Source organism: Lactuca virosa, chromosome 4 (assembly GCF_052849685.1).
Source record: "Lactuca virosa cultivar CGN04683 chromosome 4, Lactuca_virosa_CGN04683_v6, whole genome shotgun sequence".
NCBI classification, from domain to species: Eukaryota; Viridiplantae; Streptophyta; class Magnoliopsida; order Asterales; family Asteraceae; genus Lactuca; species Lactuca virosa.
The window spans coordinates 81582776-81871133 of record NC_136429.1 but is presented as its reverse complement, the minus strand read 5'-3'; the positions used below and the strand labels follow the sequence as shown (position 1 = coordinate 81871133).

The window sequence follows — 288358 nt, the reverse complement described above, 5'->3', positions numbered from 1 at the left end:
CATAATAACCAAAGATCAAATACAAATGTTCCAAAATCAATGTTTCATAACATCTCCAAAACATGTCACTGAAGGATGTGTACGATCACACATTTGCTTTCCCCCGGTCATCTGAATTACCTGAAATATAAAAACTTAAACGGTAAGGCAAAGCTTAGTGAGTTCCCCCAAAGTACCACCATACAAACATATAACAGCATGCATACTAGGTCCACAGTCATCGGACTGGATTAGCCCTGAGCCCACAACATGAGTCTGGCTTGCCTTTCTGGCCCTCAACTCATGTCTGCATTGCTCCCGAGCCCACAACATAAGTCTAGCTTGCCTTTCCGGCCCTCAGCTTATGTCTGGCTTGCTCCCAAGCCCACAACATAAGTCTGGCTTGCCTTTCTGGCCCACAACTTATGTCTGGTTTGCTCTCGGTTTTGTTGGCTTCCGTACAAAGCAGTATTGCCTCAACCTAACCGCACTATGTCGACATATGCAACAAATAAACATATAACTAGCAAAAAGATAACCATGCATATCTAATAGATCACTACAGCATATCAACATCCTATATACCAGGATACATAACCGAATGGGTCGGCATTGGCGCCTTCGGCCCACAAGTACAGTGAGTAAACTCACCTCACAGTCTGAGAAATAGCAGAAAAGAGCGTTGCTCCAAAAGTTAACTCTACAGGTCACCTATACAACACTCAAAGTACAACTCAGAATAGCCAAAATGCCCCTAAGTCAAACTTGTTTGAAATTCTTGTCAAAGGTCAAAAGTCAAAAGTCAAAAGTCAATGGAGTCAACTCAGATTTAGTACGCTCGGCGTACTCAGCCACTACGCCCATCGTAGTACACTCTCTTGGCCAGATTACAGGGTCTCGACTAGGTACGCGCAACGTACCTTCAGGTACGCCCAACATACCCGATTGCCACCTTTTCCTTTCTATTAAGTGCTTAAAGACATAACGTCTAAAACTCAAATCTAGTTCCAAATAACTTTCTAAGTCATAAAGTTTACAACTTTATGACTTTCCAAGGCTAGAAAGGGTCCAACAACTCAGCCCTAACTTAATACACAAACCAAAACCACATATCTCGTGCATGAAGAAAGGAAAGGGACCAAGATCACATTTTATGGTCCTAAGCACCTAAATACGTCTGGAAGGATAGCCCTTATCGGTTAGGGTAATCCATACTCATGAACACCAAGCTTATAGGACCAAAATGAACACAAATTCCAAGCTAACAAGATCGAAGAAAATACTCATCAAGTTTCAGACTTTATACCTCCAAATAATGCTTAAGGGTGAAACACTTCTGGATCCAAAGTGCCTTAAGCTTCCAAGATGGTTTCCTTTCCTTCTCCTTCCTTCAAGAACACCACAAATGCACTCTTAAGCTAACAAGGTCTCACACAAGGAACTAGGGTTTGCTAGGGACGAAAATGGGGATGGAGGCAGATGAATGAAGGGGTCTCAATGAGATAATGGTGCTTAAATATGGCTCAAACCCTAAAAATTAGGGTTCGTGCATCACCCACGTACACCCGACATACAGTGAGTACACCCAACGTACTTAACAAAAGGCACATTTTCCTCTTAAGAAGCTATGGGACTATTTTCCAAACAAATTTCATACTAAGGGGTAAAAACAGAAAATACTTGGGTCAATGGTGTTATAATTCTCCCCTACTTAAATCATACTTTGTCCTAAGTCCATTCGGAACCCTCCCGACGCTGCCACTAGACCTTGATCAAATATACCACCTTGTTGCGCAAGGCCTTCATCTTCCTATCCAAAATCACCATTGGCCTCTAAAAATAGTTCAGGCGATCATCAACCTGAATATCATCTAAAGGAACAACTGTTGAGTCATCAGCCACACACTTTCGAAGCTGATAAACATGGAAGGTGTTGTGAATCTGACTGAGCTCCTCAGGAAAATCCAACTGATAGGCTACTCTGCCTACACTGGCTAACACTCAAAATGGCCCAATATATCGGGGACCCAATTTGTCCCTCTTCATGAAGTGTATTACACCCTTGCAGGGTGACACCTTCAGTAAAACCATGTCTTCGACCTATAATTCCAACAACGATCGACGCCTATCAGCATAACCTCTATGCCGACTCTGAGCTGTCTGTAACCTCTGACTGATCTGCTGAATAAGCTCTGTTGTCTGAAGAACCACCTCAGTCTTTCCAATGACTTTGTCACCGACCTCTCCCCAACAGACTAGGGTACGACACTTCCTCCCATAAAGAAGCTCTAACTGCGGCGCACCGATACTAGAGTGATAGCTGTTGTTGTAAGAAAACTCAGCCAAAGGAAGGTAGGTATCCCAAATCCTACCAAAATCTATCACACAGGCTCTCAACATATCCTTGAGCATCTGGATGGTCCTCTCGCTCTGGTCGTCAGTCTGCGGATGATAAGCAGTGAAAATGCAACCTCGTACCCAGTTCCTCGTGAAACCTCTGCCAAAATCGAGAAGAGAACCGAACATCTCGATCGGATACAATGGAAACTGGAACACCATGTCGAGCAACAATCTCGCGCATATAAACGTCGACCAATTTCTCAGCCGAGGAGCTCTCCCGAATACTTAAAAAGTGGGCACTCTTGGTCAGACGGTCCACTATAACCCATATCGCATCAAATCACTTAGTTGTCTGAGGTAACTTGGTGATGAAATCCATGGTTATATGCTCCCATTTCCACATGGGAACCTCCAAAGGCTAAAGCTTGCCATGCGGCCTCTGATGCTCTTTCTTGTATTAATACATGAAAAGTGAACCTCTAGCAATCTGAAGCAATCAAGATCCGAAGTCAACTAGTGTCCGAGATATGATGAGTTACGAAGGTAGATTGAATCTTAGATAGAGATACTCAGAAGTTAGAAGTCTGTACTAGCATTACTTGCTTTTTGTCTTTCTATTGATGTAACAGTTCTTAGGACGAAATCATGTGAATCTTTTAAGAGTCAGTTTGTCAAACGCATTCATGTAACCAGTCCTTAGAATGTTTTAGTGCTTTGTACCAAGTTCCTCCTATGCTATTTAAGGAGTGACAGTTTCATGTGTAAAACACCAAGAATAGAACTCGATATTCTTTTAACATCAATCTATTATATCTTGCAAGTCAAACTTCTTTCATTTGCATTCTTCTTGTCTTAAATTGTCTTTGCATTGATTATACTCAATCTTACTTCATTTATTACTTGAATACTTTGTTGATTGTTTATCTTCAAGTCTTGACTGGTTTACCAGACTTGACTTGACTGGAACTACTTATTAAGAGCAGACGTTGAACTTAAAGTTTAATTCAAGGTTTGAGTTTTCAGACCTTGTCCGCTCATTGAATCTAGTTCTCACAATTGGTATCAGAGCTTGAGTGGTTGTCCTTTGAATCCACAAGAACATATTATAATTGATATGAGATTACCTTGGTGTCTCAATAATTTCTGTGTTCAGGATAAAAGTTCTTCTATATACCACTTCTACTCCAATACTCTAACTTCAATGGTTGCTCCTAATCCTTCACAACAAATGTATTCAATGCAAATTGCAAACAGCGTGGGTTGCCCTTCTTGTGCCCCACTGCTGGTTGTTGAAAAGTATGATCATTGGAAAGTAAGAATGGAAAGATTTTTACTTGGCAAGGAAAAATGTGAAGAAATATGGAGGTCTGTAAAAGAAGGTCCTCATGTTCCAATCAGACAAACGGTGAGAGATGCCACTGCAACTCTCATGGGCCAAGAAGATCAACGACCATCACCTCTCACAGCTACATACATTGAGAAACTACATGCAGATCAGATTGCATTTTCAGAGATGGTGTTCAGTGTTCCTCCTTCTCTCTTTGAGCACATTAAGTTGTGAAAATCAACAAAAGAGATTTGGGACACTCTTCAGGATCTGTTCGAATATGAAAGAAAAACATCTGACTTCGGTTGTCAACGATTTCGATACCTTCACCACTACTCCAGGTGAATCTGTAGCCTCAGCTTTAAATAGGTATCGAATTGTTGTAAACAACATGACTGCACACAATATAATCAATACTCCTCTCGAGTATAATCTGAAGTTCGTAAATAGCCTCGAAAAAGGCTGGGGGAACGTCAAATCGTGTCTTCAGAGTAATGGATCTCTGAAGAAGTTGAAGCTTTATTAACTTTTCGATGAACTACAAGGCCACGAATCAAATGTTGCACAAACGTTAAAAGAGCTGTCTGGAGGCCCTCTCGCCTTGGTTAGTCATGTTAACCCACTAATTCCGACTACATCTGTGTCAGATCCCGTGGGAACTATTCCACCTATTTCCCCCATACAACCAACCTTCCCTACTCCACCAACTCCACCTATTCCGAACCATCCAGATAAGTTCGATCCAGATGCAGCTGAGTCCGAACTCCGCTTCCAACAGGAGTTTGTACTATTTTCCATGAAATACAAGTGTTCATGGAATCCCACTCACAAAACATATCAAAACCGTTTCCAAGCCCCTCACCAAAATAATCTCCAACCATTTCCTAAACTTTCAAAGAACCCACCTGCCTACAAACCCAACATCTCATCATCACGTCATCCCTCAAAATCCCATGAAATTCCGAAGTCAGACAAACTGAAGATAGTTTGTCACAAGTGTGGACTTTGTAATCATTTTGCCAAAGATTGTTTTTCTGAAACGTCGTACAAACTGAAGATTAAGGACTCTGCATACTATGCTTGCAGAGCTTAAAAGCTGGAAGCTAGTGAAAAATCATTTGTTACTACTGTGTCAAGGGATGTTGAAGGGTATTGGTCCTCTGTAGATGAGGATGATGAAAGAACTGGAAGAAACTTGTGTCTTATAGCGAGACAATCGATTGAATCTGATGAAGGCTACTGGTCATCAGGTTCAAACGAAGACCATGAAGATGTTGAGCCAAATTTCTGCTACATGGCAACCAATGATCCACCAGGCAGAAGCATCGTTCAGCATGTAAGAGCTATGATCTCTGAAAATAATTTAATTTATCTATTTGTGAACCATATCTAACCCTGATCCAATCAGATATGACCATCATCCATAGAGCCTATGAGTTTGGCATATAAGTGAGTGAGAAGCTGGAGAGTAAACTGACCCACCTTAGATTACGTTTTGAAGATCGAAAGCTTAAGATAAAATCATTATAAAAAGAGCTTGTAATGTCTAACGATGAATGTATCATTTTGAAAGACAAATGTGAAACCACCTATTGTGAAAGAAATGTCTTAGTTTCTGATAACAAACGTATTGATGCCAAAATTGATGCTTTACATCATGCATTTGGTATTCTTGAAGCAAGTGAACAGATGACTCATAATTTTCGGCACGCATGGTCCAAAGCACCAGGTCTCGAAAGCGAGTTTTCGAAACCTATTGCTCGTACCTTGAAGGAGTTGTAAAATCTAACTTTTATGGGAGGCATTATGAACCACAAACATTCGGATACCCCTGTCTCACCATTGTCTCCCCTTATTGAGACATCAGACCAGTTCCAATCTCTGATTCCTGAGTTCCAACCTATAGTTGTTAAATGTCCTGATTCCATGCCTCTTCCGCCTCTAATACCCATGGACTTGAATCAGTTTCGAATTCATATTCTGACATTGTCCGTACTAGAGTTCAAATTCCAAACTCCGGTCCTCCAAACAACTGTGTCACTGAGGAAATAATTCCTGAGACCTTTGGACATGACTCTGACAAATCAAACTTTGTTTGGGCATCCTTATATAGTGACATTGATGAAGAAATTATTTGTGATGATTCATCTGATTCGTGTATCTCTAATTCTGAAGTGATCTCAAAAACTACTCTAGTGGCTATTGTACCTAAGTTTGACAATCCATCATCTGGAAAAACCTCCAAGTCATGATCCGACTCTCGGAAGAAACTCTGGTTAAATAAGAAAGATATTGTCAACCCCAAGACTGAAGCCAAAAATGCCCTTAAAAAGGAGATTAGGTTAAGGCAAGATTCCAAATTCATTAAAAAAATTTGAGAAGAAAGTATCTCGTACTGTCAGTCCAACCACTAGGAACCACAATACCTTTGCGCATGTTAAGATTATTAAAAGGTCATCCAATCCCCCTAGTCTGGTTGTTCAAAACAAGCTTTTCAGTCCTAATCCGAAAAAGGTTACTGTTGAAACTCATCTTGTGAAAACTGATTCTTCTCGGACGGTTTCCTCTGTGTTTGTTGCTAAATATGATGGCACTATTTTCAAACCGAAACAACTTTCAAAACCAAATGTGCCTTCGGAAGTAACTAACCAAAAGGTATCCATGAACATTGTTGTTAAAAATTCTTCACATAGTCCTAAACAAAAATTTGAATGGAAACCAAAAAGAGTTGAAAATGCATCTGTTAACAAAGTGATTCCTACCACACCTCAGAAAACTGTTCGTCCGAGAAAAACAGTGGCCAAACAACCTATGGTTGAATACGATTTTTGGATTAATGAGAAAACCATGGGATTCTACTTTTTCCCAAAAGGATCTCGGAACATGACCTCCGAGATGCCAGTTGTGCAAAAGTCACAAAATAAGTCGAAAGCCCGTGCCAAAGTCCCAAAACCTAACTCGGAGCCTAAAAACTCCAAAACTCACTGATTTTGCAGGCACTATGTGCTTTGGAACAAGATACAGTATGGTATATTGATAGTGCTTGTTCCATGCCCATGACGGGGCAGAAGGATTTTCTGCATGATCTCAAACTCGCTCCAAACGTTGGCTATGTGACGTATCGCAACAACCCCAATTCTCAGATCTGAGGTTATGGCATCCTCACCAACGACAATGTCTTTGTCTCAAATGTGGCATATGTAGATGACCTGAAACACAATTTGATTAGTGTGGCTCAACTCACAGACGCAACACGAAGGATTGATTTCTGCAAAAAGCGTAGCTACGTCATGATAGAAGATCGGAAAGAATGTCTAATCAAATCCAATCGCAACAAGAACATGTATCCGTTAGACATCAACATGATCATCGGAAAGCCTCAACTTTGTATTCTCACAAAGGCCTTTCCCAACGTCAGTTGGTTATGGCATTGGAGGCTCGCTTATGTAAACTTCCGATATATGAATGCTTTTGTTTCCGGTGAAATGGTTCGAGGTCTGCCACTCCTCAAGTTAGAAAACGATCATCTATGTGATGCATGTGAATGTGGGAAGTAATCCAAGAAAGGCCATCCTGTTATCATCAAAAAATCAATTTCAGAACCATTAGAACTTCTTCATATCGATCTGCGTTGACCCTCCACAGTAGAAAGTCTGCATCACAAAAAGTACATTCTTGTGATTGTTGATGACTACACAACGTTCACCTGGGTCTTCTTCCTCAAGCTCAAATCTGAAACAGCCTCGGAACTTATTAATTTCATCAAAGGAATTGAAGTTCTTGTCAAATTGCTTGTTCGAAGAATCCGAAGTGACAATGGCTCGTAATTTACCAATGTCACCATTGAGAAATTCCTCTACGACAAAGGAATCAACCATAATTTCTTTGCTCCCTACACTCCTCAACAAAAGGTTGTAGTTTAAAGAAGGAACTGAACTCTTGTTGAAGTTGCTCGATCGATGCTGAACTTTTCAAATGTACCAATTTATATCTGGGCCGAAGCTGTGTCAACTGCTTGCTTCACCTAGAACTGAAGCATCATCAATCGTCGACTCAACATGACGGCGTATGAAGCCATGAATGGTCACAAGCCGAGTACCTCGTTATTACATGTTTTCTGTTGCAGATGCTTTATCAGAAACAACCATGACCAACTAACCAAGTTTTAACCCAAAGCCAATCAAGCAATCTTTCTGGGATACTCAGCCAAATCCAAAGCCTACAAAGTTCTAAATCGACGAACTCGTGTTCTTGAAGAAAGCTTCGATATCACTTTTGATGACAATTTTGTTCGGAATTCTGGTCCAACTCATGTTACAACCCACATCATCGAGTCTGATGCTCCATCACCAGGATCTCCGAATTCCCAAATTATCTATGAAGTTGACTTCGAAAGTTTGTTCGGACCCTCAGAAACTACTCTTGACTTGGAATCTCGATCAAGACAATCCTCATCAACTGTAGCTCCCATTTCACAAAACGTTTCTGGTCTGACCCCCACCTTTCCTACATTTGATTATGATCTGTTTCAACCTTCTCAGGTTGAGGGGGAGAATAGGCATCCCTCTCTCGAATCAAATGTGAATGGATTTCAAGATGTAGTAGATCAATTCGCTAAATTTGATCCTATTCCGAACAACGAAGGCAATGCAAACTACTTTGACTTTCCGAACGAAGACTACATAGACATAGCCGGTTAAGAAGTTCATGGGGCATCATCCTCAACTTTAAACTAGTCATGGGGAGCAACACAACCCCATTATTGATATTTATTCCTCTGTTGCACAAGAACTTACGAGACTACACATCTGGACAAAGGATCATCCTCTAAATCAAGTCATAGGAAATCTCAATGCTGGTATTCAAACTCGTTCTGCTACGAACATCCAAAATGAATGCCACTTCTCGGCATTTGTCTCAATGGTTGAACCAAAATCCATCAAGGAAGCATTAGAACATGTTGACTGTATTACCGCCATGCAAGAAGAGTTAGCATAGTTTGATAGCAATGAAGTGTGGAATCTTGTCCCTCCTACTCAGGATCACCCTATAGTTGGCACAAGATGGGTTTTCCAAAACAAGCTAGACGAAATTGAAGTTATTATCAGTTACAAAACAAGATTAGTGGCCAAAGGATTCACTCAGATCGAAGGACTCGATTACGAAGAGACTTTCGGTCTGGTTGCTCATCTTGAAGCCATCAGAATCTTTCTTGCTTATGCAGCTCACAAAGGCTTCAAAGTTTACTAAATTGACGTTAAAAGTGCTTTTCTCAATGGTGAACTTGATACCGAAGTGTAGCTCAAAACCCCCCCGGTTTTGTCAATCTTTCTTATCCAAACTATTGTTACAAACTCTGAAAAGCTGTTTATGGCCTTAAGCAAGCTCCACGCACCTGGTACGAGACTCTGACCGGTTTTCTCAAGCGTTCCGGTTTTCAAAGAGGAATACTCGACCCCACCCTATTCCGAAGATCAAATGGAGACAATCTAATGTTAGTCCAAATCTATGTTGACGACATCATTTTTTGGATCCACGTATCCATCAATGGTTGTTGATTTTGCCAAGTTAATGGTTAGTCGATTACAAATTAGCATGAATCGTGAATTAAGTTTCTTCCTCGGAATCCTAGTCAAGCAAACCAACAGAGGAATCTTTATTCATCAAGAAAAGTACACTTCCGAACTTCTGAAAAAGTACTCAATGGACACCTCTGCAAAGGTTCCTATGGGTTTCGGACACAAGATCTTCTCGGACCCATTGGGTGTTGCAGTTGATCAAAAGAAGTATAGGGGAATGATTGGATCTCTATTCTACCTCACAGCAAGTCATCCGGACATCATGTTCTCAACATGCCTATGTGCTAGATTCCAGGTCAATCCGAAGATCTCATCTTCTCGCGGTCAAGCAAATCTTCTGATATCTTAAAGGAACAAAGAGCCTCGAAATTTGGTATCCGGAAAATGAGAGTTTCCTTCTTCAGGCATACTCCAACTCAAACTATGGAGGTCTTCAACTGGATAGAAAAAGCACCTCAGGAGGTTGACAATTTTTGGGTGGAAGATTTGTTAAATGGCCATCTAAGAAGCAGTACTACATTGCTCTCTCAACAGCCGAAGTGGAATACATTGTTGCTGCTAGTTGCACTTCGCAAGTTCTTTGGATGAAGTCTCAGCTTTTGGACTATGGTTATCGATTTCAACAAATTCCAATCTATTATGATTCTCAAAGTGCCATTGTGATTTCTCACAATCCAATTCAGCACTCCATGACGAAGCACATCGATATTCGGTACCATTTCATTAAAGATCATGTTTTAAAACGAAACATTGAACTTATTTTTCTTCCGTCTAACGTTGAAATTGATGATGTCTTTACTAAGGCATTAGAAGAGACCAAATATAATGGGTTTTTGAACAAAATGGATTTGATGATACCTGATCCTCAATTATTCCAAAAGGCTTGTACTCTCTGATGGAAACATCAGAAAGTGAAATAATTATGAAGTCAAAATGTTTTCATCTCGGAATCATTTCCTCTCGGAATAAAAAGGATCATTTTACATGTCTTTTTGTATAACCTCTTCTCCTAGTTTTAAGTTGTACAACTTTCCTCATCTCTTGAAGATTATGACCAATATAGTTACATTGGTGTGTTTGTATTGATCTCTCCTCGGAATCTACCTCAAATGAAGTGTTATGAAGTTCACCTCGGAATTCAAATCCAAAACGGTAATGAGAGTTTCATCTCTTACCCTTGTCCGAGCTCTGATCCTTCATGACTTAGAATCTCAAATCTGTTTAAAATTGTCCCCTAAGATCTTTATGCATTTTACCTCTAACATTCAGTCTAAGATTGTGCCATCTTGAACTCTATATCATGTACAAATGATGTGTTCATATTCTCTTCGAAGTATCTTATGACATCTCATCTCAGAGTTTCCGTATTCTGAGATCATCCGTTGCAAAAAGAAGTTCAAATCTTTTCATTAAATTTTTTTTTCCAAAATGTTTTTCTTAATTGAATTAATGGTAATTTTTTTCTTAATGATTATCCTTAACTCCTCAATAAACGTGCTTGTGGAACACGTCTCGATAAAGTGCACATCAACTCAAACTGAAATGACGGTTTTCTTTTTCGCACGTATGACCATTCCTTCTTTCGCTCTTGCAGGTTATAAGCATGCTAATTTTGGAAAAACATTAAATGCGACCCATTTCTCAATCGGGTGTCATCATTACCTTTTTCAAACCCGACCCGAAAATCCAACCTATATAAGATTTTCAAACCCCAATTGTTCATTTTTTACGTTCTATTCATCTTCTTCTCCAAAATTCTCTCTGCAACTGTTCTTTGAGCATTCAAACCTGCAACAATGGCCTCTACTGAAAATAACCCTAAAATTTCAAAACCTACCACAAAGAAGAAATCATCAAAGGGTTCAGCCTCATCTTCATCCACTGAACCGATCTTACGCGAGACAACTCAACTATTTTCACTCGATCCTATGGATTACGAGGAATCCATTCGAGTAATGATCGAGTTCATCTCCCGTCACCCCATTGCCATTCCTTTAACCAAAATCCCAAACCCTCAAATCCCATTATGCATCCTTCATACAGCCTTTGCGCAAGTCAAATTTGAAAATGGTGTTCTAGAAACCAAAATCACTAGGGATAGAATTGTTCCTGTATCCAAGAAAACTTTCCTCAAAGCCATTAGGATTCCTGAAAAACCCAACGGTTTTCAAGTGCAAGAACCCTCGTCTGAAGAGTTTCAGACATTTCTGAACGAAATTGGGTACAATGGTGTAACGGCGGGTTCCAGGTATGTATTTAATTATAAGCCCCAAACTCGTCGAGTAGAGATCAGATGAGACGCAGGTTTTAAGTAACCTACTCGACGAGTTGATAGCCCTCAACTCGACGAATTGGCTGGCAGAGGTGAAACCCTAATTTCGGGGTTTTGCACCCTATTTAAGCATCTTAATCCCCTCATGCTAGCCCCATTTCCAGCCTCTAAGTCCAAAACCCTATATCTCAAAACCCTAATGCATTGTGTAAGCTTGTGAGTCATTTTTGAGAGAAATCTTGTGTGTGTGAAGCTTGTGGAAGAAGGAGAAGCTTGAGGACTCAAGAAGGAGGTTATAGATCCAGCAACTTCACTTCATTCTCAACATTTTCTGGTAAGCAAGTCTCACACTTGCTTAATGATTACTTAGATCTCTTTCCTATCACTTTTATTGGGTTTTTTGTCCAACTACCATGATCCTTGGGAAATGGACGTCCCAAGTGAGTATACTTTCAGATCTAGATCCTCGAAGGGCTTTCGTGGCATAAAGGTGAAAACTTTATGGCCATTGAAGCCCCATGCAAGCTCTAGGATATCATTTTGGCCTTTTAAGCTCCAAAAGGACATGCATGGAGAGAAAGTTTGAGGCTTTACATGTTCATGTAGCGTCTAGGGTCCAGATCTCAGTTTGAATGCCTTAACTTGAAGTATTAAGGGCTTTTGGGATCAAGATCTAGGTCTTATGGGATTAGGATTTGAGCTAAATCACTTAAGGAAGGGTATTAACGGGTAAAGTTGGAAACTTTACCATTAACAGAACATTTTCGGTATATATGTGAAGTATGGAGCTTAGATCTGAAGAATAGGGGCTTAATTCATCAAGAAAGCTTAATAGGCTGAAGAACTCGACGAGTTCATAGAGGAACTCAACGAGTTGGGTTGGAGTGTCCCGATTCTGTTGATACGAAGAACTCGATGAGTTCGTGAAAGAACTTGACGAGTTGGATCGCGATTTCAGGGTTTTATGATTTATGGAACTTGGCAAGTTGATGGATCAACTCGGCGAGTTGAATCAACCCAGAACGTTGACTTTGACCAGAATGTTGTCTCTAACTTTGAATTTAACCAAAGTTGACCCTTAAGGGGTTATGAGTATGAAAAGGGAATTAAAGGAAATATTTTATGTGTAGGAGTTTGAGTGGGGTTGATTTCAGAGCCGCAGACCCTTCAGCTACTTCACATCATTTGAGGTGAGTTACCTTCCAGTAGAAGTGGGTCGAAGACACCAATGTTGGCCTACTAGTAGGTGATTATAGTAGAGATGATTGTCTTTGTGATAATTATCTGTTATGCCACTATCTGTTATGCTTTATGTGCTAGTATGCTATGGTATTATGTGATTTTTGTAGGAAGGGTGGGATAGACCCCGTTACCGGTCGAAATGACTGAAAGGGTAGGCCAGCACCCAGATATGCTAGGCAGTATGTGACTTATGTGTTCATTTACTAGGATGATATATGGTAGTAATAGGGGTGAAATTGTCCCCGTTACCGGTCGAAAGGACCGAAGGGGTAGACCAGCACCCTGATATGCTAGGCAGTTACCGGTCGAAAGGACCGAAGGGGTAGGCCAGCACCCTGATATGCTAGGCAGTTACCGGTCGAAAGGACTGAAGGGGTAGGCCAGCACCCTGATATTCTAGGCAGTTACCGGTTGAAAGAGACCGAAGGGGTAGGCCATCACCCTGATATGCTAGGCAGTTACCGGTTGAAAGAGATCGAAGGGGTAGGCCAACACCCTGATATGCTAGGAAGTATTCTTATTGTATGGTATGTGGTATGATGGGGGAACTCAGTTAGCTTTGTGCTTACGGTTTTCACTTTTGGTTTCAGGTACTTCCTCTTCGAAAGGAAAGGGGCCGACATGATGGCAGCGCATCACACATGATTTTCTGCACATGAGATCTTTGAGAGATGTACACTGACATTATTTTTATATGACATGTTTTGAGATATTTGACACATGGGTTTTTTATTATGATATGAGATGACAGTACCGATGTTTTCAGATTACTGTTTTATAATTACTTAATTAAAAATGAATTTTTTGGTCTTGAATTTTGGGATGTTACAAGTTGGTATCAGAGCCTTGGTTTGAGGGACTCGGACACACCTTCGGGGGGTGTCAGGACTGAAATCAAGGGTTTGAGAAATTTTTACAATGAAAACAAATTTTTCTAAAAATTAAAACTAAGGGTTTTGAGAAAGAAAAAGAGTGTAATGCATGCAATCAGCTGAGCTCAAGTAAGTTTTCCCCAAGATAGACATACATGTTATGAGATATGATATGATTATGAGAATTGCATGCTAGAATTAGGGCTAAGGATCTAGGAAGAATGCCTTGTATGTCTACTGTATGTGTATCAGAACTGCATGATAGATTAGGGCTAAGGATCTAGGAAGGATGCCTTGTATGCCTACTGTATGAGATTATTGAACTGCATGCTAGTACTGATTACTCAGTGATATGATGGCCTGATTACGACATGCTTGTTTTGGTTACTCAATACCTGAATGTTGAATGCTTTGTGCTATTAGGAGTTCTAGTTATCATTAATTAACTAGTAAACGAATACGTTAAGTTACATATTACGAGGACTAAATAATTTCAGAAGGTTAGGTCTAGCCCTATTTTGTAGCTCTTGTCTGAATCCAACCGTTGTAGGGTAGGATATCTCTTTCGAATAGTTATATGGTCTTAGTGATATGTAATGGTATTCGCGAGCTAGTTGGGGAAAGGTAGCAGGGACTTCTTATGCAGTTGATGGCGGAGAGTAGGTCGGAGATTACCCTAGGGTAAGCCAAGGATAAGATTAGCATGGGAAGCAATAGTAGTAGAAGGGACTTGGTGAAGTCAAGGAAATCCTTGAGGAAAGTGTGAATAGATGTGGAAGGTAGTATGGGCCCGTACTACTGAAAGCAGATGATCCGTACTCGAGTCAAGGAGGGCTGAGAAAGAACCAGGGAACTTGTAGTGTGTGAGACATCTCGAGGTTATATATGACCCTGACGATTGTGTGTTTTGTTTCAGAATGGCGGTGACACATCACGGAGGAGGAGGTTCAGGGTCTGGGTCAAGTTCGGGTACAGGATCCGAGCCAATCGATGATGGATTGCGAGCATTCATTGCATCCGAGATTACGAGAGGCATCCTTGAGGCGACCCGAGTGATTTTCGGGTCGATCAAGGAAGGTATCATTGAGTTGATGGAGGATCGCTTGAGGGAATTCAGGAGTGACATGGCACCTGGCCAGTCTGGGACTCGCACACTCTCCTTCAAGGGCTTTAGGGGATGTGGAGTGCCAGACTTCTATAGGGTGAAGGACCCCATTGTGGCTAGGAGATGGATTGCAGATATCGAGTCTATACAGTTGGCGAGCTTCTGCCCTGAAGGGTCAAAGGTCAGGTATGCTGCTGGTTGTTTGAGGGAGAGAGCTAGAGACTGGTAGGAGGAAATAAGTGATACGTTGGGAGCCCCAGCCGTTGAGGCTATGACCTGGTCGGACTTTGTGACCATATTCTGGGCTGAGTTTGCGCCGGCTGTGGAGATTCAGCAGCTAGCCAGGGAGTTCTTGGATATGAGACAGACTACCGAGACAGTGGCGGAGATTACCACCAAGTTCAGGGAGAGGGCCTTGTTGGTGCCTCAGTACGCGGGTGATGAGGAGATGAAGAAAACCCGATACTATGACATGTTGAGAGCTGACATTCTGAAACATGTCAGTTACTCTGCATGCCCGACCTTGGAGGACATGATAGCCACAACACGGGATAGGGAGATTGATAGAGAACACATCAGGAAGAGGAAGGCGGAGACTGGGAAGACGACTGGGGTTTCTGGGAAGAAACCCAATGGATTTGACTCGAGGTCGAAGGGCCAGCAGGGTCGGAGCCGCTGCGGGAAATACGGCAAGACGCATGAGGGAGTTTAAAGATTCAAGACATCGGGCTGCTATAAGTGCGGCAAGCTTGGGCACTTTGGCATGGATTGTACTGCCCCTATCCCCACCATTCGGACATCAGACCTGATTTGCTTCCATTGCAATCAAAAGGGCCATAAAAAGGCCAACTGCCCGAGATTGACATCAGGAGCGCCAGTGGCGGCGCCAGCTCCAGCGTCCCTGCAAATCACAGATGGACGACAGGGAAAGTTAGATACTCCAGTGGTGAGGAGCCGAGCCTTCCAACTGACCGCCGAGGAGGCACATGCCACACCGGATGTGGTGACGGGATCGTTCCATGTGAACGGCATCCCAATACAGGTGTTAGTTGACTCGAAGGCTACCCGATCTTTCATCTCTCTTGCACTTAGCAAGAGGTTTTCTGAGTCTATGAGCATGTTGGATTGTCCTTTAGAGGTCGAGATTGCGGACGACGGATCCGTCCGGGCATCAAAGGTTTACAGAGATTGTGTCCTGAGGATGTATGACGAGCTTTACCTCGTGGATTTGGTTCCCATTCCTTTGGGTGGGAACAAGGTCATCATAGGCATGGATTGGTTGACCCCTAATGGGGCGGTGATCGACTGTGAGCAGCAGTTGGTTCGTGTCAGGACCCCAAGTGGGGGAGAGTTGGTGATTCAGGGCGAGAGGCTGCAACGTGGGCCGACTTTGTGTTCAGCAGCGAGAGTTAGGAGCTACCTTCAACAGGGTTGCGCAGGTTATGTCGCCTATTTCATGGATACCCGGGAGGAGGGTAAGGCGACCGTGGGTGATTTGCCAGTTATGCGGGAGTACCCGGATGTGTTCCCATAGGAGTTCCCTGGTATACCTCCGGAGAGACAGGTGGAGTTCAAGATTGACCTAGTTCCTGGTGCGACACCGATAGCCAAGGCACCATATCGGTTGGCTCCTCCTGAGATGCAGGAGTTGTCTACACAGCTGCAGGAGCTGTTAGACAAGGGATTTATCAGGCCGAGTAGTTCGCCTTGGGGAGCCCCGATTCTGTTTGTGAAGAAGAAGGGCGGGTCCCACCGGATGTGTATAGACCACCGGGAGTTGAATAAGGTAACGGTGAAGAACCGTTATCCACTCCCGAGAATCGATGATCTTTTTGACCAGCTTCAGGGAGCATCTTGGTTTTCCAAGATCGATTTGCATTCAGGATATCACCAGATGAGAGTCAGAGTGAGGATGTACAGAAGACTGCTTTTCAGACTCACTACAGTCATTACGAGTTCGTGGTGATGAATAAGGTAACGGTGAAGAACCGTTATCCACTCCCGAGAATCGATGATCTTTTTTACCAGCTTCAGGGAGCATCTTGGTTTTCCAAGATCGATTTGCATTCAGGATATCACCAGATGAGAGTCAGAGTGAGGATGTACAGAAGACTGCTTTTCGGACTCACTACAGTCATTACAAGTTCGTGGTGATGCCCTTTGGGCACACAAATGCTCCTGCCACATTCATGGATCTCATGAACCACGTATGCAGACCGATGTTGGATCGGTCTGTGATAGTATTTATTGACGACATCTTGGTTTACTCCAAGACACAGGAGCAACATGAGGAGCACTTGCAAGAGGTGTTAGATACCCTGCGGAGGGAGAGCTTGTATGCCAAGTTCTCCAAGTGCGAGTTCTGGTTGCGCGAGGTGCAGTTTATGGGGCACCTTGTCAACCCGAACGGTATTCTGGTCGACCCGGCCAAGGTGGAGGTCGTGATGAGATGGGAGGTCCCGAAGTATCCATCTGAGATTCGGAGCTTCCTCGGTTTAGCAGGCTATTATTGGAGATTCATTCAGGATTTCTCCAAGATAGCGGTACCCCTGACCCGGCTGACGAAGAAGGTTGTTTTCTTTCGCTGGGGGCCTGAGCAGCAGGTAGCGTTCCAGACTTTGAGGCAGAGGTTGTGTGAGGCACCGATATTAGCCCTACCAGAGGGCGTTGAGGATTTCATAGTGTACAATGATGCGTCCATCTCGGGTTTTGACGCAGTGTTGATGCAGAGGGTGCACGTCATTGCCTACGTCTCGAGGCAGCTGAAGCCTCACGAGGCGAACTACCCGACGTACGACCTGGAGTTGGGGGCGGTTGTTTTCGCCCTAAAGATTTAGCGACACTAACTCTATGGGGTCCGTTGTACTATCTACACGGACCACAAGAGCCTGAGGTATCTGATGGATCAGCCAAATCTGAGCGAGACAGCGACGGTGGTTGGATGTGGTGGAGGATTACAACTATGAGATCCTCTACCACCCATGGAAGGACAATGTTGTGGCCGATGCACTTAGCCGCATGGCATTCGCAGCCCCGATCGAAGACATCTTCCTGAGGATGACAGTAGTAACTCCGCTTTTGGAGCAGATCCAGGAGGCCCAACAGGAGGCTATGAAGGAGGAACACAGGAAGAGTAAGCGTATCGTGGGTCAGATATCCTCCTTCGACTACGATAGTTGTGGGCTGTTGACACTCTATCATAGAGTGTGGGTTCCATATCATGGGGGTGTGCGCCAGGTTCTGATGGAGGAGACATACGAATCCAGATATTCTATCCATCCCGGGGCGACGAAGATGTATAGGGATCTTCGTCCTAACTATTGGTGGCCCTGCATGAAGCGGGATGTAGCCTGGTACGTTGAGAGATGCTTGACTTGTAGGAAAGTCAAGGCAGAGCACCAGAGACCGCACGACAAAATGAATCCGTTGGATATCCCTATGTAGAGGTGGGAGAAGATCACTATGGACTTCATTACAAAGTTACCTCGGACGGCGTGTGGAGTTGACGCGATATGGGTCATCGTGGATCGGTTGACCAAGAGAGCTCATTTCATTCCGATTCAGGAGAGCATTTCGGCCGAGAAGTTGGCTGAAATCTACATCAGAGAGGTAGTACCTCGACACGGGGTGCTAGTTTCTGTGATTTCTGACCGAGATGTACGGTTCACTTCCAGATTATGGAAGAGATTTCATGACGAGTTGGGTACTCGTCTGCAATTTAGCACGACTTTTCACCCACAGACGGATGGTCAGAGCAAGTGGACCATCCAGACCTTGGAAGATATGCAACAGGCGTGCATTCTAGACTTTGGTGGTAGTTGGGATACCTAACTTCCCTTGGTAGAGTTTTCCTACAATAATAGCTACAACGCCAGCATAGACCGGCCTCCCTTCGAGATGCTTTATGGGAGGAAGTGCGGAACCCCGATATGTTGGGGTGAAGTTGGACAGAGGGTCATGGGGAGTACTGAAGTGGTACTCAAGATGATAGAGAGGATTCAGCATGTCCGGAGAAGACTCCAGATAGCCCAGAGTTAGCAGAAGAGACGCCAATTAGACCTAGAGTTTCAGGTAGAGGATATGGTCCTCCTGAAGGTGTCACCTTGGAAAAGTGTCATCCGATTCAGGAAGCGGATCAAGTTGGGCCCCAGATACATTGGTCCGTTCAGGGTATTGGCACGAGTGGGTCGGGTTACGTATCGACTGGATCTGCCAGCCGAGCTTAGTCAGATCCACAACACCTTTCATGTCTCCTAGCAGCGGAAGTGCTTAGTGGATGACTCCGTAGTTGTGTCTTTAGAGGATATTCAGGTGGATGACAGCCTGAACTACATCGAGAGACCGGGAGCCATCCTCGACGGGAAGATGAAGGATCTTAGGAATAACAAGATATAGTTAGTGAAGGTGCAGTGGCAACACCGTAAGGGCTCGGAGTGGAGTTGGGAGCCAGAGGAGGAGATGAGGGAGCACTACAAAGAGTTATTCGAGGCAGCAGACTTCGAGTACGAAGTCCGAGACAAGTGGGGGAGAATTATAACGGCGGGTTCCTGGTATGTATTTAATTATAATTTATTCATTTTTATAGAGAAACTCGACGAGTTGGAAGCCCCAAACTCGTCGAGTAAATATCAGATGAGACACGAGTTTTAAGTAACCTACTCGACGAGTTGCGAGCCCTCAACTCGACGAGTAGGCTGGCAGAGGTGAAACCCTAATTTCGGGGTTTTGAACCCTATTTAAGCATCTTAATCCCCTCATGCTAGCCCCATTTCCAGCCTCCAAGTCCCAAACCCTAGATCTCAAAACCCTAATGCATTGTGTGAGCTTGTGAGTCGTTTTTGAGAGAAATGTTGTGTGTGTGAAGCTTGTGGAAGAAGGAGAAGCTTGAGGACTCAAGAAGGAGGCTATAGATCCAGCAACTTCACTTCATTCTCAGCATTTTCTAGTAAGCAAGTCTCAAACTTGCTTAATGATTACTTAGATCTCTTTCATATCACTTTTATTGGGTTTTGGTCCAACTACCATGATCCTTGGGAAATGGATGTCCCAAGTGAGTATACTTTCAGATCTAGAGCCTTGAAGGGATTTCATGGCATAAAGGTGCAAACTTTATAGCCAATGAAGCCCCTCTAGGGTATCATTTTGGCCTTTTAATCTCCAAAAGGCCATGCATGGAGAGAAAGTTGGAGGCTTTACGTGTTCATGTAGCGTCTAGGGTCCAGATCTTAGTTTGAATGCCTTATCTTGAAGTATTAAGGACTTTTGGGATCAAGATCTAGGTCTTATGGGGTTAGGGTTTGAGCTAAATCACTTAAGGAAGGGTATTAACGGGTAAATTTGGAAACTTTACCCTTAAAAGGACATTTTCGGTATATATGTGAAGTATGGAGCTTAGATCAGAAGAATAGGGGCTTAATCCATTAAGAAAGCTTAACAGACAGAAGAACTCGACGAGTTCATAGAGGAACTCGACGAGTTGGGTTGGAGTGTCCCGATTCTATTGATACGAAGAACTCGACGAGTTCGTTAAAGAACTCAACGAGTTGGGTCGCGATTTCAGGGTTTTTTGATTTATGGAACTCGGTGAGTTGATGGACCAACTCGGCGAGTTGAATCAACCCAGAACGTTGACTTTGACCAGAATGTTGACTCTGACTTTGAGTTTGACCAAAGTTGACCCTTAAGGGGTTATGAGTATGAAAAGGGAATTAAAGGAAATATTTTATGTGTAGGAGTTTGAGTGGGGTTGATTTTAGAGCCGAAGACCCTTTAACTACTTCACAGCATTTGAGGTGAGTGACCTTCCAGTGGAAGTGGGTCGAAGGCACCAATGTCGGCCCACTAGTAGGTGATTATAGTAGAGATGATTGTCTTTGTGATAATTGTCTGGTATGCCACTATCTGTTATGCTTTATGTGCTAGTATCCTATGATATTATGTGATGGTGGTAGGAGGGGTGGGATAGACCCCGTTAACGGTCGAAAGGACCGAAGGGGTAGGCCAGCACCCAGATATGCTAGGCAGTATGTGACTTATGTGTTTATGTACTAGGATGATATATGGTAGTAATAGGGGGTGAAATAGTCCATGTTATCGGTCGAAAGGACCGAAGGGGTAGGCCAGCACCCTGATATGCTAGGCAGTTACCAGTCGAAAGGACCGAAGGGGTAGGCCAGCACCCTGATATGTTAGGCAGTTACCGGTCGAAAGGACCGAAGGGGTAGGCCAGCACCCTAATATGCTAGGCAGTTACCGGTTGAAAGATACCGAAGGGGTAGGCCAGCAACCTGATATGCTAGGAAGTTACCGGTTGAAAGAGACCGAAGGGGTAGGCCATCACCCTGATATGCTAGGTAGTATGCTTATTGTATGGTATGTGTTATGATGGGGGAACTCACTAAGCTTTGTGCTTACGGTTTTCAGTTTTGGTTTCAGGTACTTCCTCTTCGATGGGAAAGGGGTCGGCATGATCGCAGCGCATCACACACGATTTTCCACACATGAGATTTTTGGGAGATGTACTCTGACATTATTTTTATATGACACGTTTTGAGATATTTGACACATGGGTTTTTGAGTATGATATGATATGACATTATCGATGTTTTCAGATTACCGTTTTATAATTACTTAATTAAAAATGAATTTTTTGGTCATGAATTTTCCGATGTTACAAATGGACAGTTCAAGGCGAAGAAATTCAAGAAATCGGCGGTTCCCGGACTTTGGACCAGCCTGATGCACCTCATTCTTTGAGGTCTTTCAGACAAACAAGGTGGATGTAACGCCGCGATTTTCAGGTATTGGGTTATGTAAGAATTTTCTTGGTTTCAAGGTCTACTCGACGAGTTGGCTGCCCCACTCGTCGAGTAGCAGCGGGTTGGTCCGCGTGTTTTAGTGATCTACTCGCCAAGTCCAAGAAGGGACTCGACGAGTAGGAGCTGGCAGATGAAACCCTAAATCTCGGGATATTGCACCCTATTTAAAGGATCATTAGCCTTCCCCAGCCTCCCCTTTACAGCTCCTTGGCACCCTTAAACCCTAAATCGTCTGTGTGTGTTTCTTTGGTGTGATAGAGCTTGGAAGAGAGATCTTGGTGAGGAACACTTGGGGGAAACAAGTAAAATCGAAGCTATGAACTCGTGGGAAGCAAAAATATACATCAATTGACACTCTCTGGAAGGTATTAAGCTGTCTCTTTGGCTCATCTCATCTTTAACCTCTTTTTGGGTGGGTTTTAGGAAAGGCTTTTGTGTTTGAGCCAATATCTAAAGTTGCAACTTCAGATCTGGACTCCCTTTGGTCTCTAGATCCATAAAGGCAGCAGCTTTGGCAAGTATGAGCCTTCCCTCAGGTGTTGGACTTCATTTCAAGCTTAGTTTTGTCATTTTAGGGCCTTAAAGCTTTACATGCACGTAAAGTTTGCAACTTTACGTGATAAATAGGCCTTGGAAGGTTGGATCTGCAATCTGGAGCCTTTGCATGGCTTAAAAAGAATCTGTATGGATGAAGGTCTGAAGGGACTCGGCGAGTAGCATGGTCGACTCGGCGGGTCCGATGAAGTTGGTCGTGGGCTCGACGACTCAGATAAGTAACTCGTCGAGTCCGATGAAGATTGCTCTGGACTCAGCGAGTCAGTGAGTGACTCGGCGAGTTGGTAAAATTAGCCAAGAACTCGGCGAGTAGTTGAGCGTGCTCGACGAGTTGAGGTTAACATGGACTGTTGACCTTGCCAGTTGACTTTGACTTTGACCAAGAGTTGACCAGTTGACTTCTGGGGGTATCTCAGGAATTTTTGAACTTTGGGATGTGTTAGATATAGGTGGTGGAGTTGGTGGCGGTGATCCGAGAGTTGAGCTTTCTATTTCCAGTCGGCAGTTACGAGGTGAGTTATCCTCACTATACTCAAGGGTCTAAGGCACCAAAGCCGGCCCTTTGGATTTTTATCTGGTTATGTTATGCTAGTATGATCTGTTAGATCAGTATCCTAGAGGGTAGGATAATATTATGAGGTATGTGGTATGATCTGTTAGATCGATATCCTAGTAGATAGGATGGTATTATGTGATATGTGGTATGATCTGTTAGATCAGTTGTTGTCTATAGACTATTATGTGATTATCTGTTATATGTGCACATGTTTGTTTGGCAGTTGAGGCTTATCTGCTTTGTGCGAAAGCCAATAGACCTGGGCATTCCAACCTGTTGGTTGTGGGCCGTGAGTATTCCATCCCGAGGATGACTGGACTCATAGTATGTGGGCATTCCAACCTGTTGGTTGTGGGCCTGGGGTATTCCATCTCGAGGATGATTGGACCCATAGTATGTTGGCATTCCAACCAGAAGGTTGAGGGCCTGGGGTATTCCAACCCGATGGTTGACTGGACCCATAGTATGATGTTTATGATTATATGTGTATTGTTGCGGGTATGGGTATTTTGGGGGAACTCACTAAGCTTTCGGGCTTACAGTTTCAGTTTATTGTTTCAGGTACATCAGGGGATCGTGGCAAGGCTAAGGCGTGATCGTACAGCTCCTCACTTTTATGACTTTGTTTCTGGGATACTCTGATATAACACATTTGAAAACAAGTTTGTAATGGTTAATAGATTTGAAATGTTTTTAAAAGTTTAAATTTGGCATGATTTTTATGGGTGTTACAAGTTGGTATCAGAGCCTTGGTTTGTGTGAATTGGAGGAACACTCGTGCAACTCCAGTCTCAAATCAAGGAAAGGATTTTTGAAATGATTTTTCAAAAGGTTTTCAAAATAAGTAAAGGGGGATGCAGGGTGTATGATCAGCCGAAGCCAGTAAGTTGACCCCAAAATACCATACAGTTATTTGATTATGTGATATGTTAGAACAGCATGCTAGTGCTAGGCTAGGGATCTTCAGGAATTACATGATAGATTTGCCTGATTACACGATGCCTGGTAGCCTAGGGTTTTCCTTATATGAGATTGACATCATTACTGTAGTTGCCTAGTGTATGCATCACGGTCGTACATAACTAAGATCTTATAGCCTGAGAATTTTTGGTTTGGCCTTATTTCCTGTTCTTGTTTGATGAAGGGCTTAGGGTAGGATCAATTATTCGGAAGTCTATAGGGTCCAACGTTATGTATGGCTAGCATACACTAGTGCTGCAGGGTTGGTGGATGTTTCATGGATGGGTGGGTTGTGTGAGATCGGTAGGTCAGTTGTGAGACAGTTAGCCTTCCTCTAGGAGTGAGGTTGAGCGACCACCAGGTGTATGTATAGTGTTAGGGTGTTGTGGTGATACTTGAGACAAATATGGGTAGGTGTGGAAGGTAGTAGGGGCCCATACTACTGAAAGCACAGGACCCGTACGCGTAGCAAGGAAGTCACAACCCCTAGGGTTTAGTCGCGAGTTGGTTCTCGGTTAATTATGCGGATTTGCTGATATCTTCCTGTTATATTTTCAGTATGGTGGATACGAGGCGTTTCATGACAGGATCCGGATCGGGATCAGGACAGGGTGATCAGGAGGCCCCAGTAGCACCTGAGGTTATCGGCCAGGAGGGGCCATTGTTGACAGAGGATCGAGTCAGGGAGATCATCCGCGAGGAGGTGGTCGAGATTGTCCGGGGTCAGATTCCGGAGTTATTTGGGACTATCAAGTCCGCTATGATGGAGTACTTTGATGACAGATATGCAGCCCTTACAGAGATGGCTGCCGCTGCAGCTACCGCGGCTGTAACAGCGGCAGGAGGGGGAGCGGGCTGATTTTTTCAGTACCGGGACTTCGATAACACGAAGCCCCCGACTTTTGATGGTACTCAGGATCCCATAGTATCCATGAGGTGGCTTTCGGATGTGGAGGGGTGTTTCTTTACATGTTCATGTCCTACTGACCAGAAGGTCAGATGTGCCCTAAACCTGCTGAGGTCCGGGGCAAAGGACTGGTGGAGATTGATGACTGGGTCGTATACGGATGACCAGAGAGCTGCTGTTACTTGGGAGCAGTTCAGGGAAATGTTCCGTTCTCGTTACATTCCGGGGGTCGAGCGTGAGCGGTTATCTCAGGAGTTCTTGGAGCTGAGGCAGGGTACTGAGTCGGTGACGGAGATCACCCGTATGTTTGCTGAGAGGGCGATGTTTTGCCCGGAGCTTGCCTTAGAGCAGGCTCAGATGACACGCTATCTGAGCATGCTCAAGACTGACATCCGTCAGTTTGTTGCCACTCAGAGATTCGATACTCTGTTGGAGTTACAGGAGGTCACCAGGCGGCGATAGTTAGAGATTGAGCTGCACCTGAGGGAGCAGCGGCAGGCCCCGGCGCAGTCGCAGCCGGCGCCGAAGCAGTCCAAGACCGCTAATACCAGGACTGGGGGACAGCCAGGCCGCACTTGTGGGAAGTGCAAAAAGGCTCATTCAGGGACGTGCCGAGTAGGGAGTGGGTGCCACCGATGTGGCAAACAAGGCCATCTGGCCAGGGATTGCAGGCAGCTGACTCCGACTTCCGGAGTCAGGCTTTGCTATTATTGTGAGCAGGTGGGCCATATGAAGGCCCAGTGTCCTCTACTAGCCGCCAATCCGGCGCAGGCTCCAGCGCTGACTACTTTGAGGATCACGGATGGGAGACCAGTCAGGGCAGAGCCTCCGAAGGCTCAGGGTCGTGCCTTCCAGCTTACAGCCGAGGAGGCCAGGGCAGCACCAGATGTGGTTGCTGGTATGTTTCTATCCTTACTCTCATTTGTTATATATGTTATATGCTTATCTGTTGTACCTGTGTTTAGGTCCGTTTTTAGTAAACTCCTTGCCTGCATTAATGTTATTTGACTCGGGGGCGAGTCGGTCGTTTGTATCTCAGACTTTCAGTAGGGAGTTCTGTATGCTAGTAGGTGAGCTAGAGTGTCCATTGCGAGTCTCCATCGCCAACGAACATGGGATTTCTGCTTCTTCGGTCTACCGAGGATGTGAGTTGGATATTTTCGGAGTGTCCTTTCTGATAGACTTGATACCGATTCCCATGGGGGGGTGTGCGTGATTGTAGGATGGATTGGCTTAGTCGGTTCGGTGCCATAATAGATTGTGAGGGTCAGCGGGTGGTAGTTCGCACCCCAAGTGGGGGAGAACTGATCGTATATGGCGAGGGAACCAAAGTGAGATCGGGGTTCTGTTCAGCAGCCAGGGCTCGGTAGTATATTCAGCACGGGTGTACGGGGTATCTAGCGTATGTGGTGGATACGCAGGTCGGGGATCCGACTCCAGTATCAGAGGTTCCAGTGGTTAAAGAGTTTGCTGACGTGTTCCCGGAGGAGTTAGCAGGAGTACCTCCGGAATGGCAGGTCGAATTTCGGATCGACATGGTGTCGGGTACGGCTTCTATCGCCAAGGCGTCGTACCGATTGGCACCACCCGAGATGCAGGAGCTATCATCACAGCTACAGGAACTGCTAGGCAAGCAGTTCATTCGACCTAGCAATTCTCCATGGAGAGCACCGATCCTCTTCGTCAGGAAGAAGGACGGCTCACACCAGATGTGCATTGATTATAGGGAGTTGAACAAGTTGACGGTGAAGAACCGTTATCCACTCCCGAGGATAGACGATCTCTTTGATCAGTTGCAAAGGCATCTTGGTTCTCCAAGATCGATTTGAGGTCGGGGTATCATCAGGTCCGGGTCAGAGAGGAGGATGTGGAGAAGACCGCGTTTCGGACTCGTTATGGTCATTACGAGTTCGTTGTGATGCCGTTTGCGCTCACCAACGCGTCGGCAGTATTTATGGACCTGATGAATCGGGTCTGCAGACCGATGTTGGATCGCTTGGTCATCGTGTTTATAGATGATATCTTGGTGTATTCCAAGACTCGAGAGCAGCACGAGGAGCACCTCAGGGAGTTGTTGGGAGTTCTAAGACGAGAACGACTATATGCCAAGTTATCGAAGTTCGAGTTTTGGTTACGGTAGGTCCAGTTCCTCGGACACCTCGTTAACCAGGATGGGATTTTGATCGACCCGACCAAAATCGAGGTAGTCATGCAATGGGAGGTTCCGAAATCTCCCTCAGATATCAGGAGTTTTCTGGGATTGGCAGGGTACTACCGGAGGTTCATACGGGACATCTCCAAGATTGCAGTACCCCTCACTCGTCTAACGAGGAAGGGGGTGAATTTCTGATGGGGCCCTGAGCAGCAGAGGGCGTTCGATACCCTCCGTCAGCGTTTGTGTGAGGCTCCAGTTTTGACACTCCCAGAGGGAGTTGAGGATTTTTATGGTGTTCGGTGATGCATCCATCATAGGTTTAGGGGCAGTCCTCAAGCAGAGGGGACGAGTGATAGCCTACGCATCGCGGCAGCTGAAGCCGCATGAGACGAGATACCCTACTCATGATTTAGAGCTGGGAGCGGTGGTGTTCGCTCTCAAGATATGGATACATTACCTATATGGGGTCTGTTGTACTATATACACGAATCACAAGAGCTTGAGACATATCATGGACCAGCCGAACCTGAACATGAGACAACACAGATGGCTGGATGTAGTCAAGGACTACGATTGCGAGATCCTTTACCACCCCGGTAAAGCGAATGTGGTGGCGGACGCTCTGAGCCGCAAGTCAGCTGGGACTTCCACCCCCGACGATATGTATGAGGATAGCAGTGGATTCTCCGCTTGTGAGTTTGATCAGAGATGCTCAGGTGGAGGGCATGCGACCAGAGAACTGGAAACTGGAGAGGATCAGGGGTGAGAACACCCGGTTTGTGCAGGATAGTCGAGGGTTGTTGACCCGATGCGGTCGGGTATGGGTTTCGATGTCTGGTGGAGTCAGACAGACAGTCATGGAGGAGGCTCATAAGTCTCACTTATCTATTCACCCGGGGGCCACCAAAATGTACCGGGACTTGAGTTTGATTTACTGGTGGTCGTGCATGAAGCGAGAAATCGCTTGGTACGTCGAGAGGTGCTTGACCTGTAGGATGGTCAAGGACGAGCATCAGAGGCCGCATGGCAAGCTGCAGCCCCTGGAGATTCCCATGTGGAAATGGGAACAGATCATGATGGACTTTATTACCAAGTTGCGAAGGACGACGAAAGGGTTTGATGCTATATGGGTCATCATTGATTGATTGACCAAGAGTGCCCATTTCTTGGCCATACGGGAGAGTTCGTTGGCCGAGAAATTGGCCGACGTGTACGTCCGCTAGATCGTGGCTCACCATGGGGTTTCGGTCTCCATTGTCTCCGACCGGGATGTTAGGCTTACCTCCCGTTTCTGGAAGAAGTTCCACGAGGAACTAGGCACGCGGCTGCACTTCAGCACATCATTCCACCCGCAGACCGACGGTCAGATCGAGCGGACCATACAGACGCTCGAGGACATGTTGAGGGCTTGTGTCATTAACTTCGTTGGGAGCTGGGATTCCCACCTACCCCTTGCGGAGTTCGCCTACAACAACAACTATCATTCCAGCATAGGCGCCCCGCCTTTCGAGCTGTTATATGGGTAGAGATGTCGCACCCTAGTTTTTTGGGGTGAGGTCAGGCACAGGGTGATGGGACGGACGAAAGTAGTTCTGCAGACTACCGAGAAAATTCAGCAGGTTAGGCAATATTGCAGACCGCTCAGAGTCGTCAGAAGAGTTACGCCGACAGACGCCGATCTGAGTTAGAGTTTCAGGTGGGTGATATGGTACTCCTGAAGGTCTCACCCTAGAAGGGTTTGATCCGCTTCAGGAAGAGGGGGAAATTGGGTCCCCATTTCATTGGTCCATTCAGGATCCTTGCCAGGGTTGTCAAGGTGGCATACATGCTAGATCTACCAGAGGAGCTTAGCCGGATTCACAGCACTTTCCACGTTTCGCAGTTGCACAAGTGCATTATGGATTAGGAAGCAGTAGTGTCGTTGGATGATATTCAGGTCGATGAGCGCCTGAATTATGTTGAGAGGCCTGTGGCCATTCTGGAAAGGAACATGAAAGTTCTGCGGAACAAGGAAATACCTTTGGTGAAGGTGTAGTGGGAGCATCGGAGGGGATCTGAGTGGACGTGGGAGCCGAAGGCTGAGATGCGGGAGCATTACCCGACGTTGTTTACCACGGCGGACTTCGAGGACGAAGCCTAGTTCAAGTGGGGGAGAATTTTAACGCCCCGATTTTCAGGTATTGGGTTATGTAAGAATTTTATTGTTTTCAAGGTCTACTCGACGAGTTGGCTGCCCCACTCGTTGAGTAGCAGTGGGTTGGTCTGCGTGTTTTAGTGATCTACTCGCCGAGTCCAAGAAGGGACTCGACGAGTAGGAGCTGGCAGATGAAACCCTAAATCCTGGGGTATTGCACCCTATTTAAAGGATCATTAGCCTTCCCCAGCCTCCCCTTTACAGCTCCTTGGCACCCTTAAACCCTAAATCGTGTGTGTGTGTTTCTTTGGTGTGATAGAGCTTGGAAGAGAGATCTTGGTGAGGAACACTTGGGGGAAACAAGTAAAATTGAAGCTAGGAACTCGTGGGAAGCAAAGATATACATCAGTTGACACTCTCTGGAAGGTATTAAGCTGTCTCTTTGGCTCATCTCATCTTTAACCTCTTTTTGGGTGGGTTTTAGGAAAGGCTTTTGTGTTTGAGCCAAGATCTGAAGTTGCAACTTCAGATTTGGACTCCCTTTGGTCTCTAGATCCATAAAGGTAGCAGCTTTGGCAAGTATGAGCCTTCCCTCAAGTGTTGGACTTCATTTCAAGCTTAGTTTTGTCATTTTAGGGCCTTAAAGCTTTGCATGCACGTAAAGTTTGCAACTTTACGTGATAAGCAGGCCTTGGAAGTTTGGGTCTACAATTTGGAGCCTTTGCATGGATTAAAAAGCATTTGTATGGATGAAGGTCTGAAGGGACTCGACGAGTGGCATGGTCGACTCGGCAAGTCCGATGAAGTTGGTCGTGGGCTCGACGAGTCGGATGAGTAACTCGGCGAGTCTGATGAAGATTTCCCTGGACTCGGCGAGTCAGTGAGTGACTCGGCGAGTTGGTAAAATTAGCCAAGAACTCGGCGAGTAGTTGAGGGTGCTCGACGAGTTGAGGTTAACATGGACTGTTGACCTTGCCAGTTGACTTTGACTTTGACCAAGGGTTGACCAGTTGACTTCTGGGGGTATCTCGTGAATTTATGAAGTTTAGGATGTGTTGGATATAGGTGGTGGAGTTGGTGGCGGTGATCCGAAAGTTGAGCTTTCTATTTCCAGTTGGCAGTTGCGAGGTGAGTTATCCTCACTATACTCAAAGGTCTAAGGCACCAAGGTCGGCCCTTTGGATTTTTATCTGGTTATGTTATGCTAGTATGATCTGTTAGATCAGTATCCTAGAGGGTAGGATAATATTATGAGGTATGTGGTATGATCTGTTAGATCGATATCCAAGTAGATAGGATGGTATTATGTGATATGTGGTATGATCTGTTAGATCAGTTGTTGTCTATAGACTGTTATGTGATTATCTGTTATATGTGCACATGTTTGTTTGGCAGTTGAGGCTTATCTGCTTTGTGCGAAAGCCAATAGACCTGGGCATTCCAACCTGTTGGTTGTGGGCCATGAGTATTCCATCCCGAGGATGACTGGACTCATAGTATGTGGGCATTCCAACCTGTTGATTGTGGGCCTGGGGTATTCCATCCCGAGGATGATTGGACACATAGTATGTTGGCATTCCAACCAGAAGGTTGAGGGCCTGGGGTATTCCAACCCGATGGTTGACTGGATCCATAGTATGTTGTTTATGATTATATGTGTATTGTTGCGGGTATGGGTATTTTGGGGGAACTCACTAAGCTTTCGGGCTTACAGTTTCAGTTTATTGTTTCAGGTATATTAGGGGATCGTGGCAAGGCTAAGGCGTGATCGTACAGCTCCTCACTTTTATGACTTTGTTTCTAGGATACTCTGATATAACACATTTTGAAAACAAGTTTGTAATGGTTAATAGATTTGAAATGTTTTTAAAAGTTTAAATTTGGCATGATTTTTATGGGTGTTACAGTGGAACGGACACGATGAGCAAGGATTGATTGTATATCGTTTATAGCATCTATTCAGGAAGTATCAACGTTGTCGATCAAACCGAAGTCCTACGGCAAAACTTTCAGAAGTTTGTTGTCAAGAGAAAGCCAAATGAAATCTCCAGTCCGAGATTCTGGGCGCTTATACTCCAACAACTCTACAAGGAAAAGAGTGAGCCAATTCCCATCAATACCGAACCAAAAGAGGTATATCTTTCCTCCAAAGCTATTAAGACCTATAGGCTTCCGAACCATACCTCTTTCGGACCTATTAGACGTTTGCCACAACATATGTTGGCAACTCTTCCATCCGAGTCGATTTTTATAAAACATCATTTAACCTCGGTTGTGTATGACCCAACACAACCTGCCTCGGTCTCGGATGAACCACAACCCTCGGATGTGATTAAACCAGTTTCCATTGGTGGTAAAAAGAAAAAGGCAACAAAACGAAAAACATACCCTTCCAAAGCAACTGCCAAAAAGAGATCCAAATTTAGTGGTTCCTCTCGAAAGGAATCACACAATGACTTTCTGTCTGACTCTGGACGTCCGAAAACCCCACCTGGCCACTCTTCCGAAGTACCCTTTGGAGATTCAATATCACAAGAACACACTCACGAGGAGTCTCCATATAATCCACCCCATCTCCCCAACAAGATGGTGCAGGTGTTGACCAAAGTTCCTTGACGCCCCCTAGAACAAACCCACGTATCACTTTGCACATTCCTTTTCTTTCTACACAAGCACAATCTGGGGCCCCTGCCTCGGATCCCAAGCTTTCGGAAACAGGAGTTGTCCCTCCGAGTTCTAAAGCCCCAACTGGTCTGATACCTGGTTCAGGTAAATGACGACCAAGTTCAGCTGACGATAAATGGAATGACTTTGTTGATAGGGCTCATACCAGACATCCGAAGTTGACATGGGCTCAAATGGAGTCAACTCTCATCTCCATGCGAAACAGAGATATTCAGAGCAACTTTCCATTTTCAACTCCGACTGATGATGAAACACACCAAGAGCTTGGCTCTTCTAAACCAGTCCATACTATAATCATCTCGGATGATCCATCAAAATCTCCACATGGTGATGCTTTCTACCCCCTCGGATGAAGAACACTCAACAGAATTCATGTTCGACTATGATATCGCTTCCGTTGGCGCTCTTCCACTCTTCTCCACATTCAAGACTGCAAATGCCATCTTCTTCAAAGCCTTTCTATGATTTCGGACTGTCGTCATCCTCCTCAGAACGTGTCGACGAAGAAATCCAGATTAATGACACAGTCCAAGCAACTCAAGAAGGTCAAACAGAAACAAATCCTTCTCCTTCCAAACCACATGAAGATCAAGGTGATGATGGTGATAATGATAAATCTGAGAGTTCCACCTCGGACACTAGCTTATCAGATGAAAACATTGCTCATCCATTTATCCTCCTGGAACTCCGAGAGCATGTAGCAACAGCTGTTTCCAAGGTCGAATCTCTTGACAAAACAGTGACTCAACTGGACTCCAAGCTTGATCAAAAAGATTTTGGCCTCGACTCAAAGCTCGATGTTATCCTCAAATCTCTTTCCGAGATTAAACAAGTTGGGCCCTCGGAAGCTGAAAGAGCAGATCAACTTGATCAGCTCATCTCCATACGTTTCAAGCACACCTTATAAGAATTAGAGCAAAAGTACAATGACAGCCTGGATCACCACATCTCCATCACCTCTACCATGCTCAAAATTCACGAAGATATGATCAGTGCCACCAACGAGCTGATCAAGAAAATGCATGTGTGTCATGAGAAATAGATCCAAAGGTTAGAGAAAGAAATCGGGAAGAAGGACGAACTCAATCTCATCATGCAACAGGTCCAAATCAAGTTGCTCCGAGCTTGTTGGAACATTGTTGACATTCCCAAACAATAAGTTCGATGAAATGCTCTCCAACGTTGCCTTCTTGTTTGATCATTTGAAAGCCCAAGCCCCCACTGCTGAAGCATACAATGCTCTCACTATGCAAATCAATATGAGCTTTCAGAGAGTATTAGAAAAATTATCAGAAGTCCAAACCACTGCTAGACTTTCCTCGGATGTTGTGCCCTCCGAAGCAAGAGGGGGAGAATGACCTAGGGGTCGAACTATCCAATGGAAACCTGCCTCAGTATTCACTCTTCGAGATGAATCTGATGATGACAGTGTGATACAGGTTGAATCCATGGACCCTCCAACACCAGATAATGAAGAAGAAGAAGGCGACGTCTTAATCATAAATGTTGTTCTAGGACTTCAAGCTCCTCGAAAATATCCAGCTAAGTTTATTTCGGAAGAAAAAATAAGGATATGGTCTGCTATTACTTGGCCATCAACCTTGGCAGATGTATTTAAATGAAGCAGTGAAATGGCCAAACTCAAGACGAAGCTCAACGTTGATGCATTATGAACTACTAAGTCAATGTTGCCTCCAATTCCATGTCCTACTCAGAAACAAGAGGATATTCCAGAAGATCCCATGATCACTTCTCCTATAAAGTTCATCATTGAAGAAACAATTCAAAAAGTCATCTCTCACTTAAACGAACCGCATCAAGACAAAGGGAAGAGAATTGCCTTGGAACCAAGCAGCCCTCAAAGGACCTTCAAAAAGTATGAAGGTTGGTCACAAGAGCAAATATATCAAGCACTTGAAGAAAGCATCCAGATTCAAGCGTTGAAAGATAATCCAAATCCGATGATGGGCATATCCCCACTCTTCTTTCAGAAAGTACTACATCAAGTTTACTCCTCTTTATCCTAATGATGATCCTCAGACTATCATCAGAACTAAGCGAGAGAGGTTGAAGACATTCTATTCTGTTAACGCACGTCCTTAGAAAGAAGTGTGGTCTCGGAAGCGAATAACAAAGATCGTTGGGTTTGGAAATAAGGTTCAAATCAAATTCGAACTGAATTGCATGTTGTACAGATATCACATCTCTATGAACAAAGAAGCCACCATCACTATCACGGATGCAGATTTTCCATTTATCAATCCCAACGATATTCTCATAATTTATGCTCATTTCCGAAGTCGTCAAAAGGATCAATTGAGAATTGGAGCTTATAGTGTTGCAATTAACTTCTTGAAGGATTATGTAGCTGAATTCTGCAGATGCGACATCGAGTTTGCATACCTGTTTGGAACTGATAAAGTGTTGGCGAAAATTTCTTGTGAACTACCTGAAGCTCAAATATTAGTAGAAGGTCCGATTGAAGAACCTAAGCTCGGATACATCTATATGAGAAAGAAGATTAACAAGAAATAATTTTTCTGAGTCTTGGATAAGAATCTCGTTCCTTCAACCGTTCTACAAAAGTTCATCGCCAGTGCTGCCAAGAGTGATGCTCCGGAGCATGTAAATAATAAGTTCATCAATCATCTCAAATGGTATTTAGAAGTCTGAAGTTGGCTCTACAGTGATTACCTTTTCATATCAGAAGATGCCAACTAAGTTGACTGATTGTTAATTTCACTTAGGGAGAGATTGTTAATACATGAAAAGTGAGCCTCTAGCAATCCGAAGCAATCAAGATCTGAAATCAACTAGTGTCCGATATATGATGAGTTCCTAAGGTAGATTGAATCCGAGATGGAGATACTCAGAAGTCAGAAGTCTGTACTAGCATTAATTGCTTTTTGTCTTTATAACAGTTCGTAGGATGAAATCGTGTGAATCTTTTAAGTGTCAGTTTGTCAAACACTTTCATGTGACCAGTCCTTAGAATGTTTTAGTGGTTTGTACCAACTTCCTCCTTTGATATTTAAGGAGTGAATGTTTCATGTGTAAAACACCAAGAACAGAACTTGATATTCTCTTCACATCAATCTATTATCTCTTTCAAGTCACACTTCATTCATTTACATTCTTCTTGTTTTAAATTGTCTTTGCATTGATTATACTCAATCTTACTTCATTTATTACTAGAATACTTTGTTGATTGTTTATCTTCAAGGCTTGGCTGGTTTACCAGACTTGAATAGAACTACTTATTAAGAGCAAACGTTGAACTTAAAATTTAATTCAAGGTTTGAGTTTTCAATCCTTATCCGCGCATTGCATCTAGTTCTTACACCTTGACCATCCGATAGGTCAACCACCTCTCAACATATCAGGCTATCTCCCTCTTCATTCATGGCCACCAATAACTAAGTCTCAAATCCAGATACATCTTGGTGGCTCCATGGTGTATCAAAAATCTGGACTTATGTGCCTCCTCCAACACGGTCTGCCTGATCACACCAAAATCGGGTACCAAACCCGACCACACCGGGTCAATAATCCACAACCATCGGTAGAAACCTGTCAATCTCACCCCTAATTCGGTCATGTTTCCATTTATCCTTCTCGACTCCCTCAGGCTGAGCCTCCCTAATCAAATCCAGAAGTGGCGAATTAATCGAAATCCTCATACATAAGCACCCAACATAAGAACTAGCCGACTTGCAGCTCAAGGCATCAGCAACCACATTCACTTTCCCTGGGTGAAAAAGAATCTCACAGTCATAATCCTTGAACACGTCAAGCCATCTACGCTGCCTCATGTTCAGATTCGGTTGATCCATGAGATACCTCAAACTCTTGTGGTCGGTGTAAATGGTACATTAAACCCCATATAGATAATGTTGCCAAATCTTGAGGGCAAACACCACTGCCCCTACCTCAAAATCATATGTCGGATATCGCACCTCATGCGACTTCAGCTTCCTAGAAGCATATGCGATAACCCTCTCTCGCTGCATAAGTACTGCCCCCAAACCGGTGATAGAAGCATCACAATATACAACAAAATCCTCAACACCCTCCAGGAGGTTCAATACAAGGGCCTCACATAACTCACATAACTTCTCTCTCAGTGTCTCGAATGCAGCCTGCTACTCAGCCCCTAGCAAAAATCCACGCCCTTCCTCGTTAGACAGGTGAGGGGTACAACAACCTTGGATAAATCTTGAATAAATTTCCGATAATACCCTGCTAAACCTAGAAAACTCCTGATCTCCGAGGGAGATTTCGGGACCTCCCACTGCATAATAGCCTCATATTGGCCGGTTCAACCAAAATCTCGTTATGGTAAACGAGGTGTCCTAAGAACTAGACCTCACGTAACCAAAACTCACACTTCGACAACTTAGCATTTAGTTGTTCCGGCCTCAAAACTCCCAGAATATCTCAAAGGTGCTCCTTATGCTGCTCCCTGGTCTTGGAATAGACCTGGATATCATCAATAAAAATAATGACTGGTCGATCGAGCATAGAATTGCATACCCGATTCATCAAGTCTATAAATGTCGCCGGTGTATTGGTGAGCTCAAACGGCATCACCACGAACTCGTAATTACCATAACAAGTCTGAAACGTTGATTTCTCCACATCCTCCTCTCTAACCCACATCTGATGATACCCTTACCTCAAATCGATCTTGGAGAACTAAGATGCACCCTGCAGCCGATCGAAAAGGTCATCAATCCATGGAAATGGGTACCGGTTCTTCACTGTTAACTTGTACAACTCCCGATAATAAATACACATGTGGTGAGACCCATCCTTATTCTTCACAAACAAGATCGGTGCTCCCCAAGGCGAACTTCTTGGTTTGATAAAGTACTTGCCTGACAGCTCTTGAAGCTAAAAGGACAACTCTTGCATCTCTGGTGGTGCTAATCGGTACGACGCCTTAGCAATTGGCGCTGCACCAGGGATCAGATCGATCCTGAACTCCACTTGCCTTGCAAGAGGCACATCGGGAAATTCCTCCGGGAACACATCTGGAAACTCTCTGACTACCGATACATCCAAAATCGAATTCTCTATCCGAGTATCAACCATGTTGCAGATACTGTCGAGCCCTGGCAGCAGAACAAAAGGCTGATCCAACCCTGGTACCCTCTCCATAAATAATCCGTTCTCCCCCGCTTGGGGTTCGATCAACCACCAGTTGACCCTCACAGTCAATCATCGCACCAAACCTACTCAACTAGTCCATCCCTACTATCATGCACACATCCCCCATAGGGATAGGGATCAAATCGATCGGGTAAGACACCCCGAAAATCTCCAACGGGCACTCCAAATCTCCAAGAGACATGTCAAAACTCCTACTGAAAGACTGAGACACAAACGACCGAGTCGCACCAGAGTCAAAAAGCACAAGAGCAGACAAGGAGTTCACTAAGAAGGTACCTAGAAGAATCATAATCATAAGTATACAATAAAATAATATGACAAAATAATAAATGAAAATATACCAGTAATGACATTCGGCGCCACCCCGGCCTCCTCTGTTGTGAGCTGGAACGCATGACCTTAACTCCTCGGGAGCTCTGCCCAGCCCTGGCATCCTTCAGTGATCCTCATAGTAGCCGGTGATGGAACCTGCACCGGTCTTGCTACGAGCAAGAGACAGTTGGCCTTCACATGGCCAACCTGATCACGGTGATAGAAAATCCTTTTGCTCGGTACTGGGGCCTGCTGACAACAATCCCTAGCAATAAGGCCCTCCCTACCACATTTTTGGCACCTCAAAGAAAATCGACAAGCACCCTCGTGAACCTTGCCGCACTTACCACAAGTATGGACCCTCTATCCCCCATATCGTGAATCATTGCGCTTAAACCGCTTCGCTACATGTTGTGACTGAACATGAGCCTGATGTTGCTCCCTCGTCTGGGTCTCTATCTCAATCTCTAGCCTCCCCGCGACATCCTTAAGCTCGGCGAGGGTATTGTAATGTTGTGTAGACACAAACTGCTGAATATTAGTCTTGAGCATGCTCAAGTATTGAGTCATCTAGGCCTGCTCCGATGCAACAAACTCGGGACAGAATAGAGCCCTCTTAGTAAACATCTTGGTGAACCTCATCATCGTCTATGTCGTCTGCCTCAAATCCAAATACTCATGGGCCAACCTCTCCCTCTCCATCAGGGGAACATACATCGTGCGAAACATCTCAGAGAACTGCTCCCAACTAACATCAGTCCTCTGCTCAGGTATGTAGGAACGGTCACTAAGTTCCACTAGTCCTTTGCGCCCAATCGAAGGAGGTTCAGGGTACACTTGACCTTCAAGTCCTCCAGACAGGAATAGGTAAATAAGCGGCCCTCCACATCATAAATCCATCTCTTAACCACAATTGGGTCCTTTACCCCGTCAAACTTTGGGGGCTTCGTGTTGCTGAAGTCTCGACACTGGAACGATCCTCTCCCCTAAACCCCCATAACAGCAACAGCTGCGGTAGCTGCACCAGCAACAGCCTCAGACACAATGGTGTACCGCTCATCGAACAACTCAATCATCACGGTCTTAATAGACCCAAAGACTTTGGGGATGGCACCCTGGACAACAGCAGCTACCTCAATAGCGATCAACTCATGGATGTCATCATCAATCCATCCCGAACTATCCTGGCCACCAGCTCCAGAACCAGATCCTCTCGTGAAAACCATACTGAAAATGAACCAACATATATCAGAAATGCCACAATTAATACTATCACAATCATCACAGATTGGCTAAACCCTCAGGGTTTTTGACTTTCTTGGTACACGTATGGGTCCTGTGCTTTCAGTAGTACGAGCCCATACTACCTTCCACACCTACCTGTATTCGTCTCAATGGATCATCACAAACTACCCAAAGACAAACCCACAACTAGGATACGCATACATCCTATAATCACTCTCTTGAGAGTAGCTAATCATTCCTCATCTGATCGGATACTCACATACTCACTCATGAAACTTCCACTAACCCTGTAGCCGCTTGTGCATGCTAATCATACATAACGTTGGATTCTATAGACAGTCGAATACTTGATTCTATCCCAAGCCCACAACCAAACAAGGAACATGAAATAAGGCTAAACCAAACATTCTCAGGGTATATAAGCTTAGTTATGTATAACTATGATGCACACCCTAAGCAACTACAATAATGATCTTAATTTCATCAAACATTCAAGAAATTTTCCTAGGCTACCATGCATCATACAGCAGGCATTTCTAGCATACAATTCCTGAAAATCCCTAGCCTACCACTAGCATGCAGTTTTATCACAAACATCATAAAAAATAACAGTGTGGGTATCCTGGGGTATACTTTCTTGCTCCAGCTGATCTTACACATCTCATCCTTCTTGGTCATCCTTGAAACAATTTTTGAAAACAATTTTAAAAACAATTTTGAAAAAAAAAATTTAATTTATTTTGAAAACTTTTATAGATCCATAGTTTGAGTCTGGATTCACACAAATGCTCATCCAGTTCTCTCAAACTAGGGCTCTGATACCAACTTGTAACATCCCAATAATCCCAATAAAGTTTTTCATTTTTAATCAAATAGCAATCATTGTTTTCAATCAATCCAAATCATAATAACCCAAGATCAAATAACAATGTCCCAAAATCAATGTCACTGAAGGATGTGTACGATCATGCCTTTACTTTCCCCCGATTAGCAGAAGTACCTGAAACATAAAACTTAAATGGTAAGCCAAATCTTAGTGAGTTCCCCCAAAGTACCAGAATACAAACATATAACAACATGCATACTGGGTCCACAACCATCGGGCTGGGTTACCCTTGAGCCCACATCATGAGTCTGGCCTACCTTTCTGGCCCATAGTTCATGTCTGGATTTCTCCTGAGCCTACAACATAAGTCTGTCTTGCCTTTTCGGCCCTAAGCTTATGTTTGGCTTGCTCCCGAGCCCACAACATAAGTCTGGCTTGCCTTTCCGTCCCACAACTTATGTCTGCTTTGCTCTCGGGTTTGTTGGCTTCCGTACAGAGCAGTATTGCCTCAACCCAACAACACTATATCGACATATTCAACATGTAAATATACAACTAGCAAACAGATAATCATGCAGATCTAAAATATCACTACAGCATATCAACATCCTATATACCAGGATACATAACCGAATGGGCCGAAATTTGTGCCTTCGACCCACAAGTATAGTGACGAAACTCACCTCACAGTCTAACAAATAGAAAAAAAGAACGTTGCTCCAAAAGTCAACTCTCCAGGTCACCTACATAACAAACAGTGACCTAAACTCAAACTACAACTCAAAATACCCAAAATGCCCCTAAGTCAAACTTGGTCGAAAGTTTGGTCAAAGGTAAAAAGTCAACGGAGTCAGCTCAGACTGAGTATGCTTGGAGTACTCAGCCACTACGCCTAGCATGGTGCACTCTCTTTGCCAGATTAGGGGTCTCGACAAGGTACACGTAGTGTACCATCAGGTATGCCCATAATACCCGGATGCCACCTATTCCCTTATATTAACTGCTTAATCTATTAAGACACCATGTCCAAATAAATTTGTAAGTCATAAAATTCCCAACTTTATGACTTTCCAAGGCTAGAAAGGGTCCAAAAACTAAACCCTAACTTAATACACAAACCAAAACCTCACATGCATGAAGAAAGGAAAGGGACTAAGATTGCATTTTTATCGTCCTAAGCACCTAAATACATTTGGAAGGACAAATTTTATGGGTTAGGGTAAGCCATACTCATGAACACCAAGCTTATGGGACTAAAATGAACACTAACTCCAAGCTAACAAGATCTAAGCAAATACTCATCAAGTGTCAGACTTTATACCTCCAAATGATGCTTCTGGGTGAAACATTTCTAGACCCAAAGTGCCTTAAGCTTCGAAGATGGATTCCTTTCCTTCTCCTTCCTTCAATAACAACAAAAATGCACTCTTAAGCTCACAAGGGCTCACACAAGGAATTAGAGTTTGCTAGGGACGAAAATAGGGATGGAGGCTGATGAAGGAAGGGGTCTCAATGAGATAATGATGCTTAAATAGGGCTCAAACGCTAGAAATTAGGGTTTGGGCATCAGCTACGTACACCCAACGTACTTAACAAAAGGCACGTTTTCCTCTTAATGGACCATTTTGCCAACAAATTTCATACTTAGGGGTAAAAACGGAAAGTACATGGATCAAGGGTGTTACATGTATGTTCAATAATGGTTAATAAATCGAGCACAATGGAAAAATACTTTTAAAATTTTATAATATCGAATAATGTAACCGTTTAGAATTATAAATATCAACATCATACCATAATGGAGGAATTGCTCATCGATCCAAAGAATTATAATAAACAATCAAAAATTAAGAAATGTATCCAAGCAATTTTCTTAGCTATCTGCTGGCTCCTGTGGAAAGTTAGAAATACTCGGATCTTTAATAATAAAATCATAAGTATAGTTGGTTTTATTTATGAAGTAAAGGCAAATATATTTTTATAGATCAGAAATAAAAGTAATAGAAATTCCATAAATTGGAGGTTATAGATTTTCTCTCATGTTCCATGATTCGGAGGTATCACAACCTTTAATTTGGGGTTAGGGAGAGGAAGAGGGTTGGATTCAGTTTCTTGGTGTAGCCTTGGTGTTTATATATTCTCACAGATATGTGTGTGTTTGATGTGGATAATTGTTTCTTTTTTAGGTTTAGTTCATTTGTTAGGTTTATTTTGTGAAAATATACAATTTTTTTTACGTTTTGGCCAATTCTTTTGCATTTTATATCAAGGGCTAGGTAGTTGTTTTGTTTGTATGTACGTGTCAATTAATTGTTCTACAAAACTATTTGTGTATCTTTGCAGGTTTCTACCACATGTTTGGTTAAAATGCATTGTTTTCTTGGCTTACTTGAGAAGTTCATGGTCATTTAAGGATATATTGGTCCTTGTGGAATTTGTATTGGTGGGTATTTTGTCCTCGGGATCTGTATTCATATTCATGTACTGGTTGGGTTCTACTTATAATTTTATGCAAGTTCATTTATGTTGCTTTTATCATTAGTTGGATCTATTGGTGCATCAATTCATGGGTATTGGTATGGAAGTTTTGTTGGGATGATAATGAGTCGAATATGTGATTTATACGTTAGTGGTTGGTTATCGCACATTCTATGGAATGTTCTACTCTCTGGTTTTTGTTGTGTTGTGGGATGTTTTTTAAGGTGTTCCCCCAAAGTTGGTTGTTGTTTTGGTGCTTTTCCATAATTGGTTGGTGTATTTCGTGCTTTCAAAAGTTGATTGGTTTTCTAGTTCTTCTTCTAATTCCTATGCTTGAGTCTTTTAGTTATTCTTGTTCACATGTTTGAGTCATTTAGTTTTTGTTGTTTAGTCTCTTGTATTTGAAACAGTTGCACGTTGAATTTATTTTGATATAGTCTTTGTTGTAAAAAAAATTTAATTCATTATCTAAGTTGTCGGGAAACAATAACCCTAAATACATTAACTCCACAAATATCTATGATCAGCTCAATTGGATGGCAATTTGGGGGTTGTCCTAGGGCCTACAATGTATCTATTGGGCCATATTTAAATGCGAGAATCAAATTTTATATAAAAAAGTTTATCTGATATGTTGAAGGCTTGAGGCAGAAATCGGATTGAGGAAACAAATGAGCATGCAAAAATGGGGAAGACTAAGCGGAGATCTAGACTCATTAGGCCAGCAGGAAGTTATCGCATTTTTCCTGGCCACAAGGTTGTTGATATTTCAAAGCAACATCGATATCATCATATTAAACAAAACCAATATATAACTTTTGATTTTTTTTCTTTTATATATGTAATTTCTGTATATCGAAATCTCACTTCTTAGTTCTCGAAATCTCAACATACAAAACTCAAAATTGGAAAAAAAATAAAAATAGTTGAGACATCATAAATCTCACATTTTTCTCTAGTAAGCATAAAATTGGTTGCTGCTTTGAGTGATGTATGCCACATTACTTAGGTTATGCGGTATGGGTCTCTCAACACCCTCCTCTCTATTTCTCCCTATATCCTCTCTTCTTATTTTCTTCTTTCTTGGCCTCACAGAAACGTCTTTCATGGTGAAACACCATCCCTATCTATGAGATGTGGAGAGTGTTGGGTGAAAATAAAACAAGTTAAGCACTTCAGACAAATATCAAAACAATATTCGGTAAAATTGCAGAAATAAAACTTCTGAAAATATAAATCAAGTGAACACAATATTTAACGTGGTTCAGTCAGATGACCTACATTCACGGGCGAACGCGAGAGAGAGAGGATTTTATTAACATCCAAGAATAATTACAATCACACACAAAGGTTACACGTCACTTGAGCTCTTAAAACAAGAAAAATTCTCTTGCTTACTAACTGCTCCAAAGGAGTGCTCTCAACCTTACAATGATTACTCTCTTGAAATTTCTGCGCACACACAATGATGGGGATAACTAAAACCCTAATGGGCCAAGCCCATTGGCACATAGGCCTATGAATGGTGACAACCAATCATATCCCGCCATGCAACGTCTTCTGGAACATTCTTCCATGTGATACAACCCATGAGCATCAGCAACACACATAATGGAGCACCTTGTTCCATAGTGGAGCATCATGATGTATAGGTGGCACATCATGAACACTAATGGCCCAACATCCATCATGGTGGCACAACATGGTGTAATCCTTAAGCAATACCAACTTATGAGCATCCTTGAATGATCTTGAGCATCATAGAGGACTTCATAGCATACTTGGCTCATCAGGGATACCATGTCTTATCAAGGAACCAAAATGACCAATCTTGCACCATGATAGCGCAACATGTGCAAGGATGGAACAACAGGCTTCAAGTGTGATGCAAGAACTTCTAGGTTGGAGCAACATCACCACCTTGGTGCAACAAGAACATGCTTGGCGCAATAGTATACTCCATGGCGCAAGAGGAAACCCCATGCCACAAGAGGGATACCTCATGGCGCAAGAGGGAGCAGCATGGCGCAAGAAGGAATGCATATGGTGCAACAACATCCTTCTTGGCCCGTCACTTTATCAGATGGCGCAACAAGGTCCCCTTGTTGCTCCATATCACTCCCAAGTTCTCCAAATGTCTTCCAAGTGCTCCAAACCCCCTTTTATATGATATGTTCCTTTGGCACTTGATCCGTTCCCTTGTCATATGATCCATTCCCTTCTCAGATGATCCATTCCTTTGTCACATGCTCCATAAACCTCAAGTGCTCCATTGAGTTCTAAGTGCTCCATGTTGGACAAGAATTCATACCTCAACAATCTCCCACTTGAAGGCTTGAACAAATTCATCGGCCATTCAAAGTCTTCATCATTCTATCAATCTCTCTCCCTCTCTACACCAACCCTTGTCCTCAAAATCTTGGAAGGGCAGCTGAAGCCATGCCTGGCTTCAACTTTTTAGTGGTAAACACCTTAGTATATTCATTTGCTGAGTTCTCCATACTAAGGAATTTCTTCAGCTTAGTAGCCCCTTGGTTCATTGTCTTGAACTCTCTGGTCAACCGCATCTTAAGCTCATTGATCTTCTGTGTGTTGGAACCAACAATCAACACGTCATCAGTATTTAATATGAGGATGATGTATGAGGAGCTTAACTTCTTCAAGTAACAACTGTGATCAACCTCACGTCTTCTAAACCCACTTCTCCTCATGAAGTTATCAAACTTTAAGTACCACTGCTTTAAAGTTTGCTTCATGCCATACATGTTTTCTTTTTTCTTGAACACCATCTTTTTCTTACCAGCTGTAAGAGAAGTTTCTAGTTGTGCCTTCAAGATGTCTCCTTCCAAGTTATTATAAAGGAGATCAGTTGTATTCACATCTAGGTGCTCTAGGTGGAGATTTTCAAAGGTCATTGTATTCATCACAGAAGTAATTATTGTCATCTTCGCAACTTGAGAATCGTCCTCTCCCTTCTGTTGTATTCCCTTGATCGCCAATCTTTCATTGTAAGTTTTGCCGCCATCTATCTGTATTATCTTTGGAAATAAATTGATGGTATTACCAACCTCACATAATGCACCTGTCTGGCTACCATCAAATTTAATGATCATGAAAAACTCATCAAACTTATGTAGTTTTTAAGTGGTCTTGACGACTCTCACGATCAAGTTAAGATTCATATTCTCTTACAATCAAGCTAAGAGTCTTATTCTCTTAGTAAAATGAATTATTCTTAGTGTTGTCTATCTAAACTCACTTGGCATGGTCAGTTAGGTCATCCAGGTGACCAAGCCCTTAGTACATTAAAAGATAAATTAAACTTTGGAAATGAATTACTTCCTCTATGTGGTAATTTTCCCAAAGCAAAACAAACAAGAGAATCTTTTCCTTTAAGTCAACAAATTTCATCCAAGTTAGGTGAACTTTTTCATCTAGATGTTTGGGGACTCCATAGAGTAACAAATCTAGAAGGTTATAAGTGTTTTTTACTATTGGCAACATGGGTTTATCTCTTAAAGTAATAAAGATGAAGTTTTTCATTGTTTATTTTTTTTTTCAAAAATTTTGATAAGTGCAACCAAGTTTTTAAATAATCTCATGAAATCTTTTTTGTGAAAATAATGGTGTTCTTCATAAAAGTTCATGTGTTTATACTCCACAACAGAATGGTGTTGTTGAGAGAAAACATCGACATATTCTTAAAGTTTCTAAATCTTTGATTTTTCAATTAGGTATTTCAGTTAAGTATTGGGGAGATGTTATTCTTACATTTGTTTTCTTAATTAATATAATGCCAACCACTATTTTAAAAGGGATGACCACGAATGAACTTGTTCTTAAGAAAGTTCCAAGTTTTACAAATCTCATGGTATCTGGTTGCTTGTGTTTTCTGTAAAGATTAATAATTCTTATAAATTCTTTAAATGAAATAAAAAATGTGTCTTACTTGGATATTAAGCTAATAAGAAAGGTTATAAATTAAAAATGTGTCTTACTTGGGAATTTACGAATATGTTTTCCCTTTCAAGTTGAAGTCAACAATTATTGAAAGGTCCATTGATAGTACTAATTCGTAGGATCCTTTTTCCTATGATGAACCAGACTTGTCTGAATATATAAAAAATTCTACAGATTTAGATGACTTGAGAGTTCACCACTAATAGGATGGTGTTAGTGTAGCCCATAACATGGATAAGGTCGATACTAGTTAGGGCAACAATCAGGATGGCAAGGCACATGTGCCTTCAACTAGTAGCTTTATTTGTTGTTCATTAGGTCAATCTAAGTAAATTTATTGACTATGTGGAAGAGGGAAAACATAAATATGGTAGTAAGAAAACTATTAATTACTCTCTTCTAAGGAATGAAAATAAATGGTATGTGTATGTCCTAAAAAAACAATTGAACCAAAGAACTATGATGAAGCATCATCTGATCCTAATCGGGTTAAAGCCGTGAATGATAAGATAAAGGCTCTTTATCGAAATCCTACTTGGGATATAACAGAACTTTCAAAAAATTTAAAACCAATAGGATTTAAATGGGTTTACAAAATTTAATACAAACCCAATGGAGATGTAAATCGATATAAGGTTTGTTTAGTTTCTAAGGGTTATGATCAGATAGAGGAAATAGATTATGAGGAGTAATTTTTTCATGTTGCTAAGATTGTTACTATTCGAATTATTATTTCCTTGGTTGTTAATTATTCTTATTCTTTATATCAGATAAATATTAACAATGCTTTCCTTTTTGGTGATCTTTCTGAGGATGTTTTTATGACTCTTCCTCAGGATATCATATCAAAGGTGATATTAGGGTTTGTAAGCTTGTTAAGTCCTTATATGATTTAAAACAAGCTCTTAGAAAATGGAATAAAAAAATGTGCTCTTCTCTTTTTAAGTTTGGATTTTGACAAAGTGGTAATGATTACTCTTTGTTTATTAGAATTGAAAACAAGTATGTTGTTATTCTTCTTGTTTATGTGGATGATATAATCCTAACAGGTAGCAATAAAGATGAACTAGAAAAAGTAAAAGGGTTTCTTAGAACTCGGTTTTTAATAAAAGATCTTGGCAAGTTAAAATAATTTCTTGGAATTGAGGTAATTGCTATAGATAAGGGAGTTCGTATTAATCAACGTAAATATTGTCTTGAACTCTTGCATGATTTTGGAATGGTTGGCTACAAGCCAACTCAAATTCCATTAGAAGTAAAGTTTGTTGTAAATCGTGATGGTGTAGATAAAGAAGATGTTTTTTCTTGTTAATATAACTGATTTCCAGAGTCTTTTGGGAAAGTTAATGTATCTCACAACCACTAGGCCTGGCATATCATTAGTGTTCAAATTTTAAGTCAATATATGCGTAAACCCAGAAAGTCTCATTTAAATATTGCTTTTAGACTTTTAATATATCTTAAGAGTTGTCCAGGTAAGGGTATTTCTATAACAAGATCTGATAATTTTGTTTTGATAGGATTTGTTGATGTTGATTGGGCTAAATGTTTGTCATCAAGAGGATTGGTTACAAGATATATGGTTTAGATTGGGAATTCCCTTGTATCAAGAAAGATTAAGAAACGGTCTATTGTTTCTCGTTCTTCTACTAAATCTGAATACAAGGCCCTTCGGTCCATACTTATGAAATTGTTTGGATATTAAAATTTTTATATGATTTAGGAAAAAGGAGTTAATGTATTCTATGATAATGACTATGCTATCAAACTTGCTTTCAATCCTATTTTTCATGAAAAAACTAAACATTTTGAAGTTAGTCTTCATTTTGTTACGGAAAAGGTTACAAAAGAACTTTTAAAAATAGTTAAAATTGATTAAGCTCATCAAAATGCATATATTTTAACTAAGTCATAGGTTTCCTCTCAACATAATTCTCTTTAGGAAAGAATGGGTCTAATATATGTTTTTCATAAATAATAAATGTTAAGTCTCAGGTGGATGTTAAAATATGTAAAGGTTTAAAATATTGAAAACTTAACATTTGCTAGTTACACTTTATATTTGTTCTTTTTTTATATATCATGTTATTTAGCAGGGTGTTATTTGTAATTTAAGGTGGACTTATTTTGGAATAAGATTTATTGAAAGGGAGTGGAAGTGTGTATCTATGTATTCACGAGACTACAACTCAGTTTTGTTGAACATACATTGTAGTAACACAGTTTTGTTGAACATACATTGTAGTAACACATGCATCCTTTGGATCTGTGGGTTGGTTTGCGACTCAACTATATATTGAACACGAGGAGTTGGTGACGAGACGACGACTCATTTTTACTCTCTCTCTCTCTCTCTCTCTCTCTCTCTCTCTCTCTCTCTCTCTCTCTCTCTCTCTCTCTCTCTCTCTCTCTCTCTCTCTCTCTCGGATTTGAGTTTTGTTTTATAAATACTTTGTATAAGAGTAGAGAAAAGAGTACATAGTTAGGTTTTACTTGTATTAGTTTGGATGTATAAACATTTTGATTCATAATGAATAAATTGAACATGTTGGCAAATGGTGAGTTTGTCATTTTTTATAGAAGTCCTGAATACACAATATATGGGTGACCATATTAACCGAAAAACCGAATCAAAACCACAATAACCGAACCATTTTAATCGAACCATTACTAAAAAAGGTGGTTCGGTTTCTATTTTTCATTAACCAAATACATACAATTCGGTTATGGATATCATCCAAAACCAAACCACTAAAAATCGAATCAAACCAATAATAATAATAAATGTTTTTAATATAATATAATATTAAATATATGGTATGTAATTATATTTGGAATTGAAAATTTAAAACGTAACTATTATGAATTAAATGAGATACCTAATCTTCAGTATATTATGAAGGTTATAAACACCGAATTGTTCACTTTTTTATAACAATATATTTTATGTTTTTTAGTTTTTATAACAAAGTAGTTTTTATTTTTATCTCATTTTTGACCATTATGATTAATCAATATTAACTATTAACCATAATCATTAACTGAAAAAAATAACCGTTAACCAAAACCAATTTTAACTGATATTCAATGACTATCAAAATGCATTAACCACTTATAATGGTTATGGTTCGGTTTTAGCTAAATATCGAACCAAATCGTCTCATACACATCCCTAACACAATATTTAAAAACTTTAAACCAAATATTTAGGTTATAATAAAATACCATAGTGTCGCAAATGAAATATACCTAGTACGATTTTTATGTTTTAGAAATAGTGCAAATGGAGCTTGTCTAGCAAGTGTTTTATGTTTCAGAATATAGATACAATTCATTTTGAAGTGTCTTCCAAACTACATTTTTATCACATATTTGTAGTAAGTTTACAATAGATACAATTTATTTATTTATGTTTTTTAAAATTTTAAATGTTCACGAACTGGGTACCTAATTCGGACCATCGTTTTCGGTTTCGGTTCCAACTTTCCAAGAACAACTGATTCCGATTCCAGACAATTAAGACAGCTATCCTTTGTTCACCCTTAGTTTTAAGCATGATACCTAAACTTTCAATCAAATAAAATACATAAAAGTAGGTTATGATATGTATACTTAAATATTTTTTAATATTATCTACTAATATAGTTTCGTAATTTTGTTTTGTGATTAAACGTTGAAAGATAAGATGATTGGGGACTGCAACAAAGAGACAGTGTTTCTATAATATGTTGGCGTCCCAATTAGCCATCGAGCAAAGATGGTCAAACTTGTGTCTCTCCCAAAGACATTCACCATCTAATCACAATCTTTAGAGGGAACAACAAAATTGTTTTTAAGATTTTAGCAAAACGTCCAAAAAAAAGCAAATGCTTTCAAGACTGAACCTAATGGTAACATGTAGGCCACAAGAAATGTCCCATCTTTGGTAGTGATCAAAATCTTTTGCAAAAAGATTTCCGCGAACTCGTCTTTGGTTGGACGGTGCGATGGTATTTTCAGGGCCCTTTTAAAGCGGGGCAAGAGGTGCAGCCGCACAAAGCCCCGAAAAAATAGGGTCCGAGTTTTAATTAAATTATATATTTAATAACTAAATATATATGAATTTATTAAGGATTTGCATAAAGTTTGGATAGCCTAATTGGCATAAGCGGGTCCTTTATTTCGAACCAATGTAGATTCGATTGTAGTCGACAAAATGTTTTAAATTCAAGTTCCAATTGTAGCCATTACTTTATGTAATATATTTCATAATCAACCCCTCTTTCCACCTCTTTCTAATATGTTTAACAAATTAGTTTTTCGAAGTTACATAATTAGCCCTTGAACTTTTTATAAAATTTCATATGTTGCTTTTTAATATATATTTACTTTTAAGTTTTCCGTAACGACAATTCACCGTCTTAAGTTTGTTTTCCTTATATATTAAAAAAATTGTATTTAGGGACTCATTTTTTTCTTAGCACATGACCCTTAAAATAAACTAGCCGACCCTGGGTATTTTTATCATCGGTATGTTGACGTGGATATCTTTACCCGCGGTAAATACCCCCCACCCCCCCCCCCCCCCCCGCAACTCTTTTTATACCGACGATAATTATCCACCGACGGTAAGTGTGAGGAAAATGATGCATGTGTCTTTCTCTCTCTACTCTCTCTTTCTCTTTCTTTTTCCTAATATTTGCCAATAAGCACCACACCTTAGCCTTTTTTTTTAAAAAAAAAACGTAAAAAAAATACAAAAACGTGACTATCAATGAGTTGGATGTGTGGTGCCATCGACACCACCCCATTCATCGTTACATTACCAATTATTTTGTGTTACATTTAAAAAATGATTTAGAAGATTTAACCGGTTATATTTAAGCACATTCTTAAGAAAATCTTTAAAAAAATTGCATATAACAATTGCGAATATATATATATATATATATATATATATATATATATATATATATATATATATATATATATATATATATATATATATATATATATATATATATATAAAAGTATGTTCAATCGAAAACATTTCTTATTGCGAAAACATTTGAAAACTACTAATTTTTAAATGTTGAAATTTTAATAACATTTTAAAAAATATTTTAATTTTATTAAAACATAATTAGAACTTTATTTTTATTTTTATAGACGTTCTCTCTCCTATTTCTCTCTCTACATATCTTTCTCTCTCTACATATCTCTCTTCTATTTCTCTCTCTACATATCTCTCTCTCGTTTCTCTCTTTACATATCTTTCTCTCTTTACACATCTTTCTGGGTAATTTGAACCAACATCGCCATTGACGGAGCTCATCGTTAACTATCTCTCCTGCAAGTCTCAATCGACATTGAAGTTGATCTCTACAAAGACGGTCTATGAGAGCTTCCAGGTAGTAATTTTTCAGTCTATACACCTGCGTTTTTTCCACCTAAATTGACTCGATTTCTCACGAAATTCATGAAATTAGGCTTATAATGAACGACTAATCGAAGTTTAATACTTGATTTCACATCATAGAAGACGTTCTACTTGAAAATTTCCCTTATGTTTTCCTGTTGTTGATGAATTACGAACTTGCTTGTTCATTTGCTTGCTTTTATGAGGAATTATATGTACAGTTGGATTGTTTTTATTGAAAACTGTAAGCTCTAGGGTCTGAATTGGAGTCTATTAGAGAGTTGATGGTCACTATAAGATTTTATGCACACCAGGTGTTTGTCATATTGTCTGAAAGAACCTAATAAGTGTGATAGTGGCATTTTATGTGAAAATCCTTAACTTTGAACCCTCAATAAGCCAAGCATTAAGGCCCTTGGTTTAAATTGAATTTCACATCTCTATAGCCTAATAAGTAACCAAGAATCATGTTAAAAGTGATAAACTTGAGGCTTAACCATTAATTACTTAATAGAACACCAAAAGTGATTTAGAAGCTATTATGATCAATTTTCCTAAATCGGTCCTCCAACTTCTAAAATTCCTGCAGGTCAAAAAGAACATCAAAAAATCATGAGACTTAGTTTTCTGGAAATCTTAGTGTGTATAGTTTCTTCAAACTTTGAATCACATTTCGAAATTCCAACTCCTCGAGGGGTAAATTTGGCAATCTTCTCAGGCTGGTCCATGCTTTCACAAATTTCATGCATTGTCTTCAAAAAATCATAATAAATTCATCAGAACTTCAAATGCTAAAATTCCAAATCCTATAGTTAGATATGGATGTATAGTTTTCCACATATAAAGGAACTGATGTAATTCTTAGTATATTGATATAGTTTATTCCCAAAGTGTTGAGTGGTCCAAAAAGTGACAACTTAAAGTTACTAAATTGTAAATTTAATATAAAATCAACCAAAAATCGTTAGAACGAGATATTTATATTTATGAATAGATAAAAGGGGTCAATTTACCAATATTATTTTATTGAAATTTAAGAATGGGTTGAAAGGTAAGAAAACAGATCACAAACAGAGCACTACAATCAAAGAGAAAATAATGAAATGTGTACATAAGTTTTATAAGAGTAATACAACAAAACACAAGTTAAATAATGTTATAATTGTTGTGTAGGTTCTCGGAAAGGAAATGATCCATCTAGATCAAGCTAGATAATTTTCAATTCCAAGGAGGTGAGTTATACTAACTCTCCTATTATGTAGGCATTACTTTTTTTATGTTATTGTTCACAGATACCCTAATCCGGTAGAGTGAACAAGGAAATGCAGAAAGTAGTTTGTTCTCTAGTGAGACAAGCAGACAAGATTCATTTCCACATTCTTGATTTGTTTATTATTCTCGTGTATTAAATCACGTGTGATTATATGATCTAATCACATATGACTTATATGCACAAAATTCATTTTTATGTTTTCGATTCAATAGTTGTTCTTTGTCCATATTAATCGTATGTGATTAAATACATAAAATGACATATGATTAAATACATAATAGCAACTAGATTAAATACGTGATAACAACTTTTAAATTGAGAACGCGAATTTGAATCTTATTCAGATAAATCATATGTGATTAGATACGTATAATCACATGTGATTAAATACACGAGAACAATTATTGAATCAAGAACACAAAAATGATTATTGTCCACATAAATCATATGTGATTAGATACATATAATCACATATGATTATATGTATCTAATCACATATGATTTATGTGGCTAAGATTCATTTTTGCGTATCTAATCATATGTGATTAGATACATATAACCACATGTGATTATATACACGATAACAAACATTGAATCAAGAACGTGAAAACAAAACTTTATCCACATTCAACATATGTGATTAAATACATCTAATCACATGTGATTATCTGGATCTAATCACATATGATTTATGTGGACACAATTCATTTTCGCTTTGTCGGTTCAATAGTTGTTCTCGGGTATTTTATCACATGTGATTATATGTATAATCGCATGTGATTAAGCACCAGAGCACAAGTATTGAATCGAGAAGGCAAAAATAAATCTTGTCCACCTCAAATCATATGTGATTATATATAAATATAATTACATGTGATTAAATACATAAAACCAATTATTTAATTGAAACTGCAAAAATAAATATTGTCTACATAAATCATATATGATTAAATACATATAATCACATGTGATTATATGTATCTAATCACATATGATTTATGTAGATAAGATTCATTATCACATTCTCGATTTAGTAATTGTTCTTTGTCAACTTTAATCATATGTGATTAAATACATCTAATCACATGTAATTATATGTATCTAATCACATCTGATTTATATGGACAAAAAAGAATGATGTCAATATAAATCATATGTGATTAGATACATATAATCACATATGATTATATACACGAGAACAACTATTGAATCAAGAACACAAAGATACATATTGTCCTCATATATCATATGTGATTAAATACATATAATCACATGTGATTATATGTATCTAATCACATAAAATTTATATGGAATATATTCATTTTCGCGTTCTCGATTCAGTTGTTGTTCTTATGTATTGAATTACATGAGATTATATATATATATATATATATATATATATATATATATATATATATATCTAACCAGATATGATTTATATTGACAATATTCATTTTCAAAATATCGTTAAATAGTTGTTCTTTTACATTTAGTCACATATGATTTATGTACACAAGATTCATTTTCGTGTTTTTCATTCAATAGTTTTTCTTTTACCACATTAATCATATGTTATTAAATAAATCTAATCACGTGTGATTATATTAATCTAATCACATATGATTTATGTGGACACAATTCAGTTTTTCTTTGTCGATTCAATAGTTGTTCTCATGTATTTTATCACATGTGATTATATGTATAATTGTATATGATTAAGTACATGAACACAACTATTGAATCGAGAAGGCAAAAATGAATCTTGTCCACCTCAAATCAAATGTGATTATATACATATAATCACATGTGATTAAATACACAAAATCAATTATTCAATCGAAACTGCAAAAATAAATATTGTCTACATAAATCATATATGATTAAATACATATAATCACATGTGATTATATGTATCCAATCATATATGATTTATGTGGATAAGATTCATTGTCACATTCTCGATTCAGTAATTGTTCTTTGTCAACTGTAATCATATGTGTTAAATACATATAATCACATGTGATTATATGTATCTAATCACGTATCATTTATATGGACAAAAAATAATGATGTATATATAAACATATGTGATTAGATACATATAATAACATATGATTATATACACGAGAACAACTATTGAATCGAGAACACAAAGATAAATATTTTCCACATATATCATATGTGATTAAACGTATATAATCACATGTGATTATATGTATCTAATACATAGAATTTATATGGAAAATATTCATTTTCGCGTTCTCGATTCAGTTGTTGTTCTTGTGTATTTAATTACATGAGATTATATGTATCTAATAAGATATGATTTATATGGACAATATTCATTTTCGCATTATCGTTCAATAGTTGTTCTTGTACATTTAGTCACATATGATTTTTGTACACAAGATTCATTTTCACGTTTTTGATTCAATAGTTTTTCTTTTTCCACATTAATCATATGTGATTAAATACATACAATCACATATGATTAAATACATAAGAAAAAATATTGAATCAAAAATGCGAAAACGAATATTATCAATATAAATCATATGTGATTTGATACATATAATCACATGTGATTAAGTACATGAGTACAACTATTGAATTAAGAAAGAAATAATGAATCTTGTCCACATAAATCATATGTAATTAGGTACATATAATCACATGTGATTATATGTATTTAATCACATATGATTTTTGAGGAAAATATTCACTTTTGCGTTTTTAATTCAATAGTTGGTCTCGTGTATTTAATCACATACGATTTATATGGAAAAGATTTGTTTTCACGTTCTTGATTCAATAAATCATATGTGATGAAATATATATAATCACATGTAATTATATACACGAGAACAACTATTGAATCAAGAACATTAAAAAAAATTATGTCCACATTAATCATAAGTAATTAAATACTTATAATCACATGTGATTAAATATATGAGAATAATTATTGAAACGAAAAATCAAAAATGAATATTGTTCATGTAAATCATATGTGATTGGATACATGTGATTATACGTATCTAATCACATATAATTAAAGTTGACAAAAAATAATTATTGAATCGAAAACGCAATAATGACATATGTGATTAAATATATCTAATCACATTTGATTAAATTTATCTAATCACATGTGCTTATATGTATCTAATCACATGAATTATATGGACAAAAAAGAATATTGTCCATATAAATCATATGTGATTAAATACAAATAATCACATGTGATTATATACACATAATCACAAGTGGTGGGGATGGGTGGTGGTGGTGTGTAGTGATGTTTCGTGGTGGTAGGTGGTAGGTGGTGGTGGTGGTGAAGGGTGGTGGGGGTGACATGTAGGGTGGTGATTATAGTGGGTGGTAGGTGGTGGTGATGGGTGGTGGACACGGGTGAAGGTGATAGGTGGTGGTTGTGGGTGGGTGGGTGGCGGTTGGTGGTGAGGGTGGTGATGGTGTATGTTGGTTTTGGTGGTGATGGGTGGTGGAGACGGGTGGTGGTGGTCGGTACTGATGGGTGGTGGTGGGGGTGGTGGTGATGGCTGGTGGGTGGTGGTTGGTGGTAATGGCAGGTGGTGGTCATAATGGTGGGTAGTGGGTGGGTGGTAGTGATGGGTGGTGGTTTTGGTGGGTGGTGGGTGGGGGTGATGGAGGCAGGTGGTGGTGGCGGGTGGTGGTGATGGGTGGTGGTGGTCGGTGGTGTTAGCGGGTGGTGATGGTGGTGGTGGGTGCTAGTCGTGACGGGTGATTGTTTTGGTGGGTGGTGATAGGTGGTGGTGGTGGTGGGTAATGGTTGGTGGTGGTGTCGGGTTGTGGTGATAGGTGATTGAGGTGGGTAGGGGTAGTGGTGATGGGTGGTGGAGGTAGGTGGTGATGGTTGTGGCGGGTGGTGGTTTTGGTGGGTGATGGGTGGGGGTGGTGGTAGCGAGCGATGGTGATGAGTGATGGTGGTCGGTAGCGATTAGTGGTGGCGGTTAGTGGTGGTGGGTGTGGTGGTTGGTGGTAGTGGGGGTGGTGGTGTAGGTAGTGGTGATGGGTGGTGTTGGTTGGGTAGTGAGTGGTTTTGGTTAGTAGGTTTTTTATTTGTTTGTAACAATTGATTGATTTTTATGAATTTTATTTTATAGTTTTAATTAAAAAAATTATGTTGTCCAAATTTGTTTTCAAATGTTCTCGCAATAAGAAATGTTCTCGATTGAAACGCTCCCCATATATATATATATATATATATATATATATATATATATATATATATATATATATATATATATATATATATATAAAAGAAAATTGTAGTTTACCCTACAATATAAGAAAATTATTATTTATAGAAAAACGTAATGGCATAAAATAAATATTATTATTTATATATTAATATTATACCATATAAAGAGTACATATTTTCGAATATTTTCTTTACTAACCATTAAACATTTATAGTGTAAGATATATGCCCCACCCCTCCTTCGTGTGTGTTTTATCTCCCTATATATATACAGATACACGAAGGAATCCACCAAAAAGACCCATAACCATTACAACCATTTCCATCTCTCTCTATCTTCCTCTCTTCACTATTCTACACATCTCCATCCACTATCTCTCTCTTTCTGTACTAAGACAACTGATCAAAAGCTGTCGAAAGGGATATCTCTATACATATATACGGTTATACGTATATATATAGGGAGAGAGAAAGAAGAGGGAACCGGTTGTGAAGTTTAAAAATGGGGGCTGATGGATTTGGAGGGATGAGTTATTATGTGGGAATTTTTCTGGGATTAATGTTGATTCTGAAATGGGTTTTGAAGAGTGTGAATATATGGATTTATGAGAGGAATTTGGAGAAGAAGAAGAGGGAGTGTCTGCCACCAGGTGATATGGGTTGGCCGTTCATCGGAAACATGTGGTCTTTCCTCAGAGCTTTCAAGTCTAGTGATCCTGATGCCTTCATCTCCACTTTCCTTCGCAGGTAACTCACACCTTTCGTTCTTATTATTAACATCTTCTCCTTCTTTAGAACTATTATAAAGAATAAACAAAGAATATAATGATCCAAAGTTTTATTCATTATAAATGAAATGGAAATAGTAGACGATTCTCGATTGCTTTGGAATAATATTTTGAAATAAGCATACAAAGGGTTTATTTTGAAGTGCATGTATACTACGAAAACACTTATAATTTTTATGAAACACTATAGCTATATAATGGAATATATTCTTTCCGATTATAATATGCTTCTACGCCACCAACAAATGTCTCATCTTTTTGGGTTCGAAAACTAGAGTGGGAATACAGGATATCGTTTACAAGAAAGTCATGTTGCATGCATTATTAAATTGTTTGTGTTTTTTCTCTAAAATGTAGGTTATATCATACTCGAGAATACAATTCAAATTGTTGTTATGTAACATTTTTGTAGCTATTTTGTCCAAGAAAACAAGGAAAAGATATTTGCTTTTAGGAAGAGTTGGACGTGTCACTTTCTCTATCTAGTTAATTATGTGAAAAGACAAGCACTTCCCTCTAAAGGATATTCACTAAATTCTTTTATTCAATTAAATTAGAATTAAAATTATAGTTTTTTTTTTATACAAGACGGAGGTTCCTATAAATTAAAGGAAACAGAATTTTTTGCACATTTCCGATGCATTAGCAGGAAACAGGACCAGTAGCAATTTAAGAGGGGTGCTAATTGACAAGAGCCCCCTTTTTTTGGTTTCGAAATCTTATGCGCCCACTAAATGAAGAGCTCTTTTGTAATTTCACTCTTTTCTTAGGGGTGTTTTTGTATTTTACATAATGTATTCTGTTTCTAAGATAATAAATAATAAGTTGAATATGATGTTTTCATTTTGGATCTGGTGGTACAAGTTAGAAATTTTTTTGGACTTGTAAATCATAAAAACCAAATTTGCAGTCTACTCAATTAAAAAATGATAGGCGAAAGAATAGAATTGTTAATCAGTTTAGTTTTTAAATAATAATGATACCAATGATTCTTTATAATTCTTAGATTAGGAGTTTTGATTATTTTTGAAATACATAATATTTAGTTTCAAGACTTTTTTGTAGAAGCTACGTAATACCTGTTATTGTTATAAATATATTATTGATGCTACACAACACATATATTGACTTTCTCTTACAAATATTATTAATCACGTATATTTCATTTATAGACTTATTTAAATCAATATGCTTCATTTTAAATTTTTTAACTAAAACTGAATCATTGGACTTTTTCTAGAGCAGGCAACTTTTGTCACTATCATCGTCTTTATCATTAAACGACAGTTATTTAAACAATTATTGTGCACCTCCTATATGTATCTTATTATCTCTATTAGTATTTACTATCATCCTAATTCTGATGTTTCAATAATATATATATATATATATATATATATATATATATATATATATATATATATATATTGTATCGTATGCTTTTAATGTTTTTGTTAAGTAAACATTATTTTTTTTAAAATACAGATTTGGGTCTAGGGGTTTATATAAGTCGTTTATGTTTGGTAGCCCTAGCATCATCGTGACCGTTCCCGAAGCATGTCGGAAAGTATTGTTTGATGATGAAGCATTCCAGCCAGGGTGGCCAACTGCCACCCGGGAACTCATTGGAAAAAAATCATTTATTGGAATTTCTTATGAAGATCATAAAAGGCTTCGTAAGTTGACTGCAGCACCAGTAAATGGTCACGAAGCCTTGTCTACATACATGCACTACATTGAGACCAATGTGGTCTTAGCATTGGAGAAATGGTCAAAAATGGGGCGGATTGAGTTCCTCACCCACCTGCGAAAGCTTACTTTTCAGATAATCATGCACATTTTCCTTAGCACTGAGAGCGAACATGTAATGGATGCATTGGAGAAAGAGTACACTGTGCTTAATTACGGCGTTAGGGCTATGGCCATTAATATTCCTGGTTTTGCATATTATAATGCACTTAAGGTTTGTTTTTGTGCCTTTGTTTCATCCACTTCATATATGTTGTAGTCTCCTTTTTAAAAATCAAAAAAAAAAAAAAAATTAAAACACATTTTATATGGTATCAAAGCAACTAGGGATGAGCATAAGCGGGTACCCGCCTCATTTGGCGAGAACCGGAACCGGAACCGGAACCGGCGGTTCCTAGAAAGTTAGAACCGGAACCGGAACCGCTCTAGGCAGTTCTTAAATGTTTGGAACCAATCCCGGAACCGGCGGTTCCGGTTCCGGGAGCGGGTAACCCGATTACATTAATTTTATTATCTTTTGTCGATAAAACCGCAATTTAGTTCGATCCAAATCATATCAATTCGGACCAAAGACGGACAAAATCAGACCAATATATTCTAAACCAGTCTAAGTAACACACACACACACACATATATATATATATATATATATATATATATATATATATATATATATATATATAAACCGGTTCCGACACACACACACACATATATATATATATATATATATATATATATATATATATATATATATATATATAAACCGGTTCCGGCGGGTACCCAGAGGGTAGCGGTTCCGAAAAAACGAGAACTGGAACCGGAACCGCTTAAGGCGGTTCCATAACTTTAGGAACCGGAACCGGAACCACTTAAGGCGGTTCCAGTTCCAAAACCTACAGTTTCGAAGTGGTTCCAATTCCAAAAGCGGATACCCGGTTCCGATACTCATCCCTAAGAGCAAGGATTTAACACCTTGGCCATTATCTTCGGTTTGTTGTATTATCTTAACTTTTAGCTTTTAAATGTTTATTATGATAATTACAAATTTATAGGCGAGGAAGAACCTTGTGGCCATTTTGCAAACAGTTGTACACGAACGTAGGAAGAAACGAGAGGCAAATGAAGGGATGTCCAAGAAAGACATGCTTGATGCTCTCCTAGACACTACAGACGAGAAAGGAAGAAAACTAGATGATGAGGAAATAATCGATACATTAGTCATGTACCTAAACGCGGGCCATGAATCTTCGGGACACATCACAATGTGGTCAACCATTCTTCTCCAAGCACATCCCGAATTTTTCCACATAGCAAAGGTAACAAAATCAAGAAAGTAATCTAAACTAGTAGACTGTAACAAAATCAACAAAATCAAGAAAGTAATCTAAGTAAAAAACTTGGGTGAATTTTCATTAGGAAGAACAAGAGAGGATTGTTAAGAATATGCCACCAACACAAGAGGGTTTGACCTTGAAAGAGTATAGGCAAATGGAGTATCTCTCGAAGGTGATTGATGAAACGCTTCGTTTAGTGACATTTTCGCTCATGACGTTCCGTGAAGCTAAAAAAGATGTCGATATCAAAGGTGTGATTTTTATATATGATAATTAAATACCAAAAATACATGAACTTACGATTGACTTGGGTTCTAATCATGTATAATTTTTTTTATATATTTCTTAGGTTACTTCATTCCTAAAGGATGGAAAGTGTTGCTCTGGTTTAGGAGTGTTCACCATAATCCTGAACTTTATCCCCAACCTAAAGAGTTTAATCCTTCAAGATGGGATGTAAGTCTCTTTTAACTTGTACCAATTGCTTTATAACTTGTACAAATTGACTAATTTAAACATGTTGACCAGGATCTTGTACCAAAGCCAGGAACTTTTCTTCCATTTGGAGCAGGAAGTAGGCTTTGCCCTGGAAATGACCTTGCCAAGCTAGAGATTGCCATCTTCCTCCACCATTTTCTACTAAATTATGAGTAGGTTTCCATATAAACCAAGTCAAAATTTGTATTGACTTTTTGGGTCAAACAAGTTCTTTTTGATACTCAAAATGAGTAGAGATATTCCATGCTTATCTAATAAAAAATAATACGTTTGGTGTCAAACTTTTATTTAAAGTTTCATCATAGAAGTTGAAAAATTGCTTTCAAAGTCAACTAATTTTAAAACTAGTTTGATTCCCGATTAGATGAAACATAATTTATTATTATCATTATTATTATTATTATTAAATATATATTATTTTGTATTGCAGGTTTGAAAGGGAAAATCCAGAATGTCCAATTATGTATTTACCTCATTCAAGGCCTAAAGATAATTGCGTGGGAAGAGTTAGAAGGGTTTCCAAATGAAAGAGGGTAGATTTGGAAATTAAATAAAGTTTAAACAAAGTTATATCTTTTCTTTTGACTCATATATTACATTTCTCAGTGTGATTTAGTATAAGTTAAAATATTTCCATAGTGTTGTCTTTTTAACCTTTTGTCTCTCGTGGTGTATATTTTTCCATCGTCTATTGAAGAATAGGTGATTAAAGTATTCGCCAGTTAGATGTGTTCTTTTTTGCCTTTTATATGTGAAAGGTGTCTTATTAAGACTCGACAGGCAGGGACAATCAATTTTGGACGTTACAATCAATTGTGGAATTGTAGTGACGTTAAGTATGAGTTAGTAACTAATTACAGCTACAGATATAACTATTTTTCCTAATAATTTTCACAATAAGCAACCTAAAAATAACAAAATTCATTTTAGAGCACCCACCACAATTATTGAAAAAGTTTACGTGAGGGCTTGTAAAATTACAAGCTATTTAAAATAATAATAATAATAATAATAATAATAATAATAATAATAAATAAATAAATAAAAACTTTTAGATTAAATAATTTCCCACAACAGTTTGCTTTTTTTTTTGTTTTACTTTGAAGAGCTTATTTGACCCAATGATTTATTTAAAAAGTTCATATTATTGATGCTCGAAAATGATTTGTGTTGAGATCCTTTCTAAGTTCTAACATACCATAACCCAGCTAGATAATATCAATAATGATCACTTAATTCATGAAAGTTGAAACATATTTAGGCTACCCGGTATGGGGTAATGTCACGCGTCTTGGGCTGAGGTGGCGCGCCTCCCCAAGCGTGAACACCGCCCCCAAGTCCGGTGGGTTGCGTGTGGTGTGAGTCGGAAGACGGATGAAGACGCTAGCTTTGATTGGCTCATTCGATTTTGGAACGTTATACGACCGTTTGACAATTAAAAAAATCTTTTTATTATTTTTTCAAATGCTCTCTATATATAGATTCATTTTACACATAATTTCACTAAAACACACCCATATTTTTCAAAACAAACACACACATTAAACCAAAAAATGGATAATTTCCACCTCCGATTTCTTCGTCATCCGATGATAACGATTCTGATGAGGATTTGATTTTGAATACGCTGTTGTCAGCGGCACGAGACATGGTACGTGAGAGGGGCGAAAGTTCAAACGTCGAGAAGAAGCATAGAAAATGGATCAACCAGGATCGAGAGGCGGCACATGAACTTTTGGTACGTGATTATTTTGTTGTTGATAGTTTATATGATCTATCGAAATTCGAAGAACGTTTTCGTATTAGTAAAACTTTATTTTTACGTATAGCTAGAGATTTGGCACGTAATTATGAATTTTTCCAATTACGATGGGATGTTAGAGGTAAACGCGGTTTTACTACGATACAAAAATATACGGCCGCTCTTAGACAATTGGCATACGACATCGCCGCAGACGTATCAGATGAGTATCTGAAAATGTCTAAAAGGACGGGTCGAGAGTACATATCTATTTTGTGAGTATGTTATAGAGCTTTACCGTGACATATACTTGCGACATCCGACTAAAAGCGATGTCGAACAGTTGTATGTCGCGCATCAAGCTAAACATGGTTTTCCAGGGATGTTTGGTAGCATTGATTGCACACATTGGGAGTGGGCAAATTGTCTCAACGCGTGGCGTGGTCAGTTCACGCGAGGTGATCATGGGGTGTCGACTGTTATTTTGGAGGCGGTTGTTTCAAATGACCTATGGTTTTGGCATGCATTTTTTGGTATGGCGAGGTCAAACAATGACCTGAATGTGCTCCAAGCGTCTTCGATATTTTACAGGGTAAAGCACCAGAAATGTCATATGTTGTCAATGGAAATGAATATAAATATGGGTATTACCTAGGTGATGGGATATATCCAGAATACACTACATTTGTCAAGTCATACACATTTACGGCCGACAATAAACGGAAAAATGCTCAAGCTAGCACAAGAATCTACAAGGAAGGATGTAGAACGGGCGTTTGGAGTCCTCAAACAAAAGTAGCACATAATCAAACATCCGGCACGAACATGGGACAGGGAAAAATTGACGATGGTGTTGATTGCTTGTGTTATTTTACATAACATGATAATAGAAGAAGAGGGTACGGCTATTTGTTCATATACCACAAACGATATACTTAATTCACCTGCAGTAATACAAGTTGGCAGCCCGACATACTTCTCAAGGGTTTCGGAAATACAAAACCGTGAAACACATCACAATCTACGACATGATTTGACCGAATACATATGGGAAAGACAATTTCAAGGGCAAAATGACGGTGAAGATGAGGAGGATGACGAAGGTGACGAGGAAGAGGATGAGGACGGTGACGACGACGCGGATGATGTCGGTGACGACAACGACGACGGTTATAGTTTTTTTATGTTTTTTAATTTTTATTTTATTTAGACAATGTAATGTTTAATTTTAGTAATTTAAGTTTAAATTTTTATGTTTTTAATTAATGAAATGTGCTTTTTTTTGTATGTTTTCAAAAAATTAATTTATGTTATAAATTATGTTTTTTATTTAAAATAATGTAAAAAAAATTGTGGAGTGGTAACCATTTTCAATGTTTAGTGGGTTGGTGGTGAAGCTGACGTAGCGCAGAGGTGGCAGCGCTTTTTCGGTGGGTTGGGTGTGACCACTCCCCACAGCCTTATGAATTTGCAAAACTAGTTTCTCTGATACCATGTATCGCAAATTTTATTAAATTCAGTGGAAGTACTGTCAATTCGTGAATAAATAATGTTGTTTCGGAAAATATAAAATTCGTGAAGTAGGTTTAAAGACAACTATTTCTCTAAAGGTAAAGCAAGAGTGAGTTTCACGCAACTAGTTAATGCAAACGGTTCTTAGACCATCCGTTATACCCACCACATATGTGGTGGGTGTCACATCAGCATCACATTCTCTACCACTAACCATGGGATACCTACCACTAAACACACCACTCCACCTCATTTTTTTTATTTAAATTTAATTCAAAATTACATTAATACACAATAAAGCATATTTTTTTTAAAATTAGTTTTTTATTCAATAAAACATATTTTTTTTATTCAATAAAACATATATTTTTTTAAATTAGTTTTTTATTTAAATTTAATTCACAAAACAATAAAACATATATTTTTTTAAAATTAGTTTTTTATTCGATGAAACAAAGTTTTTTATTCGATGGAAAACGTTTCCAACTTTTACCCAAAAATTAGGAGGTATTTCCGGGTCTTCTGAAACAGCTACCCATGCTAATACTAAGTTCTCTTCTTTATTTTCTGACCAATTCATCCTTTTAGGAGCCATTGGCTTTGAGTCTATGAAGCAAAAGAAGTGTGTGATTGTGAGAAGAAGAGAAAATAATTGTGTGAGTAAAATGAATGAATAGGTGTGGTATTTATAGAAGTGGTTTAATGTTGTTTGAATAGTAAAATTTAAAAAAAAAAGATTTTAACCCTAAATATGGCCGTTACTCTACACCCAATCACATTTTCCGTTTGCATTCGTTGTCCCGACCACGACTCCTCACGACCACGAACCACCACTAGCCACCGGGATGGTGTGCACGGTTGTGGTTCGTGGCCAGCTAGACCACGAACCCGTCCGTTGCAACCATACCGGACGACCTTATATGGGAGGGTTGAGTTCAATTCCCAACAAACCCGTTTTCTACTTTAAATGGTTGTTGTAGAAAATATGTAACATCCCAAATTTCGAGTCCAAAAATTTCATTTTAATTAACTGATTATAAAAGCATTCATAAGAAAACCACATAAAATATATCATGTCTGAAAACCCAAGTCATAAAATAGCATCATGTCAGAGTACAATCCCAGAATATCTCAAGTGCGGAAAATCAATGCGAATGTGTATGATGTGCTGCTACCGTGCCAGCTCCTTCCCCTTCGCTGAAGAGGTACCTGAAACCAAAACTATAAACTGTAAGCACGAAGCTTAGTGAGTTTCCCCCATCGTACCACATATCATACAATCATATAGCATACATACTGTCGGGCAATTCTGGGGTGCCGACCTACCCGTGTCAAGCCATTATGGGGTGCTGACCTACCCGTTTCAAGCCGTTCTGGGGTGCTGACCTACCCATCGGTCCTAACAATCGAACCTCGGGGACTATTCCACCCCTTATTGCTACTATCACATATATCATAACACAAACATACTATCAGACATATCTGGGGTGTCCGCACTACCCTTCGGTCCTAACAACCGAACTTGGGGACTATTCCCTTCCTACTACCACTATCACATATAACATATCATGCCAGCATATCAACATATCATCACATACTGTCAGACATATCTGGGGTGCCTGACCTACCCTTCGGTCCTAACAACCGAACTCTACTACTATCACATATAACATATCATGCTAGCATATAACATATCAGGTAGTAACAAACCTGGATGATATCACGAAGACAATCATCCAACATACAACTCCTACTGGTGGGCCGGCATTGTGGCCGTAGACCCACCGATACTGGAAGGTAACTCACCTCATAAGAGTAGCTGTTGATAATCTGTGCGGGAAATCTCTGTCTGCTGCTACTCCGGAAATCCTCCGGCTATAATCCCCACAAAACACTCAGTCAGAAACTGATATCTACTCTTGGGGTAAAAATGACCATTTTACCCCTGACCAAGTCCAAGTCAAAGTCAACTTCCAGTTGGCCTGACTCGCCGAGTTGGGTCGTCAACTCGTCGAGTCCCTAACCTTTTAACTGTCCTCATCCACGTCTCTACTCGTCGAGTTTAGAAATGACTCGACGAGTTCTCCTTCTATATGAGCATCGAATGAACCTTCATCCGACTCGTCGAGTTGCATGAACAACTCGTCGAGTTCATCCTCATCCTAAGAACCAGTTCTGTCCTCGACTTGCCGAGTTGTATGAACAACTCGTCGAGTTCATCTTCAAGCGTTGGGAGATTGCCTTGGACTCGCCGAGTCTGTTCATGCACTCGCCGAGTCCTATGAACTCCAGGACTATGGCTTAGCCCAATACGTTGGGTCACTCCCCTGGACCCTCTAAAAACCTTTCCAGCACTCCACTGGGTCTCTTTGACCCATAAAAGAAAAGGGAAGTCTAGCCTCGGACTCGTCGAGTCCCAAGAACGACTCGTCGAGTCGATACAGTCCAAGTCTTATTTCTTCGATTTCTGGTGTACAACTCTTGTCCAAATGATAGATCTAGGTCCCTAAAATCGATCTAGCACGTAAAGTTACGAACTTTACATGCATGCATGGGACTTTGAGTCAAAATGGCTCTAAAAGAGACTCTTGGGTTGCATGGAGGCTTCAATGGGTGCAAAAGCAACCCTTTTTTGCCTTGTAACTCCTTCATGGACCTAGATCCGAAGCCTCAACCCCTAACCATGCTTGCAATCATGGTTGGTTACCAAGAATGGCTTATAAAAGTCGTAAATCTCCCCAAAAAGGGATCTAGAAAAAGGACAAGCAAAGCATCGACTTTATACCTTCTGTGAACTGCAAATGGTGCACAAACTTGAACTCCCTTGGTCTCCTCTTGATTCCTCTAGGCTTTTCCTTCTCCTTTGAATTCAAAATCACCAAGAAGCACCCCAAAAGCCTTAGCTCTTATACAAACGGATAGGGTTTGCTATGGGGGGTTTTCTGGAAGCAATAGGGACGAAGGGTGGCTGAATGAGACGTTTAAATAGGGTGCAAACCCTTAGATTAGGGTTTTTGTCTAGTCAGAGCCTACTCGTCGAGTCTGCAGCCGACTCGACGAGTCTGTCATTTAAATCCCGAGTCAAATCCGTTTCTACTCGACGAGTTGGTCCTTCAACTCGCCGAGTCCCAGGCCAAAAATGCAAAATACTCAAATAAAATACATACCAGGAACCAGGTGCTACAAATCTCCCCCACTTATTTTAGACTTCGTCCTCGAAGTCTGCTGCTCGTTCCTGGAAAAGCTCTGGGTAATGCTCCATCATCTCATCCACCGGCTCCCAAGTCCATTTCGAGCCCTTCCGGTGCTGCCATTGCACCTTCACCAGCTCGACCCTCTTGTTCCTCAGATCCTTCGACTTCCGGTCGAGGATTGCTACAGGTCGCTCAATGTAATTCAGGCTGTCATCGACCTGAATATCCTCTAAGGGTACCACTGCTGAGTCGTCCACCAGGCACTTCCGCAGCTGGGAGATGTGGAATGTGCTGTGGATTTGACTGAGCTCGGCTGGCAGGTCCAGCCTATACGACACTTTGCCCACCCGGGCTATAACCCTAAAGGGTCCAATATACGTGGGGCCCAACTTGCCCCGCTTCTTGAATCGGATGACGCCCTTCCATGGCAACACCTTCAGGAGAACCATATCCCCGACCTGAAACTCCAGGTCTGATCGGCGCTTGTCGGCATAATTTTTCTGCCGACTCTGAGCAGTCTGAAGCCTGCTCCGAACCTGCTGAATCCTCTCTGTCGTCTTGAGCACCACTTCGGTGTTCCCCGTGACTCTCTGGCCAACCTCACCCCAACATATCGGGGTCCTGCACTTCCTCCCGTATAACATCTCGAAGGGAGGACGGTCAATACTCACGTGGTAGCTGTTGTTGTACGAGAATTCATCCACTGGGAGGTAAGTATCCCAACTACCACCGAAGTCCAACAAACATGCCCGCAGCATATCCTCAAGTGTCTGGATGGTCCGCTCGCTCTGCCCATCCGTCTGCGGGTGAAAAGCGGTGCTAAAGTGTAGTCGAGTACCCAACTCGTCGTGGAATTTCTTCCAAAATCTGGAAGTAAACCTCACATCCCTGTCAGAAATCACAGAGACTGGCACTCCATGCCGAGCCACCACGTCCCGAATGTAGATGTCGGCCAGCTTCTCGGTCGATATACTCTCCTGGATCGGTATAAAATGGGCACTCTTGGTCAACCGATCCACGATGACCCATATGGAATCCACTCCCCGCGCGGTCCTGGGAAGTTTGGTGATGAAGTCCATAGTGATATCTTCCCACTTCCACAGGGGAATATCCAACGGCTACATCTTGCCGTGTGGCCTCTGGTGCTCGGCCTTGACCTTCCTGCAGGTCAAGCACTGCTCCACATACCATGCTACATCCCGCTTCATGCAGGGCCACCAATAGTCAATACGAAAGTCTCTATACATCTTCGTCGCCCCGGGATGAATGGAGAATCGGGATTTGTCCGCCTCCTCCATCAGAACCTGGCGCACACCCCCGTGGTATGGAACCCACACCCTGCGGTGTAGTGTCAATAACCCTCGGCTATCATAGTCGAAGGAGGAAACCTGACCTACTATACGCTCGCTCTTCCAATGTTCCTCCTTCATAGCCTCCTGATGGGCCTCTCGGATCTGCTCCAGCAGCGGAGTCACCACGGTCATCTGCATGCAGATATCCCGGATCGGTGCCGCCTTGCGGCTAAGCGCGTCTGCCACCACATTGGCCTTCCCCGGGTGGTAAAGGATCTCGCAATCATAGTCCTTCACCACGTCCAACCACTGACGCTGCCTCATGTTCAGATTCGGCTGATCCATGAGGTACCTCAAACTCTTGTGGTCCGTGTAAATGGTACAACGGACCCCATATAGGTAATGACGCCAAATCTTGAGGGCGAACACAATAGCCCCCAACTCCAAATCATGCGTCGGATAATTCGCCTCGTGAGGCTTCAGCTGCCTCGAAGCGTAGGCGATGACATGCCCCTTCTGCATCAATACCGCGCCCAAACCCGAAATAGATGCGTCGCAGTACACAACAAAATCCTCTACGCCCTCTAGCAGGGCTAAGATTGGCGCCTCGCACAACCTCTGTCTCAGTGTCTCGAACGCCGCCTGCTGCTATGGCCCCCAACGGAAAACTACGGCTTTCTTCGTTAACCGCGTCAAAGGTACGGCTATCTTGGAGAAGTCCTGGATGAATCTCCGATAATAGCTGGCTAATCCCAGGAAACTCCGAATCTCGGATGGAGACTTCGGAACCTCCCATCTCATCACGGCCTCTACCTTGGCCGGGTCGACCAAAATACCGTTCTGGTTGACAAGGTGCCCAAGGAACTGCACCTCGCGTAACCAGAACTCGCACTTGGAGAACTTGGTGTACAAGCTCTCCCTCCGTAGAGTCTCCAACACCTCTCGCAGATGCTCCTCATGCTCCTCCTGCGTCTTGGAGTAAACCAAGATATCATCGATGAAAACTATCACTGACCGATCCAGCATCGGTCTACACACGCGGTTCATGAGGTCCATGAACGTGGCAGGAGCATTGGTGAGCCCGAAAGGCATCACCACGAACTCATAGTGGCCATAACGCGTCTGAAACGCAGTCTTCTGCACATCCTCCTCTCTGACCCTCATCTGATGATACCCTGAACGTAAATCAATCTTGGAGAACCAAGATGCTCCCTGTAGCTGGTCAAAGAGGTCATCAATCCTCGGGAGTGGGTAACGGTTCTTCACCGTTACCTTATTCAGCTCCCTATAATCTATACACACCCGATACGACCCGTCCTTCTTTTTCACGAACAGAATCGGGGCTCCCCGGGGTGAACTGCTCAGTCTAATGAATCCCTTGTCTAACAGCTCCTGCAGCTGTGTAGACAACTCCTGCATCTCGGGAGGAGCCAACCGCTACGGTGCCCTGGCTATCGGAGCCGCACCAGGGACAAGGTCGATCCTGAACTCCACCTGCCGCTCCGGGGGTATCCTAGGAAGCTCCTCTGGGAACACATCTGCGTAGTCTCGCACCACTGGAACATCGCCCATCGTCACCTTACCCGCCTCCCGGGTATCCATGACATAGGCGACATACCCAGCACAACCCTGCTGAAGGTAGCGCCTAGCCCTTGCTGCTGAACACACGGTGGGTCCACGCTGCGGTCTCTCGCCGTGGATCACCAAATCTTCCCCACCTGGGGTCCTGACCCGCACTAACTGTTGTGCACAATCTATCACCGCCCCATTAGGGCTCAACCAGTCCATGCCTATAATCACCTTGTTCCCACGCAACGGAATGGGAATCAAGTCTACCAGGTATCGCTCCTCGAATAACCTCAGCACACAATCTCGGAAAACTGCTGATGCTCGCACCGATCGATCATCGGCAATCTCTACCTCTAAAGGGTAATCCAACCTGCCCGAAGACTCAGAAAACCTCTTGCTGAGCGCAAGAGAAACTAAAGATCGAGTGGCACCTGAATCAAACAACACCTGTACCGGAATACCGTTCACATGGAACGATCCTAACATGTACATACAGAGCATATATCAATATCATAAACATCATATAAATAGATCAGAGGGAAAGAATCATACCCGTCACCACATCGGGTGCGGCACGTGCCTCCTCGATAGTCAACTGGAAAGCTCGGCTCCTCACCACTGGAGCCTCTGCCTTGCCCTGCCGGCCATCAGTAATCCGCAGGGTCGCTGGAGCTGGCGCCTTCACTGGCGTTGTTGCTGTCAACTGGGGGCAATTGGCCTTCTTGTGGCCCCTCTGGTTGCAGTGGAAACACAGCAACTCAGATGTCGGAATAGTGGGTGCAGGGGCGGTACAATCCCTGCTGAAGTGCCCCGTCTTGCCGCACTTGTAGCAGCCCGACGATCCCAACCTACACGCCCCCTCATGCGGCCTGCCGCATTTCCTGCAGCGGCCCTGTCCTGACTGGCCTTTCGGCCTTCCATCTGATCCCTTGGGCTTCTTCCCTGAAGCCCCAATCGTCTGTCCCTCCTCTACCTTCCTCTTCCGGATATGCTCCAGATCAATCTCCCTCTCCCTTGCTCTGGCAATCATGGAATCCAGGGTAAGGCAAGTTGAAAAACTAACATGCTCCCGATTGTCAGCTCGTAGCATGTCATGGTAGCAGGTCCTCCTCATATCCTCATCTCCCGCATACTGGGGCACCAGTAACGCTCTCTCCCGGAACTTGGGGGTGATCTCCGCCACAGTCTCCGTAGTCTGTCTCATATCGAAAAACTCCCTGGCCAGCTGCTGAAGCTCCACAGCTGGCGCAAACTCACTCCTGAACCGGGTCACAAAGTCCGGCCATGTCCTGGCCTCAACTGTCAAGGCTCCCAAAGAGTCACCAACCGACTCCCACCAATCCCTGGCCCTGTCTCTCAAGCACCCTGCTGCATATCTCACCTTCGACCCCTCGGGGTAGAAGCTGGTCAACTGTGCAGACTCAATGTCTGCAATCCACCGTCTGGCCACAATGGGGTCCTTCGCCCCATGGAAATCCGGCACACTACTGCCCCTGAAGTCCTTAAAGGACAGTGTGCGTAATCCCGACTGGCTGGTCGCCATGTCGCTCCTGAACGCCCGGAGGCGATACTCCATCAGCTCGACAATCCCTTCCTTGATCGACCCAAAGATGACCGGGGTCGCATCAAGGATGCCTCTAGTGATCTCGGACGCGATGAACTCGCGTAGCCTCTCATCCACTGGTTCGGAACCTGAGCCCGAACTTGATCCCTCTCCTGAGCTGCCAACTGCTGGCCTCGGACGTAGTACCACCATTCTCGTAATACATAATGACAACCGTCAGTGATACTGATACATCTAGAGGGATCACACCCATCACAAGTTCCCTGGTCTTGCCTCAGCCTTCCTCGATTCAAGTACGGATCCTCTGCTTTCAGTAGTACGGGCCCATACTACCTTCCACATCTATCCGTACTCTCCTCAAGAACCGCCTCGACTCCACCAAGTCCCTTCTACTACTACTGATCTCTGCTACTCTCATCCTAGGCTTGCCCTAGGGAAATCTCTGACTCTACCCAAACCAGTCCTCAGCTGCTGAAGGCCTCCTCATAATGCCAATTAGTCATCACCTGGATACCATCACATGTGACGAGGCTCAGATAATCCTTCGAGTAAAAGACTCGTCCCTACAACGGTTAGACTCAGACAAGAGCTGCGCAATAGGGCCAAATCCAGCACTCTGAGATTATTCAACCCTGATCACATGTGACGTGACGTATCCACCTAATGGCTAACTCCCATCACTCAGAGTCCCACATAGCACAAAGCGTGCAGCATTCAGACAAAGGGAACGATCTCAAGCAATCATATCCTCATAATAGGAAACTGTACTAGCACACAATGCTAAGCTCATACTATCAGGTATAACCTAAACAGGCTATCCTACTGTTGTCTACTCAATACTAGCATGCAATTCTCATAAGCTAAAACACATAAAGCAGGCACATAAGGCATCATTCCTAGATCATTAGTCCTATTCTAGCATGTTGTTCTACTGAAGCTGATAAACATAACATAAACTTGTATGGGTACTTTGGGGAATACTTACTTGAGCTCGGCCGGTCGCGCACATCACACACTTCGTTCTTTCTCAAAACTCCTTTAACTTATCTTTTAGAAAACCATTTTCTTGTAAAAAGCTTTTAATCCCTCGATTTGAGTCCAGACACCCCCGAGGGTGTGTCCGAATCCCTCAAATCAGGGCTCTGATACCAACTTGTAACATCCCAAATTTCGAGTCCAAAAATTTCATTTTAATTAACGGATTATAAAAGCATTCATAAGAAAACCACATAAAATATATCATGTCTGAAAACCCACGTCATAAATAGCATCATGTCAGAGTACAATCCCAGAATATCTCAAGTGCGGAAAATCAATGTGAGTGTGTATGATGTGCTGCTACCGTGCCAGCTCCTTCCCCTTCGCTGAAGAGGTACCTGAAACCAAAACTATAAACTGTAAGCACGAAGCTTAGTGAGTTTCCCCCATCGTACCACATATCATACAATCATATAGCATACATACTGTCGGGCAATTCTGGGGTGCCCGACCTACCCGGTACGGCCATTCTGGGGTACCGACCTACTCGTACGGCCATTCTGGGGTGCCGACCTACCCGTGTCAAGCCATTCTGGGGTGCTGACCTACCCGTTTCAAGCCGTTCTGGGGTGCTGACCTACCCATCGGTCCTATCAACCGAACCTCGGGGACTATTCCACCCCTTATTGCTACTATCACATATATCATAACACAAACATACTATCAGACATATCTGGGGTGTCCGCACTACCCTTCGGTCCTAACAACCGAACTTGGGGACTATTCCCTTCCTACTACCACTATCACATATAACATATCATGCCAGCATATCAACATATCATCACATACTGTCAGACATATCTGGGGTGCCTGACCTACCCTTCGGTCCTAACAACCGAACTCTACTACTATCACATATAACATATCATGCTAGCATATAACATATCAGGTAGTAACAAACCTGGATGATATCACGAAGACAATCATCCAACATACAACTCCTACTGGTGGGCCGGCATTGTGGCCGTAGACCCACCGATACTGGAAGGTAACTCACCTCATAAGAGTAGCTGTTGATAATCTGTGCGGGAAATCTCTGTCTGCTGCTACTCCGGAAATCCTCCGGCTATAATCCCCACAAAACACTCAGTCAGAAACTGATATCTACTCTTGGGGTAAAAATGACCATTTTACCCCTGACCAAGTCCAAGTCAAAGTCAACTTCCAGTTGGCCTAACTCGCCGAGTTGGGCCGTCAACTCGTCGAGTCCCTAACCTTTTAACTGTCCTCATCCACGTCTCTACTCGTCGAGTTTAGAGATGACTCGACGAGTTCTCCTTCTTTATGAGCATCGAATGAACCTTCATCCGACTCGTCGAGTTGCATGAACAACTCGTCGAGTTCATCCTCATCCTAAGAACCAGTCCTGTCCTCGACTCGCCAAGTTGTATGAACAACTCGTCGAGTTCATCTTCAAGCGTTGGGAGATTGCCTTGGACTCGTCGAGTCTGTTCATGCACTCGTCGAGTCCTATGAACTCCAAGACTATGGCTTAGCCCAATACGTTGGGTCACTCCCCTGGACCCTCTAAAAACCTTTCCAGCACTCCACTGGGTCTCTTTGACCCATAACAGAAAAGGGAAGTCTAGCCTCGGACTCGCCGAGTCCCAAGAACGACTCGCCGAGTCGATATAGTCCAAGTCTTATTTCTTCGATTTATGGTGTACAACTCTTGTCCAAATGATAGATCTAGGTCCCTAACCTCGATCTAACACGTAAAGTTACGAACTTTACATGCATGCATGGGACTTTGAGTCAGAAAGGCTCTAAAAGAGACTCTTGGGTTGCATGGGGGCTTCCATGGGTGCAAAAGCAACCCTTTTTTGCCTTGTAACTCCTTCATGGACCTAGATCCGAAGCCTCAACCCCTAACCATGCTTGCAATCATGGTTGGTTACCAAGAATGGCTTATAAAAGTCGTAAATCTCCCCAAAAAGGGATCTAGAAAAAGGACAAGCAAAGCATCGACTTTATACCTTCTGTGAACTGCAAATGGTGCACAAACTTGAACTCCCTTGGTCTCCTCTTGATTCCTCTAGGCTTTTCCTTCTCCTTTGAATTCAAAATCACCAAGAAGCACCCCAAAAGCCTTAGCTCTTATACAAACGGATAGGGTTTGCTATGGGGGGTTTTCTGGAAGCAATAGGGACGAAGGGTGGCTGAATGAGACGTTTAAATAGGGTGCAAACCCTTAGATTAGGGTTTTTGTCTAGTCAGAGCCTACTCGTCGAGTCTGCAGCCGACTCGACGAGTCTGTCATTTAAATCCCGAGTCAAATTCGTTTCTACTCGACGAGTTGGTCCTTCAACTCGCCGAGTCCCAGGCCAAAAATGCAAAATACTCAAATAAAATACATACCAGGAACCAGGTGCTACAAAATAGCTTTGGAAAATATTTGAGTAAGTGCTACGTAACCGGTTGTGTTTCGATATAAAAAAACTTTTCCTGGTAAAAATGCTATTAGATTATATGATAGTGAAATAATTATATATATATATATATATATATATATATAGATATAGAGAGAGAGAGAGAGAGAGAAAGAAAGAGAGATTAACCTATGTGGTGAGAAAAAAAAACTATAAATTGTAAAAGGAGAAAAAAGCATAGCACAAAAAAAGTAAAAGAAAGCGTGAGGTTCTTTAAAAGTATTATGGTTTTTTTTTTATCTTAAAAAGTTAAAAAGAAGTATCAAGAAGGTTTGAGAAATTCATCTCTTGAAACCTTTTTATTACAGCTTCTTCAACCACAAACATTAAAATGATGATTTTTTATTATTAAAATGGTGTTTGAATTCCAATCAACCTCTAAATTGGTGAGTTTTAGAGGTCATCCATTTGACATTCATGTTTGGTGTTAAAATGGAGCTAACACAAAAATTATGCTAAATCTGAAAGTTGGTTGAAGTATTTTTACCCTCTAAAACACAAAAATGATGTAATATGGTGGATGGTTGGAGTTGGCGATATAGGTAGAGAAAAGTTATCTTAAAAGCTATTTTAATTTCTCAAACATTCTATTTAGCTTATTAACTTCTTAAAAACCAATAAATCAAATAAGTTATTATGATACACAAAACCAAACATCAATTACATTAAATGTTTAAGGTGTTGTTTGTATTTTTTTTTGTAACATTCTGATGATGAGGTATTTTCAATTTTAACTCTAAGTATGAAGAATTATTGCATTTTAACCCTTGTGCATGAGAAAGCTTGCAAAATGGCCCATAGTGGCATTTTAGTAGTTTTGGGGCGAGCTCACGTACGTTGGGCGTAAATGTCTGATCCACAAACCCTAATTTTTAGGGTTTGGACCCTATTTAAACATCTTTAAGTCCCCAACCTACCCTCTTTCATCAGCCTCCAACTTGCCTTCGTCCCCAAACAAACCCTAATCCACTTTTAAGCACTCTTGAGCTTTGTGTGTGTGTGTGTTTTGGTTACCTTGAAGGAGAGAGGAATAAGAGAAGATCATCTTGGAGGAGTAGAACTCTTTGGATCCAGAATCTCATCACCATTTGTCATCACTTGGAGGTAAAAAGCTTTGAACTTGATGAAGTTATGCATAGATCTAGGTTAACCATGAAGTTTGTGTCCTTTTGGTCCCATTAGTTGCGTATTTTGAGTATGAGCTACTCCAATCCATTTAAGTTGTCCTTTTAGACGTTTTGAGGTGTTTAGAAGCATAAAAATGTGGTCTTGATCGTTTCTTCCCTTCCATGCATGAGTTACAAGGTCTTAATGGGTTAAGTAGTTAAGGTTTTTAGTGTTGAGCACTTATTGGCCATGCAAGACCATAAATTTGGAAACTTTATGGTCAAAGACGACATTTGGGGCTTGGATCTGACTTTGTACGTATGGACTTGATGTATTAAGCTCTTAATGAGAGATAGAATTGACCAGGTGTGTACGTTGGGCGTACCAAATGGTACACTGCACGTACGCGGTCAAGGTCCCGACTTTTGGGTCAAGCGGAGTACGCCCAGCGTACTCGGTAGGTTTGTTGACTTTGACCTTTGACCAAGTTTGACCCAAGGGTATTTTAGGTAATTTGAGTGGTATTTGAGATTGGTCATTATTTGATGTTTAGGTGACCAGTTGAGTCGTCATTCGGAGGTATTGACTGTTAGATACCATTTCAGACTGAGAGGTTAGTTTTTCTCACTATACTCGTGGGTCGAAGGCACCAATGCCGACCTACTAGATTATGTATCCTCGTTATAGGATAGTGTTATGCTAGTATGTGATTGAGTAGTAGATCTGTATGGTTATCTGTATTTGATGGTTTTGTGTTTATGTTTGTTTGTTACATATGTCGACAAATTGTGGTTGGGTTGAGGTGGTCATGCTTTGTGCTTAAGGACAAGACACTCGGGGCGGTCCGGATAGGTTGTAGGCCGTGCGAGGCGGTCCAGTAAGGCCGAAGGTCCGTAGAGCGGTCCAGATAGGTTGTAGGCCATGTGAGGCGGTCCAGTTAGGCTAAAGGCTCATATTTGCATGCTTTGTTTGTGATGTAGTTTGTTGGTACTTTGGGGGAACTCACTAATCTTTGGCTTACAGTTTTTGTTTATTGTTTCAGGTACTTATGAGGATCGTGGGAAAGCGAAGGCCTGATCGTGTACATCTTCCTATTTTCATGATATGGATTTTTGGGACACTCTGATATGACTTTACTTTTGAAACAATGACTCTTTTTGTAAACAATGATGGTTGATGATTGATTTTAAAATTTTTGTGATTTTTTGAGGGTTACAAGTTGGTATCATAACCTTTGTTTGAGAGAATTGGATTAACATTCGTGTGAATCCAGACTCAAACTAGGGAACTGAAAAGTTTTTAAAATGGTTTCAAAATTGTTTTCAAAAAATAATCAAGGAAGGATGCGATGTGTACAATCAGCCAGAGCAAGAAAGTATACCCCAAGTTACCCACACTGGTATTGATATTATGTTTATGTTAGAACAACATGCTAGTGGTAGGCTAGGGATCTTTAGGAATTGCATGATAGAATTGCCCGATAGCCTAGTATTATTTATTGTATGGAATTGGCATCATTACTGTAGTTTCTTAGTGTATGCATCATAGTTGTACATAACTAAGATTCTATAGCCTTAGAATGTTTGGTTTGGCCTTATTTCCTGTTCTTGTTTGATGAAAGGCTTTGGTTAGAATCAAGTATTCGACTATCTATAGGATCCGATGTTATGTATGATTAGCATACGTGAGTGTTGCAGGGTTGGTGGAAGTTTCATGGATGGGTTTATGTATGAGCAGCTGACCAGTTGAACAATGTCTAGCCATTCTCTAAGAAGTCACGATAGGATGTCTGCGTATCCTAGTGTGTACTGTTGGGGTTGTTGTGATGATCATCTGAGACAAATACGGGTAGGTGTGGAAGGTAGTATGGGCCCGTACTACCGGAAGCACAAGACCCATACGCGTAGCAGGAAAGTCACAACACATAGGGTTTCGTTATTTAGAATAGCTCGTATGGTATGAAATGCATCTTGTCTGATATCTTATGGTTTATTTTCAGTATGGTGCTCACGAGGGGATCAGGTTCAAGAGTCGGAGCGGGCGACCAGGATAGGCCAGGGTTGACTAAGGATCAGATTAGGGAGTTGATTTCTGCTAAGGTTGTTACTGCTATCCGGGGATCGATATCGGACTTGTTTGGGTCTCTCAAGACCGCCATGATTGAGCTTTTTGACGATCGTTATGACATACTTTTTGAGGCTGTTGTTGCTACAGATACCACGGCTGTTGCATCCGCTGGGGTTCATGGAGAGAGAGCCTTCCAATACCAGGACTTCGATAATACAAAGCCTCCGGTGTTCGATGGAGTTCAGGATTCGATCATTACGATGAGGTGGTTATCCGATGTTGAAGGGTGTTTCTTTACATGATTATGCACTGCTGACCAGAAGGTCAAGTGCGGCCTGAACCTTCTTTGGTCAGGGGCGAAGGACTGGTGGAGATTTGTGACTGGCTCGTACACTCCTGAACAGAGGGTTGTTGTGTCATGGGATCAGTTTTATGAGATGTTTCACATTAGATATGTTCCATTGGGTGGATAGGGAGAGGATGGCCCAGGAGTATTTGGACGTGAGGTAGGGGACTGAGTCGGTGACTGGGATCACCAAGATGTTTACTGAGAGAGCTCTGTTTTGCCCTAAGTTTGCTGCTTCTGAGCAAGCTCAGATGACCCGGTACTTGAGCATGCTCAAGATGGACATCCGCCATTTTGTGTCCACTCAGTGTTATGGTACACTTGTGGAGCTACAGGAGGACGCAAGAAAGAGGGAGATTGGGATGGAGCTCCAGGCTAGGGATCGGAGGCAGGCTCCGGTGCAGACGCAGCCTACGGCAAAGCGGTTCAAGGCCGTTGATGTGAGATCTGGGGGTCAGAAGCCCCGCACTTGTGGCACGTGTGTCAAGGTTCATGATGGTTCTTTTCGATCTTCTTTTGGGTGCCACAAATGTGGCAAGGAGGGGAATTATGCCAAGGATTGCCGCCAGTAGGTCCCAGTACCGAGCACCAGAATCTATTATCATTGTGAGCAAGTTGGCCGTATTAAGGCCAACTGTCCCTTGCTCATTGTGGGACCGGCACAGGCTCCAGCACTAGCTACGTTGAGGATCAAAGATGGGCGTCAGGTTAGGGCAGATCCCCTGAGGGCTCGAGGTCGCTCTTTCCAGCTAAGAGCATAGGAGGCCAGGGCGGCGCCGGACGTCGTTACTGGTATGTTTCCATTTATCATTTTGTCAATTATTTTATGGTATGCTTATTTTATGCTTCTGATAGGTACCTTCTTAGTGAATTCTTTGTCTGCTCTTGTGTTATTCGACTCGGTCACGAGTCAGTCCTTTGTATCTCAATCTTTTAGTAGGGGTTTCGATATGACCCTTGGAAAGCTGGAGTGTCCGTTGCGGGTTTCTATCGCCAACGAACACGGGATTTCTGCATCTAGTGTTTTCTGGGATTATGTTTTGGAGATATTTAGGGTGCCTTACTCGATTGATCTGATCCCTATTCCCATGGGATACGTGTGTGTGATTGTGGGGATGGACTGGTTGAATAGATTCAGAGCTATGATCGATTGCGAGGGTCAGCGGGTGATAGTTCGAACCCCAAGTGGGGGAGAACTGGTTATTTATGGATAGGGTACCAGATTGGGATTAGCCTTTTGTTCTGCTGTCAGAGCTCATCAGTCAATCCAACATGGGTGCATGGGTTATCTTGATTATGTGGTTGATGCTCGAGTTGTGAAGCAGGTTTCAATTTCAGAGGTGCCAGTGGTTAGAGACTTTGTTGATTTGTTCACGAAGGAGTTGCATGGTGTGCCTTCGGAGAGGCAGGTCGAGTTCAGGATTGATTTGGTTTCGGGTGTGGTCCCTATTGCTAAGGCGCCGTGCCATTTGGCACCACCTGAGATGCAGGAGTTGTCCTCTTAACTTCATGAGTTGTTGGGCAAGCAGTTTATTAAACCGAGCAGCTCGTCGTGGGGAGCATCGATTTTGTTCGTCAAGAAGAAGGACGGTTCACACCAGATGTGCATTGATTACCGGGAGTTGAACAAGTTGACGGTGAAAAACCATTATTCCCTTTCGCGGATTGATGACCTCTTCGATCAGTTTCAGGGTGTGTCTTGGTTCTCCATGATCGACTTGAGGTCAGGGTATCATCAGATGAGGATCATAGAGAAGGATGTGGAGAATACCGCGTTTCGGAGTCGTTATAGTCATTACGAGTTCGTGGTGATGCCATTCGGGCTCACCAATGCGCATGCGGCTATTATAGATTTGATGAAACGGGTATGCAGGCCGATGCTCGAACGATCAATGATTGTTTTTATTGATGATATCTTGGTGTATTCCAAGAACAAGGAGCAGCATGAGGAGCACCTTCGAGAGCTTTTGAGGGTCTATTAATATCTTGTGTACAATCTGTTGGGTGCTCTAATCAGGTGCTCTGTTGTTCTAGCTTTTACCTGTGCAAATTGAGTTGTGATGATAAATTTTATAGAAATGATAAAAGGACTGTGAGTTAATGTTCTACATGTATAAAATCTTACCTGTAAAACACTCCTTTTTGGTAATTAGGTTTTACAGGTGCGAAATTTTGATGATTCTCATTTAAACCCACAATATGTTTATGAGAATAATGGAAGATCAATTGTAGATTGAATCATTGAAATTAACTTTGGCTTTTTTTTCAATGTCGGAGAACGGAATAACGGGAAGAAAAACGGGAAGGAAGGAAGGAAGGGAGAGATAGAGAGAGAGAGAGGGCCCTCTCATTTTTTAATTATCAAAATGAATAAATAATTATTAAACTTTAAAAAAATGAATTTAAAAATAGAAAATATATACCCAATGGTATTAAATACATTTCAGTTTACCGAGGGACCAAATCCGCAATGAAATTAACTCAAAACGACCATGAAGCCAAAAAAGTCGAGGTTTGGACTAAACCTCAGAAAAAGAAATGCATACCATAAGGACCATTTTGCAGTTATATATATATATATATATATATATATATATATATATATATATATATATATATATATTATACATACTTATAAAGCTAGCATTTTTTCTTGATCTCATGCATTTGAAACCCCATTTTTTAACTTCCTCAAACCACATTCATTTGAAACCCCCTTTTTTAATTAATGCAACTCAAAAGTTTTCTTAATTATGATTTAACACTCAAAAGTTTTATAACTTATATTATTTTTAATTAACATTTAGTGAAAAGTTTACTATAAAAAGGCTAATCTTTTGGGAAGACATGCATACAAATCATATACAAATTTCAGAAAGAAAACAAACTTAAATGTTTTTATGTTGGGTTGAGGTCTTATGACCACTTTTGGAGGTATGCTATTATATTAGAGCTTTTAATTTGTAAGTTTGTTATACTAATTCGTTTTTATATTTTCTTCTTTTTTGGTTTATTGTAATACAGTCGTTGTATATTGTGGTTTAATCGTTAATATATTGATCAAATGTTATATAGGGTGATGTCAAAAATATTTAATTAAATATTTTAAATATGTTTTTTTTGTTTTATAATTGTACCGTTTCAAAAAGTTAATTAATTAAACCTCATACATATGTTATATTTTCCATCTCTCTCTCTCTCTCTCTCTATATATATATATATATATATATATATATATATTATAATAGAGGTCAAAACACTTCAACCAAAATTCATTGAAAATCTAATATTTCAAAAACTTTTTAATAATGATTGTAAAAATTTCATTATGTGTTACTTAATTGATTGATTAATAAAAATATTAATGTTTTGAAACTCCTAACTCTTAAACTTATATTATTTAATTTTTTTAGTTAACTAAAATATTTTTCCTACATAAATATAACATTTTTATGTTTGGTTACTCATATTTGTTTATGTAATTAGAAAACAAGGTGTACATAGAATGACTACTTCAATTTCACATAGGAATCGATATCACTAGAGATGTATGTTGTCTTTAACCGGTGGTAGGAGATCCACATATCCTTTTTAATTATTTATATTAATGATTACTAATATCTATTTTATATTCCTATTCACCTTAATTTTTTAGGTACAAATTAACGAAGAGAATTCTCGGCGCACCAACATAAATATGTAATTAAAATTAAATATTATATTTACTAATCGACTTATTTTAAAACTCTTGATGACATTTATGTATAATGATATATTTTGTATGACTTCATTCTTAATTTCAATGTTTAATATTTGAAAGTTCATATATGAAACCTTGGATCTTTTGGTGTAATATAAATAGTGTCATACAAAGTTTATTAGCTCAATATTGTTTATTAATAGCTCATTCAAAACAACTTATTTCTTATTTTATCCAAAAAATATTATCGGACATAAGAAAAGTAGATTATATTAATGTTATACAAAAACTTATAATATATATTGGATATTATAAAAGTAAAAGTAAAGTTTATAAGGTATGAACTATATTATATAGTATCAAAATATAATTGATTTTTATGTTATTTGATAATTCGGTTAATGCCCAAAACATGACTAAAAATGTAAATTTCAACATATTTTTATTTTTTCCCATAATTATTTTAACCACTCAAATGCATTATTGCGCAACGCGCGAGTTTACGCCTAGTATATATATAATGTTAAGTTCATTTGAGAACAATATTTATAGTGAGAACGTGAGAACAATTCTTAGCCAATCGTTTTATATAATTAATCCTATAAAATACATAAAATAAAAACGGCATTTGTGGTATTTTACTTAAACAATTAATTACCACATTAATTAAATTCTGTTTTATTTATAGAAACATGATAATTTTGTTTTTTTTAACTTAAACCATAAATATTGTGTAACCACTGCCCACAAGATTCACACAACAATCATCAGATTATTACCTTTGTTGAAGCGAGAAAGTGACCCTCTTAAACTTAGTCAATCCGAAGCCATCTCCTGATCCACATTCAGCTTCTCAACCGCAATCACCGACCGCATCCGCAGTTGTCTTCATCAAACATAGACTTAGTTTTATCTGTTATCTTTTCACTTTACATTGTTTTATCCAGTGTGCCTTGCATGGCCACTTAAGACAGATTTAGACTTTGTTTATTTTCTTGTAATCCTCGAGACTCTATATATAGAGCTCTCATGTTCTGATTGAATATAGATCTTACATCTCTCTTTTACTCATCTCTTATCTTTCATATCTTATATTCTCTCTAAAAGATTTATCTGAACTTATATTCACCTACTAAGATCTAAACTCTCGAACTCTCCTTCTGATTAAGTCCTTGAGACTTCTTCACTTTAGCTGATCACTCTTACTGACTTGTGTTTGATTGCAAACCTTGTCATGAATCAGCTTAGTGTTTACTTGATATACAACTTGTTGTCATTTACATTTCCTTACTTTTCAGCAATTACATTTCCGCACCTAACAATCTAACAACTCTAACTTCTAATTATTGTTGAGCTTTATGATCCTTTGGGATTAACTTATTCCGCAATATATAACTTGTTCTAACGTTTGTTTAAGTGTGTTTCTCAATAGTTTTTCTCTAAACAATTGGTATCAGAGCCAAAGTGGTTGCTTTTTGAACAAAACTCTGATTTTGAAAAGCCTTCTATACCACTAAAGTTCATTTCTCTTAAAAAATTACAAAACAAGGAAATATGGCACAAGCATTATCTCTTAACGTTTCCAACAGTGTTGTAGGTTCGAATAGAGCTCCAATACTAGTGGAAAATGAGTATCATCACTGGTCACAAAGGATGGAAAGATATCTTACAAGAATTGGACGAGATGTGTGGAGATCTGTAGAAGAAGGACCTCATGTCCCTATTCTTAGTCCAGTTCAAACCGACGGCGCTCAAGCCAGACTAGGAGGAGGTCTACCAGCCATGAATCGTCCCACCAAAGATGATCTTGATAAGATGGAAAATGATGTTGTTGCTTTTTATGAGATATCTTGTGGAGTTGCTCCTGACAACTTCGACATCATCATCAATTGCAACTCGGCCAAAGAAATATGGGATGTTCTCAAGAACTTGTATGAAGGTACAGAACAAGCTCAAGATAAGGAGCTCACAACCGCACTCAACGAGTTTAACAACTTCAATGCTCATGCTGGTGAAAGTCTGGAAGACTCCTTCAAAAGGTTCAATCTGATTGTCACAAAGTTATCAAATGCTAGCACCGTTCGAAGTAACCACGAGACAAACCTTTAGTTTCTCAATGGTTTGGGTAGACACTGGACTACGGCTAAGATGATAGTCCAAGGAGATAGAAAGATTCATTCTCTATCTCTCTACAAATTGTATGGTGAACTTCAAGCACAAGAATCAACCGTGCTCAAAGACTATGCAGGCTTCGGAGGCCCACCCTCTCTCATAGCTCAAGCCCCTCACTTTACTCTCCCTCGTATGACAACCCACTGCAGTCATACAAAGCTGATTCAGAATACGATGATGAAGAAGAATTCCAAAACGTTATTGCTCTAGTTAGCCAACAGTTCAACAAGATACCACCCTCATCCTTTCGCAAAAATCAACAGTTTACTAAACCTCCCTTAAACCGAAACTTCAATCCTCAGAATAATCACTCTCGATATCCGAAAAACCCTCACCAACCTCCGCAACCTCAAAACACTCAATCCAAAGAGGCACCGCAGCCTGTCAAGTCAACTGACTTCGGTACCTCAACAGAAGACAAAATTGATGTTATAATCTTTCACAAATGCAACAAGGAAAACCACTTTGCTAAAGATTGCAAAGCTAATGTGGTAAAAGACAGAGCATTCTACCTTAGAATGGCTCAAGAGATGGAAGAAAAGGAGAAAGCAAGGGCATACATGGCTCAAGTTAAGAGAGACCATCAAGTTTGGTCATCAGGAGATGAGGACGAAGATCTCAACAATATCAAAGGAAAAGGAAAAAATCTACATGATGGCAACTGTGGATGAGGATGGGTTAACCAAGTTGGAGAAGAACTACTGCTACATGGCAAAGGATGGAACTCTGAGCATCGTTGAGCAGGTAAAACTCATGATCCAAACTAATAATTATAACATGCATGATTGTCAACCATTCATAGACAACCTTAATGACACTTGTGATGCCGTCCTTTCAGATTATAACAAAGCCCTGGATGAAAAGAATATAGCATCCCATGAGATGTTTCATTTGAGAGGACGACTGGAAGACAAGAGACTCAAAGTAACTATGTTAGAAAAAGATCTTGTGTTAGAAAAAGATGCCAGAATGTTATGTGAAACGCAGTTAGAAATAGCCTTGAATCAAAGAGATTTAGCTCAAAATGAAAATATACGCTTAAATCTTTTAATCAAAAAATTGTTTATTGAAAGCGAAGCTATTGAGAATCTAGTGAATAATGGAACTGTAGATAACACATATAATTGGGGTTGGTCCAATGGGTATTCTACCACAAAGGATTCATCACCCCGATTTAACAAAGACCGTCCCTATGTCCCTCCGGACCGAGAGTTCCATTTCCCAGTCAATGACAAAACCTTCCCTGAAGATATCAGAGCTCATTTCGGTCGACTTCATAATCTGAGTAATAATTGTGTTATTGATGAAATTCTTCCTGAATTTTTGGGTCACTCGAGTGATCAAATACCTACCTTTGGCATAATATATCCCAACTCTCAAACTTCATCGGTTCTTGATGAAGAAATTCTTATGGAAGGACCCGAAGTTCTCATGAACTATCCATCTCTGCCTTCGGACCGCAGTTTCTCTCACTGTATTCCTGAACCGCAATCTGTCCAACAAAGTCCCACAAAAGAATCAACTTTGAATTATTCTGCGGTAGTCCAATCTTCCTTACCGCAGACTGCAGTCAAGAGCTCAGTGACTATTCAGCCAATTCATCATGAGTTGCCCATAAAAAATTTCGAATACGGTCAATGCTCTCAGAGTCCTGAACCTTCTAGTTCATATGACTCAAGTCCTCGTTTTCAAAAACAATCAAAGGTTTCCAGGAAACCACAGTTGAACATCAATGACTGCGGTTCTCCAAAAACTCAGGCAAAACTGGCCTTCCAGGAAGAACTTAGATCTCGTAATAAAAAACGGGAAATCTTTTCAAAAAACAAAAGACAAGCCAGAATGTCAAAACATAAGAGTCCAGAAAAACTCGTCTTCTCAAATTACTTCTCGAAAAACACTGCAGTCAAGAATTCGAACAAAAAGGAATGTACAATTCCAAAAACCTTTTCAAACTCTTCTGAAAAAACCCAAAAGCGAGAAAAATCTTTTCAAAGTAATGGTTTTCAGATCTATTCCTTAGACGACCCAAAATGGAAGGGGGTTTTACCAACTCCAACACTTTTCAAGTCACCTCAACTTTTCAGAAAAACACAACCTAGGAGATTTACACGTGCTCACACTCTTTCAAACCATACTTTTTCAAATCCCAAGGGAACCATTGTCAGATCTCATTCTCGGACTGGTCATAAGACTCACCTTACACCCTCTGGACCGCTGACCAAGCATAGTGTCTGGAAGAATGAGAAAAATCTCTCATTTGGATTTTATCTTCAAAAAGGGTCATCTTAAGTACAACCGCGCACCTTTCAAAAACCTCGTAGCTTTACAAAATCCCACAACACTCCAAAGGTTCAAAAACATCCAGGTCTAGGTCTCAAGATTGACACGAAACCTGTCCCTGCAACCTCGGTTCATGCATCTATGAAAAACCCACCTGTCGCCTCGGGATCCAAACTTGTTTGGGTGCCCAAACTAACCATGTAATTTTCAGGCAATGTGCAAGGAGGAACAAGAAGAGGAGTGGTTAATAGACAGTGCCTACTCCTTGCACATGACCCGAAGGTTAGAATACCTTCGGGATTTCAGGCCTATATGCAACGGTGGAAACGTCACATTTGGCAACAATGCGAATGGAATAATCTGAGGTTACGGTGTGCTTACTACATGGAACTTCTCTATTCAAAAGGTTGCTTATGTGGAAGGTCTCAAACACAATCTCATCAGTGTAGGCCAACTATGCAAAGCAGGCCATCGGGTTGAATTTGATAATGAATACTGCTACATAATGACAAGTGATAGAAGCACCTGTTTGATCAAATCTAAGTCTGAAGGGACCATGTATCCTTTGGACGTCTTTCTGATCATTGGGAAACCGCAGCTGTGTTTTTTGTCCAAAGCAGTATCCGAAGTCAGCTGGCTATGGCACCGCAAGCTAGCTCATCTAAACTTCAGATATATCAACAACCTTGTCACCGGAGAACTCGTTCGAGGTCTTCCCATTCTAAAGTAAAACAACGATACTCTCTGCCCAGCCTGTGAATGTGTAAAACAGTCTAAAGGAAGCCATCCTATGGTGATTGATTCATCAATTTCTGAACCCTTAGAACTCTTACATATTGATCTCTGCGGTCCATCTACCGTAGCCAGTCTCCATCACAAGAAATACATACTGGTTATAGTTGATGACTTCACTCGTTTCACTTGGGTCTTCTTCCTGAGACTCAAATCGGAAACACCGCAGGTTCTGATCAACTTCATCAAAGAGATTGAACTTCAAATCAAATTACTAGTGTGTCGAATCCGAAGTGATAATGGAACTAAATTCACGAATCATCTCTTAAACAGTTTTTTGGTGTCAAAAGGTATCGGTCACAACTTCTCAGCTCCCTACACACCACAGTACAATGGAGTAGTAGAGCGAAGAAACCGTACTCTGATGGAAGCAGCCAGATCTATGCTCAACTTTGCAAACCTTCCTCTCTACTTCTGGGCTGAAGCAGTGGCAACTGCATGCTTTGTCAAAACCGAAGCATCATTTGCAAGCGTCTAAACAAAACTCCGTATGCGAGACTTAACAACCGCAAACCAAATGTCAGATTCTTTCACATCTTTGGGTGTAGATGTTTTGTGATCAACAACAAGGATCATCTTAACAAGTTTGCACTGAAGTCAGACGAAGGCATTTTTCTTGGCTACTCAACAAACAAAGTGGCCTATAAGGTTCTCATCAGACGCACTAGACTAGTAGTCGAAATCTTTGATGTCAAATTCGATGACTATTACGTCTGCAACACTGCTTCTTCAAGTGAAACAAAAGCAATCCTGGAAAGTGATATCCCAGCCTCTTCGGGTCCCTTAAACATAGTTGAAATAAACTATGATGACCTTTTCGACCCCGTAGAGACTGCTCAACTCTCTGAAATTCTTGTGTCTCCGGTAGCTCAACAGCAGCATGCCGAAGTCTCTGGTCCAACTCTATCTGTGACAACCCGATATTTCAAGTCAATATAATGACCTAAAGTCAAGTATGGTAATCTATTTTTGATATAATAAAAATAGCGTCAAAAATGAAATGTTCAAAAGTCTCAATTGGGTTGCATAAAATGATAGATATCGTGTCAAGGTTTTCAGAAATATAAAGAATACTCAAATTCGAGTTATAACGAAGAAGTTATGACCAATCAAAGATCCGCGTCAAAACCGGTAAAAAACTGTTAAGCGTAAAAAGCGAAATCTCAATAAAATACTTTTTAGCCTTAGGTATCTAAATGAAAGTCGTAGATCTCATTAAACCGTAAACATACATAAAAAGAACGTCCAAATCTGACTTCGTATGAGGAAGTTATGATTTTTCCAAGTTTCGAACATAGTAGTAGACAACTAAAAACTCGAAATAGAGATCGAGTAATTTTTAGCCAACGCAACCTAAACAAGAATTGAAGATCTCGACATTAGTAGTACGACGATAAAAACACAGACAAAAACGGGCGTCGGATGAAGAAGTTATGCATTTTTAACGAACTTTTCATGTCCCGGCCTGTTAAAAATATAGTATTAAAAATAAGTTCAAAGTTTGCCGACAGAGTCTAAACGAAATTTGTAGAGCATGATCTCACCTATGCGTGGATATAAAGAACGTCAAAAACGGAGCTCGTACGCGAAAGTTATGGATTTTTAAAGTTCTGGGCACACACTTCGAGGCTGGTCCGAAGTGAACGCCATGCGTTCCGAGGGAACGCCCCGCATTCGCAATGTAGGGTCTCGGTTAGTCCACGTCGCCCCCTGGTCACATCACGTGCTCCGTCTGAGGCTTCGGTCAGCAATGACGCACGGAGGTCACAGAACACGTTGCGTACGAGAAGGGAACGCCCTGCGCTCCGGAACGCCCAGCGTTCCTCGCAGGTACGCCCTGCGTCCGAGGTTCAGCCAACCCCTATAATATGATGCGAGGCTGCCCGGGTTTGGTTGCTTCCTTACTCATTTCTTTCACCTTAAAACACCTCTCAAGCCCCTCTAAACCACCCCGAAGCCCCGGTAACACTCCTAGCACACGACGCAAGTCCCGACACCCCGCAGTTCCCGAGAAAATAATCTTTTTCCAGTCGAAACTCTGCCCGCGTGAAGCCCAGTTTTTCACCAGAAACCCGCGGTTACGTCCAGAAAGATCATTACTAGAAACGAAACGCTTCCCGATTCACCACTTATCAAGTGAGTTCATACCCCCACATTTTTCATACTTTTTACAGTTTTAAGGGGGGGGGGGATACAAGTCTAACACAAAGATTTTGTGTTACAAATGATTTCATATAGCATTAAAATGACATCAAGTCATCACAAATATTTTAAAGTGTTTAAATTCTTTAAAAGGTTATACCGACTTATATTTTTCCCCAAAAATTATATTTATATAATTGTATATGTATATAAAAATATATAGGTTATTTCATTCAGTTTCAATACTCTTTATAACTTGCTGAGCAAGGGGTTGCATTCATGAACAGTTAGTATCAATACAGAAAATACATATAAATTATAATAGGTATAATTTATGATTCAAGAACACTAATACACGAGTCAAGAAGACGCTAGTACATTGTTTTACAATAACAAGGGTTGGATTCAAAACCACACAAGTGTGAACAATTTACAAATACATTTCAAGAATACTAAACAAGAAACTTACTAACAATCATTTATTTCAGAATGATTGAGTTTTCATCGTTATTATACACGTAACATCTATATACGTTTCTAGGAGTTAATATGTTCAGGTTGTTAGTACATTTAAGCAACATAGTTAAAGTCCTTATATTATAACCAGAATCTCTATCATAGGGATCGAAACAAATGTGTATAGATCTATATGGGATTGACAATCCCGCACGTAAACTGTTAGCTACAGTCAGACCGGCAGGTCTGGGGTGACAATTGTTATCAACATTTCTGACGCCTCCAAAGCGTCGTATCAGGCCGTCTAGTCATAATATGGTTATAACAAACTCATGAAAAAGATATTAAACAATACGGTTAGTGTATAATTAACTAAACTTGAGTACATTTCAAAATACTAATTTTACAAAGATACAATTCATAGTTTTACATTACAGTTTACCATAACAGCTGGTGGAACCAGGCACAATTACATTTACATGTTTTACAAAGGAAATTCAAATACAGAATACTGGTTTACAAACGGAACGGTTTTATAGGATTAACACTACTTTTCATATACAAAAGAAAATATAGGATTTTCTGGAACAGTTTTACATATTCAATGAACAGAAAACAAGCTTTCAAACATAAATACTTATGCACTCACTCAACTTTATGTTGATACTCCTTTTCAAATTACTTGTATTCCCAGGGAATCGGTAGACAGGTACTCCCCAAGCTTCTGAGAAGACAGAGCCTTTTTGAGTCATGTCTTCTATATTTTGTATCAACTATTTTAGTGTCAATATACTATGATTGAACACATGTATAAACTTTTACTTATTAATGCAGTTGTTGTTTGTACTTTGATTTCTATAAATGCATGTGTTGTGATACTACAAATGAAGTCATCCACCCCCGGACGTTTCCGCCGTCTGGTTTGGGGGTGTGACAGATTGGTATCAGAGCATTGTTTATAGTGAACTCAGTATATCAATTCATAAAAGATATACGAACTATAAATACATTGGGGCTGATAGCTCTGAGTACAAGTATACTTTTAAAATTGAAGTATTTTTACAAGAAAGTATACTAACACTTATACACACACGAACATTATCACCGTCATAACAACTCAGAAGTATTTGGATGTTGGACATTACAGTCAAACCTGGGCAGTTATGTAATCATATCTGAGATTAATATAGTCTGATCAAGTATATTGGTTTGAGATACGACCAACATATGCTTGGGAGTGATGGTAGTGTTGCATCAAGTCTAAAACTTACCAACAACATATACAGAAGAACTCTAGAACAGAACATAAAATTTAAAATACTATAGGAGTATTTTAGGCACTCTATACTAAGAACAAACTACATGAAAACAAAGGACCCTTGTTGGTAGTTCTATAAGTACTAAGTGCATGCAATATGGTTATATATGATGAAGGTGGTATAGACTCAGAATGAGTGGTCTAAGCTTTATTTCCTTTTCCTTATTTGGATGTGGACTTAGAGTAGGATCACTTATTCGAAGGTCTATTCAACCCGAGCTGTATATAATTAGTATACACTATGTCTTTATAGAAGGACTCAGTAGGAGTTATACCGTATAGAATTCGTTATCTGTTAACTGTAAGCTTCCTTCGTAGAAAATTTTATTTACTTATTACCGTTACTAATTATATTAGATAATTCTTATATCCTTATTCTCACTTAGATAACAATGGTTGGATTCCATCCTCCAGGAGATCCGTGCTTTTCTAATTAGGGGAATGCTGGTTGGCTCGGTGCCGAACCAGAAGATGAGTCTGCAATTTCCCCTAGACGATGATTTTGCTGAAGACTTTCTCGAAGACGACGATTCCGGATCAGAAGCTTACAATCCACCTCCAGTTACTCAGGACCCTAACCCTCATCACAACATTCAAGGCCCGACGCCCCTGTGGGCCATAAACCTAGACAGGTGGAGTCATGAACAAGGTCAAAATTCCCCCTACCAAGGAGACCGAAGCTTCTACAATCTAGAAGCCGGAGGTTCAGCAGATAGAGCACTTCCCATGCTGGTTCGTCGTGTTTCTCGCAACACGGAACAGGGAAGAGATATCATTGACTGAGTGGTGTAGATTGAGGCTACCACTGGTGTCGACGTTGTTCGTCTTCGCAACCTGGAAGACAATCATAACGCAACAAGGGATCGCACCAACTTATTGCAGGGAGAACTGGCGGCTTCGCAAGCCGAAGTGCAACGATTACGAGAGCATCATGTTGTACAAGATAGACGCATATTCGAAATAGAGCGCCAGTTAGCCAAATCCAGGACCAGATTTAGTAGGAAGTAGATCATACTCTACTCGCCCTCTGTTAACTCTTTTAGTTATAGTCTAAGTCTTCGGATATGTCTTAGAATTATTTTTCATGCTTTCCAGTTCGACCGCGAAAATTTCATTTTTGGTAGGTCATTTTAATGTCGATGTTTTTCGCAATATTGTGGTGTATTGTAGACCTGTTTAAGGTCAAGTTTTCCAAGCTCTATCTACTTAATACACCTATACAATCGACATGTATTTCTTACATTTTGAAAAATAACCACTCAATTTCACATTATCCTGTTACAAGTTGTACTTGTATTAGACTTCTATTTCCAATTCCCTACAAAATCCATATTGAACTAAGTGTTTCAGTTCTGAGATATCAAATTCATATTCATTCTTGATACCTTACCAATCGTTTCATCTTTTAATTCTTTATAGTAAGAGATGCCTTCGCGTAAAACCCGAACCAACTAAACATGTTAACATCAATATTATATCTTGATAACTTAAATACTTTTACAGTACTACAGAAACATAGCAGAGACGTTGGTCGAAACATTGAGAACTTTACAGGGAAAGGAGAAAGTTACATGTTTATATAATTAGATAGGGTACAACCATCAACAACACTATTATTTACGAACTCATTTCCCTTCATGTATCAGAATCATGTCTTCACATAGAAATGATCAACCAACCGACGAAACCCTGATCCTACACATAGACTCCGCTACGTTCCAAGCCGTTGTAACGGCTGCAGTGGCAGCTGTCATGGCACAATTTAACACTACAACACAAACGAAAATGGAAACGGAGTCGACACTTCGAACCGTAATAACAATCAAGGAAACCAATAACTGCCAGTCGACAAGGGCACCCAAGACAACAAGTCGGTGAGCAAGAAACAGAAGTAACGGAACAAAAGGAAGGGTTAGTCTTCACAAGAACCCTCTAAAAAGCGACAGGAAGCGACAGTTCGTGCTGTTACTACTACACCAGTAAAACGATATGCTGGAAACCTTCCAAAATGCAATGAGTGTAATTTCCACCACAATGGAAATTATCGTGACATGCAGTGCTGGAACTACAACAGACTAGGGCACACTGTCCGATTTTGTAAATTCCCACCTCAGCCAATCACACAAGTTCCCGGTGATGGAACAACCCAGACATGTTTTAAGTGCGGTGGATTTGGACATTTCAAAAGAGACTGCCCAAAGACAAGAAATGATAAAGGAACTCACTTCTGTAGAACTCCAGCCCAACACATCACTTCAACCACCGACGCTAGTACGAGTGAACTATGTCATGCATGTGGTGAAATAGGACATCTCAAGAGAGACTGTCCGACCGAGAGAAATGAAGGAGAGAGTGGGAAGAATAGTAGCAACAACGCAGAAGCAAATATCGGGGAACCGCTTTGAGTTTGCTGGTACGCTCTCTAACAATAATATATATATATATATATATATATATATATATATATATATATATACATATATATATATATATATATATATATATATATATATATATATATATATTGACCTAGAAATTTTCAAAACTTAATGCTAAATTAGACCAAATCATACTATGAGGTTTCATCACCATTTATAGAAGCACTTTCACAACAAGTACTCGCTTCTAGCAGTACAATGAGCTCGCAGTAATAATAACAAAGATAAAGCGAAATGTACTAAAGTCACATGTACAGAATTCACCGTCATTCTAGCCATCACTTTATTCTAAATCGGTTTAACCCTATACTATACGAAGTCCCGATGTCGTCAGTCGACCTGAGTCGAACTAATCCTCACTGTACTAATTTCATATTCTACGGAAAGATCCTTCTCTGTGACCGAACGTCTAGCGAACCCCTATCAAACGGTACCAACAAAAACCTCCAAATCATTTCTTGCTTCAAAAACCCCAAAGTAGCCACGTGAGGAGCACCAACTTTTCTATAACTTTGTTCAAAGTACTGCCAACAGAGTTTCCAGGAATACTACTCGCACAGAAAGTCAAATTCAGTAACGAAGACCCCAAAAATTTATGCGATTTATCTAATACCATTAAATGTACACATAAGAGTAGTACATAATTAAGATTCTACAGGCTTAGAATTGATGATTCCACTTTGACTCCTTTTCCTTGTCTGGATGTGGGCTTAGAGATGAATCATTTATTCGACTTCCTTTTCAATCTTAACTATATACGACTTGTATACACGGAACTGTATTAGATGAATCAGGCATAATCCATGCAATGGCTTTCATAACTAAATTACCCAAGACAGCGGGTGGTTATGAAACCATTTGGGGTGATTGTCGATAGATTGACCAAATCCGCACACTTTCTGCCAATAAAAGAAACCGACAAGATGGAGAAGCTAACAAGAACTTACCTCAAAAAAGATTTTTAGACTGCACGGTGTGCCAATATCTATTATCTCAGAGCGAGATAGCAGATTCACCCCTCGTTTCTAGCAGTCTTTACAAAAATCTCTGGGAACTAGGCTGGACATAAGTACAGCTTACCATCCACAAACGGACGGACAAAGTGAGAGAACGAATCAAACTCTAGAAGATAAGTTGTGAGTCTGCGTGATAGACTTTGGGAAGGCATGGGATACTCATTTAACCCTTGTCGAGTTCTCTTACAACAATAGTTATCACACTAGCATAAAGGTTGCTCCATTTGAAGCCCTCTATGCTGGGCAGAAGTGGGTGGTACGCAACTAGCTAGAAGTCAAGCTCCAGACAGTACTCTCACACGTCCGGAAATCATTCGAAAAACTACGGAGAAGATCGTATAAATCTGGGAACGACTTAAAGCTTCCAGAGATAGACAGAATAATTAAATTGACAAAAAGAGAAAACCCTTAGAATTCCGAGTTGGTGATCGCGTGCTATTGAAGGTCTCACCCTGGAAGGGATTAATACATTTTGGAAAACATGGAAAACTAAATCCAAGGTATATCGGACCATTCGAGATCCTTGCCAGGATTGGCCCGGTAGCATACGAACTTCGATTACCGCAGAAATTCGATAACGTACATCCTACCTTTCATGTGTCAAACTTAAAGAAGTGCTTGTCCGATGAGACCCTCGTCATCCCTCTGGACGAAATTGAAATCAACGAGAGTCTCCACTTCGTAGAAGGGCCAATATAAATCATGGATAGGGAAATTAAAAGAACAAAACAAAGTCGCATACCCATTGTGAAGGTCCGCTGGAATGCCAAGCGAGGACCTGAATACACCTGGGAGCGCGAAGATCAGATGAAACAAAAATACTCGCATCTCTTCCCTAGTCCATAAATGCTTATCTTAGAATTAATTTTGAACGAAATTCCCTCTAACGGGGGGATGATGTGACAACCCGATATTTCAAGTCAATATAATGACCTAAAGTCAAGTATGGTAATCTATTTTTGATATAATAAAAATAGAGTCAAAAATGAAATGTTCAAAAGTCTCAATTAGGTTGCATAAAATGATAGATATTGTGTCAAGGTTTTCAGAAATATAAAGAACACTCAAATCCGAGTTATAACGAAGAAGTTATGACCAATCAAAGATCCGCGTCAAAACCGGTAAAACACTGTTAAGCGTAAAAAGAAAAATCTCAATAAAATACTTTTTAGCCTTAGGTATCTAAATGAAAGTCGTAGATCTCATTAAACCGTAAACATACATAAAAAGAACGTCCAAATCTGACTTCGTATGAGGAAGTTATGATTTTTCCAAGTTTCGGACATAACAGTAGACAATTAAAAACTTGAAATAGAGATCGAGTAATTTTAGCCGACGCAACCTAAACGAGAATTGAAGATCTCGACATTTGTAGTACGACGATAAAAACACAGATGAAAACGGGCGTCGGATGAAGAAGTTATGCATTTTTAACGAACTTTTCCTGTCCCGGTCTGTTAAAAATATAATATTAAAAATAAATTCAAAATTTGCCTACGGAGTCTAAACGAAATTTGTAGAGCATGATCTCACCTACGCGTGGATATAAAGAACGTCAAAAACGGAGCTCGTACGCGAAAGTTACGGATTTTTAAAGTTCTGGGCACACACTTCGAGGCTGGTCCGAAGTGAACGCCATGCGTTCCGAGGGAACGCCCCGCGTTCGCAATGCAGGGTCTCGGTTAGTCCACGTCGCCCCCTGGTCACATCACGTGCTCCGTCCGAGGCTTCGGTCAGCAATGACGCACGGAGGTCACAGAACGTGCTGTGTACGACAAGGGAACGCTCTGCGCTCCGGAACGCCCAGCGTTCCTCGCAGGTACGCCCTGCGTCCGAGGTTCAGCCAACCCCTATAATATGATGCGAGGCTGCCCGGGTTTGGTTGCTTCCTTACTCATTTCTTTCACCTTAAAACACCTCTCAAGCCCCTCTAAACCACCCCGAAGCCCCGGTAACACTCCTAGCACACGACGCAAGTCCCGACACCCCGCAGTTCCCGAGAAAATAATCTTTTTCCAGTCGAAACTCTGCCCGCGTGAAGCCCAGTTTTTCACCAGAAACCCGCGGTTACGTCCAGAAAGATCATTACTAGAAACGAAACGCTTCCCGATTCACCACTTATCAAGTGAGTTCATACCCCCACATTTTTCATACTTTTTACAGTTTTAAGGGGGAGGGGGGGATACAAGTCTAACACAAAGATTTTGTGTTACAAATGATTTCATATAGCGTTAAAATGACATCAAGTCATCACAAATATTTTAAAGTGTTTAAATTCTTTAAAAGGTTATACCGACTTATATTTTTCCCCAAAAATTATATTTATATAATTGTATATGTATATAAAAATATATAGGTTATTTCATTCAGTTTCAATACTCTTTGTAACTTGCTGAGCAAGGGGTTGCATTCATGAACAGTTAGTATCAATACAGAAAATACATATAAATTATAATATGTATAATTTATGATTCAATAACACTAATACACGAGTCAAGTAGACGCTAGTACATTGTTTTACAATAACAAGGGTTGGATTCAAAACCACACAAGTGTGAACAATTTACAAATACATTTCAAGAATACTAAACAAGAAAGTTACTAACATTCATTTATTTCAGAATGATTGAGTTTTCATCGTTATTATACACGTAACATCTATATACTTTTCTAGGAGTTAATATGTTCAGGTTGTTAGTACATTTAAACAACATAGTTAAAGTCCTAATATTATAACCAGAATCTCCATCATAGGGATCGAAACAAATGTGTATAGATCTATATGGGATTGACAATCCCGCACGTAAACTGTTAGCTACAGTTAGACCGGCAGGTCTGGGGTGACAATTGTTATCAACATTTCCGACGCCTCCAAAGCGTCGTATCAGGCCATCTAGTCATAGTATGGTTATAACAAACTCATGAAAAAGATATTAAACAATACGGTTAGTGTATAATTAACTAAACTTGAGTACATTTCAAAAAACTAACTTTACAAAGATACAATTCACAGTTTTACATTACAGTTTACCATAACAGCTGGTGGAACCAGGCACAATTACATTTACATGTTTTACAAAGGAAATTCAAATACAGAATACTGGTTTACAAACGGAACGGTTTTATAGGATTAACACTACTTTTCATATACAAAAGAAAATATAGGATTTTCTGGAACAGTTTTACATATTCAATGAACAGAAAACAAGCTTTCAAACATAAATACTTATGCACTCACTCAACTTTATGTTGATACTCATTTTCAAATTACTTGTATTCTCAGGGAATTGGTAGATAGGTACTCCCCAAGCTTCTGAGAATACGGAGCCATTTTGAGTCATGTCTTCTATATTTTGTATCAACTATTTTAGTGTCAGTATACTATGATTGAACACATGTATAAACTTTTACTTATTAATGCAGTGGTTGTTTGTACTTTGATTTCTATAAATGCATGTGTTGTGATACTACAAATGAAGTCATCCACCCCCGGACGTTTCCGCCGTCTGGTTTGGGGGTGTGACACTATCCGATGACGTGTCACTCAACACTTCCACCTCACTGGTTGAGGGGGAAAGTTCAACTCCTGATCAGATGACAACCATCGAGGTTCCAGTGCTTGAGGAAGCAGCTCTGATTCCTAACCGCAGAGTTACTCTCCTATCAAATGTTTCCTCAGACTCAGACGATGAAGATATAGAAAACATTGACACAAGAACCGATTCAAGGATTATCACTATTTCTACAATCCAAGGGGAACCATCTCAGGTTCAAGGGGAACTCTCATCCGCAATCCAGGGGGAACCTCACTCAAATGCTCAAGTAAATGTTGATCAAGCTCCCACAGTCCAAGACAATTCTGGGGGCTGCTCACAAGTCCAGGGGAAACTGCCGTCTCCAACCGCAGAGTCTTCTGATATTGAAGACATTCCCTCCACCGCATCCGCTGATCATCTGCAACCTCGTCTACATTTCTGAACGAAGGACCACCCACCGGGTCAAATCATCGGAAATCCATCCGCAGGTATACAAACTCGATCCTCTAAAGATTTAACTGATCACTATCACTATGCAGCGTTTATGTCCTCAGTCGAGCCTTGAACCATAAAAGAAGCATTATTGGAACCCGAATGGATAGCCGCAATGCAAGAGGAACTGTCAGAGTTTGAAAGAAACAAAGTGTGGCAACTTGTTCCAAAGCCAAAAGGTCACACTGTTGTTGGTATAAGATGGGCATACAAGAACAAATTAGATGAATCCGGTGCGGTTGTTAGAAACAAAGCAAGACTAGTTGCTAAGGGGTATAGTCAAATTGAAGGTGTTGATTATGATGAAACTTACGCCCCCGTAGCCAGGATGGAAGTCATATGCATTTTCTTAGCATATGTTGCACACAAAAATATCAAAGTACATCAAATGGATGTAAAGAGTGTCTTCCTGAATGGTGAACTGAAAGAAGAGGTTTATCTCCAACAACCTCCGGGCTTCGAATGTCAAGAATTCCCAGATCACTGTTTCAAGCTTGAAAAAGCAGTTTATGGTCTTAAGCAAGCACCAAGGGCATGGTACGAGACTCTCTCAGAGTTTCTTGTCACGTCCGGATACAAAAGAGGATTGATTGATCCCACATTATTTAGAAAGGCAAACGGTAATCACCTTATGCTTGTATAAATCTATGCGGATGATATCATTTTCGGATCAACAGATCAGAGGATGGTGGATGAATTCGCAAAGCTCATGACCAACAAGTTCCAAATGAGCATGAATAGAGAGATCAATTTCTTTGTAGGACTTGAAGTAAAACAAGTCCCTCAAGGGATATTCATTCATAAGGAGAAATACACCTCTGAACTGCTGAAGAATTACGCAATGGACAAGTGTTCCTCTGCCAAGGTCCCTATGGCCTTCAGATATAAGATTTCTGCTGATCCTTCCGGAGAATCAGTAAACCACAAAACTTATAGAGGAATGATTGGTTCTTTGATGTACCTCACCGCAAGCAGACCATACATTGTCTTCGCAACAGGCTTATGCGCAAGATACCAAGCCGATCCGAAAGTATCACACATGACCGCAGTTAAGCAAATCCTCAGATACTTGAAAGGAAGCAAAGTTCTAGGCCTCTGGTATCCCGTAGGGAACGACTTCAGCCTTCAAGCATTTTTTAATGCGGATCATGCTGGGTGTAGATTGTATAGAAAAAACACTTCCGGTGGCTATCAATTTCTCGGTGGAAGACTGGTCAGCTGGTCCTCAAGAAAACAGAATTGTGTTTCTTTGTCTACCGCAGAAGCAGAGTATGTGGTCGCAGCCAGCTGTTGTTCACAAGTCTTGTGGATGAAAACCCAACTGATGGACTACGGATACAGGATTCTGCAGATACCGATTTACTATGACTCAGAAAGTGTTATAGCGATTTCCCACAATCCTATTCATCACCTAAGACGAAACATATTGAACTCCGGTATCACTTAATCAAAGACCACATTCTCAAAGGTAACATCGAACTAATTTTTGTTAACACTCTCGAAGAGATTGCTGATGTGTTTACAAAGGCACTTGACGCAACAAAACTTAACAGTTTTCTGCAAATGTTAGGGATGATGAATCCGGATCCTCAATTCTTTTTGAATTGATAGGTACCGCATACCATTTATGGTCTCGTTTACAGTTCTAGAACGATATATCTATCATACATGGTTTCAGTATACTCTGTATACCGCAACCATATATCATACTTATATTCTTTGGGTCTTTATTGTTTGTTATTCCTAATGTTCTACCAAGTGCTCCTTTCAGATCTTGCTACCGCAGTCACTACTCCATCCGCAGTCGCATTGAATGAATCCTCAACAACTTCATAAATTGCCTGATAATATTGAGTGCTATTTAATGATCTTCATTAAATAAGAAAATAATTCTAAAAAAACATTCGTTTTGTAGCATACAACGTTTCGGTTTCTTTCAAAATCAGTCTTTATTTTAATGTCAGACCTATTTTAGGTTATGTGACAAATAAATTGTTTTTCCCATAAAAGAGATCTTTTAAGAAATCTTTTACCTTTTTCTGTCACATCTCCCTACCCAAGACGTCTAATCCGTTTCAACTTCTTCTTTGTCCAACGGATTTTCAACCCCCTCCACACGATCCTTGGTCGTGGGCTGACATTCAATAAATGCTTTTTTTTAAAATCAAAAAATAAATCTTTTCTTTTACTTTATGAATGGCTGATAATGGCTTAAACCCAAGGGGTTTTACCATTAACAGTTGTTAATAAATTAAATAACATAACTATTTGGAATCCGGAACTATAAAAACCCTTTTTCCCTCCCAAGAAAGCTTTACGCTATCTGAACTCTCAAGTCGATCTTTCTCTTCTTCACCTTCTTGCTTACAGTTTTCTGCAACTTCCTAACTTTTTCAAAACAAAAATGGTAAAATCTGGGATCTCAAAGAAGCAATCCAAGGCTTCAGCATCAGTACAACCAACTGGTTCTGACTCCACGATGAAGAACCAGTCTCCAACAATTGCCTCAAGCAACTTTAGGGTTGTGTTCGAAGATCATCAGTCCTACAACGACTCAATCCGTCTGATGATCAAGTTCTTGTCAACCCACCCTCTATTTGGAGCCTTCTATTCATTCACTGATGTAGTTCCTCTATCAACCCTCTTCAAATGTGCATTCTCTGCATTCCGCCCAATCGACAACTTGCAAGAGGTTCATCTAAACCTAATCATTGATTCTTTGGTCATCTTGACCAAGGAAAAGTTCCTGGATGCCATAAACCTTAGGGTTCCTCCCAATACAAGAGTCTATTCCCCAAGCATGAACGACATCACATCAACCTTGTACCAGATGAGTTACCAGATAAGAATCAAGGGGAGTGGAGAATTTAAGAAGAATCAATTGCCTGCGGTTTGGCAATTTTTCTGTCACTTTATCATCCGGAGTCTCTCTGGAAGAACCGGAGGCACAGAGAATACGGGTTTGAAGCTGTTAGAACTGGTATGGAGCATCTTTACTGGGAATGCTGTTAACTTCGGACAGATTCTATGGGATGACTTTATTCAATACATTCCTAAGGAGAATCCAAGAGAAGACCCAACCGAACTCACTTGTGCACGCTTCTGGTCACTCTGCATTTCATACCTTCACAAGGATGCAAAGCTCAGCATGGGAGATGACATTAATCTCTTTGTTACCCGCGATCTCAAAAGGTACACACTCTCAAAAGATCAATCTATTTTTGGACCTTTAAGAAGACTGCATGTACACATTCTCCACACCATTGGAATTGAAACCCAAGAGGTGACTGATCACCTCGAGGCTACGGATGGTATTGAACCATACCATTCTTACCCGCCTCACCCCAGTCAACCTATATTAGCCACTACCGCAACCTAAGGCCCTTCTCGATCCGCACCCGCCACCACAACAACAGCTCCTCATTCAGAACCGCAGTCAACACAACCGAAATCAAAACGTCTCAAACAGATAGTGTTCTCTAAGAAAGCTCCACGCTTTAAACACAAGAAAGGAGAAAGCTCATCCAAGAAACGCAAGTCAAGAACAATTGAATCTTCGAATGACACTCCAGTTCCTCCCTCCAACTTTCAAGAAGATGTTGCGGTCAACATCGAAGAAGATTCAGATGATGATGACTCTGCTCCCATTCTCCATTTTAAAAGAAGGAAGACCAACCCAAGTCCTAGCCATATGCGTGACCGGACAGATACCTCAGTCTCTCAAAAGACTCCGGTAGTCATTGCGGTCCCCGCAGACTGACTCGCTTCATCCCTCTCCAGCTACTCAGACATAGCAAGTGTGTCTGTTTCATCAGATAATGGAGACTCAACCCCAATTGAATCCCAAGAGGATGTAGTTGGTTCTAAACGCCCGAAGGTCTCCAGGGCTTCCCACCTCCATTTCTTTGAAGAACAGGAGTTGCGCTCCATCCTTTATTATGTCATCCAAACACTTAATACACTTGACCAACTGCAGGGCAATTCTTCAGCCTTTGCTAGAACTAAGCAGAGGCCACACTTGACTACGGGTCAAGGAGACCAAGGAAGCTTAGGAAATCCTACTCTGCTTACCTTACAATCAGGTGGTTTAGGCGTGGTGAGCACCAATGTGCAAGGATCCACGAACCCGGGGGACACCCCGGTGCGAAATCAAGGATTTGACGGTTACAATTCTGACGATACTTGGACTCAGGAACGTCCCACTACCGAGTCCGGTATCAAAAAATATGAGGCTTTTCGCAGGGCTTTTCAGGCACGTAAGGATCAACAGACAAAGCAACTACAACAGAAGGAAAAGGAAATTCAAACTGTTGCCAAGTACTGTGCAGATGCAATAAACAATGCCAACACAGTTGCTACCATCCTAAAGGTTCAAGACTGGATGACTGATATGGCTGAAACCATCCGCAATGCTCAAAACATTCCTAATGGTGCAGGTCCGTCAAAGCCCCCTACAACTGCTAATGTCCTTGAATCCAATGATGACGGAACCGCAATCGAAATCAGCTCTGGACCAACTTTTGGTTTTGATGACTTCGATGCAAATGAAGTAAACCAAACGGAGAAATCAGATGATTTTATGATGGAATTTGACGAAGAAGAAGAATCCAGTGGATCCCAGCATGCAACTTCCAAGCCCAAGGAGAAAAAGAAGAAGAAGAAACTGTCTGTAACAAGAAAAGAATTCCTCAGCCTCCAAGACAAAGTTGATCAGATATTGGTTGCAGTGAAGTCCAGCCAACCGCAGTCTGACGATCTGCCCGGACCGTAATCACTAGTGGAAAGAGTAGATAGTTTAGAAGCACGGGAAAGACTGGCGGCTGAGAGAATTTCTCTCAAGGTGGAAATGGGTATCCCAGCCCTGGATACAAACAGAAAAGCTGATCATCAAGAGTTCATGGCCACTGTTGAACGTCTCATCAATGATGTCTCCGCAATCAAAGTTGAACTTCTATCAACAATTGCGGGTCAATCTGTTCATTCCAAGAAGCTTGTTGAGGAAACTCACAATGCTTACGAGTCCACAATTGCAGTCCTGCAATCTATAATCAACAGCTTAAGGCGTTCCTTATCCACCAACTCTCATGGCCAGGAAATTCTGAAACTCACCAAGGAGATCCACAACCTTCTCTTCAACACCGCAATCCCCAACAATCAGCAGCTAAGTGACGTTCTCAAGTCACAGTTTAATGACGTCTTTTCAAAAATCGACGGTCTTAAACAATGGTTTGAGGAGCAACAAGAAGTTCCTTCCTCAAAAGGGGGAAGTGAAGACCGTGACTCGAATTGCATATCTCATCAACACTCTCATCCACATCAACATTTGCACTCTCCAATCCGAGTCGGCCCAAGTCACCAGCAACCAATCGCTTAACAACCCATCATCCAACAGAAAGTCCTCACTCCGCAACCATCACCTCAAAAGAAGACTATTGTGCCTTCTCCTCATCAAAGTCCAGTTCATTCTCCCCATCAGTCTCCGCCGCAACAACAAGTTCAAGAAGTTCAACATCAATCTTCCCCGCGACAGGAGACTCCCCCGCACTTCAAAAACTTAGCTCCAACCATGTCATCCGAAAACTCCAACGACTCCCCCGCAACCAAGCAAAGAAAAGCTGACTGGAAATCAGCAAAGTTCGCAGAGTTGATTTGGAGGGAACACGGTTTTGACATCACTATGGATGAGACCCTCATCAACTCTTGGATCAATCCTACCAGAAGATTACTAGATGAAGACTACAAACCTTTTCTCACTTTTGCGGAACCTCCCTCTGACGGCTATTAGGACATTCCTATCTCCCCCAATGCAAAGTTCTTCGTCGTCTTTAAACCATTCGACTGCAGCCTCCCTAATGATCAGAGGCTGCCCCTTGAATTTGAAAGACTTAACAGATTTCATGCCAAGCATGGATCTAAAATCGAAAGCATCTGGTCAAACGACAGACCTACCGCAGTCAAGAACTACAAGCCCTGAAAGTTTATGAAATCAGACTTCATTCAATATACTCTCACAAGAAGAAATCAAGACTATATCTGAACACAAGCAGACTTTCCTTGCATGAATCCGGAGGAAGTCTTCCTGATTGCTAGGGTGTTTCAGATTAAGTCTGAGAAGTATCCGAAGATGAAGATTGCTTATGAAAGGGCTTGTACATATCTGAAAGAAATAATATGTGATTTTGCTAAAATCGATGTGGATATCCACCCAGCTCTTGCTCAGAAGTTCAATCTTCCTCCTCTTGATCCAACTCCGGTGCTTAATGAAGGTTATCAAGAAAGATCCCTTGGAGCAACTAACTTCCCAGATCTTGGAGTCATTTTCAAGCATAAAGATAATGAAACAAAATTTTTCATTCCAATGACTGCCATACATCGCCTGACCCGGAAGCAGCTGGAGATCACTCAAACTGCAGTCCAGATTTCAAAACACACTACTGTTGAAGTAAAGTTTTAAATCTCTAGGAGAATTGTTTAGCTCGGAGAAGTCAGGAAGTTCCGGTGGCTTCTCATCAGATTCCTAAAGATCGATAGATGAAAGAAAAGTTGAAGAGGTCACTTAGGGGGAAATTGTTGAAGCAAGAAAGTGACCCTCTTAAACTTAGTCAATCTGAAGCCATCTCCTGATCTGCATTCAGCTTCTCAACCGCAATCACCGACCACATCCGCAGTTGTCTTCATCAAACATAGACTTAGTTTTATCTGTTATATTTGCACTTTACATTGTTTTATCCAGTGTGCCTTGCATGGCCACTTAAGACAGATTTAGACTTTGTTTATTTTCTTGTAATCCTCGAGACTCTATATATAGAGCTCTCATGTTCTGATTGAATACATATCTTACATCTCTCTTTTACTCATCTCTTATCTTTCATATCTTATATTCTCTCTAAAAGATTTATCTAAACTTATATTCACCTATTAAGATCTAAACTCTCAAACTCTCCTTCTGATCAAGTCCTTGAGACTTCTTCACTTTAGCTGATCACTCTTACTGACTTGTGTTTGATTGCAAACCTTGTCACGAATCAGCTTAGTGTTTACTTGATATACAACTTGTTGTTATTTACATTTCCTTACTTTTCAGCAATTACATTTCCGCACCTAACAATCTAACAACTCTAACTTCTAATTATTGTTGAGCTTTATGATCCTTTGGGATTAACTTATACCGCAATATATAACTTGTTCTAACGTTTGTTCAAGTGTGTTTCTCAATAGTTTTTCTCTCAACAACCTTCTTCTGTCAGGACGACGACGCAGAAACCCATTACCTTCTATATCTCTTAATCGCACCACCACCAATCAATCTATGATCTCTTGTCCCTCTTATTCGTCCGGTCTCGTAGACAGCATTGAATGGACTTGCACATGACTTACGAGACACCATCATTGTCAATACAACCATCGTCTTTCGCTTCTCTTTATCTTCACAGGTAACATCTATTTCTCATAAATTCTTATTCACGTCAATTTTATTTCTCTTAATTTATTTAGATTGATTGGCTTGTAGATGACAACAAGTGTCTCATGGTTTTTGTTTATATATAGTGCATATCAAGTGTTCGATGGATTGCCTCAATGAAATCAATCCACTAAAAAAACTAGAAATTTGGCTCCTAAGGGGCTATTATACAGACTTACTACATTTTTGGAAATAGGTTTGATGAATTTTGTAAATTGGTATCTTGATTATTGTTGTGCAATGAAGAAGAGTGCTTGATGACTCTTTTAGAAAATTTGAATATTCTTCTGATGCTATTTATGGTCTTTAGAACTTCAATCTTTTGTTTAATTACCCTTTCTATCTCTCGACTTCTAGGGTTTGTGTAGATATATTGATACGCGTGTTGTTTCAATTTGACAACAACTCTTTTGCTATATATATATATATATATATATATATATATATATATATGCATTCTGACAGGGACAATAAACTTCTTATCTGCTTAAGGTGAACATTAGCTCAAGTGCAAGTGATTTAAAGTCTCTGTTGATGTTTATTTTTGAAATAAATAATTATCACTCGTGACAGAAAATAAGAGTTTCTTCAAACTATGATCTGCAACGAATATACGTGAAAGGTGGTTAGGACTCGCACTTTGTTTTGCTGAAGTTATAGGGCTATAAGAAAAAACACACATCAGCATCGTCGGCCCCAATTTTGTTTATATTCATAGAAGAATGATATTGTATATTTTGTGTCTATTGAAAGAAGAATGATATTGTCCATTATATGTATATTCTAAGATGAACTTCTATTGTTTACTTATTGTGAAATATATGAATAATCACAAGTTTTATACTGATATCAGAATTTTAATGTAATATTTTCTAAGTTTTATTCCAATTAAATTTTTTCAATAATACTAGACTTATAATAACCATTGTTTATTATATATTCAGAACATTCAAAACATTATTCTGAATCAAATATATAATAACCACTTTAACTTCAATGATATTTAATCATATTCATAGAACATTTTTCGGTCGCGAATGTTTTATGGTGTATATTCATCACGAATTTGGTAATTACAATATAGATTCTTTGACATATATAATGATTTTTATCATGTAATGGATTGCACAATTCAATGTCTCTACACAATGACACATAACTTCAGTACATAAGAATATAAACATATTAGTGTATGTTAGTTCTTTACTGCTTAACATGCAAGAATATGTTAATTACTTAAGACATGTTCTGCATAATCTGCAATGCATGTTATAATTGGTACATCATATATCTTAAACAAGCCATTCTATATAACCATTAAAAAAACAAAACCACCTTAACTATTCATATATCATATCTGTTAAACCATAACAAAACTTGAATTTAATATCAATCAAAACCAAAAAAAATCGCAACAAACATTTCATTTTATTTTTTCATCAAAATAGCTAGACCAATTATTCTACGTTTAAATCAACATAAAAAAACAAGAACATCCATTATATTCCCCTCCATCAAACCGCTTGTTGTTTGAGCCTTGTTCATCCTTCAACCTTCCACATCCTAAAATCATTCAACTTCGCTTCAACCTTCTTCATTTTTGTGTTTTTGTCAAGTTTTGAAAACGTCGCATATTTGTTCCATGAAACACTCGATGATCCTACAATATGTGCTAAAAATAGTGTATGACATCGATTGCTTTCTTTAATATATACAAGATATAAACATTCTATACACCTAATAACATAATGAACAAATTCTGGAAAACAAATACACTAATAACGACCAAATTTATATGAGCATATCAATTCTTATAGTGTGGACTATGTTTCCTTTTCAAAATCTTGAATGAAATACACTAGTAATGACCAAATTCGTTTTAGAATATAAATTTCTAAACCACATATGTCTTGTAAAAGTTTGCAACAATTTTTCCTTTTCAAATTTCGTAATGAATATGTATAACATGAACAAATTCCTTTAAGAATATCCATTGTTCTTTTTGAAATTCTGTGACGAATTGGCTAACACATATTCAATTTAACTCACATACGTATTACAAAAACCCTAACAAGATTCAAAAAAGAAAAGTGACATCGATTCTTCATTCTTAATTTCATATAGAACCTAAAAAACAAAAGCTATATTCTATTTTTTTACAGTGATTCTTAATCAACCAATAACTCATAACCCCTAACCTAAAAACCGTATTCTTTTTTGTTGAAACATGAACTTTGGTTTACCAAAAAGACATCAATGTTCGAATTTCTATTCACCAAATACACATTACACTGGAGAAAATCCAAATTTCAGTTTAATATCCACCAAGTAAAGAACAACAATAACAACATTCATAGAAAAATAGTTGAAATTGTTTATTACCTGGTCTTGAATTAACAAAATCATCATATGATAAATCCCAGGATTTAACATTCTTGTTAGAATTCTTTTACTTCATCTTTCCGGAAGCTCTGGTACTCCGAATTACAACTCGAATGAAAAAAACCCCACACAATATATACGATCCTACCTACAAACATGGATGAATCTTTTGAAAATTTGTTAAAATCTTCAAAAAAAAAGAAAAAAAAAACGAAGAACATGGTGACGAGCGAAGCTGACAGGAGAGTTTTTTGTAATTGATTTGAATAAAGATAGAAAACCGTCTGTTACCATTTTTCTCACTTGTTTTGTTTACCATTATACCCTTATCGGATAAAAATACCATTTTTACTTTTTTTCATTTAATTTTTATTAGACAAATCAAAACAATCTAAGCCATACATTTTCTTGATCTAGTGGTCGTCATCCATTCTCACAATATATATATATATATATATATATATATATATATATATATATATATATATATAAAAGAAAAGCAAAAATATAAAAGTAAGGATAAAGTGAACTTTTTAAATGAACTAAGGATATGCAGTGCAATTTCTTTAAACTATAGGGATGAATTTTGTCAAATTTTTAAAGGTTGGACTAAAAGTAAGAATCTGATCAAACCACAGGGACCAAAACTGTAATTTACTCAAAAATAAATTAAACTATTTTAAAAAAAATTGGTGTAACTGAAAATTTGAGGTATTGGCTGAAATCTTATTTGTTGTTCACTTTAGTTGCAGGCTCGCAAACACGAACCACATAACACAGAGTCCCTCTTGCCCGATCGCAGCCATGGCCGAAATCAATCACCCTTCAACCTTTTCTTACCGGTAAGCCTGTATTCATATTTCTGATCAGTCTCTTTATAAATCCTAATTTCCAGTACCTCGTTTCTACACAAATACTTCGGTTCTTCACTACCTATAAACCCTAGTTACTCCTTCTCTAGCTGAAATGATCTTTCTTCTTCGAAGAAAACATGCCTTCAAATCATCCCTCACTAATCCAATACACTTTGTATCCAACGAATCAAAAGGTTATATCATTCCACCCCTCATGTCCCCTAAACCCTCTCAAAACCCCCAAACTAACAATCCTAGGGTTTTGTCATTCAAACCCTTTTCGACACAATCCTCCAAATTTCCCGAATATGAAATGCCAACAGTTACATGGGGCGTTGTGCAAGGCCGAAAGGAAAAACTCGTATCGCGAGTAATAATCTGCGATTACTTAAAAAGCATAGGCATAATCCCTGATGAACTGGAGAATCTCGAACTACCCTCCACAATCGAAGTAATGCGTGAACGCGTTGAATTTCTGCAAAAGATAGGGCTAACAATCGACGACTTCAATGAATACCCATTAATGCTCGGTTGCAGTGTCAGAAAAAACATCATTCCAGTACTCGGATACTTAGAAAAAGTCGGAATTCAAAGATCAAGAATGGGTGAGTTTGTGAAGAAATACCCACAAGTCTTACACGCTAGTGTAGTTGTGGAGCTTGTGCCTGTAATCAGGTTTCTTCGTGGATTAGATGTAGAAAGACAAGATATTGGGTATGTGTTAATGAAGTACCCTGAGCTTTTAGGGTTCAAATTAGAAGGCACAATGAGTACTTCAGTTGCATATTTAGTAAGTCTTGGTGTCAATCCAAGAGACATCGGTCCCATGGTGACACAATATCCATACTTTTTAGGTATGAGAGTTGGAACCATGATCAAACCATTAGTCGAATACCTAATTTCATTAGGTTTACCAAAGAAAGTGTTAGCAAGAATGTTTGAAAAACGCGCGTATATAATCGGGTATGATCTTGAAGAAATGGTCAAACCGAATGTTGACTGTTTGATTAGTTTCGGGGTTCAAAAGGAAAAACTCGCATCAATCATCGCCCAATACCCACAAATTCTTGGCCTCCCTTTAAAAGCTAAGTTATCAACACAACAATATTTTTTCAATTTGAAGCTTAAAATAGACCCCGAAGGTTTTGCACGTGTAATTGAAAGAATGCCTCAAGTAATTAGCCTTGGTCAAAATGTGATGATGAAACCGATTGAGTTTCTTCTTGGACGTGGGATTTTAGCACAAGATGTGGCTAAGATGATTGTGAGATGCCCACAATTGGTTGGTTTGCAAGTTGGTTTAATGAAGAATAGTTTTTACTTTTTCAAGAGTGAAATGGAGAGACCATTGAAGGAGTTGGTGGAGTTTCCTGAGTATTTTACTTATGGTTTGGAATCAAGAATTAAGCCGAGGTTTATGAGGTTGAAGCATAAGGGGATTAGGTGTTCTTTGAGTTGGTTTTTGAATTGTAGTGATCAAAGATTTGAAGAAAGATTGTATGGGGATTATGTTGAAATGGAAAGTGAAGGGCCCATGTTTGTTATGGGTGGAAAGTTGGAGTTACCAGGGAATGAAGTGGTGTGTGATGAGGAAGATGAGAGTGATGATGAGATACTTTATAGACGTATGGTTTCTCTTTAGTTTACACAAATGGCTCATAAGTTTTTAAAGTTATCAATTTTAACATCCCAGTTTTTAGAATTGCAAGAATTAATTGTGTGTTTGGGTGTTGTACATTGATTGCTGGAGCATCTATCTATCTTGGTGAATCTTGAAACTAAGCTACTTTTTTGTCCATTTATATTGTTATATATAATAGATGTTATTGATAGTAAAAGATCGGTAGATGCTGTGATTTGGGCTTTGTATCTTGCTTGAGTTTTGGTTTCGTTTTAGTTTTAGTTTTAGATTTGATTTATGTGATTTTGATTTTGTTAGAATGAATTTTGAAGAAGGAAAATTAGGGTTCTTGAAAGAGGATGAAAAGGATAAAATGATTATATTTGGCATGATTTTAACGGCTGCCCCGTTGTGTTCAACAGTTTAGTACTAAAAGTGTTAAAAAAAACTACGTTTAAGGGACTACTAGTATAAAAGTGCAAGCTATTTGGCTGAATATAAAACATTTTAGTAAGCACAAGATCATTTTAGGGGTGAGCAAAAACCGAACCGACAAAAAAAAACCGATAAAACCGAAACCGATGCAAAAACCGATGGTGGAGGTTTTATTTTCTCAAAAACCGAAACCCAAAGGTTCAAACTCATTTTTATGTTCGATTTATTAGCATGCAGCCTACGTAGTGGTTACACAAACTGAAACTCAAACTCACAGATTTGAACCCAATTATCATCAAATTGAACGTTTTATTAATACTAAACCTAACTATCATCAAATTCAACATATAATATATATTAGAGTTTATTAGCCTTTTAAATAGTATGTATAATTGTATATAATATAAATTAGTTATTTATGGTTTATACCAAAGGGCTTCTGGCCCGGCGGTATTCGGTGTTGCCCTCCCTCCTTGAGGTTGAGGATTCAAGTCTCATCGTGGAGATATGTGGATTTAAGGTGTAGTTTAGAAGTAGGTTAGATTTGTCGTTTAAAAAAAAGTTATTTATGGTTACAAATGAAATAATGAACCTCAAAATCATGGTTTCAAAAAATAAGGAGACGAAACGGTTTCAAAAAATGAAGAGACGACATCATACAATCATACATCCCCACATGATCATCATGGTTAAAATAAAACCGAACCATATGCTTGAATTGGTTTAAAACCGATACCGAACCGATACAAACCGAAACCGCATTGAAAAACCGTAAAACTGAGCCATTGAAAAACCGCACGTAACGGTTTCCGAAATGCAAAAAACGTACCTTGCGGTTTGCGGTTCGGTATGACCTTAAAACCGCACCAAACCGCACCATGCTCACCTCTAGATCATTTTTGCAATTTAGATTGGGTGGTGCTAAAAAATCCCTTTTTTTGCCTAATAAAATCAATCAATATTAAAATAATCTTCTTTTCTCAATTACTTAATTTATAGGATCATTTATTATTAGTTTTATTTTAGTTATTAAATTAAGTTAATAAAACTAGATTAATAATATATGTATTTCTCTTTTTAATAAATATCAATATTTTAAATAACGTTAGGTGTGATTTGGTGGTGTTTATATATATATATATATATATATATATATATATATATATATATATATATATATATATATATATATATATATATATATATATATATATATCTTAAGGCAACATTTTGTTAAAACGTGATGTCAAATACAAGCTTTAAAACCAAAACACATCATGATAAACTTTTTAGAACCTAGATAAATATCACTAATTTATTAAAAAGCAATATATTGATTATATTTATATTTGATTGTTTTTATTATTATTATTAGATTAATTTACATTCTAAATAAATAAAAAAACTTATATAAAATTATATATTTTTTATTTATTTGACGCAAATTTTAATAACTAAATTTTTAGTGTTGATATATTTAAATGATTTAAATGATTTTAACTTCTAGTTATCTAATATCTATATTATTTTTTATTTTCAAATAAAAATAAAATATTTTTGTTGGATTCATTTTTGAACTTTAAATAACATTATATTATTTTTTAAAATTATATTATACTCTAACAACAAACTATGATATATTATTGTTGAAGTTTTTAATAAAGAAATTATAGTTTAATGTCAACAAATTTATATTTACATCATTAAATATTATAAACGAGTAAAATGTAAAAACAACATTAACCGGTTTTTATTGTACAATTCAAAATCCGTTCCAAATTAGTCTATAACCGTTTCAGATTATCCTATTTACAACTCAAAAATGAACTTTAATTTGTGTATTCGGAAAAAAAAATATATAATGTAAATGAACAAAACGTCAAAAAAATAACATTAAATAATAATATATTCAAACAAAACATCAAAACAAATTAAATAAATTTTAAATAAAAAATATGAAGATAAATAAATAAAAATAATAATATAATTTTATATAATTTGAATAATTTATTTAAGGAATAAAAATATATTTATGAATAATCTATATTAATTTTATAAAAGTAAAGAAAAATCGATAGTGGGATTGAAGGGGGTGAAATAATAGTTGATGTGAATGAAGTGACTTGGGTTTTTTTTAAATAATTTATGTGGATTTTCTAAGATATCTCTTTAGATTAGATTCTGTTTGCACAAAGAGTGTTTGTTTTATGAAAATAAAGAAAAAATCGATAGTGGGATTGATGGGAGTGAATTAGTGAAATAATAGTTGCTGTGAATGAAGTGACTTGGGTTTTTTTTTTTTTTTTTTTTTTTAAGAATTTATGTGGTTTTTTTTTTTTTAAGATACCCCTTTAGATTAGATTCTTTTTGCACAAAGAGTGTTTCCAATAGGCGAACATCGATATTGTTATAATTTTTTTCAATTACTTATTTGAAAAAAATAATTATTACTTATACTTGTATAATTAAAAAAATATGATATTATCTCTTTTTTGTAATTTAGTCAAAACGCATAATATAAATCATCAGTGACGTTTGAGTTTATTGACATACTTTACGTCAAATGTTCTCCGTTAATGGCCATTCAGCGCGATCAAGTTGATGAAACATGTATAATAATATCCCTCCTTAAAATTATTTAACATTTATGTTTTACTTCTCTAAAACTTAATATCTTTATCAATATTGTTATGAAAATAAACTACAAAATTAAAGGAATACAATCACGCTCTCTAAAGACACATTGCACTTTCTGTTGCAAAAGTAGTTTTGCATTCAACATACAACATCCATTGAAAATTCTAAGAAAAGGATCTTTGTTCAAAGTGAGGCATGAAGTTTTTGTGGCATCTGGGACAGAATTCTGGCAAGTGATGACAAACTACACAAGGCTATGTTCAATACCTCATGAGAACAACCTGGTTTAACTATCTTCTTCACCTGTAAATAACAACAACCCTCAGTATCATTTATACAACATGCATACTTTAAAAAAAACAAAACAAACATTTTTTTTTTTTTTTGCAGATTGCAGACTTTTGGTCCACATCTTCTCCTGTAGATGTCGACAAAAACTACAAACATTTTTCCTCTTAAAAATCAAATGCACCCAAGTCTCGTAAGTTTTTTTGATGTTGTTTTCAATAATTGAACTATTTAACAAATGGTATAACAAGATAAGATGGATTTTCGAAAATTTAGGGAACTTCTTTGTGTGCCCCAAATAAACGTAATAGTTTCCTTTTAGGGATATACCAAATCAATGTAAACATTTCCATTTTTGGAAAAATTCAAATCCAAGATTACCTTTTGATCACTAGTAGTCCTTACAAAATATTTGGTCCACACGATTTATCTATTTTGACACTACCAAGTGATAACATTACTCAACTTTTTTAATAGGTTTAAGCACTCAAGTTTCAACTATTGTTGTGAAAATTTTCAACTTCTAATTCATATGCACTATCAACTTTAGTACATATGAATTGGGGCAATGATATTACCATATCAAGTCTCTCATGAAATTCCTTTATCTTCTCCATGTAGTCCATCTCTGCTACACTCAACAAATGTTCCCTGCAGACGAGTTTAACTTTAACCCCTTGATTTATATCATCTGTCAATAGTGTCTCCTTTTCTAAGTTCAGCATGCTGTTTTCAAACATAAATGCTAATGTTAAATGGCATCCATAAATATAAAATGAAGCAGAGTCAAACAAGTTTAATTCAACTTGACACCTTTCCATCAAAAGCAAAAAAATATCATGAAACAGAAGGCAGCTTAGGATACAAGTAGAGACTAATCAGCATAATTTTTGGTGACATATGAAAACAATCAAATTAAAATGATAAGCTATTAATTAAAGAGGCGTTACAATTTACAAACCTGGGTGCTGGATGATCGTTGACAAGGGATGGATCTAAGACATCACTTTGTTTCTCATCTACCCACAAATGATGAGCATGCTGTGCATATGACATAAATCCAACATCAAAAGTTGATCTTTAATTGCTAAAAGTGCGACATATTTACCGAAATTTATCAGAAAGTTGTAGAATTATATCAATTTCAAACCCCACAAATCGAAGCATATGAACTAAAAACCTACACGATAATGAAAACTATGTTGGGAATATAAACAAACAGCTGGTGGGTCTTTCGTAACAATCAAGGAGCAGAACCATTATATAGATTGTAAAGCATATGCAATTGAAATTAGAAACTGAAAGAATGTTTACAGGTATGATACCGGAGTTTCCATCGCCTTTACTTCCTCCAGTGACGACGATGAAATTAGTTTCTGTATCGAATCTTTTTAATCGAACAAAACAACTAATCTAACATTTAGGGGATATCGAGTGCGACACAATTTGCATTAGCCGCTTTCTGAATCTCTTTTTAAGTCCTCGCACCGTCATCGGCATGTCGGATTAGGACCTGTATGAGGTGGGGTTTGTCAACAAAGTCTAGAGTAAGTTACATTAGTAGTCCCTATAGTTTGAAAAAAATGCAAAAACTCACATACAAAATAGTGAAAAATAAATGTTATAAACGCAATGTTTTAAAACCCAAGTTTTTAGTTGACCAGGTGTGATGACCGGTTCACGGGTCAACCCGGTTTATGTTTTTTTTCTTTTTTTTTCATATATTTTTAATTTCCTGTATAATGCATAGACATATAAAACCAATAATTTGATGTACTCAAAGTTTAAACATTGAAAAAATATCAAAACATGTTATAGGTTGTGCTTGTAATGGTTCTTCTTCCTTTGAATCTATATTTAACTGCATTGAAAAGCAATGTTATAATCAATAAACATATGTTAATTGGATCCTAATTACATAATCTACATAATCAAAAACCTTGAAACAGTGATCAATTAACAATAAATAATCAGTAAACTAACCAAAACCGTCACCTTTAGGAGAAGAAAACATCAATTAATCAATCCAAGCCCTATCAAAACAGGTCAATCCGGTTTTAACCGGTTCGACATAAACGGTTCGACCGCGGTTTACGGGAAACCCGGCCGGTTCGATCCGGTCCGTATTTTTACAAAAAAACCGTTCTCAATTGACCCGCCTTCTACCCTGGGGTCACGGTCCAACCGGCCGGGTCGACCCGGGTTTTAAAACATTGTATAAACGAAAGAAAAAAAACACAAAAAAGTGATGGAAAAAATGCACATATAAAAAAATGATATATATATATATATATATATATATATATATATATATATATATATATATATATATATATATATATACACAGAAAAAAATGTTTTTAAACACAAATTCAAACTGATGAAAAATAAATACAAAAAACATATAAAAAGTGATGTTTTATTTTAAATAATATTAAAAATAATATTTATTAATAAATGACAATCCAATAAATTAAAAAGTAAAATGTTATACTTGGTGAATTCACAAAACTACAGAAATAGTTCTTTTGGTTTGAGGGTAAAAATGTCATTCTAACAAAATTTAACAACCTACTAAAGTTAACACATTATGACCAAAAGCAAATAACTATATTACTTTTTCTGAAAACTTTAAACATATAATTATATATTTTAATTTTTACATTAATATCAAAACTATATGGCCCCACTCCCATACCCATACCCCCACCCATTCCCCTATCCCACCCAACGCCTTAGACATTCCGGTATACATATCACGAGGCCACAAAAAGTTTTGCAGGAAACAGAAAGGAAAGAATATAAGAAAGGTCATTGGACATGCCTTCTCAAACCATACCCTTTAGGCCATATGAAGCTGAAACATTATATCATCCTCTGTCTATTCTCTCATCTCTATTTTAGGAACAACCGCAAGCAACCACCATCAGGAATCACCTTGACTGCCGGCAACTACCCACCACCCTAGCTAACCCCACAAACTTTCATCTTTCACACATCCATTTTAATCCATCCCTCATAATTTTCACACCACCACCGTTGCAAAGAGATGATCGCAGTTTAAACAAATAATTTTTTGGTTAATAACCTTTAAAACATGAGAAAATCGCCACAAAAAATGGGTGTAAGGTTGAATCAAGTGGTACATATGTTGTTTAACCCGTAAAAATAAAATAATACTTGAACAACTTATATAAAGAGTACGAATTGTAACATCCTCAAGTATATCTGTAAAGAGTCCAGACGGTATCTAACTGATCACAAATTGCAACACCATTTAAGCTCTTCTACACATAACTTACAAATCTAATCAACCACACTACACTGTTAATATCAATCACCGAAATTCAATGGAGTAAAATAAATAATAGATAAAACTCTATATTTGAAGGAACAAAACTGGATGCCACTCTTTGTTGGCAATAACTCTGAAAAATAAAAATAAAAAATAATATGAAACAAAACCGTAATCAATCCACAATTAAGATGCGTTGAAGCTCTCTGATAGTAGATGGTAATAATGTTTTTGCTGCAACAAAAAACACAAATATTAGAAGTAGATCTCTCTTTATGTTACAGGCTTCCAAGAGCAAGGTACAACTTCCAATGCATGATTTACAAGCCAAATCATATACCTTATCTGAGACAGAAGGTGAAATTTTTCCCAATGCTTGCTCAAAATGTATGGCTTTAATAGTATGTGGCAAGCCACCTAATGAGCTTTGTGGTTCATCACTAGCTTTTGCAGCTTCGATTTTCTTGAACTTCTCTTCAACTGCAGCCATGGCAGCTTCGTTAACCTGAATTTTTTTGACAAAATACCTCAGAAAAACTTGGCCTTGATGCATTTTTTTAAAGACTAAATGCAAGAAATAGCAACACACTTTTACTTATTTGTTTAGAACAATTGTTAACCAAATTTTTATGATAAAGGTTAAATGATCATTAGTACCTGGTAGCTTCAAATTAAATAGTTGAATGAACCAAAAATAATCTTAAACGAATATTATTAAATCCACAAAGAAAGAGATACGAACCAATGCGGAAAGATCAGCTCCACTTAAATTTGCACAAGCCTCACTTTGACCAATAGCAATCAAGTTCACGTCAGCATCTAGTGGTTTCTTTCTAGAAACAGCTTTTAAGATCAACCCACGTTCATCTGCACTTGGCAGAGGCACATACAAAAGTTTTCCAAATCTTCCTGGCCTTAAGACTGCTCTATCCATCACCTCGGGCCTACAAGCATTTCAAAAAGATCAATACAATAATTATATAACCATTTGTCATGAGTAAAGTAATTTATAAAAAGAAAGATGATGTGTTGCACCTGTTGGTGGCACCAATTACATAAACGCCCTTGCGTTGGTCAGCACCATCTAGCTCGATCAATAGCTGCAAAAAGAAAAGAGCTTTTATCTCTCCAGGTTACAAAGGTGTTGCTTCTTTTTTACTTAAAGAATTTAATAGAGACAAGACTTCAGGACAGTTTTTTCCATCAAGTCTTGTATGGGTAAAAAGTGACAAAAGGGTAAAATGGTCATTTACTCTCATTCATTAAGACCGTTCTCAAAGTCCAAAAGGGAAAGAATCTTTATTCATACAAGAAAAACAAAATTTGCTAACCTGATTCAGAAGTCGCTCAACAACCCATCCCCCTTCCTTTCCACGCTTTGTAGTCAGAGCATCTATCTGCAACAAACAAAGCATCAAATATTAATCCCAAAAACTTGGCTATCAAAGCTTAAATCATCCATCTCAATTTTCAAACCCCAATTTAATCATTAAAAAGAAAATATCTCAAAAAAGAAAACCTCATCAAAGAACAGTATGCATGGAGAACAAGTCCTTGCACGACTAAATATTGTCCTAACTGCCAATTCACTCTCGCCAACATATTTGTTCAAAAGCTCAGGACCCTTCACATTAAAAAAATCATTAATTTAATATGAAATTGTCACGCGAGTAAATTATCGTGTAGAATCAGTAAAAAAAAGAAAACCTTAATGTGTATGAAATTTGCTCCTGCTTCATTAGCAACAGCTTTGGCAATTAACGTTTTTCCACAACCAGGTGGTCCATATAGCAAAAACCCTGTCTCCAAATCAACTCCATATTCCTGAAAATATAAGTCATATGAACAAAAACTGTTACTTTTTTGGATTGAATAAACCGTATATTAAAAGTAGTGACATAAATGGCAAAAATTTACCTCATACTCATCAGGATATTTAATACGTCTAACTATATAACGATCAAACTCCCTTCTCAAAATATCAAGACCTCCAACATCTTCCCATTTAACATTTGGAATGCTAGAAAACCCTTCTCTTCTAGAAGAAGGTTGAATCTGTTTAGCAGCTACCTCAAAATCCAACATTGTTATACAAAGTTTCTCCATTTCCTCAACAGTCCACGCCTTCCTCCACCAATCTTCATTTTCTTCTTCACTTTCTTTAGAAAGTTCCGACTTTCTTCCATCTATGATTCTCTTCATAGCAAGATTACCAGCTTTATTCACCAATGCTGCCAGATCAGCACCAACAAAACCCGGAGTTGCCCTAGCAATTTTCACAAGATCAAAAGCATCTTCACGTTTCAAATCACGTGTAAGAACTTCAAGAATCTTGATTCTTGCATTTTCATCAGGGACACCAAGACTGATCTCACGGTCAAACCTTCCGGGCCTTCTTAATGCGGGGTCCACAGCATCGGGTCTGTTGGTGGCACCGATTACTAAGACGTATCCTGGTTTGTTATCGGAAGGTTCTAGATTCTTTGAGGTGTCATCTGGTTTTGTGACTCTGTGGGATTCATCCATGCATGTCATTAATTGTGTCACTATTCGGCGTTCCATTTCTCTTTGAAGATTTTCTCTTTTTGAAGCGATTGCATCGATTTCATCGATGAAAACTATGGAAGGTGCTGTTCTGTATGCTTTTGAAAATAGCTCTCGTATGTTTTCCTCTGATGCCCCTGAAATTCTTGCAATAGAATAAGAAGTATGGATAGTTCTAGTTACCTAAGAAATAACAATGGACTTTCCATTCTCTTTAGACAAGAACAGATACATTACAATTGTTTAACATGATAACAAAACCTTGAAAGCTTCAAATTTATCCATAACTTACATAACGAAATTATAAATGCTGTGAGACCAGAAACAGCATAAAAACACTTAAACAAGATTAACCTTAAATTCTCTACCTCTGATAGTGGATATAGTTCAAAAGAAAAATGTAAGATTGCAAGCTTAAAGGTATAGGATTCAAGTAAAGAAAATAGAGGCTACCTGATATACCAGATACCAACTCAGTGGCTGAAATTTTATAGAATGGAACTCCAGTCTCATTGGCAATGGCGTGAGCTAGTTTAGTCTTTCCACACCCTGGTGGCCCATGTAACAAAATGCCAGCCATCGGCCTAACTCCAAGCCTTCGAGGTAACTCTGGATGGAATAAAGGAACAATCACCTCCATTTTCAATTCATCCAACACAACATCCATACCTCCAAGGTCCTTAAACCTTGGCCCATCTTCTTTCCCATTAGCATCAACATCTTCGTTTGATACGCTGTTCGGTTTTTGTGCCTTTGCTTTTAACTTACCACCTCGATCTTCCTTCATCAAATCAACCTTTCTAGTCTCCTTGTTGCTGCTATTCGTAACCACTTCTAACTCAATATTTTGAGGTTTCCCGTCAACTTTTCCATCAAGTTTTGACCCGCTGTACTTGTTTCGGAGCATAGACTTCGTTATATCAAACTCCGGGTCAAATTGCAGGCTATAGACATCATCTTCAGACGAGGAAACGGCACTTCTATCTTCTTCTCCGTCATCCGATTCCGATTCCGAGGATGATGACTCTGATTGCAGCTTAATTCGTCTTTGTGCAATGTGCTTCGTCTCAAGCATCTGAAGTCTCTGCTCTCTACTATCAATTTTCTTCGCTTTCTTGCTTACAGGGCTGCGTAACGATGGAGACGTGCTATCATCTTCATCGTCGTAATTGAATTTAGAATTGTAATCGTCATTCTTTCTTGTTGATTTCTGCTTTCCTTTGCTGTCGTTGGAGTCTAGGGTTTGTGTCACCATTCTGGTGAAAGGTTGTATCTTGTGGCGGCCGTATTCGGGAAAATTGGCGCGGAGGCGGTCGACAAGTTCGACAACAGATGGAGTGGCGTTACCGTAGGTTTCTTGTACCCGGCGGCGTAGGACTCTCTCGAACAGCGACGACTTCACCGGCGGCCTACTTCCTTTCCTCGTCATGGGTAATGCGGCGGCAGCTAACTCCCTGTGATTTCTGCAAATTTGGGCACCGATGTGGTTTTGTTTTTGAGTAAATTGCACGATTCGTCCCTCCAAATGTCAAATTGGACGTTGAGTCCCTATTTTCAAAAATTAACTCGGACCGTCCCTATAATGGTTTTTTCTCACTCGGACCGTCCCGACGAATATAAAATGACTATTTTACCCTTTTTATTTATTTTTTATTTTACTTATACTTTGTTTTCTAATTTATATTAGAATTTTTTTTTTAAAAATGGTCAAACACCTACACGCCACCCAAACCCAACCACTCTAATGTTTCAGGAACCAGACTTATACTCTCCGGCTAGTCACTGACCACCAGCCACCATCTCCGACCACCGATCTCCGACTCTGAAATGACCTCCGGTTATACCATCTCCAGCCACCTACCACCAAAAAACCCAACAATCCTAAAAAAACCCATACACGTCACACTCTGGTTCTCCCTTCCTATCTATCCCCTTCTTCACCAGACACTTTTTTCTGACACCACCCATCAGTTAACATCGGAGAAGATGAAGGGTTCCGACCAATTCTAGCTACCACCACCCTTTGCCTCCAGCATCCACCACCCTTTACCTCCAACAACCACCTGTAAAGAGCACCAAACCAAACCAAACCTAAAAAAAACTTGAAATTGGTTCCAAAAAACGAAATAAAAAATGGTTTCAGAGACTGAAATCGAAATCAAAATCCTACATATGGTGGTGGTCTTCTTCTCCGGAACACACTTCCGGAAAAAACAGAGGAGCATTGAAAGAACGTTTCCCTAAATCTTTCTTCTTCCCGTTTTCTATTTTTTTTATCTAAAACGAAATCAGTAAGAAAAAGGAGACTCGGTGCGAAAAAAGGCTCCACCTGAACCCATGTCCTTCCCCTCCTCTTTCATCTTTTCAGACCAATCTACGAGTTGCAGGTATGGTCGTGGCGGTGCTGTAGTTCCATTGATGGAGGTGTTCAGATCTGATACAGGGAGGTGCAAAGATGATGGCGACATCAGAACTTGAGAGGGAGATTGTTTCCGGTGGATTCCAATACACATATGCAGGTGGAGTGAAGCCATGCCGACAACCCATCTGAAGAAGATGAACCGATGATGATTGAATGGTGTAGGTAGGATTAGGGTATAGGGTAAGTGGTGGTGGTGGCGGGCCCATTTTTTGTTTATCTTTATTTTTAATTTTCTTTTAAATAGTTAATAGCAAACAAATTAAAAAATATATCAAAAAGGAAATAAAAAGGGTAAAATAGTCATTTTATGTTCGTCGGGGACGGTCCGAGTGAGAAAAAAACATTATAGGGATGGTCCGAGTTAATTTTTGAAAATGGGGACTAAACGTACAATTTGACACTTGGACGAGGGACGAATCGTGTAATTTACTCATTGTTTTTATATATTGGATTTTAATAATGTTATTTCGACCACATAAGTTTTAAAATTTACAACAGAGTCACAAAAACCAGGTATTCTTACTTATTTATGGTTTTTTTTAAGCGATAGTTAGTGATTACAAGCTATTATCACAATAGAAGATAAATCGATAAAACATCAACGGTAAGTTTTAGGATCGCAAATATAGTGTCATAACCAGCGCAACAGGATCTTTGTAGGTTTTGCAACAAGTGTGCATTGAATTGAAAATTAGGATCGATTATTCGTAAACTTCGAACTTCTGGGCGATTATCCAGACGACCGCTCTACTTGCAGTCTGGAAACGAGATTCAGAGCTTGCTTGATGCCATTAAAGCTTCAGATTTATCGGTGAAAGTGTAACGCATAGTTCCTAGTATGTATTTAATTAAATATTTATTCGTTTTTGTATAGAAACTCGACGAGTTGGAGGCCCCAAACTCGTCGAGTAGGAATGGAATTGGACGCGGGTCGTAAAGTCTACTCGACGAGTTGAGAGCCTCAACTCGACGAGTAGGACTGGCAGAGTGAAACCCTAATTTTCAGGGTTTTGCACCCTATTTAAACACCTTAACCTCCAAAGGCTGGCCTCATTTACAGCCTCCAAGTCCCAAACCCTAAATCTCGAAACCCTAATGCCTTGTGTGAGCTTGTGAGTCATTTTTTAGAGAAAACTTGTGTATTTGAAGCTTGTGGAAGAAGAAGAAGCTTGAGGACTCAAGAAGGAGTGAGTAGATCCAGAAACTTCATCCCATCCTCGTTACTTTTTGGTAAGCAAGTCTCAAACTTGCTTAATGATTTCTTAGATCTCTTCATTTTCACTTTTATTGGGTTTTTGGTCCAAATATCTTGATCCTTGGGAAATGGACGACCCAAGTGAGTATATTTCAAGATCTAGGACCTTGAAGGGCTTTCATGGCATAAATGTGGAAACTTTATGGACATTGAAGCCTCATGCAAACTTTAGGATGTCATTTTGGTCTTTTAAGCCCCAAAATGCCATGCATGGAGAGAAAGTCATAGACTTTACGTGTTCATGTAGTGTTTAGGGTCTAGACCTCAGTTTGTATGCCTTAACTTGAAGTATTAATGGCTTTTGGATCAAGATCTAGGTCTTAAAGAGTTAGGGTTTGAGCTAAACCCATTAAGGAAGGGTATTTGCAGGTAAAGTTGGAAACTTTACCCTTAAAATGACATTTTCAGTATGTATATGAAGTATGGAGCTTAGATCTGAAGGATAAGAACTTAATCTATTAAGATAGCTTATCAGACTGAAGAACTCGACGAGTTCATAAAGGAACTCGACGAGTTGGGTCGAAATGCCCCGACCCTGTAGAAGGAAAGACTCGGCGAGTTCAGGACGGACTCGACGAGTGGAGTTGGAAAGTCTCGATTCTGCTGATAGGAGAAACTCGACGAGTTCGTGAAGAACTTGACGAGTTGGATCGCAATTTCAGGGTTTTTGATTTATGGAACTCGGCGAGTTGATGGGTCAACTCGGTGAGTTGAGTCAACCCAGAATGTTGACTTTGACCAAAATGTTGACTTTGATCAGGGGTAAAATGGTCATTTTACCTTAAGAAGGATTATTGGATTTTAACTAAGTATTATTGTGATAATGATAGCCGGGGAGTCGTTAGAGCAGCCGTTAGAGATTCCTTACCGTGAGATTTCGTAGTCAGCTTTAAGAGGTGAGTTTCCTCCTGGTTTGAACGGGTTGAAGGCACCAAGGCCGGCCCGTATATGTTATGTGTATTGATTAGTAGCTGAGTGTGGGCGATGCCCGTATCTCATAGATAGCTGAGTGTGGGTGAGGCCCATATCTCATAAACATTATTTGAGTATGGATATAGGACTGATTGATATAATTGATTATACTTGTTGTCTGTGTGATACTTGTATGTATGCTTAGTAGCTGAGTGTGGGTGGGGCCCATATCTCGTAGTTAGCCGAGTGTGGGCAGGGCTCGTATCTTGTAGTCAGCAGAGTGTGGGTGAGGCCTGTATCTCCTAGTTAGCAGAGTGTGGGCGGGGCTCGTATCTCCTTGAGTGTGGGCGGGGCCCATATCTCCTTGAGTGTGGGTGGGGCCCGTATCTCCTAGTAGCATGATTATGTGTATAGTATGTGGTAGTTTAGGGAGAATCACAAAGCTTCGTGCTTACAGTTTTCAGCTTTAGTTTCAGGTACCTCCGGTAGCAAGGGGAAGAGTGTTGAATTAGTGTCTAAGTCCATAACTATAATTGGTATATACTTAACCCGACCCGGCATGGTCCATTTGGGTTGTGTGGCATCATGCATTTGGATAGACTAAAATGAGAGAAATAACACTTAAGGTTTATTAATATATTATAAGTTCTAATATATTAATAAGATTATTTAATTAGTATTGATCAAGAATTAATCTAGAATTAATTAAGTGATCAAAAGAAGACTAATTAAATATATGGGTTGATTGTGTAAATCATCCATACTTATATAGTGGGCTAATGCTCCATGGATTATCAAGTTGGGCTAAAACCCATAGGATGCTCCATGGATGCTCCATGGTGTATTTGAACCCATAGATCCAAGGAAATGGAAAGCCATGACAATTAGGGTTTACCCTAATTGTGACTAACTATATAATGATCTTATTATTGAAGAAATCGGTCACTAGAGAAACAAGTGAGGGAAAACCGATTTTAGAAGTGTTCTACTTTCTCTCAAGTTATTCCAAGTGTTCATGATGTTGTGTGAACCATTTGCGGTGTCACACTTGGGGCACTAGGCTCTTGAGCTCCATGGAATCAAGCACCAAACAAGAGGTATGTAATTCTACTAGAATTTATAATATGTGTACTTTATATTATGCTAGTTAGAACAATACCTTGGAAAATTGATATTTGCATGTATAATAGAGAAAACATAGATCCAAGGTATTTAGGGTTGCATGTACACCATAGGAGTGTTAGAATGCTCAAAACCCAACAATGGTATCAGAGCCTAGGCTTGTTTTCTTGTTATACTTGCTTATACTGCTTGAAAATCGAAGTTTTGTGCTGTCAGGACAGGGGACTCGACGAGTCCATGAAGGGACTCGACGAGTCCAAGGCAAAATGCATCCAACTCGCCGAGTTGGTTCATGCACTCGACGAGTTGGACCCCCAAACAGCATATCTTCGAGTTTTGGTGCTGGAATTGGTCTAGAATCATTACCTTTGACTGTTTTGGGCTTATAAAACCTATTTTTTAAGTGGTAATGATTATGCTAAACCAATTTCAATGCTATAATCAAAGTTTCAAGTTTTATATGTGTTTATGTAATTCTTGAAAAATGTTGATTATGAATGTTCATGCTTATGAGTTTTGGTAGATCATAGGAATTATGTGCAAATTGTTTGTTAGTATAATTCTTGATCTCAATGAAATTGTAAGGAGTCCATAACTTGTCCTCAAATTATGGATTACCAAGAGTTTTATGTTTCCTTGGATTATGAGTTAGTTTAGATTAATAAAAAAAATTGTGTTTTAGTTGTTTTCAATCCATATTAATCTAAAAGAAGTTCATAAAAGGTGTTTTTGTAACTTGTCTTCAAGTCACATAAAAGGTCACATTTATGAATCTTAAAAATCATAAAAGTGTCATAGGTTACATAAAAATGAAGACTCTTTTTCATTTAATTATTTTATGACTCCATAACTTGTCTTCAAGTTATGGATGTTTAAGAGTCACTTATTTAAAAGTGTTATTAAAGAATAAGAGGTTACATAAAAATGAAGAGTCTTCATTTTAATGAACCATTAAACTCATAAGTTATGAAATGAAAGGTTTTGAATAGTTTCAAAACTTGCCCTCAAGTTTTGGAATTAGTAAAGTCTCACACACATTAATGATTTAATTCCAAACTCTACAATTTTAAAAGTTAAAATTCAAACTTTATGGACTTCATTAAATTAATTAAAGTGTTTAATTAAAAGAGTTAATAATTCCATAAAGACATGGTTTAAATTTAATTAAATTAAGAGTATAGTTTAATTAATAGATTAAACCACCAAGTATTTTAAATGTTTAAAATACACCCTTATATTATTATTATAATTTTAATTATATAGATATGTATAAGATAAAGTCAATCTTACCGTTAGTAGGCCTCATTCACGAAGCCGGTCTATAAGGGGGGTATAAGGTTACTGCCTATAAAATGGCAGTTTAATGGGTGTCCACTCTCACCCACCGCTTCCTTGATTGGTGGAGGGTCGTTAGCCGAACGAGTAGGAAAAGACTATAATTCTCCCTTCATTAAAAGTATAATGATAAATACTAAGTAACTAAACACTTACAAATTCCCAATCTTAGTTACTTAGGAAAATGTGAAAGGTGCTAACCCATGAAATTACACTTTGTACCTTACCAAGTCGTTAGTGGAGCGTGTGTGGTTAACCGACACACTAATAAGGACTAGTAAGAGTGGCAAAGGGTAACTTGACTTTATTATAGATCGGTGGAGCGTGTGTGGTTAACCGGCACATCGATTAGGTGATAAAGTTAAGGGTACCAAGTCAATTTGCATGGTTATTCACACCTTGTTTGTGATCCTCGGCATCCCAGTCACAAACTTGAGAGGGCACAATCGAGATTCAAACATGCCATTGAAAGTTCAATGTATCTCAAAAGATCTAGGAGTTTCAAATCCAATTAAAACTTAATTATATTTCGTTTTTCATGGTGGAAATTGGTAAATCGTCATTTACCTACCTTCAACTATTTTATAACTCGGATTACGACATCCCTCTTCCAGTTATAAAAAGGTTGTTGGATCCTAGCCTTAATATTTCATATTGGGTGTTATATTAAGGACTTTAAATCAACTAACTTGAATTTCTCCCTTATAGATGTCTCCCTCAGACAACTATGGTCTTCCCAAATCTTTAGGAACAAGCTATCATAATGAAGATGATATCCCAAATGGCAATCAAGGTGAAAGATCAATCCCTTTGTTGTGTATTAGTGGGACTGGAAATCATACTTCACTTCCTCCACCTCCTCCAATAAATCTCCCTAACCCACAAGTTCAAGGTCACTCAAGCCCTATTGGCAAGCAAGGTCTATGTGTGCTCACATCTTAGAGATGAAGTCACATATTGACAAGCCGGGAGAGTTGGGTGTCAAAGTCTTGAGGAAGTTGGATGTTGACTAATCACTTCCTAAGACACATAGTGAGTTCTTTGTGGACTACTATGTAAAAGACTATGACATGACCCTTAATGATCTTATCTATTTGCTTTGTGCTGCTGAATCAGCAATGATTTGGAGCACTGGTAGAACAAATTTGATTAGAAGATCAACTTCCCAAACTTCCATGGACTTTGAAAATGGTAACATTGGATATCCAGAAAAGCTTTCTCTTCTCAATGGAAAGGGATCGGCCATAGTCAACTCGGTTGACCAAATGGTAAAGAGAAAGGCTAAGTCTGAGATAGTCCCATGTACCATTCCCAAAGAGTCCATATGTGCCTATTGCCAAAGAAAAGGGGCATTGGTTGCGAAGCTGCCGAATTTACCTGAAACCTCATAAGGATGGTAAAGTCAAAAGTTTGACTCTACTTCAGGTAAAGTTCGTTATCTAACTCTATTAAGTCTCTTTTGGAGATTCTTAATACATGATGTAATGTAATTACATTTTGATGTTTTTGAAGAATCAAAGGAAGCTTAAAGAAAAGGTGTGCTAATTCTGATCGCATGGTTCGATGACCAGAATTTTGAGCCACTGCATAAGAGTTATGAGATATTGCTTAGGAATAGATAACAACAAAGTTTTCATATGAATTTGCATTGTAAGGATAAGTTTTTCCGCAAGTTTTAAAAATAAAAGAAAAGTTTTGATTTTATTTATTTTAAGTATCCTTACAAAGGCATTTGTGAAAAATTATTGTTTATATGTTTCCATTGATAAGCAATATTGGAAAAATGAATTTGATTCTTTCGTTTATGGTAGTGTCATAATTTATCAAATAAGGAAAGATTCTCATCACCCAAGTTTCAGTTGGATAGAAACTTGGAATCATGCAAGTTATATTGTGTGATGAATGAGATTTTTCATCTTTGGTAAATTAAGACTAATTCCTTGTTCACATTCGCATGTGATTCAAGCGAAGGACTAAAGGATCGGGTACATTAGGTTGTGCACTATTCAGGTCCACCACAAAGGTTGGTAAGATTATTCGTTATGATTTACTAAAGTTTAGTAAATATGATTATTCTTACAAGTTTAAGTGTAATTCTGAAACATTGGAAAAGTTTCAATATATGGCAGAATGAATAAGAAGAATCAAATAAGGCAGAAAGATAAAAGTTTCTCCAATCTGAAGAGATGGGAGAGTACTTGTGTATCTTGTTTTATGATTATCTTAGTGATTATGGAACCATATCACAATTGATCCTCTAAGGACACCTTAGTGCATTTGTTGGCTAAGGAGAGGAATCGTGAATTGTGGAAATGGTTAAATCAAAAGATAAATCATACTTCATTCCAAAATAAAATCTTAGAGTCATACTCCAAGATTGAGCCTTGAGTGACATAATCTTAAGAAATGTTTAAAACACTTGTCAAATGTAGAGTAAAATGTTTTCTTACTCTTGTACATTTGAAATTGGTAAGTTGTGACAAAGACCAACTAAGGCCAATTGTGTGAAGTGTTTGTAAAAGAATCCGCACTATCTCTTGAATATTAGGCAAGAGAGTCTTATATGTCAAGGGGACAGTGGGAGTTTAAAAGATCCTGAAATAGTTTCAAGAACTTATCAAGAGTTTTGTTAATCACTAGCCCACGATTTGAGGTTTGTAACCTATCGTGTTGACATATTCTTATTTTTATGTCTATTCCAGTTAAAAGTTGACTATGCTTGTGAGTTCTATGAGTTCTCAATTGTTTGCATAACAACCTGGAAGCAATGGTAGGCCCTTGTGCTGCCGGGTGGCAAGAAATTAAGATTGAACAAGTTCAGTCCATATGTGTTTGGATTTGCCACTAACCTTGTCTTGTGATTATGGTTATGACAAATTCACATGGATATGAACACTTACACCATAAAAATCTAAGTGTCATAAGGTTTCTCTTCGATTCATGAAAATGATGGTGAGGAAACACTTTCACTAAATGGATTTTAAGTAGATAGTAGTTGTGATATTTGCATTCTCATGTCGTTAGTGGAGCGCGTGTGGTTAACCAGCACACTAACTAGTGAGAATGGCAAAAGGTCTAGACAAACATGTGAGCTATCTAAGGAAAGGTGTATGATTTTGATAAAGTCTTATCAAAGCATCTCGTATTAGAAATCTGAACTTTGGTAAGAAAGTCAATAAAGTATTGTTTTTCTAGAAGTCCAGTTGATTTCTGAGTACATGTCAAAGCTAGTGGGAGCATAAGTGTTATGCTAGTAAGATAATAATCATTGTGCTAGTGGGAGCATGATGATTATGTTGCATGTTAGCAATGTTAATTATAGAAAACAAAAGTTTCAATTCGCTTTGAAAAGTTGTTTCCCTATAATTAAGGGAGAGGATTTTATACTTCATTCCAATTCTACAAGCTTAGATTGAGATTTTAATCAACTTTAGTCAAGGATATATAAGAATGTTATGTTGGAATGGTTCAACATAAGGAAATTCTATATATGTTGCGTTCTCAAAATTCGATTATGATTACGGCATACCTCTTCATAGTTCGAATTGTGAGAATATGGCAAATAAAAAAATTTATAGCATGAATCATGTCCCATATGCTTCGGGTATAGGATCGATTACATGAGCTATAATAGTTACCCTTTCTAAATTTTCCTAATGCTTAGGGCATTAAGAGGGGAAAAGGGATTAGAACTGGATATGACTAAAATGATTAAGCAATTGTCGAGGACAATTTGAGGTTTACCAAAGATTGGTTACTCATGGACAATTGGAAGTATAGAGTAAGGACCATATTGACATATTTTGAAAAGAGGCAACTCTTGTTCAAAAGTGATGGTCAAAATGGGAATGTGGAATTGTTTCCATATGTGGAAGTTATTCTTTGAATCTATGTAAGATTAAAGAACTTAATGCAAAGAAGGATGTTCAAAGGAATGTACTTTGAATTTGAGATCATTTCCATGGGATTGCTTTCCATTGGAATACTCTGTAATGTATGTTGCCAAGTCTTGGTGACTTTTGTGCATAGTCATTACAAGGGGATCATTGCATATAAGTTTAAAGTCTAACAGATTACACTAATTGGCAAGAGTTTGGCATTCTTACATTTACAAAAGGGATTGGGATTGTGAAATGAGCATCGTTGGAGTCGTGTTCAATTGATCTATTTCACAAAAGAAAAGACCGTAGGTAAACATAGTATGCATGCTTGGTGCATGGCATGACTATTGTTTCAATTCAAGTATTAAGTTGATAAATCGAAACAATGAATAATGAGTAATCAATATGGTGCTTAGATAAAAGGGTTTTTTATTTACACTCAAAGTGTTGAGGCCATACAAGATTAGTATTATTTTTGTGTTTCACTTTGCATGTTTTGACTTTCAGAATAACTAGGTCATTCTTCCCGACTGACTAAGTTATTCAAACCATCCACGGTCGGTCATATGTTGGAAGTAGATATGAATCAAGACTGTCATGAATTTGGCTTGTATGATTTGTCTAATGTGCATTAGACATAGCAGTGGTTGCTACAACATTCATGAGTGCTCATAAGTTCTGAGTATTGGATTCAACCCACGCTCATTTGAATCACTTCATGGATTTTATCACGAGTGATTCATGAGATGATAATATCTTATATTCTTCAAACCTAGAGATATGAGTTGTTGACTATGAGTTGGTTATACATTGATTGCACGAAAACGCATTGGTAACTCGATGTTATAAAACGTGCCTTTGTGTATGATTCAACAAGTAGTTAGTACAAGCATATGAGTCGAAGTTTATCCATTCCTTTTACCCTCAAAGGGATAAAAGAGATATCTGTGGGCCCCTCGATGATTTAGTGATGACAAAATGTAAGTGCTCGGCCGGGCCTGGACTGATTTGATTTGTTCAATTAGTCAGTCGTCATAAATCGGAAATCGGGAAACAACAAATGGACAGAGAGAATGATTATAATCCATGTCTCAGTCCATATGATATCTAGAATGGAGGAATATATGATCACTTATCTAATGGACGCGTCATTGATTTGTTCAGAGTTCGGCAACAACTTTTAAGAGCTACGATTGTTGGTCAGGTTGTGAAGGCGTACTTGCAATAATAGTTATTAGACTTATCCAAGTGGGAGACTGTTGGATTAGTGTCTAAGTCCATAACTATAATTGGTATATACTTGACCCGACCCGGCATGGTCCATTTGGGTTGCATGGCATCATGCATTTGGATAGACTAAAATGAGAGAAATAACACTTAAGGTTTATTAATATATTATAAGTTCTAATATATTAATAAGATTATTTAATTAGTATTGATCAAGAATTAATCTAGAATTAATTAAGTGATCAAAAGAAGACTAATTAAATATATGGGTTGATTGTGTAAATCATCCATACTTATATAGTGGGCTAATGCTCCATGGATTATCAAGTTGGGCTAAAACCCATAGGATGCTCCATGGATGCTCCATGGTGTATTTGAACCCATGGATCCAAGGAAATGGAAAGTCATGACAATTAGGGTTTACCCTAATTGTGACTAACTATATAATGATCTTATTATTGAAGAAATCGGCCACTAGAGAAACAAGTGAGGGAAAACCGATTTTAGAAGTGTTCTAATTTCTCTCAAGTTATTCCAAGTGTTCATGATGTTGTGTGAACCATTTGCGGTGTCACACTTGGGGCACTAGGCTCTTGAGCTCCATGGAATCAAGCACCAAACAAGAGGTATGTAATTCTACTAGAATTTATATTATGTGTACTTTATATTATGCTAGTTAGAACAATACCTTGGAAAATTGATATTTGCATGTATAATAGAGAAAACATAGATCCAAGGTATTTAGGGTTGCATGTACACCATAGGAGTGTTAGAATGCTCAAAACCCAACAAAGAGCTCGGGGATGACTGCAGTGCACACACCATGATTTTAGCCTGGGATGTTTTTACTCCGATATGTTTTGACAGATGTTTATGATGTTTTGAGAAACAATAACTTATGATTTTCATGTGATGTTTGATGGCTATGGTTTTACTAATAATTAAAATTTGGACCATATTTTTGGGATGTTTCAGAAAGCCCATGAAAATGTCAGGGAAGCTACTCTAGAACTCAATTGGACCGTAGCCGGATATACTCACGAACATCAAGATCTAAATTCCAAAAAAAATCCACCTTAGCATCTTCAGCGTTTATTCAATGTCTTGATTGCTTGCTTCCCTCTTCAAGATTGCATTTGGGCAAAAAAAATAAGGCTTGGTGGTGCAAACAAGGTGTTTCTTTTTCTTCCTGCCAAGTGTTTGATAAAATGCCTAAATGAGTTTTTCAAGTGTTGCAGCCAATTTTCGACTCAAGCAAATGTAGAGTTTCTGTCCGGTGTGGGTTCCATTGTGCACACTCCAACCTTTTGTTGGAGTGTCACTTTTTCATTTGGGTTAGTGCTTCTAATTCCGGATGGCTTAAATAAACTTTATTTGTTTGTTTATGGTGTTCTCTCATTCCTTTGAGAGCGGGGCTTGGTCGTGTCCTTTTCAAGGGTTTCACTGTTGCCCAAATGGTATTGTTGGAAGTAAAGGGATTTCCCGTATGATATCTCATCTCAAGAGCTTACACCTCCATACAGATGAACGCAAAGTTGTGTTACGGGAGGCTATTACTTCTGACCATGGATTGTTTATGTTTGTGGCAGCAACTTTGAAGGAGTTTGGTCAATGGATATGTGGGAATTGCATGAAGCTTTATGCTCTGAGTCGTTCATGTCACCACCCAGGTGGCTTGATTAAGTTTATTGACGGGGCTGATGACATGAGCAGGCATATTGTTGGCATTCCAAAGCCGCTACCGAATGAACCGGAAGCCGACCTCAATGATGGGTTGGTGATGGATGCTCAACTACTTGATCGTGTTTTTAAACTACATATCACCACCGTCAAAAGCATCCCTCATAACTGTCTTATGGCTTTCTCTCAGGCTTTGAAAGCAACCCTTTCCAAGGTGGTTGCTCATCCCGGATCCGTTGAAGCGTGGGTTGCTTTGTTAATTCTTCCTAGGTGTACTCTTCAGGTGTTTAGGCCCAAGAATAGGCAAGAAAGTAGGTTTGGCAATAGGAAGTCTTTGCAACATCGTAATATCTTGAGCGTTTTAGCTACTTGTGGGACTGAAGACGGTATCGCCAAGCTAGTTAAAAACTTAGTTGACAATGCAAGACTGGAGCAACAAGACAAAAAAGAAGAGTACATTCAGGAGAAAAGAACACTGGGCAACACCAATGTCAGACAATGTCTTCGTAAGGTTGCCGATGGACATTTTACAGCAGCAGTGAAAGTTTTATGTTCTTCGGGAGTTGCTCCATTTGGGGGTGATACCACGAAGGTATTGGAGGATAAGCATCCATACAAGCCACCGCCTTCCATGCACAACACCATATTTTCAGAACCTTCCTTTGTAGTGGATGTTGATAATGTCCTTGGGGGAATTAAATCCTTCCCTAAAGGTACCTCGTGCGGGAGGGACGGGTTGAGAGCTCAACACACTCTCTACTAAAACAGATGATGATGGCTAATCAGCATCATGATTATCGTTACCATTATTTTTCTGCTCTTTTTCTTCTTCTTCAGTTGTTATATCTTTTCTTTTTGATTTCCCCTCTTTCGTATACTCTTCTTATTATTATACTTCATCAAGTCTACCCGTACATCTTCAACCTTAATATAAGCCTTCTGAGAATAAGCCATTGATTTCCTTCGTTTTCCACTGTTATCAACATTAACATTTTGGGAAGTGATGTGGAAAGTATAATGACATATTGGTTTAGATGATACCAAATCATAGACGGACTGCATCAAAATCTTTGTTGTAATCCTACCTTCCTTCAGCATTGTCCAACCCAATAAGCATCCTGCATACGTAACGTGTAACAGAAATATGGAATCTTTGTTGTAATCTATGTAATCCTACCTTCCTTTTCGTGGATATAAAGATCGCCGAAAATGGAGTTGAAATGAAGAAGTTATGACTGTTTGAAGTTGAGGTTGATTTGGGTGAAAACCATCTCCACGGAGGGGGACCAGAGCCTACGGCGTGGTAGTCGCCACGCGATGACAAAGCGTGACCACTACATGACGATCAAGGCTAAGCCCGTGATTTTTAGAGTTTTCAACATATTTAAGCATAAAGTTCCGACTTTTTGGCCATTTTATCAGCTTCCATCACCTCTAGAACCCCTTGGGAGAAACCCTAGCCTCCACCTTCAAGATTTGAGCTTCTCCTCTCTCATCTCTCCTCTTTTGGGTGCTTTTTATGATAATTTGATGAAGTTAAAGATCAAGAAGGCTCTTTTGGTTGCAAGGAATGATGCTTAAAGTTTAGATCCATCAAATACATTACATTTCTAAACTATTGTAAGTATAAAGTTCCAATCTTGTTATCTAGTTCTTTAGATTTTGTCATTTATAAACTATTGTAAGGAATGATGATTAAACGGAACAACGTAACAGTATTTAGACATGATTTTCAGAAGAATTTGCACAAAAATTGAATTAGAATAAAATCTATGAGTGAAGAACAAATTTCAAATTAGAATAAAGATTTAAACAAAGAAACTATGATCAAATTGCAAACAAATTTTGCAAAATGAAGAATCTGTCAAAGAATCAAAATAGAAATCTAGAAAACTCGAAGAACTTCAAACAATTTGGGGATTTAAAAACAACTCGTAGAAATCATGCTCTGATACCACTTGTTAGAATAATAGGAACAAATAGATTCTAATTACAGCAATGTCATGGAAGATTCAATCAGATTAGATTAACATAAGAGCGTTTATAAGATCAATGATTTCATTAGAGAGTAAAAGACAAGTTCAATACAAATGATGTAAGAACCTATCTCTCAAAAGATACTCTCTCTATGTAATTAACCCTCCTTGTTGTGATATGTCGTCAGATCGCCGGGTCTTCTGTGTTGGTTCCGGATCGGAAGTCTGGAGGTGGTGCCGTCAGCAGGTTTCCGACGAGATACCTGAGCATACATAACAACAAAGACGTCAGCCTTGCCCCAGGGACTGTGCCCCGAGAGCAAGCTTCGACGATCAAGTTAGTCTGGATGGTAGAGAAGAGATGGTTCTTCCTGGCCAGAAAGAACCATCTTGGTGTTGTAGGGATGTGATAAGCCATGGTGGCTATGTAAAGGTTGAAAGAGAAAGGAGGGACCCTCTAGGATTTTTTTCTAGGAGAGAGAAGATGATAGTGTTAGGTAAGGGTTAGGGGATCTATTTATGGTCCCTTCTCTTGGAGGAGAAGGGATCTTTTTATACCTATGATCGGGGGAACCAATCCCGACAGAATCTTTTACCTTTTCAGGAGTGGCAGGGGAAGACAACCTTTGATTGGTAGATCGTGCTCCGCGAGTAGTTGCTTGCCATTGGTGCAGGGCTTGCCAGGAGCGACGTTCTGAGCGTTACACCTGTCACTTTGAGAGGCGGCTGGTACTATTTTGTCTCGACACTGGCTTTGGTGCTTGGGCGCCAAGGAATGAATGTGGGATCGCGAGAGCGAGGGCGAAAACCCGACGTTCTATTTATAGGGGACCATTAGGTCAGAAGGGCAGTTATCTCTTTTCCTCTTGGAATCAGGTCAAATGGAGATTGGTTCAGGCGTTGGGCCCATCCAGTTCAGGCCCAACTAGCAAGGAGCTGGGTCAGGCCTCTAGGGGTCGTCAATTGAGCGCCTGGAGGTCGTCAGTCGAGGTTGTCGCTCCAGATCTTGAGGTCCTAGACCATGCTAAATGGGTCATGCCTTAACACTCCTATATATACAGTGTGAGAGAATAACAGTTAGGCTTTGACCAATGTAGTCAGGATACCTAAGTCAACACCCTAAACTGCGAATCTAAGTAATAAACAAAATATTCGAAATACAAATAACTATCTCGCATACGAAACAACAAAGACTAAATGATATAATGACTTGTGAAACCTTTTGCATACAAACTCGATACAATCTATTACAAGTTGCGAGACCTAATACTTCATCCTCACAACATCATCCTCAGATGTCAAAACGACATTTCTATCTTTTTCCCCATCATCTGATTACGATTATGAGGATGAATAATCTGATAGTAAATCAATCCGTCTTTTCTTGCGTGTGATGTTGTTGGAATCTAGGGTTTGTTTCCCCTTTATAGAAAAAGTTTGGAGCTTGTGGCGTCTGTATTCAGGAAAATTGTCACGGTGACGGTCGGCAAGTTGGTCGACGGGCGAAGTGACATTACCGTAGGTTTCTTGTACGACAGCGTAGGACTTTTTCGGACAGCGACTTCACACGCAACTTACTAGGGGTGAGCAAACCCAAACCAAGAAACCGAGAAACCGACTAAAACCGACGAACCGAAACTGAAAAAACCGAAACCTAAGCAAAACCGACGGTTATGGTTTGAATTTTTTAAAAACCGAAAAATCGGGTTCGGTTTCGGTTTTTACCGAGAAACCAACCCATCCAACCCGAGAAACCGACCCATACTTGATTGTTTTTTGGTGAGTATAATGATGCTTTGCAGCAGAAAATGAGGGAGCCTAACCTTGGAGGAAAGCTGTTTTTGGGTGGTGTTGGAGTGCAGAAAACAGGAATTGATATTTCTACCGCCTTGAATAACATGGATGTGAGCAGTGAGTATGCCCTGAAATTAAGACATGAGATTGAAGAGCAATGTGCTGAGGTATGTATTTATCATCTAAACCTACATGTCCACCACTATCTTGTGTGTTTCATTATACTTGTCTTGAAGAAATATAGGTTGGATTCGTTCCCTATAAAAAAAACCTGTCAGCCACTAAAGTAACCAGTAATAATATTGCACATCAAGAAATATGTTAAAACCAGCTTATTTTCCTAAAAATGCGATAATGTAATGTCATTTGACATGAACATTAGAATATTCTCATGAACAATCATTCTTATTGTTACCTGTTTATGAGATAATGAAGAAGTCTTAGCTATATGCCTATATATGCAGTCATTTAGGTTTTAGTGAACCAACATCCCAGAAGCTATCATATCCGCTAACATAGAAAAATTAGCAGAATAGCAATGGTTCATCTTTCAATATCCCAACAACAAAATACTATGTTAATTTTATCCAAAATGACTATATGTCAAAGAACAAAATGTTACCAATGCACAACTATGGAATGCCAACATACTATCTAAATACTTCAGGGGAGCCAGGAGGGAACAAGTAAGCTAACTATATAGTACAATTAAAGAACACTTCAATCTTGTCTTTATCTTCAACCAATATATTAGTTGCCTTGAAAAGAACAAGTAAGCTAAGTATGCAGTACAGTTAAAGAACAAGTAGGGTAGCTATGTAGTACAGTTAAAGAACAAGTAAACTATCTATGTAGTACATTTAAAAGAACACCTCAATCTTTTCTTTATCTTCAACCAATATATTAGTCGCCTTTAAAAGAACAAGTAAGCTAACTATGTAGTACAGTTAAAGAACAAGTAGGGTAGCTATGTAGTACAGTTAAAGAACAAGTAAACTAAAAGTGTAGTACAGTTAAAAGAACACATCAATCTTGTCTTTATCATCAACTAATGTGTTAGTGGCCTTGAAAAGAACAAGTAAGCCAACTATGTAGTACAATCAAAGACCAAGTAGGGTAGCTATGTAGTACATTTGAAAGAACAAGTAGGACAATTCAAGAACACATCAATCATTTCTTAATCAACTTATGGAAAGGATATAACTACTCGTGCAGTTGTTTATCTTCAAAATCAGTTTAAAAGTTGATCAAATTACTAAAAGCGGAGGTGAAAATATTGGTGGATCATACCAATTTCAATTGATGAGAAAGACAATGGTGTGCAATCAGTATACAAGCAACACCAATGCAAAAAAATGCTATCAACTGTTAACACATAAAAAGCATCAATTACAAGAGATAGAGTTGCAAAAAGGAAAAAAAAATATATCTTCATTACCACTAAATTTTGGGGCACAGTTTCAAAAAATGAAAGATGTGGTTCACTTATGAACCTTAATCTTTGAACTGATATAACTGGTATAATTATTCAGATAAAACCAAGATTGGTATGTTTTCTATCTTTTTGCTCAATTAATTGTTAATTTGCTACATGGTTTGCCTACATGAGACAAGATTGTTGACATCACAATTGTGCATTGCCAATATATTATACATGTGAATGGTTATTTTGCTAAATCTTTAGAGAAAAAACTTAACCTATTTTGTTTTGGGGATATATAATGATGACCATTGCTATCTGGCTGGATTTTTATAGGGTTAAATTCAAGAAATAACAATGTACTTCCATTGATATGTTTACTATAGCATCCTACTTTAATTACCTCCTGTTACATCATTGTACTTTGAAAAAATACCCTATTTATAGCAATGTCATCTAAATACAAAGCAAGTTTCACTGCTATATAAGAAAAAGACTAATATCATAATGCTATAAATGGGTAGATTTTCCAAAGTACAATGCCTTAATAAGAAAAAAAATTGAACGTACAATGCTGTAGAAGAAAGAAATGAAAGTACATTACTATTTCCTCCATCAACCTTTTCTTTAGTTGATTTGACTCTAATAGTTTTTGAGATGTTGGATTCATTATAATTTTGTTTTGGGGATTTGTAAGTATGTTGCTATAATGTGTAAAGAAATGTAAGTACATTGTCTACATTGGTTTTCTTAATCAGGTATTCCCCACACCAGGTGACAGAGAAAGAATCAAGTCATGTCTATCCGAATTAGGAGAAATGAGCAACGGCTTCAATAAAACCCTAAATTCCAGTCTAGAACACCTCGTAGGCACCGTGACCCACCGAATCCGTCCAGTCCTAGACACCGTAGCAACCGTATCCTACGAGCTCTCTGAATCAGAATACGCGGAAAACGAGGTAAACGACCCGTGGGTCCAACGACTCCTTCACGCAGTCGAAACCAACACATCGTGGCTCCAACCACTAATGACTGCCAACAACTATGACTCTTTTGTTCATTTGGTAATCGACTTCATTGTAAAAAGACTCGAACTTATCATGATGCAAAAAAGATTCAGTCAGCTTGGTGGTTTGCAACTTGACCGGGACGTGCGGGCCCTCGTGAGTCATTTCTCGGGGATGACTCAGAGGACTGTGAGAGATAAGTTTGCGAGGTTGACAAAAATGGCTACGATTTTGAATTTGGAGAAGGTGTCGGAGATTTTGGACTTTTGGGGGGAGAATTCGGGACCTATGACTTGGAGGTTGACTCCCGCTGAGGTTAGGAGGGTTTTGGGGATGAGAGTTGATTTTAAACCGGAGGCTATTGCTGCTCTTAAGTTGTGATGCTCAATTTGATTCAATTTGTAATCCCCGATGTTCTTTATATCTTGTTTTTTTTGTTAAAAAGTAAAGGTGGATCTCTTTCTGTTGCTTCTTAGTTATTTGATGAGCTTCCTGTGAAAAGAAATAAGACGAGGGGCATTTATGTCATTATACTTCCTTACTGAATGGTGATTGGTTTATTCATTTGGAGATTAAAGGTGGTCAGTCGGTTGCTTAGTTAGTGGTGAGATAGTTAGAAGAAGAAAGTGGTATTATAAATAAGAGGGATTAATTAGAAGAAGTCATTGATTCATTATGATATTTTGTTATTGGGTTTTCTTTGGAGAGTCTCTTACCTCTCGAATGTGAGAACAAACATCAGTAAACATTTCAAATTGTTCATCATTATCCTAAGAATTAAATGCAAGAAATAGCAACATATTTATCTTGATTTGTTTCTTATGGGTAGGAATTTAAACGGAACCAAATTATACAACCAAACTCACCTGTTTAGGAAATTCATCCGACATACTTAATTTGAAAGAGGCCATAACTTTTGTGACCGGCTGTAATCTTAATCATTGATTTTTTGATCAAACGGCCAAGATTTGATTTCAATTATGTGGTTTGGCTTTGTTTTGAACCTAGTTCATGTTTGTCATTCTGTTCTATGATGTTTTCTGATTAAAGCACAATGTTTTGAAAACTCTACCAAATTATAGCAAATATCATCCAAGAAAAATGTAATTTTCACTACTACGATTGAATATATTTTTCAAAAAGAAAAAAAAAACGAGAGTATAATGTTGTGATTGGTTAATTTTCTTAAAGTAAGATGCATTGATAAGATAAAGATAATGAAAGTACAATGTTGTAATAGAAAAATTAACTAGGATGCTATAATCCATAAACAAATGGAACTATAAATATGTTTGCCATAGAGGTAAGGAGGTGAGAATTCAGAAGTGAGGTGAGGGCATCAAACTTCTTGCCTTTGAGGAGTGGAATCTCTTTCTATCAACCAACCAAATCAGATCGATTTGGTGCTTGTAATATTGATTTTTACCATATGTTCTGTATTGGTGCTTAATTTCGTTTACACACATACATTCTGATCTTTCACATACACTCCAAACATTTTTTATTTTTGTTAAAACCAGTAGCACTGCACATCTGTCAGGCTCCTCCGACTCAGGTGATCAGATTTCATCTAATGGTACTTAGAGTTTGGATATATTCTGCATCATGGGCCAAAATGCAAGAAATAGAAATGTATCTTAATAGGTTAAATTCTAGAAGTACAATGTTTTAATCATATAGAGTTTCATAGTTGAATGCCTAAATAGGAAAAAAATGCAATGTATAAATATGTTTTATTTTCAAAGTGTAATGCCTTAATAAGAAAAAAATTGAAAGGTACAATGTTTTCAAACTGTAATATCTTAATACGTCGAACATATTATATAAAAAAAATTATTGCTTAATCTCCCACCGCAACGCGTGACTTAAAACCCTAATAAAAACATTTATTCATTTTATTATCCAAATTGTGAGTCATGTATGATTGAGTTATAACATTGATTTATCTTACGTTTAATAATATATATAACTAAAAGCAAATACCCTACTAAAAAATATTCAAAATCATAAAACGACTATTATGCAATAAATTTTTGATAATAACTTTAAAATCACCAGAGAAAAATACCACAAAAAATGTGTATAAGGTTGTATGAAGTGGTACATAGGTTGTTGACCCGTGAAAATAAAACTGATTCTATTTTTTAAACAACCTATGTAAATAGTAAATAGTCGATAATTTTAACATACTCAAGTCAAAGCACCCAAACTGCTTTATCTATTATCAAATATGAAGTATCAGAAATAAGGTGCAATAAACCCTACTTGTTCCACATTTACGATGCTCCAAACGTCTTTGATAGTCGATGTAAATATTGTATTTGCTGCAGCAAAAAACACACATATTAGAAGTAAATCTCTTTCTGTTACAGGCTTCCTAGAACAAGGTATAACTTTCATTGCATGATTTACAGGTCATACCTTATCTGAGACAGAAGGGGAGATTTTTCCCAAAGCTTGCTCAAAATGTATAGCTTTAATAGTATGTGGCAACCCACGTAATGAGCTTTTTGGTTCATCTCTAGCTTTTGCAGCTTGCATTATGTTAAATCTCTCTTCACGAACAATCATGATAGCTTCTTTCATCTGAAATTTGGACAAAAAGTGACGTCAAGGCTAAAAATTCGCGTATTGACATCATAAAAAGGCTTGATAAACTTTCTTCTAACGCATTTTTAGGGATAATTGCAAGAAATAGAAATGTACTTTTCAAAATCTTTTGGGACTAAATGCAAGAAACAGCAATGTGCTTTGCAAATCTTTTGGGAACTAAATGAAAGAAATAGCAATGTATTTTTATTTATTTGTGTGTTATAGCATACTATGTTCATTTCTTTCTATTACGGTATTGTGCGTACCCAATAATAGCATTGTAGTTTCAATTTTGTTTGATGTTCTTATTTGGACAATGTACTTTGAAAAATCTATCCAATAATCCAATTATAACAATGATAATTGCTTTGCATTTGGATTACATTGTTAAACATTGGGTAGATCTTCCAAATTACAACGTTGTAATAGAAATAAATAAAAAATGGATGCTAAAATAAACAAATCAATGGAAGTACGTCGCTATTTCTTGCATTTAACCCAATCTTCAGTTACAGCATATATTGTATTTTCGGTTCTTCTTATTAAAACATTGTTCTTCCAAATTATATATTATTAAAGCACTGTAATATGAATATCTACCCAAATGTAGCTATAATGAGTTGACTTTTTAAAGAACAATTTCCTAATAAGAAATAATTGAAACACACAATGCTCTAATAACAAAAAAATAGAAGTAGAATGCTATAGATGAAAAAAAAAAACAAAAATAAATTAGTATTCCTTGCATTTAGTTCATAATATTTTGAACATGTAACTGCTAACTATATATTTTTATTATATCTTACATCAAATTAAATGTTGAACTTTTTGTGTGATATAGTAAATGATTATTAGTTTTTAGTTTTAAATTAAAATAGTTTGATATGTATATTGAAAAGCCATTGCTATTTTAAATCTTTATGATGCTTAAAATTTGTCATATGCATGTGTATGGAAGAGATGCGAACCAATGCAAAAAGATCGGCTCCACTAAAATTTGCACAAGCCTCACTCTGACCAATAGCAATCAAGTCCACGTCAGCATCTATTGGCTTATTCCTAGCAAGAGCTTTCAAGATCAACCCACGTTCATCTGGATTTGGCAGAGGCACATACACAAGCTTCTCCATTCTTTTGGGTCGTAAGAGTGCCTTGTCCACCATCTCAGGCCTAAAATCAAATCAACAGGATCAGTCATAAATAAACTAATTTATAAAGAAAATCAAAGATGACGTGTCACACCTGTTTGTAGCACCAATTACATAAACGCCCTTTCGTTGGTCAACACCATCTAGCTCTACCAAAAGCTGCGAAAATAAAAGAGCTTTTATCTCTCCGGATCACTAATTAAGGTGCTGTTTTTTTTGACTAAATAAATGGACTTAGGGGTTGTTTCTTTTTTCCATTAAGTCTTTTATGGGTAGAATGGCTAAATGGATAATGATGTCTTTGTGGATAACGTGCTGCATACATAAGGTTTGTTTCTTTTCTTTTCTGGTTTGAATGAAACTACAATAACCATTTCACCCTAAAATTCCCAACAAACAATTTTCACAACATGCATCAATTAATTTTAACATGAGAGTAGTTGGGAGGAAAAAGAGGACATAAAATAGGTAAATTGTTGGTGTCTTAAAAGTTAATACATTAAGCCATGTATTTATGCTTAAAACCCTTTAAGTCACTTTGTCCATACTAAGTCAAAAGAAGAAACAGCCTTGTATATTAAGTGTTAATTTAACCTATTTAACACATTAAGTAAAAAAGAAACAACCCAACGGGGAACAAATATAAGCATTAAGACCGGTCTTAATTTAGATCCAAAAAAAAGGAAAAGTCTTTAGTCATACAATAAAAAAAGTTGGTAACCTGAGTCACAACTCCCTGGACCACGTGTCCCCCTTCTTTTCCACGGTTTGTTGTCAGAGCATCTATCTGCAATAAACAAAGCACCAACATTAATCCCATGAACTTGGCTATCAACCTTAAATGATCAGCCATCTCAATTTTCAAATCCCAATTTTGATAATAAAAAAAGGAGAGAAATCTGAAAAAGGAAAACCTCATCGAAGAACACTATGCATGGGGAACACGTCCTTGCACGACTGAATATTGTTCGAATTGCCGATTCAGCCTCACCAACATATTTGCTCAAAAGCTCAGGACCCTTCACAGTGAAAAAATAATTAAAAAATATTGATAAAAATGGCCACACGAGTAAAAATATATATCAAGTACTAGAGTTTGTGAAAAACCTTAACGTATATGAAATTTGCTCCTGATTCATTAGCAACAGCTTGGGCAATTAATGTTTTCCCACAACCAGGTGGTCCATATAGCAAAAACCCCATCTCCATATCAAGTCCACATTTCTGAAAATATAAGTTGTATGAACAAAGACTGTGTCTTTTTTCAGGCCAAATAAATCAAGAGTAGTGATCACATAAGTGCCATTATTTAATTACCTGATCAAACTCGTCAGGAAATTTTATAGGCCCAATTATATTACGGTTAAACTCCCTTCTCAAAGTATCAAGACCTCCAACATCTTCCCATTTAACATTTGGAATCATAGAAAAACCTTCTCTTTTGGAAGACGCGATAACATTTTTTATTGCTACCTCAAAATCCAACATTCTCACGCCTTCAAGTTTCTCTAATTCCTCAACAGACCACCCTTTCTCCCACCAACGTTCATTTTTCTCACTTCCTTTACAAAGTTCCAACTCTCTTTCATCTATGACTCTTGCCATAGCAAGACTCCCAGCTTCAGTCACCAGTCCTTCCAAATCAGCACCAACATACCCTGAAGTCGCCCTAGAAACTTTCACTAGATCAAGATCACCTGACACTCTCAAATCACGTGTAACAACTTTAAGAATCTGCAATCTTGCTTTTTCATCTGGGACACCTAAAGCAATCTCACGATCAAACCTTCCAGTCCTTCTTAATGCTGGGTCAAGAACATCAGGTCTGTTAGTAGCACCAATTACTAAGACGTATCCTTGTTTTACACCTCTGTGGGATTGATCCATGCATGCCAATAATTGTGTCACAATCCGGCTTTCCATTTTTGTTTGATGATTTTCTCTTTTTGAAGCAATTGCATCGATTTCGTCGATGAAAACTATAGATGGTGTTGTTCTGTATGCTTTTGAAAATAGCTCTCGTATGTTCTCTTCTGATGCACCTGAAATTTTTGCAACGAAAAAGAATTATGGATTATTCTAGCTAGTTTCCTGATACTACAGTTTTATTCACGTTACATTACCTGATATACCAGAGACCATCTCACTGGCTGCAACCTCATAGAATGGAAATCCAGTCTCGTTAGCAATGGCTCGAGCTAGCGTTGACTTTCCACACCCTGGCGGACCATGTAACAAAATGCCAACCGTTGGCCTAACTCCATGCCTACGAGGTAACTCTGGATGATATAAAGGAATAATCACCTGTTTCTTCAACATATTTACCACATCATCCATTCCACCAAAGTCCTTAAACCTTGGCCCATCGTTGTGTCTTCCATTCGCATCAACACCATCATCATTGTGTCTTCCATTCGCATCAACATCATTTGATAAGTTGCTCCGTTTTTGTGCCTTAACACGTCTATATGTATATTCTTTCATTGAACCAACCGTTTTGGTTTCCTTTCTGTACGTGTTTCTAAGTCTCGACTTTGTTAAATCAAACTCCGGTTCTGATTTCAGGCCATATACATCATCCTCAGATGTCAAAACTGGACTTCTATCTTCTTCGTCGCCATCATCTGATTGCGATTCCGAGTATGAAGACTCTGATTCATGTAACTCAATTCGTCTTTTCTTTCCTGTTATGTTGCTGGAAGCTAGGGTTTGTTTCACCTTTCTGGTGAAAGGTTGGAGCTTGTAAAGACGGTATTTGGGAAAAGTGGTGCGGAGGCCGTCGACAAGTTGGTCGACTGATGAAGCGTCATTACCGTAGGTTTCTTGTACCCGTAGGACGTTCTCCAACAGAGTACCTGTTTTCTTCATCGGAGTATGCAGGAAGGCAGCGGCCGGCGATATTGTGGCTTCTCTATGAAATTAGGTTTAAGAAGTTTATTATATAGGTTATGGAAAAAGGGCAGTCTTGTCATTTCAACTTACAAAGAAATAATGAAATCTGGAGTTTTGTATAAGAAGGTAGTACTTTCGAAAAATATTTACCGAATAGCGGTGATTTGAAATTTATTTACCAAAGTATTGTAAAAACAATATTCGTTGTGGAACTCACCTTTTTTTACAAATTAAAATTCAAAAAAATAATGGCTTTGATCGCAATGTTGTTTGCCGGCAAACCTTTCCTGCCGGTAAAACCCAAATTATCGAACAGTGTTACACCGATAATCAAATCTTTTAAAAACTAAAGCAATAAAGCACAGCCAAACATGCCTATGAAATCTACTAGTATTAGCAACGTCCTAGAGATGTAATTTTTATCCAAATGATCGAATTGCTCCCGCTTATGAACCCTAAAAAGCAATGAATTATTAATAAGACACTAATAACTACAGGGAAGTGGAGTGAAATTAATATTCTTGATAATATCTAACTCGAAGTCAACAATAGGTTAGATGGCTCGTAAAAAGGATGAAAATTTCCACAGTCCGGTGTAACACTGTATGATAATCTCGACTTTGTTGGCATAGTTCCAAATGACTTTGTTGTTTGTTTCAGGTCTCAGGAGCACCACAATCACGGGCGGAACACAAACAATAAGGGCTAGGGTGCCGAAACTAAAATTTACAAAAAGCCATAGAAACATGTTTAATTTTGTTCCAAATTGTCACAGTTAATGTATATATTTGTAAGAAAACTAAGTAAGCATAAAAGATAAAAATAACATTAAAATAAAATATTATTGTGGATTTTTCATTCTAGAATATCTAAATACTGAAAATCTTACTTACTCCAATTTTATTAACCGTAACTTTGTTATCCTTAAACATATCTTCTTTTATTTATGTGTAAGACCTATAACATACACCTTTATTACCCCTATAACATACACCTTTATTACCCCTATACATACACCATATCCCAGCTACATTTATTACCCCTATACATACACCATATCCCCAACCAGGTATATCTATGACTAAAGATTTATAATATAAATATATAAATGAGATACTTATATGTATCTAGAAATGAGAGAGAGTAAGAGGCGAAGAGGAAATGTGTACCTTCGTTGTGGAGTCGGCGGAGAGGAAACCAGTGGTAGTCTGGCGCCGGTGACCCGGGAGGAGAGAGAGAATAAGGAGTCGGCGGAGAACGGTCGATTGATCCCGAAAAAGGGAGAGAGCAAGAAGTCCGGTGAGTTGTAACTTGCAAGAATGAGGAAGAGTTACGGTTTCAAATTAAGGAAAAACTACCTGTCATCTTCTCTTCTTCTCTTCTGGTTTCGATGCATAACTCCCGTGAGTTGCAAGAAAACAAGCGGAGTCGATAGTATTTTTAGGTTTCGTTGATTTGAATATGTAAGTTAATAATTAATTTCATGGTATTTTTATATGGTTATTTTGTAAGTTTCCTACTTTTTATATTGTTACTTTATAAATTTCCTACTTTCTAGTCAAATTAGTTTTGCTTGGATAAGTTTCCTAATTTTCTAAACTTAAGCTTAATTACTGATATTCAATAGAAAAAAACATGAGGGCTGGTGTTACAATCTTTTAAATAATTAACTTATATGATCACCGATTCTATAGATATTGCTGTTTAATTGATAAAAAAACAGGGGGGCCATGGCCCCCAGTCTCTTCTATGTTCTGCCACTGACCACAATTCTGGGGGCTATAACTTAAATTAAATAATTTATCTTGACCACATTGGGATCGTTCTCAATCGGTTTCCTGTGTTTCCGGTTCACTTTACCACGTAAAAACATGTACGCGACAAGAGCTTGCAGCTTCCATTATTTACAACAAGAAGTTTTGGAGGACAGGGGAGGTCTAATGAAAGTTAGGTTGAAAGAAGAATAATCGGTCCACTTTTTTTTCTATCTTTAACTATTATTTGGTAAAACCCAATAATTTTTTCTAATACATTATATTATTATTTCTTTACACTACAAACAAAAATCCAAAATTAAGAACATAGAAAGGACGCTTCTTATTTTTGTAAAGCACAAATCATGAAATTAGCGCTTCATGTTCTAACAAATTAAACATTTAAATAAAATTATTCATTTTTAAAAAGATTTATATCCTCCCACTTACATTTCAATTACAGTAGCCTCCATCTCTCTTATCACTGGGTGGTGAGTATAATGATGCTTTGCAGCAGAAAATGAGGGAGCCTAACCTTGGAGGAAAGCTGTTTTTGGGTGGTGTTGGAGTGCAGAAAACAGGAATTGATATTTCTACCGCCTTGAATAACATGGATGTGAGCAGTGAGTATGCCCTGAAATTAAGACATCAGATTGAAGAGCAATGTGCTGAGGTATGTATTTATCATCTAAACCTACATTTTCACCACTATCTTGTGTGTTTCATTATACTTGTCTTGAAGAAATATAGGTTGGATTCGTTCCCTATAAAAAAACCCTGTCAGCCACTAAAGTAACCAATAATAATATTGCACATCAAGAAATATGTTAAAACCAGCTTATTTTCCTAAAAATGCGATAATGTAATGTCATTTGACATGAACATTAGAATATTCTCATGAACAATCATTCTTATTGTTACCTGTTTATGAGATAATGAAGAAGTCTTAGCTATATGCCTATATATGCAGTCATTTAGGTTTTAGTGAACCAACATCCCAGAAGCTATCATATCCGCTAACATAGAAAAATTAGCAGAATAGCAATGGTTCATCTTTCAATATCCCAACAACAAAATACTATGTTAATTTCATCCAAAATGACTATATGTCAAAGAACAAAATGTTACCAATGCACAACTATGGAATGCCAACATACTATCTAAATACTTCAGGGGAGCCAGGAGGGAACAAGTAAGCTAACTATATAGTACAATTAAAGAACACTTCAATCTTGTCTTTATCTTCAACCAATATATTAGTTGCCTTGAAAAGAACAAGTAAGCTAAGTATGCAGTACAGTTAAAGAACAAGTAGGGTAGCTATGTAGTACAGTTAAAGAACAAGTAAACTATCTATGTAGTACATTTAAAAGAACACCTCAATCTTTTCTTTATCTTCAACCAATATATTAGTCGCCTTTAAAAGAACAAGTAAGCTAACTATGTAGTACAGTTAAAGAACAAGTAGGGTAGCTATGTAGTACAGTTAAAGAACAAGTAAACTAAAAGTGTAGTACAGTTAAAAGAACACATCAATCTTGTCTTTATCATCAACTAATGTGTTAGTGGCCTTGAAAAGAACAAGTAAGCCAACTATGTAGTACAATCAAAGACCAAGTAGGGTAGCTATGTAGTACATTTGAAAGAACAAGTAGGACAATTCAAGAACACATCAATCATTTCTTAATCAACTTATGGAAAGGATATAACTACTCGTGCAGTTGTTTATCTTCAAAATCAGTTTAAAAGTTGATCAAATTACTAAAAGCGGAGGTGAAAATATTGGTGGATCATACCAATTTCAATTGATGAGAAAGACAATGGTGTGCAATCAGTATACAAGCAACACCAATGCAAAAAAAATGCTATCAACTGTTAACACATAAAAAACATCAATTACAAGAGATAGAGTTGCAAAAAGGAAAAAAAAATATATCTTCATTACCACTAAATTTTGGGGCACAGTTTCAAAAAATGAAAGATGTGGTTCACTTATGAACCTTAATCTTTGAACTGATATAACTGGTATAATTATTTAGATAAAACCAAGATTGGTATGTTTTCTATCTTTTTGCTCAATTAATTGTTAATTTGCTACATGGTTTGCCTACATGAGACAAGATTGTTGACATCACAATTGTGCATTGCCAATATATTATACATGGGAATGGTTATTTTGCTAAATCTTTAGAGAAAAAACTTAACCTATTTTGTTTTGGGGATATATAATGATGACCATTGCTATCTGGCTGGATTTTTATAGGGTTAAATTCAAGAAATAACAATGTACTTCCATTGATATGTTTACTATAGCATCCTACTTTAATTACCTCCTGTTACATCATTGTACTTTGAAAAAATACCCTATTTATAGCAATGTCATCTAAATACAAAGCAAGTTTCACTGCTATATAAGAAAAAGACTAATATCATAATGCTATAAATGGGTAGATTTTCCAAAGTACAATGCCTTAATAAGAAAAAAAATTGAACGTACAATGCTGTAGAAGAAAGAAATGAAAGTACATTACTATTTCCTCCATCAACCTTTTCTTTAGTTGATTTGACTCTAATAGTTTTTGAGATGTTGGATTCATTATAATTTTGTTTTGGGGATTTGTAAGTATGTTGCTATAATGTGTAAAGAAATGTAAGTACATTGTCTACATTGGTTTTCTTAATCAGGTATTCCCCACACCAGGTGACAGAGAAAGAATCAAGTCATGTCTATCCGAATTAGGAGAAATGAGCAACGGCTTCAATAAAACCCTAAATTCCAGTCTAGAACACCTCGTAGGCACCGTGACCCACCGAATCCGTCCAGTCCTAGACACCGTAGCAACCGTATCCTACGAGCTCTCTGAATCAGAATACGCGGAAAACGAGGTAAACGACCCGTGGGTCCAACGACTCCTTCACGCAGTCGAAACCAACACATCGTGGCTCCAACCACTAATGACTGCCAACAACTATGACTCTTTTGTTCATTTGGTAATCGACTTCATTGTAAAAAGACTCGAACTTATCATGATGCAAAAAAGATTCAGTCAGCTTGGTGGTTTGCAACTTGACCGGGACGTGCGGGCCCTCGTGAGTCATTTCTCGGGGATGACTCAGAGGACTGTGAGAGATAAGTTTGCGAGGTTGACAAAAATGGCTACGATTTTGAATTTGGAGAAGGTGTCGGAGATTTTGGACTTTTGGGGGGAGAATTCGGGACCTATGACTTGGAGGTTGACTCCCGCTGAGGTTAGGAGGGTTTTGGGGATGAGAGTTGATTTTAAACCGGAGGCTATTGCTGCTCTTAAGTTGTGATGCTCAATTTGATTCAATTTGTAATCCCCGATGTTCTTTATATCTTGTTTTTTTTGTTAAAAAGTAAAGGTGGATCTCTTTCTGTTGCTTCTTAGTTATTTGATGAGCTTCCTGTGAAAAGAAATAAGACGAGGGGCATTTATGTCATTATACTTCCTTACTGAATGGTGATTGGTTTATTCATTTGGAGATTAAAGGTGGTCAGTCGGTTGCTTAGTTAGTGGTGAGATAGTTAGAAGAAGAAAGTGGTATTATAAATAAGAGGGATTAATTAGAAGAAGTCATTGATTCATTATGATATTTTGTTATTGGGTTTTCTTTGGAGAGTCTCTTACCTCTCGAATGTGAGAACAAACATCAGTAAACATTTCAAATTGTTCATCATTATCCTAAGAATTAAATGCAAGAAATAGCAACATATTTATCTTGATTTGTTTCTTATGGGTAGGAATTTAAACGGAACCAAATTATACAACCAAACTCACCTGTTTAGGAAATTCATCCGACATACTTAATTTGAAAGAGGCCATAACTTTTGTGACCGGCTGTAATCTTAATCATTGATTTTTTGATCAAACGGCCAAGATTTGATTTCAATTATGTGGTTTGGCTTTGTTTTGAACCTAGTTCATGTTTGTCATCCTGTTCTATGATGTTTTCTGATTAAAGCACAATGTTTTGAAAACTCTACCAAATTATAGCAAATATCATCCAAGAAAAATGTAATTTTCACTACTACGATTGAATATATTTTTCAAAAAGAAAAAAAAAACGAGAGTATAATGTTGTGATTGGTTAATTTTCTTAAAGTAAGATGCATTGATAAGATAAAGATAATGAAAGTACAATGTTGTAATAGAAAAATTAACTAGGATGCTATAATCCATAAACAAATGGAACTATAAATATGTTTGCCATAGAGGTAAGGAGGTGAGAATTCAGAAGTGAGGTGAGGGCATCAAACTTCTTGCCTTTGAGGAGTGGAATCTCTTTCTATCAACCAACCAAATCAGATAGATTTGGTGCTTGTAATATTGATTTTTACCATATGTTCTGTATTGGTGCTTAATTTCGTTTACACACATACATTCTGATCTTTCACATACACTCCAAACATTTTTTATTTTTGTTAAAACCAGTAGCACTGCACATCTGTCAGGCTCCTCCGACTCAGGTGATCAGATTTCATCTAATGGTACTTAGAGTTTGGATATATTCTGCATCATGGGCCAAAATGCAAGAAATAGAAATGTATCTTAATAGGTTAAATTCTAGAAGTACAATGTTTTAATCATATAGAGTTTCATAGTTGAATGCCTAAATAGGAAAAAAATGCAATGTATAAATATGTTTTATTTTCAAAGTGTAATGCCTTAATAAGAAAAAAATTGAAAGGTACAATGTTTTCAAACTGTAATATCTTAATACGTCGAACATATTATATAAAAAAAATTATTGCTTAATCTCCCACCGCAACGCGTGACTTAAAACCCTAATAAAAACATTTATTCATTTTATTATCCAAATTGTGAGTCATGTATGATTGAGTTATAACATTGATTTATCTTACGTTTAATAATATATATAACTAAAAGCAAATACCCTACTAAAAAATATTCAAAATCATAAAACGACTATTATGCAATAAATTTTTGATAATAACTTTAAAATCACCAGAGAAAAATACCACAAAAAATGTGTATAAGGTTGTATGAAGTGGTACATAGGTTGTTGACCCGTGAAAATAAAACTGATTCTATTTTTTAAACAACCTATGTAAATAGTAAATAGTCGATAATTTTAACATACTCAAGTCAAAGCACCCAAACTGCTTTATCTATTATCAAATATGAAGTATCAGAAATAAGGTGCAATAAACCCTACTTGTTCCACATTTACGATGCTCCAAACGTCTTTGATAGTCGATGTAAATATTGTATTTGCTGCAGCAAAAAACACACATATTAGAAGTAAATCTCTTTCTGTTACAGGCTTCCTAGAACAAGGTATAACTTTCATTGCATGATTTACAGGTCATACCTTATCTGAGACAGAAGGGGAGATTTTTCCCAAAGCTTGCTCAAAATGTATAGCTTTAATAGTATGTGGCAACCCACGTAATGAGCTTTTTGGTTCATCTCTAGCTTTTGCAGCTTGCATTATGTTAAATCTCTCTTCACGAACAATCATGATAGCTTCTTTCATCTGAAATTTGGACAAAAAGTGACGTCAAGGCTAAAAATTCGCGTATTGACATCATAAAAAGGCTTGATAAACTTTCTTCTAACGCATTTTTAGGGATAATTGCAAGAAATAGAAATGTACTTTTCAAAATCTTTTGGGACTAAATGCAAGAAACAGCAATGTGCTTTGCAAATCTTTTGGGAACTAAATGAAAGAAATAGCAATGTATTTTTATTTATTTGTGTGTTATAGCATACTATGTTCATTTCTTTCTATTACGGTATTGTGCGTACCCAATAATAGCATTGTAGTTTCAATTTTGTTTGATGTTCTTATTTGGACAATGTACTTTGAAAAATCTATCCAATAATCCAATTATAACAATGATAATTGCTTTGCATTTGGATTACATTGTTAAACATTGGGTAGATCTTCCAAATTACAACGTTGTAATAGAAATAAATAAAAAATGGATGCTAAAATAAACAAATCAATGGAAGTACGTCGCTATTTCTTGCATTTAACCCAATCTTCAGTTACAGCATATATTGTATTTTCGGTTCTTCTTATTAAAACATTGTTCTTCCAAATTATATATTATTAAAGCACTGTAATATGAATATCTACCCAAATGTAGCTATAATGAGTTGACTTTTTAAAGAACAATTTCCTAATAAGAAATAATTGAAACACACAATGCTCTAATAACAAAAAAATAGAAGTAGAATGCTATAGATGAAAAAAAAAAACAAAAATAAATTAGTATTCCTTGCATTTAGTTCATAATATTTTGAACATGTAACTGCTAACTATATATTTTTATTATATCTTACATCAAATTAAATGTTGAACTTTTTGTGTGATATAGTAAATGATTATTAGTTTTTAGTTTTAAATTAAAATAGTTTGATATGTATATTGAAAAGCCATTGCTATTTTAAATCTTTATGATGCTTAAAATTTGTCATATGCATGTGTATGGAAGAGATGCGAACCAATGCAAAAAGATCGGCTCCACTAAAATTTGCACAAGCCTCACTCTGACCAATAGCAATCAAGTCCACGTCAGCATCTATTGGCTTATTCCTAGCAAGAGCTTTCAAGATCAACCCACGTTCATCTGGATTTGGCAGAGGCACATACACAAGCTTCTCCATTCTTTTGGGTCGTAAGAGTGCCTTGTCCACCATCTCAGGCCTAAAATCAAATCAACAGGATCAGTCATAAATAAACTAATTTATAAAGAAAATCAAAGATGACGTGTCACACCTGTTTGTAGCACCAATTACATAAACGCCCTTTCGTTGGTCAACACCATCTAGCTCTACCAAAAGCTGCGAAAATAAAAGAGCTTTTATCTCTCCGGATCACTAATTAAGGTGCTGTTTTTTTTGACTAAATAAATGGACTTAGGGGTTGTTTCTTTTTTCCATTAAGTCTTTTATGGGTAGAATGGCTAAATGGATAATGATGTCTTTGTGGATAACGTGCTGCATACATAAGGTTTGTTTCTTTTCTTTTCTGGTTTGAATGAAACTACAATAACCATTTCACCCTAAAATTCCCAACAAACAATTTTCACAACATGCATCAATTAATTTTAACATGAGAGTAGTTGGGAGGAAAAAGAGGACATAAAATAGGTAAATTGTTGGTGTCTTAAAAGTTAATACATTAAGCCATGTATTTATGCTTAAAACCCTTTAAGTCACTTTGTCCATACTAAGTCAAAAGAAGAAACAGCCTTGTATATTAAGTGTTAATTTAACCTATTTAACACATTAAGTAAAAAAGAAACAACCCAACGGGGAACAAATATAAGCATTAAGACCGGTCTTAATTTAGATCCAAAAAAAAGGAAAAGTCTTTAGTCATACAATAAAAAAAGTTGGTAACCTGAGTCACAACTCCCTGGACCACGTGTCCCCCTTCTTTTCCACGGTTTGTTGTCAGAGCATCTATCTGCAATAAACAAAGCACCAACATTAATCCCATGAACTTGGCTATCAACCTTAAATGATCAGCCATCTCAATTTTCAAATCCCAATTTTGATAATAAAAAAAGGAGAGAAATCTGAAAAAGGAAAACCTCATCGAAGAACACTATGCATGGGGAACACGTCCTTGCACGACTGAATATTGTTCGAATTGCCGATTCAGCCTCACCAACATATTTGCTCAAAAGCTCAGGACCCTTCACAGTGAAAAAATAATTAAAAAATATTGATAAAAATGGCCACACGAGTAAAAATATATATCAAGTACTAGAGTTTGTGAAAAACCTTAACGTATATGAAATTTGCTCCTGATTCATTAGCAACAGCTTGGGCAATTAATGTTTTCCCACAACCAGGTGGTCCATATAGCAAAAACCCCATCTCCATATCAAGTCCACATTTCTGAAAATATAAGTTGTATGAACAAAGACTGTGTCTTTTTTCAGGCCAAATAAATCAAGAGTAGTGATCACATAAGTGCCATTATTTAATTACCTGATCAAACTCGTCAGGAAATTTTATAGGCCCAATTATATTACGGTTAAACTCCCTTCTCAAAGTATCAAGACCTCCAACATCTTCCCATTTAACATTTGGAATCATAGAAAAACCTTCTCTTTTGGAAGACGCGATAACATTTTTTATTGCTACCTCAAAATCCAACATTCTCACGCCTTCAAGTTTCTCTAATTCCTCAACAGACCACCCTTTCTCCCACCAACGTTCATTTTTCTCACTTCCTTTACAAAGTTCCAACTCTCTTTCATCTATGACTCTTGCCATAGCAAGACTCCCAGCTTCAGTCACCAGTCCTTCCAAATCAGCACCAACATACCCTGAAGTCGCCCTAGAAACTTTCACTAGATCAAGATCACCTGACACTCTCAAATCACGTGTAACAACTTTAAGAATCTGCAATCTTGCTTTTTCATCTGGGACACCTAAAGCAATCTCACGATCAAACCTTCCAGTCCTTCTTAATGCTGGGTCAAGAACATCAGGTCTGTTAGTAGCACCAATTACTAAGACGTATCCTTGTTTTACACCTCTGTGGGATTGATCCATGCATGCCAATAATTGTGTCACAATCCGGCTTTCCATTTTTGTTTGATGATTTTCTCTTTTTGAAGCAATTGCATCGATTTCGTCGATGAAAACTATAGATGGTGTTGTTCTGTATGCTTTTGAAAATAGCTCTCGTATGTTCTCTTCTGATGCACCTGAAATTTTTGCAACGAAAAAGAATTATGGATTATTCTAGCTAGTTTCCTGATACTACAGTTTTATTCACGTTACATTACCTGATATACCAGAGACCATCTCACTGGCTGCAACCTCATAGAATGGAAATCCAGTCTCGTTAGCAATGGCTCGAGCTAGCGTTGACTTTCCACACCCTGGCGGACCATGTAACAAAATGCCAACCGTTGGCCTAACTCCATGCCTACGAGGTAACTCTGGATGATATAAAGGAATAATCACCTGTTTCTTCAACATATTTACCACATCATCCATTCCACCAAAGTCCTTAAACCTTGGCCCATCGTTGTGTCTTTCATTCGCATCAACACCATCATCATTGTGTCTTCCATTCGCATCAACATCATTTGATAAGTTGCTCCGTTTTTGTGCCTTAACACGTCTATATGTATATTCTTTCATTGAACCAACCGTTTTGGTTTCCTTTCTGTACGTGTTTCTAAGTCTCGACTTTGTTAAATCAAACTCCGGTTCTGATTTCAGGCCATATACATCATCCTCAGATGTCAAAACTGGACTTCTATCTTCTTCGTCGCCATCATCTGATTGCGATTCCGAGTATGAAGACTCTGATTCATGTAACTCAATTCGTCTTTTCTTTCCTGTTATGTTGCTGGAAGCTAGGGTTTGTTTCACCTTTCTGGTGAAAGGTTGGAGCTTGTAAAGACGGTATTTGGGAAAAGTGGTGCGGAGGCCGTCGACAAGTTGGTCGACTGATGAAGCGTCATTACCGTAGGTTTCTTGTACCCGTAGGACGTTCTCCAACAGAGTACCTGTTTTCTTCATCGGAGTATGCAGGAAGGCAGCGGCCGGCGATATTGTGGCTTCTCTATGAAATTAGGTTTAAGAAGTTTATTATATAGGTTATGGAAAAAGGGCAGTCTTGTCATTTCAACTTACAAAGAAATAATGAAATCTGGAGTTTTGTATAAGAAGGTAGTACTTTCGAAAAATATTTACCGAATAGCGGTGATTTGAAATTTATTTACCAAAGTATTGTAAAAACAATATTCGTTGTGGAACTCACCTTTTTTTACAAATTAAAATTCAAAAAAATAATGGCTTTGATCGCAATGTTGTTTGCCGGCAAACCTTTCCTGCCGGTAAAACCCAAATTATCGAACAGTGTTACACCGATAATCAAATCTTTTAAAAACTAAAGCAATAAAGCACAGCCAAACATGCCTATGAAATCTACTAGTATTAGCAACGTCCTAGAGATGTAATTTTTATCCAAATGATCGAATTGCTCCCGCTTATGAACCCTAAAAAGCAATGAATTATTAATAAGACACTAATAACTACAGGGAAGTGGAGTGAAATTAATATTCTTGATAATATCTAACTCGAAGTCAACAATAGGTTAGATGGCTCGTAAAAAGGATGAAAATTTCCACAGTCCGGTGTAACACTGTATGATAATCTCGACTTTGTTGGCATAGTTCCAAATGACTTTGTTGTTTGTTTCAGGTCTCAGGAGCACCACAATCACGGGCGGAACACAAACAATAAGGGCTAGGGTGCCGAAACTAAAATTTACAAAAAGCCATAGAAACATGTTTAATTTTGTTCCAAATTGTCACAGTTAATGTATATATTTGTAAGAAAACTAAGTAAGCATAAAAGATAAAAATAACATTAAAATAAAATATTATTGTGGATTTTTCATTCTAGAATATCTAAATACTGAAAATCTTACTTACTCCAATTTTATTAACCGTAACTTTGTTATCCTTAAACATATCTTCTTTTATTTATGTGTAAGACCTATAACATACACCTTTATTACCCCTATAACATACACCTTTATTACCCCTATACATACACCATATCCCAGCTACATTTATTACCCCTATACATACACCATATCCCCAACCAGGTATATCTATGACTAAAGATTTATAATATAAATATATAAATGAGATACTTATATGTATCTAGAAATGAGAGAGAGTAAGAGGCGAAGAGGAAATGTGTACCTTCGTTGTGGAGTCGGCGGAGAGGAAACCAGTGGTAGTCTGGCGCCGGTGACCCGGGAGGAGAGAGAGAATAAGGAGTCGGCGGAGAACGGTCGATTGATCCCGAAAAAGGGAGAGAGCAAGAAGTCCGGTGAGTTGTAACTTGCAAGAATGAGGAAGAGTTACGGTTTCAAATTAAGGAAAAACTACCTGTCATCTTCTCTTCTTCTCTTCTGGTTTCGATGCATAACTCCCGTGAGTTGCAAGAAAACAAGCGGAGTCGATAGTATTTTTAGGTTTCGTTGATTTGAATATGTAAGTTAATAATTAATTTCATGGTATTTTTATATGGTTATTTTGTAAGTTTCCTACTTTTTATATTGTTACTTTATAAATTTCCTACTTTCTAGTCAAATTAGTTTTGCTTGGATAAGTTTCCTAATTTTCTAAACTTAAGCTTAATTACTGATATTCAATAGAAAAAAACATGAGGGCTGGTGTTACAATCTTTTAAATAATTAACTTATATGATCACCGATTCTATAGATATTGCTGTTTAATTGATAAAAAAACAGGGGGGCCATGGCCCCCAGTCTCTTCTATGTTCTGCCACTGACCACAATTCTGGGGGCTATAACTTAAATTAAATAATTTATCTTGACCACATTGGGATCGTTCTCAATCGGTTTCCTGTGTTTCCGGTTCACTTTACCACGTAAAAACATGTACGCGACAAGAGCTTGCAGCTTCCATTATTTACAACAAGAAGTTTTGGAGGACAGGGGAGGTCTAATGAAAGTTAGGTTGAAAGAAGAATAATCGGTCCACTTTTTTTTCTATCTTTAACTATTATTTGGTAAAACCCAATAATTTTTTCTAATACATTATATTATTATTTCTTTACACTACAAACAAAAATCCAAAATTAAGAACATAGAAAGGACGCTTCTTATTTTTGTAAAGCACAAATCATGAAATTAGCGCTTCATGTTCTAACAAATTAAACATTTAAATAAAATTATTCATTTTTAAAAAGATTTATATCCTCCCACTTACATTTCAATTACAGTAGCCTCCATCTCTCTTATCACTGGGTGGTGAGTATAATGATGCTTTGCAGCAGAAAATGAGGGAGCCTAACCTTGGAGGAAAGCTGTTTTTGGGTGGTGTTGGAGTGCAGAAAACAGGAATTGATATTTCTACCGCCTTGAATAACATGGATGTGAGCAGTGAGTATGCCCTGAAATTAAGACATCAGATTGAAGAGCAATGTGCTGAGGTATGTATTTATCATCTAAACCTACATTTTCACCACTATCTTGTGTGTTTCATTATACTTGTCTTGAAGAAATATAGGTTGGATTCGTTCCCTATAAAAAAACCCTGTCAGCCACTAAAGTAACCAGTAATAATATTGCACATCAAGAAATATGTTAAAACCAGCTTATTTTCCTAAAAATGCGATAATGTAATGTCATTTGACATGAACATTAGAATATTCTCATGAACAATCATTCTTATTGTTACCTGTTTATGAGATAATGAAGAAGTCTTAGCTATATGCCTATATATGCAGTCATTTAGGTTTTAGTGAACCAACATCCCAGAAGCTATCATATCCGCTAACATAGAAAAATTAGCAGAATAGCAATGGTTCATCTTTCAATATCCCAACAACAAAATACTATGTTAATTTCATCCAAAATGACTATATGTCAAAGAACAAAATGTTACCAATGCACAACTATGGAATGCCAACATACTATCTAAATACTTCAGGGGAGCCAGGAGGGAACAAGTAAGCTAACTATATAGTACAATTAAAGAACACTTCAATCTTGTCTTTATCTTCAACCAATATATTAGTTGCCTTGAAAAGAACAAGTAAGCTAAGTATGCAGTACAGTTAAAGAACAAGTAGGGTAGCTATGTAGTACAGTTAAAGAACAAGTAAACTATCTATGTAGTACATTTAAAAGAACACCTCAATCTTTTCTTTATCTTCAACCAATATATTAGTCGCCTTTAAAAGAACAAGTAAGCTAACTATGTAGTACAGTTAAAGAACAAGTAGGGTAGCTATGTAGTACAGTTAAAGAACAAGTAAACTAAAAGTGTAGTACAGTTAAAAGAACACATCAATCTTGTCTTTATCATCAACTAATGTGTTAGTGGCCTTGAAAAGAACAAGTAAGCCAACTATGTAGTACAATCAAAGACCAAGTAGGGTAGCTATGTAGTACATTTGAAAGAACAAGTAGGACAATTCAAGAACACATCAATCATTTCTTAATCAACTTATGGAAAGGATATAACTACTCGTGCAGTTGTTTATCTTCAAAATCAGTTTAAAAGTTGATCAAATTACTAAAAGCGGAGGTGAAAATATTGGTGGATCATACCAATTTCAATTGATGAGAAAGACAATGGTGTGCAATCAGTATACAAGCAACACCAATGCAAAAAAAATGCTATCAACTGTTAACACATAAAAAACATCAATTACAAGAGATAGAGTTGCAAAAAGGAAAAAAAAATATATCTTCATTACCACTAAATTTTGGGGCACAGTTTCAAAAAATGAAAGATGTGGTTCACTTATGAACCTTAATCTTTGAACTGATATAACTGGTATAATTATTTAGATAAAACCAAGATTGGTATGTTTTCTATCTTTTTGCTCAATTAATTGTTAATTTGCTACATGGTTTGCCTACATGAGACAAGATTGTTGACATCACAATTGTGCATTGCCAATATATTATACATGGGAATGGTTATTTTGCTAAATCTTTAGAGAAAAAACTTAACCTATTTTGTTTTGGGGATATATAATGATGACCATTGCTATCTGGCTGGATTTTTATAGGGTTAAATTCAAGAAATAACAATGTACTTCCATTGATATGTTTACTATAGCATCCTACTTTAATTACCTCCTGTTACATCATTGTACTTTGAAAAAATACCCTATTTATAGCAATGTCATCTAAATACAAAGCAAGTTTCACTGCTATATAAGAAAAAGACTAATATCATAATGCTATAAATGGGTAGATTTTCCAAAGTACAATGCCTTAATAAGAAAAAAAATTGAACGTACAATGCTGTAGAAGAAAGAAATGAAAGTACATTACTATTTCCTCCATCAACCTTTTCTTTAGTTGATTTGACTCTAATAGTTTTTGAGATGTTGGATTCATTATAATTTTGTTTTGGGGATTTGTAAGTATGTTGCTATAATGTGTAAAGAAATGTAAGTACATTGTCTACATTGGTTTTCTTAATCAGGTATTCCCCACACCAGGTGACAGAGAAAGAATCAAGTCATGTCTATCCGAATTAGGAGAAATGAGCAACGGCTTCAATAAAACCCTAAATTCCAGTCTAGAACACCTCGTAGGCACCGTGACCCACCGAATCCGTCCAGTCCTAGACACCGTAGCAACCGTATCCTACGAGCTCTCTGAATCAGAATACGCGGAAAACGAGGTAAACGACCCGTGGGTCCAACGACTCCTTCACGCAGTCGAAACCAACACATCGTGGCTCCAACCACTAATGACTGCCAACAACTATGACTCTTTTGTTCATTTGGTAATCGACTTCATTGTAAAAAGACTCGAACTTATCATGATGCAAAAAAGATTCAGTCAGCTTGGTGGTTTGCAACTTGACCGGGACGTGCGGGCCCTCGTGAGTCATTTCTCGGGGATGACTCAGAGGACTGTGAGAGATAAGTTTGCGAGGTTGACAAAAATGGCTACGATTTTGAATTTGGAGAAGGTGTCGGAGATTTTGGACTTTTGGGGGGAGAATTCGGGACCTATGACTTGGAGGTTGACTCCCGCTGAGGTTAGGAGGGTTTTGGGGATGAGAGTTGATTTTAAACCGGAGGCTATTGCTGCTCTTAAGTTGTGATGCTCAATTTGATTCAATTTGTAATCCCCGATGTTCTTTATATCTTGTTTTTTTTGTTAAAAAGTAAAGGTGGATCTCTTTCTGTTGCTTCTTAGTTATTTGATGAGCTTCCTGTGAAAAGAAATAAGACGAGGGGCATTTATGTCATTATACTTCCTTACTGAATGGTGATTGGTTTATTCATTTGGAGATTAAAGGTGGTCAGTCGGTTGCTTAGTTAGTGGTGAGATAGTTAGAAGAAGAAAGTGGTATTATAAATAAGAGGGATTAATTAGAAGAAGTCATTGATTCATTATGATATTTTGTTATTGGGTTTTCTTTGGAGAGTCTCTTACCTCTCGAATGTGAGAACAAACATCAGTAAACATTTCAAATTGTTCATCATTATCCTAAGAATTAAATGCAAGAAATAGCAACATATTTATCTTGATTTGTTTCTTATGGGTAGGAATTTAAACGGAACCAAATTATACAACCAAACTCACCTGTTTAGGAAATTCATCCGACATACTTAATTTGAAAGAGGCCATAACTTTTGTGACCGGCTGTAATCTTAATCATTGATTTTTTGATCAAACGGCCAAGATTTGATTTCAATTATGTGGTTTGGCTTTGTTTTGAACCTAGTTCATGTTTGTCATCCTGTTCTATGATGTTTTCTGATTAAAGCACAATGTTTTGAAAACTCTACCAAATTATAGCAAATATCATCCAAGAAAAATGTAATTTTCACTACTACGATTGAATATATTTTTCAAAAAGAAAAAAAAAACGAGAGTATAATGTTGTGATTGGTTAATTTTCTTAAAGTAAGATGCATTGATAAGATAAAGATAATGAAAGTACAATGTTGTAATAGAAAAATTAACTAGGATGCTATAATCCATAAACAAATGGAACTATAAATATGTTTGCCATAGAGGTAAGGAGGTGAGAATTCAGAAGTGAGGTGAGGGCATCAAACTTCTTGCCTTTGAGGAGTGGAATCTCTTTCTATCAACCAACCAAATCAGATAGATTTGGTGCTTGTAATATTGATTTTTACCATATGTTCTGTATTGGTGCTTAATTTCGTTTACACACATACATTCTGATCTTTCACATACACTCCAAACATTTTTTATTTTTGTTAAAACCAGTAGCACTGCACATCTGTCAGGCTCCTCCGACTCAGGTGATCAGATTTCATCTAATGGTACTTAGAGTTTGGATATATTCTGCATCATGGGCCAAAATGCAAGAAATAGAAATGTATCTTAATAGGTTAAATTCTAGAAGTACAATGTTTTAATCATATAGAGTTTCATAGTTGAATGCCTAAATAGGAAAAAAATGCAATGTATAAATATGTTTTATTTTCAAAGTGTAATGCCTTAATAAGAAAAAAATTGAAAGGTACAATGTTTTCAAACTGTAATATCTTAATACGTCGAACATATTATATAAAAAAAATTATTGCTTAATCTCCCACCGCAACGCGTGACTTAAAACCCTAATAAAAACATTTATTCATTTTATTATCCAAATTGTGAGTCATGTATGATTGAGTTATAACATTGATTTATCTTACGTTTAATAATATATATAACTAAAAGCAAATACCCTACTAAAAAATATTCAAAATCATAAAACGACTATTATGCAATAAATTTTTGATAATAACTTTAAAATCACCAGAGAAAAATACCACAAAAAATGTGTATAAGGTTGTATGAAGTGGTACATAGGTTGTTGACCCGTGAAAATAAAACTGATTCTATTTTTTAAACAACCTATGTAAATAGTAAATAGTCGATAATTTTAACATACTCAAGTCAAAGCACCCAAACTGCTTTATCTATTATCAAATATGAAGTATCAGAAATAAGGTGCAATAAACCCTACTTGTTCCACATTTACGATGCTCCAAACGTCTTTGATAGTCGATGTAAATATTGTATTTGCTGCAGCAAAAAACACACATATTAGAAGTAAATCTCTTTCTGTTACAGGCTTCCTAGAACAAGGTATAACTTTCATTGCATGATTTACAGGTCATACCTTATCTGAGACAGAAGGGGAGATTTTTCCCAAAGCTTGCTCAAAATGTATAGCTTTAATAGTATGTGGCAACCCACGTAATGAGCTTTTTGGTTCATCTCTAGCTTTTGCAGCTTGCATTATGTTAAATCTCTCTTCACGAACAATCATGATAGCTTCTTTCATCTGAAATTTGGACAAAAAGTGACGTCAAGGCTAAAAATTCGCGTATTGACATCATAAAAAGGCTTGATAAACTTTCTTCTAACGCATTTTTAGGGATAATTGCAAGAAATAGAAATGTACTTTTCAAAATCTTTTGGGACTAAATGCAAGAAACAGCAATGTGCTTTGCAAATCTTTTGGGAACTAAATGAAAGAAATAGCAATGTATTTTTATTTATTTGTGTGTTATAGCATACTATGTTCATTTCTTTCTATTACGGTATTGTGCGTACCCAATAATAGCATTGTAGTTTCAATTTTGTTTGATGTTCTTATTTGGACAATGTACTTTGAAAAATCTATCCAATAATCCAATTATAACAATGATAATTGCTTTGCATTTGGATTACATTGTTAAACATTGGGTAGATCTTCCAAATTACAACGTTGTAATAGAAATAAATAAAAAATGGATGCTAAAATAAACAAATCAATGGAAGTACGTCGCTATTTCTTGCATTTAACCCAATCTTCAGTTACAGCATATATTGTATTTTCGGTTCTTCTTATTAAAACATTGTTCTTCCAAATTATATATTATTAAAGCACTGTAATATGAATATCTACCCAAATGTAGCTATAATGAGTTGACTTTTTAAAGAACAATTTCCTAATAAGAAATAATTGAAACACACAATGCTCTAATAACAAAAAAATAGAAGTAGAATGCTATAGATGAAAAAAAAAAACAAAAATAAATTAGTATTCCTTGCATTTAGTTCATAATATTTTGAACATGTAACTGCTAACTATATATTTTTATTATATCTTACATCAAATTAAATGTTGAACTTTTTGTGTGATATAGTAAATGATTATTAGTTTTTAGTTTTAAATTAAAATAGTTTGATATGTATATTGAAAAGCCATTGCTATTTTAAATCTTTATGATGCTTAAAATTTGTCATATGCATGTGTATGGAAGAGATGCGAACCAATGCAAAAAGATCGGCTCCACTAAAATTTGCACAAGCCTCACTCTGACCAATAGCAATCAAGTCCACGTCAGCATCTATTGGCTTATTCCTAGCAAGAGCTTTCAAGATCAACCCACGTTCATCTGGATTTGGCAGAGGCACATACACAAGCTTCTCCATTCTTTTGGGTCGTAAGAGTGCCTTGTCCACCATCTCAGGCCTAAAATCAAATCAACAGGATCAGTCATAAATAAACTAATTTATAAAGAAAATCAAAGATGACGTGTCACACCTGTTTGTAGCACCAATTACATAAACGCCCTTTCGTTGGTCAACACCATCTAGCTCTACCAAAAGCTGCGAAAATAAAAGAGCTTTTATCTCTCCGGATCACTAATTAAGGTGCTGTTTTTTTTGACTAAATAAATGGACTTAGGGGTTGTTTCTTTTTTCCATTAAGTCTTTTATGGGTAGAATGGCTAAATGGATAATGATGTCTTTGTGGATAACGTGCTGCATACATAAGGTTTGTTTCTTTTCTTTTCTGGTTTGAATGAAACTACAATAACCATTTCACCCTAAAATTCCCAACAAACAATTTTCACAACATGCATCAATTAATTTTAACATGAGAGTAGTTGGGAGGAAAAAGAGGACATAAAATAGGTAAATTGTTGGTGTCTTAAAAGTTAATACATTAAGCCATGTATTTATGCTTAAAACCCTTTAAGTCACTTTGTCCATACTAAGTCAAAAGAAGAAACAGCCTTGTATATTAAGTGTTAATTTAACCTATTTAACACATTAAGTAAAAAAGAAACAACCCAACGGGGAACAAATATAAGCATTAAGACCGGTCTTAATTTAGATCCAAAAAAAAGGAAAAGTCTTTAGTCATACAATAAAAAAAGTTGGTAACCTGAGTCACAACTCCCTGGACCACGTGTCCCCCTTCTTTTCCACGGTTTGTTGTCAGAGCATCTATCTGCAATAAACAAAGCACCAACATTAATCCCATGAACTTGGCTATCAACCTTAAATGATCAGCCATCTCAATTTTCAAATCCCAATTTTGATAATAAAAAAAGGAGAGAAATCTGAAAAAGGAAAACCTCATCGAAGAACACTATGCATGGGGAACACGTCCTTGCACGACTGAATATTGTTCGAATTGCCGATTCAGCCTCACCAACATATTTGCTCAAAAGCTCAGGACCCTTCACAGTGAAAAAATAATTAAAAAATATTGATAAAAATGGCCACACGAGTAAAAATATATATCAAGTACTAGAGTTTGTGAAAAACCTTAACGTATATGAAATTTGCTCCTGATTCATTAGCAACAGCTTGGGCAATTAATGTTTTCCCACAACCAGGTGGTCCATATAGCAAAAACCCCATCTCCATATCAAGTCCACATTTCTGAAAATATAAGTTGTATGAACAAAGACTGTGTCTTTTTTCAGGCCAAATAAATCAAGAGTAGTGATCACATAAGTGCCATTATTTAATTACCTGATCAAACTCGTCAGGAAATTTTATAGGCCCAATTATATTACGGTTAAACTCCCTTCTCAAAGTATCAAGACCTCCAACATCTTCCCATTTAACATTTGGAATCATAGAAAAACCTTCTCTTTTGGAAGACGCGATAACATTTTTTATTGCTACCTCAAAATCCAACATTCTCACGCCTTCAAGTTTCTCTAATTCCTCAACAGACCACCCTTTCTCCCACCAACGTTCATTTTTCTCACTTCCTTTACAAAGTTCCAACTCTCTTTCATCTATGACTCTTGCCATAGCAAGACTCCCAGCTTCAGTCACCAGTCCTTCCAAATCAGCACCAACATACCCTGAAGTCGCCCTAGAAACTTTCACTAGATCAAGATCACCTGACACTCTCAAATCACGTGTAACAACTTTAAGAATCTGCAATCTTGCTTTTTCATCTGGGACACCTAAAGCAATCTCACGATCAAACCTTCCAGTCCTTCTTAATGCTGGGTCAAGAACATCAGGTCTGTTAGTAGCACCAATTACTAAGACGTATCCTTGTTTTACACCTCTGTGGGATTGATCCATGCATGCCAATAATTGTGTCACAATCCGGCTTTCCATTTTTGTTTGATGATTTTCTCTTTTTGAAGCAATTGCATCGATTTCGTCGATGAAAACTATAGATGGTGTTGTTCTGTATGCTTTTGAAAATAGCTCTCGTATGTTCTCTTCTGATGCACCTGAAATTTTTGCAACGAAAAAGAATTATGGATTATTCTAGCTAGTTTCCTGATACTACAGTTTTATTCACGTTACATTACCTGATATACCAGAGACCATCTCACTGGCTGCAACCTCATAGAATGGAAATCCAGTCTCGATAGCAATGGCTCGAGCTAGCGTTGACTTTCCACACCCTGGCAGACCATGTAACAAAATGCCAACCGTTGGCCTAACTCCATGCCTACGAGGTAACTCTGGATGATATAAAGGAATAATCACCTGTTTCTTCAACATATTTATCACATCATCCATTCCACCAAAGTCCTTAACCCTTGGCCCATCGTTGTGTCTTCCATTCGCATCAACACCATCATCATTGTGTCTTCCATTCGCATCAACATCATTTGATAAGTTGCTCCGTTTTTGTGCCTTAACACGTCTATATGTATATTCTTTCATTGAACCAACCGTTTTGGTTTCCTTTCTGTACGTGTTTCTAAGTCTCGACTTTGTTAAATCAAACTCCGGTTCTGATTTCAGGCTATATACATCATCCTCAGATGTCAAAACTGGACTTCTATCTTCTTCGTCGCCATCATCTGATTGCGATTCCGAGGATGAAGACTCTGATTCATGTAACTCAATTCGTCTTTTCTTTCCTGTTATGTTGCTGGAAGCGAGGGTTTGTTTCACCTTTCTGGTGAAAGGTTGGAGCTTGTAAAGACGGTATTTGGGAAAAGTGGTGCGGAGGCGGTCGACAAGTTGGTCGACTGATGAAGCGTCATTACCGTAGGTTTCTTGTACCCGTAGGACGTTCTCCAACAGAGTACCTGTTTTCTTCATCGGAGTATGCAGGAAGGCAGCGGCCGGCGATATTGTGGCTTCTCTATGAAATTAGGTTTAAGAAGTTTATTATATAGGTTATGGAAAAAGGGCAGTCTTGTCATTTCAACTTAAAAAGAAATAATGAAATCTCGAGTTTTGTATAAGAAGGTAGTACTTTCGAAAAATATTTACCGAATAGCGGTGATTTGAAATTTATTTACCAAAGTATTGTAAAAACAACATTCGTTGCGGAACTCACCTTTTTTTACAAATTAAAATTCAAAAAAATAATGGTTTTGATCGCAATGTTGTTTGCCGGCAAACCTTTCCTGCCGGTAAAACCCAAATTATCGAACAGTGTTACACCGATAATCAAATCTTTTAAAAACTAAAGCAATAAAGCACAGCCAAACATGCCTATGAAATCTACTAGTATTAGCAACGTCCTAGAGATGTAATTTTTATCCAAATGATCGAATTGCTCCCGCTTATGAACCCTAAAAAGCAATGAATTATTAATAAGACACTAATAACTACAGGGAAGTGGAGTGAAATTAATATTCTTGATAATATCTAACTCGAAGTCAACAATAGGTTAGATGGCTCGTAAAAAGGATGAAAATTTCCACAGTCCGGTGTAACACTGTATGATAATCTCGACTTTGTTGGCATAGTTCCAAATGACTTTGTTGTTTGTTTCAGGTCTCAGGAGCACCACAATCACGGGCGGAACACAAACAATAAGGGCTAGGGTGCCGAAACTAAAATTTACAAAAAGCCATAGAAACATGTTTAATTTTGTTCCAAATTGTCACAGTTAATGTATATATTTGTAAGAAAACTAAGTAAACATAAAAGATAAAAATAACATTAAAATAAAATATTATTGTGGATTTTTCATTCTAGAATATCTAAATACTGAAAATCTTACTTACTCCAATTTTATTAACCGTAACTTTGTTATCCTTAAACATATCTTCTTTTATTTATGTGTAAGACCTATAACATACACCTTTATTACCCCTATAACATACACCTTTATTACCCCTATACATACACCATATCCCAGCTACATTTATTACCCCTATACATACACCATATCCCCAACCAGGTATATCTATGACTAAAGATTTATAATATAAATATATAAATGAGATACTTATATGTATCTAGAAATGAGAGAGAGTAAGAGGCGAAGAGGAAATGTGTACCTTCGTTGTGGAGTCGGCGGAGAGGAAAGCAGTGGTAGTCTGGCGCCGGTGACTCGGGAGGAGAGAGAGAATAAGGAGTCGGCGGAGAACGGTCGATTGATCCCGAAAAAGGGAGAGAGCAAGAAGTCCGGTGAGTTGTAACTTGCAAGAATGAGGAAGAGTTACGGTTTCAAATTAAGGAAAAACTACCTGTCATCTTCTCTTCTTCTCTTCTGGTTTCAATGCATAACTCCCGTGAGTTGCAAGAAAACAAGCGGAGTCGATAGTATTTTTAGGTTTCGTTGATTTGAATATGTAAGTTAATAATTAATTTCATGGTATTTTTATATGGTTATTTTGTAAGTTTCCTACTTTTTATATTGTTACTTTATAAATTTCCTACTTTCTAGTCAAATTAGTTTTGCTTGGATAAGTTTCCTAATTTTCTAAACTTAAGCTTAATTACTGATATTCAATAGAAAAAAACATGAGGGCTGGTGTTACAATCTTTTAAATAATTAACTTATATGATCACCGATTCTATAGATATTGCTGTTTAATTGATAAAAAAACAGGGGGGCCATGGCCCCCAGTCTCTTCTATGTTTTGCCACTGACCACAATTCTGGGGGCTATAACTTAAATTAAATAATTTATCTTGACCACATTGGGATCGTTCTCAATCGGTTTCCTGTGTTTCCGGTTCACTTTACCACGTAAAAACATGTACGCGACAAGAGCTTGCAGCTTCCATTATTTACAACAAGAAGTTTTGGAGGACAGGGGAGGTCTAATGAAAGTTAGGTTGAAAGAAGAATAATCGGTCCACTTTTTTTTCTATCTTTAACTATTATTTGGTAAAACCCAATAATTTTTTCTAATACATTATATTATTATTTCTTTACACTACAAACAAAAATCCAAAATTAAGAACATAGAAAGGACGCTTCTTATTTTTGTAAAGCACAAATCATGAAATTAGCGCTTCATGTTCTAACAAATTAAACATTTAAATAAAATTATTCATTTTTAAAAAGATTTATATCCTCCCACTTACATTTCAATTACAGTAGCCTCCATCTCTCTTATCACTGGGTGGTGAGTATAATGATGCTTTGCAGCAGAAAATGAGGGAGCCTAACCTTGGAGGAAAGCTGTTTTTGGGTGGTGTTGGAGTGCAGAAAACAGGAATTGATATTTCTACCGCCTTGAATAACATGGATGTGAGCAGTGAGTATGCCCTGAAATTAAGACATCAGATTGAAGAGCAATGTGCTGAGGTATGTATTTATCATCTAAACCTACATTTTCACCACTATCTTGTGTGTTTCATTATACTTGTCTTGAAGAAATATAGGTTGGATTCGTTCCCTATAAAAAAACCCTGTCAGCCACTAAAGTAACCAGTAATAATATTGCACATCAAGAAATATGTTAAAACCAGCTTATTTTCCTAAAAATGCGATAATGTAATGTCATTTGACATGAACATTAGAATATTCTCATGAACAATCATTCTTATTGTTACCTGTTTATGAGATAATGAAGAAGTCTTAGCTATATGCCTATATATGCAGTCATTTAGGTTTTAGTGAACCAACATCCCAGAAGCTATCATATCCGCTAACATAGAAAAATTAGCAGAATAGCAATGGTTCATCTTTCAATATCCCAACAACAAAATACTATGTTAATTTCATCCAAAATGACTATATGTCAAAGAACAAAATGTTACCAATGCACAACTATGGAATGCCAACATACTATCTAAATACTTCAGGGGAGCCAGGAGGGAACAAGTAAGCTAACTATATAGTACAATTAAAGAACACTTCAATCTTGTCTTTATCTTCAACCAATATATTAGTTGCCTTGAAAAGAACAAGTAAGCTAAGTATGCAGTACAGTTAAAGAACAAGTAGGGTAGCTATGTAGTACAGTTAAAGAACAAGTAAACTATCTATGTAGTACATTTAAAAGAACACCTCAATCTTTTCTTTATCTTCAACCAATATATTAGTCGCCTTTAAAAGAACAAGTAAGCTAACTATGTAGTACAGTTAAAGAACAAGTAGGGTAGCTATGTAGTACAGTTAAAGAACAAGTAAACTAAAAGTGTAGTACAGTTAAAAGAACACATCAATCTTGTCTTTATCATCAACTAATGTGTTAGTGGCCTTGAAAAGAACAAGTAAGCCAACTATGTAGTACAATCAAAGACCAAGTAGGGTAGCTATGTAGTACATTTGAAAGAACAAGTAGGACAATTCAAGAACACATCAATCATTTCTTAATCAACTTATGGAAAGGATATAACTACTCGTGCAGTTGTTTATCTTCAAAATCAGTTTAAAAGTTGATCAAATTACTAAAAGCGGAGGTGAAAATATTGGTGGATCATACCAATTTCAATTGATGAGAAAGACAATGGTGTGCAATCAGTATACAAGCAACACCAATGCAAAAAAAATGCTATCAACTGTTAACACATAAAAAACATCAATTACAAGAGATAGAGTTGCAAAAAGGAAAAAAAAATATATCTTCATTACCACTAAATTTTGGGGCACAGTTTCAAAAAATGAAAGATGTGGTTCACTTATGAACCTTAATCTTTGAACTGATATAACTGGTATAATTATTTAGATAAAACCAAGATTGGTATGTTTTCTATCTTTTTGCTCAATTAATTGTTAATTTGCTACATGGTTTGCCTACATGAGACAAGATTGTTGACATCACAATTGTGCATTGCCAATATATTATACATGGGAATGGTTATTTTGCTAAATCTTTAGAGAAAAAACTTAACCTATTTTGTTTTGGGGATATATAATGATGACCATTGCTATCTGGCTGGATTTTTATAGGGTTAAATTCAAGAAATAACAATGTACTTCCATTGATATGTTTACTATAGCATCCTACTTTAATTACCTCCTGTTACATCATTGTACTTTGAAAAAATACCCTATTTATAGCAATGTCATCTAAATACAAAGCAAGTTTCACTGCTATATAAGAAAAAGACTAATATCATAATGCTATAAATGGGTAGATTTTCCAAAGTACAATGCCTTAATAAGAAAAAAAATTGAACGTACAATGCTGTAGAAGAAAGAAATGAAAGTACATTACTATTTCCTCCATCAACCTTTTCTTTAGTTGATTTGACTCTAATAGTTTTTGAGATGTTGGATTCATTATAATTTTGTTTTGGGGATTTGTAAGTATGTTGCTATAATGTGTAAAGAAATGTAAGTACATTGTCTACATTGGTTTTCTTAATCAGGTATTCCCCACACCAGGTGACAGAGAAAGAATCAAGTCATGTCTATCCGAATTAGGAGAAATGAGCAACGGCTTCAATAAAACCCTAAATTCCAGTCTAGAACACCTCGTAGGCACCGTGACCCACCGAATCCGTCCAGTCCTAGACACCGTAGCAACCGTATCCTACGAGCTCTCTGAATCAGAATACGCGGAAAACGAGGTAAACGACCCGTGGGTCCAACGACTCCTTCACGCAGTCGAAACCAACACATCGTGGCTCCAACCACTAATGACTGCCAACAACTATGACTCTTTTGTTCATTTGGTAATCGACTTCATTGTAAAAAGACTCGAACTTATCATGATGCAAAAAAGATTCAGTCAGCTTGGTGGTTTGCAACTTGACCGGGACGTGCGGGCCCTCGTGAGTCATTTCTCGGGGATGACTCAGAGGACTGTGAGAGATAAGTTTGCGAGGTTGACAAAAATGGCTACGATTTTGAATTTGGAGAAGGTGTCGGAGATTTTGGACTTTTGGGGGGAGAATTCGGGACCTATGACTTGGAGGTTGACTCCCGCTGAGGTTAGGAGGGTTTTGGGGATGAGAGTTGATTTTAAACCGGAGGCTATTGCTGCTCTTAAGTTGTGATGCTCAATTTGATTCAATTTGTAATCCCCGATGTTCTTTATATCTTGTTTTTTTTGTTAAAAAGTAAAGGTGGATCTCTTTCTGTTGCTTCTTAGTTATTTGATGAGCTTCCTGTGAAAAGAAATAAGACGAGGGGCATTTATGTCATTATACTTCCTTACTGAATGGTGATTGGTTTATTCATTTGGAGATTAAAGGTGGTCAGTCGGTTGCTTAGTTAGTGGTGAGATAGTTAGAAGAAGAAAGTGGTATTATAAATAAGAGGGATTAATTAGAAGAAGTCATTGATTCATTATGATATTTTGTTATTGGGTTTTCTTTGGAGAGTCTCTTACCTCTCGAATGTGAGAACAAACATCAGTAAACATTTCAAATTGTTCATCATTATCCTAAGAATTAAATGCAAGAAATAGCAACATATTTATCTTGATTTGTTTCTTATGGGTAGGAATTTAAACGGAACCAAATTATACAACCAAACTCACCTGTTTAGGAAATTCATCCGACATACTTAATTTGAAAGAGGCCATAACTTTTGTGACCGGCTGTAATCTTAATCATTGATTTTTTGATCAAACGGCCAAGATTTGATTTCAATTATGTGGTTTGGCTTTGTTTTGAACCTAGTTCATGTTTGTCATCCTGTTCTATGATGTTTTCTGATTAAAGCACAATGTTTTGAAAACTCTACCAAATTATAGCAAATATCATCCAAGAAAAATGTAATTTTCACTACTACGATTGAATATATTTTTCAAAAAGAAAAAAAAAACGAGAGTATAATGTTGTGATTGGTTAATTTTCTTAAAGTAAGATGCATTGATAAGATAAAGATAATGAAAGTACAATGTTGTAATAGAAAAATTAACTAGGATGCTATAATCCATAAACAAATGGAACTATAAATATGTTTGCCATAGAGGTAAGGAGGTGAGAATTCAGAAGTGAGGTGAGGGCATCAAACTTCTTGCCTTTGAGGAGTGGAATCTCTTTCTATCAACCAACCAAATCAGATAGATTTGGTGCTTGTAATATTGATTTTTACCATATGTTCTGTATTGGTGCTTAATTTCGTTTACACACATACATTCTGATCTTTCACATACACTCCAAACATTTTTTATTTTTGTTAAAACCAGTAGCACTGCACATCTGTCAGGCTCCTCCGACTCAGGTGATCAGATTTCATCTAATGGTACTTAGAGTTTGGATATATTCTGCATCATGGGCCAAAATGCAAGAAATAGAAATGTATCTTAATAGGTTAAATTCTAGAAGTACAATGTTTTAATCATATAGAGTTTCATAGTTGAATGCCTAAATAGGAAAAAAATGCAATGTATAAATATGTTTTATTTTCAAAGTGTAATGCCTTAATAAGAAAAAAATTGAAAGGTACAATGTTTTCAAACTGTAATATCTTAATACGTCGAACATATTATATAAAAAAAATTATTGCTTAATCTCCCACCGCAACGCGTGACTTAAAACCCTAATAAAAACATTTATTCATTTTATTATCCAAATTGTGAGTCATGTATGATTGAGTTATAACATTGATTTATCTTACGTTTAATAATATATATAACTAAAAGCAAATACCCTACTAAAAAATATTCAAAATCATAAAACGACTATTATGCAATAAATTTTTGATAATAACTTTAAAATCACCAGAGAAAAATACCACAAAAAATGTGTATAAGGTTGTATGAAGTGGTACATAGGTTGTTGACCCGTGAAAATAAAACTGATTCTATTTTTTAAACAACCTATGTAAATAGTAAATAGTCGATAATTTTAACATACTCAAGTCAAAGCACCCAAACTGCTTTATCTATTATCAAATATGAAGTATCAGAAATAAGGTGCAATAAACCCTACTTGTTCCACATTTACGATGCTCCAAACGTCTTTGATAGTCGATGTAAATATTGTATTTGCTGCAGCAAAAAACACACATATTAGAAGTAAATCTCTTTCTGTTACAGGCTTCCTAGAACAAGGTATAACTTTCATTGCATGATTTACAGGTCATACCTTATCTGAGACAGAAGGGGAGATTTTTCCCAAAGCTTGCTCAAAATGTATAGCTTTAATAGTATGTGGCAACCCACGTAATGAGCTTTTTGGTTCATCTCTAGCTTTTGCAGCTTGCATTATGTTAAATCTCTCTTCACGAACAATCATGATAGCTTCTTTCATCTGAAATTTGGACAAAAAGTGACGTCAAGGCTAAAAATTCGCGTATTGACATCATAAAAAGGCTTGATAAACTTTCTTCTAACGCATTTTTAGGGATAATTGCAAGAAATAGAAATGTACTTTTCAAAATCTTTTGGGACTAAATGCAAGAAACAGCAATGTGCTTTGCAAATCTTTTGGGAACTAAATGAAAGAAATAGCAATGTATTTTTATTTATTTGTGTGTTATAGCATACTATGTTCATTTCTTTCTATTACGGTATTGTGCGTACCCAATAATAGCATTGTAGTTTCAATTTTGTTTGATGTTCTTATTTGGACAATGTACTTTGAAAAATCTATCCAATAATCCAATTATAACAATGATAATTGCTTTGCATTTGGATTACATTGTTAAACATTGGGTAGATCTTCCAAATTACAACGTTGTAATAGAAATAAATAAAAAATGGATGCTAAAATAAACAAATCAATGGAAGTACGTCGCTATTTCTTGCATTTAACCCAATCTTCAGTTACAGCATATATTGTATTTTCGGTTCTTCTTATTAAAACATTGTTCTTCCAAATTATATATTATTAAAGCACTGTAATATGAATATCTACCCAAATGTAGCTATAATGAGTTGACTTTTTAAAGAACAATTTCCTAATAAGAAATAATTGAAACACACAATGCTCTAATAACAAAAAAATAGAAGTAGAATGCTATAGATGAAAAAAAAAAACAAAAATAAATTAGTATTCCTTGCATTTAGTTCATAATATTTTGAACATGTAACTGCTAACTATATATTTTTATTATATCTTACATCAAATTAAATGTTGAACTTTTTGTGTGATATAGTAAATGATTATTAGTTTTTAGTTTTAAATTAAAATAGTTTGATATGTATATTGAAAAGCCATTGCTATTTTAAATCTTTATGATGCTTAAAATTTGTCATATGCATGTGTATGGAAGAGATGCGAACCAATGCAAAAAGATCGGCTCCACTAAAATTTGCACAAGCCTCACTCTGACCAATAGCAATCAAGTCCACGTCAGCATCTATTGGCTTATTCCTAGCAAGAGCTTTCAAGATCAACCCACGTTCATCTGGATTTGGCAGAGGCACATACACAAGCTTCTCCATTCTTTTGGGTCGTAAGAGTGCCTTGTCCACCATCTCAGGCCTAAAATCAAATCAACAGGATCAGTCATAAATAAACTAATTTATAAAGAAAATCAAAGATGACGTGTCACACCTGTTTGTAGCACCAATTACATAAACGCCCTTTCGTTGGTCAACACCATCTAGCTCTACCAAAAGCTGCGAAAATAAAAGAGCTTTTATCTCTCCGGATCACTAATTAAGGTGCTGTTTTTTTTGACTAAATAAATGGACTTAGGGGTTGTTTCTTTTTTCCATTAAGTCTTTTATGGGTAGAATGGCTAAATGGATAATGATGTCTTTGTGGATAACGTGCTGCATACATAAGGTTTGTTTCTTTTCTTTTCTGGTTTGAATGAAACTACAATAACCATTTCACCCTAAAATTCCCAACAAACAATTTTCACAACATGCATCAATTAATTTTAACATGAGAGTAGTTGGGAGGAAAAAGAGGACATAAAATAGGTAAATTGTTGGTGTCTTAAAAGTTAATACATTAAGCCATGTATTTATGCTTAAAACCCTTTAAGTCACTTTGTCCATACTAAGTCAAAAGAAGAAACAGCCTTGTATATTAAGTGTTAATTTAACCTATTTAACACATTAAGTAAAAAAGAAACAACCCAACGGGGAACAAATATAAGCATTAAGACCGGTCTTAATTTAGATCCAAAAAAAAGGAAAAGTCTTTAGTCATACAATAAAAAAAGTTGGTAACCTGAGTCACAACTCCCTGGACCACGTGTCCCCCTTCTTTTCCACGGTTTGTTGTCAGAGCATCTATCTGCAATAAACAAAGCACCAACATTAATCCCATGAACTTGGCTATCAACCTTAAATGATCAGCCATCTCAATTTTCAAATCCCAATTTTGATAATAAAAAAAGGAGAGAAATCTGAAAAAGGAAAACCTCATCGAAGAACACTATGCATGGGGAACACGTCCTTGCACGACTGAATATTGTTCGAATTGCCGATTCAGCCTCACCAACATATTTGCTCAAAAGCTCAGGACCCTTCACAGTGAAAAAATAATTAAAAAATATTGATAAAAATGGCCACACGAGTAAAAATATATATCAAGTACTAGAGTTTGTGAAAAACCTTAACGTATATGAAATTTGCTCCTGATTCATTAGCAACAGCTTGGGCAATTAATGTTTTCCCACAACCAGGTGGTCCATATAGCAAAAACCCCATCTCCATATCAAGTCCACATTTCTGAAAATATAAGTTGTATGAACAAAGACTGTGTCTTTTTTCAGGCCAAATAAATCAAGAGTAGTGATCACATAAGTGCCATTATTTAATTACCTGATCAAACTCGTCAGGAAATTTTATAGGCCCAATTATATTACGGTTAAACTCCCTTCTCAAAGTATCAAGACCTCCAACATCTTCCCATTTAACATTTGGAATCATAGAAAAACCTTCTCTTTTGGAAGACGCGATAACATTTTTTATTGCTACCTCAAAATCCAACATTCTCACGCCTTCAAGTTTCTCTAATTCCTCAACAGACCACCCTTTCTCCCACCAACGTTCATTTTTCTCACTTCCTTTACAAAGTTCCAACTCTCTTTCATCTATGACTCTTGCCATAGCAAGACTCCCAGCTTCAGTCACCAGTCCTTCCAAATCAGCACCAACATACCCTGAAGTCGCCCTAGAAACTTTCACTAGATCAAGATCACCTGACACTCTCAAATCACGTGTAACAACTTTAAGAATCTGCAATCTTGCTTTTTCATCTGGGACACCTAAAGCAATCTCACGATCAAACCTTCCAGTCCTTCTTAATGCTGGGTCAAGAACATCAGGTCTGTTAGTAGCACCAATTACTAAGACGTATCCTTGTTTTACACCTCTGTGGGATTGATCCATGCATGCCAATAATTGTGTCACAATCCGGCTTTCCATTTTTGTTTGATGATTTTCTCTTTTTGAAGCAATTGCATCGATTTCGTCGATGAAAACTATAGATGGTGTTGTTCTGTATGCTTTTGAAAATAGCTCTCGTATGTTCTCTTCTGATGCACCTGAAATTTTTGCAACGAAAAAGAATTATGGATTATTCTAGCTAGTTTCCTGATACTACAGTTTTATTCACGTTACATTACCTGATATACCAGAGACCATCTCACTGGCTGCAACCTCATAGAATGGAAATCCAGTCTCGATAGCAATGGCTCGAGCTAGCGTTGACTTTCCACACCCTGGCAGACCATGTAACAAAATGCCAACCGTTGGCCTAACTCCATGCCTACGAGGTAACTCTGGATGATATAAAGGAATAATCACCTGTTTCTTCAACATATTTATCACATCATCCATTCCACCAAAGTCCTTAACCCTTGGCCCATCGTTGTGTCTTCCATTCGCATCAACACCATCATCATTGTGTCTTCCATTCGCATCAACATCATTTGATAAGTTGCTCCGTTTTTGTGCCTTAACACGTCTATATGTATATTCTTTCATTGAACCAACCGTTTTGGTTTCCTTTCTGTACGTGTTTCTAAGTCTCGACTTTGTTAAATCAAACTCCGGTTCTGATTTCAGGCTATATACATCATCCTCAGATGTCAAAACTGGACTTCTATCTTCTTCGTCGCCATCATCTGATTGCGATTCCGAGGATGAAGACTCTGATTCATGTAACTCAATTCGTCTTTTCTTTCCTGTTATGTTGCTGGAAGCGAGGGTTTGTTTCACCTTTCTGGTGAAAGGTTGGAGCTTGTAAAGACGGTATTTGGGAAAAGTGGTGCGGAGGCGGTCGACAAGTTGGTCGACTGATGAAGCGTCATTACCGTAGGTTTCTTGTACCCGTAGGACGTTCTCCAACAGAGTACCTGTTTTCTTCATCGGAGTATGCAGGAAGGCAGCGGCCGGCGATATTGTGGCTTCTCTATGAAATTAGGTTTAAGAAGTTTATTATATAGGTTATGGAAAAAGGGCAGTCTTGTCATTTCAACTTAAAAAGAAATAATGAAATCTCGAGTTTTGTATAAGAAGGTAGTACTTTCGAAAAATATTTACCGAATAGCGGTGATTTGAAATTTATTTACCAAAGTATTGTAAAAACAACATTCGTTGCGGAACTCACCTTTTTTTACAAATTAAAATTCAAAAAAATAATGGTTTTGATCGCAATGTTGTTTGCCGGCAAACCTTTCCTGCCGGTAAAACCCAAATTATCGAACAGTGTTACACCGATAATCAAATCTTTTAAAAACTAAAGCAATAAAGCACAGCCAAACATGCCTATGAAATCTACTAGTATTAGCAACGTCCTAGAGATGTAATTTTTATCCAAATGATCGAATTGCTCCCGCTTATGAACCCTAAAAAGCAATGAATTATTAATAAGACACTAATAACTACAGGGAAGTGGAGTGAAATTAATATTCTTGATAATATCTAACTCGAAGTCAACAATAGGTTAGATGGCTCGTAAAAAGGATGAAAATTTCCACAGTCCGGTGTAACACTGTATGATAATCTCGACTTTGTTGGCATAGTTCCAAATGACTTTGTTGTTTGTTTCAGGTCTCAGGAGCACCACAATCACGGGCGGAACACAAACAATAAGGGCTAGGGTGCCGAAACTAAAATTTACAAAAAGCCATAGAAACATGTTTAATTTTGTTCCAAATTGTCACAGTTAATGTATATATTTGTAAGAAAACTAAGTAAACATAAAAGATAAAAATAACATTAAAATAAAATATTATTGTGGATTTTTCATTCTAGAATATCTAAATACTGAAAATCTTACTTACTCCAATTTTATTAACCGTAACTTTGTTATCCTTAAACATATCTTCTTTTATTTATGTGTAAGACCTATAACATACACCTTTATTACCCCTATAACATACACCTTTATTACCCCTATACATACACCATATCCCAGCTACATTTATTACCCCTATACATACACCATATCCCCAACCAGGTATATCTATGACTAAAGATTTATAATATAAATATATAAATGAGATACTTATATGTATCTAGAAATGAGAGAGAGTAAGAGGCGAAGAGGAAATGTGTACCTTCGTTGTGGAGTCGGCGGAGAGGAAAGCAGTGGTAGTCTGGCGCCGGTGACTCGGGAGGAGAGAGAGAATAAGGAGTCGGCGGAGAACGGTCGATTGATCCCGAAAAAGGGAGAGAGCAAGAAGTCCGGTGAGTTGTAACTTGCAAGAATGAGGAAGAGTTACGGTTTCAAATTAAGGAAAAACTACCTGTCATCTTCTCTTCTTCTCTTCTGGTTTCAATGCATAACTCCCGTGAGTTGCAAGAAAACAAGCGGAGTCGATAGTATTTTTAGGTTTCGTTGATTTGAATATGTAAGTTAATAATTAATTTCATGGTATTTTTATATGGTTATTTTGTAAGTTTCCTACTTTTTATATTGTTACTTTATAAATTTCCTACTTTCTAGTCAAATTAGTTTTGCTTGGATAAGTTTCCTAATTTTCTAAACTTAAGCTTAATTACTGATATTCAATAGAAAAAAACATGAGGGCTGGTGTTACAATCTTTTAAATAATTAACTTATATGATCACCGATTCTATAGATATTGCTGTTTAATTGATAAAAAAACAGGGGGGCCATGGCCCCCAGTCTCTTCTATGTTTTGCCACTGACCACAATTCTGGGGGCTATAACTTAAATTAAATAATTTATCTTGACCACATTGGGATCGTTCTCAATCGGTTTCCTGTGTTTCCGGTTCACTTTACCACGTAAAAACATGTACGCGACAAGAGCTTGCAGCTTCCATTATTTACAACAAGAAGTTTTGGAGGACAGGGGAGGTCTAATGAAAGTTAGGTTGAAAGAAGAATAATCGGTCCACTTTTTTTTCTATCTTTAACTATTATTTGGTAAAACCCAATAATTTTTTCTAATACATTATATTATTATTTCTTTACACTACAAACAAAAATCCAAAATTAAGAACATAGAAAGGACGCTTCTTATTTTTGTAAAGCACAAATCATGAAATTAGCGCTTCATGTTCTAACAAATTAAACATTTAAATAAAATTATTCATTTTTAAAAAGATTTATATCCTCCCACTTACATTTCAATTACAGTAGCCTCCATCTCTCTTATCACTGGGTGGTGAGTATAATGATGCTTTGCAGCAGAAAATGAGGGAGCCTAACCTTGGAGGAAAGCTGTTTTTGGGTGGTGTTGGAGTGCAGAAAACAGGAATTGATATTTCTACCGCCTTGAATAACATGGATGTGAGCAGTGAGTATGCCCTGAAATTAAGACATCAGATTGAAGAGCAATGTGCTGAGGTATGTATTTATCATCTAAACCTACATTTTCACCACTATCTTGTGTGTTTCATTATACTTGTCTTGAAGAAATATAGGTTGGATTCGTTCCCTATAAAAAAACCCTGTCAGCCACTAAAGTAACCAGTAATAATATTGCACATCAAGAAATATGTTAAAACCAGCTTATTTTCCTAAAAATGCGATAATGTAATGTCATTTGACATGAACATTAGAATATTCTCATGAACAATCATTCTTATTGTTACCTGTTTATGAGATAATGAAGAAGTCTTAGCTATATGCCTATATATGCAGTCATTTAGGTTTTAGTGAACCAACATCCCAGAAGCTATCATATCCGCTAACATAGAAAAATTAGCAGAATAGCAATGGTTCATCTTTCAATATCCCAACAACAAAATACTATGTTAATTTCATCCAAAATGACTATATGTCAAAGAACAAAATGTTACCAATGCACAACTATGGAATGCCAACATACTATCTAAATACTTCAGGGGAGCCAGGAGGGAACAAGTAAGCTAACTATATAGTACAATTAAAGAACACTTCAATCTTGTCTTTATCTTCAACCAATATATTAGTTGCCTTGAAAAGAACAAGTAAGCTAAGTATGCAGTACAGTTAAAGAACAAGTAGGGTAGCTATGTAGTACAGTTAAAGAACAAGTAAACTATCTATGTAGTACATTTAAAAGAACACCTCAATCTTTTCTTTATCTTCAACCAATATATTAGTCGCCTTTAAAAGAACAAGTAAGCTAACTATGTAGTACAGTTAAAGAACAAGTAGGGTAGCTATGTAGTACAGTTAAAGAACAAGTAAACTAAAAGTGTAGTACAGTTAAAAGAACACATCAATCTTGTCTTTATCATCAACTAATGTGTTAGTGGCCTTGAAAAGAACAAGTAAGCCAACTATGTAGTACAATCAAAGACCAAGTAGGGTAGCTATGTAGTACATTTGAAAGAACAAGTAGGACAATTCAAGAACACATCAATCATTTCTTAATCAACTTATGGAAAGGATATAACTACTCGTGCAGTTGTTTATCTTCAAAATCAGTTTAAAAGTTGATCAAATTACTAAAAGCGGAGGTGAAAATATTGGTGGATCATACCAATTTCAATTGATGAGAAAGACAATGGTGTGCAATCAGTATACAAGCAACACCAATGCAAAAAAAATGCTATCAACTGTTAACACATAAAAAACATCAATTACAAGAGATAGAGTTGCAAAAAGGAAAAAAAAATATATCTTCATTACCACTAAATTTTGGGGCACAGTTTCAAAAAATGAAAGATGTGGTTCACTTATGAACCTTAATCTTTGAACTGATATAACTGGTATAATTATTTAGATAAAACCAAGATTGGTATGTTTTCTATCTTTTTGCTCAATTAATTGTTAATTTGCTACATGGTTTGCCTACATGAGACAAGATTGTTGACATCACAATTGTGCATTGCCAATATATTATACATGGGAATGGTTATTTTGCTAAATCTTTAGAGAAAAAACTTAACCTATTTTGTTTTGGGGATATATAATGATGACCATTGCTATCTGGCTGGATTTTTATAGGGTTAAATTCAAGAAATAACAATGTACTTCCATTGATATGTTTACTATAGCATCCTACTTTAATTACCTCCTGTTACATCATTGTACTTTGAAAAAATACCCTATTTATAGCAATGTCATCTAAATACAAAGCAAGTTTCACTGCTATATAAGAAAAAGACTAATATCATAATGCTATAAATGGGTAGATTTTCCAAAGTACAATGCCTTAATAAGAAAAAAAATTGAACGTACAATGCTGTAGAAGAAAGAAATGAAAGTACATTACTATTTCCTCCATCAACCTTTTCTTTAGTTGATTTGACTCTAATAGTTTTTGAGATGTTGGATTCATTATAATTTTGTTTTGGGGATTTGTAAGTATGTTGCTATAATGTGTAAAGAAATGTAAGTACATTGTCTACATTGGTTTTCTTAATCAGGTATTCCCCACACCAGGTGACAGAGAAAGAATCAAGTCATGTCTATCCGAATTAGGAGAAATGAGCAACGGCTTCAATAAAACCCTAAATTCCAGTCTAGAACACCTCGTAGGCACCGTGACCCACCGAATCCGTCCAGTCCTAGACACCGTAGCAACCGTATCCTACGAGCTCTCTGAATCAGAATACGCGGAAAACGAGGTAAACGACCCGTGGGTCCAACGACTCCTTCACGCAGTCGAAACCAACACATCGTGGCTCCAACCACTAATGACTGCCAACAACTATGACTCTTTTGTTCATTTGGTAATCGACTTCATTGTAAAAAGACTCGAACTTATCATGATGCAAAAAAGATTCAGTCAGCTTGGTGGTTTGCAACTTGACCGGGACGTGCGGGCCCTCGTGAGTCATTTCTCGGGGATGACTCAGAGGACTGTGAGAGATAAGTTTGCGAGGTTGACAAAAATGGCTACGATTTTGAATTTGGAGAAGGTGTCGGAGATTTTGGACTTTTGGGGGGAGAATTCGGGACCTATGACTTGGAGGTTGACTCCCGCTGAGGTTAGGAGGGTTTTGGGGATGAGAGTTGATTTTAAACCGGAGGCTATTGCTGCTCTTAAGTTGTGATGCTCAATTTGATTCAATTTGTAATCCCCGATGTTCTTTATATCTTGTTTTTTTTGTTAAAAAGTAAAGGTGGATCTCTTTCTGTTGCTTCTTAGTTATTTGATGAGCTTCCTGTGAAAAGAAATAAGACGAGGGGCATTTATGTCATTATACTTCCTTACTGAATGGTGATTGGTTTATTCATTTGGAGATTAAAGGTGGTCAGTCGGTTGCTTAGTTAGTGGTGAGATAGTTAGAAGAAGAAAGTGGTATTATAAATAAGAGGGATTAATTAGAAGAAGTCATTGATTCATTATGATATTTTGTTATTGGGTTTTCTTTGGAGAGTCTCTTACCTCTCGAATGTGAGAACAAACATCAGTAAACATTTCAAATTGTTCATCATTATCCTAAGAATTAAATGCAAGAAATAGCAACATATTTATCTTGATTTGTTTCTTATGGGTAGGAATTTAAACGGAACCAAATTATACAACCAAACTCACCTGTTTAGGAAATTCATCCGACATACTTAATTTGAAAGAGGCCATAACTTTTGTGACCGGCTGTAATCTTAATCATTGATTTTTTGATCAAACGGCCAAGATTTGATTTCAATTATGTGGTTTGGCTTTGTTTTGAACCTAGTTCATGTTTGTCATCCTGTTCTATGATGTTTTCTGATTAAAGCACAATGTTTTGAAAACTCTACCAAATTATAGCAAATATCATCCAAGAAAAATGTAATTTTCACTACTACGATTGAATATATTTTTCAAAAAGAAAAAAAAAACGAGAGTATAATGTTGTGATTGGTTAATTTTCTTAAAGTAAGATGCATTGATAAGATAAAGATAATGAAAGTACAATGTTGTAATAGAAAAATTAACTAGGATGCTATAATCCATAAACAAATGGAACTATAAATATGTTTGCCATAGAGGTAAGGAGGTGAGAATTCAGAAGTGAGGTGAGGGCATCAAACTTCTTGCCTTTGAGGAGTGGAATCTCTTTCTATCAACCAACCAAATCAGATAGATTTGGTGCTTGTAATATTGATTTTTACCATATGTTCTGTATTGGTGCTTAATTTCGTTTACACACATACATTCTGATCTTTCACATACACTCCAAACATTTTTTATTTTTGTTAAAACCAGTAGCACTGCACATCTGTCAGGCTCCTCCGACTCAGGTGATCAGATTTCATCTAATGGTACTTAGAGTTTGGATATATTCTGCATCATGGGCCAAAATGCAAGAAATAGAAATGTATCTTAATAGGTTAAATTCTAGAAGTACAATGTTTTAATCATATAGAGTTTCATAGTTGAATGCCTAAATAGGAAAAAAATGCAATGTATAAATATGTTTTATTTTCAAAGTGTAATGCCTTAATAAGAAAAAAATTGAAAGGTACAATGTTTTCAAACTGTAATATCTTAATACGTCGAACATATTATATAAAAAAAATTATTGCTTAATCTCCCACCGCAACGCGTGACTTAAAACCCTAATAAAAACATTTATTCATTTTATTATCCAAATTGTGAGTCATGTATGATTGAGTTATAACATTGATTTATCTTACGTTTAATAATATATATAACTAAAAGCAAATACCCTACTAAAAAATATTCAAAATCATAAAACGACTATTATGCAATAAATTTTTGATAATAACTTTAAAATCACCAGAGAAAAATACCACAAAAAATGTGTATAAGGTTGTATGAAGTGGTACATAGGTTGTTGACCCGTGAAAATAAAACTGATTCTATTTTTTAAACAACCTATGTAAATAGTAAATAGTCGATAATTTTAACATACTCAAGTCAAAGCACCCAAACTGCTTTATCTATTATCAAATATGAAGTATCAGAAATAAGGTGCAATAAACCCTACTTGTTCCACATTTACGATGCTCCAAACGTCTTTGATAGTCGATGTAAATATTGTATTTGCTGCAGCAAAAAACACACATATTAGAAGTAAATCTCTTTCTGTTACAGGCTTCCTAGAACAAGGTATAACTTTCATTGCATGATTTACAGGTCATACCTTATCTGAGACAGAAGGGGAGATTTTTCCCAAAGCTTGCTCAAAATGTATAGCTTTAATAGTATGTGGCAACCCACGTAATGAGCTTTTTGGTTCATCTCTAGCTTTTGCAGCTTGCATTATGTTAAATCTCTCTTCACGAACAATCATGATAGCTTCTTTCATCTGAAATTTGGACAAAAAGTGACGTCAAGGCTAAAAATTCGCGTATTGACATCATAAAAAGGCTTGATAAACTTTCTTCTAACGCATTTTTAGGGATAATTGCAAGAAATAGAAATGTACTTTTCAAAATCTTTTGGGACTAAATGCAAGAAACAGCAATGTGCTTTGCAAATCTTTTGGGAACTAAATGAAAGAAATAGCAATGTATTTTTATTTATTTGTGTGTTATAGCATACTATGTTCATTTCTTTCTATTACGGTATTGTGCGTACCCAATAATAGCATTGTAGTTTCAATTTTGTTTGATGTTCTTATTTGGACAATGTACTTTGAAAAATCTATCCAATAATCCAATTATAACAATGATAATTGCTTTGCATTTGGATTACATTGTTAAACATTGGGTAGATCTTCCAAATTACAACGTTGTAATAGAAATAAATAAAAAATGGATGCTAAAATAAACAAATCAATGGAAGTACGTCGCTATTTCTTGCATTTAACCCAATCTTCAGTTACAGCATATATTGTATTTTCGGTTCTTCTTATTAAAACATTGTTCTTCCAAATTATATATTATTAAAGCACTGTAATATGAATATCTACCCAAATGTAGCTATAATGAGTTGACTTTTTAAAGAACAATTTCCTAATAAGAAATAATTGAAACACACAATGCTCTAATAACAAAAAAATAGAAGTAGAATGCTATAGATGAAAAAAAAAAACAAAAATAAATTAGTATTCCTTGCATTTAGTTCATAATATTTTGAACATGTAACTGCTAACTATATATTTTTATTATATCTTACATCAAATTAAATGTTGAACTTTTTGTGTGATATAGTAAATGATTATTAGTTTTTAGTTTTAAATTAAAATAGTTTGATATGTATATTGAAAAGCCATTGCTATTTTAAATCTTTATGATGCTTAAAATTTGTCATATGCATGTGTATGGAAGAGATGCGAACCAATGCAAAAAGATCGGCTCCACTAAAATTTGCACAAGCCTCACTCTGACCAATAGCAATCAAGTCCACGTCAGCATCTATTGGCTTATTCCTAGCAAGAGCTTTCAAGATCAACCCACGTTCATCTGGATTTGGCAGAGGCACATACACAAGCTTCTCCATTCTTTTGGGTCGTAAGAGTGCCTTGTCCACCATCTCAGGCCTAAAATCAAATCAACAGGATCAGTCATAAATAAACTAATTTATAAAGAAAATCAAAGATGACGTGTCACACCTGTTTGTAGCACCAATTACATAAACGCCCTTTCGTTGGTCAACACCATCTAGCTCTACCAAAAGCTGCGAAAATAAAAGAGCTTTTATCTCTCCGGATCACTAATTAAGGTGCTGTTTTTTTTGACTAAATAAATGGACTTAGGGGTTGTTTCTTTTTTCCATTAAGTCTTTTATGGGTAGAATGGCTAAATGGATAATGATGTCTTTGTGGATAACGTGCTGCATACATAAGGTTTGTTTCTTTTCTTTTCTGGTTTGAATGAAACTACAATAACCATTTCACCCTAAAATTCCCAACAAACAATTTTCACAACATGCATCAATTAATTTTAACATGAGAGTAGTTGGGAGGAAAAAGAGGACATAAAATAGGTAAATTGTTGGTGTCTTAAAAGTTAATACATTAAGCCATGTATTTATGCTTAAAACCCTTTAAGTCACTTTGTCCATACTAAGTCAAAAGAAGAAACAGCCTTGTATATTAAGTGTTAATTTAACCTATTTAACACATTAAGTAAAAAAGAAACAACCCAACGGGGAACAAATATAAGCATTAAGACCGGTCTTAATTTAGATCCAAAAAAAAGGAAAAGTCTTTAGTCATACAATAAAAAAAGTTGGTAACCTGAGTCACAACTCCCTGGACCACGTGTCCCCCTTCTTTTCCACGGTTTGTTGTCAGAGCATCTATCTGCAATAAACAAAGCACCAACATTAATCCCATGAACTTGGCTATCAACCTTAAATGATCAGCCATCTCAATTTTCAAATCCCAATTTTGATAATAAAAAAAGGAGAGAAATCTGAAAAAGGAAAACCTCATCGAAGAACACTATGCATGGGGAACACGTCCTTGCACGACTGAATATTGTTCGAATTGCCGATTCAGCCTCACCAACATATTTGCTCAAAAGCTCAGGACCCTTCACAGTGAAAAAATAATTAAAAAATATTGATAAAAATGGCCACACGAGTAAAAATATATATCAAGTACTAGAGTTTGTGAAAAACCTTAACGTATATGAAATTTGCTCCTGATTCATTAGCAACAGCTTGGGCAATTAATGTTTTCCCACAACCAGGTGGTCCATATAGCAAAAACCCCATCTCCATATCAAGTCCACATTTCTGAAAATATAAGTTGTATGAACAAAGACTGTGTCTTTTTTCAGGCCAAATAAATCAAGAGTAGTGATCACATAAGTGCCATTATTTAATTACCTGATCAAACTCGTCAGGAAATTTTATAGGCCCAATTATATTACGGTTAAACTCCCTTCTCAAAGTATCAAGACCTCCAACATCTTCCCATTTAACATTTGGAATCATAGAAAAACCTTCTCTTTTGGAAGACGCGATAACATTTTTTATTGCTACCTCAAAATCCAACATTCTCACGCCTTCAAGTTTCTCTAATTCCTCAACAGACCACCCTTTCTCCCACCAACGTTCATTTTTCTCACTTCCTTTACAAAGTTCCAACTCTCTTTCATCTATGACTCTTGCCATAGCAAGACTCCCAGCTTCAGTCACCAGTCCTTCCAAATCAGCACCAACATACCCTGAAGTCGCCCTAGAAACTTTCACTAGATCAAGATCACCTGACACTCTCAAATCACGTGTAACAACTTTAAGAATCTGCAATCTTGCTTTTTCATCTGGGACACCTAAAGCAATCTCACGATCAAACCTTCCAGTCCTTCTTAATGCTGGGTCAAGAACATCAGGTCTGTTAGTAGCACCAATTACTAAGACGTATCCTTGTTTTACACCTCTGTGGGATTGATCCATGCATGCCAATAATTGTGTCACAATCCGGCTTTCCATTTTTGTTTGATGATTTTCTCTTTTTGAAGCAATTGCATCGATTTCGTCGATGAAAACTATAGATGGTGTTGTTCTGTATGCTTTTGAAAATAGCTCTCGTATGTTCTCTTCTGATGCACCTGAAATTTTTGCAACGAAAAAGAATTATGGATTATTCTAGCTAGTTTCCTGATACTACAGTTTTATTCACGTTACATTACCTGATATACCAGAGACCATCTCACTGGCTGCAACCTCATAGAATGGAAATCCAGTCTCGTTAGCAATGGCTCGAGCTAGCGTTGACTTTCCACACCCTGGCGGACCATGTAACAAAATGCCAACCGTTGGCCTAACTCCATGCCTACGAGGTAACTCTGGATGATATAAAGGAATAATCACCTGTTTCTTCAACATATTTACCACATCATCCATTCCACCAAAGTCCTTAAACCTTGGCCCATCGTTGTGTCTTCCATTCGCATCAACACCATCATCATTGTGTCTTCCATTCGCATCAACATCATTTGATAAGTTGCTCCGTTTTTGTGCCTTAACACGTCTATATGTATATTCTTTCATTGAACCAACCGTTTTGGTTTCCTTTCTGTACGTGTTTCTAAGTCTCGACTTTGTTAAATCAAACTCCGGTTCTGATTTCAGGCCATATACATCATCCTCAGATGTCAAAACTGGACTTCTATCTTCTTCGTCGCCATCATCTGATTGCGATTCCGAGTATGAAGACTCTGATTCATGTAACTCAATTCGTCTTTTCTTTCCTGTTATGTTGCTGGAAGCTAGGGTTTGTTTCACCTTTCTGGTGAAAGGTTGGAGCTTGTAAAGACGGTATTTGGGAAAAGTGGTGCGGAGGCCGTCGACAAGTTGGTCGACTGATGAAGCGTCATTACCGTAGGTTTCTTGTACCCGTAGGACGTTCTCCAACAGAGTACCTGTTTTCTTCATCGGAGTATGCAGGAAGGCAGCGGCCGGCGATATTGTGGCTTCTCTATGAAATTAGGTTTAAGAAGTTTATTATATAGGTTATGGAAAAAGGGCAGTCTTGTCATTTCAACTTACAAAGAAATAATGAAATCTGGAGTTTTGTATAAGAAGGTAGTACTTTCGAAAAATATTTACCGAATAGCGGTGATTTGAAATTTATTTACCAAAGTATTGTAAAAACAATATTCGTTGTGGAACTCACCTTTTTTTACAAATTAAAATTCAAAAAAATAATGGCTTTGATCGCAATGTTGTTTGCCGGCAAACCTTTCCTGCCGGTAAAACCCAAATTATCGAACAGTGTTACACCGATAATCAAATCTTTTAAAAACTAAAGCAATAAAGCACAGCCAAACATGCCTATGAAATCTACTAGTATTAGCAACGTCCTAGAGATGTAATTTTTATCCAAATGATCGAATTGCTCCCGCTTATGAACCCTAAAAAGCAATGAATTATTAATAAGACACTAATAACTACAGGGAAGTGGAGTGAAATTAATATTCTTGATAATATCTAACTCGAAGTCAACAATAGGTTAGATGGCTCGTAAAAAGGATGAAAATTTCCACAGTCCGGTGTAACACTGTATGATAATCTCGACTTTGTTGGCATAGTTCCAAATGACTTTGTTGTTTGTTTCAGGTCTCAGGAGCACCACAATCACGGGCGGAACACAAACAATAAGGGCTAGGGTGCCGAAACTAAAATTTACAAAAAGCCATAGAAACATGTTTAATTTTGTTCCAAATTGTCACAGTTAATGTATATATTTGTAAGAAAACTAAGTAAACATAAAAGATAAAAATAACATTAAAATAAAATATTATTGTGGATTTTTCATTCTAGAATATCTAAATACTGAAAATCTTACTTACTCCAATTTTATTAACCGTAACTTTGTTATCCTTAAACATATCTTCTTTTATTTATGTGTAAGACCTATAACATACACCTTTATTACCCCTATAACATACACCTTTATTACCCCTATACATACACCATATCCCAGCTACATTTATTACCCCTATACATACACCATATCCCCAACCAGGTATATCTATGACTAAAGATTTATAATATAAATATATAAATGAGATACTTATATGTATCTAGAAATGAGAGAGAGTAAGAGGCGAAGAGGAAATGTGTACCTTCGTTGTGGAGTCGGCGGAGAGGAAACCAGTGGTAGTCTGGCGCCGGTGACTCGGGAGGAGAGAGAGAATAAGGAGTCGGCGGAGAACGGTCGATTGATCCCGAAAAAGGGAGAGAGCAAGAAGTCCGGTGAGTTGTAACTTGCAAGAATGAGGAAGAGTTACGGTTTCAAATTAAGGAAAAACTACCTGTCATCTTCTCTTCTTCTCTTCTGGTTTCGATGCATAACTCCCGTGAGTTGCAAGAAAACAAGCGGAGTCGATAGTATTTTTAGGGTTCGTTGATTTGAATATGTAAGTTAATAATTAATTTCATGGTATTTTTATATGGTTATTTTGTAAGTTTCCTACTTTTTATATTGTTACTTTATAAATTTCCTACTTTCTAGTCAAATTAGTTTTGCTTGGATAAGTTTCCTAATTTTCTAAACTTAAGCTTAATTACTGATATTCAATAGAAAAAAACATGAGGGCTGGTGTTACAATCTTTTAAATAATTAACTTATATGATCACCGATTCTATAGATATTGCTGTTTAATTGATAAAAAAACAGGGGGGCCATGGCCCCCAGTCTCTTCTATGTTCTGCCACTGACCACAATTCTGGGGGCTATAACTTAAATTAAATAATTTATCTTGACCACATTGGGATCGTTCTCAATCGGTTTCCTGTGTTTCCGGTTCACTTTACCACGTAAAAACATGTACGCGACAAGAGCTTGCAGCTTCCATTATTTACAACAAGAAGTTTTGGAGGACAGGGGAGGTCTAATGAAAGTTAGGTTGAAAGAAGAATAATCGGTCCACTTTTTTTTCTATCTTTAACTATTATTTGGTAAAACCCAATAATTTTTTCTAATACATTATATTATTATTTCTTTACACTACAAACAAAAATCCAAAATTAAGAACATAGAAAGGACGCTTCTTATTTTTGTAAAGCACAAATCATGAAATTAGCGCTTCATGTTCTAACAAATTAAACATTTAAATAAAATTATTCATTTTTAAAAAGATTTATATCCTCCCACTTACATTTCAATTACAGTAGCCTCCATCTCTCTTATCACTGGGTGGTGAGTATAATGATGCTTTGCAGCAGAAAATGAGGGAGCCTAACCTTGGAGGAAAGCTGTTTTTGGGTGGTGTTGGAGTGCAGAAAACAAGAATTGATATTTCTACCGCCTTGAATAACATGGATGTGAGCAGTGAGTATGCCCTGAAATTAAGACATCAGATTGAAGAGCAATGTGCTGAGGTATGTATTTATCATCTAAACCTACATTTCCACCACTATCTTGTGTGTTTCATTATACTTGTCTTGAAGAAATATAGGTTGGATTCGTTCCCTATAAAAAAACCCTGTCAGCCACTAAAGTAACCAGTAATAATATTGCACATCAAGAAATATGTTAAAACCAGCTTATTTTCCTAAAAATGCGATAATGTAATGTCATTTGACATGAACATTAGAATATTCTCATGAACAATCATTCTTATTGTTACCTGTTTATGAGATAATGAAGAAGTCTTAGCTATATGCCTATATATGCAGTCATTTAGGTTTTAGTGAACCAACATCCCAGAAGCTATCATATCCGCTAACATAGAAAAATTAGCAGAATAGCAATGGTTCATCTTTCAATATCCCAACAACAAAATACTATGTTAATTTCATCCAAAATGACTATATGTCAAAGAACAAAATGTTACCAATGCACAACTATGGAATGCCAACATACTATCTAAATACTTCAGGGGAGCCAGGAGGGAACAAGTAAGCTAACTATATAGTACAATTAAAGAACACTTCAATCTTGTCTTTATCTTCAACCAATATATTAGTTGCCTTGAAAAGAACAAGTAAGCTAAGTATGCAGTACAGTTAAAGAACAAGTAGGGTAGCTATGTAGTACAGTTAAAGAACAAGTAAACTATCTATGTAGTACATTTAAAAGAACACCTCAATCTTTTCTTTATCTTCAACCAATATATTAGTCGCCTTTAAAAGAACAAGTAAGCTAACTATGTAGTACAGTTAAAGAACAAGTAGGGTAGCTATGTAGTACAGTTAAAGAACAAGTAAACTAAAAGTGTAGTACAGTTAAAAGAACACATCAATCTTGTCTTTATCATCAACTAATGTGTTAGTGGCCTTGAAAAGAACAAGTAAGCCAACTATGTAGTACAATCAAAGACCAAGTAGGGTAGCTATGTAGTACATTTGAAAGAACAAGTAGGACAATTCAAGAACACATCAATCATTTCTTAATCAACTTATGGAAAGGATATAACTACTCGTGCAGTTGTTTATCTTCAAAATCAGTTTAAAAGTTGATCAAATTACTAAAAGCGGAGGTGAAAATATTGGTGGATCATACCAATTTCAATTGATGAGAAAGACAATGGTGTGCAATCAGTATACAAGCAACACCAATGCAAAAAAAATGCTATCAACTGTTAACACATAAAAAGCATCAATTACAAGAGATAGAGTTGCAAAAAGGAAAAAAAAATATATCTTCATTACCACTAAATTTTGGGGCACAGTTTCAAAAAATGAAAGATGTGGTTCACTTATGAACCTTAATCTTTGAACTGATATAACTGGTATAATTATTTAGATAAAACCAAGATTGGTATGTTGTCTATCTTTTTGCTCAATTAATTGTTAATTTGCTACATGGTTTGCCTACATGAGACAAGATTGTTGACATCACAATTGTGCATTGCCAATATATTATACATGGGAATGGTTATTTTGCTAAATCTTTAGAGAAAAAACTTAACCTATTTTGTTTTGGGGATATATAATGATGACCATTGCTATCTGGCTGGATTTTTATAGGGTTAAATTCAAGAAATAACAATGTACTTCCATTGATATGTTTACTATAGCATCCTACTTTAATTACCTCCTGTTACATCATTGTACTTTGAAAAAATACCCTATTTATAGCAATGTCATCTAAATACAAAGCAAGTTTCACTGCTATATAAGAAAAAGACTAATATCATAATGCTATAAATGGATAGATTTTCCAAAGTACAATGCCTTAATAAGAAAAAAAATTGAACGTACAATGCTGTAGAAGAAAGAAATGAAAGTACATTACTATTTCCTCCATCAACCTTTTCTTTAGTTGATTTGACTCTAATAGTTTTTGAGATGTTGGATTCATTATAATTTTGTTTTGGGGATTTGTAAGTATGTTGCTATAATGTGTAAAGAAATGTAAGTACATTGTCTACATTGGTTTTCTTAATCAGGTATTCCCCACACCAGGTGACAGAGAAAGAATCAAGTCATGTCTATCCGAATTAGGAGAAATGAGCAACGGCTTCAATAAAACCCTAAATTCCAGTCTAGAACACCTCGTAGGCACCGTGACCCACCGAATCCGTCCAGTCCTAGACACCGTAGCAACCGTATCCTACGAGCTCTCTGAATCAGAATACGCGGAAAACGAGGTAAACGACCCGTGGGTCCAACGACTCCTTCACGCAGTCGAAACCAACACATCGTGGCTCCAACCACTAATGACTGCCAACAACTATGACTCTTTTGTTCATTTGGTAATCGACTTCATTGTAAAAAGACTCGAACTTATCATGATGCAAAAAAGATTCAGTCAGCTTGGTGGTTTGCAACTTGACCGGGACGTGCGGGCCCTCGTGAGTCATTTCTCGGGGATGACTCAGAGGACTGTGAGAGATAAGTTTGCGAGGTTGACACAAATGGCTACGATTTTGAATTTGGAGAAGGTGTCGGAGATTTTGGACTTTTGGGGGGAGAATTCGGGACCTATGACTTGGAGGTTGACTCCCGCTGAGGTTAGGAGGGTTTTGGGGATGAGAGTTGATTTTAAACCGGAGGCTATTGCTGCTCTTAAGTTGTGATGCTCAATTTGATTCAATTTGTAATCCCCGATGTTCTTTATATCTTGTTTTTTTTTGTTAAAAAGTAAAGGTGGATCTCTTTCTGTTGCTTCTTAGTTATTTGATGAGCTTCCTGTGAAAAGAAATAAGACGAGGGGCATTTATGTCATTATACTTCCTTACTGAATGGTGATTGGTTTATTCATTTGGAGATTAAAGGTGGTCAGTCGGTTGCTTAGTTAGTGGTGAGATAGTTAGAAGAAGAAAGTGGTATTATAAATAAGAGGGATTAATTAGAAGAAGTCATTGATTCATTATGATATTTTGTTATTGGGTTTTCTTTGGAGAGTCTCTTACCTCTCGAATGTGAGAACAAACATCAGTAAACATTTCAAATTGTTCATCATTATCCTAAGAATTAAATGCAAGAAATAGCAACATATTTATCTTGATTTGTTTCTTATGGGTAGGAATTTAAACGGAACCAAATTATACAACCAAACTCACCTGTTTAGGAAATTCATCCGACATACTTAATTTGAAAGAGGCCATAACTTTTGTGACCGGCTGTAATCTTAATCATTGATTTTTTGATCAAACGGCCAAGATTTGATTTCAATTATGTGGTTTGGATTTGTTTTGAACCTAGTTCATGTTTGTCATCCTGTTCTATGATGTTTTCTGATTAAAGCACAATGTTTTGAAAACTCTACCAAATTATAGCAAATATCATCCAAGAAAAATGTAATTTTCACTACTACGATTGAATATATTTTTCAAAAAGAAAAAAAAAACGAGAGTATAATGTTGTGATTGGTTAATTTTCTTAAAGTAAGATGCATTGATAAGATAAAGATAATGAAAGTACAATGTTGTAATAGAAAAATTAACTAGGATGCTATAATTCATAAACGAATGGAACTATAAATATGTTTGCCATAGAGGTAAGGAGGTGAGAATTCAGAAGTGAGGTGAGGGCATCAAACTTCTTGCCTTTGAGGAGTGGAATCTCTTTCTATCAACCAACCAAATCAGATAGATTTGGTGCTTGTAATATTGATTTTTACCATATGTTCTGTATTGGTGCTTAATTTCGTTTACACACATACATTCTGATCTTTCACATACACTCCAAACATTTTTTATTTTTGTTAAAACCAGTAGCACTGCACATCTGTCAGGCTCCTCCGACTCAGGTGATCAGATTTCATCTAATGGTACTTAGAGTTTGGATATATTCTGCATCATGGGCCAAAATGCAAGAAATAGAAATGTATCTTAATAGGTTAAATTCTAGAAGTACAATGTTTTAATCATATAGAGTTTCATAGTTGAATGCCTAAATAGGAAAAAAATGCAATGTATAAATATGTTTTATTTTCAAAGTGTAATGCCTTAATAAGAAAAAAATTGAAAGGTACAATGTTTTCAAACTGTAATATCTTAATACGTCGAACATATTATATAAAAAAAATTATTGCTTAATCTCCCACCGCAACGCGTGACTTAAAACCCTAATAAAAACATGTATTCATTTTATTATCCAAATTGTGAGTCATGTATGATTGAGTTATAACATTGATTTATCTTACGTTTAATAATATATATAACTAAAAGCAAATACCCTACTAAAAAATATTCAAAATCATAAAACGACTATTATGCAATAAATTTTTGATAATAACTTTAAAATCACCAGAGAAAAATACCACAAAAAATGTGTATAAGGTTGTATGAAGTGGTACATAGGTTGTTGACCCGTGAAAATAAAACTGATTCTATTTTTTAAACAACCTATGTAAATAGTAAATAGTCGATAATTTTAACATACTCAAGTCAAAGCACCCAAACTGCTTTATCTATTATCAAATATGAAGTATCAGAAATAAGGTGCAATAAACCCTACTTGTTCCACATTTACGATGCTCCAAACGTCTTTGATAGTCGATGTAAATATTGTATTTGCTGCAGCAAAAAACACACATATTAGAAGTAAATCTCTTTCTGTTACAGGCTTCCTAGAACAAGGTATAACTTTCATTGCATGATTTACAGGTCATACCTTATCTGAGACAGAAGGGGAGATTTTTCCCAAAGCTTGCTCAAAATGTATAGCTTTAATAGTATGTGGCAACCCACGTAATGAGCTTTTTGGTTCATCTCTAGCTTTTGCAGCTTGCATTATGTTAAATCTCTCTTCACGAACAATCATGATAGCTTCTTTCATCTGAAATTTGGACAAAAAGTGACGTCAAGGCTAAAAATTCGAGTATTGACATCATAAAAAGGCTTGATAAACTTTCTTCTAACGCATTTTTAGGGATAATTGCAAGAAATAGAAATGTACTTTTCAAAATCTTTTGGGACTAAATGTAAGAAACAGCAATGTGCTTTGCAAATCTTTTGGGAACTAAATGAAAGAAATAGCAATGTATTTTTATTTATTTGTGTGTTATAGCATACTATGTTCATTTCTTTCTATTACGGTATTGTGCGTACCCAATAATAGCATTGTAGTTTCAATTTTGTTTGATGTTCTTATTTGGACAATGTACTTTGAAAAATCTATCCAATAATCCAATTATAACAATGATAATTGCTTTGCATTTGGATTACATTGTTAAACATTGGGTAGATCTTCCAAATTACAACGTTGTAATAGAAATAAATAAAAAATGGATGCTAAAATAAACAAATCAATGGAAGTACGTCGCTATTTCTTGCATTTAACCCAATCTTCAGTTACAGCATATATTGTATTTTCGGTTCTTCTTATTAAAACATTGTTCTTCCAAATTATATATTATTAAAGCACTGTAATATGAATATCTACCCAAATGTAGCTATAATGAGTTGACTTTTTAAAGAACAATTTCCTAATAAGAAATAATTGAAACACACAATGCTCTAATAACAAAAAAATAGAAGTAGAATGCTATAGATGAAAAAAAAAACAAAAATAAATTAGTATTCCTTGCATTTAGTTCATAATATTTTGAACATGTAACTGCTAACTATATATTTTTATTATATCTTACATCAAATTAAATGTTGAACTTTATTAGACAAATGTTATATATATTAGGCGTTAATTACATGTTTATATTCTAGAGGGATCATAGTGTAAATATATCTATTATTAATACTTATGTAATCGTGACATTCTGAGAAGATATACAATTCACGTTTTACCAGTTTAACTTGGTATCAGAGCCGCTATTCCCTAACCCTAAAATTGGCGCCACAGCAGCTCACAAGATCATCAACCGCACTAGACAGCTACAATCATCCACATCAACCTGCACCTGTTTCTACTCTTTCTTCCTCTTTTCTCTTGTCGATCAGTACACATTGACATTAGCCAATACAATGGCGCCTCTCACAGCATTCACTACTGCAGAGAAAACAGCCCACAACTCTCATAAATTTGCCTTTACTTTGTCCCCAAACAACTATGGCTACTGGAAAACTATGTTACAGCCCTTTCTGGTTACAAACAACCTGTTCGGGTATGTTGATGGCACCATACAGTGCCCACCAGCCACCATCGTGTCCACCACCCCTACAGGAAAAGAAGGCGACACCATGACCACATCCACATCTACTACTAACCCTTGTTACAATACATGGGTCTCTAATGATGCGCATGTTCGAATGCTTATTCTGTCCACCATCTCTGAGACGTCTTTTCAGCATGTTCAAGGTAATACATCACGTGATCTTTGGCTGTCTTTAGAAAGTGCTTATGCTCCTCATACTTCTTCTCGTGAATATACTCTTAAAACCCAACTTCTGAAAATCACAATGAAAGAAGATGAGTCCTCATCTGCTTACTTAACCCGTGCACAAGAGTATTCTAATGCTCTTGCTAATATTGGCGAACCAGTTAAAGAAAAGGACCTTGTCATGCTGGTTATCTCTGGCTTAAGAGAAGAATACAATGGCTTGAAATCTACCCTTTTAGCAAGACAGTCTCCAACAGCCTTTGCTGAACTTCATGGTCTACTGTCCGACCATGACTACATGATTACAAAGACCTCCACAGTGATGCCACCAGCCCAAGCGTTCACAACCACCACTAGACAGCCCGGTTCCATGGCTGCTGGTTCGTCTCTATCACAAGATGAAGCAATCCAAGCTGTTCAAAAGCTTGCACAACAGCTGGGGTTACAGCTCCAGCCAACTAATTCAACATCAACCCAAGCTTTTTACACAAATCGATCAGGAAACAATCGCAACAGCCGATCAACAAACAACCGTGGGCGTGGCAGCTACAACAATCGTCCACAAGGAGGAGGTAATAGAAACCAATTTAGTTGGGCATCTAATCAAAATACTGTGTATGGTACATGTAACAGGTGCGGTATTGGGCATGTTCCGTCTCAATGCCCTAATCGAGATCCCTCCACCATACGTGTGAGACAACAACAACCATCCGCTAATTTTGCAGATTATCGATCCCGGGCCTCCTCTACCTGGGTCACTGATACTGGGTCTAGTCATCATGTTGCATCCGATCTCTCGAGCTTTGATCACTCCGAGGCATACCATGGCCATGACAACTTACATGTTGGCAACGGTAAAGGTTTACCCATTCTCCATATTGGCTCCTCTAAACTCTATTCTCCTAATAAAACTTTTCATCTCTCACAAATTCTTCATGTTCCAGAAATCAAGCAAAACCTTCTTTCTGTTCAAAAATTCTGCGATGATAATAATGTTTATTTTGAATTTCACACTTCCTTTTTTGCTGTGAAGGACGAGAATACTCACACTACCCTCCTCATGGGTCCAAGTAGTGGCGGCCTTTACTCCTTCCACCTTCCGCAGTTGCAGTCTACCTCGTCTAAAGTTGCTTTCTCCGCTACTCGTGCTTCTTCCGTCACTTGGCATCAACGACTTGGACATCCCCATCCGCAGCTGTTGAAGTCAATGATTTCTAGATATAGTTTACCTTTATCAAACAATTTTGTCAATTCACCTTGTGATTCTTGTTCTATTGGAAAATCTTCAAAACTTCATCTATCATCTTCTAATTATAAAAGTTCTCATATTTTAGATTTACTCTTTTGTGATGTTTGGGGACCAGCCCCTGTTACTTCTTTTGAAGACCATCGATATTTCTTACTATGTGCTGATCATTTTTCTAGTTTTATGTGGATTTTTCCCTTAAAATCCAAATCTGATGTCTTTAGTACTTTCCAACAGTTTCTTCTTACAGTAGAACGACAATTTCAAACCAAACTAAAATCTGTTCAAACTGATTGGGGAGGTGAATTTCGAAACCTCTCTAAGTTTTTCTCATCTCTCGGCATTACTCATCGCTTGTCTTGTCCTCACACGAGTGAACATAATGGCGTTGTTGAGCGTCGTCACCGTCATGTGGTCGAAACCGGCCTCACTCTTCTTGCTCAATCCGGTGTTCCACAACGGTTTTGGCATTATGCTTTTGACACAGCCGTCTATCTCATAAATCGTATGCCTTCTAGAACCAACTCCAATATCTCAACTTTCGAACATGTTTTCAAACACAAACCTGATTTTTCCTTTCTTCGTGTGTTTGGTTGTCGATGTTATCCACATCTCCGTCCGTATAACAAGCATAAAATGGATTTCAGATCTCTTCCGTGCATTTTTCTTGGATATAGCACCTCCCACCATGGTTATCGGTGCTTTGACCCTCTTTCCGAACGCCTTTATATCGCTCGTCATGTTCGTTTTCATGAACAATTATTCCCTTACCAAATCAGCCCATCATCTCCACCCACATCTTCCTTTGATCCTTATACATCCTCTTATCCTACTCCTGTACCTGTACCTGACATATCAACTCCTTCCAATCCATCCCCTACACCTCCTACGTCACCTACACCATCTCCTTCCAATACATCCCCTCCACCTCCTATATCACCTACACCATCTCCTTTCAATACATCCCCTACACCTCCTACATCACCTACACCATCTCCCGCATCATCTTCTTCCCCTATATCTCCACATGAACCTCCTCTTCCGCCTCTCCTTTATACCTTTGCTCGACGCCCTAAAACTACCACCACCTCTCAACCAGAAAACACCACATCTCAACTAGCACATTCTACCTCCCAACCCGACAGTTCCTCCTCTCTACCTCGTCCTCGTCCCTCTAATTTGCGTCCTAATCCTAAACCCTCTCAACCATATAGTCCGGCCTCCTATCATACTACTACTGTTCATACCGAACCAGCCACCTTTAACGTTGCTAACAAATCGCCTCAATGGCGTCAGGCATGGCCGACGAGTATTCTGCTCTTCAGCGCAACAACACCTGGTCCTTAGTTCCTCCTCCATCGAATGCTAATGTTGTTGGTTGTAAATGGGTCTATAAGCTCAAACGTGATCCAACTGGGGCAATTACACGTTACAAAGCGCGTCTTGTTGCAAAAGGTTATCGTCAGCAACATGGTCTTGATTATCATGAGACTTTTAGTCTCGTTGTCAAAGCGACTACAATTCGGGTGGTTCTATCCTTGGCAGTCTCACGCAGTTGGCCCTTACGACAACTTGATGTTCAAAATGCCTTCTTACATGGCGATCTCACAGAGACAGTCTACTTGCAACAACCATCGGGTTTTGTTGATCCGGACAAACCTGATCATGTTTGTCTTCTCCACAAGTCTCTCTATGGACTTAAGCAAGCTCCCCGAGCATGGTTTCATCGGTTGTCAACTGCACTTCATGCTCTTGGTTTTCGTGGATCTAAAACGGATCCTTCGCTGTTTATATACTCCTCTAACGGTGTTCTCTTGTATATGCTTGTTTATGTTGATGACATTATTCTCACAGGAAATAGTACCGCTGATATCGACCGGGTTGTTCAGCATCTTAGTCGCATTTTTGCTCTACAAGATTTGGGGTCGTTATCTTATTTTTTGGGGGTTGAAATTATTAAGCAGGGTCCGACATTGTTTTGTCTCAAAGAAAATACATACTCGAGCTACTTGAACGTGCGAATTTGTCTAATGCCAAATCTGTGCCATCTCCGATTACTACCACCGCCAATCTTGCCCTTGGCGACAGTCCACCATTTGAAGACCCGGTTAAATATCGTCAAACAGTTGGTGCACTTCAATATGTGACTCTTTCACGGCCGGATATTTCGTTTGCGGTAAACAAAGTGTGTCAATTTATGCACTCTCCGACTCAGAATCATTGGTCTGCGGTTAAACGCATTTTGCGTTACTTACTTGGCACAGTAACAAGTGGACTTTTATTTCAGCGCAATTCCGATAGTGTTCTTCATGCTTACACAGATTCCACTTTTAATGTCTTGAATGCTTTCTCTGATTCTGACTGGGCTGGTTGTCCGGATGATCGTCGATCCACGGGGGGATATGCTATATATCTCGGTTGTAATCTTGTCTCATGGTCTGCTAGGAAACAAAAGACTGTCTCGCGATCATCAACAGAATCCGAGTACAAAGCCTTAGCCGATACAGTTGCTGAACTCACATGGCTTCAAACTCTTCTACATGAACTACGATTTTCTACTCGTACTGTTCCAGTTCTATGGTGTGATAATCTTGGTGCTACATACCTATCTGCTAATCCTGTCTTTCATGCTCATACCAAACATGTTGAAGTTGACTTTCATTTTGTTAGAGAAAAGGTTGCTCAAAAACAACTCCTGGTTCAGTTCATCAAAACAGATGACCAGATTGCAGATGTGTTCACTAAACCACTGCCTTCTCAACGTTTTCAGTTCTTGCGGTCCAAGCTAAGAGTCGCTCCCCGACCTTAGCTTGCGGGGGAATATTATACAAATGTTATATATATTAGGCATTAATTACATGTTTATATTCTAGAGGGATCATAGTGTAAATATATCTATTATTAATACTTATGTAATCGTGACATTCTGAGAAGATATACAATTCACGTTTTACCTATTTAACTAACTTTTTGTGTGATATAGTAAATGATTATTAATTTTTAGTTTTAAATTAAAATAGTTTGATATGTATATTGAAAAGCCATTGCTATTTTAAATCTTTATGATGCTTAAAATTTGTCATATGCATGTGTATGGAAGAGATGCGAACCAATGCAAAAAGATCGGCTCCACTAAAATTTGCACAAGCCTCACTCTGACCAATAGCAATCAAGTCCACATCAGCATCTATTGGCTTATTCCTAGCAAGAGCTTTCAAGATCAACCCACGTTCATCTGGATTTGGCAGAGGCACATACACAAGCTTCTCCATTCTTTTGGGTCGTAAGAGTGCCTTGTCCACCATCTCAGGCCTAAAATCAAATCAACAGGATCAGTCATAAATAAACTAATTTATAAAGAAAATCAAAGATGACGTGTCACACCTGTTTGTAGCACCAATTACATAAACGCCCTTTCGTTGGTCAACACCATCTAGCTCTACCAAAAGCTGCGAAAATAAAAGAGCTTTTATCTCTCCGGATCACTAATTAAGGTGCTGTTTTTTTTGACTAAATAAATGGACTTAGGGGTTGTTTCTTTTTTCCATTAACTCTTTTATGGGTAGAATGGCTAAATGGATAATGATGTCTTTGTGGATAACGTGCTGCATACATAAGGTTTGTTTCTTTTCTTTTCTGGTTTGAATGAAACTACAATAACCATTTCACCCTAACATTCCCAACAAACAATTTTCACAACATGCATCAATTAATTTTAACATGAGAGTAGTTGGGAGGAAAAAGAGGACATAAAATAGGTAAATTGTTGGTGTCTTAAAAGTTAATACATTAAGCCATGTATTTATGCTTAAAACCCTTTAAGTCACTTTGTCCATACTAAGTCAAAAGAAGAAACAGCCTTGTATATTAAGTGTTAATTTAACCTATTTAACACATTAAGTAAAAAAGAAACAACCCAACGGGGAACAAATATAAGCATTAAGACCGGTCTTAATTTAGATCCAAAAAAAAGGAAAAGTCTTTAGTCATACAATAAAAAAAGTTGGTAACCTGAGTCACAACTCCCTGGACCACGTGTCCCCCTTCTTTTCCACGGTTTGTTGTCAGAGCATCTATCTGCAATAAACAAAGCACCAACATTAATCCCATGAACTTGGCTATCAACCTTAAATGATCAGCCATCTCAATTTTCAAATCCCAATTTTGATAATAAAAAAAGGAGAGAAATCTGAAAAAGGAAAACCTCATCGAAGAACACTATGCATGGGGAACACGTCCTTGCACGACTGAATATTGTTCGAATTGCCGATTCAGCCTCACCAACATATTTGCTCAAAAGCTCAGGACCCTTCACAGTGAAAAAATAATTAAAAAATATTGATAAAAATGGCCACACGAGTAAAAATATATATCAAGTACTAGAGTTTGTGAAAAACCTTAACGTATATGAAATTTGCTCCTGATTCATTAGCAACAGCTTGGGCAATTAATGTTTTCCCACAACCAGGTGGTCCATATAGCAAAAACCCCATCTCCATATCAAGTCCACATTTCTGAAAATATAAGTTGTATGAACAAAGACTGTGTCTTTTTTCAGGCCAAATAAATCAAGAGTAGTGATCACATAAGTGCCATTATTTAATTACCTGATCAAACTCGTCAGGAAATTTTATAGGCCCAATTATATTACGGTTAAACTCCCTTCTCAAAGTATCAAGACCTCCAACATCTTCCCATTTAACATTTGGAATCATAGAAAAACCTTCTCTTTTGGAAGACGCGATAACATTTTTTATTGCTACCTCAAAATCCAACATTCTCACGCCTTCAAGTTTCTCTAATTCCTCAACAGACCACCCTTTCTCCCACCAACGTTCATTTTTCTCACTTCCTTTACAAAGTTCCAACTCTCTTTCATCTATGACTCTTGCCATAGCAAGACTCCCAGCTTCAGTCACCAGTCCTTCCAAATCAGCACCAACATACCCTGAAGTCGCCCTAGAAACTTTCACTAGATCAAGATCACCTGACACTCTCAAATCACGTGTAACAACTTTAAGAATCTGCAATCTTGCTTTTTCATCTGGGACACCTAAAGCAATCTCACGATCAAACCTTCCAGTCCTTCTTAATGCTGGGTCAAGAACATCAGGTCTGTTAGTAGCACCAATTACTAAGACGTATCCTTGTTTTACACCTCTGTGGGATTGATCCATGCATGCCAATAATTGTGTCACAATCCGGCTTTCCATTTTTGTTTGATGATTTTCTCTTTTTGAAGCAATTGCATCGATTTCGTCGATGAAAACTATAGATGGTGTTGTTCTGTATGCTTTTGAAAATAGCTCTCGTATGTTCTCTTCTGATGCACCTGAAATTTTTGCAACGAAAAAGAATTATGGATTATTCTAGCTAGTTTCCTGATACTACAGTTTTATTCACGTTACATTACCTGATATACCAGAGACCATCTCACTGGCTGCAACCTCATAGAATGGAAATCCAGTCTCGATAGCAATGGCTCGAGCTAGCGTTGACTTTCCACACCCTGGCAGACCATGTAACAAAATGCCAACCGTTGGCCTAACTCCATGCCTACGAGGTAACTCTGGATGATATAAAGGAATAATCACCTGTTTCTTCAACATATTTATCACATCATCCATTCCACCAAAGTCCTTAACCCTTGGCCCATCGTTGTGTCTTCCATTCGCATCAACACCATCATCATTGTGTCTTCCATTCGCATCAACATCATTTGATAAGTTGCTCCGTTTTTGTGCCTTAACACGTCTATATGTATATTCTTTCATTGAACCAACCGTTTTGGTTTCCTTTCTGTACGTGTTTCTAAGTCTCGACTTTGTTAAATCAAACTCCGGTTCTGATTTCAGGCTATATACATCATCCTCAGATGTCAAAACTGGACTTCTATCTTCTTCGTCGCCATCATCTGATTGCGATTCCGAGGATGAAGACTCTGATTCATGTAACTCAATTCGTCTTTTCTTTCCTGTTATGTTGCTGGAAGCGAGGGTTTGTTTCACCTTTCTGGTGAAAGGTTGGAGCTTGTAAAGACGGTATTTGGGAAAAGTGGTGCGGAGGCGGTCGACAAGTTGGTCGACTGATGAAGCGTCATTACCGTAGGTTTCTTGTACCCGTAGGACGTTCTCCAACAGAGTACCTGTTTTCTTCATCGGAGTATGCAGGAAGGCAGCGGCCGGCGATATTGTGGCTTCTCTATGAAATTAGGTTTAAGAAGTTTATTATATAGGTTATGGAAAAAGGGCAGTCTTGTCATTTCAACTTAAAAAGAAATAATGAAATCTCGAGTTTTGTATAAGAAGGTAGTACTTTCGAAAAATATTTACCGAATAGCGGTGATTTGAAATTTATTTACCAAAGTATTGTAAAAACAACATTCGTTGCGGAACTCACCTTTTTTTACAAATTAAAATTCAAAAAAATAATGGTTTTGATCGCAATGTTGTTTGCCGGCAAACCTTTCCTGCCGGTAAAACCCAAATTATCGAACAGTGTTACACCGATAATCAAATCTTTTAAAAACTAAAGCAATAAAGCACAGCCAAACATGCCTATGAAATCTACTAGTATTAGCAACGCCCTAGAGATGTAATTTTTATCCAAATGATCGAATTGCTCCCGCTTATGAACCCTAAAAAGCAATGAATTATTAATAAGACACTAATAACTACAGGGAAGTGGAGTGAAATTAATATTCTTGATAATATCTAACTCGAAGTCAACAATAGGTTAGATGGCTCGTAAAAAGGATGAAAATTTCCACGGTCGGTGTAACACTGTATGATAATCTCGACTTTGTTGGCATAGTTCCAAATGACTTTGTTGTGTGTTTCAGGTCTCAGGAGCACCACAATCACGGGCGGAACACAAACAATAAGGGCTAGGGTGCCGAAACTAAAATTTACAAAAAGCCATAGAAACATGTTTAATTTTGTTCCAAATTGTCACAGTTAATGTATATATTTGTAAGAAAACTAAGTAAACATAAAAGATAAAAATAACATTAAAATAAAATATTATTGTGGATTTTTCATTCTAAAATATCTAAATACTGAAAATCTTACTTACTCCAATTTTATTAACCGTAACTTTGTTACCCTTAAACATATCTTCTTTTATTTATGTGTAAGACCTATAACATACACCTTTATTACCCCTATACATACACTATATCCCAGCCACATTTATTACCCCTATACATACACCATATCCCCAACCAGGTATATCTATGACTAAAGATTTATAATATAAATATATAAATGAGATACTTATATGTATCTAGAAATGAGAGAGAGTAAGAGGCGAAGAGGAAATGTGTACCTTCGTTGTGGAGTCGGCGGAGAGGAAAGCAGTGGTGGTCTGGCGCCGGTGACCCGGGAGGAGAGAGAGAATAAGGAGTCGGCGGAGAACGGTCGATTGATCCCGAAAAAGGGAGAGAGCAAGAAGTCCGGTGAGTTGTAACTTGCAAGAATGAGGAAGAGTTACGGTTTCAAATTAAGGAAAAACTACCTGTCATCTTCTCTTCTTCTCTTCTGGTTTCAATGCATAACTCCCGTGAGTTGCAAGAAAACAAGCGGAGTCGATAGTATTTTTAGGGTTTGTTGATTTGAATATGTAAGTTAATAATTAATTTCATGGTATTTTTATATGGTTATTTTGTAAGTTTTCTACTTTTTATATTGTTACTTTATAAATTTCCTACTTTCTAGTCAAATTAGTTTTGCTTGGATAAGTTTCCTAATTTTCTAAACTTAAGCTTAATTACTGATATTCAATAGAAAAAAACATGAGGGCTGGTGTTACAATCTTTTAAATAATTAACTTATATGATCACCGATTCTATAGATATTGTTGTTTAATTGATAAAAAAACAGGGGGGCCATGGCCCCCAGTCTCTTCTATGTTCTGCCACTGACCACAATTCTGGGGGCTATAACTTAAATTAAATAATTTATCTTGACCACATTGGGATCGTTCTCAATCGGTTTCCTGTGTTTCCGGTTCACTTTACCACGTAAAAACATGTACGCGACAAGAGCTTGCAGCTTCCATTATTTACAACAAGAAGTTTTGGAGGACAGGGGAGGTCTAATGAAAGTTAGGTTGAAAGAAGAATAATCGGTCCACTTTTTTTTCTATCTTTAACTATTATTTGGTAAAACCCAATAATTTTTTCTAATACATTATATTATTATTTCTTTACACTACAAACAAAAATCCAAAATTAAGAACATAGAAAGGACGCTTCTTATTTTTGTAAAGCACAAATCATGAAATTAGCGCTTCATGTTCTAACAAATTAAACATTTAAATAAAATTATTCATTTTTAAAAAGATTTATATCCTCCCACTTACATTTCAATTACAGTAGCCTCCATCTCTCTTATCACTGGGTGGTGAGTATAATGATGCTTTGCAGCAGAAAATGAGGGAGCCTAACCTTGGAGGAAAGCTGTTTTTGGGTGGTGTTGGAGTGCAGAAAACAGGAATTGATATTTCTACCGCCTTGAATAACATGGATGTGAGCAGTGAGTATGCCCTGAAATTAAGACATCAGATTGAAGAGCAATGTGCTGAGGTATGTATTTATCATCTAAACCTACATTTCCACCACTATCTTGTGTGTTTCATTATACTTGTCTTGAAGAAATATAGGTTGGATTCGTTCCCTATAAAAAAACCCTGTCAGCCACTAAAGTAACCAGTAATAATATTGCACATCAAGAAATATGTTAAAACCAGCTTATTTTCCTAAAAATGCGATAATGTAATGTCATTTGACATGAACATTAGAATATTCTCATGAACAATCATTCTTATTGTTACCTGTTTATGAGATAATGAAGAAGTCTTAGCTATATGCCTATATATGCAGTCATTTAGGTTTTAGTGAACCAACATCCCAGAAGCTATCATATCCGCTAACATAGAAAAATTAGCAGAATAGCAATGGTTCATCTTTCAATATCCCAACAACAAAATACTATGTTAATTTCATCCAAAATGACTATATGTCAAAGAACAAAATGTTACCAATGCACAACTATGGAATGCCAACATACTATCTAAATACTTCAGGGGAGCCAGGAGGGAACAAGTAAGCTAACTATATAGTACAATTAAAGAACACTTCAATCTTGTCTTTATCTTCAACCAATATATTAGTTGCCTTGAAAAGAACAAGTAAGCTAAGTATGCAGTACAGTTAAAGAACAAGTAGGGTAGCTATGTAGTACAGTTAAAGAACAAGTAAACTATCTATGTAGTACATTTAAAAGAACACCTCAATCTTTTCTTTATCTTCAACCAATATATTAGTCGCCTTTAAAAGAACAAGTAAGCTAACTATGTAGTACAGTTAAAGAACAAGTAGGGTAGCTATGTAGTACAGTTAAAGAACAAGTAAACTAAAAGTGTAGTACAGTTAAAAGAACACATCAATCTTGTCTTTATCATCAACTAATGTGTTAGTGGCCTTGAAAAGAACAAGTAAGCCAACTATGTAGTACAATTAAAGACCAAGTAGGGTAGCTATGTAGTACATTTAAAAGAACAAGTAGGACAATTCAAGAACACATCAATCATTTCTTAATCAACTTATGGAAAGGATATAACTACTCGTGCAGTTGTTTATCTTCAAAATCAGTTTAAAAGTTGATCAAATTACTAAAAGTGGAGGTGAAAATATTGGTGGATCATACCAATTTCAATTGATGAGAAAGACAATGGTGTGCAATCAGTATACAAGCAACACCAATGCAAAAAAAATGCTATCAACTGTTAACACATAAAAAGCATCAATTACAATAGATAGAGTTGCAAAAAGGAAAAAAAAATATATCACCATTACCACTAAATTTTGGGGCACAGTTTCAAAAAATGAAAGATGTGGTTCACTTATGAACCTTAATCTTTGAATTGATATAACTGGTATAATTATTTAGATAAAACCAAGATTGGTATGTTTTCTATCTTTTTGCTCAATTAATTGTTAATTTGCTACATGGTTTGCCTACATGAGACAAGATTGTTGACATCACAATTGTGCATTGCCAATATATTATACATGGGAATGGTTATTTTGCTAAATCTTTAGAGAAAAAACTTAATGACTGCCAACAACTATGACTCTTTTGTTCATTTGGTAATCGACTTCATTGTAAAAAGACTCGAACTTATCATGATGCAAAAAAGATTCAGTCAGCTTGGTGGTTTGCAACTTGACCGGGACGTGCGGGCCCTCGTGAGTCATTTCTCGGGGATGACTCAGAGGACTGTGAGAGATAAGTTTGCGAGGTTGACACAAATGGCTACGATTTTGAATTTGGAGAAGGTGTCGGAGATTTTGGACTTTTGGGGGGAGAATTCGGGACCTATGACTTGGAGGTTGACTCCCGCTGAGGTTAGGAGGGTTTTGGGGATGAGAGTTGATTTTAAACCGGAGGCTATTGCTGCTCTTAAGTTGTGATGCTCAATTTGATTCAATTTGTAATCCCCGATGTTCTTTATATCTTGTTTTTTTTTGTTAAAAAGTAAAGGTGGATCTCTTTCTGTTGCTTCTTAGTTATTTGATGAGCTTCCTGTGAAAAGAAATAAGACGAGGGGCATTTATGTCATTATACTTCCTTACTGAATGGTGATTGGTTTATTCATTTGGAGATTAAAGGTGGTCAGTCGGTTGCTTAGTTAGTGGTGAGATAGTTAGAAGAAGAAAGTGGTATTATAAATAAGAGGGATTAATTAGAAGAAGTCATTGATTCATTATGATATTTTGTTATTGGGTTTTCTTTGGAGAGTCTCTTACCTCTCGAATGTGAGAACAAACATCAGTAAACATTTCAAATTGTTCATCATTATCCTAAGAATTAAATGCAAGAAATAGCAACATATTTATCTTGATTTGTTTCTTATGGGTAGGAATTTAAACGGAACCAAATTATACAACCAAACTCACCTGTTTAGGAAATTCATCCGACATACTTAATTTGAAAGAGGCCATAACTTTTGTGACCGGCTGTAATCTTAATCATTGATTTTTTGATCAAACGGCCAAGATTTGATTTCAATTATGTGGTTTGGCTTTGTTTTGAACCTAGTTCATGTTTGTCATCCTGTTCTATGATGTTTTCTGATTAAAGCACAATGTTTTGAAAACTCTACCAAATTATAGCAAATATCATCCAAGAAAAATGTAATTTTCACTACTACGATTGAATATATTTTTCAAAAAGAAAAAAAAAAACGAGAGTATAATGTTGTGATTGGTTAATTTTCTTAAAGTAAGATGCATTGATAAGATAAAGATAATGAAAGTACAATGTTGTAATAGAAAAATTAACTAGGATGCTATAATTCATAAACGAATGGAACTATAAATATGTTTGCCATAGAGGTAAGGAGGTGAGAATTCAGAAGTGAGGTGAGGGCATCAAACTTCTTGCCTTTGAGGAGTGGAATCTCTTTCTATCAACCAACCAAATCAGATAGATTTGGTGCTTGTAATATTGATTTTTAGCATATGTTCTGTATTGGTGCTTAATTTCGTTTACACACATACATTCTGATCTTTCACATACACTCCAAACATTTTTTATTTTTGTTAAAACCAGTAGCACTGCACATCTGTCAGGCTCCTCCGACTCAGGTGATCAGATTTCATCTAATGGTACTTAGAGTTTGGATATATTCTGCATCATGGGCCAAAATGCAAGAAATAGAAATGTATCTTAATAGGTTAAATTCTAGAAGTACAATGTTTTAATCATATAGAGTTTCATAGTTGAATGCCTAAATAGGAAAAAAATGCAATGTATAAATATGTTTTATTTTCAAAGTGTAATGCCTTAATAAGAAAAAAATTGAAAGGTACAATATTTTCAAACTGTAATATCTTAATACGTCGAACATATTATATAAAAAAAATTATTGCTTAATCTCCCACCGCAACGCGTGACTTAAAACCCTAATAAAAACATTTATTCATTTTATTATCCAAATTGTGAGTCATGTATGATTGAGTTATAACATTGATTTATCTTACGTTTAATAATATATATAACTAAAAGCAAATACCCTACTAAAAAATATTCAAAATCATAAAACGACTATTATGCAATAAATTTTTGATAATAACTTTAAAATCACCAGAGAAAAATACCACAAAAAATGTGTATAAGGTTGTATGAAGTGGTACATAGGTTGTTGACCCGTGAAAATAAAACTGATTCTATTTTTTAAACAACCTATGTAAATAGTAAATAGTCGATAATTTTAACATACTCAAGTCAAAGCACCCAAACTGCTTTATCTATTATCAAATATGAAGTATCAGAAATAAGGTGCAATAAACCCTACTTGTTCCACATTTACGATGCTCCAAACGTCTTTGATAGTCGATGTAAATATTGTATTTGCTGCAGCAAAAAACACACATATTAGAAGTAAATCTCTTTCTGTTACAGGCTTCCTAGAACAAGGTATAACTTTCATTGCATGATTTACAGGTCATACCTTATCTGAGACAGAAGGGGAGATTTTTCCCAAAGCTTGCTCAAAATGTATAGCTTTAATAGTATGTGGCAACCCACGTAATGAGCTTTTTGGTTCATCTCTAGCTTTTGCAGCTTGCATTATGTTAAATCTCTCTTCACGAACAATCATGATAGCTTCTTTCATCTGAAATTTGGACAAAAAGTGACGTCAAGGCTAAAAATTCGAGTATTGACATCATAAAAAGGCTTGATAAACTTTCTTCTAACGCATTTTTAGGGATAATTGCAAGAAATAGAAATGTACTTTTCAAAATCTTTTGGGACTAAATGCAAGAAACAGCAATGTGCTTTGCAAATCTTTTGGGAACTAAATGAAAGAAATAGCAATGTATTTTTATTTATTTGTGTGTTATAGCATACTATGTTCATTTCTTTCTATTACGGTATTGTGCGTACCCAATAATAGCATTGTAGTTTCAATTTTGTTTGATGTTCTTATTTGGACAATGTACTTTGAAAAATCTATCCAATAATCCAATTATAACAATGATAATTGCTTTGCATTTGGATTACATTGTTAAACATTGGGTAGATCTTCCAAATTACAACGTTGTAATAGAAATAAATAAAAAATGGATGCTAAAATAAACAAATCAATGGAAGTACGTCGCTATTTCTTGCATTTAACCCAATCTTCAGTTACAGCATATATTGTATTTTCGGTTCTTCTTATTAAAACATTGTTCTTCCAAATTATATATTATTAAAGCACTGTAATATGAATATCTACCCAAATGTAGCTATAATGAGTTGACTTTTTAAAGAACAATTTCCTAATAAGAAATAATTGAAACACACAATGCTCTAATAACAAAAAAATAGAAGTAGAATGCTATAGATGAAAAAAAAAACAAAAATAAATTAGTATTCCTTGCATTTAGTTCATAATATTTTGAACATGTAACTGCTAACTATATATTTTTATTATATCTTACATCAAATTAAATGTTGAACTTTATTAGACAAATGTTATATATATTAGGCATTAATTACATGTTTATATTCTAGAGGGATCATAGTGTAAATATATCTATTATTAATACTTATGTAATCGTGACATTCTGAGAAGATATACAATTCACGTTTTACCAATTTAACTTGGTATCAGAGCCGCTATTCCCTAACCCTAAAATTGGCGCCACAGCAGCCCTCAAGATCATCAACCGCACTAGACAGCTACAATCATCCACATCAACCTGCACCTGTTTCTACTCTTTCTTCCTCTTTTCTCTTGTCGATCAGTACACATTGACATTAGCCAATACAATGGCGCCTCTCACAGCATTCACTACTGCAGAGAAAACAGCCCACAACTCTCATAAATTTGCCTTTACTTTGTCCCCAAACAACTATGGCTACTGGAAAACTATGTTACAGCCCTTTCTGGTTACAAACAACCTGTTCGGGTATGTTGATGGCACCATACAGTGCCCACCAGCCACCATCGTGTCCACCACCCCTACAGGAAAAGAAGGCGACACCATGACCACATCCACATCTACTACTGACCCTTGTTACAATACATGGGTCTCTAATGATGCGCATGTTCGAATGCTTATTCTGTCCACCATCTCTGAGACGTCTTTTCAGCATGTTCAAGGTAATACATCACGTGATCTTTGGCTGTCTTTAGAAAGTGCTTATGCTCCTCATACTTCTTCTCGTGAATATACTCTTAAAACCCAACTTCTGAAAATCACAATGAAAGAAGATGAGTCCTCATCTGCTTACTTAACCCGTGCACAAGAGTATTCTAATGCTCTTGCTAATATTGGCGAACCAGTTAAAGAAAAGGACCTTGTCATGCTGGTTATCTCTGGCTTAAGAGAAGAATACAATGGCTTGAAATCTACCCTTTTAGCAAGACAGTCTCCAACAGCCTTTGCTGAACTTCATGGTCTACTGTCCGACCATGACTACATGATTACAAAGACCTCTACAGTGATGCCACCAGCCCAAGCGTTCACAACCACCACTAGACAGCCCGGTTCCATGGCTGCTGGTTCGTCTCTATCACAAGATGAAGCAATCCAAGCTGTTCAAAAGCTTGCACAACAGCTGGGGTTACAGCTCCAGCCAACTAATTCAACATCAGCCCAAGCTTTTTACACAAATCGATCAGGAAACAATCGCAACAGCCGATCAACAAACAACCGTGGGCGTGGCAGCTACAACAATCGTCCACAAGGAGGAGGTAATAGAAACCTATTTAGTTGGGCATCTAATCAAAATACTGTGTATGGTACATGTAACAGGTGCGGTATTGGGCATGTTCCGTCTCAATGCCCTAATCGAGATCCCTCCACCATACGTGTGAGACAACAACAACCATCCGCTAATTTTGCAGATTATCGATCCCGGGCCTCCTCTACCTGGGTCACTGATACTGGGTCTAGTCATCATGTTGCATCCGATCTCTCGAGCTTTGATCACTCCGAGGCATACCATGGCCATGACAACTTACATGTTGGCAACGGTAAAGGTTTACCCATTCTCCATATTGGCTCCTCTAAACTCTATTCTCCTAATAAAACTTTTCATCTCTCACAAATTCTTCATGTTCCAGAAATCAAACAAAACCTTCTTTCTGTTCAAAAATTCTGCGATGATAATAATGTTTATTTTGAATTTCACACTTCCTTTTTTGTTGTGAAGGACGAGAATACTCACACTACCCTCCTCATGGGTCCAAGTAGTGGCGGCCTTTACTCCTTCCACCTTCCGCAGTTGCAGTCTACCTCGTCTAAAGTTGCTTTCTCCGCTATTCGTGCTTCTTCCGTCACTTGGCATCAACGACTTGGACATCCCCATCCGCAGCTGTTGAAGTCAATGATTTCTAGATATAGTTTACCTTTATCAAACAATTTTGTCAATTCACCTTGTGATTCTTGTTCTATTGGAAAATCTTCAAAACTTCATCTATCATCTTCTAATTATAAAAGTTCTCATATTTTAGATTTACTCTTTTGTGATGTTTGGGGACCAGCCCCTGTTACTTCTTTTGAAGACCATCGATATTTCTTACTATGTGTTGATCATTTTTCTAGTTTTATGTGGATTTTTCCCTTAAAATCCAAATCTGATGTCTTTAGTACTTTCCAACAGTTTCTTCTTACAGTAGAACGACAATTTCAAACCAAACTAAAATCTGTTCAAACTGATTGGGGAGGTGAATTTCGAAACCTCTCTAAGTTTTTCTCATCTCTCGGCATTACTCATCGCTTGTCTTGTCCTCACACGAGTGAACATAATGGCGTTGTTGAGCGTCGTCACCGTCATGTGGTCGAAACCGGCCTCACTCTTCTTGCTCAATCCGGTGTTCCACAACGGTTTTGGCATTATGCTTTTGACACAGCCGTCTATCTCATAAATCGTATGCCTTCTAGAACCAACTCCAATATCTCACCTTTCGAACATGTTTTCAAACACAAACCTGATTTTTCCTTTCTTCGTGTGTTTGGTTGTCGATGTTATCCACATCTCCGTCCGTATAACAAGCATAAAATGGATTTCAGATCTCTTCCGTGCATTTTTCTTGGATATAGCACCTCCCACCATGGTTATCGGTGCTTTGACCCTCTTTCCGAACGCCTTTATATCGCTCGTCATGTTCGTTTTCATGAACAATTATTCCCTTACCAAATCAGCCCATCATCTCCACCCACATCTTCCTTTGATCCTTATACATCCTCTTATCCTACTCCTGTACCTGTACCTGACATATCAACTCCTTCCAATCCATCCCCTACACCTCCTACGTCACCTACACCATCTCCTTCCAATACATCCCCTCCACCTCCTATATCACCTACACCATCTCCTTTCAATACATCCCCTACACCTCCTACATCACCTACACCATCTCCCGCATCATCTTCTTCCCCTATATCTCCACATGAACCTCCTCTTCCGCCTCTCCTTTATACCTTTGCTCGACGCCCTAAAACTACCACCACCTCTCAACCAGAAAACACCACATCTCAACTAGCACATTCTACCTCCCAACCCGACAGTTCCTCCTCTCTACCTCGTCCTCGTCCCTCTAATTTGCGTCCTAATCCTAAACCCTCTCAACCATATAGTCTGGCCTCCTATCATACTACTACTGTTCCTACCGAACCAGCCACCTTTAACGTTGCTAACAAATCGCCTCAATGGCGTCAGGCCATGGCCGACGAGTATTCTGCTCTTCAGCGCAACAACACCTGGTCCTTAGTTCCTCCTCCATCGAATGCTAATGTTGTTGGTTGTAAATGGGTCTATAAGCTCAAACGTGATCCAACTGGGGCAATTACACGTTACAAAGCGCGTCTTGTTGCAAAAGGTTATCGTCAGCAACATGGTCTTGATTATCATGAGACTTTTAGTCCCGTTGTCAAAGCGACTACAATTCGGGTGGTTCTATCCTTGGCAGTCTCACACAGTTGGCCCTTACGACAACTTGATGTTCAAAATGCCTTCTTACATGGCGATCTCACAGAGACAGTCTACTTGCAACAACCATCGGGTTTTGTTGATCCGGACAAACCTGATCATGTTTGTCTTCTCCACAAGTCTCTCTATGGACTTAAGCAAGCTCCCCGAGCATGGTTTCATCGGTTGTCAACTGCACTTCATGCTCTTGGTTTTCGTGGATCTAAAACGGATCCTTCGCTGTTTATATACTCCTCTAACGGTGTTCTCTTGTATATGCTTGTTTATGTTGATGACATTATTCTCACAGGAAATAGTACCGCTGATATCGACCGGGTTGTTCAGCATCTTAGTCGCATTTTTGCTCTACAAGATTTGGGGTCGTTATCTTATTTTTTGGGGGTTGAAATTATTAAGCAGGGGTCCGACATTGTTTTGTCTCAAAGAAAATACATACTCGAGCTACTTGAACGTGCGAATTTGTCTAATGCCAAATCTGTGCCATCTCCGATTACTACCACCGCCAATCTTGCCCTTGGCGACAGTCCACCATTTGAAGACCCGGTTAAATATCGTCAAACAGTTGGTGCACTTCAATATGTGACTCTTTCACGGCCGGATATTTCGTTTGCGGTAAACAAAGTGTGTCAATTTATGCACTCTCCGACTCAGAATCATTGGTCTGCGGTTAAACGCATTTTGCGTTACTTACTTGGCACAGTAACAAGTGGACTTTTATTTCAGCGCAATTCCGATAGTGTTCTTCATGCTTACACAGATTCCACTTTTAATGTCTTGAATGCTTTCTCTGATTCTGACTGGGCTGGTTGTCCGGATGATCGTCGATCCACTGGGGGATATGCTATATATCTCCGTTGTAATCTTGTCTCATGGTCTACTAGGAAACAAAAGACTGTCTCGCGATCATCAACAGAATCCGAGTACAAAGCCTTAGCCGATACAGTTGCTGAACTCACATGGCTTCAAACTCTTCTACATGAACTACGATTTTCTACTCGTACTGTTCCAGTTCTATGGTGTGATAATCTTGGTGCTACATACCTATCTGCTAATCCTGTCTTTCATGCTCGTACCAAACATGTTGAAGTTGACTTTCATTTTGTTAGAGAAAAGGTTGCTCAAAAACAACTCCTGGTTCAGTTCATCAAAACAGATGACCAGATTGCAGATGTGTTCACTAAACCACTGCCTTCTCAACGTTTTCAGTTCTTGCGGTCCAAGCTAAGAGTCGCTCCCCGACCTTAGCTTGCGGGGGAATATTAGACAAATGTTATATATATTAGGCATTAATTACATGTTTATATTCTAGAGGGATTATAGTGTAAATATATCTATTATTAATACTTATGTAATCGTGACATTCTGAGAAGATATACAATTCACGTTTTACCAATTTAACTAACTTTTTGTGTGATATAGTAAATGATTATTAGTTTTTAGTTTTAAATTAAAATAGTTTGATATGTATATTGAAAAGCCATTGCTATTTTAAATCTTTATGATGCTTAAACTTTGTCATATGCATGTGTATGGAAGAGATGCGAACCAATGCAAAAAGATCGGCTCCACTAAAATTTGCACAAGCCTCACTCTGACCAATAGCAATCAAGTCCACATCAGCATCTATTGGTTTATTCCTAGCAAGAGCTTTCAAGATCAACCCACGTTCATCTGGATTTGGCAGAGGCATATACACAAGCTTCTCCATTCTTTTGGGTCGTAAGAGTGCCTTGTCCACCATCTCAGGCCTAAAATCAAATCAACAGGATCAGTCATAAATAAACTAATTTATAAAGAAAATCAAAGATGACGTGTCACACCTGTTTGTAGCACCAATTACATAAACGCCCTTTCGTTGGTCAACACCATCTAGCTCTACCAAAAGCTGCGAAAATAAAAGAGCTTTTATCTCTCCGGATCACTAATTAAGGTGCTGTTTTTTTTGACTAAATAAATGGACTTAGGGGTTGTTTCTTTTTTCCATTAACTCTTTTATGGGTAGAATGGCTAAATGGATAATGATGTCTTTGTGGATAACGTGCTGCATACATAAGGTTTGTTTCTTTTCTTTTCTGGTTTGAATGAAACTACAATAACCATTTCACCCTAACATTCCCAACAAACAATTTTCACAACATGCATCAATTAATTTTAACATGAGAGTAGTTGGGAGGAAAAAGAGGACATAAAATAGGTAAATTGTTGGTGTCTTAAAAGTTAATACATTAAGCCATGTATTTATGCTTAAAACCCTTTAAGTCACTTTGTCCATACTAAGTCAAAAGAAGAAACAGCCTTGTATATTAAGTGTTAATTTAACCTATTTAACACATTAAGTAAAAAAGAAACAACCCAACGGGGAACAAATATAAGCATTAAGACCGGTCTTAATTTAGATCCAAAAAAAAGGAAAAGTCTTTAGTCATACAATAAAAAAAGTTGGTAACCTGAGTCACAACTCCCTGGACCACGTGTCCCCCTTCTTTTCCACGGTTTGTTGTCAGAGCATCTATCTGCAATAAACAAAGCACCAACATTAATCCCATGAACTTGGCTATCAACCTTAAATGATCAGCCATCTCAATTTTCAAATCCCAATTTTGATAATAAAAAAAGGAGAGAAATCTGAAAAAGGAAAACCTCATCGAAGAACACTATGCATGGGGAACACGTCCTTGCACGACTGAATATTGTTCGAATTGCCGATTCAGCCTCACCAACATATTTGCTCAAAAGCTCAGGACCCTTCACAGTGAAAAAATAATTAAAAAATATTGATAAAAATGGCCACACGAGTAAAAATATATATCAAGTACTAGAGTTTGTGAAAAACCTTAACGTATATGAAATTTGCTCCTGATTCATTAGCAACAGCTTGGGCAATTAATGTTTTCCCACAACCAGGTGGTCCATATAGCAAAAACCCCATCTCCATATCAAGTCCACATTTCTGAAAATATAAGTTGTATGAACAAAGACTGTGTCTTTTTTCAGGCCAAATAAATCAAGAGTAGTGATCACATAAGTGCCATTATTTAATTACCTGATCAAACTCGTCAGGAAATTTTATAGGCCCAATTATATTACGGTTAAACTCCCTTCTCAAAGTATCAAGACCTCCAACATCTTCCCATTTAACATTTGGAATCATAGAAAAACCTTCTCTTTTGGAAGACGCGATAACATTTTTTATTGCTACCTCAAAATCCAACATTCTCACGCCTTCAAGTTTCTCTAATTCCTCAACAGACCACCCATTCTCCCACCAACGTTCATTTTTCTCACTTCCTTTACAAAGTTCCAACTCTCTTTCATCTATGACTCTTGCCATAGCAAGACTCCCAGCTTCAGTCACCAGTCCTTCCAAATCAGCACCAACATACCCTGAAGTCGCCCTAGAAACTTTCACTAGATCAAGATCACCTGACACTCTCAAATCACGTGTAACAACTTTAAGAATCTGCAATCTTGCTTTTTCATCTGGGACACCTAAAGCAATCTCACGATCAAACCTTCCAGTCCTTCTTAATGCTGGGTCAAGAACATCAGGTCTGTTAGTAGCACCAATTACTAAGACGTATCCTTGTTTTACACCTCTGTGGGATTGATCCATGCATGCCAATAATTGTGTCACAATCCGGCTTTCCATTTTTGTTTGATGATTTTCTCTTTTTGAAGCAATTGCATCGATTTCGTCGATGAAAACTATAGATGGTGTTGTTCTGTATGCTTTTGAAAATAGCTCTCGTATGTTCTCTTCTGATGCACCTGAAATTTTTGCAACGAAAAAGAATTATGGATTATTCTAGCTAGTTTCCTGATACTACAGTTTTATTCACGTTACATTACCTGATATACCAGAGACCATCTCACTGGCTGCAACCTCATAGAATGGAAATCCAGTCTCGTTAGCAATGGCTCGAGCTAGCGTTGACTTTCCACACCCTGGCGGACCATGTAACAAAATGCCAACCGTTGGCCTAACTCCATGCCTACGAGGTAACTCTGGATGATATAAAGGAATAATCACCTGTTTCTTCAACATATTTATCACATCATCCATTCCACCAAAGTCCTTAAACCTTGGCCCATCGTTGTGTCTTCCATTCGCATCAACACCATCATCATTGTGTCTTCCATTCGCATCAACATCATTTGATAAGTTGCTCCGTTTTTGTGCCTTAACACGTCTATATTTATATTCTTTCATTGAACCAACCGTTTTGGTTTCCTTTCTGTACGTGTTTCTAAGTCTCGACTTTGTTAAATCAAACTCCGGTTCTGATTTCAGGCCATATACATCATCCTCAGATGTCAAAACTGGACTTCTATCTTCTTCGTCGCCATCATCTGATTGCGATTCCGAGTATGAAGACTCTGATTCATGTAACTCAATTCGTCTTTTCTTTCCTGTTATGTTGCTGGAAGCTATGGTTTGTTTCACCTTTCTGGTGAAAGGTTGGAGCTTGTAAAGACGGTATTTGGGAATAGTGGTGCGGAGGCGGTCGACAAGTTGGTCGACTGATGAAGCGTCATTACCGTAGGTTTCTTGTACCCGTAGGACGTTCTCCAACAGAGTACCTGTTTTCTTCATCGGAGTATGCAGGAAGGCAGCGGCCGGCGATATTGTGGCTTCTCTATGAAATTAGGTTTAAGAAGTTTATTATATAGGTTATGGAAAAAGGGCAGTCTTGTCATTTCAACTTAAAAAGAAATAATGAAATCTCGAGTTTTGTATAAGAAGGTAGTACTTTCGAAAAATATTTACCGAATAGCGGTGATTTGAAATTTATTTACCAAAGTATTGTAAAAACAATATTCGTTGTGGAACTCACCTTTTTTTACAAATTAAAATTCAAAAAAATAATGGCTTTGATCGCAATGTTGTTTGCCGGCAAACCTTTCCTGCCGGTAAAACCCAAATTATCGAACAGTGTTACACCGATAATCAAATCTTTTAAAAACTAAAGCAATAAAGCACAGCCAAACATGCCTATGAAATCTACTAGTATTAGCAACGTCCTAGAGATGTAATTTTTATCCAAATGATCGAATTGCTCCCGCTTATGAACCCTAAAAAGCAATGAATTATTAATAAGACACTAATAACTACAGGGAAGTGGAGTGAAATTAATATTCTTGATAATATCTAACTCGAAGTCAACAATAGGTTAGATGGCTCGTAAAAAGGATGAAAATTTCCACAGTCCGGTGTAACACTGTATGATAATCTCGACTTTGTTGGCATAGTTCCAAATGACTTTGTTGTTTGTTTCAGGTCTCAGGAGCACCACAATCACGGGCGGAACACAAACAATAAGGGCTAGGGTGCCGAAACTAAAATTTACAAAAAGCCATAGAAACATGTTTAATTTTGTTCCAAATTGTCACAGTTAATGTATATATTTGTAAGAAAACTAAGTAAACATAAAAGATAAAAATAACATTAAAATAAAATATTATTGTGGATTTTTCATTCTAAAATATCTAAATACTGAAAATCTTACTTACTCCAATTTTATTAACCGTAACTTTGTTACCCTTAAACATATCTTCTTTTATTTATGTGTAAGACCTATAACATACACCTTTATTACCCCTATACATACACCATATCCCCAACCAGGTATATCTATGACTAAAGATTTATAATATAAATATATAAATGAGATACTTATATGTATCTAGAAATGAGAGAGAGTAAGAGGCGAAGAGGAAATGTGTACCTTCGTTGTGGAGTCGGCGGAGAGGAAAGCAGTGGTGGTCTGGCGCCGGTGACTCGGGAGGAGAGAGAGAATAAGGAGTCGGCGGAGAACGGTCGATTGATCCCGAAAAAGGGAGAGAGCAAGAAGTCCGGTGAGTTGTAACTTGCAAGAATGAGGAAGAGTTACGGTTTCAAATTAAGGAAAAACTACCTATCATCTTCTCTTCTTCTCTTCTGGTTTCAATGCATAACTCCCGTGAGTTGCAAGAAAACAAGCGGAGTCGATAGTATTTTTAGGGTTCGTTGATTTGAATATGTAAGTTAATAATTAATTTCATGGTATTTTTATATGGTTATTTTGTAAGTTTCCTACTTTTTATATTGTTACTTTATAAATTTCCTACTTTCTAGTCAAATTAGTTTTGCTTGGATAAGTTTCCTAATTTTCTAAACTTAAGCTTAATTACTGATATTCAATAGAAAAAAACATGAGGGCTGGTGTTACAATCTTTTAAATAATTAACTTATATGATCACCGATTCTATAGATATTGTTGTTTAATTGATAAAAAAAACAGGGGGGCCATGGCCCCCAGTCTCTTCTATGTTCTGCCACTGACCACAATTCTGGGGGCTATAACTTAAATTAAATAATATATCTTGACCACATTGGGATCGTTCTCAATCGGTTTCCTGTGTTTCCGGTTCACTTTACCACGTAAAAACATGTACGCGACAAGAGCTTGCAGTTTCCATTATTTACAACAAGAAGTTTTGGAGGACAGGGGAGGTCTAATGAAAGTTTGGTTGAAAGAAGAATAATCGGTCCACTTTTTTTTCTATCTTTAACTATTATTTGGTAAAACCCAATAATTTTTTCTAATACATTATATTATTATTTCTTTACACTACAAACAAAAATCCAAAATTAAGAAGATAGAACGGACGCTTCTTATTTTTGTAAAGCACAAATCATGAAATTAGCGCTTCATGTTCTAACAAATTAAACATTTAAATAAAATTATTCATTTTTAAAAAGATTTATATCCTCCCACTTACATTTCAATTACAGTAGCCTCCATCTCTCTTATCACTGGGTGGTGAGTATAATGATGCTTTGCAGCAGAAAATGAGGGAGCCTAACCTTGGAGGAAAGCTGTTTTTGGGTGGTGTTGGAGTGCAGAAAACAGGAATTGATATTTCTACCGCCTTGAATAACATGGATGTGAGCAGTGAGTATGCCCTGAAATTAAGACATCAGATTGAAGAGCAATGTGCTGAGGTATGTATTTATCATCTAAACCTACATTTCCACCACTATCTTGTGTGTTTCATTATACTTGTCTTGAAGAAATATAGGTTGGATTCGTTCCCTATAAAAAAACCCTGTCAGCCACTAAAGTAACCAGTAATAATATTGCACATCAAGAAATATGTTAAAACCAGCTTATTTTCCTAAAAATGCGATAATGTAATGTCATTTGACATGAACATTAGAATATTCTCATGAACAATCATTCTTATTGTTACCTGTTTATGAGATAATGAAGAAGTCTTAGCTATATGCCTATATATGCAGTCATTTAGGTTTTAGTGAACCAACATCCCAGAAGCTATCATATCCGCTAACATAGAAAAATTAGCAGAATAGCAATGGTTCATCTTTCAATATCCCAACAACAAAATACTATGTTAATTTCATCCAAAATGACTATATGTCAAAGAACAAAATGTTACCAATGCACAACTATGGAATGCCAACATACTATCTAAATACTTCAGGGGAGCCAGGAGGGAACAAGTAAGCTAACTATATAGTACAATTAAAGAACACTTCAATCTTGTCTTTATCTTCAACCAATATATTAGTTGCCTTGAAAAGAACAAGTAAGCTAAGTATGCAGTACAGTTAAAGAACAAGTAGGGTAGCTATGTAGTACAGTTAAAGAACAAGTAAGCTATCTATGTAGTACATTTAAAAGAACACCTCAATCTTTTCTTTATCTTCAACCAATATATTAGTCGCCTTTAAAAGAACAAGTAAGCTAACTATGTAGTACAGTTAAAGAACAAGTAGGGTAGCTATGTAGTACAGTTAAAGAACAAGTAAACTAAAAGTGTAGTACAGTTAAAAGAACACATCAATCTTGTCTTTATCATCAACTAATGTGTTAGTGGCCTTGAAAAGAACAAGTAAGCCAACTATGTAGTACAATTAAAGACCAAGTAGGGTAGCTATGTAGTACATTTAAAAGAACAAGTATGACAATTCAAGAACACATCAATCATTTCTTAATCAACTTATGGAAAGGATATAACTACTCGTGCAGTTGTTTATCTTCAAAATCAGTTTAAAAGTTGATCAAATTACTAAAAGCGGAGGTGAAAATATTGGTGGATCATACCAATTTCAATTGATGAGAAAGACAATGGTGTGCAATCAGTATACAAGCAACACCAATGCAAAAAAAATGCTATCAACTGTTAACACATAAAAAGCATCAATTACAAGAGATAGAGTTGCAAAAAGGAAAAAAAAATATATCACCATTACCACTAAATTTTGGGGCACAATTTCAAAATATGAAAGATGTGGTTCACTTATGAACCTTAATCTTTGAACTGATATAACTGGTATAATTATTCAGATAAAACCAAGATTGGTATGTTTTCTATCTTTTTGCTCAATTAATTGTTAATTTGCTACATGGTTTGCCTACATGAGACAAGATTGTTGACGTCACAATTGTGCATTGCCAATATATTATACATGGGAATGGTTATTTTGCTAAATCTTTAGAGAAAAAACTTAACCTATTTTGTTTTGGGGATATATAATGATGACCATTGCTATCTGGCTGGATTTTTATAGGGTTAAATTCAAGAAATAACAATGTACTTCCATTGATATGTTTACTATAGCATCCTACTTTAATTACCTCCTGTTACATCATTGTACTTTGAAAAAATACCCTATTTATAGCAATGTCATCTAAATACAAAGCAAGTTTCACTGCTATATAAGAAAAAGACTAATATCATAATGCTATAAATGGGTAGATTTTCCAAAGTACAATGCCTTAATAAGAAAAAAAATTGAACGTACAATGCTGTAGAAGAAAGAAATGAAAGTACATTACTATTTCCTCCATCAACCTTTTCTTTAGCTGATTTGACTCTAATAGTTTTTGAGATGTTGGATTCATTATAATTTTGTTTTGGGGATTTGTAAGTATGTTGCTATAATGTGTAAAGAAATGTAAGTACATTGTCTACATTGGTTTTCTTAATCAGGTATTCCCCACACCAGGTGACAGAGAAAGAATCAAGTCATGTCTATCCGAATTAGGAGAAATGAGCAACGGCTTCAAAAAAACCCTAAATTCCAGTCTAGAACACCTCGTAGGCACCGTGACCCACCAAATCCGTCCAGTCCTAGACACCGTAGCAACCGTATCCTACGAGCTCTCTGAATCAGAATACGCGGAAAACGAGGTAAACGACCCGTGGGTCCAACGACTCCTTCACGCAGTCGAAACCAACACATCGTGGCTCCAACCACTAATGACTGCCAACAACTATGACTCTTTTGTTCATTTGGTAATCGACTTCATTGTAAAAAGACTCGAACTTATCATGATGCAAAAAAGATTCAGTCAGCTTGGTGGTTTGCAACTTGATCGGGACGTGCGGGCCCTCGTGAGTCATTTCTCGGGGATGACTCAGAGGACTGTGAGAGATAAGTTTGCGAGGTTGACACAAATGGCTACGATTTTGAATTTGGAGAAGGTGTCGGAGATTTTGGACTTTTGGGGGGAGAATTCGGGACCTATGACTTGGAGGTTGACTCCCTCTGAGGTTAGGAGGGTTTTGGGGATGAGAGTTGATTTTAAACCGGAGGCTATTGCTGCTCTTAAGTTGTGATGCTCAATTTGATTCAATTTGTAATCCCCGATGTTCTTTATATCTTGTTTTTTTTGTTAAAAAGTAAAGGTGGATCTCTTTCTGTTGCTTCTTAGTTATTTGATGAGCTTCCTGTGAAAAGAAATAAGACGAGGGGCATTTATGTCATTATACTTCCTTACTGAATGGTGATTGGTTTATTCATTTGGAGATTAAAGGTGGTCAGTCGGTTGCTTAGTTAGTGGTGAGATAGTTAGAAGAAGAAAGTGGTATTATAAATAAGAGGGATTAATTAGAAGAAGTCATTGATTCATTATGATATTTTGTTATTGGGTTTTCTTTGGAGAGTCTCTTACCTCTCGAATGTGAGAACAAACATCAGTAAACATTTCAAATTGTTCATCATTATCCTAAGAATTAAATGCAAGAAATAGCAACATATTTATCTTGATTTGTTTCTTATGGGTAGGAATTTAAACGGAACCAAATTATACAACCAAACTCACCTGTTTAGGAAATTCATCCGACATACTTAATTTGAAAGAGGCCATAACTTTTGTGACCGGCTGTAATCTTAATCATTGATTTTTTGATCAAACGGCCAAGATTTGATTTCAATTATGTGGTTTGGCTTTGTTTTGAACCTAGTTCATGTTTGTCATCCTGTTCTATGATGTTTTCTTATTAAAGCACAATGTTTTGAAAACTCTACCAAATTATAGCAAATATCATCCAAGAAAAATGTAATTTTCACTACTACGATTGAATAGATTTTTCAAAAAGAAAAAAAAAACGAGAGTATAATGTTGTGATTGGTTAATTTTCTTAAAGTAAGATGCATTGATAAGATAAAGATAATGAAAGTACAATGTTGTAATAGAAAAATTAACTAGGATGCTATAATCCATAAACAAATGGAACTATAAATATGTTTGCCATAGAGGTAAGGAGGTGAGAATTCAGAAGTGAGGTGAGGGCATCAAACTTCTTGCCTTTGAGGAGTGGAATCTCTTTCTATCAACCAACCAAATCAGATAGATTTGGTGCTTGTAATATTGATTTTTACCATATGTTCTGTATTGGTGCTTAATTTCGTTTACACACATACATTCTGATCTTTCACATACACTCCAAACATTTTTTATTTTTGTTAAAACCAGTAGCACTGCACATCTGTCAGGCTCCTCCGACTCAGGTGATCAGATTTCATCTAATGGTACTTAGAGTTTGGATATATTCTGCATCATGGGCCAGAATGCAAGAAATAGAAATGTATCTTAATAGGTTAAATTCTAGAAGTACAATGTTTTAATCATATAGAGTTTCATAGTTGAATGCCTAAATAGGAAAAAAATGCAATGTATAAATATGTTTTATTTTCAAAGTGTAATGCCTTAATAAGAAAAAAATTGAAAGGTACAATGTTTTCAAACTGTAATATCTTAATACGTCGAACATATTATATAAAAAAAATTATTGCTTAATCTCCCACCGCAACGCGTGACTTAAAACCCTAATAAAAACATTTATTCATTTTATTATCCAAATTGTGAGTCATGTATGATTGAGTTATAACATTGATTTATCTTACGTTTAATAATATATATAACTAAAAGCAAATACCCTACTAAAAAATATTCAAAATCATAAAACGACTATTATGCAATAAATTTTTGATAATAACTTTAAAATCACCAGAGAAAAATACCACAAAAAATGTGTATAAGGTTGTATGAAGTGGTACATAGGTTGTTGACCCGTGAAAATAAAACTGATTCTATTTTTTAAACAACCTATGTAAATAGTAAATAGTCGATAATTTTAACATACTCAAGTCAAAGCACCCAAACTGCTTTATCTATTATCAAATATGAAGTATCAGAAATAAGGTGCAATAAACCCTACTTGTTCCACATTTACGATGCTCCAAACGTCTTTGATAGTCGATGTAAATATTGTATTTGCTGCAGCAAAAAACACACATATTAGAAGTAAATCTCTTTCTGTTACAGGCTTCCTAGAACAAGGTATAACTTTCATTGCATGATTTACAGGTCATACCTTATCTGAGACAGAAGGGGAGATTTTTCCCAAAGCTTGCTCAAAATGTATAGCTTTAATAGTATGTGGCAACCCACGTAATGAGCTTTTTGGTTCATCTCTAGCTTTTGCAGCTTGCATTATGTTAAATCTCTCTTCACGAACAATCATGATAGCTTCTTTCATCTGAAATTTGGACAAAAAGTGACGTCAAGGCTAAAAATTCGAGTATTGACATCATAAAAAGGCTTGATAAACTTTCTTCTAACGCATTTTTAGGGATAATTGCAAGAAATAGAAATGTACTTTTCAAAATCTTTTGGGACTAAATGCAAGAAACAGCAATGTGCTTTGCAAATCTTTTGGGAACTAAATGAAAGAAATAGCAATGTATTTTTATTTATTTGTGTGTTATAGCATACTATGTTCATTTCTTTCTATTACGGTATTGTGCGTACCCAATAATAGCATTGTAGTTTCAATTTTGTTTGATGTTCTTATTTGGACAATGTACTTTGAAAAATCTATCCAATAATCCAATTATAACAATGATAATTGCTTTGCATTTGGATTACATTGTTAAACATTGGGTAGATCTTCCAAATTACAACGTTGTAATAGAAATAAATAAAAAATGGATGCTAAAATAAACAAATCAATGGAAGTACGTCGCTATTTCTTGCATTTAACCCAATCTTCAGTTACAGCATATATTGTATTTTCGGTTCTTCTTATTAAAACATTGTTCTTCCAAATTATATATTATTAAAGCACTGTAATATGAATATCTACCCAAATGTAGCTATAATGAGTTGACTTTTTAAAGAACAATTTCCTAATAAGAAATAATTGAAACACACAATGCTCTAATAACAAAAAAATAGAAGTAGAATGCTATAGATGAAAAAAAAAAACAAAAATAAATTAGTATTCCTTGCATTTAGTTCATAATATTTTGAACATGTAACTGCTAACTATATATTTTTATTATATCTTACATCAAATTAAATGTTGAACTTTTTGTGTGATATAGTAAATGATTATTAGTTTTTAGTTTTAAATTAAAATAGTTTGATACGTATATTGAAAAGCCATTGCTATTTTAAATCTTTATGATGCTTAAAATTTGTCATATGCATGTGTATGGAAGAGATGCGAACCAATGCAAAAAGATCGGCTCCACTAAAATTTGCACAAGCCTCACTCTGACCAATAGCAATCAAGTCCACGTCAGCATCTATTGGCTTATTCCTAGCAAGAGCTTTCAAGATCAACCCACGTTCATCTGGATTTGGCAGAGGCACATACACAAGCTTCTCCATTCTTTTGGGTCGTAAGAGTGCCTTGTCCACCATCTCAGGCCTAAAATCAAATCAACAGGATCAGTCATAAATAAACTAATTTATAAAGAAAATCAAAGATGACGTGTCACACCTGTTTGTAGCACCAATTACATAAACGCCCTTTCGTTGGTCAACACCATCTAGCTCTACCAAAAGCTGCGAAAATAAAAGAGCTTTTAACTCTCCGGATCACTAATTAAGGTGCTGTTTTTTTTTTGACTAAATAAATGGACTTAGGGGTTGTTTCTTTTTTCCATTAAGTCTTTTATGGGTAGAATGGCTAAATGGATAATGATGTCTGTGTGGATAACGTGCTGCATACATAAGGTTTGTTTCTTTTCTTTTCTGGTTTGAATGAAACTACAATAACCATTTCACCCTAACATTCCCAACAAACAATTTTCACAACATGCATCAATTAATTTTAACATGAGAGTAGTTGGGAGGAAAAAGAGGACATAAAATAGGTAAATTGTTGGTGTCTTAAAAGTTAATACATTAAGCCATGTATTTAGGCTTAAAACCCTTTAAGTCACTTTGTCCATACTAAGTCAAAAGAAGAAACAGCCTTGTATATTAAGTGTTAATTTAACCTATTTAACACATTAAGTAAAAAAGAAACAACCCAACGGGGAACAAATATAAGCATTAAGACCGGTCTTAATTTAGATCCAAAAAAAAGGAAAAGTCTTTAGTCATACAATAAAAAAAGTTGGTAACCTGAGTCACAACTCCCTGGACCACGTGTCCCCCTTCTTTTCCACGGTTTGTTGTCAGAGCATCTATCTGCAATAAACAAAGCACCAACATTAATCCCATGAACTTGGCTATCAACCTTAAATGATCAGCCATCTCAATTTTCAAATCCCAATTTTGATAATAAAAAAAGGAGAGAAATCTGAAAAAGGAAAACCTCATCGAAGAACACTATGCATGGGGAACACGTCCTTGCACGACTGAATATTGTTCGAATTGCCGATTCAGCCTCACCAACATATTTGCTCAAAAGCTCAGGACCCTTCACAGTGAAAAAATAATTAAAAAATATTGATAAAAATGGCCACACGAGTAAAAATATATATCAAGTACTAGAGTTTGTGAAAAACCTTAACGTATATGAAATTTGCTCCTGATTCATTAGCAACAGCTTGGGCAATTAATGTTTTCCCACAACCAGGTGGTCCATATAGCAAAAACCCCATCTCCATATCAAGTCCACATTTCTGAAAATATAAGTTGTATGAACAAAGACTGTGTCTTTTTTCAGGCCAAATAAATCAAGAGTAGTGATCACATAAGTGCCATTATTTAATTACCTGATCAAACTCGTCAGGAAATTTTATAGGCCCAATTATATTACGGTTAAACTCCCTTCTCAAAGTATCAAGACCTCCAACATCTTCCCATTTAACATTTGGAATCATAGAAAAACCTTCTCTTTTGGAAGACGCGATAACATTTTTTATTGCTACCTCAAAATCCAACATTCTCACGCCTTCAAGTTTCTCTAATTCCTCAACAGACCACCCTTTCTCCCACCAACGTTCATTTTTCTCACTTCCTTTACAAAGTTCCAACTCTCTTTCATCTATGACTCTTGCCATAGCAAGACTCCCAGCTTCAGTCACCAGTCCTTCCAAATCAGCACCAACATACCCTGAAGTCGCCCTAGAAACTTTCACTAGATCAAGATCACCTGACACTCTCAAATCACGTGTAACAACTTTAAGAATCTGCAATCTTGCTTTTTCATCTGGGACACCTAAAGCAATCTCACGATCAAACCTTCCAGTCCTTCTTAATGCTGGGTCAAGAACATCAGGTCTGTTAGTAGCACCAATTACTAAGACGTATCCTTGTTTTACACCTCTGTGGGATTGATCCATGCATGCCAATAATTGTGTCACAATCCGGCTTTCCATTTTTGTTTGATGATTTTCTCTTTTTGAAGCAATTGCATCGATTTCGTCGATGAAAACTATAGATGGTGTTGTTCTGTATGCTTTTGAAAATAGCTCTCGTATGTTCTCTTCTGATGCACCTGAAATTTTTGCAACGAAAAAGAATTATGGATTATTCTAGCTAGTTTCCTGATACTACAGTTTTATTCACGTTACATTACCTGATATACCAGAGACCATCTCACTGGCTGCAACCTCATAGAATGGAAATCCAGTCTCGATAGCAATGGCTCGAGCTAGCGTTGACTTTCCACACCCTGGCGGACCATGTAACAAAATGCCAACCGTTGGCCTAACTCCATGCCTACGAGGTAACTCTGGATGATATAAAGGAATAATCACCTGTTTCTTCAACATATTTATCACATCATCCATTCCACCAAAGTCCTTAACCCTTGGCCCATCGTTGTGTCTTCCATTCGCATCAACACCATCATCATTGTGTCTTCCATTCGCATCAACATCATTTGATAAGTTGCTCCGTTTTTGTGCCTTAACACGTCTATATGTATATTCTTTCATTGAACCAACCGTTTTGGTTTCCTTTCTGTACGTGTTTCTAAGTCTCGACTTTGTTAAATCAAACTCCGGTTCTGATTTCAGGCTATATACATCATCCTCAGATGTCAAAACTGGACTTCTATCTTCTTCGTCGCCATCATCTGATTGCGATTCCGAGGATGAAGACTCTGATTCATGTAACTCAATTCGTCTTTTCTTTCCTGTTATGTTGCTGGAAGCGAGGGTTTGTTTCACCTTTCTGGTGAAAGGTTGGAGCTTGTAAAGACGGTATTTGGGAAAAGTGGTGCGGAGGCGGTCGACAAGTTGGTCGACTGATGAAGCGTCATTACCGTAGGTTTCTTGTACCCGTAGGACGTTCTCCAACAGAGTACCTGTTTTCTTCATCGGAGTATGCAGGAAGGCAGCGGCCGGCGATATTGTGGCTTCTCTATGAAATTAGGTTTAAGAAGTTTATTATATAGGTTATGGAAAAAGGGCAGTCTTGTCATTTCAACTTAAAAAGAAATAATGAAATCTCGAGTTTTGTATAAGAAGGTAGTACTTTCGAAAAATATTTACCGAATAGCGGTGATTTGAAATTTATTTACCAAAGTATTGTAAAAACAACATTCGTTGCGGAACTCACCTTTTTTTACAAATTAAAATTCAAAAAAATAATGGTTTTGATCGCAATGTTGTTTGCCGGCAAACCTTTCCTGCCGGTAAAACCCAAATTATCGAACAGTGTTACACCGATAATCAAATCTTTTAAAAACTAAAGCAATAAAGCACAGCCAAACATGCCTATGAAATCTACTAGTATTAGCAACGCCCTAGAGATGTAATTTTTATCCAAATGATCGAATTGCTCCCGCTTATGAACCCTAAAAAGCAATGAATTATTAATAAGACACTAATAACTACAGGGAAGTGGAGTGAAATTAATATTCTTGATAATATCTAACTCGAAGTCAACAATAGGTTAGATGGCTCGTAAAAAGGATGAAAATTTCCACGGTCGGTGTAACACTGTATGATAATCTCGACTTTGTTGGCATAGTTCCAAATGACTTTGTTGTGTGTTTCAGGTCTCAGGAGCACCACAATCACGGGCGGAACACAAACAATAAGGGCTAGGGTGCCGAAACTAAAATTTACAAAAAGCCATAGAAACATGTTTAATTTTGTTCCAAATTGTCACAGTTAATGTATATATTTGTAAGAAAACTAAGTAAACATAAAAGATAAAAATAACATTAAAATAAAATATTATTGTGGATTTTTCATTCTAAAATATCTAAATACTGAAAATCTTACTTACTCCAATTTTATTAACCGTAACTTTGTTACCCTTAAACATATCTTCTTTTATTTATGTGTAAGACTTATAACATACACCTTTATTAACCCTATACATACACCATATCTCAGCCACATTTATTACCCCTATACATACACCATATCCCCAACCAGGTATATCTATGACTAAAGATTTATAATATAAATATATAAATGAGATACTTATATGTATCTAGAAATGAGAGAGAGTAAGAGGCGAAGAGGAAATGTGTACCTTCGTTGTGGAGTCGGCGGAGAGGAAAGCAGTGGTGGTCTGGCGCCGGTGACTCGGGAGGAGAGAGAGAATAAGGAGTCGGCGGAGAAAGGTCGATTGATCCCGAAAAAGGGAGAGAGCAAGAAGTCCGGTGAGTTATAACTTGCAAGAATGAGGAAGAGTTACGGTTTCAAATTAAGGAAAAACTACCTGTCATCTTCTCTTCTGGTTTCAATGCATAACTCCCGTGAGTTGCAAGAAAACAAGCGGAGCCGATAGTATTTTTAGGGTTCGTTGATTTGAATATGTAAGTTACAATCTTTTAAATAATTAACTTATATGATCACCGATTCTATAGATATTGCTGTTTAATTGATAAAAAACAGGGGGGCCATGGCCCCCAGTCTCTTTTATGTTCTGCCAGTAACCACAATTCTATGTTCTGCCAGTGACCACAATTCTGGGGGCTATAACTTAAATTAAATAATTTATCTTGACCACATTGGGATCGTTCTCAATCGGTTTCCTGTGTTTCCGGTTCACTTTACCACGTAAAAACATGTACGCGACAAGAGCTTGCAGTTTCCATTATTTACAACAAGAAGTTTTGGAGGACAGGGGAAGTCTAATGAAATTTAGGTTGAAAGAAGAATAATCGGTCCACTTTTTTTTCTATCTTTAACTATTATTTGGTAAAACCCAATAATTTTTTCTAATACATTATATTATTATTTCTTTACACTACAAACAAAAATCCAAAATTAAGAACATAGAAAGGATGCTTCTTATTTTTGTAAAGCACAAATCATGAAATTAGCGCTTCATGTTCTAACAAATTAAACATTTAAATAAAATTATTCATTTTTAAAAAGATTTATATCGTCCCACTTACATTTCAATTACAGTAGCCTCCATCTCTCTTATCACTGGATCTTAGCAAAGGTTCCCACTCTCCTCCATGCATGACAATAACGATCAATCCTTGGAACTCCTCTTTCCTCACAAGGTAGCTCACATGCAGAGGTTTCTCGTTGTTCCTAAACTTAGCCTCATAATCACGTGCCTCCAATTCATTTTTACATTCCTCTTTTGGGATCAAGTTTTCCAAGCTTACAAAAGTTAGTTCCGAGCCATTACGTTTGAATCGTTGGTGGGTACACACCATTCGATCTCTTCCGACAAATCTCCAGCCAATCAGTTATTGAGAAAATATCTTCTTTTTTATCCTTATCAAATGGTGGTGTACGGTGGCTTCCAGTAGCCCATCATCCCCATTAACATCTCGTTTCATCAAGAAGTTTCCTGGCATTGACACTTATGGAGATGGACTGTGTAGGCAAACCCACAATAAAAACGTAGTGATAATATAAAATTGATTAAAATAATGAAATCAGAAATGATTATATAAAATTGATTAAACTATTTAGGTAAATTTGATACGGTTTTACTTAGGATAAAAATGCATGATTTATTAAACTTTGATTTATAAAAGGTATAATAGTTAATTGATAAAAATAATTATTTAAAATGATTATAAAATATTAAAAATAAAAGTTTGGATAAATATAATATTTAAAATTTTGGTCCAATAAATATAATATTTTGATTTTTAATAAGACATATATATAAAATTATAAAAAAATAAATAAATAACGTTCGTGAGGATGGAATCCAATCAGCTTATTAAGGAGATCAAATGGTCTTTAAGTAATCTACAAGTTTCATTAATTTAGTAAGTTTTTGTTAAAATGATTCCTTGGAAGGTGGACCAAACATGACTTTATCTAAAATAAAACCGACAATTAGTCTTTACGTATTAGATTTAATTTTAATATCACCGACCAATTAAATTTAAGTAATTTCATTAAATGACTAGCGTTCTGTTTTTTAATAAAACACACACACACATATATATATATATATATATATATATATATATATATATATATATATATAGAGAGAGAGAGAGGTTCCGTTGAGATTAAAAATAAAATAGAGATCTTGAGATTCAACTTCAGACCACGTATTTCACATTTGCCGCTCTTACCCTCCGGCATACCGGCGCGACAGGCCTGGTATAATCATAAATGATTATATAGAACCGTCCGTTCCTTTCTCCTCCGCCACCATCCCCACCACCATAACCGCCACCGCCACCACCACTACCACCACCTCTGACACCAGCCGACCCTACCACTGTCACCTCCGTTACTTATGTTGGTGATTTTATATCATCAATATTATTTAAGTTTAATATGATTAAATTTGTTGACCAAAAGTGATATTAAATATTGAACAAGTTAGGATGGTGTAGGAGTGCACACTTGTTTAAGTTTTTCAAGATTCAAAGTATATTGTTATTTAGGGGCGAAGCCCCTAAACGAACGGGGGTCCGGGGGCAGCGCCCCTGCGAGCGGGGTCGCAGGGGCGGCAACCCCTGGCGGGGTCCAAGGGGCAGAGCCCCTGGCTGGGATCGAGCTGACCTGGCGGGGTCCAATTGGACTATGTTGCTATATTAAAAAATGCATCAAAAATCCAATTTTAGAAAGTTGACCCTTTTTTCTTTGAGATCCGTTTTGACGGGTTTGGTAGTTTTATGACAGTTTGTAACTGTCTATTGACAGTTTTCAGACAGGAATAATATATCCGTTTTTGGTCATTTTTTTGGTATATCTTGAAGAACATTTTCACATACATTCTTAGATTTCATTCTCTGAATTTCATCCAATTGAGTGTTCGATCTGTACCATCGAAATACTTCAATTTGATAGTGAATCACGACTTTCAGAGAATCCAAGCAATCTATTCATCCCCTATTTTTCTAACAAAAATTGAAGTATTTCGTAATCATGGCAAGTGGTGATTCTGTGAAGGAAATGACAAGTAAGTTTGAAAAACTGAACAAGTTTGAAGGGCAAGATTTTCGTAGATGGCAGAAGAAGATGAAGTTTCTCCTTACCACTCTGAAAGTGGTGTATGTTCTGAGTACACCCATGCCAGTCTTACCAGAATCTGTTGAAGATAAACCTTTGGAGGCAACAAGAAGAAGATCAAAGTGGGAAAATGATGATTACATATGTCGTGGTCATATTCTCAATGGTATGTCTGACTCTCTTTTTGACATCTATCAAAATTTCAAATCTGCAAAAGAACTGTGGGATTCTCTTGAATCCAAGTACATGGCTGAAGATGCTTCTAGTAAGAAGTTTCTTGTTAGTAACTTTATGGGTTACAAGATGATTGACTCCAGGCCTGTTATGGAACAATTCCATGAAATGTTAAGGATTTTGGGACAGTTTGCTCAACACAATCTGAAAATGGATGAAGTCGAATCTGTGGCTGTGATCATTGACAAACTGCCCCCTTCCTAGAAGGATTTTAAACACAATCTGAAACATAACAAAGAGGAATTGACTTTGACTCAACTTGGAAGCCATTTAAGGATTGAAGAGTCCATAAGGACTCAAGAACTTGATAACAATCCTAAAGGCAAGAACCAAGTTGGTTCCTCTTCTGTGAACATGGTGGAAGGAGAAAGTTCAAAGAATCCCAAGAAGTCTAATGGAAAAAGGAAGTTTAAAGGAAAGGATGACAAGTCTTCCAACAAGAAGACTGAGTTGGTTTGTTGGAATTGTAACAAACCGGGTCACTTCAAGAAAGATTGTCGTCTCCGCAAAGTGAACAATGATGGTGCTGGACCAAGTGGATCCAAGGATCCAGAAAAGCAACAAGGTCAGATTTCTGTTTTCATGCAGAATTCTAAATATATTCATAATTATATTTCTGTGATTTCTGAAGCATTTTATGTGCAGGATGATAAAGTTGCATGGTGGGTTGATTCGGGAGCAACAAGTCATGTTTGCAAAGATCTATATTGGTTCAAGGACTTTCAACCAATTAAAGATGGATCTGTTGTGAAGATGGGAAATGTTGCAACTGAACCAATCAAGGGCATAGGATCTGTTTTACTTACTTTTACTTCTGGGAAATGTTTGTGTTTGAACAATGTTTTATATGTTCCAGGGATTCGTAAGAATCTCGTGTCTGAAATTGCATTAAATAATTGTGGTTACAAACAAGTGTTAGAAAGTGACAAGTATATCTTGTCAAGACATGGTTCTTTTATGGGATTTGGCTATATATGTAATGGAATGATTAGGCTTAATATTAATTATCCTTCTAGAGATAATTCTGTTTGCATGGCTTCTAGTAGTACTAGCAATAATTTTCATGAATCTGAATTATGGCATGCTAGACTAGGACACATTCATTACAAGAGATTAAAAGACATGTCTAAAATGAGTTTAATTCCTGCTTTTGATATGCAAAATAATGAAAAATGTAAAACATGCATGCTAACTAAAATCACTAGACAACCTTTCAAAGATGTTGTTAGGGAAAGCAAGGTGTTGGATCTTATACATAGTGATTTATGTGATTTCTATGCAACACCTTCCCTTGGAAACAAGAAGTATGTTGTTACTTTTATTGATGATGCATCTAGATATTGTTATATCTATTTGCTACATTCTAAGGATGAAGCACTTGATAAATTTAAAATTTATAAACAACAAGTTGAGCTTCATAAAAATGAATTAATAAAAGTATTGCGTGCTGATAGAGGTGGTGAGTATTATGATCCAGTTCATTTTGAATCAACTGGAATAATACATCAAACCACAGCTCCATATACACCACAACAAAATGGTGTAGCTGAAAGAAAGAATAGGCCTTTGAAAGAAATGGTTAATTCCATGTTGTCATATTCTGGTTTAAGTGAAGGGTTTTGGGGTGAGGCAATGTTAACTGCATGTTACATCTTGAATAGAACTCCAAATAAAAGGAGTAAGAATACTCCTTATGAACTTTGGTGTAAAAAGGTACCAAATTTGAGTTATCTCAAAGTTTGGGGTTGTAGAGCAGTTGTAAGGCTCACTGAACCCAAAAGGAAAACATTGGGTGAGAGAGGTATAAATTGTATCTTTATTGGATATGCTGAGCATTCCAAAGCATATAGATTCTATGTTTTAGAATCTAATGAATCTGTGTCTGTAAACACAGTGATAGAGTCAAGAGATGCTATCTTTGATGAAGAAAGATTTACATCTATACCTAGACCAAGGGACATGATTCATCAATCTTCCAGCAAGAGTACTACTCATGCTGAAGATGTTTCTGGTGGTGCAAGTTCTGTACCTGAACCTAGGAAAAGCACCAGAGCTAGAAAAGCTAAGTCTTTTGGATCTGATTTTCAACTATATTTAATTGAAGGAACAAGGAATGAGACTATTTCTCAACATCAATATTGTTTTAATATTGAAGAGGATCCAAAGACTTTTAATGAAGCTATGGCTTCTAGGGATGTTTATTTCTGGAAAGAGGCAATTCAAGATGAGATTGATTCTATCATGCATAACAATACTTGGGTATTGTCTGATTTACCTCCTGGTTGCAAGGCATTAGGATGTAAATGGATCCTCAAAAGAAAAATGAAGGTGGATGGAACAATTGATAAGTATAAAGCCAGATTGGTTATCTAAGGCTTTAGACAAAAGGAAGGAATTGATTTCTTTGATACTTATGCTCCTGTTGCCAGAATTTCTACTATTAGATTATTATTAGCTCTTGCAGCTATACATATATAACACCCAAAAATTTCAAACCAATTTAAACTTTTAAAATATGTCAAGTTCATCGAAACATTACAACTTTGTTTTCAAAATATTATTTATCAGAGTATTCCCAGAAACATAAACACAATGTGAGGAGCTGTACGATCATGCCTTTGCCTTGCCGCGATCCCCTGATGTACCTGAAAAAATCAACTGAAACTGTAAGCCCGAAAGCTTAGTGAGTTACCCCCAAAATACCGATACACATACAGTCCACATAACCATATTAGTAATAACATATCATAACAAACTGAAACAGCATGCAATGGGTCCACAGATTTACGAGCTGGATTACCCCCGGGCCCTCAGTACGAGTCTGGAATGCCTACGGGGCCCTCAGCTCGTATCTGGAATGCCATCGAGCCCTCAGTACGAGTCTGGAATGCCTACCGGGCCCTCAGCTCGTATCTGGAATGCTCTTGAGTCCTCAGTATGAGTCTGGAATGCCTTGCCTGGCCCTCAGCTCATATCTGGGATACTCTAGGGTTTGTTGGCTACCGCACGGAGCAGTACAAACCTCAACCCATCCCACATAACATGTAACATATAACATAACTACTGAGCATGCAATAATCATATAACATCATAGGTAGTCCTACAGATCTACCTAACTGGAATAACCACTAACATGCAACACTAACTCATACTCAACATCTAACACTGCTAGGATAACATATTCAATGGGCTGGCCTTGGTGCCTTAGACCCCTTAGTATAGTGAGGATAACTCACCTTGCAGATGTCGACTCGGTAGATAAACTTCAACCCTCGGATCACTGCCACAAACTCCACCACCTATTACCATAGTATAATCATACCCATAAGTCCTTAACCTTATAAGGTATTCCATAACCCACTAATCAACCCCTGGTCAAAGTCAAAGTCCTCAGTCAAGGTCAACAGTCCATGTTGACCTTAACTCGTCGAGTACCCTCGGCTACTCGCCGAGTTCCTTGAAGCACTTTCCAACTCGCCGAGTCATCGAGGTGACTCGTCGAGTTCTTCCGATTCTCGATCAAACTTTAAGGCCACCCGTCGAGCTTCCTTCTTGCAACTCGACAGATACACACACATACAAATCCTAGAGAAAACTCATCCGACTCGCCGAGTTGTTCATACAACTCGCCGAGTCTATGGCAATCTTCATCGGACTCGCCGAGTTGCTCATCCAACTCGTCGAGTTCAAGGCCATCTTCATACGACTCGCCGAGTCAACCTTGCGACTCGCCGAGTTCCTTCAGCTCTTAAGCCATACAGACTCATTTAAGCTATGCAATGGCTCCAAATTACATATCCAAGCTTCTAGAGCATGATTTTCATGTAAAGTTGCAAACTTTACGTGTATTCATGGCTAAAAAGGCTCTTAATGGCAATTCTAAGCTCTTAATGGGGTTACATGCACAAGGAGGGTCTCAATCACCCCCAAACCCGCAACTTTATGACTCTAGGACTTAGGAATGGTCCAGATCTGAAGTTACAACTTCAGATCTAGCCCATAGCTCCCCATCTCAACTCAAAATCCATAAAACCCTAAAACTCATCCAAAAGAAAAGAGATCTAGAAGGAAAGGGAAGTAAAGATTGCAACTTGATACCTCCAGAAGATGCTAGCTGAGGTAAGTTCTGCTTCCCACACCTTCCTTGCTTCAACTCCTTTTCTCTTCAAGCTTTTCCCTCCTAGCCAACCCTCTTTCCAAGGCTTAAATCACACCAAGAAGAGTACCACACGAATTAGGGTTTCACTGAGCTCTCAAGGACTGTAAAGAGGCCAAGGGAGGCTGAGGTTCCTTTAAATAGGGTGCAAAACCCTGGGATTTAGGGTTTTACCTGCCAGCTCCTACTCGTCGAGTCCCTTCATGGACTCGGCGAGTAGGTCACTAAACACGCGTATCAAACCCGTTGCTACTCGACGAGTAGGGAAACCAACTCGTCGAGTAGGCCTTGAAACCAATTAAATTCTTATTTAAACAATACCTGGAAATCGGGGCGTTACAACATAATCTTGTGATTCACCAAATGGATGTGAAAACTGCATTCTTGAATGGTGACTTGGATGAGGAAATATACATGAAACAACCTGAAGGGTTTGTGATGCCTGGAAATGAACATAAAGTGTGAAAATTAAAGAAATCATTATATGGTTTGAAACAAGCACCAAAACAATGGTATCAAAAGTTTGATGATGTTGTCTTGTCTAATGGTTGTGCATTAAACCAAGCTGACAAGTGTGTATATAGCAAATTTGATACTTTTGGTAAAGGAGTCATGATTTGTTTATATGTGGATGATATGTTAATTTTTTGTACTGATTTAGAAGAAGTTAATAAAACCAAGAAATTCTTATCATCCAGTTTTGAAATGAAAGACCTGGGGGAGGCTGAGGTAATTCTTGGTATAAGAATTAAACAAGTAAACAATGGTATTTCAATTTCTCAATCTCATTACATTGAGAAGATATTGAAAAAGTTTAATTTTGAGAATTGTTCTCCTGTTAGCACTCCTATAGATCCTAGTCTCAAGCTTTTACCAAATAAAGGATCTCAAGTGTCTCAACTTGAATATTCTAGGGCTATTGGTTGTCTAATGTATGCCATGGTTAGTACTAGGCCTAATATAGCATATGTTGTGGGAAGGCTTAGTAGATATACTAGTAATCCTAGTTCACATCATTGGCAAGCTGTGAGTAGAGTATTCAAGTACTTAAAAGGGACCATGAATTGTGGTTTAACTTATAGTGGATATCCTTCTGCTTTGGAAGGTTATTCAGATGCCAGCTGGATTAACAACTTAGAGGATCACTCCTCTACAAGTGGTTGGGTGTTTCTTCTTGGAGGAGGTGCCATTTCTTGGGCATCTAAGAAACAAACTTGTATTACTAACTCAACCATGGAGTCTGAGTTTGTTGCATTGTCTGCTGCTGGTAAAGAAGCTGAGTGGTTAAGGAATTTGATTTATGAAATTCCATTATGGCCCAAACCGATATCTACCATTTCTATCAGATGTGATAGTGTCGCAACCTTGGCTAAGGCTTATAGTCAAGTGTACAATGGAGAGTCTAGACATTTAGGTGTTAGACATAGCATGATTCGTGAGCTCATCATGACTGGTGTGATATCTGTGGAGTTTGTAAGAACTCAGTTGAATTTAGCTGATCATCTAACCAAAGGGTTAGCAAGAGATCTTGTGCACAAGGCGGCTATAGGGATGAGTTTAAAGTCCAATTAAAATCTTTTATATTAAGATACCCAATTCCCATCTAATGCAATATTAGATGTTTAATTCAATGTGGAAAGCTTTATATTTGAACATTGGAATACATTTTTATGATCATCCCAAGGTATGTGTTCAGTACTGCAAGTTAAGGAGGTTGAAAATTTATTTCTTAATAGTTCTTTGAAAAATTGCATTTGCAGGTGCAAGAATAAAAGAACTACCTATATAAGCATGAAGTTTAGCTGCTTCAAGAAGTTGGGACTTGGCTTTGATATGCTTATTGAAGGATGGGACACAAGCTAGTAAAATATAGTGTCAAGTTAGAAATTATGAGAATGTAAACTGGTGTGTGTATTATCTTCATGTATTCACTTTGAATAGAAAGGGTTCAATCCTTAGTGACACCCTGATATTCGAATATTTGGATTGAGTAATATACTAATATGAAATTCAATCGTCACGAAATTTCATTTATGCATCAGTTTGTTGTTGTTTATGTTTTGTTTTAAGTTTATTAAGGATTACACTTAAATGGGGGAGGTTTGTTGGTGACTTTATATCATCAATATTATTTAAGTGTAATATGATTAAATTTGTTGACCAAAAGTGATATTGTTGAATATTGAACAAGTTAGGATGGTGTAGGAGTGCACACTTGTTCAAGTTTTTCAAGATTCAAAGTATATTGTTATTTAGGGGCGAAGCGCCTAAACGAACGGGGGTCCGGGGGCAGCGCCCCTGGGAGCGGGGTCCCAGGGGCGGCAGCCCCTGGCTGGGATCGAGCTGACCTGGCGGGGTCCATATAGACTATGTTGATATATTAAAAAATGCATCAAAAATCCAATTTTAGAAAGTTGACCCTTTTTTCCCTGAGATCCGTTTTGACAAGTTTGGTAGTTTTATGACAGTTTGTAACTGTCTATTGACAGTTTTCAGACAGGAATGATATATCCGTTTTTGGTCATTTTTCTGGTATATCTTGAAGAACATTTTCACATACATTCTCAGATTTCATTCTCTGAATTTCATCCAATTGAGTTTTTGATCTGTATCATCAAAATACTTGAATTTGATAGTGAATCACGACTTTCAGAGAATCCAAGCAATCTATTCATCCCCTATTTTTCTAACAACTTATACCACCGCCACATCTGTCACCACCACCTCTTCTGCCACAAACTATCATTTATATGTATAATCATTTATGATTAGACATATATTTATAAACATGTAAAATCCTATATGATTATACATCTCTGCCATATAATCATTTATGATTAGGCATACCCAGTTGCTGTCGGTACGCTGGAGCATTAGAGCGGCAATGAGATATATGTGGCTGAGGTTGAATTTCAAGATCTCTATTTTTTTAATCTCAAGTGAACCGTCTATATATATATATATATATATATATATATATATATATATATATATATATATATATATATATATATATATGTGAAAATATATCCTCCCTGATAAATGAAAATAATTTTGCCACATGTCACTCTCTCGTTAACTTGGATACATGTCATTTTTTGGTCTTTTTGATTAAATGTTTTTTTTCCATTTGTCATTTTCTCATTTTTTTATATTCATTTTTTTAATTAACACATCATATTTACACCTCAATTAATATTGCCTTAATTGAAATAATCAATAAATTACAATATTAGTACTCATATAGTATTTAATATGTTTTTTTTTAATTCAAAATTTAAATTTTAAATTTCAAATATAAAATTTCAAATTTAAATAAAATTTTGTTTAAAATTTCATATTTAATTTTCGTTTTATCAAACCCGTATAACATACGGGTCTCACACCTAGTATAACGAATATAATCATACAAGTAAAATCACTCCTTTAAAAAGTTTTTATTTGTTTTTTATTGTCGATCTGATTAAGGGAAAATTACAATTAATCCCTTAAGTCTGACAATTTTTTAGGGTTTTTACCCTAACATCTTATTTTTGTATGTGGATGCGTTAAACTTGGAAGTTATTTTTTCATTTATGACATTTAGTAGGTAACATATCTCTTAGTTGGTTACCAATTGTTGATGTGGATACTCTAAATTGAGTTGAATGTCACGTATGAGAGCACACCCATAATTTATTTTCTAAATAAACAATGTATACATTGAAAAGGAAAGAGGAAAAAGCTCAAGGATTTTTCTATTGGGCAAATGTTGGCTTCTTCAACAAAATCAAGCTTCAATACATGTTCGTGACCCAATAAGAATGTCTCAGCATGCATGTGTGGTGAAAGTTGTCCCATTTTAGTCTAAACTACATGGGACAGTACAAGAAGAAGGTTTTAGGGTTGTCTTAATTTTAGGGAATAATTTATTAAAATTTTCAAAATTTGATTGTATTTCACTCAAACAAATTTACTCTCTTGACAGGATCCTAAAAAAAATTTATTTTTTCAAATGGACTAACTGATAGAATAAAGAAGAGTAGATCGACAGATTTCAAACAGGTAAATGAATCATAAACAAAGAACAAGATGATCAAAGTTGTGTCGAATGATTAATAGTCTTTGCCTTAGAAGAACTCGATGAAGAATTGCTACTGTAAAGGCAGAGTAGGGTTATAATAGAATCGATAGTAGATACGGTGCATGCATGCACTATTTATAGCTTAACCCTAATCATTAAAGACATCGGTGGACAGGCCCAACCCGTTACATAAAATGGACTAAACAAAATAAATACAATTGACGCAATCCATTAGACCCAACAATCTCCCCCTTTGTGTCAATTGAGGAAGGAGACTCTTCACGATTGTGTTCGTTTTTGTGTCTTGAAGAGCTTGGGTATGATACCGAGCAACAAACTGCAAACAACAATATACCATCGTATCATATCAGAATAGCACTTCTTCGCAGCTGCATCATTTGCCTTGCATTGCTTTGTGATCTCCAAAACATAGTTCGAGCAGGAAGTGGAGAACAAGTGTTTATTAGGCAAAGCAAATAGACATTTCTAGATATCGCCTCTTTCTTTTGATCCACGTTGAAACATCACGCTCCAGTTGTCCTTTTCAATTTTCCCCATCTTCATCTTCTCAATGTCTTTCGCAGAAGCTTCGGGAAGGACTGTTGGTTTCTTTCGCAACATAGTGGCAATTTTAACATCCATCTTTGCCACTTCATGGATATACGAAACCAACATCCTCTTGATATGGGAAACAATTGGTTCATACTTCTTTTCTTCCTTCATCAAGAGGTGTAACAACGTAATCCAATCGTAGGGATTTAAACATGGCAGATCAGCGAGAGAGAACTCAAACACAGAACTCTCCGAACCTCGAACAGTCTTAAACTTGGCATTTTCAAAGTTGTCAGTTTGAATAGGTCCAATCACCTTTACAGCTGTTATTTTCATTGCGCTCCATGTGAGGTGTTGAGGCTGGCCAAGCTTCAAATAAAAGTCAATCAGAGTAGCACTTCCGTGCGTGTTTCGAAGTGTGTGTTTTGAAATACCATCGTATCATAGAGAACAAACACGGAAGTGTGCCAGACTCCGAAACACCCTCAAGCCTGTTTAGAATTGTGAACACAGGCCTAAGCTTATCAACCAGATGCTTTCTTACAGAGATCGTGATTAGAGAATCACGAGTTTCAATGAAATTGTTTAAGTAAGCATGCACATCAGCAATGCAACTCTTCATTGAAGCTTTTTCAGATAAAAGTTCATCAATTCGCTTATTATCATGATCAAGCTTGACAGATAAAACTTTCATCTTCTCTGTTTTGACGGCAAGCTTATCCATTATTTTGTTTTCAACTGCCAAATCTTCATGAAGCTTGTCTATTTTGGAAGAGATGGAGGTATGAAACTCTGTATTGGCATATTGAATGCTAGTGAGAACGTTCTCAAGAGCATCATTTTCTGTTCGAAGGGTAGTTCCAAGACCGGTTATTACTGCATTCGCCTTTGCAGTGTTCGTTTCAAAAGAAGTCTGGAAAGTACTCATAAAAGATTGAGCATCAGAAATTAGTTTATCGACTTTTTCGCTTGTCTCCTTGCAAACAGATGCAGAGTCATCAACTGCCTTGTTTGTTTTGTCAAGGTTTGCAGTGTGCTCTTTGGTTAGGGTCTCAAGAAAGGCTTTAACCAGTTTCCTCAGAATACTCACTGCGAGAGGATGCTTTGGTAGACTAAAGGAAGGTATCCAACTTTTCATTGATGGCTTTGAGTTGCCCTTTGGTAACTGGAGCAGCATCATCACTATCTTCTGGAACTGTGAAAGGACTATAAACAAAAGCTTTAAAATCTTCATCACCCCCAAAAACAGTATCCGGATCATCATGTTGGAGAGGTGAAATAGGAATAGAACCTTGACCAAGAGTAAAACCTGAAGTGTAACACCTGATTCCCGGTACACAGTTAATTCAAGTATTCTTATGTTTTTCTATGGGACTCGACGAGTTGGAGGCCCAACTCGTCGAGTAGAGTCGGGATCCACAGACATTTTAAGTGACCTACTCGACGAGTGGGTAGACTGACTCGGCGAGTAGGTGCTGTTTGAGTGAAACCCTAAATTTGAGGGTTTGCACCCTATTTAAACGTCTTATTGCAGCCTCCATTGTCCCTTATGCTCCCAGATCACCTCTCATCGAAACCCTAGCCGCTTTGAGTGATCTAAGGCCATTTTTGGTGCTTTTGGGTGGTTTTTGAAGCTTGAAAGGAAGGAAGAAGCTTGGGAATTCGAGTTGGGGCTTGCAGATCTAGAGATCTTATTCCATCTTCAGCTCAATCAAGGTAAATGCCCCCTGTTTTGGTCTTCCATTTGGTTGTTCATCTTTAGGGCTTAGATTTTGGGTGCATTTAGGGCTTTCTAAGCCATTTTCGGATTTGGGAAGTGATTCATGGGGTTCTACTTTCAGATCTGAGTCATTGGAGGGGTCTCATGGCATAAAGCTGCCAACTCTATGGCCATGAGAGCCCCATGCACATTGTAGAGCACCTTTTATGGATTTTTGAGCCAAAAACCCCATGCATGTACACCAAGTTTGGAACTTTACGTATAAAATGGACATTAGGAGGCCAGATCTATGGTTTTGACGTGTTAAGACCCATTTAAATCGACTATATAGTAATTGTCAAGAAGGGACTCGGTGAGTTGTTCTTGGAACTCGGCGAGTCGGTGTGTAATGACCACTAAATCCCTTCTATGGTTGGACCAGTGGTTCGGGAAGGAAGTCCCGTAAACGTTTAGACTCGTTAAGGGACCTGGGAATCATGGGACTCGACGAGTGTATGAACAGACTCGGCGAGTCCAAGGCAATATCCCAACCTTTGAAGATGGACTCGACGAGTTGTTCATACAACTCGGCGAGTCATAGACTGGACACGTTTTTATGAGGGAGATGAACTCGCCGAGTTGAAGGAAGAACTCGGCGATTCGGATGAAGATGGTCCCGATGGTTTGAATGAAGGAAAACTCGACGAGTCCTCGCTAGACTCGACGAGTGGTGTCGGGGTTGGATCGGGTTAGTGGAGCATGGACTCGACGAGTTGGTAGACCAACTCGGCGAGTCAGGTCAACTGGATGTTGACTTTGACCAATGTTGACTTTGCCTAGTTTTGGTATTGACCTTGGTTGGGTTGTATGTTCGGTTTGATGACTTGAAGGTTGTCGTGTAGGGATTGAGGAGTCGAGGAGAGCCAACCTTCACGCCGAGGACAGTTCAGACACTACACGACATCGAGGTGAGTTACCTTCCAGTAGAAGTGGGTCTAAGGCACCAAGGCCTGCCCACTAGTAATTGTTAGTTGGGATAATTATCTTTGTGATAATTGTCTGGTCTATTATTGTTGGATATGCGAGTATGCTAGATTGCTAGATATGTGAGTATGCTAGTTGCTACGTTATGTGAGATAGTATCAGTAGTAGGGGACTAGTTCCCGATCCGGTCGCTAGGGCCAATGGGTAGTTCGGACACCCCAGATATGTCTGACAGCATGATTATGATATGATATTATGTGTTAGTAGTAGGGGATGAAATAGTCCCCGTGTTCGGTTGAGATAGACCGGAGGGTAGGTCGGCACCCCAGAATAGCTTGACATGGGTAGGTCAGCACCCCAGAATGGCTTGACATGGGTAGGTCAGCACCCCAGAATAGGTTGACATGGGTAGGTCAGCACCCCATAATGGCTTGACATGGGTAGGTCAGCACCCCAGAATGGCTTGACATGGGTAGGACGGGCGCCCCAGAATTGCCTGATAGTTTGTATGCTATGTGTTTGTATGGTATGTGGTATGATGGGGGAACTCACTAAGCTTTGTGCTTACAGTTTCAGTTTTGGTTTCAGGTACCTCTTCATCCAAGGGGAAGGAGCCGGCGGTGTAGCAGCGCATCACACACACATGGTTTCCGCATAGAGTTTTCTAGGAATAAACTCTGATTTATTTTACTCTTGACGATATGATTTTAAGACACTTTGTTATGTTTCTTTTTACAATGACATGGCATGGGAAATGTTTTGGTAAACTGACTTGTGAAATACTTAATTTAAAATGAAAATTTTGGCCTCGAAATTTGGGATGTTACAAGTATTGGATTATTGTCTAAGTCCATAACTATATTTGGTATGTACTTGACCCGACCCGGCATGGTCCATTTGGGTTGCACTTCACCGGCACAATTTATATAGATAATCTTTTGAGAATAGTATATTTATGATTTATATTAATATATTATAAGTTCTAATATATTAATATATAATCATATTATTTAATTAGTATTGATCAAGAATTAATTTATAATTAATTAAGTGATCACAGGGAACTAATTAAATATGGACTCTTAGATATATATGTGTAGTGGGCCAAGTTCATTTAGGTTGGGCTAAGTCTTCATGGATAGTCCATGGAGCTTTAACCCATGAATCCTAGGAAATGAAAGGTCATGGGTATTAGGGTTTAACCCTAATCCTCCACACTATATAAAGGGTCTTATGGTTCATGAAATTAGGCGAGTGGCTAGTGTGGATACACTAAAGAGGGCAATAACCGATTTCATAAGTGTGAGCCAAGTATCCATATTCTCTAAAGGTTTTCCAAGGTGTTTTGGTGATTTGTGATTCCACTTGAGGCTTCCACACTATTGGGGCTAAGCTCTTAAAGTTCAAGACTTCAAGCTTCATTAAAAGGTATGTATTCTAACTTGTTATATTACCCAAGTATCAAGGATTGTATGCTAGATAGGGTAATACCTTGGAATATTCATATTTGCATGTATAATAGAGAAAACATAGATCCAAGGTATTTAGGGTTGCATGTACACTTAGGAGTGTTAGAATGCTCAAAAACCCAACAACAAGTTGGTATCAGAGCCCTAGTTTGAGGGATTCGGACACACCCTCGGGGGTGTCTGGACTCAAACTGAGGGATTAAAAGATTTTTCACAAAGAAAACGGTATTCTAAAATTCAAGTTAAGGAATTTGAGAAAGAACAAGGTGTGTGATGCGTGTGACCGGCCGAGCTCAAGTAAGTTTTCTCCAAGATACCCATACTTGTTATGTTATGACATGTGATATATGAATTGCATGCTAGACTAGGTCTAAGGATCTAGGAGGATGCCTTGTATGCCTGATATATGATTCTGAGAACTGCATGTTAGACTAGGGCTAAGGATCTAAGAAGATGCCTTGAATGCCTGTTATATGAGTTGTATCCTAGGACAGTCTAGTCAGCAGTAGGATAGTCTGGTTAGGTTATGCTTGATGTGGTTACTCAATGCACGAATGCTGCTTGCTTTGTGCTATAGGGGTCCTGACTAACTTTAACTAACTAATGAGCGGATATGTAATAGTATCCACAAGCTAGTTAGGGAAGGGTAGTAGGGACTCCTAGTGCAGCTGATGGCAGAGAGTAGGTCGGAGAGTGCCCTAGGAGAGCCTAGGATAAGATTAGTTGGAAAGGGATATTGGTTGAGGGACTTGGCGAAGTTGAGACAATCCTTGAGGAAAGTACGAATAGATGTGGAAGGTAGTATGGGCCCGTACTACTGGAAGCAGAGGATCCGTACTCGAGTCAGGGAGGGCCGAGATGGAACCAGGAAACTTGGAGAGTGTGTGGGACCTCTCGAGAGTATGTATGATCCTGACGATTGCGTGTTTATTTTCAGTATGGTGGTTACACGACATGGAGCAGGAGGTTCTGGATCAGGGTCAGGATCGGGCTCGGGTGCAGGGTCCGAGCAGGTTGACGACGGGCTACGGGAGTTCATCGCGTCTGAGATCACGAAAGGTATCCTGGAGTCGACCCCGGTTATTTTCGGGTCGATCAAGGAGGGGATTATCGAGTTGATGGAGGATCGCCTCCGATCATTCAGGAGTGACTTGTCGTCTGGCCAAGTGGATACGCGCACACTGTCCTTTAAGGACTTCAGAGGGAGTGGTGCACCGGATTTTCATGGGGTGAAGGACCCCATTGCTGCCAGGAGATGGATCGCAGACATTGAGTCTGCGCAGTTGACGAGCTTCTGCCCGGAAGGGTCGAAGGTCCACTTTGTTGCGGGATGTTTGAGGGACAGAGCTAAAGACTGGTGGGAGTCGGTTGGTGACTCGTTGGGAGCTCCAGCCGTCGAGGCTATGACGTGGTCAAATTTCGTGACCAGATTCAGGGCTAAGTTTGCGCCGACTGTGGAGCTTCAGCAGCTGGCCAGAGAGTTTTTAGATATGAGGCAGACTACGGAGACTGTGGCGGAGATCACCGCCAAGTTCCGGGAGAGAGCATTGTTGATACCCCAGTATGCGGGAGATGAGGAGATGCGGAAGACCCGCTACCATGATATGTTGAGGGCTGATATTCGAGAGCATGTCAGCTATTCAGCCTGCCCGACCCTGGAGTCTTTGATTGCCAGGGCGCGGGAGAGGGAGCTCGATTTGGAGCACGTCAGGAAGAGGAAAGCAGAGACTGAGCAGGTGACAGGGGTTTCGGGGAAGAAACCCAAGGGATCCGACGTCAGGTCGAAGGGCCAGCCAGGCCAGAGCCGCAGTAGGAAATGCGGCAGGCCGCATGAGGGAGCTTGTAGAGTGGGATCGACCGACTGCTACAAGTGCGGCAAGACTGGGCACTTTGGAAGAGATTGTACTGCCCCCGCCCCCACAGTGCAAATGTCAGACCTGATTTGCTTCCATTGCAATCAGAGGGGCCATAAGAAGGCCAACTGCCCTAGATTGACAGCAGCGACAACAGCGGCGTCGACCCCAGTGACAACGCGGGTTGCGGATGGCCGGAAGGCCAAGGTAGAGGCTCCAGTGGTGCGGAGCCGAGCATTTCAGCTGACAGCCGAGTTGGCACGCGCTGCACCCGATGTGGTGACGGGTACGATTTCCTTTTTATGCTTTTATGTTATGTCGCTGTGATTTTGATATGCTATGTATGTGCCCTGTTTAGGATCGTTCCATGTGAACGATATCCCAGTTCAGGTATTGTTTGATTCGGGTGCTACCCGATCGTTTGTCTCTCTTGCGCTTAGCAAGAAGTTTCCTGAGTCTTCGGGCATATTGGATTGCCCTTTAGAGGTTGAGATTGCGGACGACCGGTCAGTGCGAGCATCAGAGGTCAACCGAGATTGTGTTTTGAGGCTGTTCGAGGAACGTTACCTGGTAGACTTGGTTCCCATACCTTTGCGGGGGAACAAGGTTATTATTGGTATGGATTGGCTAAGCCCCAATGGGGCAGTGATTGACTGCGCGCAACAGTTGGTGCGGATCAGGACCCCAAGTGGGGGAGAGCTGGTGATTCAGTGCGAGAGGCCACAACGAGGACCAATTTTATGTTCAGCAGCGAGAGCTAGGCGCTACCTTCAGCAGGGTTGCGTAGGATTTGTCGCCTATGTTATGGATACCCGAGAAGTGGGTAAAGCGAAGGTGGGCGATGTGCCCGTGGTACGAGAGTTTGCAGATGTATTTCCTGAGGAGTTGCCTGGGATACCTCCGGAAAGGCAGGTAGAGTTCAGGATTGACCTAGTCCCTGGTGCGGCTCCGATAGTCAAGGCACCGTATCGGTTGGCTCCTCCTGAGATGCAGGAGTTGTCTACACAACTGCAGGAGCTGTTAGACAAAGGATTCATTAGACCGAGCAGTTCACCCTGGGGAGCCCCGATTCTATTTGTGAGGAAGAAGGACGGGTCGCATCGGATGTGTATAGATTATCGGGAGCTGAATAAGGTAACGGTGAAGAACCGTTACCCAATCCTGAGGATTGATGACCTCTTTGACCAACTATAGGGAGCATCTTGGTTCTCCAAGATTGATCTGCGTTCGGGATATCATCAGATGAGGGTCAGAGAGGAGGATGTGCAGAAGACCGCGTTTCGGACGCGCTATGGTCACTATGAGTTTGTGGTGATGCCTTTCGGGCTCACCAATGCTCCTGCCGCGTTCATGGATCTCATGAACCGCGTGTGTAGACCGATGTTGGATCGGTCTGTTATAGTTTTCATTGACGACATCTTGGTATATTCCAAGACTCGAGAGCAGCATGAGGAGCACTTGCGGGAGGTTCTGGATACCTTGAGGAGGGAGAACGTGTATGCGAAGTTCTCTAAGTGCGAGTTCTGGTTGCGCGAGGTGCAGTTTTTGGGGCACCTTGTCAATCAGAATGAGATTTCGGTTGACCCGGCCAAGGTGGAGGCCGTGATGAGATGGGAGGTTCCGAGGTCTCCATCTGAGATTCGGAGCTTTCTGGGATTGGCAGGCTAATATCGGAGATTCATTCAGGACTTCTCCAAGATTGCCGTGCCCCTGACACGGCTGACGAGGAAGGCCGTGATCTTTCGCTAGGGGCCTGAGCAGCAGGCTGCGTTTGAGACCTTGAGACAGAGATTATGCGAGGCGCCAATCGTAGCCCTGCCGGAGGGCATGGAGGATTTTGTTTTATATTGTGATGCGTCCATCTCAGGTTTGGGCGCGGTATTGATGCAGAGAGGGCATGTTATAGCTTACGCTTCGAGGCAGCTGAAGCCTCACGAGGCGAATTACCCGACGCATGATTTGGAGCTGAGGGCTGTTGTTTTCGCCCTCAAGATTTTGTGCCATTACCTCTATGGGGTTCGTTGTACCATTTACACGGACCACAAGAGCCTGAGGTATCTCATGGACCAGCCAAATCTGAATATGAGGCAGCGTCGGTGGCTGGATGTGGTAAAGGATTACGATTGCGAGAGCCTCTACCACCCGGGGAAGGCCAATGTTGTGGCCGATGCGCTTAGCCACAAGGCAGCACCGATCAGGGACATTTGTCTGAGAATGACAGTTGTGACTCCGCTGTTGAAGCAGATTCGGGAGGCCCAGAAGGAGGCCATGAAGGAGGAACATCGGAAGAGCGAGCGAATTGTGGGCCATGTTTCTGATGGGTTTTGAGCATTCTAACACTTCCTAAGTGTACATGCAACCCTAATAACCTTGAATCTATGTTTTCTCTATATACATGCAAATTTCATTGTCAAGGTTATTTCCTAACTAGCATGGCATGGGGATTACATAAAACATAAAACTAGTAGAAATACATACCTTGTTGTTGCTTGGATTCCTTCAAGACTTTGTGAGCCTAGCACCCCAAATGTTGTGCCTCAAATGCTTCACACAACACCACAAGACTTGGAATAACTTGAGAGAATGTCACTTAGCCTCAAAATTGGTTATGCCCTCTCTAGTAACACTAGGTCATCTAGATCACCATTTTGCTAGCCATAGGGTTCCTTTTATAGTGTTGTCACAATTAGGGTTTACACATGAATGCCCTTAATTGTCATGACTCTTAATTTCCCATGACCCATGGATTTGTAACTCCCATGGACTATCCATGGAGCTCCATATGGTTACATCCATAACCCATAAACCATGGATCATTAATCCACCATAAAAGAATTGATGATTGTCATAATCAACCCTATATATTTAATTAGTCTCACTTTGATCACCAAATTAATCCTAGATTAATACTTGATCAATACTAATTAAATAATACTATTATTAATATATTAGAACTTATAATATATTAATAATCCTAAGTGCCTTATTCTCTCATTTAGTCTATCCAAGTATTGCAATGCCATGCAACCCAAATGGACCATGCCGGGTCGGGTCAAGTACATACCAAATAAAGTTATGGACTTAGACACTATATCCAACAGTCTCCCACTTGGATAAGTCTAATAACTATATTTGCGAATATGACTTCAAAATCCGACTAGCAATCGTAGCTCTTTCAAAGTCTCTCGGAACTGGGATGATGATGATACGCCATTTAAGATAAGTGATCATATAATCCTCTGTTCTCATGATATCAGCCGGACAAACACATGGAACATGGTCTTTACTTATTGTCCAGCATTTGTTTCTCGATCTCTGATTTGTTTCGACATAGAACTAAATTGAACACATCAATTAGGTTCTGACCGGGCCCGGTACATAGGTCAAAACCAAATCATCGAGGGGCCCAGATATCGCTTCTATTTCTAGAAGGAACAGATAAACTTCGACTGATATGCTTGTACTAACTACTTGTTGAATTACTCACAAAGGCACGTTTTATGACATCGAGTTACCAATGCGTTTTCGTGCAATCAATGAATAACCAACTCATAGTCAACAACTCATATCTCTAGGTTTGAAGATTTATATGATATTACCTTCTCACGATCACTCGAGATAAATTCCATGAAGTGATGCAAGTGAGCGTGGGTTGGATCCAATACTCAGCCCTTATGAGTACTCATGAATGTTGTAGCAACCATTGCATTGTCCAAAGCACTTTTAGACAAATCATACAAGCCAAATTCATGACAGTCTTAAATCAATACTTACTTCCAAAGTTTGACTGACTGTGGATGGTTTGAATAATAACATAATTATTCTGGAAGTAAAAACATGCAAAATTGAAACATAGTAAACAATCAACACAAGATAGTAACACCTTACTCATAAATAAATAACAACTTTTATTTATCATCAAATGTCAATTACATTTTACAAGTTTCAGGAATCTAATTATTGAAACTAATATCATCCTTCAGCCCAATGCGCCTCGCATGCTGTAAATGCTTAACCCTGCTCAGTCCCTTCGTGAGGGGATCTGCCGGGTTCTCATCTGATGATACCCTCTTAGCCACGAGGAGTCCTTCTTCTATTCGATGCCTGATGAAATGGTATTTTCTGTCAATGTGCCTAGATCTCCCGTGATCTCTCGGTTCCTTAGCCAAAGCAACCGCACTTTCGCTGTCACAGAAAATTTCCATTGGCTCTTTTATAGCTGGTACAACTCCAAGGTCTCCGATGAAGTTCTTTAGCCATATCGCCTCCTTAGCAGCTTCACTTGCTGCTATGTACTCTGATTCACAAGTAGAATCAACTACTGTCTCCTGCTTGGAACTTTTCCAAGTAATTGCCCCTCCATTTAGGATAAAGACCCTGCCTGACTGAGAGCGGAAATTATCCCTATCAGTCTGGAAGCTAGCATCGCTATATCCTTCCACTCTCAAGTCATCACTGCCTCCGAGGGTAAGGACCCAATCCTTAGTCCTCCGCAGATACTTGAGAATGTTCTTTACCGCTGTCCAGTGTGCCTTGCCAGGGTTCCCTTGATATCTACTGACCATGCTCAAAGCAAAGGCCACATCAGGGCGAGTACAAGTCATATCATACATGATCGAGCCCACAGCGGAAGCATATGGTATATGACTCATCTCAGCTATTTCAGCCTCTGTACTCGGACTCTGAGTCTTACTCAGCTTGGCATTACTCTGGATTGGTAATTCTCCTTTCTTGGATTCTTGCATACTGAACCTCTTCAGTACCTTATCCACATAAGTACTTTGACTAAGTCCAATTAGTCTCTTACTCCTATCTCTCAATATCCTTATCCCTAGGATATAGGCAGCTTCCCCAAGGTCCTTCATAGCGAAACACTTCCCAAGCCAGGACTTAACCTCCTGCAAGGTTGGGACGTCGTTTCCTATGAGAAGTATGTCATCCACATACAACACCAAGAAGCTAACTATGCTCCCACTAGCCCTGACATACACACAAGACTCATCCTCACTCCTAGAAAAGCCAAACTCTTTGACTTTCTCATCAAAGCAAAGATTCCATCTACGAGATGCTTGTTTCAATCCATAAATGGATTTATCAAGCTTACACACTCTATTAGGGTATCTTGTATCGACAAAACCCTCTGGTTGAGCCATGTAAACATCCTCAGCCAACTTTCCATTAAGGAAAGCGGTTTTGACATCCATTTGCCATATTTCATAATCATGAAATGCAGTTATGGCTAACAATACTCTAATAGACTTAATCTTAGCTACTGGTGAGAAGGTCTCATCATAGTCAACTCCTGGAGTTTGAGTAAAGCCCTTCGCAACCAGTCGCGCTTTATAAGTGTGTACCTTCCCATCCATGTCGGTCTTCTTCTTGAAGATCCATTTGCACCCAACTGTCTTACGACCTGGTACATTTTCAACCAAGTTCCAAACTTGATTGTCATACATGGACTGAATCTCGCTGTCCATAGCCTCCTTCCATTTAGCAGACTCAGGGCCTGCCATGGCTTCCCTGTAATTATTAGGTTCATCCAAATCTATTAGTGTACTATCACTAATAAATGTATCACCTTCAGTGGTGATGTGATAACCATAATAAAAATCAGGTGTGTTCCTCACCCTAGTGGAACGTCTTGGAGGTACAGACTCATCTATCGGATCAACAGGAGTTTCCTCCTCAGGTTGGTCGATAGCATTTGAGGTTCCTTCACCACTTGACTCTTGAAGCTCTTCAAGGTCAATTTGCCTCCCACTGTCCCCTTGGCTTATGAATTCTCTCTCACGAAAGACTCCTCTTCTTGCCACAAAAACCACATTATCACGGGGTCTGTAGAAGAGGTAACCAAAGGATCTCTGTGCGTAGCCGATGAAAATACACCTCTCACTTCGAGGTTCAAGCTTATCATGAGTTTCACACCTCACGAAAGCTTCACAACCCCAAATCTTGATGTGGTCCAAATTGGGAACTTTCCCAGTCCACATCTCGTGAGGTGTTTTGGCAACCTTCTTAGTAGGGACTAGATTAAGGATATGGGCGGCAGTCTCTAAGGCATACCCCCAGAAAGAGATTGGTAACGAAGCTCGACTCATCATGGAACGAACCATATCCAACAAGGTTCGATTGCGCCTCTCAGCTACACCATTCAACTGTGGTGTTCTGGGAGGTGTCAATTGTGAGACAATCCCACATTCCTTAAGATAGTCAAGGAACTCAATGCTAAGATACTCTCCTCCTCGATCGAATCGGAGCATCTTGATGTTCCTGCCCAATTGATTCTCAACTTCCTGCTTAAACTCTTTGAACTTTTCAAAGGTTTCTGACTTATGCTTGATTAAGTAAATATATCCATATCTACTGTAATCATCAGTAAAAGTCACATAATAGCGATTAGCATCCCTTGTAGCAACTCTGAAGGGCCCACACACATCCGTGTGTACAAGGTCCAACAAACCTTCACCCCTATCACAAGTACCTGTGAAGGGTGACTTTGTCATTTTTCCAAGTAAACAAGACTCGCAACTATCATCTGACTTGAGGTCAAATGATTCCAAGACTCCAGCCTTTTGGAGTTGGCCTATGCGCTTCTTGTTAACATGTCCAAGACGACAATGCCACAAGGATGCTTTATCCAAGCTATCTGAAGAATCAATATACAATACATTATTTCCTAGATTGTCTACAACATTCACGACTTCATATACACCATCACAAGGTAATGCTTTAAAGTAAAATACATCATTGTAATAAACATTAATAGCACCATTTTTATTATCAAATGAAAATGTAAAACCTTGTTTGTACAAGCCATGAAAGGAAATAATATTTCTCGCCATTTCGGGCGAGTAACAACACTTATTCAAATCTAACATTAACCCATTATTAAGCAATAAAGAATAAACTCCTATCTTGGTAACAGGTGATGCTTTCCTGTTGCCCATGACTAAGTTTATCTTCCCGTGCTCCACTTGCTCACTTCTTCTTAGTGCCTGCAAATCAGTACAAATGTGAATACCACACCCTGTATCAAGCACCCAAGAATTAGCATTAGAGGAGTTGTTAGACAATATTGTGTAAATACCTGCATGGGTGGGTTTAACCTTCCCATCCTTTACATCTTGCAGATATTTAGGGCAGCTTCGCTTGAAGTGTCCCTTATCCTGACAATAGAAGCACTGTGCTTCCTTTGGGTTTGAAGAAGGAGTAATGGGACCTTTCTTTGTCCCACTTGAAGAGGAACCATCAAGATTCTTACCCTTGGTACCCTTCGAAGGGTTTTTCCTCTTCTTACCCTTTCCCTACCCAATAGCCAGAACAGGGGCTATTGAAGGAGTAGAAGTAGCAACCGCTTTACCCTTAAGGCCATTTTCAGCTGTCCTTAAGAGTCCTTGAAGTTTGCTAAGTGTGACTTCCTCCTTGCTCATATGATAAGTCATACGAAACTGATCATAACTTGGAGGTAAGGAATGGAGAATGATGTCAATCGCCATTTCCTCAGGAAAGTCAACATTTAGCTTCAGCAACCGGTCAACGAACCTTTGCATCTTCTGCAAGTGACCGGTGATGGGTTCACCATCCTTCATCCTTGCGGTTATCATGGAGGAGATGATTTCATACCTCTCCTGACGCGCGCTCTGATGGTACCTTTCCATCAGATCCAGGTGCATCTCATAGGGGTAGAAATCTTCATAGGATTTTTGAAGTTCAGGAGTCATGGTGGCCATCATGATGCATGCTACTTTAGTAGCATCCTTTTCATGTGCAACAAACTCCGCAAACTCTTCAGGAGTAGCAGTGGCTTCATTCACAACCTTAAGCTCCCTATCGAGGACATATTCTTTGTCCTCATAGCGGGTAATCATTCTGATGTTTCTGATCCACTCATTGAAATTGGATCCATCAAAGATGACCTTACCACACAAGTTCATAAGGGAAAAGGAGCCTGTTGTGTTTGAGCCAGAAGCATTGTTGGAAGACATCTGAAAGGAAAGAAAGACAAGTTTCATTAGATTAGGAATCCTTAATAATTCACCCAAATGAAATATTAAGGCTAGGATCCAACAAACTATTTATAGTTGGAAGAGGGATGCCGTAATCCATACTATAAAATATTTGAAGGTAGGTAAATGACGATTTACCAATTTCCACCATAAGAATGAAATATTTTATTATTAGGTTTTATTGGTTTTGAAACTCCTAGATCTTTTGAGATACATTGAACTTTTCAATGGCATGTTTGAATCTCGATTGTGCCCTCTCAAGTTTGTGACTGGGATGCCGAGGATCACAAACAAGGTGTGAATAACCATACAAATTGACTTGGTACCCTCAACAATATTACCTAATCGATGTGCCGGTTAACCACACACGCTCCACCGATCTATAATAAAGTCAAGTTACCCTTTGCCACTCTTACTAGTCCATGTTAGTGTGCCGGTTAACCACACACGCTCCACTAACGACTTGGTAAGGTACAAAGTGTAATTTTATAGCCTAGCACCAATTTCACATTTTCCTAAAGTAACTAAGATTGGGAATTTATAATGTACAGTTACTTTATAATTCATTATACTTTTAACAAGTATTTAAAGTCGCATCCTACCCGTTCGGCTAACGACCCTCCACCGATCAAGGAAGCGGTGGGTGAGAGTGGACACCCATTAAGTCACCATTTTATAGGCAACAACCTTATACCCCCCTTATAGACCGGCTTCGTCAATGAGGCCTACTAACGGTAAGATTGACATATTCTTATACATATCTATATAATAAAATTATAATAATAGTATAAGTGTTGATTTTTAAACTTTTTAAAAATCTAATGTTTAATTTGGAATTAAAGTATTAAAGTGTAAGACTTTTCAAATTCCAAAACTTGAGGGCAAGATTTGAAACTATTCCAAGTCTCTTCAATTTGTAACTTATGAGTTTTAATGATTCATAAAAATGAAGACTCTTCATTTTATGAAACCTCTTTAGTTCTTTAATCATAACTAAAAGAAGTGACTTTTGGTTATCCATAACTTGAGGACAAGTTATGGACACCATCATAGCCATTAAGATCATGAATTAAACACACATGGAGGTTACATATAATTCCTATGATCTTCTAAAAACGCATAAGAACACAAATTCATGTCAAGCAATTTCAAGAAATCATATAACTATATACAATACTTGAAAATTGATAAAAGTCATGCAAAAATGGGTTAACATAATCATTATCATTTTGAAAAACAGATTTTACAAGTCCAAAACAGATTGGGATAATGATCTTAATCCATTTCCAGCAACAAAACTCGAAAAAACTGCCCAGCACGCTCCTACTCGCCGAGTGCATTATTCTACTCGCCGAGTAGGATGAATTTGTTCATGGACTCGGCGAGTCCTCCCCATGGACTCGGCGAGTCCAGTCGTCAGAATGCAGAATTTTCGATTTTTAAGCAGTTTTGCATCAAGTATACAGAAAACAATCCTAGGCTCTGATACCACTGATGGGTTTTGAGCATTCTAACACTTCCTAAGTGTACATGCAACCCTAATAACCTTGAATCTATGTTTTCTCTATATACATGCAAATTTCATTGTCAAGGTTATTTCCTAACTAGCATGGCATGGGGATTACATAAAACATAAAACTAGTAGAAATACATACCTTGTTGTTGCTTGGATTCCTTCAAGACTTTGTGAGCCTAGCACCCCAAATGTTGTGCCTCAAATGCTTCACACAACACCACAAGACTTGGAATAACTTGAGAGAATGTCACTTAGCCTCAAAATTGGTTATGCCCTCTCTAGTAACACTAGGTCATCTAGATCACCATTTTGCTAGCCATAGGGTTCCTTTTATAGTGTTGTCACAATTAGGGTTTACACATGAATGCCCTTAATTGTCATGACTCTTAATTTCCCATGACCCATGGATTTGTAACTCCCATGGACTATCCATGGAGCTCCATATGGTTACATCCATAACCCATAAACCATGGATCATTAATCCACCATAAAAGAATTGATGATTGTCATAATCAACCCTATATATTTAATTAGTCTCACTTTGATCACCAAATTAATCCTAGATTAATACTTGATCAATACTAATTAAATAATACTATTATTAATATATTAGAACTTATAATATATTAATAATCCTAAGTGCCTTATTCTCTCATTTAGTCTATCCAAGTATTGCAATGCCATGCAACCCAAATGGACCATGCCGGGTCGGGTCAAGTACATACCAAATAAAGTTATGGACTTAGACACTATATCCAACAGTTTCCTCCTTCGACTATGATAGCCGAGGATTGTTGACTCTTCACCGTAGGGTGTGGGTCCCTTATCATGGGGGTGTGCGCCAGGTATTGATGGCAGAGGCGCACAAGTCCAGGTTCTCTATCCATCCCGGGGCGACGAAGATGTTGATGGGTTTTCAGCATTCTAACACTCCTATGGTGTACATGCAACCCTAGAAACCTTGGATCTATGTTTGACTAAGATACATGCAAATAATTATTTTTCCAAGGTTCTTATCCTAACTAGCATGGCATGGGGTACTTGAATCAAATAAAACTAGTAGAATTACTTACCTTGTAGTAGTAATTGATTGCTTGGAGTTTGAGAGCCTAGCACCAATAATGTGGATGCCTCAAATGGAAGTCACAAATCACCACAAACTTGGAAACTTGAGAGAATAGTCACAAACTTCTTGAAATCGGCCCTCTTAGTTTACACACATCAACTAGTCCAATTTCAAGAACCAAAGCCTCCTTTATATAGTGTGGTGGATTAGGGTTACATCCATGTAAACCCTAATACCCATGTCTTTTCATTTCCATGAGATCCATGGGTTAAAGCTCCATGGAGTATCCATGGACTTTCCATGCAAGCCTAGCCCATTCCAAATAAGCATTAGCCCACACTATATAAATACAACAGCCCATATTTAATTAGTCATACTTTTGATCTCTAAATTAATTATAGATCAACACTAATTAAATAATATGATTTTATATTAATATATTAGAACTTATAATATATTAATAAATCATAACTTATACTATTCTCAAAAGATTATCCGTAAATTGTTCGGGTGAAGTGCAACCCAAATGGACCATGCCGGGTCGGGTCAAGTACATACCAAATATAGTTATGGACTTAGACACTATCTCCAACAGATATACAAGGATCTTCGTCTCGATTATTGGTGGCCTTGTATGAAGAGGGACATAGCTTGGGTTGTGGAAAGGTGCCTGACCTGCAGGAAGGTCAAGGCTAAGCACCAGAGACCTCACGACAAGGTCCAGCTGTTGGATATCCCGCTGTGGAAGTGGGAGGATATTACTATGGACTTCATTACGAAGCTTCCCAGGACCGCGCGAGGAGTGGATTCGATTTGGGTCATCGTTGATCGATTGACCAAGAGCGCCCATTTTATTCCGATTCAGGAGAGTATTTCGGCCGAAAAGTTGGCCGACGTCTATATTATGGAGGTAGTGGCGCGGCACGGGGTGCCAGTTTCAGTGATTTCGGATAGGGATATGCAGTTCACTTCCAGGTTTTGGAAAAAGTTTCACGACGAGCTGGGTACTCGTCTGCATTTTAGTACCGCCTTTCACCCGCAGACGGATGGTCAGAGCGAGCGGACCATCCAGACTCTGGAGGATATGTTGCGGGCGTGTGTTTTGGACTTCGGAGGTAGTTGGGATACTTACCTTCCTTTGGCGGAATTCTCTTGTAATAATAGTTATCATGCGAGCATCGACCATCCTCCTTTCGAGATGTTGTATGGGAGGAAGTGCAGGACCCCGATATGCTGGGGAGAGGTCGGACAAAGAGTCATGGGGAGTACCGAAGTAGTACTCAAGACTACAGAGAGGATCCAGCAGGTTCGGAGCAGACTTCAGACTGCTCAGAGTCGGCAGAAAAGTTATGCCAACAAGCGTCGATCGGACCTGGAGTTCTAGGTCGGGGATATGGTGCTCCTGAAGGTGTCGCCTTGGAAGGGCGTCATTCGATTCAGGAAGCGGGGCAAGCTGGGCCCCAGGTATATTGGTCCCTTCAGGGTTGTAGCCCGGGTGGGCAAGGTGACATATAGGCTGGATCTGCCAGCCGAACTCAGTCAGATTCATATCACATTTCACGTCTCCCAGTTGCGGAAATGCCTGGTAGACGATTCGGCAGTGGTGCCTTTGGAGGACATTCAGGTTGATGACAGCCTGAACTACATCGAGCGGCCAGTGGCAATCCTTGACAGGAAGTCAAGGGATCTGAGGAACAAGAGAGTGGAGCTGGTAAAGGTGCAGTGGCGGCACCGAAAGGGCTCGGAATGGACCTGGGAGACGGAGGACGAGATGATGGAGCATTACCCAGAGCTTTTTCAGGATCGAGCAGCAGACTTCGAGGATGAAGTCTAGAATAAGTGGGGGAGATTTGTAACACCTGATTCCCGGTACGCAGTTAATTCAAGTATTCTTATGTTTTTCTCTGGGACTCGACGAGTTGGAGGCTCAACTCGTCGAGTAGAGTCGGGATCCGCAGACATTTTAAGTGACCTACTCGACGAGTCGGTAGACTGACTCGGTGAGTAAGTGCTGTTTGAGTGAAACCCTAAATTTGAGGGTTTGCACCCTATTTAAATGTCTTATTGCAGCCTCTATTGTCCCTTATGCTCCCAGAACACCTCTCATCGTAACCCTAGCCGCTTTGAGTGATCTAAGGCCATTTTTGGTGCTTTTGGGTGGTTTTTGAAGCTTGAAAGGAAGGAAGAAGCTTGGGAATTCGAGTTGGGGCTTGTAGATCTAGAGATCTTATTCCATCTTCAGCTCAATCAAGGTAAATGCCCCCTGTTTTGGTCTTCCATTTGGTTGTTCATCTTTAAGGCTTAGATTTTGGGTGCATTTAGGGCTTTCTAAGCCATTTTCGGGTTTGGGAAGTGATTCATGGGGTTCTACTTTCAGATCTGAGTCATTGGAGGGGTCTCATTGCATAAAGGTGCCAACTCTATGGCCATGAGAGCCCCATGCACATTGTAGAGCACCATTTATGGATTTTTGAGCCAAAAACCTCATGCATGTACACCAAGTTTGGAACTTTACGTATAAAATGGACATTAGGAGGCCAGATCTATGGTTTTGACGTGTTAAGACCCATTTAAATCGACTGTATAGTAAGGGTCAAGAAGGGACTCGGCGAGTTGTTCTTGGAACTCGGCGAGTCGGTGTGTAATGACCACTAAATCCCTTTTGTGGTTGGACCAGTGGTTCGGGAAGGAAGTCCCGTAAACGTTTAGACTCGTTAAGGGACCTGGGAATCATGGGACTCGACGAGTGTATGAACAGACTCGACGAGTCCAAGGAAATCTACCAACCTTTGAAGATGAGCTTGACGAGTTGGTCATACAACTCGACGAGTCATAGACTGGACATGTTTTTATGAGGGAGATGAACTCGCCGAGTTGAAGGAAGAACTCGGCGATTCGGATGAAGATGGTCCCGATGGTTTGAATGAAGGAAAACTCGACGAGTCCTCGCTAGACTCGACGAGTGGTGTCGGGGTTGGATCGGGTTAGTGGAGCATGGACTCGACGAGTTGGTAGACCAACTCGGCGAGTCAGGTCAACTGGATGTTGACTTTGCCTGGTTTTGGTATTGACCCTGGTTGGGTTGTATGTTCGGTTTGATGACTTGAAGGTTGTCGTGTAGGGATTGAGGAGTCGAGGAGAGCCGACCTTCACGCCGAGGACAGTTCAGACACTACACGACATCGAGGTGAGTTACCTTCCAGTAGAAGTGGGTCTAAGGTACCAAGGCCGACCCACTAGTAACTGTTTGTTGGGATAATTATCTTTGTGATAATTGTCTGGTCTATTATTGTTGGATATGCGAGTATGTTAGATTGCTAGATATGTGAGTATGCTAGTTGCTACGTTATGTGAGATAGTATCAGTAGTAGGGGACTAGTCCCCGATCCGATCGCTAGGGCCAATGGGTAGGTCGGACACCCCAGATATGTCTGACAGCATAATTATGATATGATATTGTGTGTTAGTAGTAGGGGGTGAAATAGTCCCCGTGTTCGGTTGAGATAGACCAGAGGGTAGGTCGGCACCCCAGAATGGCTTGACATGGGTAGGTCAGCACCCCGGAATGGATTGACATGGGTAGGTCAGCACCCCAGAATGGGTTGACATGGGTAGGTCAGCACCCTAGAATGGCTTGACATGGGTAGGTCAGCACCCCAGAATGGCTTGACATGGGTAGGACGAGCGCCCCAGAATTGCCCGATAGTTTGTATGCTATGTGTTTATATGGTATATGGTATGATGGGGGAACTCACTATGCTTTGTGCTTACAATTTCAGTTTTGGTTTCAGGTACCTCTTCATCCAAGGGGAAGGAGCCGACGGTGTAGCAACGCATCACACACACACATGGTTTCCGCATAGAGTTTTCTGGGAATGAACTCTGATTTATTTTACTCTTGACGATATGATTTTCAGACACGTTATTATGTTTCTTTTTACAATGACATGGCATGGGCAATGTTTTGGTAAACTGAGTTGTGAAATACTTAATTTAAAATGAAAATTTTGGCCTCGAAATTTGGGATGTTACATGAAGCACCTGCCCCCGCATCATATGCATTGACAGAAATTGGAGGTTCACTAGTGGTTGTGGTTGTTGTTGCTGTAGAATTAATGAACAAATGTGTAGACTATGCAATGGTGGATTGTGGTTGTGAAACTCCCATTGAGAAAGTTAGGAAATGGAGCGATATTGATTGGAGTAGTAGTAGTAATGGGAGAGTGAGGAGGTGTAGAGTGTTGAAAGAAGTCATCAGTATGGGGAACAGATTCAGGCATTGAAAAAGTTACCTCTGGATTCATGGGTATTGGCTCTGAAACTTGGGGTTGCGAAGTCACAGCAGTGTCATATTGTTCGTGCAGGACTTGCTGTTCGATGCAAATCTCAGAGACAATGTTGGATTGCGAATCCTCCACATAACTTGGGGTGGGAGTCCGTGTCTTGCGAGCGATTCGCTTCACTTTCTTCTTTGGAGTCTGGACAGGTTCGAATGGTCCAGCCTTCCCCTTTCGTTTACCCCCTTCTTTGGCTTATCAGCCTCATCAAGAACCTTTCGTATTTCATCAGTCATTGGTCTTGGACCAGAAGCCGGTAGACTGCGATAGGCTTGAATTACTTCACTCGCAGCAGGGACGTTGTGAAGCATCGATTCCAGGATTGATCCGATGAAGGCGATGTGGAAGTGTCTGACAGAATGATGTTGGTGGTGTGGAAAACTTGAATGTTGGCCATAATTGAACCCTCAATTACCGGAATGTTGAGGCGATCGCTAGCCCACTGTACAACGAGTGTCCAAAAACATGCACAAGAGATTTCATTGTGCCTAGTTGTGGAAATCGTACTCTGAACGAGTTGAGCCCAAAGCACCGATCCGTAGTCAAGATTGACTCCTGAGTAAACACCATACATGATGGTCATGAACAACTTGCTTGCACAGTCTGAGCCTGTTACCCTCTCAGAGAAGCTTTTGAAGATCAGGGTAAATAACCCATTCCACATTGGCGGCAAGTTAGGCTTTTTGAATTTGGAGACGGCGGCCAGATACTCCCTATAGCCCATTTGATAAAACATCTCCAAGATAGCAGAGTTGGAGATGGATTCCGGATCGACTAGGTCATGACCTTGAGGAAGTCCTAAGAGGCTACAGAACCTGGACTTGGTGATATGAGTTTTCTTGTTGTCAAATTCAAAAGTGATCTTCTATTCTCCTTGTTGGTAGATAGCAGTCGAATATGCCTTGGACAAATGAACCAAGGGCACATTCTCGATTTTCCTCAGGGCGATTACCAGTGGTGAATAGCGCAAGCACTCGATGAGAGGTTGAAGAAAGGTGTCGTACTTGGTTGGTTCAAGGTCCAGAATAAGATTCTGGTTTGTCTTGATGTTCAGCAGTGTTGATTGTGCCATCTGTTCAGCGACAGAAGGGGTTTCAGAAGAAGCTGCCATTGTTGCTTGGTGAAGAGGATGAACAATAGAGAGAGAAATCTCCGGGTGAATTTCGATTGCTTTTGAAAGTGGTAATAAACAATGAAGCATTGAAATCCTTATATACGATTTGATAGGAGAGAGAAAAACTGACGGTTAATAATCCTAATTACTAAAAAAGCACCTAAAAAGGCATGACTGATGGCTGTGACGTCAGGCGGCGTAACTAACAGCAGGCGCCGTTTCAGTTTTCACGCGCCCAAATTCAAATCTTACCCACAAATACCGTTGTTTCAGTTACCGACTTTCGCAGTTTCATACTCTCGCAATTTCATACTTTCGCAACTTCTTACTTTCACAATTTATCACCATTTACTGCATAGTAATCATTAGGGAAATGAACCAGAATTTTGAAAATCAGAAAGACCTTCGTGCAAGAGTGTGCCAAAAGATAAAGAAATAAAACAAGTTCTCTAAGGGATTCTGGTGATGTCATTAAAGACATAAAGCAGATGGATCTCGGGCAACGATCTCTTCCTTCGCAGTCAAAAGAGAATTTGAAGTGCTTGTATGGTGTCCCGTTGAATTACGATCATCTGTTTGTGGAGAAACAGTGAAAGGCTTCTTTTAATAAGGTGAAAGGGGTGGCTTCTTCTTCGACTACGTCCGAAACTCAAAATAAGTTCGTACGTTCGTATGAGTATTTGTCTGACCAGTGTAGTCATAAGAACAAGTATGCTTTGGAATTGTCTTTAGTGGTTGGTTAATATGGAAATCCCAAAAAAAAAATTGGATCTTATGGGAAGAAAAGTCTTAGGTCTAGAACATTTCATTAAGATCTCGCAAAAATAAAAAGAGATTTCAGGGTACAAACTACGAAGGTGGACATTCGTTAATTCCTTGGTGAAAAATCTAGAATATGTTTATTGTTCACCGTCAATTCTTAAATATGTGTTGGATTTTGGGTTTCACTCAATTCGTGGTGATAACGAATTTAAGATCGTAAACACAGAATTTGTGTAACCATAAACCTCAGTGGTAATATCTGAGAGTCTCAAGGGTTACATTCATGAATGCGAAAGTGATGGAGAAGTAGTGGGAGGTGGTTCCAAAGAAAAATTTACCTCTATTATGCGAAAGTGACCAAGCAGTCAACTCTTAACTCAATATGAGAAGATAAAGGTAGTTCACGACTTATGTGAATGAATAGCCTAATTGGGAAGAAACGATTGGTGTTATCGGTTCATTAAGGCTTCAACATAGAGTCTTAGAGGCTTTAGACTACATGCAACAACATGCTTCTAGGGACACTTAACTAGTGCATAGTTTCGAAATATTTACCTGCCTCATCATTCATAATTGAGACCATCATGGTATGTGTCTTCAATTCTGCTCAATTATCTAAACTTTTTGGTATTTTTGAATATTTTATGAAAAGAAATACGAATGAAAAATAAAGAAAATATTTTTGTATTTTTGTTTTTCTGAAAAAGAAATAAAAACAGAAAGAAATAAAATATTTTTGGATTTTCGATAAAAACAGAAAGAAATAAAATATTTTTGTATTTTCGATTTTTTGAAAATGAAATAAAAACAGAAAAAGTGAAATAAGTAGCAATAAACAAAAATGTACAAAGGATACATGAAGTTCCGAACCACGGATGAACAGTAGAATGCGAGTCACTACGAACATTCGCACCAATTCGCAGTGTGAACAGTGGACTGCGAGTCACTGCGAACGTTCACACCAATTCGCAGTTCGACCAAAAATTCAAGACTGCGAAGGTAGATTCGAAACTGATTCAGCCTTAATCATTCCTAAGCCTTGAAGAATGCGATTAAAGGTTTGTTTTAGGTAACGTTTTTGTAAAGATGTCAGTCAGCTGATCAGCGGATCTAACAAAGTGAATCTCGACATTTCCATCGTCCACATGATCTTTGATGAAGTGATACCTCAGTGCAGTGGGTTTGGTCTTAGAGTGTTGCACTGGGTTATGACATATGCGGTTGACGCTCTCAGAATCGCAATACAATGGGATTCGCTTCATATTGATACCATAGTCACGAAGCTGACTTTGAATCTAGATAACTTGTGAAGTACAAGAGGCATCGGCAACGTACTCTGCTTCAGCAGTTGATAGGGAGACGCAGGTTTGTTTCTTTGATTGCCAACTAACAAGTTTTCCATCAAGAAATTGACATCCTCCTATTGTACTCTTCCTATCTAAACTGCAACCTCCGAGATCAGCCTCCGAAAACGCTTGCACAAAGAACCCTGAAGTGGAAGGATACCATATTCCGAGCGAGGAGGTTCGTTTAAGATACCTGAATATGTTCTTAACAGCAGTCATGTGGGGTTCGCGAGGATTCGCTTGAAACCTGGTACAATAGCAAACGGAAAACATGATGTATGGATGACTAGCAGTTAGATACATCAATGATCCTATCATTTGACGATAGAGTGTCATATTAGCAGCCGGTTTGTCCAAAGATGGTGTTAGTTTCGTTCCGAATGCCATTGGAAACTTCACCTTCGAATCACCCACTATTCCAAACTTAGCAAGTAAGGTCTTTGTGTAAGCCTCCTGGTTGATAAAAATTCCCTCCTGACTCTGTCTTATGTTCAAACCAAGGAAAAAGTTAGTTCGACCCATAGAGCTCATCTCAAATTTAGTTTCTATCAACTTTCGGAACTCAACAGTTAAACTGGGATTTGTAGAACCGAAGATGATGTCATCAACGTAAATTTGGACAATCATCAAATGGTCACCATCTTTCTTGCGAAAGAAGGTTGGGTCAACCAAACCTTGTTTAAATTTAGCTTGTTTTAAGAATCTAGTAATAGTTTCATACCAGGCTCGTGGAGCTTGCTTTAGACCATAGACTGCTTTATCTAGAATGTAATAGTGGTTCAAATATTTCTCATTTACGAACCCTGGTGGGTGGTTGTTCCACATACACTGTTTCTTCAAGTTCCCCGTTCGGAAAGGCACACTTAACGTCCATTTGAAAAACTTCGAAGTTCTTGTGAGCTACATACGCCAGAAAGATGGGAACAGATTCCAGCCTTGCAATTGGTGCGAAGGTTTCTTCGTAGTCAATGCCTTCTTCTTGGCAATACCCATTAACAACTAGTCACGCCTTGTTTCGTATCACATTTGCCTCTTTGTCTAGTTTGTTACGAAAACCCCATTTTAGACCGACAACCTCCTCCTGCATTGCTTGCACCCAATCAGAATGATCAAGAGCAATCTTAACGTTTTTGGGCTCAATCTTGGAGATAAACGAATTAAACATGCAAAATTCCATTTTGGAGAATAGTGCAATCCGATTCGCCTTCTGTTGTGCTCTCGTAAGAACTCCTGCAGAGGCTTCTCCAATTACTTGTGTTCTGGGATGATCCCTGGTCCATTTGGTCAAATGAGGGTAATTTGGATCATATGTTGGATCCAATTCAGCATTTACATCCTCAAATTCTGACTGCACATCCAAATCATCATTCGTATTGTCATTCTCCCCCTCGAATGATGTATGCTCTACTTCATTCAGATTTGAACCCTCCCCCTGCGGTGTAGCATTCGCAGCTTTTGATTGAGATGAAATTTTAGAGTGTTTCGGAGTGGGGTGCTCGTGTTCCATATCTTTCGCAGCATCATCAATAATCTTTTTCAATTCGTCTTCTTTGTTATCTGGTGCCTTGGATTCTGAAGAGATCACCTTGTCAGGTTCGTCAAAGAGGTTCATGAATTCCTCATAAAGGCTAGAGAGAGGAATTGTCATCGGATTTTTCACGGGAAAAATTTCTTCTGATTGGGAGTCGAGCTTCTGATAATTCTTGAAATAAGTGTCATCAAAGGTGACATAGTAGGTCTCTTCAATTCTTTTTGATCTTTTGTTTAGAATCCAATATGCCTTCGACATTAAAGAATACCCCAAGAAAATTCCTTCGTCAGCTTTCTCATCGAATTTGTTCCTTTCTTACTTAGAATTAAAGATGAAACACCTGGAACCAAAGACATGGAAAAACTTAGCATTAGGTTTTCTATTATTAAGAATTTCATAACGAGTAACAAAAAATCGCTTATTGAGGATTGATCGATTTTGAGTAAAGCAGGTTGTTCTAATAGCATCCGCCCAGAAGTACAGTGGTAGATTCGCAAATGACAACATGGTTCTCGCAGCTTCGCCAAAGATTGGTTTCATCTTTCAACGACCACGTTTTGTTGAGGAGTATAAGGAACTGAAAAGTTGTGAGTTACTGCTTTCGCAGTCATAAATTCTTCAAACGCTTGGTTTTTGAATTCCAAACCGTTGTCACTGCGAATGTTATGAACCAGCTTTCGTAGTTGTATCTCAATCTGCTTTATAAAATCCTTGAGCTTGGGAGTGGCTTCTGATTTCTGCTTAAGAAAATGCACCCAGGTGAATCTACAAAAGTCATAAATTACCACCAATGCTTTCAATTGCAGAAGGACCACAAGTGTAACATCCTGTTTCAGATCGTCCGTGATTTAGGGTTCATGGGCTACAACCCGGGCATGAGGAAGCCTCGGGGCTGCGACGAGTTGCTAGAAGCATAGGTCTTCTCGCCACCTTTCTGTGGATATGAGGTTCTTGGAAACGGAATTATATCGAGGAAGCTATGATAGTTTGAAAATTTGGCGAGTTTAGTCCCTTATTTGAGAAAGGTGGCAGCTGAGTACGCGGGGCGTACGTGTGTGTACACTTAGCGTACTTATGTGCATGATTTTGAAGCGAAGCCACCTAGTATGCTGGGCGTACTAGTCACAAGGTGAAAACCCTAAATGAGGGGTGTGTCCCTATTTAAAGAACATGATGGCTTCATTTCTGGCCACCATTTCCAGCCTTCAACCCTCTCAAAACCCTAATATCCGTTCCTCTAGCTTGAGTGTCCATTTGTGAGCTTCTAAGTGTTCATATGATATCCTTGAAGTGAAGAAGGAGCATCGAGGAGAATTGATTTGGAGTCCAGGCCTTGGATCTGAGCTTTCCTGTGGTTAGAGCACCATTTGAAGGTATAAAGCTCAAAGCTTTCTCATCCTTTTTGATTTGTGCATATTATGGTCCATTTTAGGGTTTTTGGTCCCAAAGCTTGAAGCTTTATGAGTTGTTGAACTCTAGAGTCTAATATTTGTCCTTTTAAGTGTTTCTAGTGGAGAGGATTCATAAAAATGAGGTCTTGGACGTTAAAACCACCCCATGCATGAGATGTGAGCATTTTTGGGAGTAAAGAGTGAGTGTATTTGGGTTTGGGGCTTTATCAGCCATGAAAAGGCTTAAAGTCATGAACTTTTATGGAGTATGAGCCTTTAGGGAGTCCAGATCTGAGAGTATGGCTATGGTCTTAACGAGTTAAGACCAAGGGAGTGGGAAAAAGGAAGTCTGGACGTACACCGAGCGTAAATCCAGTACGCCCCGCGTACTGATCAAGTGTCCGCGATGGCCCGATCTGGATTCGTGCGTACGCTGAGCGTACCAAGTGAGGTACGCCCGCGTAACCTTGTTGTGGGATTTCTGGGCTAAAACTCACATTGGGCCTTAAGTGTTGGGCCTGAATTTTTGGGCCTACTATGCTGGAGATTTTGATCAGAGGAATATTGTGTATGTCTTGGGCCTGTATGTTGGACTTGCCATTTGGACTTAAGTTTAAGAGTTGGGCCTTAGGAGAGCCCATTTAGTATTGGGCCTGGGTGGGCCCAATAAGCTTGAGTTAATTGTGGGCCGGGTAGTGAACTATCTTTAGACCTAATGAGTGAGGTTTGGTCTTAGATCTTAATCGGGTAATTATGGGTTTTGGTTCAGTGTTGGAGGCCGGCGTGAAACAGCAGCATCTATAGGAGCTGTTCATCATCCGAGGTGGGTCTTCTCACTATACTTACCTAGTGTGGTAATCTTTGTGTGACAGGAGGGTATTATGTGTTTATATTGAGTATTGTGATATCCTGCATATTGTCTTTATGATTTATGATGTGTATTATTTTGAGCTTACTGAGTTAGGACCGGAGGGTCCACCCGAGTTGTGGGACCGGAGGGTTCCACTGAGACACATTGATCGGAGGGTCTTATTTGAGTATAGACATGAGAGGCTAAATGAGATATGTGTGGTATTTTGGGGAACTCACTAAGCTTTGTGCTTACCGTGTTATGTGATATGTGTTTCAGTTACTTCTCAGAATCGCGGGAAGGCGTCGGCTCGATTGTACACACGAGATGGAGTTATGTTTGAGGATCCTGGATTTTTTATAAGGGAAATGTGTTTTTAATAATTTGATACTTTGGGATTTTTGTGAAATGTGTTAATGAGAATTATGTGATTTTAAAATGAAAAATTTGTTGAAAATTTACGGTGTTACAAGTTGGTATCAGAGCCTTGGTTTGAGGGATTCAGATATACCTTCGGGCGTTTCTGGACTCAAACTGAGGATTTGAGAAAAAATTTCAAAAGAAATGATTTTTCTAAAAACGAGCAATAGTTTTAAGAGAAAAAGAGTGGATCAGTGTGTACAATCAGCCAGAGCCCGAACGGTGATTTCCCAAAATACCCTTACTTATTTGTGTTATGAGATATTCATGGGATATTAGTGATGCATGCTAGAGGACAAGCTAGGTATTTCATATTTTAGGGCTAGAGTTGCCTGATTTGTGATGCCTTAGCCTAGGAAATGCTATTGTTTGATATTATCTGCTATTTGCTCTGTGTATGTGTTGAGTAAGAGTACCTAGCAAGAATCTTTTAGAGAGAGCTTTGAGTAGAGGAGTAATCTAGGAGAGATACCTAGATGTGTATTTGAGGAACCTACTGAGAGAGTAGTGAGATACCCATGAGGGGTAGGGTTGCCTGAGTTTGGTAATGCCTTTTAGAGTTGCGGATAGAGCGAGTGGAGTTGTATGCTCGAGTGGTTTTACGTGTTGATGGAGGTGATTCGATGCCCGAATGCTGCTTGCTTTGTGCTTTTTGGAACTCTTGATGATGGGAGACAACTACTAAGTGAATATGACGATATTCAGGAGGTAGATGGTTGGCATCATGAGGAGTTCTTCAGCAGCTGATGGCAGAGAAGTATGAGCACCTAGGAAGAGCCTAGGGAGTGATTTTAGTTAGATGAGTATGCTGATAGAGGAGAGTATTCGCTAGAGATTGAACATGTGTAACAGGATTTGTGATCGAGAAGGCTGAGCAGCTACTTAGGAAATTTGGGATGATCCGTGTGGAAAGTATGGGTAGATGTGGAAGGTAGTATGGGCCCATACTACTGAAAGCAGAGGACCCATACTCTCTCAACTCTTCCTTCCTTCCTGTCATGTGACGCGAGCAGCCACTATCAATGTACCATTCAGAGTCAAACTGCTCGTCACGAATCACCTACAAAAATCAAAGAGATTTAGGAACCCAAAGTTGTTTGGGTCCACGTGAGGCTTTCACAGGAAAAGTAATTGCAACATCAACTAAATAAGATCTTTTAATTAAGGTGGAGTTATCTTTCTTTGTGATTTGAAAAACAGTGATCCTATTATCTTTTGAGTTTTTATCCTTTGTGGATATTTTTCATTGTTTATCTTGGATTTGTTGCTTGGCAAACTTCTTCTCAACTCTCTTTGGATTAGTTTCGGACCTCTTGAAAGGAATTTTAGGCTCCGAAACTACTTTTTCTATGCCCTTAACATCTCTTGATGTCTTGGCAGAATAAGAAGCATTCTTTTTAGAAGAGAAGTGCAAATTTGTCTTTTCCATAGGTTTCTCTTGATTTGAAAAAGAGGGTTTTTGAAAAAAAATTTGTTTTGAAACCTATGGAGACGGAGACTGAGTTCGTGAAAAACTCCTAGGGTTCGCATGTGAAGAGACTTTCGCATTCGGATTGGATGATTTTTCTTGAAACATGAAGTTAGGATTTTTGGTTTTCTAGAAATGCTTTCTTTCCGTTAGATTTTTATTATATCTCACATTTCTTTGACGTTTTTGAGCAACGAATTGCTCAGAGGAGTTATGAACACTAGCCCTAGGTTTCGGCTTTCTGACAGGAGTTTCAGCCGTTTCGAATGATGTATCATTTGGAACATTCTTGGTTCCACTTGGACTCCCTTTCTCGTAGCTTGAGTTGACCTTGTTCAGCGGTTCTGCTATGTATCTTCCCTTTGTTCTCCAAGAGGTCATTTCAGAGAGACCTTTGGTTTCGTCTGCATTGTCAATGGGGGTTGACTACAAATATTCATCGCACCCATCAACATTGTCTTCTTCTACCAGGGACATTAGTTCTATGGTCTGCTTTTTGTTCAATTCAGTAGATGCGAAAACTTGGTTAGGAACTATTCTAACCTTTTGGAAAACTAAAGCTTTTTCTTTTAAAATCTTTGGATTATTTTCAGAAATACGAGCAAACTCAACTGAATTTTCAGAAATTAAGACTTTCGCAGGTTCAAGTTCGTGTTTAACAAATTCTGAACAATCAACCTCATCCTCCACAGAGATCTCAGTCATGTCACTATCATCGTCGAATTCAGACACTTTCAACATTAAGTTTATTTTCTAAGCTCAACTTAGTGCATAGAGAGTCAAATTTCTGTACAGTTTCATATTTGATTTTCTCTTTATTTTTTTCATCCAAAATTTGTCTTAGCATTTCTCTATGGTCTTTGGACAGTATGTAAGATTCAATTTTGTCCAGAACGATTTTGTAGGCATCCGAGACTTCTTCTGATGACACGATTGTTTCGCACCTGTAACAGTCTGCATCGATTTCGCCCTCTTTCAATTCAAGAAAGGGCAAAATCATCTTATGGATCTTCTTTCCTATTTCACAGTCGATATGCAACTGTGTAATATTAAAATAAAGCCATTTTGCATTTAAACAAAAAATGTTTCGTTGTTTTAAAATCCCCAAATTGTCACGTTGCGAATAAATTAAATCATCCCTAGATCTAGCTAAATCCAACTCTAACTTCTCAATCCACATGCGCCTCTCTTCACTTTTGTTCGAAACCCTGCCGAGTTCATGGGTTAAGTTAGAATTTGTTAAACGGGTTCATTTTAGACTATCGCTGAAACTTGAAAATTTAAATCTTAAGTCTTTTAACTCAGTTTCATACCGGGAGACAGGAATGTTTAGAGATTCGGGAATAGAATTTACCTTACTATTAATCTTCTCACATTCACTGATTTTCACCAAAATAGGTTTCGCAGTGAAGCAGTTGTCAGAATCCCGACCGCCATCAGTAGCGTAACCCCTTTGACCTGAAACATCATTGCTGACCATCAAGCATCTTCCAATGAACAGCGGAACATCATCCTTCGCAACGAAGCTTCTCCCGTGAGTTGGTCTACGAACTTCTTCGTCCTCTGAATCAGTCGACCACACTTCGACTCTTCCAAACTCATCATCCTGTTCCTACACAATCAAAGCAGGTTTAGCTTCATCTGTATTTTTCTTCTTTTAATTTCCTCCAGCTTCCTGAGAAAATAAGCCTCATCATCCTCTTCCTCTTTCTTCCCATTCATTCTTCTTAGCATGAACTCCTTAGATAGATGATTTTTTCCATGACAATAATTGCAGTCATAGCTGGAGTCTCCTACAAGCTTTTTCCCCTTCTTTACTTCTTCCTTTTGAGAGTTGTTAGAACTCTCATCCTTTACCTTCTCTGAGCTGTAACTTCCCTGCCAGTTTCGGTTTTTGTTGCGTCCAAAGTTCTTTGCGAACCTTTTTGGATTGGACACCATCATAGCATACTCTTCTTTAGAGAGTTCACAATCAGAGAGATCAGACTCCGAATCATCATCAACAAACTTCTTTCCCTTTGCAACAAGAGCTAATAAACCCATGCTAGAAACAAATTTTCCCTCACTTGTCACTTCATCCTCTTGTGACCTTAGAATACCAACAAGATTTTCCAAGGAGTAGTTTTTGAACTGCTCATGCGATTTAACTGTCGACACCACAACCTTCCATTTGGATCTTAAACCATTCATGAACGTGACCTTTTGCTCTACCAGTTCACTTTTTATCCTGTGCTTCACCATCCTGCTCAATAGATGGTTATAACGGTTGAATGTTTGGTCCAGTTTCTCCTCAGGCTTTTGAACGAAAGCTCCAAACTCTGAAAGTAACAAGGTCTGAATAGAATGCTCAAGATCAGCGTCACTTGAGTAGAGTTCTCTAAGCCTTTCCTATATTTCTTTTTTTGTTTCATAGGAGCTTACTAAGTGAAACGTGTCGGCAGGCAAAGCAAAACGAATGATTCTCATAGCCTTGACATTGTTGATTAGCTTTTCCTTTTCATCTTTAGGTATATCTGCAACTTCCAAAAGAAGATCATTGTACTCAGCTTGAGTCTTAATAACCCTTTTTGTACCAGTATAAGCAAACGTCTCCTTGGTTATGGCATCCCATATCAAGGATCCATTATCTTCAAGCCCTAACACGTAATCTTCAAAATGCAATGCCCACACTTCATAATCGTTTGGAAAGAGTATAGGGATCCTTGTTGTAGATCCGATACTGCTTGAGAGATTGATGGAGTTAACGTGAGAATCGACAGGCTGCATGTTCTTCGTTTCAATAATAACCTGTAAGGATCAAATGCGTAAACTGAAATTGAGTTAGGTTAGAATATAGATCAAGATTCAGCGTCTACAGTCGATAACAATGATGGAGACGACTAGAACAAATCTAATAAAAGCAGAAACCCAAATGAAACTGTACAGAATATTTGCGTAGATTTACACAATCTCCTGCTCTGATACCAATTGATAGAATAAAGAAGAGTAGATCGACAGATTTCAAACAGGTAAATGAATCATAAACAAAGAACAAGATGATCAAAGTTGTGTCGAATGATTAATAATCTCTGCCTTAGAAGAACTTGATGAAGAATTGCTACTGTAAAGGAAGAGTAGGGTTACAAGAGAATGGACAGTAGATACAGTGCATGCATGCACTATTTATAGCTTAACCCTAATCATTAAAGACACCGGATGGACAGGCCCAACTCGTTACATAAAATGGATTAAACAAAATAAATACAATTGACGCAATCCATTAGACCCAACACTAACCCACCAAATCCAGTTGATGAAGGAGAATATGAGAAAAGTAAAGAAAAATACCCAAATGATCCAAAATAAAGGCAGATGCTTACATTATTCCAAATGATTGTAGTATTGTTGGTGACTATTGTAATTACCCTCATATTGGTGCTTATGAAGTTTTTTTTATTTAATTTAGTTTGAATTTTACATCTTATCATCCTCTTTCCTTTTTGTCTTCTACTTGCTAGGGTTTGGGTACAAGCCATTAGAGGCTCTAAGCTTTTTGTGCTAGCTTTCTAAAGAGGCAAAGGAAAGGAATCAAGATTTATTTGCTATAATAAATATAAGGTATATAAACCCTAATCCTTGTAATTTCGATTTTATTAGCGTTTCTCTAGGATTCTTGATATTCATAGTATGTTGCTATTATTTATGAAGACATAGATCCTTTATATGTTGCATGTGCCCTTAAGTTTTAAGTGTATTTTCCACTATCACATGTTTTGTTATAACTTATAAAACACATTAGTGGTATTAGAGCCTTAGTGTTACAATTAATTATGGATGAGGCAAATTGATCAAGCTTGGGTTTATCGAAAATATACCCTTGCCCCTTGAAATTTTGACTTTTGTTAGAGTTTCTTGAAACCCTAGCCTCCTTGCCTTATTTTTGAAAATTGCCTAAGGTTTCATACGGTTTCTAGTTTCCTTATCTTTTAAATTTAAATGACTTAAAATTTGAACAATTGAAACTTGGTAACCCTAACCCAAATTTCGAAAATTAGAAAGTTAGGGATTAAATTTGAATTATTTAATTAAAGGTATAATTAAAGATAATTGTTTAATTGTTAAATGATTTAATGAATTCAATTAATTGTTTAATTAAAAGATAAACATTAAATCAAAACTAGTTTAAATTGATTAATTAATTATATGAGTAATTTAGATAATTAATATTTAAACCTTGTGTTTTAAAATATTTTAAAATACGCCCTTATATATATATATATATATATATATATATATATATATATATATATATATATATATATATATATATATATATATATATATATATTACTATATGTATAAGAAAGTCAGTTGAATCAATAGTATGCCTCATTCACGAAACAATGCTATAAGGGGAAAAGGAAGCAACCTACAAAATAACCGTTGAATGAGTGTCCTTTTCACCCACTGCTCTCTTGTGTGGTGGAGGGTATTTAGTCGTACGAGTTTGATAGGACATAATCTCATTGAAAGTATAATGATATAAAGTACTAGAATCCTCTTTAAAATCTCACTCTAGTTACTTTAGGAAAATGTGAAATGTATGCTAATCTATGAAAACACACACCATTCTTTATAAGTCGTTTGTGGAGCGTGTGTGGCTAACCAATACACTAATTTGGGACCATAATGTTGAAATGATGGAAAAACTAAAAAATTATCATTATTGATGGAGTGTGTGTGGTTTACCGGCACATCAATTTGAGATGATTAATGACGTCGATGTTGTTAAGCGTGTTTGCATGGTTATTCACATCTTGCTTGTGATCCTCAGTATCCCAGTCACAAATTGAAGAGCATAATCCGAGATTAAACATGCCATTGATAAGATTCAATGAATCTCAAATGATCTAGGAATTTCATATTAGATTGAAATTGGTGAATTGTTTCACATACCTTAATATATTCGCAATTAGATTACGCCATCATTCTTCTTAATTTCAAATTGTATGTTGGATCCTAGCCTTGAATATTAATTTGGGTTAAAATATTAAGGTTTTATATCAATTAACTAAAACTATGTCAAACTATCTCTCTTATTATAGATGTCTAGAAATGGTGATGCTCATGCTTCTCAAACCTCCACCAAAAACTCCAACTTCAATCTCTTATCGTACCTGTCAAAAGAGAAGTTGATGGTCCAAACTACATTTTGAAATAGCTTTCTATAACAAATAGTATGTTCTCAAGAAACCTATTATTGAAATCAATGAGACGAGTGCTATTCTTGATGAAATAGGTTTCTATAAAAACATCGCGACGACGCCACTAATGTTGCTTGCATAATGGTTGCAACCATGGCACCTGAACTAAAAATGTTCTATGAGGACTACTGTCCATACGAGATGTGCTTGGATCTTGCTGAAAAGTGTCACAAGAAAGCGAGACAAGAATTCTATGAAGTGGTTAAGTCTCTTATGGCGTGCAAGTTGAAGGAAGGAGAATCTGTTTGCGCTTATGTGTAAAGAATGCAGAGACAAGTGGAGCGGTTGGAAAAGCTTAATTTGTCATTTGATAATGATTTGTCCATTGACATGGTCCTTAACTCCCTACCTCTTAGTTATGATCAGTTCATATTAATTTATCATTTGAACAACACAGAGACGACATTGACCCAACTCCACAACAAGTGCTCTTATCCTAGTCCCTTCTACAACAAGTGCTCTTATCCTAGTCATATGAAACGACCCAAAAATCCAAGGTAAAAATTTCATTTTTATTATAACCAAAGCACTAATTATCTTGTTTAAGACATTAAAAGAAATATTTCAATTAAAACAAATATCAGAGTCTAATCCCAAAGATCACATATTGCGGAAAACACGGGTGTATGCGCTGCGATCGTCTCGAGCTCTTTCATTTGAAAACTGGAGTACCTGAAACAAAAACTGAAAACCATAAGCACAAAGCTTAGTGAGTTCCCCAAATACCATATACCATAAATATCAAACAATCCATACATGCCATACATAACTGCGAGCCATACATATCATTCATATATCATAATCAATAAAGGTGCTATGTGTCGCACATAGTCTTGCCATTATGCCACGAGCTACCTCGTGGTATTTCTTTCCAGGCCGGGGGCCACAACCCTAGGTCTTACAGACAAGTGCCAGGAGCCACCTCCAGATCTTCCATGCAAGCATCACAAAGACAACTAGCATACATTTTACAACTACTTAACTAGTAATTTCCAGAGTTCAGACTCTGGTCTTTCATACAGCGTGCCAAGGGCTAACCCTCGTGTCTTCCTACAATACATAAACCAAATGGGCTGGCATCGATGCCTTTGATCCATACGAACAGTGAGGAGACTCACCTCGAATGTTGAAGCTCACTGCACGATACCCTAGCTGCTGACCTGATGACTTCCTAAACTAGAAATACCCAAACAACATCCAATTAGCAACTGAAATCCAAACCATGATCCATAATCCAAACTTGGCGTAAAATGACCATTTTACCCCTGGCCCATCAAGACTCACAACCAAGGCCCAAGCCCAAAACCAACAAGGCCCAAAACTATAAGATCCATAAAAGCCTACTAATGGCTCAGTTTTCCAAATTGGGCCCGATCCCATATAAGTCTTATCCTAAGCGCATATTTCCTTGAATACAATTCGGGTTACCTCAAACACCCCTTGGGACAAACTTGGTCAAAAGCATAAATCAAAATTCAAAGTCAACGGCCCGAGTTGACTCAACTCGTCGAGTCATCCAATAACTAGTCGAGTTTCCATTAAGCACAGAATCGTGATATTTCTATACAACTCGCTGAGTTTCCATTTAACTCGTCGAGTTCCTCCTTTTTCAATAGAATCGGGACAAACCCAACCCAACTCGCTGAGTTCCTTTAAGAACTCATCTAGTTCTTCGATCAGCCAACCCATTTAATGCATTAAGTCACTATTCTTCAAACCAAATCCCTATCTTCCCGATCTAGATTGATAATACATCTAAAAGGGTAAAGTTTCCAAGTTTACCCATTAAGAACCACCCCAAAGGCATTAAGCTCAAACCCTAATCAAAAAAGGCTTATGTCTTAATCCCCTAAACCACCATATCTTCAAGATAGAACCCATGAACATAGATCCGAACCTTAAAGATCAAAAGGTCACGTAAAGTCTTAAACTTTACTCACATGCAGGGCTAGAGGGAACTTAAAAGCTTAAAAGAGACCATAATAAGGGCTTAATGGATGCATAGAGCCCTTAAGACCATAAAGTTGGCACCTTATCCCACAAAAGCTCCATAGAACGATAGATCTGAAAGGGTTTGTCCAAATGGGACGTGCAACTCCCAACAACCACTCCATTTGGACCAAAACATGCAAAAGAACCCTAAGAAGGAGATTCATGAATTCACAAAGCAAGGTTGACACTTTTTACCAGAAAAGTGTCGAAAATGAAGAAAGGATTCGAGATCTGGTAGCTCCTTCTTGAATCACCAACTCTCACCAAGATTTCCTTCCCTCCAATGGCTTCAAGCACACCACCAAAGCACTCAAAATGACTCACAACACTCAAAAATGCCTTAGGGTTTCTAGGTTAGGGTTTAGGACAATGGTGGCTGGAAATGACACCAACATATGGGGTTTAAGTTATTTAAATAGGGTGCAAAACCCTGAAATTAGGGTTTCCCAAACCACATCCAATTCGTCGAGTTGGTCCTCTCTAACTCGTCGAGTTGGTCTTCAAAAACACGCGCGACCAACACTTCCAACACGTCGAGTTTCTTCCCCCAAACTCGATGAGTTGGCCTTTAGAAATGAGGTTTTATTTCCATAATTGACCTTCTAGATTCCAGATGTTACAACTCTCCCCCACTTAAATTAGATTTCGTCCTCGAAATCGCCCCTTATTAAAACTCATATCAAAACTATCAACATGATGATTATGATCGGAAATTCTGCACATAAAAATAACCTTCCCAAGGCCACCGAAACCCCAAACCAAAACTTTTATCCTGAAAATAACACCCAAACCTTTTGAGACCCACAATCTACAATGACCTGACTTCCCGACAGATCGCCCGTACTGAAACAACCCTTGCCCTCTCTTAACGAATAGCAAACCAATCATAACCTTTCCAACTCTTATCATACAAGGGCCTATCCCGATCTACTAAAACCATCCTTAGAATAATCCTTCAAGCCCAGTGAAGAACGAATCCTTGATATTTGAATAAAACCCAGTCCTATCTTGCCTGAATTCCGAAACCTACAATCTCAATGGTTTGACTCCCTGTCAGACCTCTCACACCGAACCGCCACCAAGAAAACCCCATAGAGTTTCATACCAAACAAAATGATTCAAATGGGAAACAAAATCACTGACCATATACAGTTACAAAACACTTATACTCAACATAAGGTTGAGATAATCATTCGAGTAAAAGTTTCATCCCTGTAACGGTTAGACTCAAACGAGAGCTGCGCAACAAGGTCAAATCAATTACTCTAAGATTATTTAATTCCGCTATGAGTGACTTAGCATCATCCAAACACACATATACTTCTCATACACACAAAAACCCAAATCACTAACACTGTCCGAAACAAAGATACCGTCCGGAACACTGAAACTACCTGAAATACTGAAACTGCCCGAAACAGCAGGCTGTCTTCTGGCTACATTATATAATCCACTGAGACCTCCCTGATCCCAATTCGTCAACCAGTCATCTGAAATACCAGGTTCCAACCCAGTTGCTAAGCCAAAAGACTCCCATACAGTCGTCCCTCGCGACATTCCGACAGGAAGCCTTATAGGAAATAACTACTCAAACCATCTCGATACTAACCCGATGCTAAGCTGAATGCTACAGGACCAACTGTAGTCTTCCTCATACCCGGTCTTCCACGACCTACCATATCCTGATTCCAAATATGCTCCGACCCTCCCTCAGCCTGGCGAACTGACCCATCCTGGCCTAAACCATCGGAAGAAAATCGCAAGCAAATCACAATTTGCCACACCCTCACCGCTGCATAAGGACCAGTGAATGCTATGTTAGATTAGATGTCTAAGCCCATAACTATTATTGGTATATACTCAACCCGAGAGTAGCATGGTCCATTTGGGTTGCATAACACCAGGACAATTTGTTAGGATGGACTCTTGAGAGAAGGTTATATATGATTTATTAATATATTATAAGTTCTAATATATTAATATGAAATCATATGTTTTAATTAGTATTGATCAAAAATTAATTTGGAATTAATTTAGTGATCAAAAGAGACTAATTAAATCTATGAGAACTAATTATGGTAATTAGTTATATTTACATGTGTTGGGCTTATGATCCATGTTGGACCAAGTTTATGTATGGACACATAAAGAGTTGGGCCACATGAACCATGGATCATAATACCCATGGGTATGGATTTGGGTTATACCCATAACACATGGAATCCAACATATAAATATGTACTCCTTAGCCAAAAAACGCCTAGACACATATTCTTGGAGTTTATTAGGTGTTTTGGTGCATGGAGATTCTCTCTCAAGAGCCACCTTTTTCCTAGGTGAGTTTTGAGCCATTTGAGGCATTCATACTTTTGGTGCTATGCTCTTAAGGCCAAATACAACAAGGTTTCAGGCTACATAAAAGGTATGTCATCCTAACTAGTATTTCATATTGTTTATGTCAATTGCATGCTAGTTATACGCTTAATGCTTTGGAAATACCATTACATGTATAATTAGAGAAAACATAGATCCAAGGAATTTAGGGTTGTATGTGCACCATAGGATGTTGTTGTATACAAAAACCCAACAGTGGTATCAGAGCCATGGGTTGTTTTCTAATATACTTGATGTTTTATAAGTTTTCAAAGTGAAAAAATCGAAAATTTTGCCTTCTGCCCAGTGAACTCACCGAGTCCACTGGGTGACTCGCCGAGTTGCTTGAATATTGTCTTGGACTCGTCGAGTGCATCAAGGGACTCGACGAGTTGGCAGTCCAGAGTGCAGATTTTCGAGTTTTATGGTCTGTTTTGGATTATGATCATTACCACAAAATGTTTTTGTTCATAAAATTTGATTTTGATGCTATGGTAATGATTATCCTCATCCAAATAAAGGATAATTGTCAAAGTTTCAATATTTATATTAGTTTATGTGAT

At 38.0% G+C, this 288358-nt stretch overlaps 14 protein-coding genes, 3 long non-coding RNA genes and 7 pseudogenes across 33 annotated transcripts; 10 read left to right on the top strand and 14 right to left on the bottom strand.

Moving 5' to 3' along the window:
- Positions 1-56665: 56665 nt before the first annotated feature.
- LOC145105810 (ent-kaurenoic acid oxidase 1-like) lies at positions 56666-61424 on the top strand. 2 transcript variants are annotated; one of them, XM_079042892.1, is made up of 7 exons: positions 56666-57140; positions 58709-59144; positions 59983-60246; positions 60347-60515; positions 60614-60720; positions 60793-60914; positions 61193-61424. In XM_079042892.1, exons 1-7 carry the CDS (start codon positions 56896-56898, stop codon positions 61287-61289), a joined length of 1440 nt encoding a protein of 479 aa, XP_078899018.1. In that variant the 5' UTR covers positions 56666-56895; the 3' UTR covers positions 61290-61424. The 2 variants fall into 2 exon arrangements, with proteins under 2 accessions (XP_078899018.1, XP_078899017.1); XM_079042891.1 differs by having other exon boundaries at positions 58667-59144.
- Positions 61425-109523: 48099 nt separating this feature from the next.
- On the top strand, positions 109524-111443 carry LOC145105808 (Mitochondrial transcription termination factor family protein). The gene has a single exon (XM_079042890.1). It carries the CDS (start codon positions 109774-109776, stop codon positions 111301-111303), a length of 1530 nt encoding a protein of 509 aa, XP_078899016.1. The 5' UTR covers positions 109524-109773; the 3' UTR covers positions 111304-111443.
- A 2908-nt stretch (positions 111444-114351) lies between these two features.
- On the bottom strand, positions 114352-116151 carry LOC145109845 (uncharacterized). Of its 2 annotated transcripts, none has more exons than XR_013709260.1 (4): positions 115957-116151; positions 115604-115683; positions 115221-115368; positions 114352-114657 (listed from the first exon to the last, which is right to left on the bottom strand). XR_013709260.1 is itself a non-coding variant. In XM_079046978.1 (4 exons), exons 1-4 carry the CDS (start codon positions 115977-115979, stop codon positions 114538-114540), a joined length of 360 nt encoding a protein of 119 aa, XP_078903104.1. In that variant the 5' UTR covers positions 115980-116151; the 3' UTR covers positions 114352-114537. The 2 variants fall into 2 exon arrangements, 1 of the variants encoding a protein (XP_078903104.1); XM_079046978.1 differs by having other exon boundaries at positions 115968-116151.
- A 1660-nt stretch (positions 116152-117811) lies between these two features.
- On the bottom strand, positions 117812-121937 carry CDC48C (cell division cycle 48C). Its single transcript, XM_079042889.1, has 9 exons — positions 120935-121937; positions 119855-120618; positions 119645-119761; positions 119457-119561; positions 119269-119334; positions 118973-119037; positions 118680-118881; positions 118278-118442; positions 117812-118171 (listed from the first exon to the last, which is right to left on the bottom strand). The coding sequence occupies exons 1-9, from the start codon at positions 121908-121910 to the stop codon at positions 118124-118126; spliced, it is 2508 nt and encodes an 835-aa protein (XP_078899015.1). The 5' UTR covers positions 121911-121937; the 3' UTR covers positions 117812-118123.
- Positions 121938-134121: 12184 nt separating this feature from the next.
- On the top strand, positions 134122-140915 carry LOC145104684 (conserved oligomeric Golgi complex subunit 4 pseudogene; annotated as a pseudogene).
- An 800-nt stretch (positions 140916-141715) lies between these two features.
- LOC145105806 (cell division control protein 48 homolog C-like) lies at positions 141716-150092 on the bottom strand. 4 transcript variants are annotated; one of them, XM_079042888.1, is made up of 12 exons: positions 149597-150092; positions 148314-149532; positions 146376-147163; positions 145570-146294; positions 145360-145476; positions 145167-145271; positions 144974-145039; positions 144347-144411; positions 144073-144274; positions 142934-143098; positions 142778-142836; positions 141716-142110 (listed from the first exon to the last, which is right to left on the bottom strand). In XM_079042888.1, exons 3-11 carry the CDS (start codon positions 147118-147120, stop codon positions 142789-142791), a joined length of 2238 nt encoding a protein of 745 aa, XP_078899014.1. In that variant the 5' UTR covers positions 147121-147163; positions 148314-149532; positions 149597-150092; the 3' UTR covers positions 141716-142110; positions 142778-142788. The 4 variants fall into 4 exon arrangements, with proteins under 4 accessions (XP_078899014.1, XP_078899010.1, XP_078899011.1 ...); XM_079042884.1 differs by lacking the exon at positions 141716-142110 and having other exon boundaries at positions 142534-142836; positions 149597-149662; positions 149820-150092; XM_079042885.1 differs by lacking the exon at positions 141716-142110 and having other exon boundaries at positions 142534-142836; positions 149597-149662; positions 150027-150074.
- LOC145104683 (conserved oligomeric Golgi complex subunit 4 pseudogene) lies at positions 149419-152213 on the top strand (annotated as a pseudogene).
- Positions 152214-153035: 822 nt separating this feature from the next.
- Positions 153036-161413, bottom strand: LOC145105799 (cell division control protein 48 homolog C-like). 3 transcript variants are annotated; one of them, XM_079042878.1, is made up of 13 exons: positions 161140-161413; positions 160917-160982; positions 159634-160852; positions 157696-158483; positions 156890-157614; positions 156680-156796; positions 156487-156591; positions 156294-156359; positions 155667-155731; positions 155393-155594; positions 154254-154418; positions 154098-154156; positions 153036-153430 (listed from the first exon to the last, which is right to left on the bottom strand). In XM_079042878.1, exons 4-12 carry the CDS (start codon positions 158438-158440, stop codon positions 154109-154111), a joined length of 2238 nt encoding a protein of 745 aa, XP_078899004.1. In that variant the 5' UTR covers positions 158441-158483; positions 159634-160852; positions 160917-160982; positions 161140-161413; the 3' UTR covers positions 153036-153430; positions 154098-154108. The 3 variants fall into 3 exon arrangements, with proteins under 3 accessions (XP_078899004.1, XP_078899002.1, XP_078899003.1); XM_079042876.1 differs by lacking the exon at positions 153036-153430 and having other exon boundaries at positions 153851-154156; XM_079042877.1 differs by lacking the exon at positions 153036-153430 and having other exon boundaries at positions 153851-154156; positions 161347-161396.
- LOC145104682 (conserved oligomeric Golgi complex subunit 4 pseudogene) lies at positions 160739-163533 on the top strand (annotated as a pseudogene).
- An 822-nt stretch (positions 163534-164355) lies between these two features.
- On the bottom strand, positions 164356-170983 carry LOC145105794 (cell division control protein 48 homolog C-like). Of its 2 annotated transcripts, XM_079042872.1 has the most exons (11): positions 170954-170983; positions 169016-169803; positions 168210-168934; positions 168000-168116; positions 167807-167911; positions 167614-167679; positions 166987-167051; positions 166713-166914; positions 165574-165738; positions 165418-165476; positions 164356-164750 (listed from the first exon to the last, which is right to left on the bottom strand). In XM_079042872.1, exons 2-10 carry the CDS (start codon positions 169758-169760, stop codon positions 165429-165431), a joined length of 2238 nt encoding a protein of 745 aa, XP_078898998.1. In that variant the 5' UTR covers positions 169761-169803; positions 170954-170983; the 3' UTR covers positions 164356-164750; positions 165418-165428. The 2 variants fall into 2 exon arrangements, with proteins under 2 accessions (XP_078898998.1, XP_078898997.1); XM_079042871.1 differs by lacking the exon at positions 164356-164750 and having other exon boundaries at positions 165171-165476.
- A 569-nt stretch (positions 170984-171552) lies between these two features.
- LOC145109844 (uncharacterized) lies at positions 171553-172744 on the bottom strand. The gene is made up of 3 exons (XR_013709259.1): positions 172460-172744; positions 172237-172302; positions 171553-172172 (listed from the first exon to the last, which is right to left on the bottom strand). It is a non-coding gene; the product is annotated as an uncharacterized LOC145109844 (long non-coding RNA).
- A 1237-nt stretch (positions 172745-173981) lies between these two features.
- Positions 173982-174853, top strand: LOC145104681 (conserved oligomeric Golgi complex subunit 4 pseudogene; annotated as a pseudogene).
- An 822-nt stretch (positions 174854-175675) lies between these two features.
- LOC145105783 (cell division control protein 48 homolog C-like) lies at positions 175676-182303 on the bottom strand. 2 transcript variants are annotated; one of them, XM_079042862.1, is made up of 11 exons: positions 182274-182303; positions 180336-181123; positions 179530-180254; positions 179320-179436; positions 179127-179231; positions 178934-178999; positions 178307-178371; positions 178033-178234; positions 176894-177058; positions 176738-176796; positions 175676-176070 (listed from the first exon to the last, which is right to left on the bottom strand). In XM_079042862.1, exons 2-10 carry the CDS (start codon positions 181078-181080, stop codon positions 176749-176751), a joined length of 2238 nt encoding a protein of 745 aa, XP_078898988.1. In that variant the 5' UTR covers positions 181081-181123; positions 182274-182303; the 3' UTR covers positions 175676-176070; positions 176738-176748. The 2 variants fall into 2 exon arrangements, with proteins under 2 accessions (XP_078898988.1, XP_078898987.1); XM_079042861.1 differs by lacking the exon at positions 175676-176070 and having other exon boundaries at positions 176491-176796.
- A 569-nt stretch (positions 182304-182872) lies between these two features.
- On the bottom strand, positions 182873-184064 carry LOC145109842 (uncharacterized). The gene is made up of 3 exons (XR_013709258.1): positions 183780-184064; positions 183557-183622; positions 182873-183492 (listed from the first exon to the last, which is right to left on the bottom strand). It is a non-coding gene; the product is annotated as an uncharacterized LOC145109842 (long non-coding RNA).
- Positions 184065-185301: 1237 nt separating this feature from the next.
- Positions 185302-186173, top strand: LOC145104680 (conserved oligomeric Golgi complex subunit 4 pseudogene; annotated as a pseudogene).
- Positions 186174-186995: 822 nt separating this feature from the next.
- LOC145105779 (cell division control protein 48 homolog C-like) lies at positions 186996-193640 on the bottom strand. Of its 2 annotated transcripts, XM_079042858.1 has the most exons (11): positions 193594-193640; positions 191656-192443; positions 190850-191574; positions 190640-190756; positions 190447-190551; positions 190254-190319; positions 189627-189691; positions 189353-189554; positions 188214-188378; positions 188058-188116; positions 186996-187390 (listed from the first exon to the last, which is right to left on the bottom strand). In XM_079042858.1, the coding sequence occupies exons 2-10, from the start codon at positions 192398-192400 to the stop codon at positions 188069-188071; spliced, it is 2238 nt and encodes a 745-aa protein (XP_078898984.1). In that variant the 5' UTR covers positions 192401-192443; positions 193594-193640; the 3' UTR covers positions 186996-187390; positions 188058-188068. The 2 variants fall into 2 exon arrangements, with proteins under 2 accessions (XP_078898984.1, XP_078898983.1); XM_079042857.1 differs by lacking the exon at positions 186996-187390 and having other exon boundaries at positions 187813-188116.
- Positions 193641-194774: 1134 nt separating this feature from the next.
- On the bottom strand, positions 194775-195384 carry LOC145109841 (uncharacterized). The gene is made up of 3 exons (XR_013709257.1): positions 195100-195384; positions 194877-194942; positions 194775-194812 (listed from the first exon to the last, which is right to left on the bottom strand). It is a non-coding gene; the product is annotated as an uncharacterized LOC145109841 (long non-coding RNA).
- Positions 195385-196621: 1237 nt separating this feature from the next.
- Positions 196622-197493, top strand: LOC145104679 (conserved oligomeric Golgi complex subunit 4 pseudogene; annotated as a pseudogene).
- A 903-nt stretch (positions 197494-198396) lies between these two features.
- Positions 198397-211560, bottom strand: LOC145105775 (cell division control protein 48 homolog C-like). 3 transcript variants are annotated; one of them, XM_079042854.1, is made up of 13 exons: positions 211053-211555; positions 210890-210988; positions 209770-209910; positions 207857-208644; positions 207051-207775; positions 206841-206957; positions 206648-206752; positions 206455-206520; positions 205828-205892; positions 205554-205755; positions 199535-199699; positions 199379-199437; positions 198397-198711 (listed from the first exon to the last, which is right to left on the bottom strand). In XM_079042854.1, coding segments are annotated over exons 1-12 (2523 nt in total). In that variant the 5' UTR covers positions 211055-211555; the 3' UTR covers positions 198397-198711; positions 199379-199389. The 3 variants fall into 3 exon arrangements, with proteins under 3 accessions (XP_078898980.1, XP_078898979.1, XP_078898978.1); XM_079042853.1 differs by lacking the exon at positions 198397-198711 and having other exon boundaries at positions 199151-199437; positions 211053-211118; positions 211483-211560; XM_079042852.1 differs by lacking the exon at positions 198397-198711 and having other exon boundaries at positions 199151-199437; positions 211053-211118; positions 211276-211555.
- Positions 211561-212557: 997 nt separating this feature from the next.
- On the top strand, positions 212558-212917 carry LOC145104678 (conserved oligomeric Golgi complex subunit 4 pseudogene; annotated as a pseudogene).
- A 1040-nt stretch (positions 212918-213957) lies between these two features.
- LOC145105770 (cell division control protein 48 homolog C-like) lies at positions 213958-225968 on the bottom strand. Of its 3 annotated transcripts, XM_079042849.1 has the most exons (11): positions 225161-225968; positions 223284-224071; positions 222478-223202; positions 222268-222384; positions 222075-222179; positions 221882-221947; positions 221255-221319; positions 220981-221182; positions 214960-215124; positions 214804-214862; positions 213958-214136 (listed from the first exon to the last, which is right to left on the bottom strand). In XM_079042849.1, exons 2-10 carry the CDS (start codon positions 224026-224028, stop codon positions 214815-214817), a joined length of 2238 nt encoding a protein of 745 aa, XP_078898975.1. In that variant the 5' UTR covers positions 224029-224071; positions 225161-225968; the 3' UTR covers positions 213958-214136; positions 214804-214814. The 3 variants fall into 3 exon arrangements, with proteins under 3 accessions (XP_078898975.1, XP_078898973.1, XP_078898974.1); XM_079042847.1 differs by lacking the exon at positions 213958-214136 and having other exon boundaries at positions 214577-214862; XM_079042848.1 differs by lacking the exon at positions 213958-214136 and having other exon boundaries at positions 214577-214862; positions 223284-224066.
- Positions 225969-226266: 298 nt separating this feature from the next.
- Positions 226267-229076, top strand: LOC145105771 (conserved oligomeric Golgi complex subunit 4-like). Its single transcript, XM_079042850.1, has 2 exons — positions 226267-226419; positions 228432-229076. Exons 1-2 carry the CDS (start codon positions 226267-226269, stop codon positions 229059-229061), a joined length of 783 nt encoding a protein of 260 aa, XP_078898976.1. The 3' UTR covers positions 229062-229076.
- An 807-nt stretch (positions 229077-229883) lies between these two features.
- On the bottom strand, positions 229884-237741 carry LOC145105768 (cell division control protein 48 homolog C-like). 3 transcript variants are annotated; one of them, XM_079042844.1, is made up of 11 exons: positions 236459-237741; positions 234546-235333; positions 233740-234464; positions 233530-233646; positions 233337-233441; positions 233144-233209; positions 232515-232579; positions 232241-232442; positions 231102-231266; positions 230946-231004; positions 229884-230278 (listed from the first exon to the last, which is right to left on the bottom strand). In XM_079042844.1, the coding sequence occupies exons 2-10, from the start codon at positions 235288-235290 to the stop codon at positions 230957-230959; spliced, it is 2238 nt and encodes a 745-aa protein (XP_078898970.1). In that variant the 5' UTR covers positions 235291-235333; positions 236459-237741; the 3' UTR covers positions 229884-230278; positions 230946-230956. The 3 variants fall into 3 exon arrangements, with proteins under 3 accessions (XP_078898970.1, XP_078898969.1, XP_078898968.1); XM_079042843.1 differs by lacking the exon at positions 229884-230278 and having other exon boundaries at positions 230699-231004; positions 234546-235328; XM_079042842.1 differs by lacking the exon at positions 229884-230278 and having other exon boundaries at positions 230700-231004.
- Positions 237742-273530: 35789 nt separating this feature from the next.
- LOC145104677 (uncharacterized) lies at positions 273531-274316 on the bottom strand. Its single transcript, XM_079041882.1, has one exon. The coding sequence runs from the start codon at positions 274314-274316 to the stop codon at positions 273531-273533; it is 786 nt and encodes a 261-aa protein (XP_078898008.1).
- Positions 274317-288358: the final 14042 nt, after the last annotated feature.

What these genes read in the sequence shown, in the direction of transcription:
- LOC145105810 (XM_079042891.1), top strand. Translation starts at nt 56,896, where the DNA reads ATGGGGGCTGATGGATTTGGAGGGATGAGTTATTATGTGGGAATTTTT. An exon ending in ATCTCCACTTTCCTTCGCAG is followed by an intron (nt 57,141 to 58,666) that starts GTAACTCACACC and finishes TTTAAAATACAG; the next exon opens with ATTTGGGTCTAGGGGTTTAT. An exon ending in TTAATCCTTCAAGATGGGAT is followed by an intron (nt 60,721 to 60,792) that starts GTAAGTCTCTTT and finishes CATGTTGACCAG; the next exon opens with GATCTTGTACCAAAGCCAGG.
- LOC145105808 (XM_079042890.1), top strand. Translation starts at nt 109,774, where the DNA reads ATGATCTTTCTTCTTCGAAGAAAACATGCCTTCAAATCATCCCTCACT.
- LOC145109845 (XM_079046978.1), bottom strand. An exon ending in AACGATCATCCAGCACCCAG is followed by an intron (nt 115,369 to 115,603) that starts GTTTGTAAATTG and finishes GTTTGAAAACAG; the next exon opens with CATGCTGAACTTAGAAAAGG. An exon ending in TTCATGAGAGACTTGATATG is followed by an intron (nt 114,658 to 115,220) that starts GTAATATCATTG and finishes TGTTATTTACAG; the next exon opens with GTGAAGAAGATAGTTAAACC.
- CDC48C (XM_079042889.1), bottom strand. Translation starts at nt 121,910, where the DNA reads ATGACGAGGAAAGGAAGTAGGCCGCCGGTGAAGTCGTCGCTGTTCGAG. An exon ending in GTTGGTATCTGGTATATCAG is followed by an intron (nt 120,619 to 120,934) that starts GTAGCCTCTATT and finishes CAAGAATTTCAG; the next exon opens with GGGCATCAGAGGAAAACATA. An exon ending in GAGCTGATCTTTCCGCATTG is followed by an intron (nt 118,443 to 118,679) that starts GTTCGTATCTCT and finishes AAAAAAATTCAG; the next exon opens with GTTAACGAAGCTGCCATGGC.
- LOC145105806 (XM_079042888.1), bottom strand. Translation starts at nt 147,120, where the DNA reads ATGAAGAAAACAGGTACTCTGTTGGAGAACGTCCTACGGGTACAAGAA. An exon ending in GCATAGTGTTCTTCGATGAG is followed by an intron (nt 145,040 to 145,166) that starts GTTTTCCTTTTT and finishes TGTTTATTGCAG; the next exon opens with ATAGATGCTCTGACAACAAA. An exon ending in TCCAGGGAGTTGTGACTCAG is followed by an intron (nt 144,412 to 144,973) that starts GTTACCAACTTT and finishes TTATTTTCGCAG; the next exon opens with CTTTTGGTAGAGCTAGATGG.
- LOC145105799 (XM_079042878.1), bottom strand. Translation starts at nt 158,440, where the DNA reads ATGAAGAAAACAGGTACTCTGTTGGAGAACGTCCTACGGGTACAAGAA. An exon ending in TCCAGGGAGTTGTGACTCAG is followed by an intron (nt 155,732 to 156,293) that starts GTTACCAACTTT and finishes TTATTTTCGCAG; the next exon opens with CTTTTGGTAGAGCTAGATGG. An exon ending in GAGCCGATCTTTTTGCATTG is followed by an intron (nt 154,419 to 155,392) that starts GTTCGCATCTCT and finishes TCCAAATTTCAG; the next exon opens with ATGAAAGAAGCTATCATGAT.
- LOC145105794 (XM_079042872.1), bottom strand. Translation starts at nt 169,760, where the DNA reads ATGAAGAAAACAGGTACTCTGTTGGAGAACGTCCTACGGGTACAAGAA. An exon ending in TTCCTGACGAGTTTGATCAG is followed by an intron (nt 168,117 to 168,209) that starts GTAATTAAATAA and finishes TTATATTTTCAG; the next exon opens with AAATGTGGACTTGATATGGA. An exon ending in CAAATTTCATATACGTTAAG is followed by an intron (nt 167,912 to 167,999) that starts GTTTTTCACAAA and finishes TTCACTGTGAAG; the next exon opens with GGTCCTGAGCTTTTGAGCAA.
- LOC145105783 (XM_079042862.1), bottom strand. Translation starts at nt 181,080, where the DNA reads ATGAAGAAAACAGGTACTCTGTTGGAGAACGTCCTACGGGTACAAGAA. An exon ending in GCATAGTGTTCTTCGATGAG is followed by an intron (nt 179,000 to 179,126) that starts GTTTTCCTTTTT and finishes TGTTTATTGCAG; the next exon opens with ATAGATGCTCTGACAACAAA. An exon ending in TCCAGGGAGTTGTGACTCAG is followed by an intron (nt 178,372 to 178,933) that starts GTTACCAACTTT and finishes TTATTTTCGCAG; the next exon opens with CTTTTGGTAGAGCTAGATGG.
- LOC145105779 (XM_079042858.1), bottom strand. Translation starts at nt 192,400, where the DNA reads ATGAAGAAAACAGGTACTCTGTTGGAGAACGTCCTACGGGTACAAGAA. An exon ending in CAAATTTCATATACGTTAAG is followed by an intron (nt 190,552 to 190,639) that starts GTTTTTCACAAA and finishes TTCACTGTGAAG; the next exon opens with GGTCCTGAGCTTTTGAGCAA. An exon ending in GTAATTGGTGCTACAAACAG is followed by an intron (nt 189,555 to 189,626) that starts GTGTGACACGTC and finishes ATTTGATTTTAG; the next exon opens with GCCTGAGATGGTGGACAAGG.
- LOC145105775 (XM_079042853.1), bottom strand. An exon ending in GCATAGTGTTCTTCGATGAG is followed by an intron (nt 206,521 to 206,647) that starts GTTTTCCTTTTT and finishes TGTTTATTGCAG; the next exon opens with ATAGATGCTCTGACAACAAA. An exon ending in TCCAGGGAGTTGTGACTCAG is followed by an intron (nt 205,893 to 206,454) that starts GTTACCAACTTT and finishes TTATTTTCGCAG; the next exon opens with CTTTTGGTAGAGCTAGATGG.
- LOC145105770 (XM_079042849.1), bottom strand. Translation starts at nt 224,028, where the DNA reads ATGAAGAAAACAGGTACTCTGTTGGAGAACGTCCTACGGGTACAAGAA. An exon ending in GATGGTCTCTGGTATATCAG is followed by an intron (nt 223,203 to 223,283) that starts GTAATGTAACGT and finishes CAAAAATTTCAG; the next exon opens with GTGCATCAGAAGAGAACATA. An exon ending in CCCCTTCTGTCTCAGATAAG is followed by an intron (nt 214,863 to 214,959) that starts GTATGACCTGTA and finishes TTTTTGCTGCAG; the next exon opens with CAAATACAATATTTACATCG.
- LOC145105771 (XM_079042850.1), top strand. Translation starts at nt 226,267, where the DNA reads ATGAGGGAGCCTAACCTTGGAGGAAAGCTGTTTTTGGGTGGTGTTGGA. An exon ending in TTGAAGAGCAATGTGCTGAG is followed by an intron (nt 226,420 to 228,431) that starts GTATGTATTTAT and finishes TTTCTTAATCAG; the next exon opens with GTATTCCCCACACCAGGTGA.
- LOC145105768 (XM_079042844.1), bottom strand. Translation starts at nt 235,290, where the DNA reads ATGAAGAAAACAGGTACTCTGTTGGAGAACGTCCTACGGGTACAAGAA. An exon ending in GATGGTCTCTGGTATATCAG is followed by an intron (nt 234,465 to 234,545) that starts GTAATGTAACGT and finishes CAAAAATTTCAG; the next exon opens with GTGCATCAGAAGAGAACATA. An exon ending in CAAATTTCATATACGTTAAG is followed by an intron (nt 233,442 to 233,529) that starts GTTTTTCACAAA and finishes TTCACTGTGAAG; the next exon opens with GGTCCTGAGCTTTTGAGCAA.
- LOC145104677 (XM_079041882.1), bottom strand. Translation starts at nt 274,316, where the DNA reads ATGTCGAAGGCATATTGGATTCTAAACAAAAGATCAAAAAGAATTGAA.